Genomic DNA, 288,358 nt, shown 5'->3' with positions numbered 1-288,358 from the left:
GAGACCAAAACTCAGAGCTTAACACATAAAAGTGAAATACAGATTATAAAACTTCTTTAAAATTTGAAAGCATTTTTTAATTCACTTAATAAAGATTGATCTTCAAAGTGCCAGGCCTTACTTTGGTGGGGGAGGTACAAATTCCTGGAGCTTACATTCTCATGTGGAGATTGACCCTAAACCAAATAAATTAAAATGTGTTGCCTGATAGATACGATACACGATAAGGAGAAACACAAAGAAGGGAAGGCGTAAGAGTTTCCGGGCGGTGGGTTTTGCAATTTTAGATAGTAGGGAAAACTTTACTAAGCAGAAGAACTTTGAGTAAAAAACTTAAAAGATGGGGTGCCTGGGTGGCTCAGTTGATTAAGCGTCTGCCTTAGGCTGGGGTCATGATCCCAGGGTCCTGGGATCGAGTTCCGCATCGGGCTCCCTGCTCAGCGGGAAGCTGGCTTCTCCCTCTCCTTCCCACTTGTGCTCTCTCCAGCTGTCTCTGTATCTCTCTGTCTCAAATAAATAAATAAAATCTTTAAAAAAAAAAAACTAAACTAAAAAAACATGGGGAGGATTCCATGCTGATTTGGGGAAGATCGCTCTAAGGAGAGAGAACAAGTACAAGGTTTCTGAGGTGGAAGCAAGCCCAGCTGTTGGGGTGAATGTAGAGCATGGAATCAGCCAGAATACCTGGCTCGCTACAATGTAACACGGAGGCCGCTGGCGGCAGGGAAGGTTTCTGAGAAAGATGTAGGTCTTTGGAATGCCGAGGCCTACGTGACCACTCTGCCGTTGGAATGCCGGGGGGAGTTGCCTTCCTGAAGCTTTCTTAGCCCAAACAGCCGCCCAGTGCTCTGAGAGATGTAGGCCTTGCCCCTTAGGCTATGTTTAGCAGCACTCATAGCACACGCCCAAATTAGCATATCGTATCTTTCCCGTAAATAGTTCCTCCCAGTTTCAGTAAGACCCCTTGTCAACATCATGTGCTTGAGAAACAGGGATAAGGATTCGTGATTATCCTGTAGGACCAATAAAAGCCGGAGCAAAGAAACGCAAAGGGTCTTCGCCTTTGAGCGTGACCCCCTTAACTTTTCCTCTCTTTCATGGCAAAGTGTGGAGCAATCTTTCATCCGTTGGTACAGGGATTGCTGGCCGTTCCTGGCACCCAGCCATTTCAAGGATCTAACAGGCAATCCGCGCGTCTGGAGCAAGGGGAAGAAGGGATGAGCAGAAGAGATGTGAAAGGGAGGAGACAGGCCAGGGTGAGAAGCGGATTCTGTAGAATCTTCTAGGTAACAGAAGGATTCGGCTTTCTGCATGAAATGAGAGCCATGATCTGAATTATCTTTTAAGAGGATTTCTCTAGCTACTCTGTTAAGAAAATAATGAAGGAGTCAAGAAACCCACAGCTGAAAATGCTGGCATTTGGAAAGCAGTTCATAAAACAACTACTGATTGAAAAAACTATATATATTTTTTGTGTGTAGCAAGAGTATATTAGACTATTATATATTAGATTATATATATTAGATTACATATTATATATATATATATTATATTATGTATATTAGACTTCTCCAGAGGAGCAGAACCAGTAGGATGTATGTCTACATGATTATGGAGTCTGAAGCTCCAAGATCTATAGGGTGAATTGGCAGGCTGGAGACTAGCAAGAGCCTGATGTTTCAGTTCAAGTCTGAAGGCAGGAAAAAAGCCAAAATTCCAGTTCAAAGGCACTCAGGCGGGGAGAATCATCTCTTACTCTAGGGAGTGTCAGCCTTTTTGTTCTATTCAGGCCTTCAAATGATTGGACACAGCCCAATCGCATTAGGAAGGCCACTGTGCTTTACTCAGTCTGCCAATTTACATGTTAATCTTATCCAAAATGGTCTCACAGAAACACCCAGAATAATGTTTGACCAAATAGCTAGGCACTGCGGGAGCAGTCAAGTTGACAAATAAAATTAACCATCACAAGTGCTCCCCTTGTCAACATGGCCTCATACACATCTCCAAAATTATCTGGAGATTAAACTATACTTAATCTCCAAATACAGATAATAACAGGTCATTATCCCATCTAACATGATAAACTATCCTTCATACAACCAAGTACGCACTAACCCCCTCCCCAAAAGAAGTCAAGTCCTTGAGTGATGTCTACTCTTACTGTAACTTAACACTATGATATAAATTAACAATACTTAAATGCTATGATACTAAGTCAATACATCTTATGTCACATGATAAGGGGGTAAGAGAAAACAAAGACATTCATTATGTATATTGTTGTGAATATTTTGTTGTGAGTTCTCTTGTGCATATACATAAATGTATTAATATGTAATATGTATATATACAAATATATTCACAAAATAAGGAGAAAATATTCATGACAATTACAATCCCCATTTCTGTAACTGGTCATATGGTCATAACTGGTATTTAGAACTATCTTTTTCCATAATTTCTTCTGTATTTCTTTTGCCTTAATCAAGTCTTTCAGCCGGCCATGTTTCTTTATCTGATGGGGTAACTCACATTCATTCCTGAAGGGTCTGAGTCATTGGTTGTCCTGCCTGGACGGTGTCTTTAGTGTTTCATAGACCTTAGCCACAGGGCATGGTAACGTCAAGAAATGCCCTAAGGGATCTGTATTCCAGACATACTCTCCCTTACACCCATTGTAGCATAATACACCAATTTTTTCAAGGTGCTCAGGAACCAGTTATTCCAGTCAGCCCAATAACTCTCCGCTTTGCCTATTGATTCAGAGGCCTGAGAACCCGAAAATAGCCAGGCTTCAGCCTTAACTTTCAGTTCAATGAAATCGCTGTGTCTCCTGGTGGAAGCATTCCTCCCTCTGGAACTTGGACATCTAGGCCAGCAGAGCACAAGGGCGTGTGAACAGGAAGCAAAACTTTTGCTGTGAATCACTAGAAGTAATGATGAATGATGCCACTCCCATTTCCACCCGTTGATTCCTGGACCCATGACTCCTGGCTTTGGAGAAACAGCACCATGTATTGGACACTGATTCAGCGAGCATGCAGCCTTCTGGAAAACCTTGTCCCAGCCCTGTAAGGTACTGTCATCAAGCTGGCACTACAGCTGAGCCTTCAATGGCCATTCCAACCTTCTGTCAAGTCAGCTGCTTAGAGGATGGTGGGAATTACGGTAAGACCAGTGAATTTTATGAGCATAGGCCCACTTCATTTTCTGTGAAGTGAGTGCCTTGATCAGAGCCAATGCAGTGTGCAACACCATGGCATTAGATAAGGCATTCTGTAAGTCCGCGAATGGTAATTTTGGCAGAATCACTGCATTCAAGGAAGGCAAATTGTATCCAGATGTCTATTCCAGTTTTTAAACAAATGCTGCTCTTTTCATGAAGGCACGGAGTAATACAATCGACCTGCCACAGGTAGCTGGATAATCAGCTTGAGGAATGATGCCACACTGCGGACTTGGGGTTGGTCTCAGCTGTGTCAGATTGGGCACTCCAGCAGTGGCTATTGCCAGGTCAGCCTGGGGGAGTGGAAGTCTGCGTGGCTGGGCCCATGCGTCATCTCCTTCCCTGCCACTGGGGTAATGACAGGGATGACTGGGGAAAGAGGCTGACTGGTATCCACAGCATGGGTCATCCTGTCCATTTGGTTATTAAAATCCTCCTCTCTTGAGGTCACCCTTTGGTCTCATTCACATGGGACACAAATATCCTCATATTTTTTGCCTATTCTGAGAAGTCTATCCACATACCTCTTTACCAAGTTTCCCTGTGACTAATTTTCTAATCATGTTCCTTCCAAGTCTCTGACCATCCAACTGAACCATTGGCAACAGCCGTGAATTGGTATATAATCGTATGTCTAAGCATTGCTCTTTTCAAGGAAAGTGAACAGCCAGGTGCAGTACTTGGAGTTCTGCCCACTGGGAGGATTTCTCTTCATTGCTGTCCTTTAGGGTTGTCCCAGAAAGGAACAGAAATGCTGCAACTGTCCACATTCAGGCGGTGCCCGCATATCGTGCTGAACCATCTGTAAACTGGGCCTAAGTCCTCACTTCCTCTTCAGCCGATCACAGGGAAATCCTCATGAGGCCATAGGTGCAGGCTTAGGAGAGAGAAAGTAGTGCAGTGGGGGTGGGGACCATGGGCATTTGAGCCAGCTCTTCGTATAACTTAGTTGTGTCTTCAGGGCCTTCAGGGTCAATCCTAATCATGTATGTATCACTTCTGTTAGACTCGATGAAGAGCTGCCGTGCACACAGCTTTATGGCCTGGTGGATCGTAACCCATAGTTCATGATGGACAGGTCACATGGTAACTTGGGGACCCATAGTAAAGCATTCAATCTCTACTGTCCTAAGAGCAGTTCAAAAGCCGTTTCTCAAAAGAAGAGTAATTATCTGTGAAGGATGACAGAGCTTTGCTCCAAAACCCTAAAAGCCTATGCCGCAACTTACCTATAGGGGCTCCAAACAGCATCCCTATCTGCCACTGACACTTCAAACACCAGTGGATCTACTGGAACCTATGGCTAAGGTGGCAAAGCAGCTTGTACACTAGCCTGGATCTGTTGCAGAGTCTTCTCTTGTTCCGCACTTCACTCAAAACTATCACCTTTTTGGATCACTAGCTAAATGAGCGACAGTAACAGACCCAAATGAGCGCTATGTTGCTTCCAAACTCCAAAGAGGCCACTAGGCATTGTATCTTTTCTTGTTGTAGAAGGCGCCAGAAGCAACAACTTACTCTTGAACTTAGAAGGGATATCTCAACAGGCCTCACACCACTGGATCCCTAGAAATTTCACTGAGGTAATGGATCCCTGCATTTTTGTGGGATTTATTTCCCACACTTTGACACACAAATATCTTACCAATAAGTCTAGAGTAGTTGCTACTTCTTGCTCACTAGGTCCAAGCAGCATGATGTCATTAGTGTAATAAAACAATATAATATCTTGTGGAAGAGAAAGGCAATCAAGATCTTTGTGAACTAAATTATAATTTAGGGCTAGAGTTGATAGACCCCTAATATAGGAAATATTTTATGAAATATAGGAAAGTGAGGGTGTAGTGTTGCCCTTGACAGCTGAAAGCAAACTGCTTCTGGTGGGCCTCGTGGACAGGCATGGAGAAAGAACACTTACCAGACCAAGAGTTGTATTTCCAGTACCAGGAGATGTGTTAATTTGTTCAAGCAATGAAGCCACATCTGGTACAGCAGCTGCAGTTGGAGTCACCACCTGGTTAAACTTACGAAAATCCACCGTCATTCTCCAAGATTCATTTGTCTTCTGCACAGGCCAAATAGGCAAGTTGAATGAGGATGTGTTAGAAACCACCACTCCTGCATCTTTCAAGTCTCTGATTATAGCACTAATCTCTGCAATCCCTCCAAGGATGCAGTGTTGCTTTCGATTTACTATATTCCTTGACAGAGACAGTTCTAATGGATTCCACTTGCTCTTTCCCACCAGAATGCCTTTACTGGGATTGTGTCACCTAAGTCTGCCTATTCCAATGATGCATTGTGGAACAAGAGAAATAGCCACAGGATGAGTTTGAGGACCCACTGGACCCACTGTGAGATGGACAGGAGCTAAAATTCCATTCATCACCTGACCTCCACAACCCACTACTAGTAGACCACAATGATGTTTTGGGTCTCTTGAAAACAAATAAGAATTAGTATCTAGTAGTTCCTGAAATGTCTGATTATTTCCTTTTCCTCAGTATACGGTTACCCTGAAAAAAAGCTGTAGGTCCCTTTGAAGAAGGCAGGAGAAAGATTAACAGCATACATTTTTGACAGTGTTCCAGGATCCTTCCTCAAGGGGACTTAGTCTTCTCTTCATTCAAGGGATTTGAGGTCTGGCTCAAGTCTGGGAATTTATTGAGGGGCCTTACCCTGTTTTTATGAGTCAGTTTAGACCTTTGTTCACTTAAACTAGAACTTTTCTGCATATATAGATATATATCAGGTAATAATTTAATAGGCTTCCTATGTATTTCACTTCTAGGAACACCATGATCAACTAGCCAACACCACAGATCGGTGTGAATCAGACTATTCTGATTGCTTTCATTCTGCTATCCTTCACACTAACCGCAACCTCCTTGCCTTTGTGGTTAAGTGCTGCAACTTGACCCCTACAACACAGGGATCCAATTACTGCCTTGCATTTAGGTTTCCCAATCCAGTGACCTCAGTTCCCACCATGAGGTCTGTCCTACAGAGAAGAGTGGTCACAGAGCTCTTCAAGGATGCTGGGGCTCCCCTCACAAATTTATGCCTCAGAGTAGTGGTGAATGGTATGACTTCTGGACCCTCCCAGAGCGGGTGAGTGAGTCTTAAATGACAAATCCGTTCTAATATTCTGATCTCCCTAAGTCTTTGAACCCTCTACATTAAACAAAGGCAGGCAGGGCCTGTCTAACTCACTCACTGTAGTCTACCATTTGGTCCATGTTTCAGCAACAAACTGTTTGATCCCTTTAAACTCCCTGAACTACAGTATTAAATACATAATGTCTGCTTAGTAAGCCCCTGTCAAAAAATTCAACCTGATCAGTTCTACCATTATCCCAAACCCTTAATATCCATTCCTACAAATGTTCCCCAGATTTCTATATATAGAAATAGAAAGCTTAAGCAGTTCTTTTGAAGTGTAGCACACCTCCGTGTGAATCACACTTTGTACATCACCTTTAAGGGCCTTGCTGGAACTTGAGTCTAGTTATGGGTCTAGAAGCAAAGATGGCTGTTAGAGGTGGGTCCTGAGGAGAACCAGCATTGTCTTGCAGAGCAACTACCTTAGCGAAAGCCACTACAGTTTCTTCAGGTGACACAGAGTTAATCTCCTCAGTCAGGGTGGAGAGGACTCTTCAACTGGCAAAGAAGATTCATCAGATTTTAGGGGTTCAATATCCCCAGTTTCATCACAGTCTTCTGGCATGTTCCTATTCCAACTTTCAGGTCCCATTCTTTTTCCATCAGTGCTCTTACTTTACAAGTAGTCACCCAGATACTTGCTTCTTATAAGTGATTGATTGTTGTGTCAAATGATAATATTTTGCATGTCTCTATTGCCAGATTATGCCACAGAGTATTAGTGGTCTCTTTACTACTAGAAATAGAGTCCTCGGTGCCTTTAAATCTAATCATATTACAGAGCCAATCCCAGAAACCCCAGAACCAATTCAGAAAACTCATCCTTAGATTTCTGTTCTTCTAGAATCATTCTTGGTACCAAAAACTGTGTCAGTCAGGATTCTTCACAGAAACAGAACTAATTATATATATCATATATATTAGATATACCTATCTTAGAAAAGGAGAGAAAGAGACTTATTATAAGGAATTGGCTCACATAATTATGGAATCTGGCACAAGTCCCAAGACCTGTAGGGTGCGTCGCCAGGCAGGAGACTGAGGAAAGCCAGTGATATAGTTCCAGTCTGAAGGCTGGCAGGCTTCATATGCAGGAAGAGTTGATGTTTCACTCTGAGTCTAACGGCTGGAAAAAGCTGGTATCCTAGGTCAGAGGCAGTCAGGCAGAAGGAATTCTCTCCTTAGGGAAGGGTCAGACTTTTTGTTTTATTCGGGTCTTCCACTGATAAGATGTGGTCCACCCACATCAGGGAAGGCAATTCACTTTACTTTGTCAACTTAAATGTTAATATTAAAAAACACTCTCATGGAAGTGCCTGGGTGACTCAGTCATTAAGCGTCTGCCCTCAGCCCAGGGCATGGTCCCCGGGTCCTGGGATCGAGCCCTGCATCAGGCTCCCTGCTCCGCTGGGAGCCTGCTTCCTCCTCTCCCATTCCCCCTGCTTGTGTTCCCTCTCTCGCTGGCTGTGTCTCTCTCTGTCAAATAAATAAATAAAAGCTTTAAAAAAAAAAAAACTCTCATAGACATACCCACAATAATATATGACCATACAACTGGGCACCTCATGGTCTAATCAAGTTGACACATAAAATTAACCATCACAAGAAGGTTTTACTGATAAAAAAAATTATCAGACATTTCTCCCTCATATACATGCTACATATGTACAGGTGTACCTCATTTTATTGCCCTTCACTGATACTGCATTTTCTTTTTAACAAATTGAAGGTTTGTAGCAACCCTGCATCAAGCCGGACTATCAGTGCCATTTTTCCAACAATATATGCTCATTTCATGTATCTGTGTCACATTTTGGTAATTTTCACAACATTTCAAACTTTTTCATTATTATTATATTTGTTAAAGTGACCAGCGATCTTTGGTGTTATTATTGTCATTGTTCTGAAGTTCCACAAACTCTGACCATATAAAATGGCAAACTGAATAAATGTGAGTATGTTCGGAATGATCCACTGACCAACCTTTCTCCCCATCTCTCTCATTCTCCTTGAGCCTCCCTATTCCTTGAGACACATCGATGTTGATATTAGGTCAGTTAATAACCCTACAATGGCGTCTACATGTTCAAGTAAAAGGAAGAGTCATATGTCTCTCACTTTAAATCAAAAGCCAAAAATGATTCAGCTTAAGGAGGAAGGCATGTCAAAAACCTAGAGAGGCTGAAAGTTAGGTGACTTACACCAGTTAGCCAAGTTGTGAATGTGAAGGAAATTAAAACTTGAAGGAAATTAAAACTCCAACTCCAATGAACACACAAATGATAAGAAAGTGAAACAGCTTTATTGCTGATATGGAGAAAGTTTCAGTGGTCTGGATAGAAGATAAAAGCAAAGCAACAACAATATTCCCTTAAGCAACAGCCTGATCCAGAGCAAGGCCCTAACTCTCTTCAATTCTGTGAAGGCTGAGAGAGGGGAGGAAGCTGCAGAAGAAAAGTTGAAAGCGGAGGTTGGCTCATGAGATTTAAGGACAGAAGTTAACATCAGAGTTCAGGGTGAAGCAGCAAGTGCTGATATAGAAGCTGCAGCAAGTTCTCCAGAAGATCCAGCTCAGAGAAATCATGAATCTGGCTGCACTGAACATTTTCAATGCACACAAATAGCCTTCCATTGGAAGAAGATGCCATCTTGCACTAGAAAGGAGAAGTCAATGTATAGCTCCAAAGCTTCAAAGGACAGGCTGAGGGGCCCCTGAGTGGTTCAGTCAGTTAAGCATCTGCCGTCAGCTCGGGTCATGATCCCAGGGTCCTGGGGTCCAGCCCTGCGTTGGTCTCCCTGCTCAACGGGGAGTCTGCTTCTCCCTCTCCCTCTGCCTGCCTCTCCCCCTGCCTGCCTCTCCCCCTGCTGTGCTCTCTTGTGCCCTCCCTTTCTCTCTCACTGTCAAATAAATAAATAAAATCTTAAAAAAAAAAAAAAAGACAGGTCTACTCTCTTCTTAGAAGATAATGTAGCTGGTGACTTTAAATTGAAGACAATGCTCATTAGCCAGTCTGAGAATCCTAGGGCCTTTGAGAATTATGATGAATCTGTTCCACCTGTGCTCTATAAATGGAACAGCAAAGCCTGGATGATAGCATATCTGTTTATAACATATTCCCTGAATATTTTAAGGCCACTGTTGAGAACTACTGTTCAGAAAAAAAAAGATTCTTTTCAAAATATAACTGCTCATTGACAAGGCACCTGGTCACTCAAGCACTCTGATGGAGATGGACAATGAGATAAATATTGTTTTCATACCTGCTAACACAACATCCACTCTGCAGTCCATGGATCAAGGAGTCATTTCGACTTTCAGGTCTTATTATTTAAGAAATATGTTTTGTAAGGCTATAGCTGCCATAGATACTAATTCGTCTGATGGATCTGTGCAAAGTCCACTGACAACCTTCTGGAAAGAATTCACCATTCCAAATATTGTTTAGAATATTTGTGATTCATGAAAGAGGTCAAAACATCAACATTAACAGGAGGTTGGAAGAAGTTGATTCCAATCCTCATGGATGACTTTGAGGGTTTAAGAACTCAATAGAGGAAGTACCTGCAGATGTGGTGGAAATAGTAAAAGAACTAGAATCAGAAGTGGAGCCTGAACAGGTGACTGAATTGCTACAATGTCATGATTGAACTTGAACTGATGGGGAGTTGCCTCATGGATGAGCAACAAAAAGTAGTTTCTTGAGATGGACTTTACTCCTGGTGAAGATGCTGTGAAGATTGGTGAAATGACTTCAAATGACATGGTGAAATGGCTTAGCTGATAAAGCAGTAGCAAGGTTTGAGAAGACTGACTCCAATTTGGAAAGAAGTTCTACTGTGGGCAAAATGCTATCAAACAACAGCATAGGCTACAGAGAAAGGAAGAGCCAATCAGTGTAAAAAAACTTCATTATTGTCTTATTTGAAGAAGTTGCCACAGCACCCCAACCTTCAGCAACCACCACCCTGCTGAGTCAGCAGCCATCAACATTGAGGCAACACCCTCTACCAGCAAAGAGATTACAACTCACCGACTGCTCAGATGATGTTAGCACTTTTTCTTAGCAGTAAAGTATTTGTTAGTTAGGATATGTACATTTTTGTTAGACATACTGCTATTGCACACTTAATAGACTGTAGTATAGTATAAAGACAACTTTTATATACATTGGAAAGCAAAAAATTTATTTGACTTGCTTTATTGTGGTATTTACTTTATGTGGTGATCTGGAAACAAACCCACAATATCTCCAAAGTATGCCCGTACTCAAAACTGATTCATAATCTGCATATTAATTATGGTATCCAATTTAAAGCAAATGCCTCCCCTTATAGATATATAGTATTAATATCTCTTTCAGAGTATGCCCTGATATTATGTGATAAAATAACATTCTGAAATGTTTATTATTATTTCTCTCCAAGTATGATACTATTACTAAGTCTGAGAATGATTTCACAAACTTTTCAGGTAAAAAAATACCTTATACATGTTTTAAATATATGAACTAAAAATTTAAATCTCTTTTTAGCCTATTCTTCATTTTTTGTATTTTTTTCTTTTTTATAGAAATAATTTACTTGTCAGAGATTTTATTGCATAATTTTGAAAATTATATAAAACTCTGTGGGTTCCTTCTACTACTTGAAAAAGTTCTATAACAGACAATACTAGAGGCCAGGGTCAGAAGGCCCATTGATCTAATGAAGTCTGATTTTATTTTATTTATTTTTTTAAAAGATTTTATTTATTTATTTGACAGAGAGAGACAGCCAGCGAGAGAGGGAACACAAGCAGGGGAGTGGGAAAGGAAGAAGCAGGCTCCCAGCGGAGCAGGCAGCCCAATGTGGGGCTGGATCCCAGGACCCTGGGATCGTGCCCTGGGCCGAAGGCAGATGCTTAACGACTGAGCCACCCAGGCGCCCCTGAAGTCTGATTTTAAAATATTCATAAACATGTCTCCTAGTTAGTTTTGCTCTTTGGCTATCCTTATAAATCATCATAATTTTAATTTCACTCATCCCAGTAGCAAAGATTCACATTCCATAATGAAACTGTAGTTTTCTTCATACTTAATGATTATAAAATATTTTAATTGCAGCAATTATACTATTATTTTGTCATTAATTTAATACTTCAGCAAAGTATATTTTAATTTTGATCCATTTTGTGAATTCAGGATATACTCAGCATTATGATCTCAACAACAAAAACAATAGGATTACTAATAAGCAAAGAATAATACACAAGTGATGTGAATATAAGTTACTTAAATAAACTGACCAATTCAGGGCTTGCGGCACATATACAATCCTTGAAAACATAATGATTATGTACAGCATAAAGACATTTCTGTTTTGAAAATCATTTCTATTGTTTTATTTCAAATTTATGAAATGTATGTGAACAAATATTTCATGTTCTTGTCCTAATTTGCCTAAACTCCTGTGAATCACCCATAGGCCATCAGGGACCACCAGTGTTCCATGGATTTTGCTTGGGAAACACTTCCCTAGAGGTTCACTGCAGATACCTAGGAAATGCACCAAAAAGCAAGAGGAAGGAGAGAGGCCGGCAGAACAGGATGATATCTCATTTCAATAAGTGGATTCAGCTTTCATCTAATTTCCATATTGGGTTGATGAGAAATTGTTTTCTTCAAGAAACATCTCTACTGATTAAAAAAAAAGTTTTAAATGTATAATCACTAAGTTTGTCAAGAAGAAGAAATATGAAACCATTGAAGATACATTACTTGAACAATATATTATAAGCTAGTTATACAGCTAGAATAAGGATTTAGGGTCTTCTGACTCAAGACAGTGGTCTCTTCACTATGTCATGTTCTCTTCTTCAGACAGGAAAAAGGAAATAGGGGTAGGATCCATTGAGAGCAAAAAGCTCTTAAAACTGTAGAAAGAAGATCTAGGGATATGACTAAAGTAAATAACATATGGCATATCAAAGAATACATCTGACATGAGCAAAATAAAGGGAAGAGAAATACATGGAACACTTTTTATGTTATTTCTTGCTCTGAGAGAAGAAAAACAATTAAGGCAGTTACTCCTGTCATACTGTTTCAGAAGTTAAAGTCTATTTAAGAGATTAGCTGACAGATTAGCAGGTTTTGATGAACCAAACAGATCGTCCAGTAGACCTAATGGACCCATCATCTCTTCCATCCATCCATTTGTTTGCTCTGATTGAAGCTATTTCTCCGGAAGACTTAGACTTCACTTGTCAGAGTTCCATTCTCTGAACATACCGTTTCCCAGCCAGAATGACACTAAAAACAAGCATCAACTGCTGACCTTTTAAATCCATCACCCTTTGTAAGTCCAATCACAGAAAAATACTTAGGAAAATGCGCTCTTTCATCTCTGTGTGGTAGTGGCTCCATGGCTCTTCCGACAGAAGCTGCCAACCCCCAGTTCCTTTTCTCACTTGTGAGAAATGCTTTGAAAAAGCCATTTCCAGCCAAAGTTCTCAGCCTTCTATTTCCTTCTTTACTTAAAATGAGGAAATGATTTGTAGAAAGGGAAAAAAAACAATAAAAGGATTCATTTATTGTCTACTTAGCTGGTCTGAATTATCTCCTGATCCACATCTTTGCTGACGGCGGGGACTCCTCGAGCCCATTCTCAGCACTTGACAGAGCCAGCTATTTTGTAAATTTTCATTCTCATAACCAACCTGGGAGTGTGTAAAACAAAATGCTAAACTTGCTTCAACATACACCAGATGCTTAGGCTAAAATTACTATATAGAAAGGAGCCAAGAAAGAGATAAAAACCAAAATTGTGTACATACGTGTTTAAAAACATGCAATCAAGGTTGCAATGCTTCCTTTATTCCTACATCAAATCACCTTTGTAACCATAGTTCTCTGAGCTAACATTGAGGTGTCTTTGCATTCCCCAAGTAACCACAGATTAAGAAGATCTAAAGTTTATTGAGCACTTTTCATGCGCCAGTTGTTGTGCTGGACATTTTATGTGCACTGTCTTAGCTATTCCTCACCTCAGCCTACGAGGTGGACACACTTGACAAATGCTAAATATGGAACTTAAATAAGTTAAACAAGTTTCCTAAGGCCACACAGCTATCCTTAAAGTACAGAGCCTAGATTCAACTCTAGGTCTAACTAGAGAGCCCATAACTATATTCTGTCCCGTAATAGATAAGTGTGCTGCAAGAATATTACTCATTAAATTGCCATTTCTTCTTTATAAAGACTCATGGGAGATACCACTGCTGGTCTTAACATCCATACTAACTGAGCTTCTTGTAAGCCAATGATGATGCTTATCCTTGTATTACCTACTGAAAAATGCACAGCCAGACGCACGGCCCTCTTGAGGTGGTGGAAAAAAACCTCAAAGAATTTACTCAGTCACATCTTCTTGACATCTTCGTTTTGTTCCTATTCTCATTTTCTTTGAGTCCCTTTTCTTCATTTGTATAATGTGTTTTTCATGTTCTCTTGTTTTATTTTCCGTGTCCATAATAGCTATGTGAAAGTTTTTCTGAAACAGAAAGGAGATAAATGTATAACCATGTAAACAAAACTGGGATGATAAGAGTCTAGAAATGTAAAGACATTATTATAGAAAAGGTATCAGCCTCTGGTGATAAAATTATTTCAGATAACTGACAATTGGATAATCGACAAGTGTCAACCTAAGAATTTCTTTTGAGAGACTAACATGTTGTTGGTAAGATTTCTTTCTCAGATGGTAAAACTTCAATTTCTCACAAAAAAGTTTTGCCATTTCAACAGAAAATTGGACATTTTAACCTAGCTTTTCTTCCAAAGCTGTCTGGAAAGCATAGAAACGGAGATCAGTAGTGAGAATGAGGGAAAAGTGATAAGAGAACATGTTGCTGCTGATATTTTCTGAGTTTTTCCTTCAATGAACACAACAGGTGAACCAGGGTTGTTTTTTATTTTCCCCTCTCTAAAACCTCAAACTGGAGTATATCTTAGTATATAAGTGAACACTTGCATTACTCTTCTCTTTAAAAAAATAAAATAAAATTGCAAAAAACCCCAAAACAAAGAAGCTCTACTCTTACTCCTTCCTTTGGCAGTCTCAGAAAACCAAAATAAGGCATCATTTACCTAGTATAAAAGATAGACTTATTTACTGACCATTTCAACAATGATAGCATTTAGTAATTATTTGATATTTTGAGATCAGCAATAATATGACATTACACTATGTCAATATTGTTCTCATTGCAATAAAAGAAGACCACACTAATCACCAATGACTAAAGACTTTTCTCTTTTAAGGTACTCTATAGAGAATGCTATGATTAAAATCATTATGGGATAGTGTATCTGTGTGAACCAGTACAGAAAAAAGCTCCAGAGTTATCAGATTTTTCTCCCTCTTAGCCTCATATATACCCTTCATGATATATAGATACAATTTTTAAAATTAAATATTCTACTTTTTTTGACAATCACAGTATCCTCTCTAACTTTAATTTATAAAAAGTTGGCATTTTAACATATTGTTGAACAATTTATTGTGTTGATCAAAATATATCCCCTGAAAAGAACTCATTCTGTCTATGCTAGATTAAAGAGTACAAAAGTGGGGCACCTCGGTGGCTCAGTCGCTAATCGTATGCCTTCGGCTGGGGGCGTGATCCCGGAGTCCGGGGATTGAGCCCCACATGGGGCTCCTCCGCTGGGAGCCTGCTTCTTCCTCTCCCACTCCCCCTGCTTGTGTTCCCTCTCTTGCTGGTTGTCTTTCTCTCTGTCAAATAAATAAATAAAATCTTTAAAAAATAAAAATAAAAAAATAAAGAGTACAAAAGTGACTTTTTTTTTTTTTTAATTAGAAATTTTCTGGGGGCTCCTGAGTACCTCAGCCGGTTAAGCGTCTGCCTTCTGCTCAGGTCATGATCCCAGGGTCCTGGGATTGAACCCCCTATCTGGCTCCCTGCTTGGCAGGGAATCTGCTTCTCCTTCCCCTTCCTCTTATGCATGCTCGCTCTCTCGCTCTCTCCCTCTCCCTCTCAAATAAATAAATAAAATCTTTTTTAAAAAAAGAAATTTTCTAAGGTAGAATTATACCCATAGAAAAAATTCATAATTGAATCCATTTAAAAGAATAATAAAAGTTCTGAGATGAGGTATTGGCCTTTAGTTCATTACTTTCCTTGGATGGCTTACATCTGGATTCTAAACCTTATTTTCATCTAATTAAAGTGTTTAACTGAGAACATTTTCAGTAAATGTAAAATAAAGAAAATGTGTCTGAGGATTCCCTGACCATTTAATCATCCACATTTTCCCAAATCCTTGGAACGAAGTCAGTGAATCTCCTGAGACCTTGCCATCATTCACATTTTCTACCAAAACTAATCGATCCCAAGATTCTTGTAAAAAGGAGCAAGCCTAGAGGCCCCAGACTAAATCAATCCCCGGGAATACGTACTGAAGAGCCATCTAGAAATTCAGCCTACTAAAACAAACACACTAAACCCAACGTGTCCTCTTTCATTCCTAAGCTCATCTTTCTTTCTTAAAGATAGACTTATTTTCTTTACGGAGGCTCTTCGATTCGAAACTTCCCCGGAGAGCATTCGAGCCTGGGCTGAATATGGCTGGCATGGGCCTGTCGAGGGATCCCTGCACTGACCCTTGGAACAAACGCCACCTGCAGACTACCACAGCAGCTGTTTAATTAAGCACAGTAGCGTGTGCAGAGCAATTTCTACCGGGAAATGAAGATTCTACTTGAAATGGCTAGGGGCGGTGGACAAGCAGAATGTAATTATCTGAGCTGAAATCCAGCTGACATCTCAAGCAGCAAATGCCAGGGGATCTTGAAGGATCAGACACTTCGTTTGAAGTCAGTGCGTCAGCCTTCAGCCTCCTCTACTCCCTGTCCCCCAAGGTGGAGAGAACAGTTGCACTGAGCCACCGGCACCCCCGAGTTTGGCTGCCAATTACTGCTCGAAAAGAGGAGGCCAGCTTTATTCTAACAGAGTAACTGAGACAAGTTTCCAAATATTTAAGACCAAATGAATTTTGATTCTTTCCAAATTAAAAGGATTATATAATATTTATAGAAGCTAGACTTCTGCCTTGCTGCCCTTCCTATCCCAGATAAAACCAGTTTCCCTTGCTTTTTAAGGTATACAGCTAGAGATAGCATATCTCAAATTGGTCTTTCTCTGGCGCCCGATGAAGACATTCATTTAATTTATGTCTTTTGTAAGTTAATATTTTAAGAAAGAACTCTTGGGCCTTTAAGCCACAGACTCTGCTTTTTTTAGGCAGAAACAAAGTGAACAGATGAAAACTAGGATATGATCGGAGCTGTGCCAATGTTTGGTCTCAGGATTTTCAGTACCTCTAGTGTGATTAGTGACCACAATCACTAAGATGGGTTCTTTGCCCTAAAAAACAAAAAACAAAACAAAAAAACAAAAACAAAAAATCCATAAAATAAATAAATAAAAAATAAAAGCTTGGAACTTATCAAGATTAGAATTAGAGGTAGAAAAGATTTCTCAGTTCAATGATCTTTTCATGGTGAAGGAGTATTTCTTATAGTGTGTATAACATACATATTCCCCATTTTCATTTTCAATATTTCAGCGTGTGTTGGCTAAAATACCTTTCCCTAGGAGTATCTTTTATAATCAGTCTTTGCTGTTAGAAATTTTTCCTGGTACTTTACTTAGCTCAATTTTTCCTTTGTTTACCTTCGTGCTATTAGTCTCAATGACACCCCACTGGACTTCCCTAAATAATTCTTTTCTTTACCCTTTGATTCGTCACAGGAAAAACACTGGTCACACGCCAGACGAATTTATCATCTCCTTCACATCACTTTTTTTAATGTGAATCCTCTCCCCAGTGCCCCTTTGAAGACAGTGACCAGTGGTCCTGTTTTGTGCCCGTAATCCCAGCATAGTTGTTAACACGGGGGAATTGATTTGAATGATAAATAATACAGTTACCTTAATTTTATAGCAGACAATGTACTTGAGATCAATGTCACACTGTGCAGAGAAGATGATGAAACTGAATATAATGGCCACGCTTTTATGCTTTACTTTATAGCACCGGTCACAATGCTAATACGTTTAGTATTAATTATGTAACTACTTGTTTAATGTCTGCTTTCTGCTTTAGACTGAAGCTTCAAGACAGCAGGGTCATATTTCTCTGATTCTTCCCACCATCCTCAGGACCAACAGAGTGACTATCACATAACAGGTGATTAACAAATATTTGCTGAGCAAAGAAATGAATGAATTTGGATCTCAGAAACTCATAGATCCTTGCATAGCTTGCGGTCTCCTTTATCTTCCCTATATCGCTCCAGTCTCTCACCAACCTCATTTTTGGTTTGGTTTGGTTTTACAAAATTATTTGTCCTCTGTTTGTGGGAATGTGGCTAATTATCAACAAACTTCATTCCTACTCCTGAGTTCCTGAAATTAAACTCAAAGGAATTTGTGGGATTGGATTACTGTTTAACTATTCAGTAGCATGGACACATCTAGAAATCCCAGATCCTATAAGAGAAATTAATCTTTTTTAAAATCCTACAATCCACCCATTCACAGCACACAATCCTAGATTTTATTCTTCCCCAATTTCCAAAAGATGTTTCCCCGTGTTTATTCATCTCTAATAGCTCCTTTCTCTACGCTCTTCTTTCGATCATGTATTGACTCCATTGCAACCTGAACGGTGTATTTGCTTAATCCTACTGCCTTCCCTAAGTAATGTTCTCTTTCTCTCTTCCTTTCATTGCCAGATTATTTAAATTAACTGTGTAAACTTTAGTTGAAACTTTCTGCTGGGATAGGCTGCTACCAGCTCACCCCAAGCATATTGGACACTGATGCTCATTGTCTTCTGGTTGCCCACTAGCTTTCTTCTCTGTCAGTAGTACCATCACAGAGTTCTTCCAATCAACAAGACTCAAGACTCTAAGATGGTCTTTGGGTCAGCCCTCTCCTTCATCCTCTAAGTCAAATTTACCAGCCTTCCATTCTCTGTCTGAAGAGTTTCAGATCCATTACTTCCTCTTCATCCCCACTGATGACACCCCAGTGCTGACTTTGATCCTAACACACAAGAGTTTCCTAAAGAAGCTTCATAGATTTTAGTCCACCCTGCTTACTAAATGTTATCTTCATCATGTACGAAGCATCATCCCTGACTTCACCTTCTGTTTCTATTTGCATTCTTCCTTTTCTTTCTTGGCTGCCCTAAGCTGCCCCTTTGGACTCATTTCCTCCACATCCCAGCATCTTGATCACTCCAGCCCCACTGGCATAATCATACCTCAGGATTTGTGCACTTACTCTTCCCTTTGCTTAAAATGAACTGTGCCTTAATCTCAGAGCTTGCTCCTACCATGTTCAGGTTTCTGCTTGCCTTATCAAAAAAACATTGCACTTATTGCCTGTCTATGATGTATTTATGTATTTACTGTTTCAGGACCCTACTCTCTAGGATGCAAACTTTATGAAAAAGGAATTTTCTTTCATTTTTTAAATCTTCGTTTTCTGAATTACCTCTAGAAACTACAACAGAATAGGAGCTCAATAAATATTTGTTGGATGAATAAATTGTTATTTTGTACCTTATATAAAACAATAAATCTTAATATTCTCATGTTCTCCATTATTCCGGGATCACCATTCCCTTTCCCTCACTGTAGTGTAAATGTAACTGCTAAATGTTTTTACAAAATCCAGAAAGTTAATGCATCAAAGGAGGGAGGAGTTACTCAGCTTCTTCTCAATGATTTTCCCCTCTTGCATCAAATTGCTGTACCAGGTTTCCCTTCAATACCTCTGGCATCATACAAGCCATAATCCTCACTCATTCTCATTCTTTCAAATCTACTTTCTTAGAAAAGGTGGACCAGACTCTCAGACTCCCTTTGCATGAATGAAGGGGAAAAAAATTTTAAGATTTATTTATCTATTTGAGAGGGAGAGAGAGGGGGAGGAGCAGAGGGAGAGGGAGAGGGAGAGAGAAACTTAAGCAAGACTCTGCTCTGAGTGCAGAGCCCAAAGCAGGGCTCAATCTCACGACCCTGAAGATCAGGACCTGAGCCAAAAGCAAGAGTCAGAAGCTTAACCTATTGCCCCACCCAGGTACCCCAACAAAGGAAAATATAATAGGGTCTCCCAAATAAACAAATGAACCTTGCTACCATCCCTGTATATTGTTAATGTCTGACAATTTTCTTCCTGCTATAATAGGTGATTAAAAACTAGTAACTCATAATAGTGATTAACATGAATTATTTATTAATTGCCCAACGCACTTTCAGACTTTGCAACAATTCAATCTAGTGGATGCTGTCTTTAAAGCTCCCAGTAACAGATGAAGAAAATTAGTCTTAGAAATTTAACTAACTAGGGGTGCCTGGGTGGTGCAGTCGTTATGCATCTGTCTTCGGCTCACAGCATGATCCCGGAGTTCTGGGATCGAGCCCCCCATCAGGCTTCTCCACTAGGAGCCTGCTTCTTCCTCTCCCACTCCCCCTGCTTGTGTTCCCTCTCTCGCTGGCTGTCTCTCTCTGTCAAATAAATAAAAATAAAAATCTTAAAAAAAAAAAAAGAAATTTAACTAACTAGCCTAATATGACACAAGTTTGTGAAATAGGAATCTAACTGAGATCTGTCCGAACGCGAAGCCTACCGTACTACTTCCATCACAAAGTGTACTAAATCTCTCCTGTATCAAGTGGGCAGCGAAATAATGAATAAATGAATAATTAATTGCATCTATTTTCCATCTTATTAATGATGTTTAATAACCTATTTTCAAGTCAAATTAATGGAAAGGCTGGTTTTCAACCAGGGAGAGTGGCCAGTGCCCATTAAGAAGACAGAGCATGAGTGACCTTTGCCAAAGATTTAGCAGAGGGTGTTTCTGAACTGTGTGGAAGGCAGAACTCCATAATCTCTAACGTCTCTTCAAGATCAAGTGATGCATTCTGTGATTCCAAGAGGTTCTTATAAAGTGGAAAATTTAGAATCATAAATGACCGGCTATAGTCTACATAAAAAAGAAGTAAAATTAATCTAACTTGGTCTTTCTTTTATGCTCTTCTAAAAATGAAAGAATCATTTTAGGATGAACCCAGGAGATAACAATTCGAATATCAACATTTCGAACTCTATCAGCTTTAATTCATTTTTTCCTTTAAGTTTGCACTTTTGTAGCACTCACTTTTCTCAAGAGTCAGAGAAAATAACAATGGTAAATAACGAGCACTTCGTGTTCCTGGAACAAACTACCCAATGCTAGAAACACAGGCTTCAGCATGTGCTGAGAAAGCATCCAGATGTTAGCCAGCTGAAACAATATATCCCAGTGCATCTAAATAAAAAAATTATTTTCATTTAAAAATTGGAAATCTTAAATGGAGTACAGGATTTCCAATAGGAGTCAAGAAACTGTAAATACTAATGAATCTATGAACTGCTTTTGCTAGAATACATATCCAAATTGTTCCTAGAACACTGAAAATGAAAAGGTAATTCTGGATATGATAACTTACCCTCTGATTTCGGAATATTGAGTTAAAAATAGTAAAGATGCCTAGTATTTCTTTGGTTAATTATTTGTGATTTTCACGTGCCAAATCCTGACCATGGATTGCTTTGAAGAGTGAGATCATAATGCCCCAACACGGGGAGATGCAGGAGAGATGAGGAGAGATGATGGTGGGATTGTGCAGACCATTGGAAGAACTGGAAATGGGGAGGGGAATCCCCACACTCCTCACGAAACTCTCTTAGAGGGAAAAATTAATACAACTGTCAGACAAACAGACAAAATGCTGAGGAACATTGAAAACTTTAAAAATAGGCATTGGTTCCCAGGGTCACAGGAAAAAAAATAAGTTTAATCTCCTAGAAATTAGGTGAAGGAAAAATGGGATTTGAATTATAAATTGAAACATAAAGCATGGATACTTTGATTTTTCACGAGAGCTCACTGCCATCTGATGCGCTAAGATAGACTAGAGCATGTTTTTCAAAGTGTGGCCCATGGATCCCTAACATTAAAATTATAGGGCAGTTGATAAAAAGAATAAAAATAAAGGCCAATTTCTAAAACTGACATCAGACCCAATGAATAAATATTTCTAGAGGTAGAGCTCAGTCTGTATCTTATAAATAATACACCAGTGATTTTTATGTATACTACAGTCTGAAAATTTAGAGGGCTTGAATAACATCTTTAGGTAACAAATATTTTTTAGAGAAATCTGAAGTGCAAGGTTGTGATTAGAACCAGCTTAGCTTTTAGAAAAAAGCTAATTCAACGCGCCCCCCCCCCCCCCGTTAGAATATAAAGAAAGGAGCTAGAACCAAGTTCTATTTTAAAATTTTAAAAAAATTTCCCTTCCTTTGTTCTTAGAACAAAAAAGGAAAGATATTACATTAAAAGAAGCTGACCAGTTTGGTTATGGAACATTACTATGTCTTTTACAGGCCTTTGTTTTTTTAGTTTGTGATGCTTCTTCTATGCCCACAGTCACTTTCCTTATCTGGCCTTTCTGTCTTTGCATGTTGGGATATGTGTAAAAATGACAATAGTCCAGAGCTAATCTTAGGCAAAATTGTGAAATAATCACAGTTTTTCTAAATAGTAATTGAGAGGTTGCATTAGTTTCCTGGCACTGACATAAAAAAAATCTCCACAAAACTGGGTGGTTTAGAACAGAGATTTATTGTCTCACTATTCTAGAGGCCAGGAGTTCAAAATCAAGGTGTTGACAGAGCATTGCCCTCTCCAAAGGCCCTGGAGAATTCATTCCATGCCTTCCTCCCAGCTTCGGGTAGTTGCCAATGATCCTTGGTGTTCCTTGGCTCATAGATAGATGTCTCCAATCTCTGCCTCCATCTCCACATGGTGTTCTCCCCTCTGTGTGTCTCTGTCTTCATATGGCATTCTCCTCTCTGTGCCTGCATCCAAATTTCTCCTTTCTTGTAAGGACACTATTGCATTAGGGCCTACCCCAATCCAGTATGACCTCTTCTTAACTTAATTACATCTGCAAAGATCCTATTTCCAAATAAGGTCACAATCACAGGTTCTGGGGATTCGGACATGGGCATATCCTTTTGAGGGCCACCATTTAACCCACTACAGAAGTGATAGAATTTTATAACAGATTTTCACCTGTCTGTAATGATTTTGCCTGAAGTGGAATAAACTAAATTACTCTTCAAGGCCATTCCCAATTATTTTAATTCTATAATTTTGTAATCATGTCAGAGTTTGTGTTTCCAAGACCTTGGCTAAAGAGGAGAAAGAAAAATTCTGGGCAAATCTATCATGAACAAGTCAAACACTAGGGATTCTATTTTCGATATATTTAAATTCACAAAAAATGTTTTATTCTGCAGGATAACAACATATTTTCATGCTCAACTTTGGAATGATGAAATTATTATCTGTAAGGAATTTATTAAATGATATAAATCTCAAAGATGGGCCAATTTATATCCGGAATTGTTATTTATTTAAGATCAATATTCTCAAGTCATTCATAAGGGTGAGACTTAAAAAAATTTAAAAATATAGTATGTGCTAAAACAAAGTCTTGGAGTGGATACTTTGTCCTTTCTGTGTCCAGGCCAATTCCTTCCCTTACCCCACTACTCGAAGTTTGAACAGTTCCCACATGTTTTGAAGAACTTCATTCTAGTGGAGATTTAAGGAAAAGTAGCAGAGCATTGTGATGAAATATATCAACTCTCACCCTAATTGTTTTTGAACCTTGAAGTGACTTAGGCGTTCCAGAGTCTGTACTTTAAGTGCATGTAAGCTAGAAGGTAAACTCTAGCCTCTAAACATCTTAACTAATAAAAAAACCTGAAAGACCCAATGGTAAGAAGATTCAAATGAGAAACATAACAGGAAGAGAAGAGGGATGTCAAAATATAAGAAATTGAAAATAACTTCTACTTGACAGCATTCCCAAGGTCCATCTTTGGAATTTGCTCTCCAATATTTGGAGTATTCAGAAATATTTCTGATGGTCAGATATGCAAAAGATCGTCCCACAAAATTCTCGAATTTTAGGGTTAAAATCAGGGAAAAGCAAGATTTTTAAAAAGCAAAAAAGTCAGCACATATATGTGCACACAGGGTCATATCCCGTATTTAAAAATCTTTGAAAGTCAGTTCCATGAAGTAGCCATACTGACCTGAAACCAAGTCAGCCCGTGGAAATCTATAATCTGACAAGTCAAAGAAAATTTACTATATGACCAATTTAATATAATTTCAAGTGAAATAAAGTACATAACATCTATTTCTTTTCTTACTTCCTAGTCGTTCACATCAATGGTATCTATAGCAGGGTATGCAAGAAACGGGGGTAAAAAAGAATACCTACTTACACTTCTTTTTAATCTTAAAGCATAAGAAAGAAATCAAGCTTTACTTACATTTAAAATATAGATAGTGTCTCTATAATTTATAAGTTAAAAATGTGTTTATTGAGATATATGCTCATGATGTTTTTATTTATATAGATGCATGATCAGAAGAACTTGAAGGCCTTGATTTACTCAAAGTTGTAATAACTTAATCACTTTTTTCTTGTAAAAGCACAGATCTTTAAGTCTATAGTTTCCAGATATCTGAATTTTACATGAATATAAATTATATGGCATATGTATCATATCCATTTAAATATGGGTATAAATTATATAAAAGGTCTTGGGTTACTTCTTTTGGGTCATTGTAGACTAATTCTGGTTCACATGCTCAAGAAGCAAACAGTTCAATAGTGTGATACTTGCATAAAAAGCTCCCAACAAGTCACATCTCTAACAAAATATCTTCCAACAAAATCACACTTCAACCATGTAGTAGTTTAGAATGTATAGACAAAGGAAAAAGTCAAGTTCAGTGATCTCTTCAGCCCTCATAAAATGTCAATATTTACTAATGCTACATACAAGACTTCCTGCAGTCTAAAACACAGGAGTCATTGGATTCTGTGTATGATTAGTTCTCTTCCTTCCTTGACATTTCTAAGTCACCAGAGAAGCATGAGAATAATCTAAAGACTTGTCCCAAGAATTGACCCATTACTTTTATGGGCAAGAACCACCTTTCACTTATTTTAAATCTCACTAAAATATCTATCCTCAGCGGTAGTGTCAAGACAAATTGATGTGTCATGGTCACATTGTTGGGAGAAACAATTTGTGCTTTCTGCCCGCCACCATCCCTTCTCACTCTTCTAGTGCAAAATCCTTCTTTTTTGTTTTATAAACTACCTCCTGCTTTGCTTGGGTCCTCTGTTCTTCCCTCCCAGGAGGGGGCGTGTGACTCGAGCTTCTCGGAGTACTCCAAATGCCTGGACACACTAATCAGTGTAGGGATGGACAACTGCTTAAACAAGTTCAACAAGAACCATTTTCAGGATTGAAATAAATGCTGGGGTTTGAAGGAGGATTTCTTTTCCTTCCAGGATCATTGCTGCTAAGGACTATACAAACTTGGTGATATCAGAGCCATTTTTAGCTACCAAAGGGGAAAAAAATCTGCTGAAGTATAAGTCAACACAGGGGAAAACAGAGCTGAGAGACGGAGAGAGAGGGCGCCCAGTTTCACCCCGGTATTTTTCCATTACATGGAGGTAATAAAGTTCCACTTGGGGTTGGATTTCCATCAATTGCAACTAAAAAAGTACTATTAATACAAGGATGATACAATAGAATATATTCAAGTTATTACTATAATAATGTCATTCCTACTTTCTAGATATATTTTCATGAATGGGAAAAATGTAAAACTCCAAATAACTTTAAATCAATCACATGACTGGGACTGCATTTTTCGAGTGTGTCAAACATGCGACCATCATCCACCACATATCTCTATTTGTACGCACACGCACGCACACAGGTCAGAGTATTGCCCTAATGTAGCTTAACAAGAGCACTACATAGAGTTGTTCATCCTACAAGTGCAACTGGTTGACAAACAATAATATAATGCTTGAATTTTTCCTCCCTTCTAATTTTTTATTGTCCTGTATAGCTTCTTCTAGACTTTACGATTTTTACAAAGCAATGAATCCAAATTTTTACAGTATTTTGTGATTTGACAGCTTTTACATGCTGAAGCTTACAGAATGGAAATAATCATTGATCCAAAAAAAAAATTTGTTCAAGCCCTTAGTCAATTTGAAATATTTTGCTACGTCAACTAAATAAGCACTTTCTTTTGAAGAAAGCCAACAAATGATTTCACCTTCCTTAGATTATCTATTACTGGCATTTCTTAAAGAATAGGGCCTAAGGGGAGCGTTCCTTTAAAAGAGAAATAGAGTAAAATCTCTTTTAGATCTTTTTCAGTAGTAAAAGCTGGTTCTTCTATGAACCTCTTTCCCTCTGCTATGATGTATTATTAAAAATGGAAAGACATTGTTGATGGCATGTATTGTATCAATAGCATTGTGGGATACCATTTATTTTCCTTTAAGGAGAGTTTATTTCATCTTGAGCCAACTTGGAAAGCCTTTCAGAGGCCATCAGCACACTGGCTTTCTTCATATTAGATAAAAGCAAGGACACTGTGTATACACATTGATCTGGAGTCATTGAAAGACTGAGTTGGGGAAGAGAGAATTTCCTTCCTTGGTACAGAGTAACTTTCATATCATATCAATACCTTCGAAAATCTGCAAAGCTCTTTTTAAATCAAGAATGTCAGTGGGGAAATTTCACCTTTTCTGAGGTAAACTGGAAACATGGAGACAAAGTTTAATGAGAACAAAAAGTAATAGAATAAAAATAAAGTGAATTTCAAAGAAAATAAGAATAAACATAAATTTTAAATGTCAATATATTCTAAAATATAAAGAGTGAAAAACTGAATTTAGGCCATATCAATAACTTGAGTACTTTTGATTAGTTATTTGTAATTAGTTATCTGTTTACTTACAGAGTGCTAAGCATATGACTCCCAAAGGATTCTTTTCTGGCAAACTTTTTATATAGATCGCCAGATAATAAATATTTTATGCTCTGTGGGGCATCCAAACTCTTCTAAACTCTATGCTGTAACATGAAAACATCCATAAACAATTCACAAATGTGTATGTTCCAATAAAACTTTATTTATAAAATCAGGTAATGGGCCAGAGTTGGCCCACAGGTTGTACTTTGTCAACTTCCTCTCTATGCCAAATTCTAAATTGTTATGTAAGCTACAAAGAATAATAAGTGTAGTTTATATGTTTAATAAGTAGAAGTATTTTCCTTAGAATTGGATGAATTCTCTTTCTAAATTTACCAATAATATGTTTTAATCTATTTTTTTCCCAAAAGGTACTCCCCGAAGCCTTAGTTTTCTTAAGTAGAGAAGGAGAGAAAATATTTTTGGTGAAGAAAATGAGCATGATTGATCATGATCTGATCCGAAGCAGACCAATTCTGCTTTTGTCTACTTCGTATATTTGAGTTGTGCAAAAATCTCATTAAAAAATACTCTACTCGTGTGCCTGGGTGGCCGCATCTGTTAAGCTACTGACTCTTGATTTCGTCTCAGGTCATGATCTCAGGGTTGTGAGATTGAGCCCCACCTCGGGCTCTGCACTGGACATTGAGCCTGCTTAAGACTGTCTCTCTCCCTCTCCCTCTGCCCTCCCACGGCCCTTCACTCTCTCCCTTTTGAAAAGAGAAAGAAAGAAAGAAGAAAGAAAGAAAGAAAGAAAGAAAGAAAGAAAGAAAGAAAGGAAGGAAGGAAGGAAGGAAGGAAGGAAGGAAGGAAGAAAGAAAGAAAGAAAGAAAGAAAGAAAGAAAGAAAGAAAGAAAGAAAGGGAGAAAGACTGACTCTACTCAGAAAGATTGGGAAACCACTGCTCTAAATTATTTGTGTAAGGTAGCTCCAGCCCTATTTGCCACTTAAGACTGTATACTTTTGAACCTTGAACAACAAAGGCTGGCATTGCACGGGTCCACTTATACACGGATTTTTTACAGTACAGTACTGTAAATGTATTTTGTTTTCCTTATGATTTTCTTAATAATATCTTCCTTTATCTTACTTTATTCTAAGAGTACGGTATAGAATACAAAAAAAAACATACAAAATATGTGGCAATCAATGGTTTATGTTAACAGTAAGGCTTCCAGTCAGTGGTAGGTTACTAGTAATTAAGTTTTGGGAGAATCAAAAGTTATATGTGGGTTTTCAACTGCATAGGGGGTCATTGTCCCTAACTCCGACATTGTTCAAGGGTCAACTGTGTATGTCTTAAGAGCAAAGGGACAGGCGCCTCAAGTGTGAAGTGAATCTTGTGTATAGGAAACTTTAAGAAATCACTATTTATGGTGAAATGAAGACCTATGTACTTGTCCAGCGTCCTAATAAGAAACCTAGAGCACTGAATAATAACAACAGAAGACAGATGCTAGCAGTGTCAATATAAGGACACAGTCACCCGAGTGCTTGCAATGCTGGCTTGTGAGGAGTTTTCCACCTTAAGCCTTTCAGACATAGATTTTTATAGGCATCATGGAGCAAAGGCTGCAGCCTTTCAGCAATGCTCAGATCACATGTGACAGCCATAATTGAGTAAGCAAAGGGGGTGCTGAGAAGAGGGTAATGGGCCATGCAGACAGAGGGAGAGCTGAGCAAGTACTTAGAGATGATTCTCATTGACAATGATGTGAAACTGGTAGGTGTATATTGAGTTTCAAATACCCTTCTGATCTAGAAACTGAGGTTACTATTATCATTGTGACAGATCTCCAATGGTGACTATTGTCCAAAGGCCACAATGCAACAAGAATTGGAATTTAGGATACAAATTCTCCCTTTTAAAAGAAGAATTGATATATTTAGTAGAATTTGAGGCAAATAAAATACTTTTAGTTAGATTACAATATATAAAATTGTTCACTCACTGACCAGCTCTGTAACTCGGGAGGTTTGGAAGAGAATTACAGCACTGATACCCTGACTCTGTAAAACAGTATGGAGATTCCTCAAAAAAATAAAAATAAAAATACCATACGATCCAGTAATTCCATTACTGGGTATTTACCCAAAGAAAATGAAAACACTTATTCAGAAACATATATATACACCCTATGTTTTTTGTAGAATTATTTACAATAGCTAAGATAATGGAAGCAACCCAAGTGTGCATTAATAGATGAATGGATAAAGAAGATGTGGTATAATATGTATGCATTATATAGATAATGTATATTATATATAATGGACATATATAAAATGGATATATGTATATAATGAATAAAGAATATGTCGTGTATATATATACTATATATATTCCATTATATATACACATACACACAAATGTATATATACATTTGTGACAACGTGGATGGACCTTGAGGGTATTATACTAAATGAAATAAGTCAGACAGAGAAAGACAAATACCTTATGATTTCATTTATACATGGAATCTAAAAAAACAAAATGAACAAACAAAACAGAAACAGACTCATAAGTACAGAGAACAAATTGGTGGTTGCCAGAGGAGAGACGGGTGAAGGGATGGGTAAAATAGGTAAAAAGGATTAGGAGGTACAAACTTCCAGTTATAAAATAAATAGTCATGAAGATAAGAATTACAGTATAAGGAATATAGTCAATAATACTATAAAAACATTGTGTGGTGACAGATGGTCACTAACACTGTGGTGAGCATTAAGTAATGTACAGAATTGTTGAATCCCTATGTTGCACACCTGAAACTAATGTAACATTGTGTGTCAACTATACTTCAATAATAAATTCTTTTAAAGAATTTTTTTAAAAACCTTACCAGGTGAGTAAACACATTTTTATGATCTCCCTAACTTTCATTTTCATGCTCTCTATTCATCTTTGGTTCGTACTTCACTCACTAACTTAACATTTATTGACCTTATAGCAAGAATGAAAACAAAAGATCTAGAGGTAGAGAAGCCCCTAAATGTGACTCCCTGAAAACAGAACTCTACTCAATTGGACAAGTTTAAACTTCATTGAATCTCAAGAATTGAATGAGAAAATCAAAGGAATACAGGTATAGCCTTACTTCTGATCCATGACAGCAGGTACTGCTCTATAACTTTCATCCAAAGCACAGGACATGTACTTTGGTTAAGGTGCCACTAAGTGAACAGTAATGCTTAGTCTAAGTTCTTAAAATCTAAATAGAATGGCTTTCTGTAAACAGGATTTATGGATTCAAGGAGAATATAGTCTAATCCCCCAAATTAACAGTAATGTCTTACAAAACTATGTATTAGAATAAATGTATAAATATTAATTGCCACTAATGTAATATATTTGTATATCATATACAATATATTATATAATATTATATATACATTATATGTTATTATGTATGCGTGTGTGTATATATATATGTAATGTATATACATATATAGAGAGTTGAGAGCAAAGTTTCCCAAACTTACTCTATTCATGGAATCCTTAGTGTTTTAGTAACTTTCTCATGGCACCACTACGCCAAAAGAAATGGCTAATAATTCCATGTTTTATCTAGTCAAGAATTACTAAAAGCCCAGCTTCGCGAAGATAAGACAGCAGCAAATGGAGGTAAAATGATCCAATGTTGACACTGTGAACTACCTCAAGATTCATGTGGTGATCAACTATCTTTCCCCTGAAATTTTAAAATATCCCAATGGCATTGCTCTGAGTTTGATGCAACGCTGGGATGCCTGAGTACATGGTTCAGAAACCATGGCTTTAGAGCAAATCTGGGAATGATTTTGTACCTAATCTCTCATCCCAATTTAGTCACACAATACTAGAAGCTAGCAATTTAACTGTCTCATTCTCTGCTCAATCATAAATTGATCATTTCTTCAGGTTTAAAAAAGTATATAAACTTGAAACTGACTCGACTTTGAGGTTTCAAAGAAAGCCCACAGGTCTCTTAGACACTACCCATCTAGCCCTCTTTCTTCTTCAATGGGAGAGTCTCAACTGACTACACACAATCGATCTAGGAAAAAGCTGCGTTTGTCCCATGAAGGTCACAATTGTTCCCATTTTTCCCCAGAAGCAAAGCTGATAAAACAGATGCAGATTTATTTTCTCCATTCTGAATACATTCCTTCATTGAAAAATCTCAATGATTATCCTAACTGGTCAAGATATTTATAAGTTAATAATCCCTCACCACACAAATAGCTTGTCATTCACATGTGGTTTCTTCATATGTTTTAACATATGTTGGAAGATTTCAACAACCTTGACTAATATAAAGAGATCATGGTTTCTTCTAGCTTATGTTCCTCATCAAGTTAGACTCTTGAAAATAAAATATTTTTAAAGGATAATGATTCTTCACAAAATATAAGGAAAGGTGTCAAATAATACAACTTAACTAGAGAAGAATCCTGGATGCCTATGAATACGCCTAAGAGTGTGTTTGTGTGTGTGTGTGTGTGTGTGTGTGCACGCTTGTGCATACCTGCATGCATGCATGCACAGGAGAGAATTAAGAGAGAACAAAGATATTTATATTCCTTACAGGTATGTGAACGTGAACTTATGACAACGTGAAGGTGATAGATGAGTGTAGGCACGCAGGGAGGAAGTAGGAGTCCACATGCAAAGTGTGAGCCAAATAATCATAGTAGGCCAAAAGTTTTTCTCCAAACACAGGCAGTTTTCAGATGGATCTAAAGTGATTCAATCAAAATATGTTAAATAACATTGATAACCAGGGGCAAATTGCAACATTCCAAAGCAATCTGAATTAAACTACATTCTCCTTCCTCCACGCATTCCTGGGAGGCTTATCACAACAGCAACCATGTGCATTATAAACAGTATCACCCTTCAAATGGACAACTGGCTTCTTCCCATGCAGTAGTGTGATTGGAGACTACCTCTGCTCCAACAATTGGTAAGATGTTTTGCATTAATTTTGTGTGGATATCCTCTGAAGGCAAAGGCAGGATCCTATTGCATTCACAATTAGCAAAAGTGCCAAAGGCAACAGCTTTGACAAGGGCCATAGCACAGCATCATTTGGTATTGCTAGTTTCTCTTCAAAACAATTATGAGTGCACCGCCAGCATCTATGAAACATGTCAGTGCACAAAGACCAGCAAGTCATGCAACAAATCACGAGAGTTTATGGGGAATTAATTACTGGGTTATGTTTATTTAAACACAAACTTTCAGAGGGGAGGGAGGTGGGCGATTGGGATAGGCCAGTGATGGGTATTAAGGAGGGCACATATTGCATGGTGCACTGGGTGTTATACGCAAATAATGAATCATGGAACATTGCATCAAAAACTAGGGATGTACTGTATGGTGACTAATATAAGAAAATAAAAATAATTTAAAAAATTAAAAAATTGAAAAAAGTGGGAAAAAATCTGAAAGAAACTGATAGAACTGTCAAATATGGTATTCATTGCATGTAGAAAGATGTTTGAAATTGATGTAAAAACATGACTACATTGCAATTTAAACTTAAATCTCAGTAAATACCTATATTTAAAAGCCCATAATAATTACTGGATGTGTAGCCTTAAATGAGACTAATACTGTAGTCATGCATTGAGTAAATGCTAATATTATACTATGCATTTCATAAACACTAATTAGTTGTCAAAAGCAATTTTTCTTAACCTTTTCACAGTGTAGTAAGATATGTATAATGCATATTACATAAAGTGACTGAGGGTGGGGTCTGGACGATGCAACGAGCAAAAATAAAGCCAGATGTCAGTGAAATTATCCCAGTGTGAGCTGTCTATCTCTTCCCTTGTTATTTCTCTATTACCATATTATGAAACTCCACATGGCAGAAAGCCATTATACTTTAGTAGTAGGATCCACCCAAAAGAAACAGATTTCTAAACTTTTTTTAATCTACTTGGAACTTCCTAGAAATAGTAGCAGTAATATTATAAATCCCAGAAGTTTTCACATGTAAGTATTCATCGTAATCCCTTTTTTCCTCTGGTAAATCTAAAAAAAAGTGTCATGAAGACTGATAATGCTTTAAAAAAATTTTTTTTCAAAGAATTTATAACCAGATAATTGCAGACTTTAGAACAGCCACAATTGGTGAATATTCCTTTATTGACCTCTTTGTTTCAATGTCTTTCTCTGTAAAATGGAGGTAGTAATAATGTCAACTTCATAAGGTCATTGTGAAAATTAAACGAATTGGTATATGACTACAAATTCTCATAGACAGATGTATCTCAGAATTTAGAATTTTAACTTTTCTTTTAGAGAGATAACATAGTACATATACCATGTGTTATGTGACACTGTAATCAATCACAGTATTTCTGCACAGCCTGTAGTATTTACCTTGACGGGGTGAAGATTATAAATTAAAAATTGCCCATTCAGGACAGTTCTTGCCATTAAAAGTTCTTGCTGCTAATTGAACTTAAAACAAAATTTTTGGTTTTTAGAATCATAGACAAAAAGCCCTTATATATAGAACACTTAGACCCTTATCACAGAACCTCACATACAGCAAGTGTTAAGCATATGTTTTTCAATTGTTATATTTTATATTATTATCATTATTATCCAATTTGGAACTCGAGAAGTTTCTTCCCTTCTCTCCTTCCTTCTTTCCTTTCTTCCTTTTCTCCCTTTCAGCAAACAAATATCCAGGTCCTTTTACTTATAAAGCACAATTCTGTATGATGAGATAATTCGCCAAGGGTAGCACTTACATGAAATGCAATTCCTTTCCCAGGACCAAGGACTAGTAAGATTCCTAAAAATATTACTTTTTATTGCTGCGTAAGTTGTTTATCACCAAAAACAAAACTGACACTTTATATAGCCATACCCAACAGCTATCACCCATACATTTGTAAAGTCAATAATTGAGTTAAATTAGGAACTAAATTGCAGGCTTTCTAATGATGTTACTGTAATGTTGACGTAATTTTGATTACCAAGGTTTTCTCTTATCAACCACTTCTAACAGGAAAAAAGAAAGACCCTGGAAGATTCTTGGAAGATTCTTCATAATTAAATGATTCGTAAAATGAATAACTAAATAATACACATTTAAGCCTTACTTCAACATTTTCCCCAAAAAATTCCCCTCTTCCAAATATGAGATTTCCAACCAAATTTCTAATCCAGTAACAAGGCTGGTTTTAAAAAAGAAGAAGAAACTAGGGTAATACTCCGTACTTATCCAGAGACTATTGATCGAAACCAAATCCTTATTGAATAAAATTTTAAGAGTTAAAAAATACAAACTCTCAGCTATAAAATAAATAAGTCATGAGGACATAATATACAGCATAGAAACTATAGTTAATAATACCACATAGTATATTTGAAAATTGATAAGAAAGTAGATCTTAAAAGTTTTCATCGCAAGAAAAAGAACTGTAACTATGTGTAGACTTATTGTGGTGCTCACTTCACAACATATACAAATATTGAATCATTATGTTGTATACCTGAAACTAATATAATGTTATATGTCAATTATATCTAAATTAAAAAGAACAAATCCTTATTAAATGACATTTTACACTCAAGAGATGAAAATCTTCAAAGCATTCCCCATTAATTCCATAAGAGAGTTACTTACGCTTGGTCCAAATCTGTAGAGAAAAAACTCTTGGGGCAAAATGTTAAGTATGTCTTTTAACATAATAACAGCCAATCATACCTCAGATTCTCTCTAAATTCTAACTTCTAAACAGGACAGACCCTCCTGCTGAAAATGTTTTCACCATTTTTCCCAGTTATTCAACTGCTATACTAACATGGTTAAGCTCTAATTTAAAAGCCAACCTGGGGCTTTTTGCATTTATAACTAATTTTGCCTATATTGAATACAATACTTTGTGAAATAAGGACAATAAATCTTACCTCCTAGAGTTACCATGTGGGTCCAATTCAATCTCTACATTTAATTTCAACTAAATACTATTTGCCCAATAAAGATATGTAAAGGGTTGTGTAACCTGTTAAACAGCATAAAATGGTAACAGTTTTACTCTTAATCTAATAGTGGAAAAAAATGATATAAAGAATCACATTTATACATTTCCATTAGGTAGGGACCTGTGGCAGATTCATCTTAAAATTCTTTAATTTGTGAAACATTTGTGATTTTCTAAACAGCTAGATATAAGCTATTTTGCATGTATTATCTGATTTTACTCCCCTTAGCAGCCCTTAGGGAGAAAGTTCTTAAAGAAGTCTAAGTGTCATCCTTGAACTCCAGAGTTACTGACAGAACAAATCATCCCTCATTAATGAGGTCCTAGGTCCAGATATCAGGATATTATGTGACTTTCCTAGGTTGTTCCTAGTTGAAGCAATGTGCCTCACTAGAAAAGAGACCCAAATTCCCCTAAGGTCCCAAGGTATCTCTAGAACAAGCAATTGGGCTGAGTGTATCACTGGCGTTGAATCAGATTTTATCCTCAGAGAAGATTAGAATCACCCACTCCACTTAGTTTTGTGATTGCACTATTACTCTATTACACATCTATATGATGGCATAGTATGAATGGAAATGCAATAGAAATAAACAGAACAGAGCAACAAGATATGGCACACGTGATAAATTCAACAAAAAAATGTTGAACGAAATGGCAAGTTACAGAATATATACATTATGTTTTGTATATGTCATTTAAAATGTATACAATGATATTTTATATTATCTATATATACATATATAGTAGAAGTATGAAAATATAGTTAAGAATGATCAGAAGCAAATTCAGCATAGCTTATTTCTAGAAAGGGAAAAGGATGAATGACATAATGGAAGGGACACAGAGAGGGCTTTAACCAAATCTAAGAAACATAACTTCTTTAAAAAAAAAAAAAGATCTGATATAATTATAACAAAATGTGAAGATTTGTTCAAACTAAATTTGGATGACCAAATGTATATATTTGTTTCATAAATTGTTATACTATTATACTAAAATATTTTATAATTTTAATTTAAAAAATGAATGAATAGGTGTATGATGGGGGAAAAATAAAACAAAGGAAGAAAGCATGTTACTCCTAATGCATTTTCTCTTGGAAACTGACAACTTATACACATCGTTCTGATTTCCTAGTAATCTATTTATCAGCAAAACAATGTCAGATTTTTCTGAAAACTGAAAAACTACACTGTAATATTGAACACTTAGTATGAATCCAATTCGATACTGCATGCTCTCATTTAATCATTCCAAAAATTTTGTGATAGCCATTATCATCCCCATTTTGCAGGGAAGGAAATTCAGAAGAAAAGTAATTTGTTCAAGGTCATACAGCTGTGGAAGAACTGAGTGTCAGACCCACACGGTTGTGGACCTGGAGCCCATTATCTTTCGTCAGTACTACATTAGGAAACCATAAAAATCAGACAGAGGAGGAAGGAAGCCACCCAAGCAAGTAGAGTAGAATGGGAAGAACTGGAGATAGTACTGGAGTTGAGTCAGAAGCCAGCTTAAGTGGAGAAGTGCTTTTAAAAGATGAGATCTGAGCTATGCTTTAAAAAAGATGTCTTTACTGACTTAGAAGAATAAAATGCAACACAGGCAGTGAAGCAAAAAGGGAGGGTGAACTCATGGGAGAGAAGGTTCATTTTTTCAGAACAAAAATGGGGAGTGCAATAGACACAAAGAAGAAAACAGACAAAAGAGAGAATAGGCCTAATGGAAATTTAAAGAGAAGAGATCCAAATCAGAAAAGAAATTAAATGATAGGAAACATATGAAGACTATTAAGACAGAAAAATAAGGAAGATTGAAGAATCAAGCATTAGCTTCTGAAATTTGAATCAAACCAAACTTTTAAGGCAGAAAGGAGAGCTGAATCATCTGATTTCAAAGGTAGGAAAATTGGAACAAATGATTAAATTGAGAATAAAAAAATGGGGAGCAGAATTGTGGTTTGTTTATTTTTAGAGGTTAAATGGAATACTCTTTTGAAGCATGTATTAAAAGCATCTGATTCCACATAAGGAACTTTGAAAGTGGAACAGGGGAAAAAATTTTGCTTCTGTTTCTTGAGCCTTCTGAAAGTACTTAGGTGGGTGTGTTTGGGTGGAAACATGAGCTCTTTTTTGAACACCCTCTGATCCTCCCCCACCTCAACCTGAAATCCTAAAGCTGTGTTCATGACAACACAATCATTTCTACAGTAACTAAAGAGCTGTCAGCAAAAGAGGATTATTACTTAAGTTGAGAAATAAGCAACTAAAAAAAAACCCCGTAAACCACAAAGAACAGGTTCCCATGCCAATATTGAAAGTGACAAAGCCAAAGCAATGCAAATACGGAAAATGTTATGTGCTGGGCAGCCCCAGCTGACCTTCTAGCAATTGGTTTCCAAACTTTAGGGAAAGAGTTCTACAATTTAACCCAATAAAGTCAGACTTTGATATATTTTGCTGACTCTTCGGAGAGAAATTTATTAATGGGTATCCAAAGTCAATAGAAGGCATTTGGTTTGTATGCTACTTCCCACCCACCTGTGATATCTTGAATTCAATTTGAGTCATTTGGGTGCTCTGTGATAAGACTTATGAATTCTTTGTGAAGGTTTGAGATGGTCCAAACTCCACCAACATAAATAAATAAATTATACTGTTTGTTTAATGAACGTTGCCTAGGAGTTCTAGGGAAAATAATGATGTATTGCTATTCCAGGAAAGCTATCAGACCATCTCCCAACATGGTAGTAGAAAAGCTGCCACATGGTTTCTGCAGTGAGCTCACTTTCCTTCTCTTTGCTAATTCAGTTTAGAGTGCCTCACCCTTCTCTTTTTTCCAATTTTTGCTACCAGTAGAGAAGAGTTTTAATATTGTCTACAACAAATTACTTGTTCAATACGTTACAGATTAAGAAAAAAAAAAAAGCCCTCTTAGCAGGTATGTTATCTCATGTCAAAGAAAAAATAAATGGGAAAAAATGATTATCTACTCTACCTAAGTATTTGTTCTAAATAAAAGAAGCTACAAGTTGCCCACTTTACACTTTTTTAGTCTTGAAAACATGTCTTAGTCCCTGTGTTTCAATCTGCCAGACGGCAAGTGATAAATTGATACAGGACATATTGATATCATGGAAGCAATTTACTTTTAGTAACAGTAACTATGCTACTGGAGAATTAGAGTCTTCAAGGAATATTTTCAAGATTTTTATACCATCATTTATATAATTATAAAATAAACGTAAAATTGAGGATTTTTCTAATGCTGAATAGATGCCTTCCACAAAATGTTGGAATTTTCCATTCCTCAAATTTTGGCAATTTAGGGAGCTGGATTTACTCTGTTAAGCCAGTAGGGTCCATCTTACAACAGAGAAGCTGGCTGGTCCTCTTAAAAAGTTAAGAGGCTTCATTGGATGGTTCCTTGGAAAGCAGTGGCAGAAAAAGGTAATATGGTCATTTCAAAAATGTGGAATTGAAGTCAGAAAATCTAGAATCTATTCTAACCCTAGCTATTTTTACCAGCCAGGAGACCTTGGTTAAATCAGTCAGTACACAGTTTCTTCATCAGCAAATCAGAGACAATACCAACCACATTTCTCTCACAAAATTGTGAGAATCAAGTAAAAAATGCTATGTTTAGATGTATCTATCTATCTGCATATGCATGTACATAGGATTGAAAGGATTTCTGGGTATATATGTGGGCTTGAAAGGATTTCTGTGTATATGTGTGGGCAATAAAAAAATGTAGAAATTCAGACAAAATGTGAGTACCAAAGTCAGAAAAAGCCAGCAGATTGACATGTGAAAATGCATGCCAAAAAATATGCAAAATGGTAGCAAGAGAAGGGTGCGCATTTGGTGGAAAGATGGTTAGATTCCAACACATCAAAGCCAAGGCAGAAAAATGAGAGAAATTGCAGGATTTATAATGACCATCCATGAAACAAAATAGTGATGGAGATGAGACCAAATTCTTTATGATACTCAAATAGAGAAATTTCTCTAGTGGGACCTTAAAAAAAGGGTGCACTATAAAAATAAAAATCACCAATGTCCTCCCAACTATTTCCTTGGATCAGTAAGATGATAAATATCCCAGGGCTATTTATTGTCATGAATAGTTATGTCATGAATAGTTAGCATGGGCCAACACAGAATTATAATGTCAAATCATAGTTTAACAGAAGCAACTTTTGTGTATAAAAAAAAGATGTGGTGCAGGTACACGGCTTTTTACTGGATGGTGTGAACACATATAAATGTATTTACCTAGAGCACAAGATCTCAAACATTTGGGTCTTGGGGTCCCTTTACATTTTTGAAAATTATTGTAGCCCCAAGGGGTTTTTGTATACCAGGGTTATATATATCAATATTAAACACATTGAAAATTAAAACTGAGAAATTTTTAAAACACAAGAATACATCAGACTGATGCTATTTTCACATGCTATGTAGGCTCTGGAAAACTTCATGGTACACTCATGAGAGAATGAGAGGAAAATGACCAATAATGCCATAGCGTTAGAGAAACAGTCTGACATTGCAGGCCTCCAGAAAGTGTCTTGGGGAATTCCAAGAGTTTCACATCATACACAGAAAACAACTGATCTAGAAAAACTGAAGATTTGTGCATCCTTTGAGCAAGGCTTCATGAATATTATTTCTTGAAATCAAACCTTTAGTAAGAACTAGGCAGCAGAAAATTTGAGATTGTACCTCTGAAAAAAATTTAGATGGCAGGCATTTTATAAAGTTTCTGGTTGTGAGAAATTCCATTTACTTACTTGATCAACTGAGGAACGTCTTCTTGCTCAAATTAAGAAACCAAACCAAAGTAAAACAGACCTTACCTCCATCTGAAGACAGATCAAGACAATTTCTCACAAAATTTAGTTGGGATATTATGGCCAAATGTTCTCCAATGCACAAAACTATATGCATACAACTTTAGTAGTTATTACTAGTCTCTCATCATAGCCAGAAACAACATATTTAACTAAAGCACTCAGAGAATACTTAACTGTAAGCAATGTATCTGCCTCATAAGTCCTAGACACTCCAAATTGCTAAATGTAGCCCCGTAGAGTTGAATGAATGAAACTGATTCAATATATACCAAGTAAATGTTGGAAGACATCTCTTGAAAATCATAATTTTGATTTTGGAATAGTTGAACTTAATTCTTCTTCTTCTTCTTCTTCTTTTTACAAATACTAAATTGTCTTCTAGCCATTCTTGAGTGTACAGTGATAACGATGATATCGTGAACTGAAGGAAACCTCTTAGTTCTGTAGACTGGAGTGCAGGTAGAGTTGGAGGTATGCCTCGTTTACTCAGAAATGATATTGTGTCTTTATAATATAAACCTAATAGTTCTGATTCAGAATATCTTCAAATAACACTTTAGATTGTTTTTAAATCAGCTAACTGGATAAAGGACTATTTCCAGGATTCAGGGGGGAGAGGGGAAGGGCAACAAGGGATTCCACAGCTGGGCAATAAAATGCTTGCATATCCCAACTGGACTTTGGGTTCCCTTGATCTCACACTCCAAATTCATGCTACAGAACATCCTCATGATCAGTTTTAATGTTTAGTTCAGATCTTCCTACTCTAATTTATTAGAGGTTTTTCCAGGGTAATGAGAACTTTATAGCAAGATTGAATTTGATTGAAGCCTGAGTAGCATCTTCCACATTCCAATTAGCTATGGCTCTCAAAACCAGCAGTCCTCATGGTATCCGTCATTAGGAGAATGAGCCCGACATTTGATAAATCCAAATCAAGTAACATTGGTTTAAATTTAAGAGCAGACCATTGGTAAAAATAAAAAGGAGACTACTTGTTCCAAACACCAGAGGCAGAGCTCTGAGCAACCTTCGCATAGCAACAGATCGACGTTGAGATCCAGCTTATTTTTCCTAACACTCCCCCATTTTTTTCCAACTTTATTTAAATATAACTGACATATAACATTGCATAAGTTTAAGGTTTACAACATGATGGTTTGCTACACGTATATATTGCAAAATGATTACCACTATAGTGATCTGTTGTAAATGGGTGTGTGTTGGGAAAGAATTTTAAGATGCATGTTAACTGTGATAATCTTTCTATACAGTGTATCCCCAGAAACTATTCATCTTATAACTGGAAGTTTGTTCCACCTTTTGACCACCTTCAACCATTTCTCCTAACCTCCACTCCTGGTAACCACCCCCACCCACCCATCTATCCTGTTTCTATGAGTTTGTTTTTTTAGATTCCACATGTAAGTTATTTCATTTAGTTTTTGTCTTTCTCTGTTTAACTTATTTCAATTAGCATAATGCCCTCAAGGTCTGTCAATTTTGCTGCTAATAGCAAGATTTCCTTCTTTTATGACTAAATAATATTCCATTGTGCATATATCTCACATTTTTTTGTTCATTCATCCATTGATAATCACGTAAGTTGTTTTCATATCTTGGCTATTGTAAATAATGCTGCAATGAACATGGAGTGCAGATGTTTCTTCAAGATCCTGTTTTCATTTCCCTTGGTTATGTACCAAGGACTAGAGTTGCTGAATCATATGGTAATTCTATTTTTTTAGTTTTTTTAGTGGCTGCCCAATTCATATTCCCACCAATAACGTATAAGTGTTCCCTTTCTCCACATCCTTGTCAGCATTTGTTACCTCTTGTCTTTTTGATGATAGCCATTCTAACAGAGGTCAGTCAGGTGATATCTCATTGCGGTTTTGATTTGCATACCCCTGGTGATTAGTGATGTTGTATACATTTTCATGTAACTGTTGGCCATTTGTATGTCTTCTTTCGAAAATTGTCCATTCAGGTCCTCTACCCATTTTTAACCAGATTATTTTTATATGATTGAGTTGCATGAGTTCCTTATATATTTTGGATATTAACCTTTTATGAGATACATGTTTGCAAATAAGTTTTCCCAATCCATGGATTGCCTTTTCATTTTGTTAATTATTTCTTTTGCTATGTAGAGACTTTTGAGTTAGATATAGTCCCACTTGCTTGTTTTTGCTCTTGTTGCCTATACTTTAGGTGTCATAGCCAAAAAATCATTGTCAAGACCAATGTCAAGGAGCTTTCTTCTAGGAGTTTTATGGTTTCAGGTTTATGTTCAAGTCTTTAATCCACTTTGAGTATATTTTGTGAGTGGCGTAAGATAGAGGTAGAGTTTCATTCATTTGCATGTGCATATTCAGTTTCCCCAACACCATTTACTTAAGAAACTATCCTATCCCCATTGAGTACTGAGAATACTTGTCAAATATTAGTTGACCATATATATGTGGGGTTATTTCTGGGCTCTCCATTCTGTTCCATTGGTCTATGTATCTGTTTTTGTCAGTACCATGCTGCTTTGATAATATAGCTTTGTAATATAGTTCGGAATCAGGAGGTGTAGTAGTATGAACATTTTAACAATTTTAATGCTTCTGATTCATGAACACAGGATACCTTTCCACATATTTGTGTCTTCTTCAATTTCTTTCCGAAGTCCCCTCTGGCCGAGGGAGTCTACCAGGCTCTTTTACCTGGCAGGCCTGAGCCACTGGCTGAACTTTACAATTCAGCAGGACTGCAGCTGGTCTCTGCAGTTACTCCTGGTTGGGTTGGACTTCTGCCTGTGTTCCCCAACCAGACAGTGTCTGTGGCTACACTCCATGTTCAGACAGGGTGCAGGCAGGGCTTTGTGGTTGGATGGGGCTCAGATTATGCTCTGGGATTAGGCAGGCCACAGGCTATAGCCCAAAGCTGGGTAGGGCTGCAGACTGGGCTTTGAATTCATTTAGGCTATAGGATGTCCTCCATGATGATGGGCATCTGTGGCCATGCTTCCCACAGGGGAAGACCAGACATTATGCAGGGAAGTTGAGTGTGACTTTGAATTTGCTTCTCTGACTGTGTAGGGCCATAAAATGGACTTCTTGATCAATGTGACCCATTTGGTGGGTACCAAATCAGGCAGTACTGCTAGCTGAGCTCTCTGGCTAGATGGGGCCACCAGCTCAGCTCTGCAGATGGCCTAAAACACTGTTTGGGATCTCTGCCCAGACACCATTGTAAGTAGGAATTGAGTCAGCCAAGATCTGATTGCTGATTGCTGAAAGCCCTGATCCCCTTCTCCATCTCTATCTGATCCTAAGTGGTCAAGCCCTGCAGATTCCCCTGTGATCCCTGTGAGGCGAGACTTGAACAGGCACCCCAGGAAGCATGTGCCAGTGTTGAGGAAGCTAGTTGTCCACCTTGGGCTCTCTTTTCCACTGGAGAAACTATAGACCCAGGGCACACCCCTCAGTGCAATGCCAGTATGCTATGCCAGCCTGGGGGAGGGACAATACGGTCAAAGTGAAATAGTTACTCTTACACTTCTAATGAGGTCTTCGTCCATCTCTGTGCTCCAGGAGGATACTTCAGCCTTACCCCTAGATTCTGGGATTTTTCACAGTTGTGTCTTGTCTATGAATAGTTGCCAATTGGTCCTCTGGTGAGGGGGACTGAAACTGGAAATGACCTATGTCACCATCTTAATGGTATCACCTAGTTTTTTTATTTCCACAGTGGGCCTTTATACTCTCCACTCTTCTACTGCTCCACATGTGAGGGGTATGAATAGCATCACATATTTTACTGCCTAGCTCAAATGCATCCCACTCAGGTACCCACTCTCCTGACTTGGTGGAAGATCTCAAGACTCCCTTGCTCTTTTCAACCATTAAATTAGACAAGTACAACAGTTAGATAAGTAATACTGTATAAAATAAATATTTGTTGATAATAAAAAATATAACAAAACCTGTACTAAGGGTTAATCTTTAACATTTTGATATATACCCTTCTAGACTATATATACTTATAGAAAGAAATTAATATACCTATAGAAACTAGGATAAGATAGTAGTAGATATATTCATATGTATAATGAGCTTGATGTGAATAATATATTATGCTACCATTATGCCAATTATATATTAGCTGTACTCATTTTTAATTGAAATTCCATAAAAGGCATCTTTTCTATCAATAAGCATCTTTAGAAACAACTTTTAACTGAATAATCAAAATTTTATTTTTTTTTCCATTATTATTAACCATTTGGGTTATTTGAGAATGTTTTGAAACTATAGACCACTTACAAGTATATAAATAAAAATTAACATGATTGCCACCATAATAGCCCCAGGAAAATTATAGTATAACCTGAGTATTATCTTTCACTCTGAAAAGATGGCCATGTCAGACATTAATATATGAATTACTAGAGAAAATAACTTACTAGAGAAAATAACTTATTTGAAAATAAATGCTCTGATGTCTAAACAATCAGCTAAGTTTTCTATAGACTAACAGAATGACCATAGAATAACTACCCATTTTTTTCTTAGTGTTGTTTCCTAATGAATTTTTCTGAGTGGTTTGTCCTGTCTAATTTTATCAGTCTAATAAGAATCCATGCTTCTACTTTCTCACTGCTTTAGGCAGAAATTCCTGTGAACACGTCAAATGCATGAGTGAATGGACAAATTGGCATAGTGGGAGAGCACACACACAAAAGTGAGATGATGGCTGACCGATTTCCCTAATTACTGGAGTTTTAATGAGACGATAAAGCCCTTACTAAGGATTTCCTAAGTTTTATTAGAAGTCAATACTCTTTTTCTATCTGCAAAACAAGGGCAGCTCAACCCGACTCACAAAAGGGCAGTGTCATACTCAGTTTACAGTTGATGGTCATAGTTAGTGCCCAACGAAGTGCCCATGCACGGCGCTGCTGAACATGCAAACAAAGCAAAACACAGCAAAACAAAAGTGAAAACGGGGAAGTGATCTCACATGGTAAGTGTGACCAAACAGCGAGGCCCACATGACTGAATCTCACCTCTCCTCTAAAACGGTAGCCCTGAGTCTCCACTCATCTGAGTGTCTGATCCTACAATTACAACTGAATCATGTTAATTCTATTCTAATTCTGCCACAGTACATCTCTCCAGCCAGTGAAGATCTGAAGAATGTGCTCCTTTCTTACCTAAAGGACTTGTGTTTCACTTAAACTAATCTAGTTGTCAGTCTTTGTTCATTATGCCCATCTTACTGTTATTACTTACTACTATTACTTACTGCTATTAGTTTCTTAAATATCTACGTATTATCTCTAAACCCTGATTCTTACGATTTCTCCTTACAGGTTGCTCTTACATGCTCTTCACAGCCATGAACAGTTTTCTTGTTTTTTTTTTTCAAATCGATGAAATAAGAAGAGAAAAATCACAAAGTCAGCAGTATATCTCCTTTATTTCTCCATGTTTCAGAATAACTTTTTCCTTGAAACACAGGGGGCTTAATGGCTCTTACTATTAGTTCAAAAGTCATACAGCAGAGGATTGTGGTTCAGCTCCCTGCCCTGTAGACAAAATGTAGACAAATATGCCCATTCAAGAAAATTGCCTATCCTCAGACTAGTGTGATTTAGTTTCATGATCCCTAATTTTCTGGTGGATCTAATGGGCAGGATCATTTGACATGCAAATGTATTAAGTGATATGCATAGTCATTTTCCCCAGGAGAAGGTGGCACTCCCTAACTTCTTAATAACCCAAAGACTGGTTATTGATTTTATCAATTGCACAAATTATTTTTAAACATTTAAAGGACTTTTTATACTTTATAAAAGGTTTATTTCAAAATTCGCTAATACTATGGCATTTACTGAATGTCATTTTTAAAAGGTGTGAAATGCATATTTAACTTCTCATAGCTAAATTACCAAAATCTATTCGATACGTACAAAATACTGGCTTTGGGTGTAGGCTCCTTTACTGAGTGTTCCTCCTCTTAGAAAAATCCTCTGGGGGGCGCCTGGGTGGCGCAGTCATTAAGAGTCTGCCTTTGGCTCAGGGCGTGATCCCAGAGTCCTGGGATCGAGCCCCACATTGGGCTCGCTGCTCTTCTGGGAGTCTGCTCTTCCTCTCCCACTCCCCCTGCTTGTGTTCCCTCTCTCGCTGGCTGTCTCTCTCTGTCAAATAAATAAATAAATAAATAAATAAATAAATAAATAAATCTTTAAAAAAAAAAAAGGAAAAAGAAAAATCCTCTGGGGGTGGCCTTGATGATCATGTTTGTTCAGGCAACACTAATTGGCTCCCACAGCCCTAGGAGATTATGCCAGGGATAGACATCTGACTTAGATTCTCTTTCATAGGAATTTGGAACTGAGACCAAGAGAAAATAGTTTTCTCAGTTTGTAGATGGAACTGAATATTTGAACTTGGGTGGTATGGGACAGCCATATTTGTGGAGAAAACCATACTACACAGAGAGTGAGTTTTAAAGACATATACAAAAGGAAAAAGAGACCCAAGGCCATTAGATCACAGAGTGGCTGAGGGATAGTTGCCTTAGTTTTTGATGGTTTTCTAATTCTTGATTCCAAGGCCTTCATGGTATGATTAACTCCTGGATATTTATATTTCCTCTTTATTTTTAAGCTCACGTAAAAGAGATTGTGTTATTTTTTATTTAGAACTGAAAGGACACTGAAGTTTATAGCTGTAGAAATGATGGTATTTTTCATTTTATACATCATATTTTTCAGTTCAAAAATTTCGTTTCCTTCTTGCCTATAATTTCCATTTTTCTGTTGAGATTTCTTTTTTGTTCCCTAATTATATCCATTCTTGCCTTTAATTTCCTAAATATGTTTGTAAGAGCTATTTTATTTTATTTTTAAAGATTTTATTTGTTTATTTGTCAGAGAGAAAGAGAGCACAAGCAGGGGGAAGCAGCAGGCAGAGGGAGAAGCAGGGTCCCCGCTGAGCAAGGAGCCCGATGTGGGACTCGATTCCAGGAACCTGGGCTCATGACCTGAGCCTAAGGCAGACTTTTAACTGACTGAGCCACCCAGGCATCTCTATAAGGGCTGTTTTAAAGTCCTTGTCTACTAAGTACGTTATTTCTGTAACGCTGCATCTATTTTGGTTTTCTTGCTAATTTTTTTTCTAGATATGGGGCACATTTTTTTGCTTCCTCACCTATATAGTAATTTTTTATTGTATGCTGGACACTATGGGAGTACATTGTTGCATGTCTGAATTTTGTTGTCTTCCTAGAGTTTTAAGATTTGTTCTGCCAGGCAGTTAATTTTTGTAACTCTGACAAATCCTTTAAAAGGCTTGTTTACAAACTTTGTTAGGGTGGACTAGAGTCATCTTTACACTAGAGATAGATTGGCTCTGTTCCAAAAGGGTGGCCTGACTGAGAACTCTACTGAAATCCTGAGTGTTCACTGAGATCTCTCCACTCTTTCTGATTAGTCAGAAATCAGAAATCTCCCAGACCTTTGCAAGCTACAGAAACAGCTGCCTTCCCAACTCCCCAGCAGTTTCCATTCTCAATAATTGTTTGTTTGTTTGTTTGTTTGCCTATTATTGTGGAGTTTTGTCCTGAGCATGTGCAACTTAAGTGTTATGAACTCCTTTTCTTTGTAATGTCCTCCATTCTGGTAACTTTCCTCAGACAAACTAGCTCCTTCACTATCCCAAACTCTGATCTCTGCTGCACCAGCTCAGCAAGACCACTGGGCTTTATTTGGGTTCCCCCTACTTGAACCAGTAGATTAGAAAGTATCTCCAAAGAAAGTCGGGACCGCAATACACCTCACATTGTCTGTTACCCACAACTGAGGAATCGCACTCTTGCACCTTTTATCCAGAGTCTGAAAAGAATAATTTCATATAATTTGTCCCGTTTTATAATCATTCATGGTGGGGCCTCGTCTGGGGCCAATTAACCTATTATGGAGAGCATTTAAACAGACCTATTGTAAAAATGTTCCTTAAAATTAATTTTATCTAGAATGAGTCTATGTATCGACTGTATTTTTGCATGCTTGCACAAACAAAAACATTACTGTATTTTTGTTATCTTGCTTAATATTAGGTTTCTTCATACATTTTAAAAATTAGGTTACTAGGTTTATTGTGAATCAGAGAATTTTTGTTACTTTGATCTTACTTTTGTTTCCTCTATGTTTCTTCTATCTAGCCCTAAAGCTGTCTTTTCAGTACCAGATCTTGTAAAGGTATTTTGGATCACCTGTCCTGTAGTGATATATCAAATCTGGACGCAGAGCATTTGGGTACATTCATTCATTCCCGACCACAGCGATCTGTGTGGGTACCTTAACATTCTCCTATTTGCCAAATCCCGACAGTGTGGAAAGCCTTCATCACTGTCCTCAGTAATCCTTTAGTGCCCTTTACATGCAGGAACAGAACTCAAAGCTACTATCACATAATTGCGGATCTAAAGCCTAATAGGTCAGCCCCTTCCATCACGGTCAATAGTAAGATTTACCTAGTTTTTGGTTAACTCTTATAATTTTTCTATTATTGCTCTGTACTTGGTGAAAAACATGAAATCACTGAGCCATCTTGACCAGAATATACTTCTAACTACCAAGTAGACTCCTCTCTCTGAAGATCCTATAACACAATAAGCAGTTCTGATTTTATAGAGTAAAAAAAACCTTATATAAAAGAATCAGAAAAAATAATAAATCATCAGAGAGTATGTCCTCATCAGAAAGTAATACCCTCTATATAAAAGGAATAGAATCATCACATGAATTGTAACTAAAGTTTTAAACTTCAAAACACTATCACTTTTGTTTTTTTTAAGTTGTCTCCTTCCTTTCTGTACTCACAATGAACTAACATCAGTGAAAAAAATGAAGTATTGGTTAGAATTACTCTCATATGATTTATGTTTCAACATGGGTAGGCATAAATTTTAAAATCTGTCCACTGCTACATATTCTCCAGGTATAAAATGCTGGAGCCAAAATAAGTAATTTCTACTCTCTCTTCCACCTCTCCTGTTCTCCACATAAACTTACTGTCTCAACAGGAAATTACTATGATGTTATGGTAGCCTTTGAGTTTATTACTACAGGCAAACTGTTCCAGAAAGAGTCACTAACCAAATTAAAATGCTCAAATCACAACTTATTGAATCGATTTAAAACATACAGTGAGAACCAAGGAGAAGGAGATGGGGTAGGTTAAAATACTTAGAACCAGATGTTAACTAGACTTATTGTGGTGATCATTTCATAATATATACAAATACTGAACTGTTATGTTGTACACCTGAGACTAATATAATGCTATATGTCAATTATACTTCAATAAAACATACACACATGCATACACACACACACACACACACACACACACACAAGACAGGGTGCAAGTGGAGTAGAAAGACCACACTACCTAAGTTCTTTATTAGACAATGTATATGTACACTCTTCTCTCTCTCTCCTTCTTCCCCTCTTCATCCATTCACCCCTCAGCAGTCAGCAGTGTTATAAATACCAGAATTGAAGTTGAATAACAGAGCTTAGCAGATGAAAGATGTCTGGAATAAACACACTCTTTTTCTCAGAAACAAGAACTTGCCACCATTCTAACTCACGAATAACCAGCTCAGCAGCCATAGCTTTGATTTGTTTGTTTCAGGAAAGGATACATAGGTTCTGAATGGGTGCTACCAATGGATGTCCAAGGTGATATAACCTGTAAGTCGTAAATATTCAGTAACCTTATTGGGTCCTTCCCCTTTTTTTGTATCTATGTCCCATACATCTATGCTCTCTTTACTAACTCCTTTGGTTTATTCTATGTCTAGCATGCCTCAGAAATGACTTCCTTACTTATTACCAATACTGAGTTTCATTTATCTTCCTGGAGTATTTCTTATTTTCTATAACAGATTTGAATATTCTTAATACAACAAACATTCATTAAAAATGTTTTCCAAAGTTATAATAATATCTAGTAATTATTTCACATTGATTATGCCAGGCACTTTCGTAGAGTATCACATAATAGAACATCATATAGTAAAGTGTCATATACTTTGACAGACACTCGTTGCTGCCTGACAGCCACTTTCTTCCATAGAAACAGGACCCATTTGAATATCGGCTCACCATCACCATGTGCATATGGTGCTGGGTTCTGCTGCAAGCACAGGAGCAATATCATGACTGGTTCACAGCTCACTGAAGCAATCTCATCCACCCAGCCAGGAAATGGCATTTGACATAGTCCTAGCCAATAAGATAAAAGGGGATCTGCTGTGGGGATTCTGGAAAAGATGCTCCTCACTGATAATAAGAACTTAGTAAGAACCATTCCCTCATCTGGTCATTATTTTACCTTTATTCAACTCTTAGATCTGCAATAGCCTCTTGGGATTGTGGTGACAGTCAGTTTATGATAATAAGCCAAAAGGATGAGAATGGCAGAGTAAAAAGACGGAGAGAACCAGAGAATTTGATGATCTGTTACGCCACTGAATTAATCAACCCTGGAATGACCCAGTTTCCAATATTCTTGTTATATAAAATTTTCCCTAATGTTTAAGGTACTTATGATGGAATTTTCTGTGTACAGATTTTTTTAATCCTGACCCCTACAAAAAACAGGACTCCATTTAATTCCCCAATACCCCTAACACCCTAACATAACAAAATTTATGAGTTGTAGATCTGTGATTAAAATACAACTTTGTCTGATTTCAAAACTCATGTTCTTAAATGTCATATTAAATTGATTTGCTAATAATACATTTGATACAAACAGTTCAAATGTTTTCATCTTCCTCGGTTCCTATAAGTGGATCTTGTCACTCTTTTTTTCCCTTACCTACCTTCCATTCCTTCAATTTTTTATATTCATAGGGTCCAATAGGGTATATGTGTAACCAGTTGTCAGTTTTCCTTTATTGATATATTCATTAATATTTCTTCTTTTCATTTTGTGTTAGACAAACCACATCACTGATCTTTAATGACCTCACTAACTTGTAGTTACTAGAACAACTGGCATCTTCTTATTCAACTGGACCTTTTTTCATGCAAAACATGGGGGGGTGGATGCCTGCAGACGAAGGTGCTGCCTTAGGAGAAACGGTCTGTGACACTCCATGCTGGCACTGGAGTCTTTTCTAAGTGACCTTGAGCTTCTTCACTCTTTTTTTTCCCATGTAAAATCAGTCGGTGATTCACTATCAGTTCCTTTTGGGCCTTACACAAAATGTCTTCAACTTTAAGTGTGGGACTTGTGATTTTCATCCAGAAGATGCCAAGCGGTCCTGGAAACCAGTTAGCTGAGTCACTTTGATACATCATGTGAACTTGCAGAAGTCCCAGCATGTTTCATGGGGCACGGGACCCTGCTCCCTGGGGAATGCTCATCTCCAAGATTTGAGTAGGACTGTCAGGATGAATTAGCATGAAATGCGACATTCATTATCCCTTCAACACTCAAGAGATGAGAAGAAGATACAGCTTCTCTGTCAAAGGAGATTTGTTTTTTTGTGTAGTGAGATCAACCAAGGAGTCACAGACAGGCCTGAGAGGACACATTTGAAAAATATTATATAACATTATATTTACAGTGGAAATCCCAAACATCTAAGGAGCAGCAAATAATAGGTAAATAAGAAAATAAGGTGCCTGACCAGCAGCACTAAATATCACAATGTTCATGTGCTGTTAAGTTGCATACATCACCTTTAGAATAGGACTTCATATTCTTACTCCGAAGCATTTTACTCCAATTTAGGCATTATTATGGTAAGTTGGGTTAACTCGGTCTTGGTTCCTAACAAATGAAACTCACGACATCAAAAGGAATGCATTGTTTAGGGAAGAGGATGGTTTTAATAACATGCATATTGAAAGCAAGGGGAAGAAAACAGACAAATGACAGACAGAAGCACCACTTCACAAGAGCATGCCAGCCTATGGCCATTTAGTAAGTGCTAGCAAGTCAACAAGCCTTGAAATTTTCACTACTTCATGGCTCAGAATTATAATTAATATTCATCATTATGACTTCACACTAACAAGAAAAATTAATATTTGACACACGTGATTTGCAGCTTTAGCAATGATGGTTGAATGAGTAGCGGTGACCAAAGTTTTCTTCCACTAAATCCGTACAAAATAATTTAAATAAGAAAATATTCATCATTCAAAAAGATTAACAAATTATATTCAAATATATATTATTGAACAAAACTAACCATGGATCTTTGTAAATATTCTTCAGCAGTAAAAAACCTAAGAATAAAAGCAATAAAAATAATAAGAACTTCTGGGTGAAAAAAGACTTGAATTATAAAGTAGGTGATGGAGGGGGGAGATAGCTGAACATCTCCAAAACGACAACTTAGGAGACCCCTAAGCAGACAGCCTGCCTCCCCCCACAAAAAGCAGCAATTAGAGAGCCTTCCATGAACAAAAACAGTACCGGGGCGGGGCGGCGGGGGAGGGGGGGGCCTCTGGAGTCCACTTAAGAAACCCCAGCAACACATTAAAACAAAAAGTCTAAGAATAACGGAACAAGAGAAGAAGGAAAACAGCTTCGTTTTGCCTGCATCATCCCATCCCCCACGCCAACATCGCTCAGAGCCAAAAGGCAGCTTCCCAGCTAGGAAGAGTTGCCCTCACTTGGAAAAGAAGAGCGGGGTATGCAACTAGCTTCCCCAGCCATTCAGGGCACTGCACGAAGGTCCCACTTAAGCTTCAGTCCGCTCAGACTGGCAAAGCTGAGGCCTATAGAGGCAACGAGAAATGAGGAAGAAAAGCGGGGGTTTCCAGTAGCAGCCACCCAGCAGGAGTGATCATGATTCACAGTGACCTGCTCCGCAGACAAACCCAGCAGCCTTTGCCAGTGAAAAAACCAACGGGCAACGCGACCACTGCAGACACCCTGCAGATTTCCCCAGCTTCTGCCCCACAGGTATTAGCAATTGCTGATGTTAGCCATCTGAGTACCTCCCACTCCTGCCCCCCAGCCCTGCTGGGGCCCAGGAACTGCCCTGGCAGCCAGCCCCGGCCTCCCCAGCTTCATGAGTGCAGGACACCATGCTGGATTACTGCAGCTGACCCCCCACCACCATGCATGTACTCAGGACTAGCCCTTCCAGCTGTGCACTTTCATGACACTGACCTGACACCTGTCGCCACCGTCCATGGCAGTGCACACACCTTCAGGGAGACTGTGCAACTACAGGAAAGCACACGGATGACACCCAGGACCTTCACAGCTGCATATGGGTCCAGACCAAGCCCTGTCTTCTGTCACTCTCCACTGCCACACATGTGGCAAGACCCAGCGAACAGAGGAATGCACACTGCCTACCAGGGCTCCTGCAGCTGCCGGGCTACCCACAGTTGGCCCCCACCCGTTGGCTTTCTGACCTGGGCCCCAGCACTACATGTGAGTCTGCAACCAGCCCCCACCAACTCACAGGAACCTGCAGCTGGCCCCCACAGCAGAGTGTGCGCACGCTACTGGCTCTGGCCACCACTGCTGCCTGACCCCAGCCTATCCACTGGACGTTAAGGCACTGCTGAGGACTCCAGCAGCTTGGACCCAACTCTACCATATGCACATTGCCAATAAGTAATAGACGTTCCCAAATAATCCAAATGAATGAGGTAAAACTAAACCCAGAAGAACAGTAAGATTATTGAGTAATAAGAGCACTGAAATCAAGCATATATAGGAAATACTGATTTGGGGATGCCTGGGTGGCTCAGTCGGTTAAGCGTCTGCCTTCGGCTCAGGTCATAATCCCAGGGTCCTGGAATCGAGTCCCACATTGGGCTCCCTGCTCAGCAGGAAGCCTGCTTCTCCCTCTGCCTGCTGCTCCCCCTGCTTGTGCTCTCTCTCTCTGACAAGTAAATAATAAATAAAGTCTTTTAAAAAAAAAAAAGAAAGAACTATGGATTTAAATAAAAAATCTATATAAGTTTAGAGCACAAAAGTCATAGCACATTTGTTAGTTAAAAATTATATCACATTTGTTCATATGGGATAACATATCACCCATATTGACTGAATATAGACAAATTATCATTCATCTGTTTGCACAACAGAAAGACATTTCCAGGTTTAACAAAGCCTTGGAAATTTTACTGATTAACGTTTCTATAAAACTCATGAATGTGCATTCCAGAGAGCTAGTGACTGAATTTAAGAAAGAACACACATGTGAAGACACTACTATAATACAGATATATAATGATTCTTGAACTGAAACTCCGCAGGATGAGAAGATTGATATGAGGAGAAATATTGCTAACAAATAGAATTATGAAACTTCGTGTGTTAAAATGAAGTCATAGAAGAACACGGCTGCAGAGTGTTAGATTCATATATATGAGAAGCGTCAGACACAAATAAAAAAAGAAAGCCAAACCTAAGTACATGATTTTTTACTTTACTTATTTCCATTTACAGAACCCCTGTTAGTGGCAAAATTGTCCTCAATCTAAAAATTAAATTGGCCTTTTGCCTCGTTGCATCCGAGAGAGCAAGATGATGGGTCCACCAGCTTCGCTCCTGGAGCCATCTGAGGAAATCTGGCCATGTGCTCGTTCTTGACACGTCTGCTCAAACCGCACAGTCTGATCCAGAAATACAGCCTCCGTAAGGGCCGCCAGCGTTTCCGTCAGTGCGCAAAGGATTAAGTTGGCTTAAGTGAACTTCCTTGAACGGGTCACCCAAGAGACCTACCTTAACTGTAGATGTCCAGCATAGCTACCTTAATGCTAACTCACTGTATGTAAAAAGAAAATACTTCAATTACGAGGGGTTTAATGTGAAAAAAATAAAAAATTAAAGTTAAAATTAAATTGGGATATTCATAAAATTCAATATGTTTGGCAATTTTTTTTAAGTATCACAAGTTAATATTAAGTGTTACATTGCAGATCATTATCTTTGTTTTTTAAAATAAGAATATTTTGAATACCAAGAGGTTGATCCAAGTTTTCTTTTGTGGAAAAAAAGGAAACCTTAACTTAGCAAATTTTAAAAATCAACACCAAAAACCTCAAAAAAAAAAAAACCGTAAAATTCTATTAATTACTTAACACACCTCCAGAACACTTTCTTATATCCGATATTCTTTTTTAATATCTGATATTCTTGATCATCTCTTCACAGATGATTTTTGTTTTGCTTTATTCATTTTTAATTTACATACAGTATAATGTATGTAAATTAAACGTACAGTTCTATGAGTTTGACACTACAACAATCAGGGTACAGAATAGGTCCATTGCCCCCAAGTAAAGCTCCTCAAAACCACTCACAATTTTTCTCTTCCCATAATTTTACCTTTTCCAGAAATTGGAATCACAGAGTATGTTGTCTTCTCAGTCTTGCTACTTTCATTCAATATAATGTATTTGAAGTTCATCCATGCTGTTTCATTGAGCAGTAATTTTTTTTCCTTCTTATTTTTTCCTTCTTATTGCTCAATAGCATTCCAATGTGTGGAAGTTCCATAAATGTTTATAAATTCCCCCTTTGAAGAGTATTTGGGTTATTTCCAGTTGGGAAAATCATGAATAAAATACCTGTAAAGTTTTTTGTGGGAACACAAGTTATTTCTTTTGAGTGTAATACTGCGGGATAGTTTCTAGGTCATGTAGTAGGTGTATACTGACCTTTACACGGAACTTCTAAACTATTTTCTGAAATGTCTGTCTCTCATTTTGCATTTCCACTAGCATTATATGGGAGCTCCCCTTGTATATTCTCACCAGCACGTGTCTGGGTTTTTTGTTCATCTGTTTGTTTTTCTCATCCTTATATGTATGTGATGATAACTGATCATTTTAATCTGCATTTTTCTAATGACTAATCTTTGTATGCATTTATTTGTCAGCTGTGTGTGTTCTTTGGTGAGGTGTCTAATCTGATCTTTTACCCATTTTTAATTGAGTGTTTGCTTTCTTACTATTACTTTTGAGAGTTTTCGTATATACTTAATACATCTTTATGAAATGTGTGATTTGAATTATTTTCACCCTGTCTTTGGTTTGTCTTATCATTTTCTTGAAAGGGACTTTTGCAAAGAAATTTTTAATTTTGATGAAGTTTAACTCATCCATTTTTTAATTGTGCTTTTGTCATCACAAAGACACCAAATAATTGATTCTAAGAACTCTTTAAATAATCCAAGATCACAGAGACTTTCTCTGATGTTTTCTCCTAGAAACAATTTTAGGTTTCACATTTAAGTCTATGATCTGTTTGGCGTTAATTTTTGTATTGAGTGCAGGGCACGGGTCTGTTGAGGGTTTGTTTTCGAGTGTGTTGTGTTTTTCTGTTTTCGTTTTCGTTTTTTGCCTGTGGTTGTTTAGTTATTTTAGCACTATTTGTTGAAAAGACTCTCTTCTCCATTGAATTGCTTTGCACCTTGGTTAAAAGCCATTTGACCATATCAGTCTGAGTCTATTTCTGGATTCTCTATTCTGATCTATCTACCCTAATACCACGCACTCTTGATTTCTCTAACTTCTTAGTGAGTCTTAACATTGGGTGAGTTTTCCTAGTATTTTCCTTCACATTCAAAGCTGTTTTGGCTATTCTAGTTCTTTTCCTTTTCCATATAAATTTTAGAATCACTTTGTTACTATGTGCAAAAAAATACCATTGTTTCGGATTTTGATTGGGAGTGCATTAGTTCTATAAGTTCTCTTGAAGAAAATTGACATGTTAACAATATTGAATCTTCAATCCACGAACATAGATTTCTTTCTATTTATTTTCATCTTTTTCGATTTTTTTCCATCAGTCTTTTGTGGTTTTCAGCATACAGATTCTGTATATATTTTGATAGATTTTATACCTAAGTATTTTAATTTTTGGCATTGTATTTTTTGAGATTTTGGAGTACCATTTTAATTCAATTTTCAATTGTTATTGCTAATATATAGAAATATAATTTATTTTTGTATATTTACCATGTGTCCTGTGACTTTCTAATACTCATTAGTTATAAGAGCTTTTTTATAGATTCTTTAAGGATATGTACATAATTCTGGCATGTATAAATAGAGATAGTATCATTTCTCCCTTTCTAAACTGTATACTACTTATTTATTTTTCTTATATTATTGAACTGCCTAGGACTTTTGCTGTGATTTTGAACAGTAGTGGTAAAAGGGGACATCCTTGCTTTGCTCCCAATCTTAGTAACTCAATCTTTCACCGTTAAGTTTGATGTTAGCTGTTGTTGTGTTGTGTTGTGCTGTGTTGTGTTGTGTGTGTTTGTTGGTGAATACCTGTGTTAGTTTGCTCAGACTGCCATAACAAAGTACCACGGGCTAGATGACATAAGCCAGAGGAGTGTATTTCTCACAGCTCTGAAAGGTAGAAGTCCAAGATCAGAATGGCAGAAAGTTTGATTTCTTCTGAGGCCTCTTTCCTCGCCTTGCACATAGCTGCCTTGTCACTGTGTCCTCTCATGCCTTTTTCTCTGTGTGTCCGAAATTCCTGTTCCTCTAACGAGGTCCTTCATCAGATTGAGGAAATTCCTTGCTATTCCTAGTTTGCCGAGAGTTTTTTCATTGAAAGGATGTCAAATTGTGTCAAATCTTCTTCTGCATGTTTTTGACATGACTATATGATTTCTCTTCTTTAGTTTGTTGATATACATTGTATTGATTGATTTCTTTCATGTTTAACTAGTCCTGCATTCTCAAGATAAACCCATCGGTCATGCTGTATTATCATATTTTATACTATTGAATTTGACTTGCTAGCATTTTGCTAAAGATGTTTGCATCTGTGATCACAACAGGTAATGGTCTTTAGCTTTTTATTTTCTCTTACAATATCTTTGGTTTTAGAATCAGGGTAATGCTGAACTCATTTAATGAGTTGATGCTCGTTTTTCTAGAAGGGCTTGTGTATGCACGATATTATTTCTTCTTTAAGTGTTTGGTAAAATTTGCCATTGAAGCCATCTAGGCCCAAAGCTTTCTTTGTTGGAGGTGTTCATGAATTCAACTTCTCTGACAGATATAGAACTCTTCTAGTACAGCAATGTTTTTTACTATCATTTCCATAGAAGAGAAAGATAATTCAGTCTTTCTTCCAGTGTGGTTGGTGGATATTTGTTATTTTATTCATGATGGTTAGGCTGCAGAAACAATGAGCCTTCACACATTGACATGTTCACTATTGGTAGGACAGCTATACAGGTTTATGCCCCACAACCCAGGAAGTCTGATACGTTTTACACAGTTTTTAAACAATTCTCATCAAAGAAGAAAATGTGTGGTGTTTCATGAGTACTACGTTATACTTTATTAAATGTATACTCTATATGCTTATAAAAGAATACTTTATCACAGTTTTATTCATACTATAATATATATACAATACACATCTTATTTTCAAGGGTACATCAATATTCATGATATAACCATTTACTAAGCCACAAAAAAGTCTAACTAAAAATAATATATGGGTGTATTAATTCTTACTTTTAATGCATTGACTACAATATATCAATTTATAAGTTAAAATAAAATACTTATAAATGTTTAGAAGTATTTCCTGATAAAGTAATTGAAGAAAAATCAGAATATTTAGAAAAAATGAAAATAATGAATATAAATACAACAAATGTTGTTAAAACATATTTATTAAAAATAATTTTTTAATTTTCATTCTCTTATTATTTAATAGACAATTCAACTAAAGTTATAAAAAAAACTGAGATTTAAAATTTAAAGCATATGAACAAAAATGTAATAAATTTGAAAATCAAAATGAGAATAAGAAGTTTCTGGTAAATTTTAATATGAAATCTCCAGAATTAAGCTAGAAACCTTACAAGGAACTATTTCAGTAACAAAGTGAACAAGTCAACCAAGAACTACTCTTAACCACAGTTGCGGAAGGAGGTCAGTTAAACCCGACAAGCCCTATGGAGAAATCTTTCAAGCTTTCAAATTGATCATTTCCTTGTAATTCACATTTAAAAGCCTAGGAAAAAATTCTGAAATTACTTAATTTATATTCCAAAACGAATGTGGTCTTTCCCACTCAAATCTGTTTAATGCCAAAGCACTCTATCTCACTTATGAACATAGGTGTGAAAAATCTATTTTTAAAATGATGGACTAACATACAGAATTTAGTTATGCTATATAAAATAACCCACTATAACTAAGTGTGGTTATCTCAGAAATTCAAGAATTTCCCAATATGAAGAAGTAATTTTAAATAACACTTTAGCTCAACAAGAAAAAAATATAATAAATTTCGTAGATGCTGAAAAGATTTAGGAACAGACTGAGACTTGCCCAGGCCCCATCAAGAAGCCCCAGAGAGCAGAAGACTGATGGGAGTGTTCCAAGGACCCTGAAGAAGAGGTTGCAGACATGTGTTTGTTTCTGAGCACAGGAACTAAGAAGAAACAATTGCAGAGTCTGTGAATAAAGGCGGCTGATTAGAGCTGGGATAATGGCCAATAGCAGATTGTGCTAAAGGAAGTTGGTACCAAGAGGAACCAGAACATGAAAATTACTATTTATGAGATGGGTGGTGGAAACAAAGGGTGAGGAGACAGAGAAGCCAGATCTGCAGACACAGGCCTAGGTCACTCAGGTTTTTCCTCTCATGTGGTCTTGCAGGCTTTACTCGGCTAGAAGTGGCTTCCTGAAATTACTGAACTATGCCAGAGAAGTTATCTAATAAGTTCCAAAACATCATTCCCAGTGTTCGGTAACATGATAAAGAATACCTATGTTAAATACTGAAATGGCATTTTAAAGGCATTTCTTTTAAATAAAAATGTCAGCTTAAATTTATGAATATTGTGTTTAAAATTCTGGTTTTGCAATAAATGAAGAAATGAAAGTTCTGGTTATAAAATAAAGAAAATGAATTTAAAAATCCTGTAAATATGGGGAGAAAATCAATCATTTTTATTACAATTTTATCTATAAAACCCCCAAAATCAACCAAAACAAATTACTAGAGGGGCACCTGGGTGGCTCAGTCAGTTAAGCGTCTGCATTTGGCTCAGGTCATGATCTCAGGGTCCTAGGATGGAGCCCACATCAGGCTCCCTGCTCAGCGGGGAGTCTGCTTTTCTTCTCTCTCTGTCCCTCCCTCCTGCTCATGCTCTCTTTCTCTCTCTCAAATAAATAAGATCTTTAAAAATAAAATAAATTATTAGAATTATTTTAAGAATTTAATAAAGTGTTAAGATTTTTTAAAAACATAACACACATCAAATATGATTCATATGACCTGAAATATTAAGGGATTTTTCTTTTTTATTTGGAGACGTAAAGAATGCATACTTTATTTCTGGATATGAATGTTATATACAATGAAATATCAGCTAAGTTATTGTATAGGTTTAATGCAAGACCAATCAATCAAAAAATAGATATATAGACAGTGATACAGACATAGACCTAACTACAGACATGGATGTATTCAAATAAAGATGTAGTACAGATATAATTTATTTGATAAGAGAGAAGCCAGAAATATCAGGTTATTATATAAAAGAAAAACTGAAAGATATTTTAATAATATTTCAAAGCCTAAAAATAAATCTGACTAAATATAATAATTTATTATATGATAAAATATCTGCAGAAATCAATGAAAGAAGTCTTTTTTTTATTTCATTAATTGAGTTAACTAGCTAGAAGTTTGGGAGATTTTTTTTTTTCTGTAATATATGTCATAAAACACAATGCAATTCTCTCTGACCACAAAATCCTAACTTCCCACACTTCCTGCTGTTGCTACAGAACATGCCCTTTAACCTCACAATGATCCCTCGTCTCCTCATCCCACACACTGGCATGGTTTCATTGGCTTCTCTGTGCATTTGGGAGAAACAATTTCAAGGCAGCCCACCCTAACAGTACAGGAAAACTCCCGCCTTGCCCCTTGCCTGTCTTGATCAAGTCCAACTACCAGTTTACTCTGTATGAGAGGACATGTGTCAATGCATTTTATAAACTGTAGATTACCCCGTAAACGCTCCCTAGTGATATTATTTCTTGAGCATGGTCCCAGGCTCCTGAGTGCTTCCAGAGACACTGACTAGCCTGAACTGGAAAACCGTGCTCTCCAAGATCACATGGGCACATTGCTACCCAGAAATCGTTTCATCTATCTTGGTGTGATGAACTATATCGTCTTCCCACAATGATTTTCACACATCCTTTTTGCTATCCTTAAGTAACCAATCCCACCCATTATCCTTTATTCTAGACAGATGACCTCATTTCCCGTTTGACCAAGAAAATTGAGACCCTATGAAACAAGGTCCCTCAATTTTCCTATCTCTCACTGTATCTATAAAACTCCACTGGGTATTTGCAATTCTCTTCTTGTTCTCTTTGCTCTCTGAGGGGGAAAAGATAATACCTCTTCTCTTTGCCAAAGTTCACTCACTCTATTCACTTTTGATCTCACTCTGTGAAATATCCCTTGGGAATTTTCCAGCCCTTTTTGCCTTTCTCCCTCATACAACTTCCTTACTGCTGATTTATTTCCCTGTACCTCACACCCTTATCCCTTCACCATAGAAATAACCCTTCCAGTCGTCAAACCTCTCGAATAATAGTCTCCTCTTAACCTTGATTCACATCGACACCATCTAACAGCTTCCAACCCGGCTTCTGTTGCCACCAGTGTTGTGAAATTGTGCATGAATCCTAAGCACCAAATCCAATTACCTTTTCTCATTCTTCGTCCTCCTTGACCTCTCAACAGCATATTATGTTTTCCTTATTTTCTCGAATACAATATCTTTCTTGATCCCATGAAAGTTACTTTTGGGTTTCCTTCTCTGACTCATTTTCCTTTTCATTTCCCCTGAATACTGATGTTTTCACCAAGACGGCATGTCTTTCTCACTCAGAGATCGCACGCACTCACTACATTTCAACAATAACTTCAGTTGCTCCTCTTTATCAAAAGCTACTTTCCCCGGTATTTCCACTTTCCTTATAAATGCTCTATACGTCATCCTGAAACCTCAAACCCAATATAGACAAAATGAAAGTCATTCTCTATAACCTGTATCGGATTAACCTCAGAGAAAATTACTCTTCTCCTTGAAAATATTTAACTGAACTGTTTGTGCATAAACTTGATCTAGGCACTCAAAGCCCCTTAACCTCTACTTACACGCTGATCGAGTAACACGAGACTCCTCTGATTAACCAGATACACCGGGGATTCCCAACTTTTCTGTGTTTTCCTTGTTCTCTCCTGTCAGTCTCTCCATACTACCTCCTTTAAAAAAGGCTTTTCTATTACTTTGACCTATTCATATTTTTTCTTTTATCAAAACTAATATAAATATATTGCATAAAATTTGGAAAATACAAAAGCATTTTTAAAATAATTAAATTTGGGGTGCCTCGGTGGCTCAGTCAGTTACGTGTCTGACTCTTGATTTTCACTCAGGTCATGATCTCAGGATTGTGAAATGGAGCCCCGCATCAGGTTCCACACTGGGCGTGGAGTCTGCTTGGGATTCTTTCTCTCCCTCTTCTCCTCCCTCTTTTCCTCTTCAAGAAAAAAACAAATTTAACTTGCCTGAAATCTTAGCATCCAGAACTTTGTTCACACACACATACACATATGCATATACATACATACCTATACACATAAAGGTATATATATATTTATACATATATAGATACATATAGATACAAAATTCCAATCTGTTTTCTCTATAAGTACAGTTCAACAACAAATTCTGCCAATTACCAACTATGTAATCTCAATGGGCTCAGTTTCTTTAATTATAAAGAGAAAACTGTACCTATATTGTAGATTTATTGTGTTGATTTTTCAAAAATATTAAAACCAACATAAGCTATCATATAGTAAGCATGGAACACATGTTAGGTTTGCCCCCCCATTGGACATTTTTATGTCACTAAATATTCTTAAAATATTACTATTAATTGCTTTATAGTTTTCCATAGCATGAATGACAAAAGGTATTTACCCTGTTCCCTGCTAGTTGATATTTAGTTTGATTCTAATTTCCCACAACTATAAGTAATACTGAAATTAATATCTTTGTGTATATCTAACAATCATAATCGCCATCATTTATTTACTGCTTACTCTAGGCCTGTCACTGTAAATACCTGCATTACCTCATTTAACCCTCATTACCATGAGTCCCATTCCATATGTGAGGAGAGAACAGCCAAGAGAAGGTGAGTCACTTGCCTCTTGCCAACTGGTAAGTGCAGAAGGCAGGGCTCAGACTCAGTTGCTCTGACCTACAAAGTCTCTGCTTATAACCATTTCACCACACTGCCTTCTCAGATTCCTGACAAACATACATTCCTGAAAAAGGAATTTCAAAAATGAAAAGTATTGATGTTTGATAAATGTTATAAAATGATACTTTTAAAACTCTAGGCCAAGTTATACTCCCACCAGCCAAGTGTGATGCTGTCTACTGGCTCATACGTGGGCATTGTTAAAATAACCGTAGCCAGTTGGATAGTGAAAAACATACCTGTTGTGAGGGTTGCATGTTGGAGGTTTTAATGATTCAGATAGTGTCTTAGCAGCTTTGAGAAATGCCTGAGTCCTCTTCTGCTGGCAGCACCCTCCTCCATGGAAGGTTTCTGAGGAGAAGGTTCCTCAGGAATAATACTGAGTGAGAAGCAGAGTATCATTTTCTTACTTCTCAAGCCACTGCCCAAGAACCCTCTGTGCCCTTGTTCTGATAATTAGGGCTTAGAAAATGCCAGAGATCTAAGCAAGAATCCTTTTCCCACTAATTGGATTTCTAATCTTGAGGTCTTATGATCTTTTGGCTCTCCACATGGAGGAAAAAAATTGAAGACTTGCTTTCAGTCATTCAATTTTTTCATTCATTCCAGAAATTTATTAAGCATGTACCTTCTGCCAGGTTTGCTCTAGGAGCTACAGATACAGCAGTGAATGGAATATATTGAAGTCCTTCCCCTTATTGAGCTCACATTTCACAGACGAGATAAACATTATTATTTCTTTGTTTATAGCTTATTTTACCCGTGAAATAAACAAAATTATTTGTTTATTATTATATTAATAAAAATTAAATATTTAATAATTTAATATTATAAATATGATATATAGTATACATGAAGTGTAGTAGATATATATAGTATGTATATACAATTCCTTATAGTGTTAGGACTGTGAAGAAAGTAATTTAGGGTAAGGAAAAAGAGAGTAATGTGGACTCATATTTTATATGGGTGGCCAAGGTAGGCCTTACTGGGACAGAAACCTGACATAGGGAGAGATAAATTGAAGCGTTTAAAAAAAATTCTTCCCGCTACATTTATTTTAATTCATATTCCTTCAATTATTAGTGAGGTTAAATGTGTTTCCATATGTTTCTTGGCAATAACTATTAATATGTGTGTGAATGTGGCGGGGTGGGGGAGGGGGGCTGCTGTCTATGACGAAGTCCTGTTTGATCCCCAACCAAAATTGATTTAATCTGACTTGGATGTTAAATAAAACTGTATTTGTGTCTCTTGTGTGCTTACCATACTCTACCTAGGATTTGAAATATTTTTTGCTTGTCTTATCTTTAAAGTGTAAATCTGCTGAGGTCTGCAATTCTTTATTTAATCCGCATCACCCATTCTATGAAGCTTAGCCTGTGGTATGTGGTGGGGGTTCAGTAAGTCTTTCTTGAGGTAGGCTGAATCATGAGTGGACAGGGATTCATTCGTCTCAGATAACCTTAGATTAGATTGTCTTTTTCAAGTCTTTAGGTGTTTTTGCTTTACTCTGTTATACGAGTTTAGTAATGGTTTATGTCCTGTGACCGTGTACAGATCCCAGGGAAAATGGTCACATTATTTTTAATTTTCTTGATGTTATATACAAGTTTATTTCAATATAATAGAGTCCTCTGATTTCTAATTATTTCTGTACAAATATTTCTTCCTTCCTATGATTGTTTCTCTCTCTCTCTCTCTCTCTCTCTCTCTGGATTTTCATTTGCCCTTGTCCACACACAGATGTTACCTATCTTGACAGTGACCGCTGTATTCATCGACGGGGTCCGGGGGACACTACTAGACCTGGTCTTCAACAATTCCACCTTACCCTGAATTTGTACAAAGCCCCACGGAGCCATTGACAAACACAACTATATTAAAATACAAATATTATATTATTTTAGTAACATAATAATATTAACATCCGATAGCCAAAATGAAATCAAGTTGCTTACCCTGCCATTATCCTAACTGCAGTTTCCCCCCACTCTCCGGAAGTAGAGCGTTTCTGTGAATGTTTTCATGAACCAAACTGACCTGAAGCAAAGACACACTGACCTGATCATTCATTCACATGGAAAATGTTTCCAGCATTGCCAGATTCAAGAAGTAACCTGTCTTAAGCTTTTCCGATACCTTAGGAGACATCTTGCTAACGGATGCACGAACTAAATTGAGATAAAGCACAGATGCTCACAGACACGATTCAAAGCTCCGGCGGCTTGACGCAGAGTGTAACTCCCAGGGAGGGAGCTTGCGGGCCACGCTCTCGACACTCTCCGGTGCACGTTGCCTCCCTAATGACTCACTGGGAAACAAACGTCAACGCTATTTTCACTCTTTGCCTATTTCATAAAAGCAAAAATCCTCCTCGGATTTTTTTCAGTTAATGAAAACAGGTACCAAGAGAGGTCTTTCACAAAAGCAAAGGGGCCTAATGCGATCTTTCGAAAAGTAAGGAATACCTGGATATAAGAATAAATGTTGCAATGAAGGGAACTTGTTCCTAAATACTGCATTAGAAATGGTGAGGTCAGAACCTGTTTGTCTCCTCGTGGCATAGCATCATGATGTCTAGAGAATTTAGCTTTGGTGGGTGGTCATTCCTCTGATACACTGATAATAAAACAGGAAAGAATAGTGCGCTTGAACGGACACAAACTAGCCCCATACATCCACGGCAGTGAAACCACTGAACCTCAGCAGGAGCAAGAGAACCACATTAACTGAGTCCCGAGAGTCCAACAAGTCTGTGCAGAGCTGGTTGCCACAGTGGCAGCTGCAACAACACCGGCAGGGAAAGGATCCAGAAACGGGAGGTCAAAGGATGCCAAGTGGTGCAAAAGAAGTGGCTGATACAGATCTGCTTCCAGCGCTGAACGTCACCGATGATGCAGACGCTACATTCCGGTGTCAGGTTAGGCAAGCAAATCTGTAGCATAGAGAATGCAGCTTGAATGGGGCTTGCTCCTCTTTCTGTTACACTAGAAGGTCTATCATGAAGAAATAGCTCACTATCCCTTGCCAGGTGCTCCATCCACCCCTTGTGAGGCAACAGAGGACTTTTCATACTGTAAATGCAGCATCTCAGAAATGCAGAATCCATCTCACTTAATGCCCCCAGATCTGACTTTCAGACCTGAAACCTGAAGCTCAGAACATTCACATACGGTTTGCAAAAAATCACAGCTCCTAAGTAGAAGCATCAGGGCGGTCGGTGCCACAGGTGTTCTGACTCCCTGCCCAGGGCTTTTAATAACACACCTCACCAAATAAATTCCGTGTCTTCCCTCAGCCTCTCTGGTACCGGCTGTGAGATAGTTGCCTGGATTCTGGCCCCCTCCGTGCCACACCCACACTGACTCCCCGAACCTCCGGACATGCCTTGGCAATCAAGGCCCCAACCCCCAAAAAGGCAAAGATCGTGCCATTTGTAGGGAACACAGCCAGGATCTAAGACTCATCAGAGCTCACTGCACGGAGCGTAAGCGGTTTTGGCTGCACCACGGCCGACACGGCTAGCCCCACGGCGGGAATACCACGGGCGTGTGTGCACCGCGCTCAAGTTAGCGCAAGAGGGCTGCCCTCCAAGACCCCGTAGCAGACGTGGGCTTCCGGTCTCCGAAGTGGGCTTTCCTCCCACAGAACACATCAAGAAGTTCATTCATGACCAGAAATCACCCACGGTCGACTGTTGGTGCTTTTTCTGGGAGTCCGAAACGTTGTCCTCTAGCTGGATGCAGGTCCTGGCAATCCTAGTCCTAAATCAGAGCTTGAGCCCGCGCTGGCTTTGCCTCATTGCTTCCATTCAGCAGACTGAAGGAGAGGATTCCTTTCTGAGAGATTTCAAACTCATCACTATCCATTGACGTCTGTGTGCTTGCCCTGTCTAAAATGATGTTTCTGATTTTCATTCATCAAGTATTGAAAGACTGTGCATTTGTCGTAAAACTCTTATGTTCAGCACTGTGTAGGCTACCAGAATATACAAGGCGCACAGAGCTCACCATTTCCTTCTGTTCATGGGTAGAGGTAGCAAAGTAGTTTGAAAGTTTTATAGAAATACAAAGATTTATTTTAGGTACAAACCTGCCCCTAAATTGAATATCTAGGAATGATAATGTATTTAGTTCTGATGTCTGAGAAATATTCTGACAATCTGAGAAATACAGCAAAGATGATGACCCATCCTTACACACACTCTCACACAGACAGCATATTAGAATTCATCAGAACAGAACTTGTAAACAATTTTCTGTTTTGTTAACTACACAATTATCAATTACCTAAATAAAGACCATCCATGTGGGTTGGTAGTAATTCAATGGAACCAAGTGAGGGCAACAGTAAGTGAAGAGAGAAAAATGAGTGAGAAAATAGACTCACAGATCAGACATTCCTGACCTCATAAAGATCTCTATGACATACACAGACTGCACTAACAAACTACAGGACAGAAATTACCGACATTCCTCTTTGGAAAATATACTTATGGCTCTGGACACTGTGTAGTACACTTATAATAATTACAAAATATTTTTTAAACATCAACATTAGAAAATACTAGTGTGCTATTCAAACTGTATTAAGGAATAGAATATAGTATTTAAGAACTGTATAAATAGTCTTATCTACTTTGATAATTGTGTTGAAAAACATTCGGATGGTCAGACATAGGTTTAAGCTAAAATCTGCACAGGGTCATTTTTCTACTCTATCTTCTTAAGTACAGAAAAAGGCTTCAAACATCTGCTCCAAAGTCTCCCTAAAATCAAAATTAAAAATTCACATAAAGATCCAGAAAAAAGTCAATAGGAAAAAAAATATGTATAGATGATCTCTTTATGAATAAGTTCTGGTGTAATTTTAGAGATTTGGGGCATCTATTACCTTAGGGAATGTTTGTTTCTAAAGTTTTTAATATTTGCACTTCAAAATTGAGATCGGTAGGAGAAGAAAGGGATAAAGAAAGGGGGGTAATCAGAAGGGGGAATGAAGCATGAGAGACTATGGACTCTGAGAAACAAGCTGAGGGCTTCAGAGGGGAGGGGGTGGGGGAATGGGATAGACAGGTGATGGGTAGTAAGGAGGGCACGTATTGCATGGTGCACTGGGTGTTATATGCAACTAATGAATCATCGAACTTTACATCAAAAACCAGGGATGTACTGTATGGTGACTAACATAATATAATAAAAAAATATTATTTTAAAAAAAAGAAAAAAAACAAAACTGATTTTCCTCCTGATCCTGAGAACCCCTCAAGTATAATGGGGTGAACATTTATTAAACAGTGACCTGCAGTCCTGAAACTCTAGAGCCCTCCAAAAGATTCTAATTTCCCTTTTGACAGATTTAATTTGTGATTATTATGATGGGTTGGATAGTATTGTCCTCAAAATTCTTTTTTTATAATAATTTTTTATTATGTTATGTTAGTCACCATACAGTATATCCTTAGTTTGTCCTCAAAATTCTTGTCCACCCAGAACCTCACACTGTGACCTTATTTGGAAATGGGATCTCTGCAGACGTAATCTAAGGATCAAGACAAAATCACACTGGACTAGGGTTAACCCTAAACCCAATAAAAATGTCCTTGCAAGAGTCAGAAAAGGATACAGACAGAGGGAAAAGATCATGCGAAGACGGAGATTAGTTACATTGCCTCAAACTAAGGAAGGCCAGGAGCCACCAACAGCTAGAGAGGCGAGGAAGGATTCTTCCCTACAGCCTTCAGAGGAGAGTGCGGCTCTGCCAACAACTTGATTTCAGACTTCTGGCCTCCAGAACCGTGAGAGAAGAAATTCCTGTTCTGTTTGTGACAATTTGTTACGGCAGTCACAAGAAACACAAGGGACACGATCCACTCCAGTGCCTAAGTCCATTGATGAAGGTTTAACCTGTAGGCAGACAAATGAATTCCCTTACTACTGGATCTCAATTTAACACAGTGCTGAATTGATTGTAAATAGTGTGTAACAATGGTGCTAAAAAATTAATAATTCTCCTAAGAGTCTTAATTTGGGGAAAAAGTTCAATCTTAAGAATAGAAGATGTCTTTATCCACCTCTATTTTATCATTGTTCTCCCATTTAAATATTTTTGAGGTTAAAGTTCATTTAAAAGTCATCTTAAAGTTCAAAGTTAAATAGACTTTATAAAATAACTTTTTTCAAAATACTATGTGTGTTAGTCTCAGTTTAGCCTTCACGTTTTACAAAATGTGATAATCTAATTGCTTTTTTAAAATTTATATGTACAGTATTTTACATTCTCTTAAAAATCATCAAAGAGTGGGCGCGCCTGGGTGGCGCAGCGGTTAAGCGTCTGCCTTTGGCTCAGGGCGTGATCCCAGCGTTCTGGGATCGAGCCCCACATCAGGCTCTTCCACTATGAGCCTGCTTCTCCCTCTCCCACTCCCCCTGCTTGTGTTCCCTCTCTCACTGGCTGTCTCTATCTCTGTCAAATAAATAAATAAAATCTTTAAAAAAAAAAATCATCAAAGAACGAAGTGCAAATTCAATCCTACACTTGCCATAAATGAGGTGATCTCACCCGCGACTTTACAAGTTGGACTCAAGACTGACTATTTATTCCTCCCTAATATTTCTTGTCGTATATGAAATGGCTCCTTCAGACTTTGCCATTCCTGCTTTCTTTTCCTGCCTACAGACCAGTAAAGGTTGGCTCCATCCGGGCTTCCTCAGGGTATCCTGCTCTGTCAGAATGTCAAGGCCAGCAGGGTTCCAGCATTACTTACCCTTTATGGGCTATTGTTCCCTACCAACTGTATTGTTGTACGTTGTCATCTAAAGGGCGCGTAAGATTTATGGCTAATTCAATGGTCCTGAGCCACAGTAGTAAGAACCTTTAAAGAGACAATCATATCCTTTTAAGGAAATTATAGAGCTGGCCATAATTTGCTGCCTATAAAACCTACCAGGCCAGATTACAAATCCTATGAGAATTAAAACCAAAGCGACACTGCTTAGCGTTTGAGACTGAGATAAACAAAAGGGATACACGTGGCTTAGAATCCCAGAAGTCAGAGAAATGTCTTTGTTCTTTAAAACAGAAACATGACAAAGTTTTCAGAAGGTCATCAGATGGTTACTTTCATGGGGAGCCTGAAGCAGAGCCTGACGGAGCCTGAAGGACAACTTTTCAGCTGCAGTTTTTTACATCGTATGCGAACAGGGAGAGTTGTCATCATTCAGCGAAGTGGGTGTTTTAGCAGTGAACCTCTGAGCGCAGATACTTGAGTCCGTATGATTGTGTTGACAGGGGCAAGGCCAAGGGAACCCTTAAGGTAAACAGTGCCCCCTGCCTTGGAGTCCCCTGCTCCAAGAACATGCAGTGAAGAGCGAAATGACAGGACAGGGTGTTCCGCAGAGCAAGTACACACCTCGGCACCACAGTCTCCATCTCTCAAGCACCTAAGGGTCCATTTTATGAGAACGAACAACAGCTGGCCCTTGTCCCATAAAATGTCAATGTAAATGCCTGAAAAGGTAAAGTGCCAGTAGAACTAAATGGGGCCCCTCAGGTTTCTGATATCTGCTATAAAACATATTTTTTAATCGATTGATTTTTTTTTTATTTCTGCTTTGGCTAAATTACAACATGCTTTAAGATGTTGACGAGCTCTACTTTACACTGAGTAGATGTTTGGGCTACAATCAGAAACTCCTTAAGTGAGTTTTTAAGATCCTTCATAACTGGACCCCTTCGAACAGCTTCCATGTTTTCCCTACTCCTCCCCTTGACCCTGAGCTCTAGCAAATCTGAAGACTTCCAGGTTTGGAGGCACGATGCTGGGTGTTAGGTCACAGTCATTCCTGTCTTCAAGGAGATCAACGAGAGCTACGGTAAGTACAAGAGCTACATGTATACAAACACGAGATACTTGACCCGGTTTGGGGGTCAGAGATGGCTTTCTAGGAAAAACATCCAGAGCAACATCTGAAAGGTAAATAAGGGTTAGGCAACTGAGGTTGTATGCACAAGCTTTCCTTACAGAGGGAACAGCCTGTGCAAATGCTAGGAGGTCAGAAATTCCTTGAAAACATGACAAACATTCTTTAGCTTATCCCCAGCTTCAACTTGTCAATGGTATCTAAGTGCCAGTTATCTTGGGTGAATTTGAGATGAGTTCTCAAGATGAGTTTTTCCCCCAGGTTCTCCTAAATTTCACAAGTTTCCTGTGCCCAAGCCAATTACAGGAAACAAGAAACAAGCCTACACAAACTAAAGTGGGATGATATACATATCATTTTGTGAATTGCTATCCCTAAGCACAGTATTCTTCCCTAACCTATAATGCCTGGCCCCATGTGGCTCTGTTAATTGTTTATTTCACTTGCTGTTCAAATTGTTCTCACTCTTCATTAGACTGAAGGCCCGTGGTCTCCATGAAAGACATGTCCTGAAAGGAAACTTGGCTTTGAGCAGCTGTTTCTCTTCTGTAATCTTTTATATTTCATACAATTCAGGTTCATTGATCTCCCTGAATTGTATCTTCGTTTGAAAACGCAAATGCAAAGCAGGAACAATGCTATCAACCATGCGTGCTAAAAGCATGACATCTCCCCACCTCCACTTTGGCCTGACCCCTCTCATTTATCACCCCTTGGCCTCATTCCCAAGTTCTTCCAGTCATCCCCTAAGCTACTAGAAAAATATGTTGGATGAGAACTTGGCAAAATATGGTCCTTCTTTAGCTAAATATACATGTGTAATACACATATGTGTTCAGAAAAGAAGTAGGCAGAACTAATTTCACATACACCACAGTGGCACCACATCTGTTCTCCATAAATGTCAGTTAAGGGGGAGAATTAGCTTGGAGTTGGCCCAGAGATGAGAAACTCTTGTGTGTTCAATTCCTGGCACTTTCTTTTGACTGCCAATGTGATGCTTCACAAATATTTTCCCCTTTTGGCACTCAATTTTCCTTCTCTGTAATTTCTACTGGTCTCTATTCTCCCTCCCACCATGTGTACTTCCCAATTTCTGTGTATAGTTTTCACTGATTTTGATAGGTGTTTAGAGGGAGAAAGGAGACACACATGCATGAAAAAAAAAATAGAGTTCTTTCTGGTTTGCAAAACTACTGATTTAAGTTAAGGCATGAAGTACAAATATTGGCCATGTAAGTCTATTTTTAATGCCAAGTTCTGATGCTAAAATACACTCCCATTTTTACCTATCACTAATGGCATGTACTTTCTACTCCAAAAGATAAAATGTTATAATTCTAAAAGTTTTCTAGGCAATATCAACATCCTTCAATTTAATTTTTCAAGTATATTTCCTTTTGTAAGGCTCAAACACAAAAACATAAATAAGTCCATTTTTTAAGCTCCAACAGTAAATGAATTGTGATTCTAATCATCTTTATGTGCCGCCTGACTTGTAAAAAATTAAAGTAAAAATTTTAATGAAAAAAAAAAGAAAATCTGTGGCAAAGCTTGTCTTCAGAAGAGCTCAAATTTATAAATACTTCCTCAACCATTTCTGGCTTTCTAATTTAAAATGATGCATCATGCAAGAGTTATAAACAATCGTTTCTTATAAAATTACTTCCCATACAAAGCCTGGTATCAGCTCTTATAAGTCATTTCCTATGATTTCTGAGTCCGTTGGTGAGTGGTTATGCATCTGTGCATAACTGAATGACCTAAATGACTTTAACTTCTGATTCATCACGCCCCCATCCTATTTTATATTTAGCTGTATTTGATCCCCAAATGGGAATGTCAACAAGGAGCAAGGTCATACATAAATAGTCTCCAACCTATAGATTTATTGTTCACTCCCTCCAAAGACATTTTTGCATCTTTTGTTCTCCTAAGTTTTTCTTATTTTAAGTTCTAAGCCATATGGTTTTGTCAGGTAAATATACAGAATCTTGAAGCTGGAAAAAAAATCTCAAGGTTAGTTTCAACCACCTAATAATGCAGGAATATCTTCTTAAATTCTCTGGAAGGTAATCCAGACACTAAACAGTTCTAGGATAGCAAACCAAAAAAATCACAAAGAAGACAATTTCTTATATTCCCAAATTAAGACTACTTGCCCTTCCCAATGCCTGATGAGAACAACATCCCTGCAGGCCTTTGCATGACTTGCTCCCTAACTACATTCAAGTGTCTGCTTGAATGTCACCTTCTCAGAGAGGCTCACCAGTCACTCTCTATTCTCTTACCCATCTTTATTTTTCTTCACAATACTTACTGTCACCGGACATTAAACTATAGATCTACTTGGGTTTTCATTGATTATCTGATGCAGTGCAGAAAATAAGCCCCAAGAAAACAGGGACTGTATTTTATTACCACTGTATTCCCAGCTTCTGGAATAACACTTGGTATATAGTAGGTGCCAGAAATAGTTGCCGACTGATTGAATATCGAGCTTAAATGGGTATCCCTGTATCTTTTACCCACTGATCCAAGTTCTGCTTTTTGGAATCAAATGAGAGCCTAACAGCCAATAATCAGATATTTAAAAACACTTCTTTTTTTTTTTTTAAGATTTATTTATTTATTTTAGAGAGAGAATGGGGGAGCAGCAGAGAGAGGGGGAAAGAGAGAATCTCCAGCAGACTCCCTACTGAGCACAGAGCCAGGTGCCAGGTGCCGATTCAATCTCACAACCCTGAGATCATGACCTGAGCAAAATCAAGAGTTGGACAATTGACCAACTGAGCCACCCAGGCACCCCAAAAACGCTTTTCAAGCTCTTTTTTTTTTTTCAGAACTATAGTACATGGCAGTAGAAAGCATTTTTCGAACCATGATTTTAGAATGCTATTTTATCATCTCAAAACAAACAACCAGCAAAGTAAATTTGGGGAGCAGAACTTGGGATTCAAGATATTGGAAGTAATATTGTGATTTTTGATTAGGAGGTGGAATTGGGGAACAGGGAAAAAATCTGGACTATTGCTATTTTCTCTATTTAAGAGGTAGTACAGAAAATGAATTACCAGGTCAATACAACAGCTTTTTGATATAGTACTATCAATTCCAACAAGCTGTAGGAATGACCACAATATTAATTCTTTCTCAACAAAAGTGTTCTATGTTACCCAGGGAATTAACTCACAATTTCTTTATCTGTAGATTGAGAGGTAGATAAGATTATCTTCAACCTTTCTGGTAGCTTTGAAATTATCCTTACAACCAACTTCCATCTAGTTAAGGAACATCTGCTGAGATTGGGATGTGGAGGTGGGGCTGAGGACCTAAGCAACATAGAGAGTTTTGGAACAGACTTTCTCAGAACTGAGCTAGGAACTTTAAAGATAATAATAAAAAATAAAATAAATAAATTTTTTTAAAAAAGAGGATGTTGTGCATCCATGAAGAAGCCATTTAGGGATATGGCATTAAAGTCAGCTAGCATCTCACAGATTGGGGTCTTTCCCTACTAAGGTTCTACGGAGTAGGAGGAAGAAAAGGGAAAGCACATTGTGTGAGTGGCCCAGGTCTGAGGCTGGTCAACGTGGAAACATGAAATTTTAAGATAATCATAAAGTTGACATCCTGGTCATGGGAGTACCTCTTGGGTGAGAAGTACAGCCAGAAAAAGACTAATGAGTTGATCAAACAGGAAGAAATGAGACAGAATAAATGAATAAATTTGTTCAACAGCACAATACATTATGGGAAGTTGAAATATGGCCTGTAACTATTTACATTCGTGGATATATGTAATGTATAGTCTTCATTCCTTTCCTCACTTCTTTTTTTTTTTTTTTTATTGGTCCTGGCTTTCAAAGTCCCTTAGATACTTGCGCTAGACTAAAATTGTTTCTAAAATCACACTCTTTTTTGGAATGTTTAACTTTTTATTCCACTTTTTGATGATTCTGTATTTGGGAAATTCTCTTTACCTCCTATTCAAGTGTCAAGAAAATGTCATCAGAATGACTAAAACTGGGTATTGCATATTATCCTTTATATCTGATATGCACACCCCAGTCTGGTTTGAGTTTTTCTATGTGTCTTTCTTACAAAAGGGTGTCAGCTAATTTCCAATGATGATGATGATGGGGGATGATACTAGCATGGACAATTCTACCCACAAACCTCGTTTTCGACAATCATTTTAACTTCCTCTTCAACAAGTCTTTTATATGAGTTTCTATGACTAGCAAAATAATTTGGCTATAAGTCTTATCTCCTCACCAAAAAGACAAGCAGCCAGGAGTAGAGGAAGGCCAAATGTGCAGATTTGGCCCCATAGGCTGTCTTCAGCACAAATGTATTTGTGCAGAGAATGATACCCACCACCGCATTCCTTCACTATTTGCTTTAGGAGCTCTGGGAGCAACATAGTAAGCACCTTCTGACCTCCTATAAAAGCTGTACCTATGTTCTTTGTCCTTCAGAAAGTCAGCTAGCAAATATTAATTAAGCAACCTTCCACACTGACCAAATTCTTTTCATTTACCTTGCTAATTTTCTTCTTAGATTACCTCCATTTTCTCTTTGGAAAATAGGCCCAGCACTAGGGTCTCAAACCTGTATTATCACAGCATATTTTTTTCCACGTTTCTAATCCTCCTTGCAGATCTCCATTTATCATTACCACTTTCCTTTTTCCAAAACAATGAGTACTTCTCTAATGACTAGGCTGTGGCCCAGGCTTCTTCACCTTTCCTTCCTTATAAATATCCACAGAAGGACCCTGTCACCAAAATATTTACTGATTGCAGCAATTCCTTCCTCATGTCCCCAGTGAGCCTTCTTCCCTTCTGCCAACACTATCTTCCACCAGATAAAGACATTGTTACCTGGAGGAAACCAGTTTCCTGTCTGTAATTTGCTGAGTCACATCTTGCCATTACTCTGCTATAATCATCCAACACTTGTTTTCTATTTGCACCACATCCTACAAAAAGTGTGTCTCCTCATTCAACTCTTTATGGTTTTTTCAGCCAAAATACGAAGTTCAACTACTGCATCATGGATGCTTCCTTCAACCTCTCACTGGCCATCAATCAGATCAACTCTTTTCCCACCTACCCCCCACCCATTCCTTCACTATTTGCTTTAGGAGCTCTGGGAGCAACATAGTAAGTATGACCATCCCACACTTGACAGGTAGGAAAATTGAGGTCTTGACAAGATAGTTAATTACCTAAGATGGTAGACTAGACAAGTCTGGTGGTGACTCACTGTATTCATGAAAGTAACATTGATGTGTTCAAAACAGAAACTCCTAGATAACATCTTGTGAATGTATTTTACCAAGAATTTAGGTGAACACATGCCTGATTTTCTGCTGGTCTCCTCCCCATCTAAGCGCAGACATTTATATAGGTTTAACTCCATCCCAAAAAGCCCAGGCCAGAGAATGATACAAAACCTGAGGCCACATACTCCAAGCCTCCCTCTCCAGAACTCAAGCATCCAGCCTATCCCCAGGTCCTTGTGAATGGGAATATCATCTTCTCCAGAGTTGCTTGAAAGGCACATCTTTCCTATTATTTTGTCTTCAACATGAGGAGATCGTCCTCTTCTTAATCTCCACTTCTCCCTTTTCCATTAAAAATAACTTGTAAAAAAGTCAGAAAAAAAGTATTTCACTTAGAGATCTTTCAAATAGTTGGAGACAATCAGTGTCCTGCTTTACACAGTGCTGAGCCATGCTTATATTGTTCTGCTTTAGGTAGTCAACTTCATATTTCCTTAGGCAAAATGATGACTAGTATCCGATAACATCTTGCTTAAGCAAGATTTCATTGCAGATAGTCTATCTGACAGTGTCCTTCACTGTGCATGTGTAACCTGAAAACTTTCAGAATATATGAAAGAATTTGGATTTCTAGATAAGAATACTTTGTATTAGTTTTCCATTGCTGTGGAACAAATGATCACAAACCTAGCTGCTCAAAAGAGGACGACTTTATCACCTCAGAGTTTCCTAGGGCCAGGAATCCAGCACATTTCTGTTGGGTCCTCTGTTTATGGTCTCACAAAGTGGCAAACTGTCAGCCAGAGTGGGACTTTACCTGAGGCCTAGGGTTTTCTAGGCTTCTTGGTTGTTGGCAGAATTCAGCTCCTTGTGGTGATAGAACTGAGATACTCTCTTTATTTCTGGCTTCTACCTGAGGCCCATTCTCAGCTCCTGGAGGCTATGCATGGTTTGCTGCCATGTGGCCTTCCCTACATTATGGCAGGTTACATTTTCAAGGGCAGTAGGACATAGCGTTTCTTGCTTTGAATCTCTCCTCTAGAATTCTAAGACAAAGTCTTATGTAATATAATCATGGAAGTTACTAGCCCATCATATTCACAGGTCCTGCCCACAATCAAGCCGAGGAGATTGTATAGGATAGGTTCACCTGCTGGGGCAGAGCAGGGAGGATGTGTCTCAAAGCCCACTTTAGAATTCTGCCCACCAAAACTCAGACAGGAGTTGCTTCCTCAAGAGACATGAGTCACCCATTTTTTCTGAGGTTATCACAGAGGACGATTAGTTGAGTTAGGCAAGTCACCGACACAGCGATTGCTATTGTCAGTGGGCATTTTCTCAACACTGTGACCCTAGTAGGATGTTCAACTGGCTGTGAGAGGCTAAGGGACTGTTGTTTGCAAATCCACCACCCCTCTGGAAGTGTACAAGATAAAAAAATTCAATAACTTATGAATGGGCACTAAGTATTTTCATTTTAAAGCTTTTGAGCATGGGGGATTCTGTGTGCTGATAATTCTAGATAAGCTATGGGGAGAAAATTCAGAAGATAAACCTTCAAATAGTCTAGTGCTTTTAAGGCTGTTTCGGGCATGAATTATCAATAGCCTGCCATAAGCCCTTTCCCATAAAAATTTTAAGCGTAGCCTAAGAAATTATGATGTTTGAAAGAAAGCAAAATAATAATAGTCTTCCTCATTAGTATTCCAAAACTGCAGGCTAGCAAAGCTGACAATTACTCAGTCTAGGATAACATGCATGAAAAAAATTAATAAAAATGTGCCAGGACAACATATCTTATTTGTAATGTTTAACTTCACATTCAGTAAAATGTAGCATTGCTCCTGTTTAATTTTTTTTTTTTTTTACTTATTAGATAAAACTTCCCACAAACCTTACTAGAGTAAAAGACTTTATTTTTCCCACAGTACTTCTATTTTGAGCTTTAAACTGGTATGGTTTGCTAGCGCCAGCTAAGTCAATTCAAACACCGAGCTAATGTTGTCTCCCTAGGTTGTGAGGTTGTTTACGTCAATTGTAATCAGCTTTCTCCGGGATGCAGACCCGGGGAGTTCTCTTTCTGCCAACTGCCAATCCATGCCTACCACAACATGCACAGGAACATGGTAAGAAGAGGCTGATTCAGCACAAATCCACACTGCGCTACCAAGAAATAACTCAATGCATCTATTCAATAGATCCCAGAGCAGTTTCTTCATCTTTGAAAATGAAGGCACCACATTCACCTTTGAACCTTAAATCGGATGCTACAGGTTTCTTTTCATTAGTGTTTTCAGTTTGCACAACTTGTGCCAATTCAGTTAGAACTAAGAATTCTGGCAGTTTTTCTCCTCCTCTTCTTGGGTTTTGGAGGCTCTTTCTGCACCGTGGGATCTTTCACTGTAAAGCATCTTATTCCAGGCAAGTTCTATGGGGACACATGAGCCGGGGATGATGCTGGCTCTAAGAAGAGCCTGCCTTGCTGGCATTGTTCTTGGCTCTTCAGGAACTTCTCAGCAGTGTCCAGCATTCTCAAGCAGCATCCAGTTATATCCAGGCCTCCTGAGGACCTGTGCAGCCAGTCTCACTGCTCTCACTGTATTCTCAGCAGTCTGGGATGTCTGTGGCTCTGGATCATGGCAGATCCAAAACATGCCTTTAGATTGCTCTTAGCAAGTGTTTGGTTATATGCAAATCCTCAGTTCATGGCTTTTATTTCACACCTATACAGATCACAGGCCTGGATCTTTGTCTTTGAGAATGTGTTATCCGTATCTAGTTTTTTGCTATTTTTCTAGTGTGCATGTGGGACGTGGGGGACTAAGCGGAGGCAGTTGGCAGTTCGTGTTTAGAATTGAAGAGGGAGAAATCAGAGGACATAGAAAATAATATAAACATGTTTTCTAGATATAAGAATATTCTAGAAGAATATATAAGAAACTGTCAACAATTGTCACCTTTGAAGAAGACCAGAGAATTGGAGAGATTATCGATGATATACCCTGATTATTGATTTGATTATATATTATATTTGAATGTGTTCTACTTATTCATTTTATTAATGTTTGTGCATTTAATTTTTTCAATTAAAAATGAAAATGAGGAGCACTTCGGTGGCTCAGTCAGTTAAGCACCTGTCTTCAGCTCAGGTCATGATCCCAGGGTCCTGGGATTGAGCCCCACGTTCGGCCTCCTATAGAATAGAGTCTGCTTCTCCCTCTCCTTCTGCCCCTCACCCTGCTTGTGTGCTCTCTCTCAAATAAATGAATAAAATCTTATTTAAAAAAATGAAAATGAAAGTAAAAAATAATGAATACTCAAATGAATACTGTTGGTTTGATTTAAGAAGAGAATAGACAAGTTCACTGATGTGACTCGACCTCAGTTAGAGCTAACGTGACAAACCACGTCCCCTTCTGCAGAAAGGAGCATTTCTTCTCCATTCAAACAAAACCTTGCCAAGCACTCTTCTGGGTGCCATAAAAATTCACACGAAAGACGTCATACCGTTTTCGTCCCCCGGGAAGCAGAGACGTGACAGACATATCAACCAAAGAGTAGAAGTTAAAGCAGCCAATGGTTAAATGCCACAGAGTCATTTCTGGCACAAAAAGCACAGTAGTTGGAATCATGCTGTTATGAGTTGAACCGCATCCCCCTAGAAAAGATAAATTGGCATCCTAACCCCCAGCGCCTCAGAATGTGACCTTATTTGGAGGTAGGGTCTTTACAGAGTGATCAAGTTAAAATGAGGTCATTAGGGTGGGCCTTGGCTGACATGCTGGCATCCTTATAAAAAAGGGAAATTTGTACACAGAGACTGGCACATATTAAAAGAAGACAATGTGAAGACACTGGGAGAACACCATCTCTGAGGAAAGGGGTGCCCGAGGCTGCCAGAATCTAGGAGAGAAGCCTACTAGAGATCCTCCCTCCCAGCACTCAGAAGAAACCAACCCCGCCGACACCTTGATCTCAGTCTTCCAGCTTCCAGAGCACGTTTCTGGTGTGGAAACCACCCGATTTGCCAAACTTTGTTACAGCAGCCCTGCAAAGCTAGTATATACACACTAATTTACTAATGGTTAAAATGAACCCATCCCTCCTACCTAACCACAAATTAGCCTTGAAAAGAGAAAGAATAGAAAACTATGTAGATAAACCTCAATTGTGCAAATTGTAGCTTCCGTTCTCATCAGTGGTTCTCAACCAGGAGACATGCCATCTGGGGGACATTTGCCAACACCTGGTGACCTTTGTCACAACAGAGGGGATTGCTGCCGGCATTGGTGGGTCTAAAGGCCAAGGATGCTGCCAAACACCCCACGATACACAGCTCAAGCCCCAACAACAAAGATTCATTTGGCCCAAAATGTCAAAAGCACTGGTTGATAAACTCTGTTTCTGATGACACTAAACCAAGTTTTTCTTTCTATATAACATACTGTATTTGTACGGTATTATATACTATATACATAATATACTGTATTTTCATTCAACAAATAGTTGAATGCCTACTATATTCCATGTGCCCATAAAAGGGCATTTGTTAAAATATATATTCACCAACAGCAAGTACAATGTGGCACATCGTATATGACAAAATGACTCTTCTCCAAGTCCCTTGCCCTGTCTGCTTACCCTCCTTATTTATTTAAACAATGTGAGGCTCATTGTTGGGTTTCAGTTTTGCAATCTGGTTAAAGTAATATGTCATCTCCTCCATGTTATAACTTCAAAATCATCTCCAAAAAATTAGCACATGTCTCAAGGAAGCAACTGCTCCGAAGCTGGTTTTAGATTCCCTGCTCTTGCAAAGCTTGTGGGAGGTGACTCAGGCAGAGAGAAAAGAAATTAACAGACGAGCTGCTGCTATGTTCTGATCTGATGGGACTGAGGCCACATATTTTGTGGTTTCTCTCCCGGTTTTCTGTGCAGTCTTCCCAGTATAGTACGTCTGTCTTCCTATTCCACAAAGGGACTAAAGCCTTTTTTCCCGCATTTGAAATATGTCTAAACCCTTTCATTCAACTGTCAAAAAAGTAAAATACTGATTTTCTTCTTTAAAGAATGTGTAATGTGTTAATAGGGTTTTTTTTTTTTAATTTCCTTTGGTGAGTTTGGATTTAAATCCCAAATTGAGATGGCTAGTGAAAAGATGTCTTGTAGTTTCATATAAATGCCTGATGGTCTTTTATCCACATTAACCATTGTATATTTGAACTTGATGGACAGTTTGTCTCAAAAAGAAAAAAAGAGCAGGTCCTAAATTACCCCAAAGATCAGAATGAAATGCACGGGCAGCTTTACTCCATGCATATTAGCATTTACTCATTTATTCATTTATTCACTATACCTTAGGACAGTTTCCTGCGGTTTTTGACTAGGAGGAATCTGTCTGAACAGTCCATGCTCATAATGAAAGGGGACTATTTTTTCCACATAAATGTTTTAAAGACATTGACATAACTCTAAATGGATGGGTTTAAATATAAAACTTCACAGGTGAATGGTTTGTCGAAGACAAAAGAAGTTCTGTACATTTAAAAACATAATTGAGGAACAAGCATTGCCTACATTACACACCACATAGCTGCATATAAACGTAAGATATTACAACCTCGTGTCACGTTTTTACTTGAATATTATGCCATTGGAAGAACTCTTGTATAAGCCCTGTGAAGAGCCTCGAGGGAACTTTGCAAGCCCCAGAAGAAGGAGGTCCACATCTTTTCTGTGATATATGTTGATAATGGTTTTGTTGCAACCTTGGAATGCTGTAAATAAAGGAAAAGAAGAAACTTAAAACACCTCCTAGAAGAACGTTTGCATGTGTCTCTTTATTTACTTGCTTGCTTGGTTGCGCGTCTCCTGGGAGCACGAGCTCCATGAGGTCTGTCAAAGACCAGTCTTGCTTCCAAAAAAACAGGGTTTCCTCGGGGGGCGGAAAAGAAGTAAATCTTCTCACCCGCAGAGCCGCGAGCAAACGGAAGGATGACAAGAGATGCGTGGAGTACGTAGCTTCAAGATGAATGCTGTCAGCATAAATTACGTGTGGCTCCTAGAAGACAAACAGCAGTAGCACCAGAAAGACAGAGTTATTTGCAGGCTTCGAACTGAAAAGCGGATGAGAAAATAAAAAGACAAAACAGTGTGTAGTGCAAAGCTTGGAGAGGGCAGCCTGTGGGGAAAAGAAATGCGCAGGGATTTTATTGTGGTGCCGGACACGGAGCATGAAGGGACTATAAGAAAGGGAGCGCTCCAAAGAGAAAACGTCAACCAGAAATAAAAAGTACAGGACAAAGGGATCATGAATGTATGAGGAGTCACAGCAAAGACAGCAAAGCTGTGTTAAAGAACTGAGGTTGAATAGAGATTGAAGGAACCTCAAAAGGCGCCTGAAAGCACCCTCTATCACAGAGAAGGCAGTAACAATAGATAAGATACACAAGTCACAAAAGCAACTTTGAGATGTTGGCATAGCCCACGGAGTTTATTCCATTAATAAATAATAGCAGCTAGAGAACTGCTATAAATTCCCTGATGAGACGGGATCGGTGATTTAAAACTACACCAACACCCCTAAAGTATGCTTCTAATTTACTCATATATTTAAGTGGAACTCTTAGTCAACTTGATGACTGCCAAATCATCCCCTTCAATTAAAGCATTGTTTAAAACCTCTATTCAATTTACAATCTCAAGTAAAATTCCTTGGGTGGACCTGTCGGTGGAAGCGATGTCAGTACATAACCAACCTCGGTTGATTCATTCTGTTTACACTCTTACCTACTTATTAGAGATCAAAGGACAGATGGTTAAATAACCAGCACCCCAAAATGGATGCTTACCCGGCAGTATTTTTTTTTTCTTTCACTTGATAACCTCCCTTCTGTGGAAGGTAATGAATTCTCAAGCACTCAGAGGCGGGGCAGGCTGCTTATTCCTGCTTCACTCTGTTCCAGATTTCCCTTATCTTGTCTGTTAGAGTCAATCAAGGATTGCTCACTGGTAGCTGACAGGCTGTGTATTATTTCTGGCATGACACTGAGAACAACATGGAAAAGTTCCATACTGGGTTCTGTACAGCCAATGGAAGCATTCCTGGGCAAATATTTTATACCCCTGCAGGGCTGGTTTTACAGCAGTAATTTATTCATTCACTCGTCTCATATTTATTGAGTTAAAACCTATGATCTGGCGGATACTGAGCAGTTTTCCCTGCCCACCTGGGCTCGGGGGTAAATTCTAAGTGCAGCTCCTCTGAGTTCCTGAAACTAAAGTGAGGGTCATCTAACCCCCACTGACATTTAGAGAGACGAGTAACCACCTCTAAAATGGAAAGTGCAGGTATCGTGGAAGAACTAGAGATGGAATTGGTTGAAAGTACCTCAAAAGGTAGAGATGTGAAAGAAACTAATGCTAGCATATTACGTGGAGAATGACCGTAATAATCAGAAGTGCCATGTCTGGAAAGCAAATGTTTAGGTAGGAGCCAGTTAAGGTTGCCTACGAGGCTGGACTCTGTGAAGAAAGCCAAAGAGATTACACTGTCAAAGTGGGTGGGGACTAACAAAGGAGACCATGCTCTTCCCACTGGAGGGGAAACAGCGGGAAAGGAAGAGCCGGTGAAGGCTCTTGAGCACAGGAGCAACTTCAGTACAATAAAGTTTTAACAGTGCTTTGAATGGATTGGCACACAGAGCTACAAAATTCAGCTAGCAGAACGTTCTAGCCATCTAGATATAAATGTTATTGGAAATGAGAAGTGAACAACTAGTTTAAAAGCTGCCGATGGCAAGATCAGTACTCTTTCTATCCATGGCACCCAGCACATAATATAAAGACACAAAATGTTTTTCTAGTAAGCAAAGATTTAGGAACTGAATCAGGAACACCCACAGAACAACCCTGCCATGGCAGGGTAAAGAAGGACCACGGCTGGAAAATGGCCAACGGACTTTACAGCAAGAAGGTAAAGAGAAAAATAAGTGTTTAAACACTGGATGACAGAAAGTCTTTACTCCTGTTTCAAGAAACTTGAAAGAAAAAGGAAAAAGAAAGACTCTTTGGTAAGAGGTAAATAATGAAATTTTTTTTTTTCTTAAAAGGCTTTGTATCTCAAAAAGGACACCTGAGAAGGATTTACTTGATGGGGGAAAACCTAGTGTTCAGGGACAATGAAGGCTCCAGCAAGAGAGCAATTAACTAGATAAAATTAAATAGATCTAATCCAGTAATGAATATTTGTTAAACACTATTATGAACTGAAAACTATGCTAAGCAATGGAGATATGAAGAAGAAAATAAACAGTTTCTGCCCCCACAGAATTTATAATCACAGGGAGAATCAGATAGGACTAACACACAATTACAATGCAATAATGACTTTAATCAAGGCATGTATCAATTATAATAGAGGAGAAGGAAACAAAGAATGCCTGGGCGAGTTATAGAAGGTGTCATGGGTCCACTGTCTCTTTCTCGTGTTAATTGAACTCTTATAATGCTTTTGCAGAATCACCGCACCCCACCAAGTCCACGTGATTTGATCAGATTGACCAAGCTCTCCAGCTCCAAGATAGGTATAGGACCCTGGGCCAGCCAATCAGAAGAATACATCTGCCAGTGATTAATCTGGGAATGGGCATGTCACCCAGTCCAGACCAATCAAAATCCTCCTCAGAATATTGTTTAACTCTGAGTAGCAAGAAGAGCCACTTTCTCTTTTATAAATGTCATATGGCAGCACCAAGCAAGCCTTGGCTGCAGGGGTTCTCTCTGCCAGCACAAGAGAAGAGACTGCCTAATAATGAAGACAACCAAAGAGTAATTAATAAATTAATTAAAGAGCCAACAGAAAAAAAACAAAAGAAAGGTAATAAAAGGAAAAGATTTCTGATAACATTTTAAGACCCTTAAGACTTTGTGCAGGTAGCATATTTAAGAACAATTATAAAATCTTATTATACTAATTATTTTGACAGAAGTGTTCTTAAGTTGTTATGGACTGAATGTTTGTGTCCCACCTCCACCCCCCCCCAAATCCATGTATTGAAGCCCTAACCCTTAATGTAATGGTGTTTGGAGATGGGGTCTCTGAGAAGTAATTAGGGTTAGTTGAGGTCTTGAGGGCAGGACTCTGCTCTGATGGGATTAGTGCTCTTATAAGAAGAAACATGAGCAAGTTTTTTCTCTCTCTCTCTTTACCTACAACCACCAAGGAAAGGCCATGTGAGGACACCACAAGAAGGCAGCCATCTGCAACCCAAGGAGAGAGCTCTCACCAGACACCAAACCCGCCAGCAGTTTGATCTTGGACTTCCAGTCTTCAGAGTTGTGAGAAATAAATTTCTGTTGCTTAAGCCACCAGTCTAGGATATTTTGCTGTGGCAGCTCTACCTAAGTTTCAAATACGTAGTCATCCAGAACCTTACCTATTATAAGTATTTGATGAGCAGTCTCAATGGTGATTTTTGTATATCTCTACTGCCAGATCATGCCGTGGACTATCCGTGCTCTCTTTACTGCTGGAAATAGGATCATTAGTGCCTTTAAATCTAATAAAAGTAGAGAATCAACTCAAGAAACCTAAGAACCAATTCAGAAAATTCATCTATAATATTCTGCTTCTCTAGAACCACTCTCAGTACTAAAATAGAAAGAGAAAGATGTATTTTAAGACATTTTCTCATTCAATTGTAGGAGCCAGCAAGTTGGAATTCTGTATGGCAGGCTGGCAGGCTGGAAATTTAGGCAAGAATTGATGCTGTAGTCTTGAGTCTGAATTCCATAAGGCAAAGGGCTAGAAACTCAAGCAAGGCTTCTAGGTTACAGTTTTGAGACAAATACCTTCTTCGGGGACTTATCTTTGCTCTTAAAGCCTTCAACTGATAGGATGAGGCCCACCCACATTACAGAATGTAATCTGCTTTGCTTAAAGTTTACTGATTTAAATGTTAATCACATCTAAAAAGTACCTTCACACTTAGATCTAGAACTGCTGTTTGATCAGAGCTCTGGGCACCACAGCCTAACCAAGTTGACACATAAAATTAACCATCACCTCCACACAAAAACATGTCCACAAATGTTCATATCAGCTTTATTCATAATAATTTCAAGCTGGAAATGACCCAAAATATCCATCAGTAGGTAAATGAATAGATTGTGGTATATTCATACTATGAAATATTGCTTAGTAATAACAAGGACAAACTATTGATATAAGCAATATGGATGAATTGCAAAATCATTATGTTGAATAAAAAGCCAAGGAAAAAAAGAATATACACTGTATAATTCCATTTAATGATATTCAAGAAAATTCAAACTGATCTATAGTGTCAGTAAAAAGTGGAACAGTACTTTCCAGAGGTTGGAGGTAGAAGGAGGAATGAATTATAAAGGGACATAAGAAAAATATGGGGGGATGATGGAAACGGCAATTTATCTCGATTGTGGTGATGGTTTCATGGTGTATACATATGTCATAAGTCATCGTGGTAGGCAGCCTCTGAGATGGCCATCTTCTGGTATTCTTACCTTATGGAATCCCCTTTATTTAAGTCTGGGCTGCATTTAGTGACTCACTTTTTTTAAAATTGGCAGATAACTTGGACTCTCGTCTTCATGGTTCTATGTGGTTGGTCAAAGTATCAAACTCATCAATACAAAAAAAAAAAAAAAAAGTCAATTGGTTCATCAAATACCAGAATATGTTGGGAGTATTTGGTAACTGTTCTATTATGAAAATTATTGGGGTAAAGAGGAATAGCTTCCTTAGTGGTTCTGATAATGGTCTGACCTGGGTAAAGCAGGTGTTACTGGCGTTATAGAGGATTGGAAAACTTATAGAGGCAGGAATGTTGTTTTTCCCAACTTCTCAACTTCCCAGCTGCCCAACATTCCAGAACGTGGTTTTGTTTTCTCTTCCTGAGGGAATTAAAGAAGAGATTGTCTTTTTTATAAGTCAAATTCATTGTGTATTAACCTTGCTTTTTATTTGTTTAAACATATTTATTCTTTTTTTAAGTTTTTATTGTGTTAGTCACCATACAGTACTTCATTAATTTTTGATGTAATGTTCCATGATTCATTGTGTATAACACCCAGTGCTCATTGCAATATGTGCCCTTCTTAATACCCATCATTGAGCTAACTTCCCCCCTTCACCTATGAAACCCTCAGTTTGTTTCCCAGAGTCCATAGTCTCTCATGTTTCATCTCCCCCTTTGACTTCCCTCCCTTCATTTTTTCCTTCCATCTCCTAATGTCCTCCATGCTATTCCTTATGTTCCACATATAAGTGAAACCATATGATAATTGTCTCTCTCTGCTTGACTTATTTCACTTAGCATAATCCCCTCCAGTTCCATCCACATCAATGCAAATGGTGGGCATTCATCCTTTCTGAAGGCTGAGTAATATTCATTGTATATATGGACCACATCTTCTTTATCCATTCGTCTGTTGAAGGGCATCTCCACTCCTTCCACAGTTTGGATTTATTCCTGGGATGCAAGTGTGGTTCAACATTTGCAAATCAATGTGATAGAACACGTTAATAAGAAAAGAGACAAGAACCGTATGATCCTCTCAATTGATGCAGAAAAAGCATTTGAAAAAATACAGCATCCTTTCCTGATTAAAACTCTTCAGAGTGTAGGGATAGAGGGAACATTCTTCAAATTCATGAAAACCATCTATGAAAAGCCCACAGGGAGTATCATTCTCAATGGGGAAAAGCTGAGAGCTTTCCCCTTAAGATCAGGAACACAATAAGGATGCCCACTCTTCCCATTATTGTTCAACATAGTACTAGAAGACCTAGCATCAACAATCAGACAACAAAAAAGAAATAAAAGGCATTCAAATTGGTGAAAAAGAAGTCAAACTCTCTTTTTTCACAGATGACATGATACTTCATGTGAAAAACTCAAAAGACTCTACTCCCAAATTACTAGAACTCATAGAGCAATTCAGTAACGTGGCAGGATACAAAATCAATGCACAGAAATCAGTTGCTACCTAACAATGTAACTGTAGAAAGAGAAATTAGGGAATCGATTCCATTTTCAATAGCACCAAAAACCATAAGATACCTTGGAATAAACCAACTTTTTTTTTATTTATAAAATAAAAAAGAGGTAAATGACCTATACTCTAGGAACTACAGAACACTTATGAAAGACATTGAAGAAGACACAAAAAGATGGAAAAACATCCCATGCTTATGGATTGGAAGAATAAACATTGTTAAAATGTCTGCACTGCCCAGAGCAATCTATACTTTCAACTCCATCCCGATCAAAATACCAATGGCATTTTTCAAAACCTGGAACAAACAATCCTAAAATTCATATGAGACCAGAAAAGACACCCAATCTCCAAAGAAATACTGAAAAAGGAAAACAAAGCTAGGGGCATCATGTTGCCTGATTTCAGGCTATATTACAAAGTAGTGATCATCAAGACAGCATGATAAATATATTTATTCTTTATACTCATCCATGTGCTCACTCATAAACACACAGTACTGTTTTCCTCTTCCTAGTCTCATGCCCAGAGTGAGCTCATGCACACCCACTAATTTAAGTACCATCCTCTTGTTTACCCTCAGACTGCAGCCTTTACCTCTCTCTTGAGCTTTAGAATTCTATGCACGCTATTTGATATTTCTTGGATATCTAATAAGCATCTCAAGCTGAATATCTTCAAGAGAGAGCTCTTGTTTTCCTCCTAAAGGAAATGCTTCTTTTCACCCCCAATATTACAGTACCAACTGTCACCATGTGGCTTGACCAAAAGGTTTAGGAATAATATCTGATTCTTTCTTTTTCCACACCTCTATATCCAATTTATTAGGAAGTTCTGTTAACTTCATTCTATCATACATCATTCTGGTTCTCATCACTTCTTGCTCTTGCTTATGTTCCCCAGCTGCAACGATAACCCATTCCCTATAGAGCAGCTAGAGTGAGTTAAAAAGAAAAGAAAGAAGAAAAAAGTAAAGGAGAAGAAGAAATCAGATCATTTCATTCCTCTTCTTTCTATTTAATAATGAAATCTAAAATCCTTATCCTGATATCCATCACAAGCATTTAAATCATCACTAACCACCACTATTTCTAGCTAACTCCCTCTAGTTCCCAGTTCTGCTAATATTTGACCCACCAAGGTCTACAATCTATAGATCTTAGCATCTTTCACTGTCTTTCCCCTCCATCATCTCCCCATCCACCATCCAAATCTATGGTCAATAATTTCAATCATTCTTTTGGATATACTTCCAAATCCCTTCTTCTTCTCTTACTACCTCATATTTACTTGGCAAACTTCTCCTCTTGGTTAAGTCTGACTCAATTGTTATACCATATCTGCATCCACACAAACGAATGGGACCAGAGAAAAGCACAGTGCTCAAACTAATGATTCTTCTAGCATCAAGAAGACTGTTAGTGCTGCCTGGCAACCCTGCAGTGTTTCTTTGGCCCATTCCCTTTCTCACTCCTCCAATCTCTCAAATAAGACCCAGGCATCCTATTTCTCTGAGAAAATAGAAGCATTCAGAAAATCTTCATAACCTTCCATCATTATATCCACCAAGCTACCTGCATCTATGCCTATATGTTCTGCCTTTTCTAATAACTTTGGATAAACTGTCCATGATTTCAGCAAAGCAAACAAACACTACATTTATGCATTAGATCCCATTTCCTCTGATCTACTAAGAAACATTGCTTCATGACTCTCCCACTTATTTCCAATACCATCAAATTTTCTTTCTGTACTGGATCTTTTCCAGTAGCACATAAATGTGTAATTATTTCCCCCATCTTAAACAAAAAAAATTTTGTTTGATCTCACATGCTCCTCTAGTTATTGCTCTATTTCTCTTCTTTTTATAACAAAATACCTCAAAAGAGTTCAGTCTTCAATATTCCTCTTTTCAATCTTTGAGCTCACTCTGATCAGCTTTTATAACTACTGAGTAGGGAAAACACACTCCTTTAGTGTGTTTCTCTCACTCTCACATGACCCCCACATTCACAACACTTCTGATATCAGATGAGTAGGGTTTTATTCCCAAGCAATACCCTAACACCAACTGAGTGTCCTACAATCTAAATTAATTCTGAACATACCTACCTGGAGATAACATTAGATCCCATAGGTTAAGGGGTCAGTCCCACAAGACTGCCTTCCTCCTCTTCAGACACCAATTACAAGTCTCCAGGTGGTCACCTGTGTTTCTGACAACCACCGATAAATTGGCATTCCCATAACCCTTCTCCTCGGGTTCTGCTACTTGCTGGAACAGCCCACAGAACTCAAGGAAACACTTCCTTACATTGACCAGTTTATTAAGGGATATGATAAAGGATACAGATGAACAGCCAAATGAAGAGATACATAGGACATTTCTGGAAAGGTCCCAAGTACAGAAGCTTTTGTTCTCATGGAATTGGGATGTGCCATACGCTCAGCATTTAAATGTTTTCACCAACCCACAAACTCTCTGAACCCCATGCTTTGGGGACTTTTATGGAGGCTTCCTCACATAGGCATCATTGGTCACTAACTCCACTTCTAGCCCTTTTCCCCTTCTTGAAGGAAAAGGGGCAGGTGTGGGATGGCTGAAAGTTCCAAGCTTCTAATCATGACCTGGTCTTTCTGGTGACCAGCCGCCATTCAGGAGGCCACCCAGAGTCACCTCATTAGAACAAGAGACACTCCTATCACCCAGAAAAATCCCATGGGATTTAGGGGCTCAGTGTCAGGAACCAGGGTTGAAGACCAAATATTAAAACAAAGGATGATCCTCATGCTCTTATAATTTAGGAAGTTACCAAGGGTTTAGGAGTCTGTGCCAGAAGAGAGAGGCAGAGACCCATATATATTTGTTCTATTATTTCACAACTACAGTCCCCACAAAACTGCTCTTACCTCATTCACAAGTTACCTCCAAGTTGTAAAAATCCACTGCTCAGTTCTCAGCTGTCTTTCACCTGACTTCGGCAGTATTTACAACACTTCTTTACTCCATCGCCTTGTTAACATTTGATTTATTTAATGTCTGGCAAACCACACTCAACTCCTTCTCTTCTTATCTCTCTGGCCCTCAATCTCAGTCTCCCTTACCTGTTCTTCCTCTTCTCTCCAATCTATTAATATTGATGTACTCTAGGGTTGAGTCCTGAGACCATTTCTCTTCTTTGACCCTCGCTGTGATGATCTCATCTGGCTTCATGGCTTTACATAGCATCTCTCTACTGATAATTCTCAGATTTATACCCTTAGGCAGGACATCTCTGATCTCCAGAGTCACACACCCGAACACACCTACTCAATCGCTTCTCTTAGATGTCTGATAAGCATTTAAAACTTAACATGTTCAAACCTGCGCTCTTGATCTTCCCTCTCAAACCTTCTCCTCTTAAAGACTTCTGCATTTCAGTACATATCAACTTCCCCCTTCCAGGAGCCCAGGCTGAAGTCTTTCTTTCTCTTATACCACACATTCAATCTCAGCATGTCATGCTGCTACCAACTGTGTACAGACTGCCAGGCTTCCTCTTTCTCTACAAGCTACTATCATTTCCTGTACAGATTATTGCAATAGCATCCTTTGGGGTCTTTTTGTCCTTATCTTTGCCCCTTTACAGTCTTTTCTCAATGCAGCAGCCGAAATGACCCTGTTAAAACAAAACATAAGTGGTCCCATCAAACTCTCTAATAGCATTCCATTTCAGTAATAGGGAAAGCCAAAATCTGTAGAATGGTCTGCAAGGTCTTAGGTGATGTGGCCTTTTTAGTGCTCTGATCTCATATCCTGCTACGTCCAAAGTCTTGCCTTGTTCACTCCATTCCAACGTATGGGTCCCTCGTTGTTTCTGGAACATGCCAAGCATGTATGTACCTTTGTACATATAATTCCTTCTCCTACTGTACTCTTTCCCCAACTATGCACATGGCTCAATCCTTTATCTTTTTCAGGACTTTTTTCAAATGCTGTTTAAAATTATAACCTCTTTTCCCACACACCATTCCCTGCACCTCTTTTTTGCATTATTTTTCTCCATAGCATTTACGAACTTTAATCATTTCTGAATTCACTTCTCTGGAGTTTCTTCAACTCCTTTATATCTGTGCATGTGTGTGTATGTGTGTGCATGGGTGCGTGTGCATGTGCACATGTGTGTGAGAAGGGAACAGACCACACTGGATCCAGTTCTCTAATCTGAATGCAAGCAGAATAGAATGATAGACTTATTTCTGAGTCTTTCATGATTCCCTAGTCAAACACAAAAAATCCGGAAGTCTAAGAAATAGTTTGTAATAATAATTGTTACCACTGTTTTTGCAGGTGAGACTGTCTCACAGAAACTTTAAGTGACTTGCCTAAGGTCATTCAGCCGGTAAAGAAGGCTGAGCCACAGTTTCAACCCAGGACTTTCTGACCCCAAAGCTCACAGACAAAATCACTTTTCCAGGCCACACTGTCCTAAAACTGTGTTAATTATGTAACATATAACATCCATGGAAAGGCAATATAACTAAAAGTTATTTTGCCTATACCTGCTTTCACACATAGTCTATAATGCAACCTCTTTGGCCTTTTCCCATAATATGCAATCCTTTGTAATTATAACCTAGAAATTCCATCCATTCTAGACAGAACTGTTTACACTTTCAACACAACAAATTTTTATTTACCTTAACAACCTGCTTTACTCTTTCTACTGTGCTTATGATGCTCAGAATTAATTGAAGCTGAGGTTCATCTTTCACCACCAACCAAGGCCGAACAACAGACAGCTGCACTTTGTGACAGTGAACTGTGATTCACACCATCATAAATTTCTCCAGACTTTATTTGGGAAATAGCTAAAGATATATAAAAATGTGTCCCAAAAATATTCCAACCCCCTCACCTCCCTTCACCCACCCCCAGACTGAGGACATTGATTTTTGCTTCTCAGCAGGGAGACAACAATAGACAATGTTGCTGACACCTCCTATGAGATGCACTGCAAACCCCTGTGGTGAAGGCCAGGGCCAGTTCTGTCTCTTCTGCTCAGGTCCTTTCCTTCCCTGCTTTGCACTTGGCACCTGTTCCCAGACAGCTGGCTAACAGCGAGCTGCTCCTGATAACTGCCTAAACAAACACCTTCCATTTTATGGAAAAAGAAAACTTTTCAAATAATAGGGATTCCTGTGGTCTGGAATAGATAACAGTCATTTTGTAGGTACTTCATTCCCCATCCCAGCATATACATATGCATTGAGCTTTGAGAGAAAAATCACTGCTTAAATTCTTTGTTCAATTGACCCAAGAAGCCTGAAAGTTTACTATTGCCTCCCTTTCTTTGATTTTAGCATTGAACTTTTCCTGGACTTACCTTAAATGTAAGTATTTCTGAAAGAAATAAAATTTTGATAGTATCACTTTACTACTGACTAGTTTATCAGATTTTTCATATGACAGAAGGCATAAAGATGGCATTAGGACACCTTAAGAGAGAAAGGTTTATACCTAAAAAAAGGTGCAAGTGCTAACGCAGAAAAAGGAAATCAGGAATGCAAAAAATAAATTTAGTCTTCCTCCAAAGCTCCTACCACTTGTTAATTGGAGAAAGGAAGGAAGGAAGGAAGGAAGGAAGGAAGGAAGGAAGGAAAGAAGGGAGGGAAGAAAGGGAGGAAAAGAAAGAAGGAAAGAAAGAAAGATCCAATATAGATTAAATTTAACCCAACCTAGTAATTTAATAGACCCCTTGGTGGTGCTCATTATCTCTTAGGAAAACACATGTGCGCACACACACACATGCACACACACACACACACACACACACACACAGGCTCCCAAGTAGCCAGCATCCAAGTGTGTAAACAGGAGGTGTATAGCTCCTGTAACTTCCTGGTGGGATGGAGAGGATTGGGCATTAGTATCCTCTTGCTTCTGTAGTCTCTACAGCAAGGCTGCCAGATACCATGCTGGCCTCTAGGCATGGAGATCACATGATCCACTCTTTCTGTCCGTGAAATGCTCCTGAAGAGCTCCTGCACTAAGACACGTCTTGGCTCGCACTGATTCATTAGGCCTCTCTAAAGGCTAAGCCTTGCATTCAGACCAGGGCGAGGCAGTCTGCTCTGCAGCCCTAACTTACAGGTACTTCCCCCAGAAAGAGCAACACCCCTGGTAATGTCCCCATCCACACCCTCAGCTATTTCTAAGATCCACTATGTCACCCAAAAACCAAGTTGTAGTTGGCTATCCCACAAGAAGCAGCCTCTTTTCCAGAGTCCTAAGGTAAGATGACCACAGCAGCTCCATTCCCTTGGAATCTCTCATAACATGCTATGCATGGGGAGAAAAATCAGGACATACATACCTAGAAACTGTACATTCTTCCCTCTTCTCCTCCCCCATTTTCACCGTGCCCGGGCCTAGAAGGGATGGGCTTTCCCCTACATTACATTCCCCTCTTATTGAATCCAACCTCTTGGCATATAGGAGTGTTTTCTCTACACGGTTGGAAAACTCCATGAGATTATTCTTCAAGGATTAGATGTTGATATTCTAAAGGGAAAAATAAAGAAGTTCAAAAAAATTCAAGAAAATGATCTAATTGGAAAGGATATTATCTCACAGCATAATGTTATTTTGCATGTCAAAAGCTTAATGATTTCACATTCATTCTATTTACATTTCTCCCATCATAAATCCCCTTAGGTGAATAGATATCTGGAGACAATTAGGGCAAAAATCAGTACTCAGAATAGAGAAAAGTCAAGCAAGTTAATGATTTTCAAAGTTATTTCAAATGTGAACAAAATTTCAGAGAGAAGGCAAAAAAAATTACCTAGTAAATATACCTTAATAAATATATCCTGTTGACTCATTAAGTTAAAGTTTTGAGAAACGATAGAAAATTATCTAATATTTTCATGGAAATGCAATGAACCCGAAGATTTTTTTCTTGAGTCTTCTAAAGCTTAAGTTTCAGCAAGACTCAAAATTACTTTTATATCCCATATTCAAGGTGTGAGTTGTCAGTTTCCATTCCCACCTCAACCCTTCCCAGGACTAAGCTACTCTACAGAACTTACTGGACCCTTGCCTAAAGACCTGGGAAGCAATCTGCGTGCTTTGTACTTCTCCTCTGTACAAAGGGCATAGTAATGCCTTGAATTCTAGAAATTTATTCAGATTCCCTGACATCAAGGGAATTACCTCAAGCAGCTTTTTGGAGGTTACACAAGCCTGATCGCTCCCTATGGAACATTAGAAAGGACTTCAACCATCTTAACCTCTATTTGTCTGGTCCCTTTCAGCAGTTTACTTTTCTCTCACTGAAATTGTCTAAGGATTCACAAGCAGTTGGCTGTAAAGAGAAAAATCCTATATAAATACCCACGTTGTTTTTTCTATTTCTTTCTTGCAAGTACATTGGAAAGGACAGGATTTCGCATAGGAAACACTGAATGATAATATTTTGGGAAAACCTGCTGACTTTGTAAGACACAGTTGGCCAAAATTCAGGTCAGAAATACCCAGGGAATTAAAAGGCTCCTAGAATTACGGGGATGAGGTTTCTGCCGGCAGTGAAGCCCTCTGTAAAGGACAGGGGATATTTATGCTTACAAAGGAAAAAAATGGAAACATTAGCAAGGCTGCAAGCAGCCCACGAGTGTGGTGCACAGGTGTGCCAGAAAGTAACTACAGTGTGGCTTTGCAATGAGTAAAGGGAATAAGGGCCCTCAGACTTAACAATAATAGAAGAGAAGAAGAAGGGACAAGAGAAGGGGAAGGGAAAGGCAAAGAAGGAGAAGATGAAGGGAAGAAAAGATAATAACTATCTAGGGAGAAATTCAGCAAAATAAGAGCCACACTCTATGGTTGAAAGGATAATTTTCAGGGATGCCAGTTAAGAGAATTCTAAAAGAAAATCCTTTACTAAAGGACTTTGAAGTCTTCTTTAATCATGTAGTCATTAACCTTATTGATAATTATAAACTGCTGAGCCCATGGAGTAAAATCATTGCTTCTTTTGTTTCCTAAGGGCATAAGTACTACAGGAGATGCTCATTTATTTCCTTCTCAAGGAATATGACAAGAAATGTGTCTTTGTCCTATTAAACTCACTGGAGAACAAGTCCCAGTTGGCCAATATTGGAGTATATTGAAGGACATGTTAGATGTTTAGACAATTAGCCTTTTAAAACCAACAACTATCTTAAATGTTCTGATGGGTTATGAAACAAAGACAAAATGCCAACCTAAGGTCATATCTAGTCAGGAAGACATGAAATTTTAGTATCCAATTTTTGTGTGTGGTGATAGGGACTATTTCCAAGAGTATTATGGAGGGTAAGTGGAAAAAAAATCCCACTATCCTCTCAGCCTCATCTGCACATGGTGCCAGACTCTGGGCTAAGGATTAGGGATATTAAGGTGACTCCACATGAAGTTCATGACCCAAAGGAGAAGACAAGCATGAGATAAGCACGTACAATTAACCACAAGCTTTGAAGACAGATATATGATGATATGACAGCACCCAGCTGGGGCACCTATTCTAAGGGTACTGGAGGGTGATTATAGAGAAATGAGTGCCTCAAAAGCAAATAGATATGCTAGGAAAAGAAACGTCATCTATAAAGATCAAATCCTTGCCTACAACCAAACAGAAATAGCTTTTGCCTCCTCAGCTCCTCAGAGAGGTTGAGCAGAAAAAGGGGGAGTGGCCTTTGGGTTTGGAATGTCCCTGCCTGGACCCAATGGATCTGTGACCCAGCATTTAAAGCTGGAACAGAGCCCAGGCTTACAGCTGACAGGTGTGTGTCCAGAAGGGCAAAAGGAAAGCCTGTTCTGCGTGATATTTTACACGCTTCACTCCTAAATCTCTTTCCTTAATGCAGATTTCAGATGTAAAATCACCACTTTCACTAACTCCTTGCCAGGAGAATTAATTATGCTAGTAAGTGCTGGTCACATAGCCAGGATGTTATCTCAGAAGCTTCAGAAAATCAAAGACGTTCTCTGAAGCCCTCCCTGAATTAGAGAGCTTCATCTTCAGTAATTTTATTACTGAACTTTTGGGTCTTGCTAAGTGACATAGCCTTCGGCCTACTCTGTTTAGTCCCAGTGGGCACTGGAGATGGGCCTAAATAAAGAAAGAATTTTCCTTTATCCTTCTGAAGGTGTGTCAAGAGTCTTGGGTACATGATATAGTTGAGCCAGAGGAACCAGAACAGAAATTACCACAAGGCTTGGAGGTCCTGAACTTACTTTAGTTTCATATGTAGGACAAGGAAGTCTTTTCTCCCTGGGGCTGCTTAGTTCTGAGACAAATGTATATCATATCATCAAGGCTACTCATAGGGGCTAGAGTGGGAGTTAGATCAGGAAAGAAGTAATGATGCAGTGATGTGATCTAGAAGTTAACAGAGTTAACACCTTCTGTATAGGGAATGGGAGGGAGGGAATGTTGTTGTTTACGTAGTCCTATCACACATACATTGTGAAATAGCATCTGAGTATGTCATCGTGGTAACTCTTGCTAATAGACAGTTGTCTTCTCAATAGGACTAAGGGAGGTATCCATCATTTAGGGAAAGGCAGAACCCAGAACCAAAAGGAGAAATGTTCATCTTTTGGATTTATAAAACAAGCTCTAAAAGCCTAATTTAGAGACAACGCTTTCACTTGGGAAAGCTAAGCTTTGCTCCAGAAAGAATTTGTGTAACCCAAGGAACCAAGATGAAAGACTAGAACATGCAGATTTAAAAAGTTAAGCACATGAAAAGATGCTGGATAATACAAAATAGCAATTTACCAACCACTGGGAGGAGAAAAAGCTCTTCTCGGATTAGGGAAAGGTGCTGAAAAGGAGCTAGAGAGAGTTGAGATAATAGTACAGGGCCTGTTCCCTTCCTCCAGATTGGGTTTGAAGTTTCCAAAAGATGCTAGAAACACCAAGATAGGTTTATGATTCTCATGCCAGAAAATACGAGAGGAGACTGTTCCTCCTCCAACTGCACCAAGGCAGAGCTCAGAAAGGAGAGGATAAAGGAACTGGGGGGAAAATCTTGATTGTTCCTCACTTTGGACAAGCTACCTCCAGAGCACATCATCATCATATTAATGTTCTTTTTCTTTTTCAGCCTTGCTCTTAAACGTTGGTCATTGAAGGGCACACTTACTCTGTCTTCAAGATTCCAAGTGAAGGAACTCCACGTAGAGCCACACTGTCTCTTCAGCACCTCCTCACTCTTCCCCAGGAGAAGCAGCATGGACTATTTTACTGCTGAGCTTGGGAAAAAGACAAAGCTCTGTGACCTCTGGATTTTTTTTTTAAGATTTTATTTATTTGAGAGAGAGAGAGAGAAAGGGAGCACAAGCAGGTGGAGGGAGAGAGAGAGAGAGAGAGAGAGAGAGGGAGTAGCAGACTCCCCACTTAGCAGGGAGCCCAGGACTCCATCCCAGGACCCTGGGATCATGACCTGAGCTGAAGGCAGACGTTCAACCAACTGAGCCACCCAGGCGCCCTGCCTCTGGTTTGTTATCCAGAAAGTCTGCCTCTGGGCCAACTTAGATGACCATGGTGGTGAACTGCATGGGAATGTGAGGTGGGGGATATATACGTACATATAAGTACCCTCTGGAATTTGGGAGCCAAAAGCAGGCTCATCATTATCACAATGATAGTTAGCATTTTTCTTACATTGGGTCATTTAAAACTTGATATTGTTCTTTCTTAAGGGGTCTTCATATTCAGAAACAACCCCTTTTCTGTAACTATGCATGTGGTTGAGCACTATTGCTATGCAGGAGGCCTGTTGCATTTGGATTGTGTTGGCTAGTGAAGGAATGCTTAATGGTATTGTATATTTAATGACAAACCAAGCCATCCAATAAAAGCCAAGTGCTCTGTTGTGTTTACCTGGGAGCACAGAGTGGTAGAGAACACATAAAATGGATGAGTAAGCAGTTTTTCCCTCTGATTTCATTACCAGAGCCATCGGCATGTTTTCAAGCATATTCTTGAAAACCGGACAGTATACCGTTGCTAATTTTCTGTACAGTCAGAAGCATCTACTGCCTGTGGATTAAAATCTGGCAGGTAAGAGAAAGGACAGAAATTTCAAAATCTACAGATGTTGGTATCAAAGATCTTCAGAGGTGTGGTATGCTACAAATTACAAATGCCTGCAAGACCATTTTTGCCTGTTCTGGGAGATCGGAGCCTGCTGCTGTATTCTTAACTTGTCTGTCAAGAAACAATTAAGGAGATATACACCATCTTGAACTCTCCAAATGAGACTAGCAGAAGAAACTGCAGACAGATGGCCCAGGTGCAGCGTCCTAAGAGCAGCCCACGCTGCATCACAACGAAGGAAACTATTACCTCACTGAGTATAATTTAGAATCGTGTTTTCAATAAGTCAGGAGATTTCAACATGTTTGCCTTAGCACACAGTTCAATGTGGAGATGTCTAGATCTCACCCTGGAGCCCTATAATTTAAGCAGCAGGGTTCTTCAAAACAGGTATTTCACAAAAGTAATAGGGATGTCTGACTGATTTCCCAATTTTTCACAGCAGAAAGATCCAAGAAATCTCGTTCACGAGATGGTGCTTTTACTGGCATCCCCAACTGACAATGACAGCAAAGATGAAACTCAGGGAGCTTCCAAACCTAGTTCAAAGGTTCATGATCCATTCTTGCATCCTTCTAATAGCACCACAGGATACCATGGGGGATGTATGCATTATTCGCACCATGATAGAAGAACTAGGGTTACAAATGCTATTTAATTCTTTAAGGCAAAGGCAGGAGACAAATCCCAATCTCTTGATATCTAAGTATCAACTCACATTCTCACATTGGTTGTACAAAGCTCAGTGGAAAAGAGGGCTATATGATTCATTTGATCTTGGTAGACAACCAAATTAGATTTTTTTTTTTACTTGAATGTCCATTTAATACCATCCAGGTCAAATTGAGTGTTAAAGGCTATGTCTACAGAGAAGAAAGCACTACACTTAGACTTAAATAATAATAATAAAGAAACTTAAAATACAGGAAATTGATTCATTCAAGATCTTAACGTGTTTACCTTAATGCTCCCATTAATTTGCTCTCCTTGTTGAAGTCTCAGGACAAACAACTGTTTTGTTTTGTTTCCTTATATTTTGAAGCTCATCGTGATAACAGTACATAAGTCACAGCATGGAGCTGAAACTGTGCCGTTATAGCCCTGACTGCCCCTGACGCTGACCACCTGACCCCCCTCCTGTCTTGGCTCATGCCACCTCACTCTTCTATTCGTTATTCTCCTCCTCCACCTTCTCTGAATATTACTTGTCAAGAGACCCATTTCTGAACCATTCTGCCTGGATTCAAGTCCTGGATCTGTCACTTACTTGTGTTTCCATTTCCTGACCTATCTCTCACGCTTGTTGTAAGGATTTAAGAAGTCAATGCTTATAGAGAACTTGGAACCATGCCTGGCACATGGTAACTACTCAATGTATGTCAGCAATTTTCATATAGTCGTCATCATCATCATGCCATGCTTTCCTCTCAGATGTAGGCCATTTACCCTGACCTCAAAATTTTCATGTGAAGGGACATCACCTAGAGCAACACTTCCAGTTCTTTTCAGCCCTTTTTAACCCTTCCCCATAAAAAAGAGAGAGAGAGAGCAGCTTATTTGACAGTGAGCAGAACCCTCCTTTTACCTACTCCACCTGCATGCAGATAGCCTACGCTCTGATTTACTCCCCTTTCCAAAGCCAGAGGAAAGTAAGTATGGCTAACTGCTGGGTGAAATTCTCACAAAGGCTCTTGGCCTCAGAAGTAGATCCATGTTCTCTAATCAACTTTATCAGCAATCAGGGTAATAGTTCCATCTCTAAGTGTCTGACCCCCGTGTCCAGCTCCATGTTGGTTTCAAACTCTGTGGGGAAGAGCAATGTTCTACGCCACTCAACTACAGCCTCAGCGCTAGCATTAACCCAAATTCTGTCCCTTCTCCTGCATGCTCAATCTGCTACATCAAATGCCGTCTCTCTTCTAATGACACAACTGCGTCTGCACTTCTAGGACAGATCTGCCCTAGCACTTCAAACCCTGTCCAGAACCGATTCACATCTTTGCCCTGTCTCTGACCTCCTATTCCCGACTGTAATGTCTCTGTCATTCACCTTGTCTCCCAAGCCAAAGTCCCTGGTGTTTTCACTCTCTTTGTGCTCACCCCATGCATGCAATTCTTCCCGCATTAGGTATCCCATATTCCTCCTCTCCTCTCCATTTACTCTCCCACGTCCTGAATTTGGACTCCCCTCATTTCGCATACATGATAATCTTCTACTCTTTTGCACTACCACCAATCTCTCTCCTTCCTCTCCATTTACCAACTCCTCTGAGAATGATCTTGCTAAAACGACAACAGCAAAAACAAGAACAAAAAACAAAAAAGCAAAAACCACCAATGTAACATTTTTCCTCAGTTAAGTCTGAACTCCTTGTGGTAACAGCTTCCATTATTTGAACGTTGTATAACTCTCCAGCCCAATTCCTCATGACTAATCTCCCCTAGGAGATAAATCCAACATGCCCTATGTTAGCCATACTGTGCCTTTTCAAGAATACTGATTTATTCACACACCTTATTTGGAGGTTTAAGTAGAAAAATAATATATGTGATCAAGATCAAATTAACTTAATCATAACTAAAAATTTCATCCCACTTAATATGAATAAAGATCTTTGAGTACCTCGAATATACAGTCAAGTCATGGTATCTTAAGGGTTGAACGACACTTTCCTTTATGTCACATCAATTTTAACGTCTCTGTTGTAAGCAAAAAGAAATCCAACAAATTACTCTCAAGTCCCATGTCACATTGTCCTCAACATGGAGCTCACCAGGCTCAAAACAGTCTCCCAGGCCTCTAGGCATTCCGTGACTACCCCCTTTCTCTGACATCTTCTTCACTTCTGACCTCAAGTTATAGGTATCAGTCTCTTCAAGGAGTCTTTCCTAATCTCTGCCATCCCCCAAACATAATCCTCACAGCACCCATTATTGGCTCTATTCAGACCCTGAATTCATGCTCTCGAAATAGACTCTTTATTTTGCCTGTCTGCCCCCAAACTCATTCAAGTCAATATCTCGTTGACCAGTGAGTCATCAGCACTTACCATTACACTTGCATGTAGTAGGTGTTCAGTAACAGCTTATTTAAAAAAATTAACGAATAAAGTGGTTACATTATTCCACACACTGTGGTAAATACAGGAGATAGATGAATGAGATAGAAGAACACAAAACAAAGTAAAAGATCCTATATTGACTTTAAGAAGCTTACAATACACTTTGGAGAACAAAATCAAATGTTGCAGATCAATGGTTTTTCTTTATTCTTCAAAAAATAAATATCAATAATCTTCAATGCATTTGGATGCAACAAAAAAAAATCTGAAGAATTACATTTACTGGTAACAGGGAATCCAAAGGAAAGTCACTCACTGTGTTTTTGACAGTTTGTTTCAGAATTGTTTATTGCCTCTAATGACTCTTAATTGGGAAAAACTGACCATTCCCTTCAGCAGCCATAGCTACCATTGTCTTTATTTTATGTGAGCCGTACATGTGTGCCAACTAGTTTTATGTGCGAAGGGTTTACGTTTCATTAACTTGGACAATGGCTGTTGATCTTTTTCCCTGTGCTCTTAAAATTTCACTATTGCGCATACCTATAAATAATGTTACCCTGTCTTGGAACATGGACTCTGAAACACGTCATCTTGAAGCTAATCGTAGATCACGCTGCTGTCACTGATTGCAGGCTTCAACTCTTAACGGCGTGATAAACTTATGGCTGTGAGTCTACCACTGGTTTAGTACATTACTAGGGCAATGTCACTGGTTTTATCCACACTAAAAAGTCATCTTTGAGTCATTTCACTTTTTGAACAGAACATCGTGAGCATTTTCCACCAAAACTTAATTAATCATATTTTAATCAGGGCCCTGTTACAACACGCATGCCAGACTGTTCTAGGAAAAACAGTAGGTTAGTCAGCCAGCTAATAAAGCTCAACTGGTAAATTGCTGAGTTTACTTCTTGCTGCATGGATCATACAGTCAGACATTTCTGGGTCCTCAGACATGACTCAGAGGCTGCAAATGTCCTGCAGGCACATTCATAGACAACTCACCAAGGACCATTGAGACACTGAGACTCCTTTTTCTTTTCTTTCTTTTTTTTTTTTTTTTTTTAACCTATGTCTCTAAACAAGCTGTAAGGATTGGGGGAAATCGGTGGCAAGGCCGTTTTACATGATGACAGCATGATTGCATTGTGCTGGTCGTGAGCCAGGAAAGAGGAGAGCGGCCATGGTCAACCAGACATGGGGTCCCTAGAGGTTTGTGCCTGGACTCGCAACAAACCCATTAAGTTAATTCATTATGTCCAACACAACTGTTTAGTCTTTGAGAGTACTAAACATAACGAACTCAAAGAATAGAAGTCTAAACAACATCTAAAGGTTGCTGACAGTATTTTCTTACTAAGCATGTCTCCAACTTGAGAGGATTGCCAGTTGATTTTCAATCCTCTCAGAACTTTGAGTCAAGGTAATAATATATCTTCTACACAGACATGACTAACATGCCCCAATTTCAAGCTCTTCACTGTGCTGTGTAAGGAGAGAGCAAAGAAAGAAGAAAATGGGAAGATTCTGAATATTTATCAGACTAACACATTCTGTAAATTTAAAATGTATATATAAAGCTTAAAAATTGTTACAGAGCCCATGTGGGGAACCACTGTATGAAAGACCAGTCCTTTGTTACTTAGATAAAGTTTCCTAAACGTATCAGAATGTCTCAACAAGACGTGCTATGCCTGAGTAGATGTGTCTGGAGGGAACGCACAGGAGAGGTCAAAAGGCGATTTAAGAAGAGCAATTAAAAGTTCTAATAGAGCCAAGTCACAGTTGCTATGAGGATTATGGTTGGGGAATGGAAAAGTTAGTAAAGGCTCTTTAAAAGAAGTGATGTCGGGGTGCCTGGGTGGTTCAGTCAGTTAAGCATCTGCCTTCTGCTCAGGTCATGATCCTAGGGTCCTGGGATTGGCCCCACGTCTCTTCTCCCTCTCTCCAGCCTGCTTCTCCTTCTCCCTATTTCTCCCTTTCCTCACCCCCCTCTCATGTTCTCTCTCACTATGTCTCTCTCAATAAACAAATAAATAAAAAAAGAAGTGATGTCTATCTCAAGACCAGAAGGTCAAGAGGACTGTGAAGGTGAACATTTCAGGGAAAAGAAACAGCCCATGCAATTCCTAGAAGCCAGAAAGATGGTGTTTTGAGCCTGGGGAGCTCCAAGTTTCTCAAACAGGGTCCCAAAAAAGTCCGCTAACCATATTGACCAAATATATTGGGGATCTGTTGGAGAAATGCATCTTTTTAAGTCATTGGACAACACAGAAGATCTTGATTAAACCGATATCCAGTCTCTGAAGCAATGCATTAGCACTAGGCTTCAGTGTTTCACCTTCCCTTGCCCAAACTTTCCCCTCCCTACTCACACATAAGATTTTCAGATTTTTAGAAAATTGTTAGCCTCGAACCAAAATCCAACCATTTTACATTTTAAGCAAAATACCAAGCTTTTTTGTAACCCTCCATCTTAAGATATGATCTTCTACACTGAATGCTTTTTCCTCTGACATAATTATAAATCCACATTACAAAACGAAATGACTATCTCATTACCAGCCACCTTCTCAACTGGAAATTAAGCATATTCTTTCTAGTGGCATTTCTATAATTGCTTTTAATTTGATACATTTGCTTTTCTTCTCTTTGACCATGAATTTAGTAAGAGTTAAGCACTTCTCTTAAACTTCTTTGGATTCCTCATGGGCATCATAAAATTTCTTAAAATCAACAAGTAACGAAAGAATGTTGTTGATTGAAAAGACATACAATAAAACTATAATGGGTTTTCTTCAGAGCCCAAAGCTGGAAATCAGCTTTCCAACCAGAAAGGACAGGAAAGCTTTGAGAATAACAGATATCTTCACACCTTCATTTTGTATCTCAGAAAAAAAAAATAGTTTTAAACCAAAATGTTAACTAGAACTATTTCAAATATTTCAACACTAGATCTCAAAGCCAAACTAAGAGGATTTGTAATGAAGCATAAAGAATCTTGCCTGTGTTACAAACACTATTAAAATCAGATGGTAAAGTGTGGACATCCATATTACCTAAGCAAAGACTTGGTAATGCCAAGAAAACTACATTGTACTCCTAATAGATATATCCCAGGGCTTTGTGTGTGTGTGCGATTAGTATTCTTACTTTAAATGCATACCCACGTTTCATGAAGACAGAAATCACTACTAAGCTTGAATTAAAAAGTAGCCTGTAATAACAATCAAAATTAGCATTTATAGAGAGGACACTACATGCCAGGTACTATTCTAAACTTTACATACATTAGCTCAGTGTATTACAACAAGCCTGTGAGCTAGGTGCCACTCAGATCTTCACTGTACAGATGAAGAAACAGAAGCCCAGGAGAGATCAGGTCTCTTTCCCAAGTCACACAGCAGATATGTGACGTGGTGAGAATCTAACCTAGCCAGTCTCCATCTCCCACTTAACCACTACATGAAAATATTCTAAAAAAGAAAAACACGATTTTTGAGATAGGAAACCAACCTCTTTATCTAAATTATTAGGTAGTAATCTCACAGCATTCAAATAGATGTCCGGATGGATGACGTGGTGCCTGATAAAGGAAAGGATTACTGAAGAAAATATTTTAAATGGGTCTAAAAGTTTAAATTTAATGAAATAAAATGGTCATTAAAAAGGAGTCAATTTCAGGAAGAAATCTTTCATATTGTTCTTTTTTATAGTTTAATATTAGCACAGTAACACATATCTACAATTTGACCAATAACAACACAGTTCTCAGAGCTGCCTTCTCTTCTCCTACCTGAGTCTACTCTCTCAGGCAACCGCTGGCAAACCTACTTTTACATTGCTTACTTCCTTGTTTCTAATGCTATATTATTATTGTTTTCTATTTTTTACCTCATCAACTGACTTTCTACTGTGTAGTATATGTCTTCATGGTGGGTGAGCTTCCAGTATGCTGTTGAGAAAGACTCCTGGTCCTTCATATTTGACTTTCCTCTCTGAGTCTCTGTCTTTTTCTCTCCCTATGAAAGCTTTTAGAACATTCTCTTTTTTTCCCCAGGTTAAAAATTTTATAACATTGTCACTTTTTTGTGGGCTTTCTTTGCAATGGCACTCCACGCACCCTTTCAAAATGAAAAACAAACAAACATGTTTTTAGGTCCTAGGAAATTTTCTTATATTATTTCTTTGATGATTTTCTCCTTTCCATTTTCTCCTTTCACTTTGGCTCCATTTTAAATGTTCAACCTCATGTACTGATTCTCGAATATTCTTACATTTCCCCCCACCCTGTATTTCAGTTCTTTGCCTATGTCTTGGAAGATTTCCTCAGGTTCTGCTTCTAAACTTGCTATCTGTTCTGTTCTCATTTATGAATGCTACATTCTTTTATCTCTCTGAGAATAGCTTCTTTGTTTTGTGTGGTTTTTCTCACTTTTAGTTCCGTTCAGTTACTTGCATTATCTCCCTTTTCTGTAAGCCCTGTTTTGTTTTGTTTCATTTTTTTCTGTTGTTTTGGTTCCTATCTTTCTGTAAGAACCTTTACTCAGATCCCTGGTACCACTGACAGTCTATTGAGAACTTACATTAACAGTGAGATGCTAAAACTCAATGGAGGCTCTTTGGCTTGTCAACAGGTAGATGTCACTGAAGGGTTTTCAGGCTAAAATCCCTCTGTTAGTAGGGGCTCCTGAATATCAGCACCACCAAAACTTTTCCCTTAGGCTGATCGAATTCTCCCAGGAAATTATCTAATCTCTGGCCTGAGAGGGCAGGGGGAGGTCAAGGGTTGGCTGGCGTCTCTGTACTGTTTCTCTAATTCTTTGCCAAAGAAAGAAAGGGAAATAAATAAGTACATACAGCCCGCCATGTTTAACTGAAGATTCACATGTGAGACTTTATTCTTCATTTCAGGAAAGTAAAATAATTTAAAGGGAAAAGAAAATAGCTTTTTATTTACCCTGTTTTTCTTAGGCAAAGATTATTTACGATCTTGAGTCATCATGTGCACTATTCAAACAATGCTTTTTAAGATACAAACTTCACAAACCCTATTAGGAGTGATGGTTAGGTTCAGGACTCATAGAACATAGGAATTGCAAAGATTTATCAGCAGCCCCTTTTAATCGCTGCTGTCCCAAAATATGGAAGCAAAAAGTTTGTTGTTTTTAAAAAAATGAATAAATACATAACAGTTTGCTTTCCTCGGGGTTGTGCTGCTTCGCCTTCTTTAATTTAGAGTGAAATGTCACGACAGCATTTTGCATATTCCTTCCAAATGTTTTAATAACTGTTTTATATATTCTCTTTAATAATTAACCAATCTTTCTTTCTTTTACATCTATATTATGTCTCTCTTCTACCCCATAGTTGTCTTTTCTATGAAACAGAGAAATACTAATTCCTAGTGTTAAAGCCACGATGTTCAAATAGTGTCCCAGAGGTAGTTCTGTCTTTAGAAGAATCCTGATCCAGCAATTCAAATCATGTCAGTGAGGACACAAGTTTCTTGATCTCTCCACTCCTTTTCTATCATATTACCATTATCCTAGGACTTATGCAAGGCTTCTCTCTTACATCCACACCGGGACCAGCTCTTTGGATGCGCAATGACTTCCCATCCCAGAGCTCACATTCTGAAATCAGACCATCCAGGAGAATATGGATCTTGTCAGGAAACAACTGCTTGTATCTGATTGAGTTACGGGTTCATCCCTGCACCAATCAAATGCTGTGGTCAGGGACTATGGGAAATGCTGACTGAGGAGCTGGTAAGAACCCACTTGAGCTGAAAATGGTGGATTAGTGTCACACAAACCACACAGCTGAGAATGAGGAAGGTGGTTTCCCCAAAGGAAATTCAAAATATTATTAGGAAGAGGAATACTGAACAGCAAAAAAGCAACAAATGTCTATTGAAGTCTGAGTTTAAATGTGTTCTTTTCACTTGGATACTTGATATTTCAAAATGATAGGCCTTCGCCGGGTGTGTTTTTAATATTATCTTTCACAAATCTGAATATCAGCGAAACCCTTAAAAGCAGGGGCAATGGGACATCTGTGCTCACAGAGCTAACTTAGAATGTGATTTGGTTACTTGTTCTTTGAGTATCAAGGGGCCAATTTTATGGAACCATGTAAAAATAAGTAACTATTAAGTATAACATTTTCTAAATTCAAAGGGAAAAGATACATTAGAATACACGATCCTTTATGTATAACAGTCTTCTCCAATCTCTCCTGCCCATCTTTCCAAACAGCATTCATCAACTTCTTTTACACATTCCCAAGATGTAGGTCAGTGGTAAAGTCTTTATTAAATAGTTGCCTCTATTCTGGGTGTCTTTCTATATCACCTATTTGAAAGAATCAGGAAAAAGAGGTTATTTTTCAGCACTCTGAATAACTATAGAATCCAGGGAAAATGATTTTTTGCTAAAGGTAAAATCGGAGAAATGGTAATTTTTTTAATTTTCAGAGACGCAATGTCTCACTTAAAGCCACAGCTATTAACTTAATTTTCCTTTGGATTAGTTCACCAGTCTGAGAACAGGACCATGTCTTACTTCTTTTCTTAAGGTCAGAAAGGACTGTGATCACTTTGGTCTCAGGGCAGCTGCATTTTAGCTTAGTGGTGAAAATTTACTGCATCAGCAGGCTTTTCTGCTTCAGCTTGTTAGAAACCCCAGCAATATCAAGAGCAATTCTATTTATTTGACTGAACTAAAAATAGGCATTTGCTCTTGGCTCTAATTTTTAATTAGGTTTTTACCAGATGGATTAAGACTCTTGCTCTGTCACCCCCCCACTGTGTGGTTTGAATCATCAAGATGTAGCCTAAGATGCCCTTCTTTCCAGAAAATTCCACTAGTCAAAGTCAGATGTGTGTTTCTTTTATTTTCTACGTGACCTTTTGTCCCAAGTCGTGGACATCGGTTCCTTTAGAAACTGTCACCAGCTATCTTAGTCCTCCCATGGGAAACTGGGTGTTAAGTTATTTTCACAAAGATACAAATGATATTTGTGTTAGCTATGGAAGTCTTCTGCTTTCACATCCCTTCACGGTAGCCTACTGGGATGGAGGTAATTGGGCAGACAACCTCCAACTGCCACATCTTCCAACCAGCTGGAATTGTCACCTGAAGCCACCTTCTCCTCAAGCTGCTATCAGTCAATTATTGAGCACAGCTGGGCCAGTAGAGTTGGGTTTTTACTCTTCAACTCAGGACTTCCCTGACAGACAGTCTTTCCATCAGCCCACTCTGAGAGCTACACTGCAGTCTGAAACTCCACCTACCCAAACTTCCTTCCTTCCTCTTGTGACAGGTGTCACATCAACATCGTGGTCCGAAGACTTCCTCTCCTATTCCTTCTGCTTCCTCTCACCTTTATCCTATAATACCAATGAGCTCAGAAGCATTTGGTAAATTGGGCAATGACGTTAGTATAAGTTGGACATTGTGGTGATTTATATGCAATTTTTCCTGAGATTGGATAACCTTCAACTAGAAAAGAAAGAGTTGTCCACTCTGCTAGTGCTTAAAGTCCTCTCCAACTCTACTGTAAGAAACTTTAAAATGACTAATTATCCTCACAGTTGCCTTCCCAGGGAGCCTCACCCCATCTCTACACCTCACACCTGTGGCAGATTTACCCTTCCTCCCAGGTGCGCCTTCCCAGCAGTTCTGCTCTGTGGAACTCAACTCCCATCTCCAGTATCTTGGCACCACGAGCAAGTGTTAACATTTTGCCAGTTTTTACCTTCTGAATACCCCTAAAGCAGCCTCCAGTCACACTCAATCAGCCATCTCTGTTCAGGATATCATCTGAAATACCAATATTTTGTGGTGGTCCTTAATTCTCTGGTAGAAATTGAAGAGGTGTGCAGGTTATTACGCTATTGTCTTTCAGCTCCAGACCCACCTGCATCTGTTTTCTAAAGCAGTGTAACAAATAACCACAAGCTCAGTGCCTTAAAACATCACTCATTTATTATTTCACATTTTCCACATGCTAAGTGTCTGGGCAGAACTAGACCCTCTGCTCAGGATCTCGCAAGGCTGTTGTCAAGGAGTCAGCACCGCTATGCTTCTCACTGGGAGCTCAGAGTCTTCTTCCAATCTCATTCAGGGTGTTGGCAGGTTGCCTTTCAGAGACTGAGACCCCTATTTTTTTCTAGCTGTTAGCCAGGGAACACGCTCAGCTCCTGTAGGCTGCCTCCAGTTCCTTACTATGTGGCCCCTTTAGGCAGCTCACAACATGGATACTTGCTTTCTTCCAGGCCCACAGGGGAGCACCTCTCTGACTTTTAGTCCCTCTCCAGTTGGCTATGACAGAGTTTTATATGGTTGTACCGCACTCAGAGAAGTGACTACCCCATCACTCTTTGCCATATAACATAACCTAATCAAGGGCCACTGTCCCATTATATTCACAGGTTCTGCCCACACTCTAAGGTAGTTGTTGTATACAGGTCGTGTACATCGGGAAGTGGGAATCTTGGAGCCCATCTTAGAAATCTGCTGATCACACTGTCCTTCTGTACTCTGCTTTGTGATGTTGGAGCTGAAACCCTACAAACCACATTTCTGCCTTGCCATCTGGCTCTGTTAGTTTCTGCCAGTGAGGGGCATGAAGGGAGACAGCAAGGCTGGGGAAGAGGAAGGTCTTATTCTTTGTTTGCTCGCTGTTCCTGTCAGCATTGCCTCAGCAACAGCCTTCTCTGAGACAGCAGTTGGGTTCAGCCTTCAGTTTTTCAGCAAAAACAACCTCTGGTTTTTTCAGAGATCTGAAACTCTGTTCCATGGGACACCTCTTCTGAGCACCTGAGAGCCCATCACGAGTGAGCTGGCACCCGAACTCCAAGGTTTTAGTACCAGCCTCAATTTGTCCCATCTAGTTTCTGATGAACCCATTTTCTTTTCTTTTACCCCAACCTAGGTTCAGAGCAGTGTCTTTCTGTTACTTTTTTGTATCACCTCAATTTCCCTTTTTTACTTTTTCATTTCTCCTATACTTGCTTAAGCAATTGCTCATAATAAATTCCTCCTGTAAAATAGCTGGTGTGCTTTCTGTATTCCTGATTTGACCCCAGCTGACACAATAGGCTTCGAATAGTTGGCCCTGCTGCTACTTTTTCTAAACCCTCTTATTTTGTGAGAGATACTGTAAAATACATGTTATTCAGAAATGTATATATTGGATAATAACAAAATTGTAATCTCCTATATTTTTAATGACCAAGTTTCTTCTATCATATGTATATACAATAATTTATTCATCCAGTTCCCTATCTTAGTTAGATTATTTCAAACATTTTTATATTACGTATAATCCCATCGTAAACACCCATTGATACAAACATTTGCCCACATATCAGCTTATACCTTAGAATGAATTCCGAGAAGTGAAACTATGAGACTAAATGGTAAAAGCATTTTTAGAGCTTTTGATACCAAATTTTCCTTCGGAAAGGTTATAATAATTTAAACTCTATCAGCCATGAATGAGAATGTCCATCACTCTATGCTCTTACCGACCCATTACTTTCTTCACCTGGTGAAATAGTTGGCATTTTGATAGATGGAAAATGGCATCTCATTTTAACTCACCCTCAATAATCAAAATTTTTCCATATGTGTGTTTGGACTGTTCACTTCTTTTGTGAGTTGACAGTCATTGTGCCTTTTCTAACCCCTTCAATTCATATTATGCTCCTCTCAGCCTCAATAATACTTTATTTGCATTTGCTATTTACCGTAGTCGGCTACTAGTCCACCACTGCTTATGGGAACATTTCTCTGTTTCTTTTGGTCATTATCACAGTCTATTATTTTTCACCTACAGCTTAATCTTCAAATTCTTTACTCTTTCCTCCATTTTCTATGGATATAAATCTACACAGCAGAATTTATGCTATACAAGTAACCCCTTCTTATATCCAGACAAATTTAGAAGTTGGCCAATGGTTGTTAGACTAGAAGATCCCTTAGACTTCCTCCAACACTTATATTTTATGTTTCTCTGGTCATACTTCAGGCTGCGCTCTAGTAAGCTGCTTTCTTCAAACAATTGGATAGTTTCTAAATACATATTATGCATAATTTTTAGAGATCAGATCATTCTGATAAATTTGAATGAAGTTAAGGGACAGTCTTATAAATGAGTCATATAATACTGAATTACTTCCATGAGATGACAATAAAAGTCAAATATTTAGTAATAACACTGATGTAAGATAGAATCAAATACTTGTTGTTGCTTACTAGCTTCATGATTATAGATAAGTAATTTAACATCTTTAATCCTCAATTTTCCCATCTGATAGATGGATAAAATGATACTTGATCAATAGTAATTGAACAAACAAAGCACTATTGAGAAAATTAAATGATGAAATTTATGTCAAACCTTTAGCACAATTCTGACATCAGTGAACAAACTCTTACGAGTCCCTATTATGCTTCAGGTACTCTACTAGACTATGGGTATATGAAGCTTAATAAAGCGTAGGAAGTATTTGTCCTTATGGAGCTCAAATTCGAAGGAGAAGAGATAAACAATTAACAAATAAATAATAAAATATGTAATGTACTCAATGGGATAAATAATATGAAGAAAAACAAAGCAGTTATCACGTTCTATCATAAAACTATAGTAATTGAGATAGGCAAACTGACCACATTAAAGTGTTACAGAATGCAGAAACAGTCCCACAAGTAGAAGTAAATTTAATTTATGAAAGAGCATACTGTGCAGATTAGTGAGGAAAGGATCAACTTTTCAATAAAGATTCTAGATTAATTGGTTATCACATGGAAAAGAATAAAATTTGATCTACACTTCCCAACATTCACAAAAATGTATTTAAGCCAGATTAAAATCTGTTTGAAAGGGAAAAAAAACTTTTAGAAACCAATGTAGAAAACTATCTGCAAGACTTTGATAGAACAAATAATTTCTTAAAACAAAACAAAGGTTACTTGCATTAGTCAGTGTTCTTCAGAGAAACAGAACCAATAGGATGTACATATACAAAGAGAGAGAGAGATTTATTATAAGGAATTGTCTCACCCAATCAAGGAGGCCAACAAGTTCCAAGTTCTGCAATCAGCAAACTGGATACCCAGGAGAACTGATCCTGTAAGTTCCAGTCTGAATGTCAGTAGGCATGAGACCCAGAAAGAGCTAATGTTTCAGTTCAAGTTGATAGGGAGGAAAGAACCAATGTGCCATCTCAAGGCAATCAGGCATGAGTTCCTTCTTACTTATGGGAGTGTCAACCTTTTGTTCTATTCAAACCCTCAGCTAATTAGATAAAGTCCATTACCATTAGGGAGGGCAATCTACTTTACTCAGTCCACTTATTCAGTGTTCATGCCATCCAAAAACATCCCATAGACACACTCAGAATAATCCTTGGTCAAATGTTTGGGCATCCTGTTGCCAGTCAAACTGATACATAAACTTAACTATTACGTGTCCACCCCTTGTCAACCTAGCACCTTCATAGATCTCCTTAAATCATACTTAATCTCTAAATAAAGACAATAACAACGTTATAATTCAACTTAACATAATACAACTGGCCTGCCTACAACCAAAAATACACTAGCCCCTTTCCCAAAAGAGGAGTTAAAATCCTTGAGTGATGTTTACTCTTCTTGATATTCTAGGACTTAAATACTATGATATAAAATTAACATTGCTTAAATACTATGATATAGAGTCTATACATCTTATGTTACATGATGAGGGAATAAGACAGGGAACTAAACAAAAATATTACATGGATATTATATATGTATTAATGTATCATATGTAGTATGCACACATAAACGTATTCACAATAAAATAAGGAGGGAATATTCTTACAGTCTTTGTTTCTGTAAATAGACCCATGGTTGTAGCTGGTGTTAATAGCAACTTTCTTCCACTATTCATGACATATTCCCTTTGACCTCAGAGCAAGAACCTCAGCTGGTTATGGTGCTTTACCTGGTGGAATGAGTCAAACCTTCATTCCTGAAGGGTCTGAGCCATGAGCAGCCCTACCTGGATTGGGTTGTGGTACTTTTCCATTGACCTTAATCACAGGGCAAGATAAAACGAAGAGATATTCTAGGGAATCTCTGTATTCCAGACATACTCTTTCTATAGCCCAACAGAGCTTAAGGTCATGGGAACAGGTCACTAGGGATAATAATAAGAGGTGCCACTCTGATTTTCACCATTTCTGGGCCTATGAATCCTGGCTCTAAGAGAAAAATGTCATGCATTGGGTGCTGATTTAGAGCATAGACAGCCTTCTGGGGAACCTTGCCCCCACCTTAACAGTAAACCCTCTATAAAGCTGGGATTTCATCCTGTGTTATAATTCTGCCTGCTGCAAGATGAGATTGTAGGTTTGATTTTCAGCAGCCCCAGCCCTGTGGCTATAGAAAATAAGGGTCTCTTACAAGGCACACATAGAAGCATTCAAGTCATTTATGTGGTTCTTGAGCTGAGAATTCAAATCTCTGAGCTCATCTTTTTTTTTCCACTACTTTATCCAGTGACATTAGGATCAATGAGCCAATCTCATTATATTCATTAGGTTGATGAAAATGTTTGAAAGTTTTATATACACAGTCACTCAGCTCCTTGCTTTTTATGTGCCTGGTTAGGAGCATCCAATGGTGATATTTTGAATATCTGTATTGCCAGATTACATCATGGACTTTCCGTACTCTCTTCACTGCTGGAAATAGAGCCATTAGCGTCTTTAAGTCTAATCAGCTTTTAGAGAGTCAATTCCAGAAACCAATTCAAGAAAACTTGAATTTTTATCAGAACCAATTCAGGAAACTCATCCTTAAAATTTCATTCCTCTAGAACCTCTCTTGGTACCAACATCTCTATTAGTCAGGACATCCCACGGCCCAGTCAAGTTGACATAGAAAATTAACCATCACATAACCACAAAACAAAAGCTTGATAAATTCAACCACATTAAAATTAAGCACTTCTTCTCATCAAAAGATACCGTAAACAATCTGAGAAACAAGCCACAAATTAAGAAAGGACAATTGCAACATAAGTGACACGTAAGGATTACTACCCAGAATGTGTAAACAACTCCTATGAATCAATCTCACTTATAATCAAAGAAATGAAATGAAAAACCAAAAAGAGATAGCATTTCACACCAGGGATTGGTAAAACAATTCCAAGTATTGGAAAAGATATGAAGCAACTCTTCCACACTTTGTTGGGAGGGTAAATTTCTATGTTCATTTCTGAAAATTATTTCACATTATCTAGTAAAACTGAATGTGCACATATCCTATGACCTAGCAAGTCTCTTAGGAATATATCCTAAAATCCTAGAGCAACTCTTGCTCTTGTGCAATAAGACCTGTACAGAAATATTCCTACCAGTAATACACATAACAGCTAAAATCTGAAAACAGCCCAAATGTCCATCAGCATTAAAATGGACACATCAATTATGGTGTATATATATATGGTGGAATACTGTATGCCAGGGACAGTAAATAAACTATAGCTACATGCATTACCATTACATGGGGCCTTGAGTCACTGAAGAATATAGTAACAATAGTAATAATAATGATAATGGCTAATATCTAAGTTTTTTATTATTACCAAGTTTTTCTCTAAGTGCCATTATATTCCTCTCAGACATACCTCAGAGATATTATGGGTTTGGTTCCAGACCACTGCAATGAAGCAAATATTGTGATAAAGTGAGTCCAATGAATTTTTTAGTTTTCAGAACAAATAAAAGATATGTTTACACTCTACTGCAATCTATCAAGTGTGCAATAGCCTTATGTCTAAAAAACAATGTATATACCTTCATTAAAAAAATAATTTACTGCTAAAAAAATGTTAACAATCATCTGACGTTTCAGTGGGTTGCAATCTGTATGCTGGTGGAGGGTCTTGTCTCCCTATCGACGGCTGCCAACTCCTCAGGGTAGCGGTTGCTGAAGGTTAAGGTGGCTGCGGCAACTTCTTAAAATAAGACAACAATGAAGTTTACCAACTGACTTTTCCCTTCACAAATGATTTCTCTGTAGCATGCAGTGCTGTTAGATAGCATTTTATCCACAGTAGAACTTCTTTCCAAATTGGAGTTAATCCTCTCAATTCCTGCTGTGCTTTGTCAATTAAGTTTATGTCATATTCTAAATCCTTTGTTGTCATTTCAACAATCTTCACAGCATCTTCACCAGGAGTAGATTCCATCTCGAGAAACCACTTTCTGCTCAGCCGTTATAAGCGACTTCTCATCAGTTCAAGTTTGATCGTGAGATCACAGCAATTCAGCTACTTCAAGCTCCACTTCTAACTCTAGTTATCTTGCTATTCCCACCACATCTGCAGTTACTTCCTCCACTAAAGTTTTGAACCCCTGAAGGTATCCATGAGGATTGGAATCAACTTCTTCCTAACTCCTGTTCATGTTGATATTTTGACCTCTTCTCATGAGTCATGAATGTTCTTAATGGCAACTAGAATGGTGAATTCCTTCCAGAAGGTTTTCAATTTACTTTACCCAGGTCCATCAGAGGAATCTACTATCTATGGCAACTACAGCCATATGAAATGTATGTCTTAAATAACGTTTAAAAATAGCAGTGAGTCCTTGACCCGTGGGCTGCAGAATGGATGTTTTCTTAGCAGGTATGAAAACACTTGTCTTATTGTCCACCTTCATCAGAGCTCTTGGTGACCAGGTACATTGTCAACAACCAGTAATATTGTGAAAGGAATCTTTTTTTCTAAGCAGAAGATCTCAACAGTGGGCCAAAAATATTCAGTAAACATGTTATAAACAGATGTGTTGTCATCCAGTCTTTGCTATCCTGCTGGTAGAGTATAGGCAGAGGACATAGCATACGTGTTAAGAGCCCTAGGATTTGGGGAATGGCAAATGAGTGTTGGCTTCAACTTACAGTCACCAGCAGCATTAGTCCCTAACAAGAGAGTCGATTTGTCTTTTAAAGCTTTGAAACCAAGAATTGACTTTCTCTCTAGCTGTGAAAGTCTTCCAATAGAAGGCTTTTTCATCTACATTGAAAATCTGTCGTTCAGTGTAGCCACCTTCATGAATTCTCTGAGCTGGAGCTTCTGAATAATTTGCTGCAGCTTCCACGTCAGCACTTGCTGCTTCACCTTGCACCTTTCCGTTATGGAGATGACTTCTTTCCATCTTTAAACCTCATAACCCAACCTCTGCTAGCTTCCAGCTTTTCTTCTGTAACTTCCTCACCTCACCCAGCCTCCACAGAATTGAAGAGAGTTAGGGCCTTACTCTGGATCAGCCTTTGGCTTAAGGCAATGTTGTGGCTGGTTTGATCTTCTATCCAGACCACTCAAACTTTCTCCACATCAGCAGTAAGACTGTTTTGCTTTTCTATTGGTTGTGTGTTCCCTGGAGTAGCAGTTTAACAATGGAAAGAAATGTCCTACTATATGGGATTAAGTGTGGAACGCTTATTGGGTGGAATGATACTCTTTTAAATGATAATAAAGAATAGAAAGTAACATCAAAAATTAAAATATGCTAAGTGGAAAAATAAATAATTTTTAAAATTCATACATACTTATTGTCAGATAGTTGGCTTAGAATAAAGGTTTGAAGGAATGAAGCAAGAAGGAAATAATATTTGAAATAGGATTGACAGAGAAAATGGAAAGCCTCACCAGTTGCCTAAGCCCAGTCTTGGTTGAATGGCTCAAAATAAAGTCTAACTTCTTTTTCCAAAACAATTTCTTAATGAAAGATAAATTATGTTCCCATAAAGTACATACAATTGAGTAATAAATTATTTAAAATATTCAAATAACCTCGAGTCATTGATAATGGAAGGAGAAATTTAATGAGAATGTACTTCGCATGCTATCCCATCAAGACCTTCTGAGCATGGCTGATGTAAAAGACTAAAATGATCAATAATGCTGAATCCCACAGGGTGAGCAAAATCCTGGGATGGGCACAGCTCTGTAATCACAGATGATCATTCATGAAAATGGCACTAGCCAATCTCCATAAGTGATGCATTAGCCCTGGGTGATTGATCTAAAACTTAGTGTTGGGTAATTCTAAATATGTATGCATTTTATTCAAAGAAAAGAAAAGCTTTGCTCTCCTGCTTCCTAGTGGAAGTTTGCACATTCTTTTCCATAGAAAACAGGGTTGGGATGGAAAGCTAATGATATTCGCAATTGTCAACCCCTCTCACACATGTGTAAAGAGAAAATTATCATGGACTAAGAAGGCAAAGATTTTCACATCTGAAAGACAGAATGGTTGAAGAGGTTCTGTGTGTTAAAAAAAGACATTAAAGTCATGAAGAGCATGCATTTGTTGACCATAAACACAAACCACCAAATCCCAAAATACTAAAAATGAGCCAGAAAGGAGGTAGTTCTGGAACAATTTACTAAACATATGGAACTCATTTCCCCCAATAAATAGTGTGACACAAAAATGGAATAGCTTAGGAAGAGATTGGTTAGAGCTCTTTTGCCCATGGATTTAATATATTATAAAAAGAGGGTAGTAATGTCAGTCCATGAAGACCATCAGAGCAGGAAACAGCCAAGCTCCTCCCAACACATGTTCTTGTGCCGCTGACAGTCATAAAATGGACTCAATGTAATGCCATCTCTTGTGTTTTTACCTGAACTGGCATAGTGCCTGGTACATGGTGGATACTCAAATGGATACATTTGCTCAATGACTTGAAGCGCAATCTGTATATCCCAGCACCCTCTGAACCATCATTAATTTTCAATCTGCTGTGTCATTGCTCTTAGGGAGAAAAAAACAACCTGAAAGCCAAAGACCTTATCAGAAGTACAACCCCTCAAATACTTCTTAAACTCAGTAATAAAGTAAAAGTCAGACATTCTCCCTTTGAAGAAACACTTAAAAGGTCTAGATAGCGTCATTAAAGTACTCTTGGTGAAGAAAAGCTAGTAAAGTAATGCCAAATTCTGGTATTAAAAGGAAGCACAATAGCAGGCATTCAATTAAGGTCACTCGTTTTTCGTACCTGGCATTTTAATACAAAAACTCCATCTGGCAAAGAATCCCATCACACTACACCTCCTGCTTCATCCCCCAATTGATAATGAAATTCTGTAACTTACCAGTCAGTCAGTTTTTCACAAGATCTATGACAACTGTAAAGCTGTGACTTGAGTTCCATCTTAGCTTTGGAGAAATAAAATTCATGAGAAAATAACCCCCCCTTTCTTCTTCTGTCTACCATCTTTTCTTAGACAAAAGGCACCCAACAACATCACTTGCAAGTATCCCAAGCAAGTTCAAAATGCATGACTACCTTTGTAAGGCTGCCAAAATCTGTCAACGAAAGGAGACAGACAAAATGCAGTAAACGGCACTAACGTGATGGCTTTAGCAGACATGCATGTAGAAGGTCTCAAGGTATTTCTCTCCTACCCGTTCCAGAGATCTTTCAAGTCTTCCCCTGAACCATAAGGAATGTGCATGTATTTTATCGCATTTCTTCACTGGCCTTTTGGAACCCACTCTTGCAGCTGCAGGGATAACAGCATAGCAAAAGGCCTTCTCAAGGTCCTTTGCTGTCATTTTGAATATTAATCAAAGAAGAGTCCCTAAAGAAAGTGTATCCTAAAAATCTAAACTCGCTGTCTCTGCAGCACCCTCAGCACTGCTGGGAAGTAGGGTGAGGCTAAGTCCTCAGAGCTAAATTCCACGCTAGGGACAAAACTAACAAATCAAAGCAGAATTTTTACTTCCTGGGAGGATAACTAAGTGTAGGAGGACAAGAGGCATGAAAAGTGGATGGAAAAAATATTTTCTTCCAATGACTCCCATATATAATGTCGTTTTTACTGCGGAAAAAATCTAAGGCCACACAAAAATTAAAGAACAGCACAATGAACATTGGTCTACCCCTTACCTGTAGACACCAACCATTAGCCATCTTGCTGCACCTGCTTCGTCTTTCCATAGATATGTTCAGACACTTCCTTCTGCCAAGCCATCCAAAAGGTGGTCGTGAACAGTAGGACACTTCACCCCTAAATACTCTAGTGCTTACCTCCCACAAGCAAGGACATTCTCCCCCACAATCTGACACCCTTACCAGGCCTTCAAAAAACTGAATTGAATAAGATCTTCCAACAACTAAGCCATACTCAAATTGTCCCTAAAAAAAATGTTTTTATAGGTTTTTTTTAATTCGGAACCTAACCAAACGCAAATTACATGTAGCCGTCCTGTCTCTGTAGCCCCCGTCAGCCCCCCCCGATGTTCATGTGAGTCCGGGCCAGTCATTCTACAGAGTAGCCCACCTTTTGAACGTGTTTGACAGTTTCCTCATGATTTGATTTAGACAAAGCGTGTCTGGCAAAAACCCCACTTAAGTGATGCTGGATACCTCCCGCGCTATCACACTTGAAGGCAACTGATGCCAGGCTGGCCCTTGCTGTAATGCTGAGCTCCACCATCTGATACAGTGGTCACTGTCAGACCTCCCCATTGTAAAGACGTCTTTTCTTCCATTGTAATCAGTAAGCAATGTGTGGTGTGATGCTTTGCAACCACAGGAATACACTGTCCCTCAACAACCGGGCACCCAATGGTTTTGGTATTCGGAGACGTTCTCTGAAATCAGTTATGACCCTGGAAGTTTACAAAAGAGAAATTTTCTGTCATTCTTTCTGCATGTATTAGCTGGCATTCTGCTTTAAAGAACAGATTTTACTTTATCTCTCCCTCTCCCTCTCTTTCTAATATTATGGAACCAAAGACTTTCGATATTTGCTATGCTTCATTGTCATTATTGTCGTTTTTGAAGTTCATACTGTTCCAAATTTGGTTAGTGGATTCCTTTCCAGGCAGCTCATGGATTTGTTGACATATCTCCATCATTTTGTGAGCATTTTCATGTTTTCTGGTCTATAAGATATTCCCGGTTAAGCCCAGACTTCTCCTACCCCAGACCTGGAGTCAGCCATTTCACCAAAGAACCCTGATTCATTTCCCTGGATAATGGGTGCTAGAGGTGTTCACACTGAGACGTCCAGTATGAACCGAGAGCATGAAAGATAGAACTCCACTAGGATGTGGAGCAATTTCAAAACTTAAAAGAAGGTAATGATTCTGGCCCAAATTTCTGAAGAAATAACATTAACAATGAATTCCTTCTATGTTCACTCCTAACATGCATAACACACCCAAACAAAATTTAGGATTGTGTGTGCCCAATAATTGAAAATTATTCTTGCTAATAGAAAGAAATATCAATATGAACCATTGAAGTTATATTAGATATGATACAGGTTACATAGATTATATTTTGATAATGACTTTATCATCCAAGTTATATTTTGCTTAAGCCCATTATAAAACGAACTCACCTTCTTGGAGTTCACACTGACCAACAGGAGGCAAAATGTATCAGAATCTTATCAAGATTTAAGGACAACCACCTCAAGCTGAATATTTTCTGATGGCAATTTTCCAACAGGTGGACCTCTCTTAATTCACCCTTCTTTGTGTTGCTACTACCCTAACTTAGGAGCTCACCACCTCTCACTTGGACTTTAACATAACCTCCTGGAATGTTCTTATTCTGAGGATTCACATGTTGAAATATTTGGAAGGGAAGAGTCATGATGCCTGAAACTCTCCTTCAAATGGTTTAGGGGGAAAAAATACATAAAACAAATACAGCAAAATGTTAACAATTGAATCTAGGGCTAAGTATACAAGTTTTCACTGTACTGCTCTCTCACGTTTCTGTTTGAAAATTTTCACAGTAAAAGAAGGAAAAATAACTCCCTAATGGATTTAACCTATTCATCCTCTAAGTCTTTGCAAGGCCATCAGCATTGTCTTTTTTATTTTTGTTTTATTTCAGCATAATTGATACACAGTGTGACATTAGTTTCAGATGTACAACGAGGTGATGCAACTTCTCTCTGTGCTGTGCTTCCCCAAGTGCAGCCACCATCTGTCACCATACAACCCTATTACAGTACCGTTGACTATATACCTTTCCGTGTCTTCCTCAAACCTAATGGTGAGCACGTCGATCTCCTGCTCAAAACTTGCAACAGCTCGCATTCACCTCACTGCGCTGGTGGTGCTGCTTACACTAATTAAAAACAGACCTGCAGTCAGACCACTTGGGCTCAAGTCCCGGAGTTACAACTTGTTAGCTTGTGACATATTTCTTAATCTCCTTGTGCCTCAATTTCCACATATACGAAATGAGGACAATTGTACCTACTTCACAGAGTGTTATAAAGATTAAGTGAGCAAATGCATGTAACACACATGTAGCAGTGCCTAGAAGATTTATGCTGTATCGATGTTAACTCTGTAAATCCAGCATATTTCTTTCCATATTATTATTATTTTAAAGGATTCTCTAGGTCAAAAGCCTTTAGAAAATGCCAGGTTAAATGAAGTTAAGCAGGAATCCCCGTTATGTTATTAAATATTCCTTTTTTAAAAAAACTTAACTCTTTTTTTTTTGAAAGATTTTGTGTATTTATTTGAGAGACTGAGAGAGCACGAGAGGGGGAGGGTCAGAGGGAGAAGCCGACTCCATCCTGGGACTCCGGGATCATGACCTGAGCTGAAGGCAGTCGCTTAACCAACTGAGCCACCTAGGTGCCCTAGACTATTAAATATTCTAATGTCCATAATGAATCTTCCCACTCAGCGCATCTCATGAGACCAGTAATTTCCAGATCTGACTGGGGGAACTGCTGACCTAGAGAATAAAATCTCAGTTCCTCTGCTTGATTTTATAGGACTTCAGTAACGCAGCTCTGCCCACCTGCCAATGTCGCATTCTGCTTTCACCCACTCAGCTCTTGGCCCAACTTCAAACCCTGCTGCCTCCCAATCACCCTCAATTTCCCCACATGCACTTCGCTTTCTGCCTGCAGGGATTTCTCCCCCATCCCAACCCATTAAGCTCGTTCAGATGGTGCTGCCTCTATAAAGACCACCCAGATGCCCCCAGGTAGAACTCATGCTTCTATTGCTGCTCCCCCTGAGTATTCTGTTTAGAAGTCTATGAAAATGCATGCATTCTGCCTTATGCCATGGGGATATTTGTTTGTTTCCGGAAATAGTTTATTGGGATTATTTGGAATTACATAAGAAAAAAAGCACATTCGAGTTACAGAGACAATGCTTTCCTGAAAGCATTGTTTCAGTCCTTGTGACACAGACCGGTAGTTTATATTCTGTTCTAAATGTATCTGCTTTTGTACAAAATCACGAATCCCTAGAGAGTAGGATTCCGTCTCGTCCATTTATATATCTCTCGCAATAGCTAACAAAGTTCAGTAAACATAGTACATGTTCAATAAATGTGTGGGAAGTCATTCCTAGTACAAGAATCTGTCTCACAACATAAATTCAGAATTTAATTCAGAATAAGGGGGGGAAGAGAAGGATGGGGTAACTTCAGAAATAATAGATTCATGAAAGACTTAACCGTGCTCTCTATTTGAAGATTCCTTCATTTCGAACAATGTAAATTTAGATAACCTTCTCTGCTTCTTCCTCTGAATACTGCAAATTAAATGAAGGCAAGAATTCGGTAAAGAATCTGAATGTTGTTATTTCCTTTTAGTAAGTGGCAATGGGCAAGTTGCAGGAACCAGAACTTACTAGGGAGAAAGTCGTTGTCATCTGGGCAGAAGCTCAGCCCCTAGTTGGCCTGAATTCCAGTGGGAAATGGTAATTAGATATATTCGGATTCTGACCATCTGGAACTATAGGAAGCTTCTAAATTTGATTTGTGTTGGAGGAATTGTGGTCGAGAAACGAACATGTGCACGGTGATTTGGATATACTCCAAAATGTGACTTTTTGGACCCCAAAACATGTATTTCCAGAAGAAAAATGTGAGCAATGTTCCCCTTTGCCCTAAAACTGTTGGTTAGAAACCTGCCTGGAGAACACACAGAGTTAACCAATAAGTGTCTACCCAGAGTTTCTAATCTCACAAGCAATAAACACTTTGACATTTTGTCTTTACATCAGAACCAATACCCCACCAAATACAGTGTCTCGGTAAGTTCTGTAAGCTTTAGGCAGTGGGAGTGCAGCTGAAACAAAGAGAAACAGTAACATCAGCAGAGCCTACTTTAAACCAGTTTCCAACAATGCCTGGGAGGGCTCAAAGATGCAGACTTTTGGCTAGTTTCAGAATGGAGGAAGCTAAAAGCATTTGTAGAAAATAATAATATAGAAGTCCAATGGAGCTATGTAGATTGCATCCCAAGCCAACCTTTCTGAAACATAATATTAAAAGAGGTCCTCTTGGGGCGCCTGGGTGGCACAGCGGTTAGGCGTTTGCCTTTGGCTCAGGGCGTGATCCCGGCATTGTGAGATCGAGCCCCACGTCAGGCACCTCTGCTATGAGCCTGCTTCTTCCTCTCCCACTCCCCCTGCTTGTGTTCCCTCTCTCGCTGGCTGTCTCTATCTCTGTCGAATAAATAAATAAAATCTTTCAAAAAATAAAAAATAAAAAAAAAATAAAAGAGTTCCTCTTGCCTTTGTTCAATACCACCCTCGTATGCAAATAACCGGACTGGCCGTATGAGTGAAGCAGAGAAGGAAGGATCTGGTTCAGCTTCTCCAGCCATTGCTGAGCTCATCTCAACACTCTAGCCAAATAGTGTGCTGTCACCGAGTTCTCATATCTTAGTGATCTTAAAGATTTGTCTGTGTTTAGAAATCCAAGTGGATATGACAGGATTGTTTAGATTTCAAAATCTTTATGGAAACAAATATGAAAACATAATTATCTTGTTTTCTGCAAGAAGAAGAAGCAGAAGCAGAAGCAGAAGAAGAAGAAGAAGAAAGGGAAGGAGAAGGGGAAGAGGAAGAAGAGGAGGGAGAAGAAGAAGAAGGAGGAAGAGGAGGAGGAGGAGAAGGAAAACCAAAAAAAAGGAGTGTATCCATTGAGATTAGCATTTAAAAGAACAGAACAAAGATGTTCTTCCTGTGGTTCTGTTCTTCCTATTCCTCGAAAGTGAATTGCTGTGGTAAAGCCTTGAATTGTGAGCAATAGGCTTCAGGTGTGATCTGCCACCAGCAATAGCCCCCGGAGTGGGCGACAGCAAGGAGAGTGATTTGATGAACTTGAAAGATGACAGCTTCTTCCGCCTCCTGGATCTGCCACTCACTAGCTTTGTGCCCTTAGTTAAGACTCCAGGCCTCAAGGTCCTGATCTGTAAAACAGGGTATATTCTGCTGACCACCCAGGATGGTAAAGATAAAGGGAGATGATACATGGACAGCACTGTGACGAAAAGTAAATGTAATAAACGTCTGCCACTATTTTTCAGTCTTTAAGGGTCTAGGTTAAATGATAAATGAAAAAGAGCAAATAGGCATTTTATTATCTAATATGGTCTACCTTTCCCAATCAGAAATGTTTCTGACTGCTTCTGTATTCCCCATCTTTAAAACTGATTCTGTGGTGATTCACAGCCATAAGAAGTATAATCACATACTATTATTGAAGCCTGTGTTCCAACCACTTTGAATAACTTACCATATTCTCGTTGGATCCTCATGGCAAAACTGGCTTTGTATTTGTTGTGCTAAGGCAGAAACGAAAGCACAAAAACTTTAAACCACCTGCTTAAAGTTGCACAGCTAATTAAATGGCAGCCCCGGATCTCAGCCCCAGGCAGTCTGGCGCAAGGGCCCATGCTCTCCGGGGCTATTGCCTTCCTGCCTACCTGCTTTGACAACCACACACTAAGTTCCCAGAATGCTTTTGTTCCGAATGAGGGAGAGAGCGTATGCTGTCACCACCTGGTGACACGCGCCCTAAGAACTCTACTGCTTCAACACAGGTATCACAAAGTCATGTTCGATGATAAAGATCACACCTTATTTTTACATGGGATTTTTGGGAAGCTATCAGGAAATATGCCAGGCTTCCACCTACTTTCATATTGCATTTGAAAGTGCACAAAACTATTAAAAGGAAGCTACCTTCTTAGCCCAAGGATCTTGTCCAGCACCTAATAGAGTCTCCATAATTAGACTGTGCCTCCATTTTTCACCGCATCAGTGGATCAGTGGTACCATTGAGGCAAGAGAGTTCTTCCTCCCACTGTCCACGCAGCGAACTTACTCATCCTTCAGATCCCTCCTGGATTGGCACTTCTTCAGAGAAGACCTCACACACTCCTGACTACGTCATTCATTCATCGATCAGGCCTTGTAGCTTTCAGTACTATCTAAAGGTCAATCCCAAATGTATACCTCCGACCCAGACCAAATGAAACAAAACATTCATCTTCAGATGACTAACAGATACGCCAAGCTTGATGTATCCTAAACTGAACTAGTCTTTGCCCCAAACCTGCTCCACTCTCAGCCTCCCCCATCTCAATCGGTAGCTCCTCTACCCTTCAGTTGGTCAGGCCAAATGCCTGGCAGTCATCCACAAGTCCTGTCTTTATCTCTTTAAAGCACTTCCAGTCTATCAGGAAATCCTGTTGGATCTATCTTCCAACTCCAGTTTGACTGACTGCTACCACTTCTTAATATCCTTACTATGACCAACCAGGTCCAACCTCCTATTATCTTCTCCTGGATTGCTGGTCTCCTGCCTTCCCTGTTTGCTCCCTTAAAAGGTCTTTTTAACAGAAGAGCCAGAATGATCTTCTCATAAATGAGATGATGTTTTATCTCTGCTAAAAACCCTCCACTGCTCCCTGCCTCAGTCCAAGTCAACATTACAATGGCCTACAAGACCCAACATGATCTCCTGTTCATTACCTCTGACCAAGTCCTCTAAACCAGTGTACACTCCCTTCCAGCATGTTAGCCTCTGTGCAGTTCCTTGAACTCACCGGACATGTGTCTGCTCCAAGGCCCTTGCACTTGCTACCCTCCACCTACAGCTCTTGCCCTCATTTCTTTCAAGCTTTCAGCATAGGTCGCCCTCTTAGTAAGGCTCTCTGACTGCACTATTCGGATTTGTAGATTCCTCCTCAGTGCTGCTTCTTTCTCTTCCCTGCTGTATGTTTCTCCACAGCCCTTAGCTTCCAGTGTACTATAAAGTTACCTTATGTTGTTTGTTATCTGCGTCCCTCAACACAAAAAAGTTTTGACATATAGACAGAAATCTTTTTCTGTTTAGTTCACTAATGAATGAATCCTGAGCATGAAGAATAGTGCCAGGCACTGAGTAAGCAGTCAACACGAATTTACTGAGTGAATCAAATCAGACCACCCATTGTACGATCACTTAGCATTGCATCTTTTTGTAACCTTTCTCATAGTTACAATTGTTTTTGTTACTTGTGAGCGTGTTTACTTAATGTCTCTCTCCTCTGCTAGATTATAAGTAACGCGAGGTCTGAGATTGTGTCTTTATGCCCAGCAATTAACAGACAGCCCGCTACTTAGTAGATGGTGATAATATTTGTTGAGGTAAGGAACTGGACGAGGCAGCGGTTAGCATTAGGTTCTGTGCAGGCTCCCTGTTCCGGACACTATTACAAACAGATCACCGGCTCCAAGACGTGCCCTGATGAGACAATAGAGGGTTTCTCTGTTGTTGTTGTTGTTTTTTTTTTAAGATTTTACTTATTTATTTGACAGAGTGAGTGAGCACAAGCAGGGAGAGCAGCAGGCAGAGGGAGATGCAGGCTCTCAGTTGCTCAGGGAGCCTGATGTGGGACTCGATCCCAGGACCCTGCGATTATGACCCAAGCCAAAGGCAGATGCTTAACCAACTGAGCCACCCAGGTGCCCCGGTTGCTATGTATGTTAGGAAGAGACGAACACCTAGATGAGAACCAAGTAGGTGACAAGAGACGTAAGGCAAGTATGCAGACGGTTATACCTAAGTACAGCCGAGCACGTTGTGTATGTGTAGGGGGTTGTCTGGGTTGGGGTGTGGGGGTTTTTTTCTTTGTTTCTTTGTGATACCTAAAACAGTATCATCTTTCTTCAAAGGTTTGTATCTGGGAGGTATCAAAACTTATGGGAATAAGAAAGAAGAGTGTTACAAGCGTATGTCAGGTTATTCCAAATAGAAAAACCAACTTAGAAACCTGAATTGTCTGAGGGCTAAAAGAAGAGAAATAAAACAATTTTTCACTTTTAAGAGTAGCCTGGTTTTGCACTTTTATTTTTAAAAAAAGAATTCGTATGTTTTTTCTACTTTTTGTACACAATTACCTCTCTCTTGAGAGTTTTCTTTAAACTATCATAGCATAAAAATACATTAAACTTGCTTTGAATTTAGAAAAATGGATTTTGCTGGTTTTTTCATTGGTGTTATACTGCCATCTAGTGACCAAAAAGTGCATGACTCACTGGTACAACTGACCGGCTCCAACAGCTGCCCAAGACAAATCACCAAGTAGCTGATTGAGCTGGTCAAGGTCCCTTTCCATTAGGCGTCCCTTCCCAGACAGCCCACTGTATCAGAGTGCCCCTCTAGACTAATGCTTGCTCCTGACCTGTCCCAGCATGAAAATGATTTTTTTTATATTTATTATCTTCTGTGTACCAAATAGGCAACTTTTATATACTTTATAAATCACTTTAATTGGACTCATAAAGGAAATGCCCTATTGGGTGATATAATCCATTAATGTCCCTTCCACTTCTGACTTCATAGCAATCAGGAGATGTTTCAGATCAGGTGAACCTCAAACACTTTCCTAACCACTTCCATATGGAGAAGCTATGAGATTATTGTGGTAAAAGACAGGCATAAGGCAGCCTCTTTCTAGCTAGACGTATGTGAACACAAATATTTCTGCATATATTTCTGGCAGCCATTATGATAAAATGCCTGAGCTCTATAAAAGTATTTATCTTCTAAAAAATATATGTTACTGTACTCACTGACAAAGTCTCTGGAAATGACTATTTGGCTTCTGTGGATTTAAAAAAAAAAAAAAACAGTCTTCAGGATTATAAGATACTGTAGCACACCCCAAAGACCACAACGTCTTTAGAGAACTATTCTCTGTTTGCCGAATGAGCCCAAGCTGCTGGTTTATTTACCATTCATCACCACACTCACTTTGTATAATAAAGGTGACTTGTCATTTGATTGGCTTTATCTTTTTCTCAACAGTTTCCACATCCATTTCTAAAGATAACTTAGAAAAAAACATATGACACAGAAGGTTTTAGAATACATCTACTCCATTTTCATACAAACCAAAAGGAACTGGTAAGTTCTGGATGGACTGGTAAGACCATCTTGTCTGACTAACATCGGCATAAATATATCTAGAAAATAATAAGGACGCCTCCAACAGTGAACCTTCAAGGGAAACCTTGCCAGAAAAATGGAAGCACAATTACAAGATGGGACAGAGAATGGTGGTGCAGGCCTTAGAACCTAGCAATCCATTGCCATCAAAGAAGCAGGGACTTCTCATTCAAGGGGATGGAATGCATGTTTCTCATGAAAAGGTCATTGGAATTATAGATACTGCTTACTGCCTCAGTCCATTCAAGCTGCTATAACAAAATCCCATACATGAGGTAACTTATAAACAACAGACATTATTTCTCACAATTCTGGAGGCTTGAAGGCCCAGATCAAGATACCAGGACGTTGAGTGTCTGGTGGGAGCCCACTTCCTGGTTCAGAGATGGCCATCTTCTCACTGTGTCCTCACATGACAGAAGGGACAGGGGACTTCTCTGGGGCCTCTTTCATAAGGGCACTAATCCTATCCATGAAGGCTCCACCCTCATGACCTAATCACCTCCCAAAGGCCCCACCTCCTAATAGCATCACATTGGGCATTAGGATTTCACATATAAATGTTGGGGACAAACAGCCCATCTCTAGCACATGTGTACAAGATATTTTCATTAGAAGAGACAGTGAGCAAGGAGTTAATAGAAACTCCGAAAGCAGAGATTAAACCTCTTGTACTTAAAGAACTAATTCATTAAAAAAGGAAGTATTCATTAGTAAATAAGAAGTAATTAACTGATTTTATTTTGTCTTGTCTTCATAGCAAAATTTTAAAATAAAATTGATCTTAATTGTTTTCTAAGGATATCATCATAATATTATTAGCATCCATATCCTTTTCGTGTGTGAGGAGAACATAGGTTTTTTTATAATTTGTTTTCTCCATGATTTATTCCCTGCCATGACTAAAACAGTAGGGAGATCTCTCCTACATTCCTGCAATCTATGTTCTCACTTCAGAACGTCTTCTCTCCATCCATGGTGTGTCCTCTAACCATGGATCGCATCTAAAAGGCCATCCTGATCAAATGGCGTTCACCATAGGAGCCTTTTTTCTCAATTCTGTCCCCAGCATGCACACTCCAGGACACACAGACAGACACACATAGAAGGAAGAGCACTAATCCCCAAAGAAAAAGTCAATTCATTATTCCAGACTAGCATTTCCCAAATAGTTCTATGGATGTTAATAAGTGTTATGTGAAAAATAGGTACAATATCAAATAAATTTTGGAAATACAGTATTGAAATGTTAAGTAGCTATATATAGTATGTATCTTCAGAGCATTTCTCTACAACTATCTCCACAGGAACAAGAGAGGGTTGTAAGAATTAAAAATATGGTCAAAGTTCAGGCGTTTAATTTTGATTCTTCGGGTCCAAACACATGCAAGGATTAAGCCCATATTGTACTTAGTATATGATATATGATTCTTTTTTAACCACATTTTTGCGGCAATGTTAAAATCTCTACAGGTATTAAAAGTTAAGAAAAATGGGAAGAGAAGCACACAGTGGCCAGCTTCCCCACCATACAAATGTGATGACCTTTTGGGATATCCAGCTTTGCCTCAGACAGTGAGACAGTGGAGAAAGTATTAACTATTTCCACTCTCAATAGAGCAATCACTATCTTTCCAGGGAATGATCACCCCTGTGTGTTCCCAGAGTACATTGCACAAATATCAACTACAGAAAACGCCAGCCTCTATCTTTCTTGGCTTGACGCCTGTATGCCCCATGACCTCCTAGAGGCCACCAACGGTGTCTAGCACATGGACATATCCAAAACGAGGTCACTACCTAATAAATGTTTCTGGGATGAAAAAAGGAGAGATTCAAATCAACTGGAATGACTTAGTTTTCACATCAAAGGGATCTTTCCAAGAAAGAAGATTGTTAAAACAGAAATAGATGCTGTCCAGTAGGATGGTGAAATCATGAAATAGGAAGCCTGACTCTTAAACCAAGAAAACAGACTGATGAAAGCCTGGATAGAATGAGCCTTTTCCACCAAAACAGAATAAACACCAGAAAATGTGCAAGTAATGTTTAATTTTATCAGCAGTTTCTCCTCTGAGCGTATCCGAAAAAAAAACAATAACAACAAAAAGCCTGAAATGCTGTCATCGAGCTACCTTGAAAATAAGGTCCACAGAACTATTATTTAACTTATGGGTAAAAAATAGGTGGCTAGAAACCTAGCTTTACACCTTAAAGAACTAGAAAAAAAAGAACAAACTAAGCCCAAAGTTAATAGAAGTAAGGAAATAACAAAAATCCGAGTAGAAACAAAATGAAAATAGAGTAAAAAGATGACAGAAAAGATGGACAAACTAAGAACTGTGCTTTTTTGAAAAGATAAACAAAATAGACAAATCTTTAACTAAACTCACCAAGAAAAGAAGAGAGAGGATTCAAATAAATAAAATTGGAAATGAAAGAGGACACCTTGCACCTGCTACCATACTAACATAAGGGGTCATAAGAGTTGTCTCAGGACAATTATACATTAAATTATCAACAAATTGGACAACCTAGAGGAAATGGATCAATTCTCAAAAACATACAACCTCCCAAGACTGAATCATGAAGAAATGGGAATATGAACAGACCAATGACTAGTAAGGAGAGTGAATCAATAATCAGCCCCCCCAACAAGCAAAAGTCCATGAACACATGGCTTCACAGATAAATTCCACCAAACACTTAAAGAAGAATACAAAAAAAAAAAAAAAAAAGGAATTCATACCAATCCTTCTCAAACTCTTTCAAAAACCAAGGGAGGACGGAATACTTAAAAACTCATTTTATCAAGGCCAACATTACCTTAATACCAGGCAAGGACACTCCAAAAAAGAAAATTATAGGCCAATATTCCTGATAAATGTAGATGTAAAAATCCTCAACAAAATATTAGCAAAACAAATTCAACATTTAAAGGATCACACACCATGATCAAGCGGGATTTATTCCGAGCATGCAGGAATGGCTCAACATCCACAAATCAATCAGTGTGATGCACCACGTTAACAAAATGAAGGATAAAAATCATAATCGTCTCAATAGATGCAAAAAAAAATCACTTGATAAACTTCAACATCCATTCATGATTTAAAAAAAAAAACCCTCTCCACAAATTGGACACAGGGGGAACACACCTCTACATAATAAAAGCTATATATGACAAACCCATAACTAACATCATTCTCAATGGTGAAAAGCTGAAAGATGTTCCTCTAACATCAAGGATGCCCATCTTGCCACTTTTATTCAACATAGTATTGGAAGTTCTAGTCAGAGCAATTAGACAAGAAAAAGAAAAAGCATCCAAATTGGAAATAAAGAAGTCAAATTGTCTCTTTTTGCAGATGACATAATTATATATATATATATATATATATAACCTTAAACACTCAACCAAAAAAAACTGTTGGAACAAATTCATTAAAATTTCAGGATACAAATCAATATACAAATATCAGTTGTGTTTCACATTATTTATAATAACCAAGTTAGGGAAACAACCTAAGTGTCCATCAATAAATGAATGGATAAAGGAGAGCTGGTATACATTTATACAATGGAATATTATTCAGCCATAAAAAAGAACGAGATCTTGCCATTTGCAACAACATAGATGGACTTAGAGAATATTATTTGAAACAAAATTAGTCAGAGAAAGACAAATACCATGATTGCACTTACATATGGAATCTAAACAACAAAACAAATGAAGAAATAAAAAGGAAGCAAACAAACAAAATGACTCTTACATACAAAGAACAAACTGGTGGTTGCCACAGAGGAGGTGGATGGGGAGATGGCTGAAATAGATAAAGGGGATTAAGAGACACGAACTTCCAGTTATAAAATAAATAAGTCATAGAGATGAAAAGCACAGCATAAAGAATATAGTCAATAATATTGTGATAATGTTGTTTGGCAACAGATGGTGCATATACTTACCATGCTGAGCACTGAGTAATATATCAAATTGGTGAATCACAATGTACACCTGAAACTAATATAATACTGTTTGTTAATTATACTTCAATAAAAGAATCAGTTGTGTTTCTTTTTTTTTTTTTTTTAAGATTTTATTTATTTATTTGACAGAGATAGAGACAGCCAGCGAGAGAGGGAACACAAGCAGGGGGAGTGGGAGAGGAAGAAGCAGGCTCACAGCGGAGGAGCCTGATGTGGGGCTCGACCCCATAATGCCGGGATCACGCCCTGAGCCGAAGGCAGATGCTTAACCGCTGTGCCACCCAGGCGCCCCCAGTTGTGTTTCTATTCACTAACAATGAACTATCAGAAAGAGAAATAAGAAAATAATCCCATTTATAATTATATCAAAAGGAATACAATACCTAGGAATAAATTTAACCAAGCAGGTGAAGATTTGTACACTGAAAACTATAAGACACTGATGAAAGAAATCGAAAAAGACAAATAAATAAGAAGACATTCCATGTTCATGGATTGGAAGAATTTACATTGTTAAGTGGTCATACTACCCAAAGCAATCTATAGATTCAATGCAATCCCTATCAAAATTCTAATAGATTTTCTCACAAATAGAACAATCTTAAAATTTGTATGGAACCACAGAAGACTCCAAACAGTCATAGCAGTCTTGAGAAAGACCAAAGCTGGAGGCATCATGCTTTCTAATTTTAAGGATAAAGATTTGACACACACACACACACACACACACACACACACGCACACACACACACTGTAGTGTTCTCCAGCCATGAGAAAGAAGGAAATCCTTCCATTTGCAATAACATGGGTGGGTCTTGAGGACATTATGCTAACTGAAATAAGCCAGACAAAGAAAGATAAATACTGCATGGTATCATTTATATGTGTAATCTTAAAAAAAAGGTCAAATTGATAGAAACTGAGGATCTAATGTATAGCATGATGATGTTGGTTGATAATACTGTATTGTATAACTGAAATTTGCTGAGAGTAGAACTTAAATGTTCTCACAAAAAAAAAAAGAAAGAAAGAAAAGAAAAAAAAATAACTGAGGCAATAGATGTGTTAATTAACTAGATGGGGGATTATTTCACAATGCATATGTATGTCAAATCATCATGCTGTACACGTTAAATATCTTACAATTGTATTTGTCAATTATATTTTAAAATAGGTGAAAATAAAAAAGTGTAGGTGACTTTAGGATCCTTCACTGACTGCTAAATGGTAAGATGTGGGAAGGATTCAAGATAGAAGGACACTTTGAAATATATCATAAAGAATAAAATGTTAAATACAATCAGAGCAATATTTTCTTTTTTTATTATTATTAATACACAATGTATTATTTGTTTCAGGGGTACAGGTCTGTGGTTCATTAGTCTTACACAATACACAGTGCTCACCACAACACACACCCTCCCCAATGTCCATCACCCAGCCACTCCATCCCTCCTACCCTCCTCCCCTCCAGCAACCCTCAGTTTATTTCCTATAGTTAAGAGTCTCTTAGGGTTTGTCTCCCTCTCTGGTTTCTTCTTGTTTCATTTTTTCCTCTCTTCCTCTATGATCCTCTGCCTTGTTTCTCAAATTCCACATATCAGTGAGATCACAGAGTCTTTCTCTGATTGACTTATTTCGCTTAACATAATACCCTCTAGTTCCATCCAGGTCATTGCAAATGGCAAGATTTCACTTTTTTTTTTTTTTAAAGATTTTATTTATTTGACAGAGCTAGAGACAGCCAGTGAGAGAGGGAACACAAGCAGGGGGAGTGGGAGAGGAAGAAGCAGGCTCATAGTGGAAGAGCCTGATGTGGGGCTCGATCCCATAACACCAGGATCACGCCCTGAGCCGAAGGCAGACGCTTAACCGCTGTGCCACCCAGGCGCCCCAAGATTTCACTTTTTGATGGCTGTGTAATACTCCATTGTATCATAGAGAACTCGGAGTGATCTTTTCAACCTACCCCTCAGATCACACACTTTCTCATTCCAAACTCTCCCCTTGTTACCTTCTATATCCATACTTTGTCTTATTTTCTTCCTATCACCTACCACTGCCTGAAATGATCTATCATTTTCATTCTTTTATATTTTCATTCCTTTTACAATTTTCATTCTTCCCTCTCTATTATGTGGTCTCTGGAGCTTAGAAGAGTGTCTGATGTATCACAAGCATTTAATAAATAATAGTTGAATCACAAAATGATGTTTTATTACAGATTTGAGCAGTTAGAAACAAAGTTACATCCAGAAGCTATTTTTGTAGATAATAAAACAGACTTACATGCACATACAGTGTAAAGAACCATTGTCATTTCAGCCCACACCTGTTACCAGTGCTGCTACCACATCAACTCCTACTACCTCTATTTTACTACTACTATTACTGATTAGTGATAATAACAATAGTAAACCTCTTTTTTTTTCCAATAGTAAACCTCTTAAGCACTTAATACATCCTAGGTGTTACACTAAGTCCTTGACAAGTGTTAAATCATTTAATCCTCACAAGAATTTCTTGAGGAAGAAAGCTAATATAAAAGATGACATTATTGAATCAGATTCATATGACTCAGAGAACTCACCCAATGTGAACTTTACTAATAACTTTCAAGGATACAAGCAATCAAAGGACACAAGCAAAGCAGGGAGTGGTCTGGGACATCCCAAATAAGAATATAAATGAAAATTTAATGAACTATGATACATTCAGAGAGCTACAGGGCTGGGAGAATACAGACATTTTGAGTAACTCAGAAAGAGGAGGGGAGGACAAATGGCTTCATAGCATGCCATGGCTCTGGCGTACTCATGTATGTGCACACACAGGACACTACACGTCCTCACAAACACACATGTTCAACAGTGAAACAACAACAAAATGCAAGTGTGCTGTAGTACTCTGTCTTTCAGAGAGAACTCTCGAGATCTCTTAATACCAACTCAAAGGCCCAGTCAGACAGCAGTTCTTCTGGAAGGTCAGGGGATCCCAGAGTGAAGCCCAAAGCAGTGCAAATCAAGTAACCATAACTGCATTTATATGGATCTTGAAAATTTTCAGAACACACTCATTTTATTTTTAAAAGTATGCTATCTCTCTCTTTTTATCATTTATCATTTATGATCTTATTAAGTGAAGTAAGAAAAAAGTAAATGAATATGACTTAAAATATAAAGATACTTACTTTGAAATTTGTGCTTGTGAATTTACACTACGTATAGGATAACGGACTTCCCTGAATAAAGTAAGCATGGGACGTATAGAAACCAGGATGATGAGTTATGCAGATATCTCTGCTTTACAAACAGGCACAAAGGACTGAGTATATATTATTTCTTCAGAATGGTATATTCTTATTTCTCACACATGGTGTTTATTTCAAAAGTTTTACACACTGGGATGTAAATGTAATTGATGAATCACTAAATTCTACCCCTGAAACTAATAATACATCATATGGTAATTAAATTGAATTTAAATAAAAAATTTAAAAAATAAAAAAATGAAAGATAATTGGATATCTTTTTTAAAAAAGTAATTGAAAAGATATATAAAACTTTTTCATCCTTTAAGTCTGAGATCGTGCATCAGCCTTTCATAAGTCTGTGACCTAGACTAGTGTGATCCAGGCCATAGAAGCAAGTACTTCAAAGGAAAAAGTGAGAACACACCTGAAGATCATATACAGATGATCATGTATATATCCACCCACAGGAGATAAAGCACAGACCAGAAGTCAATATTCCAAGAAATCAGTTAGAATCTTAAGTGATCTTAAAATCTTAACCTTGGAAGCCCCAGAACTCTGCAGGTGGAAATTTATCTGCATCAGAGGCAACTGAGCTTGTGGTAAAGCAGTTTCCATATGTCAGCCCTAGTGACAAAAAGGACTGCCATTGCACTTCTAAAAGCACACAAAAATTTTTTTATCCTCATGCACCTGACTTTCTCAGAATTACCGAGTATTATATTTAAATAGTTTAAAAGTTGATTAACACTCCTTTACTCAACTACAGTGCAGAATGGGGCCAGAAAATAAGCCAGATCTGTGAGAACTAAAGATGAAATAAACTGTAATTAATCTACAAGGAGATTCTAAGTGTCAAGGACTGGGGGGAAGATTTAGATGAACTGTTTCCATAAGTTTAAAGTCAGCACCCAAATCTTAGTGTTTTCTTTGGGGAACTCTTGGAGTGGAAGACACATATCTCTGGAAAAACCAACAACTTGAAACTACAAAATACCATTATTATGGTACCATTACAGAAACTGTCTGTCAGTGAAGGAAGAGCAGGAAAGCCACTCTTTCCAGATCCTTCAATGACAGCAGACAGAAGCCATTTACTGCTGTTTGGGGGAGAGATACAGGAAAGAAAACCACCTATCCAAAACCCTGCACTGATTCCAGGCCCCTGAGAAGAGACAACTGTATTCCAGACCCTGTATCATGTAGGGAGGCAGGGTATGTTTGCTACTGGAGAGGATCAGAAATTTTGAAAATGTCCTATCCCTAAGATCAGCCACATAGGGCCTCCCTAAGACTAAGACCGGAGCAGGAAAACCAAGAAACCTTCCTCTCATGACTACAAATCTTATGCTAAATACTAAAGAATAATCACCCACTCTTAGCAGAAGGCATGAAGAGAGATCTTCTCCATGGCACAGTCATGCCAGAGCTGCTGAAACCTGAGGGTGAAACAAAGATACTGAGAGAAACTCTGGTGCTCCAGGTCTCATCCTAAGCACAGGCAGCAGCAGTACCCCCACAAAATGAAGTTAAAGACTTGGCTGCACTAAAGCACCAATTAAACCCAAACCCAGCTCAACTATAGTCTATACCGACCTGCTTTCTACCCCACACATAAACACTAATGGCTTTATAAAAGAAGAGGCATGTCATTACAGGGCATACAAATTATTTACCTTCATCTCTATTGCTCTTTTCACATAATTTCCAGCATTCAATAACCAAATTATACAACATTCAAAAGAGAAAAAAAATGACCCATTGTCAAATATAAAATAGTTACATTGTCAAGAGATAAAAGAGCCAAGAGAATCAGACCCAACCCAAAAATGGCCTAGGTTGTTGGCATTATCAGACTGAGACTTTAAAATAACTATTATTAAATTTTTAAATGATCTAGTGGAAAAGGTGGACAAATTGTATAAAAAGATGAGAAATTTCAGCAGAGAGATGGAAACTCAAAATAAATAAATAGATAGATAGATAGATAGATAGATAGATAGATAGATAGATAGACAGATAAATATCCAATGGAAATGCAATGAGTGAAAAAACACCATTCCAAAGATGAAGAATTCCTTCAATAGGCTGGACATAACATAAGAAAAGAAAATGCACCTGAAGATAGGTCAGTAAAAATGATTAAACTGAAACAGAATAAAGAAAAAAAGAAAGTTAAAAGGAAAAGAGCATGTAAGGTTTGTGAAACAACATTAAATGGTCTAAAAGAAACGGGTGATTGGAGTCTCAGAAAAGGAAGAGAGGAAATAAAGGCAGAACTATTTGAAAACATAATGGGCAGCAATTTTCCAAAATTAATAAAAGACAAACACACCACAGAAGAAGCTCAGAGGACTCCAAGTAAGATAATACAAAGAAAATCTTGATTAAAAGAGATAGTAAACACTGCTCTCTTTCTCTCATGGGTTCGTTTTTAAACATAATGTGTGTGTGTGTGTGTGTGTGTGGGGGGGGGGGGGGGTTTATAGCAAAACTTTTCAATGGTTAATGGGTATTGTTGGGATTACAATCAAAGCTAACTCTTCATGTGTGGTTAAAGACTGTTTCAGAATCACTGAACATTAAAGAAACTAATAACTCAGGAGCCCCTACTGTTTGTCAAACATTCCACTTTATTCTTCAGAATATTCTTCATATATATTCTGTCAGCCACCACAAATCATTCATTCATTCTATAAATATTTATCAGCTGCTCACATTTGGCTCCAGGCCTGGCATCTCTCAGAAAGTAACATAAAACTGAAATCTAAAGGATGAGGAAAAACCCCACGCAAAGACAGAAGTGACTAGTGAGGAAAGGGGGAGCCTGTCTCTAGCCAGAGGAATCAGCAATCCCAAATGTCCCCAGGCCGGAAGCAGCCTGGTGTATTCTAGGAACTGACAGGATGGAATGGCGGCAATGCAGCCAGCCAGGGCAAGAATGACTAAAGATGAGGCCTTCTCATGCTGAGGGTCACCAATGCCTTGTGGAATGAAACAGGTGTTGAAAAGAACCAGAATTTACGTTCAGAGCTTCTTGACTCTCTAGCCTTTTTCCACTTCCTGGGATAGTTCCCAACTTTTGTAGAGCTTTATATTTTCCAGAACACTTTCACAGCCTTACGTGTTCAAGAGCTCCTAAACTGGATGGCTGATTTGCAGACTTCTGGCCTCTTTGCTCCACTGTCTAAAACCACTGCTTTGTGGGTGCCTGGGTGGCTCTGTCAGTTAAGCGGTTGACTCTCAGGCATGATCTCAGGGTCCTGGGATTGAGCCCCTAGTCAGGCTCCGTGGTCAGTGGGGAGTCTGCTTGAGATCCTCTCTCTCCCTCGTCCTCTGCCCCTCCCCCCTCTCTTTCTCTGTAAAATAAAGAAAATCTTTTTTTTAATTAATTAAATAAATAATAAAACCATTACTTTGCTGCTAAAATCTAAGTAGTGGCTAGAGGAATATGCTAAGAAATCTTTTAACTTTGAGTGAATCAAATGCTTGACTTATTAAGGTCACAAATGATGGGAATTTACAGACCCATTGGCTACTTTTGCATGGTTCCTATTTCCTACCCCCAACACACTTCATGACTGGAATTTATGTAACTAACGCATTCCACATCAAATATTTACCACAAATGATACAGTTAAAGGTCAGTTTTACCTTCCCTTTTCCTGTATTTGTCAATAAGGTAGTAATGAAGCTTAGAGAGCACAGACATACAGGCAGCTAATGGTTGAGGACTGGCACACATGTTTGGAGAGGATTTATTACCATAAGCTCATACTCTAGACGGAGAAACGCAAGCTGTCATTTAAAACATTCACTGAAGGGTTTCCCTTGACCTATGACTTTCTTAGGTACAGAAGGAGAAGCAAATACAATCAAGTGTTATAAGCATTCGTGAACGCTCCCCAAACCCGACACCATATTAATGAAATGCCTTTACCAGCCTGTTATGATCTCGGAGCCTGGACTTGGGGACTTTTCTCTCACCTGCCTCCTCAGATCTTATCTTCAGCCTTCCAAACGAACTTAACTCCGCTGAATTTCTAATCATGCTTTCAAGTGTGCTGCCTGTGCTACGGCCTACATAATGAAATATCATAAACTAATTTCTGATGCCAGCCTAGACATTTGACTCTTGAGTTCTGACTTTACTGATGATGTGTTTTGCAAGCTGTTCAGAAAACACCTATGTGCAAACACAGAGGTCGGCTTGTGTTTGGGCCCAGGGTGGATGGTGACTCTCATTCACCCTGTCTCAGCCGCTTGGCAGGCGGGAGCCAGGCCCCTTTGCTAAAGTCCTCTGTCCAGAGAGTCTTGCTTCACTTCCCTTGCTCTTGCTTCAGTAGCTTCATTTTGAATCCCACTGTGGCCATCCCCAGACAGAGGGTGACCACACTGTACGTAACTTGCGACCAACCCCTGACAAGTCTGCCTGATGGGATCCCCACCCATTCCTGTGCCGGTTTTCTCAGCATTTCTCTCACCTCACTCCGTGAGGGTCCCCAAGTCCTACATTCTGATATTTAAGGCACAAATGAAGACAGCCTGATCTATGAACAGTGCTATGGGACCTAGCGAGATAACTAGGAAGATGGGAATTCACCACCCAACGCCCCCTCGAATTTTAAGAAAAGGAAAGAACTGTAAGATTGAAGCCCATGGAGTTGCACTTAGAAAGCAGTGAATGAGAGAACTCTATCAGTTACGGTCCGGGCAGAAGACAGAACTATACCAGATGTTTGAATGGAGATAATTTAATCTACAGAATAGTTTACTAGGATGAAATCTGTTAACTAGGTAATTAAAAGGGTAAAAAGAGACATCATAGAGGTAGGAACTGCAGGAAGCCATTACCCTCTGTAAGACTGAAGGGGAAGGTTGAAATTATTAAAAGACTTAGGGGAGGGGCCCTACGGTTGATGTTTCCACTTTCCTTCTTTTATTTCTAATTGTATGATTTTCTTTTTGGCACTCAGCCGCGACCTCAATTAGTTGGGGTTCTTAGCTGATAGGGTGACCAAACCTTCATGTGCAAAGGATCTGAATTCTCAGTACCCTGCTTTTGTTTTTGTAGTTTTCCATCAACTTTTATAAATGAACGTGGAAACACTAAGAGACACCCCAGAGAGTCCTGTGAGTTCAGACAATGTCCTCCCTGTCCCCTCTGTATAACACCTACCAATTTCCTCTCCCTTCCCAGGTAAAATCCAGAATATCTCTCTTTTCATGTGTGTCAGTTAAGTGTTCTGCTGACGATGAACATTGTGATTAAGATAATGATGCTAGGGGCACCTGGGTGACTTAGTCTTTAAGTGTCTGCCTTCGGCTCAGGTCATGATCCCAGCGTTCTGGGATCAAGCCCTCCATCAGGCTCCCTGCTCAGCGGGAAGCCTGCTTCTCCCTCTCCCACTCCCCCTGCTTGTGTTCCCTCTCTCGCTACCTCTCTCTCTGTCAAATAGATAAATAAAATCTTTAAAAAAAAAAGATGATGCTAAAATATTACCTATATTAGAGCTAATAGGAAATATGAGAATAATTATTATTAGAGTAAGTCTTATAAAATGAGCAGAAAAAGTAGAAATGGAGTTTATCTCAGTAAGTTAACACACATTACATCATGTATGGAAATTGATTACTGCTTTGCTTAATTATTATACAGTTGAGTTGTATATCATTAATATAACATTTTTATCACAAGTTTCATTTGACCAGAATATTAAACTACACAAGTGTGTTCACATCTCGTAGTCTGGGTTTATCCACTAAAACCATTAGTCTACAATGGCAGCACGAAGTAGGAGAGCACGTTGTGAATCCACATGTCAATCCGTGGAAAAGCAACACTGTCGGTCGCAAATTCCAGGCTAGAGTGGAAATTCTGGTTTGTTTCACCCATGGCCATTTGAGAGCCGTGCCAAATTTCCTTTACCTGAACATCTGTGTGGGTAATCTTCACCGGGAAAAACATGGGATATATTGCCCCAATTCCTTTTTCGATTTGTAATTTTTTTTAGGCAAGTCAAGACAGAGTGTTTCTTCAATTAAAACATTCAGAAACAGATGGTGTGATAAAGATGATAAAGATCTGCTAACAATTTCCAAACTCAATAAAAGGAGAGTGAAAGGTTCTGAGACCACTTCAGTAAGAGAAAACATACCTATGCTCACTTAATCTCTTTTGTTGATTATTTGTAAATTTGCCAACAGCAATTTTAAAGAGATTGTTTTATTTCTTAATAAGATTAGAAGAGCACAGATACATACAAAAACAAATTGCAGTAATTTATTAAGTTGTCCCTAAGGCTTTAGCTTTCTCTCTTTGAAATGCACAGCTATGCAAAGATTTGCATTTGGCATCAGCGGATCTGCATGCCAGCTACCTCTGGATGCCCAATTCCTACGTCTAATTCAGTAAAAAGTTAAAGTAATGGGGGCGCCTGGGTGGCGCAGTCGTTAAGCGTCTGCCTTCGGCTCAGGGCGTGATCCCAGCGTTCTGGGATCGAGTCCCACATCAGGCTCCTCCACTATGAGCCTGCTTCTTCCTCTCCCACTCCCCCTGCTTGTGTTCCCTCTCTCGCTGGCTGTCTCTCTCTCTGTCAAATAAAATAATAAAATCTTAAAAAAATAAATAAATAAAGTAATGGAGATTTGTGTGTGTGTGTGTGTGTGTGTGTGTGTGTGTGTGTGTAATGCCCAATGCTAACATAACCAGAGAGGAGTTGTTTCCAAAGAGAATTCTATTCTAAGCAGCAACATCAGGCCTAACTGATTTGCTCTTTGACTTGTGAACGGCTAACATCTAGCACAAAAGGTCTGCATGTGAACCACTGAGATATATTTTAAATGTGTATAAACCCCTATCAGGCCATTTCCATTTTAGAATAACAATGACATTGAAATCTTTCTTTTTGTAGTCTCCGTTTTTGCCATTGCAAGTTTCAAAACAAGACAGTACTAAGTTTCAGGGTTTTATGTCAATGGTAATGGTTGTGCTAAAACTATGCATAGTTGTATAGAAAGGCAGCCAGAGTTTAGAGAACTGAACACTGGTCTTAGAATCAAATTAGGCTGGGTTTGAGTTTCCACTCACTCCCTTGCTGGCTAGGGGAGCAACTATCTTTATCCCCAGTGCTATCCACAGGAAACATACAAAGTACCTAAATAAAGGGAAAATGAAACACATTCCTGGGAATAGCCTTTAATTTTAGAATTACAGTGTAACAGTCTAATTTTAAATATCCCTGTAAAACATTTTTTCTATAACTCATTATTGATAAGTTAAAAGAATCCATCTCACCAGAAGGGAAAGGGGGAAAGGTAGATATATCTCTTCCATGTCATGCATCAGAGGGATATTTAAATTAATCGTTGTTTTTTTTTTTTTTTTAAGATTTTATTTATTTATTTAACAGAGATAGAGACAGCCAGCGAGAGAGGGAACACAGCAGGGGGAGTGGGAGAGGAAGAAGCAGGCTCATAGCGGAGGAGCCTGATGTGGGGCTCGATCCCGTAACGCTGGGATCACGCCCTGAGCCGAAGGCAGACGCTTAACCGCTGTGCCACCCAGGCGCCCCTAACCATTGTTTTTTTCAAGCAAAAACTCCTTCACATCCTACCTTGGCATCTTATAATAAGATAATCAAATTGCCTCACCCCCAGCCAAGATACTCAATAGCAAAATTTTGATGGGGTCTCACTAGAGCAGAAGCTCCTTGAGGGCAGGATTTGGGTCCACTGGGTTCAGTCTTGTGCCCTTATATGGAAACAGTTTCTGAGATGTACGATAAATAGCTGAAGTCTCCAACATTTGAGAGAAGCGGTTTTCAACCAAAACATAGTATGAGATTCATTAGGTACCTATTAGGTGAGAGAAGGGGTTAGGGGAGGTTCAGGAATGGAGGCTGGAAGATGAAACCTACTAACTTCAAGATCTAGGTGGTTGAATTATTCAGTGCCAAATCTCACATGCCACTCCGGATTGCAAATTAATATATATTGTAAATATCACAAAGCAGAAACCACTTCAAAGTGAAACAGTGAGCATATAATACTATGGATATATTCAGAAGATAGTGCCACACCTCTGGGTGTAAACTATATAATATACAAAGGAAATGTACGTGAATGTATTGGTATCTTTCACTGAAGTTTATAAACTGGAATCGATATTTCCGACGAAAAGGAGAAAGAATGGTTGGATAAATTATATTTAGTGAGTAGATGTTGAACTCTCTTGAATTCTACGCATTTGGACAAGATTAGGGGGAAAGATACACACACACACACACACACACACACACTATAAATAAGAAATAAATTTAGAGCATACCTTAGAATTTCTTACTTAGACTCTTAAGTTAATATTTCCCTGGGATAATGAAACCCATTCACCTGAGGGTGTAATGTATTTCTGAAATATATTTCTAATAGGCAGACAGTGTAGAATAATGGGAAGGTCGAGACTTGGTAGCAGAAAGGTCTGGGTTTCGGTACTGTCGCTGCCACTTTTTCATAACCTTTGGCAAGTTGCTTAAACTCCCTGAGCCTCAATTTGTCATCTGTAAAACAGGGAGATGACTACATTCATAGCAGGCTGGTGTGAGGATAAAGTAGGAAAAGTGGCTGGTAAAAGGTGGGCACCCAGTGATCCATTTTTCCTCCATCGTTTCCCTAATTCCCACGACTACATTCCCAGCCCCCTTGATAGCTTTAAGATGCTCTTCACCTGAGAATATAGTCGAATAACCCATTCTAATGTTTGATTTTAATAAGCCAGATTGTTGGACTAAATTGTCTCTTCACGTTGGTCAAAATGATTAAACTGATAGCTTTATCAAAAAGCCTTAAAGTACTAATATAACAAAATAAAAATTATATTTAAAAAAGCTTTAAAGTTAAACAGAACATTATAGCAGATTTTACGGAGGATTACGATGGTTTCTATGGTTCTCTTTGAAAAGCAAAGATGGCAGGACTGAACACAACGCTCCCCCCCCCCCCCCAGGCTCCTGGGCACTGTGCAACCGGAAGTTTGTTGAAGGTGACTGCTTCACTGTACTTGACTCTGTAAATCCTACACTAGCTTCAAGGTAGGAGCCCTGTTATTCTTGCAGCTGTCCTCCTTTTCTGGAATATTGAAGTTTCAGGAAGAAAGCAGCAATAATTTACGTTCTACAGAGAAAAGGCCCATGTGATATTTTAATCTCATAACTTATCCCTCTGGTTTAACCGAAGCCTCTATGAATGCGTATTAAAATCCAAAGCTGAAGTCTCTGACTTCCCTATCTTGTCCTAAGAGCTCTTGCGTGAAAGACTAAAGAGGGCTTAGCTGCCTCCACTGTTGATGGATGAAAGCACCACCTCAGTACGCCTGTGGGGCTGCCCGTAAGGGCATAAAGGTTAGGACTTGTGAGCCATCTCCCTGCCTCCTGCCACATGCCAGCTGATCCAGTTCCAAGATCTCCCAATTACTTCCTCTCGGTGCTGCTTGCCTCATCCACCTGGTGGACTCACTCCTCCCTATTTCCTCCCACTTTCTAGATGCCCTGGTTGCCACTGTTGGTACTACAAAATGATTTGCAACGTTTGCGCTCATCGAGATACTCCTGGGAGGACACAGTACGGTAAGTGATTAGCGGCATTAACACTTCCGATATGATTATATGTATTTGTGCTATAAACATTTGAGTTCCATTTCTGGTTCTGCCTCTTGTGACTTTGGACAGGTTACTTCCCTGGAGTTAGCCAAACCGCAAAGATCAAGGGTATAATCCTGCGGGCTTCCAAGTCTGCTTAAGACTTCTGGCACCAACTGCAAGAAGTTAGAGTGCAACTACAGACTTAGAGGGGCAAGTCCATACAGGATCAACCTCACTTCTCACACCAACTACAAGTTTGAGGGGGTTCCCAAAACTACCTCAAGTATGACAATTCTTGAGGACTCAGAACTCACCAAAACCTGTTATATTCAAGGTTATGGTTTATTATAGGACAAGAACACAAATTAAACTCGGCAAAGCAATTGATGCATGGGGCAGAGTCCAGAAGGATTCCAAGTGGGAGGTTTTCATTGTCCTCGGGACATGTTACCCTCTCAGCATCAGTATGTGAAAATATACATGGAGTTATGCCACCAGGGAAGCACGCTCAAGCTTCCATGTTCAGAGTCTTAATTGAGGCTCCATTACATAGACAGGATTAATTGATCGGCCTCATGGTTGAACTCAGCCTCCAGACTGACTGATACTTTGTAACTTCATGACTTCCACACTAAACCACATGGCTGGTCTCTTCGGGACAGCCGGCCGCCACTCTAAGACTGTCAGACTTGGTCAGTCTCCCCCCTAAACAAAGACACTCTATCAGGTATCCTATAGATCACCTCCCAGAAATCAAGGGCAAAGGACAGACTTCTCTTTGGGCAAGGCTAAATTCTTTACTACACATTACTTAACATCTCTGAAAGCCATTTTTTCTCATCTGTAAAATGAGAATAATGATGTCTGCCCCATGATTTGTAAGCTTTAATTCACACACATACAAAAAAAAATGCAACTATTCCCTAGATTCAAAAACCCTACCTTATAAAAGAATTCTTTGAGTTTTCTGCTCAGCTGGGGTAATTTTTTTATCTCTGACTCAAATATCATCAAATAGTTTGTGCCATTAAAACTTCCTTCCAACAAGATCTTTGGTAATTCTGAGTGCACGATGTCCTTGGGAGCATACACTCTCTTCATTGTCAGAGGAAATAGCACACCGTGGTGGGAAGTGCATTGGATCAAGCATTGGTGGAGAGGAGCCTGGTCCTAGCACTCATCAGCTGTATGATTTAACATCTCTAAATCTCAATATCCTCATCTAAAAATGGAGATGTCAGCGCACCTAGGTGACTCAGTTGGTTAAGCATCCAACTGTCTATTTTGGCTCAGGTCATGATCTCAGCATTGTGAGATCGAGCCCCACCTCGGACTCCGTGCTGGGCATGGAGCCTGCTTAAGATTCTCTCCCTCTCCCTCTCCTTCGGCACCCCCCTCTTTCTCTAAAAAAAATAAAATAAAATAAAAATGTTTTAAATGGTGATGTCATACCTGTCTGGTCTATCTTACAGGGTTGTTGTAAAATAGAATGAATTTATATAGATGAAAATGCTTGTTAAGCAAATTCTATTGGGTGTAATGGTGAAGTCGAGCCCTCAGGCGCTAGAACTTCTATCCTCCAGGAGATTGGACCTAAAGCGCTGAACAAAGTGGTTGATGTGACAGTGTGAAGTGTCCTTTAGGTCACATCCAAAGACATGGAACGGTTCGAAATGGATTGCTGAATTTTGTCGTCCATCTCCCCACAGTACTTGTATGTGTTCTCCACTTCTTGATTAAGTAGCCTTTAAGATATTTTGCTCCTATACTCTCTCCGTAGCACTTATTCAATCATCAATACCCAATTGGACAGTAAGAGCTTCAAAGATTTTTTTTTACAATATATAATACTTCGACAGATAAGGGTGAGATTCCACTCCCCTCATAATTTTTTGTCCTTTCAAGAACTCTGAGACCCCTTTGTCTATGAAACCCAATGCTGGGCTCGGTCACCCTTCCTCACTCCCTGGAGTCCTGGGAGAAACAGCCCAGCCCCAGCCAGGACACAACACCCTCACGCCCTGCTTCCTTTCTTGCCCTGGTGAGCCGGCTGAGCAAACAGGAGAGAAGGATTCCCCTGCAGTCTTAGCAGCCAGCCCCTGCTTCTTTTCCACCGGGCCCTGTCCTGCACCTCATACACCCACAGAGCCAAATAGATATGAGAAGGGGAGGGAGAGCACACTCAAAGGTCCCCCAGATACCATCAAACCAAAAATCTATAAGCAAACATTCCACAGCCAACGAAGCTTCAGCAAAGCTCCCAATCCCACCACTCCCTTCTCCATCTCCAAGACCTACAGTGTTTTCTCTCCTTCCAAAGTTCCCCCTTCCAGCTCTGCCCCAGCTCCCTTCTCCCACTTGCCTTTAAAATTAGGGAAAGGGAGGAGAGGAGGAAGAAAAGAGAAGGTGAATTTATTATGTGTTGCCTTTACCATCAACAGGGTGACATTCTTTCCTGCTTGCCAGTACTTCTGAAAGGCTCCGGTGAGTGGGGTCAGATGTAGTCCAGACCTGGTCCATTCACAGAGGAAAGGATGTCCATCCGTAATGTCCATTCACAGAGGAAGGGAGAGAGGGAGCCCCAGAGCCCCAGCTCTCATATTACATTATCCTCCACGAAGAGCTGCTTCATGGCACCTAACTTGGCTCAGGCTGTGATGGGCCAACCCAGAAATCCAGTTTCTTTCCATTATAATGAATGATTTATAAGCTTTGAGTGGTTTGGTTCCAAATTACAAGGAGACAATTTTCCTCACCTGTGCTCTCCTGCAGCCAAGAGCAAATGAGGTTTCATGAGCGGAAAAAGAGGGGACAGATGCAAACAATGAATTGTTCCTGAAAGGGAAGACTGTTCCCCTGCAAAGGCCAGTGCCGCTTTACTACGATTGTTCCAGAAGACTAAACAGAGGAGACTGTATGTCTTCATCTGATGTGGCCCAGAGCCAAGCTGTCGGAAACTTCATCTGCTCATGTAAGAGGTAGGAAAAATATGACTTTGGAACATAGTTTTGGTCTGTAACTTAAAGAGGCAGGCACAGACATTATTTCTAAACAAATGATTGCTGTGTTTAGTATTGCAATCAGTCGGCCCTGGCAGAGACCAGAGGGCGCACTCCCTCTGGTTCTGGGGGAGGGGGCAGTTAACTAGGGTAGAAGATGGACTTGAGGGTAACCAACAAGCATGACTCAGCACTAGAGCCAGAGGCAGCAGAGCCACTTATTAACAACCCACACCCAGGGTGAGGGGATGGACCAGCGAGAGAGCAGCCCTATGACAAGGGTCATCTGACAAGATCTGTGGAATGTGGTAGAACACAGCCAACCCACAGTGCCAGGGCAGGGAGATAGCCCAGGGAATAAGCACCTTCCTCCTGACCTCCAACCTTGACATCTTCCACTGGTGTCACCCAATCTCAAGTCCAAAGGCAAAGGAGTGCATGTTTCTTTCTTGGTTAGTCATAAAAATTGTAGCTTTTTCACTTCTCAGTTATATGTCTAAGAAATATTTCTGTTATTTTATGTAAATTAAGCTGGTTTCATAGTTCTGTAAATATACTTAAGTTTGTTTTTACTTATCATAGTTATTTTTAAAAGGTACAACATTGGGATGCCTGGGTGGCTCGAGTCATTAAGCGTCTACCTTTGGCTCAGGTCATGGATCCCAGGATCCTGGGATCGAGCCCCACATCAGGCTCCTTGCTCAGCAGCAGGGAGCCTGCTCCTCCCTCTGCCTGCCACTCCCCCTGCTTGTACGCTCTTTCTTTCTCTGACAAATAAATAAATAAAATCTTGGGGAAAAAGGCAGAACTTTGCTTCCCCTAGATCCTGAATTTTTCAAGGAAAAAGGCATTAATCAGTCTCTATTAGCAGAGGTTTTGTGTACTTTATCTCAAGTAATTCTCATAAAAACCACCCAAAGGTGGTGTTTTTATTTTTGTTTTTGGATTATGAAACTCAGACTCTGAGCAGTTAAGTAACTGGCCAAACATCACACCGTTTCTAGGGAACTGAGCCTGGATTTGAACCTAGAGATACCCTGCTCCAAAGCCCGCGCCCTTCCCAGGACTCACCATGCTCCCAATCAGCAGTATGCACGCTGGGCTCTCCCTCGTGATGGAGAGAAGAACAACCAGAGATCATTGCTGGGCATTCGGAAAGATAATTGTAGTGAATGGCCCCCGTTCACTGTCTTCCCCTAGGGGAGGCTTCTACCTAACACTTCTATAGTTAGATCATTTCTATTGATCTTACCAGAGTCTCTCTAACAACGTTAAAAACAATTCTGAAACATCCCAGTCCTTACCAGGCTACCAAATCTACAACTCTTTTGCCCCTTTATTTCACATGCAATGTGTTCCTTGCACCCACCCTTCAGTCCAGATACCATTTGGAGCTCAGGGGACATACATGCTTGTTGGAGCAAATGGACTCTTGTTCTCCAAAAGCAGATTCCAAAGAAAACCATGCCAAACCAAACCCAGTCGGGATGGGCAACGAGTACAGGAACGTCCATTTTCTTTCCCTCGTGCTCTCAGACAACCTCAACCTGAGTTCATCCTGCCCCATTATAATTTCTTCTAGGCCTTGGATATACAGCCAAGGCACGTTTTCCTGACAGATTCTGTGATACATACTTTCACACGTACTGTAACTCACTGGTAAAGGAAGCCAAAATAAAGCAGAGGCAGACTTAATAAGTAGCATTTTTTGAGCACTTACGATGACCCAGGAGCTGTGCTAAGTGGCTCTTCGATGATACGTACATGTGGAGGGAAAAGAAAAGAGTAAAAGAAATTCCTCTGAAGTGTGACTTCCAGTAAATGTGAAGCACCTACTAGCAGTGGAGAACTGATCTCAGTTTAGGTTAATATTGGCATCCTGAAATATTTAGTCACTAGCTAACCAGCATGCCCTGGTCTCATTCTTGTATCCTAAATGATGGTCTCTAAAGAGGGGAGGAAGAAGAGGAAGAAGAAGGAGAAGGAGAAGGAGAAGGAGAAGGAGAAGGAGAAGGAGAAGGAGAAGGAGAGGAAGAGGAAGAAGAATAAGGGGGAGGGGGAGGGGGAGGAAGGAGGAGGAGGGGGAGGAAGAGAAGGGGAAGGAGGGGAAGGTAGAAAAGATATGCCAGACCAGGACAAAGTTTGACATTCAATAATTATCAGAAGTTCACATAAACTGCAGTATTTTAAAACTAAAAGTTTGTGTGAGCTGAACTCTACGAAGTGGGCTTATACCTGAGAAATATTTGTGGCTACATGACCACAAAGCAGCTTGACGCAGAATGTCTTTTTCTCACGTGGACACTGTTACACACTGCTTTTGTCTTTTAGCAAAACAACCTCCTGCAAGAAAAAAAGTCACACCCCTTTCAAAACTCAGAAATACTTTTTTCCCCCAAGAAATTCTGCACAACTTTCCCCCAGGGGCATCTTGATGGCTTTGCTCTTACTGGGCACACACACATCTAGAAACAGACATCATCATAATTGCATACACGTCCACAGCACAAGAGTTTTGCCAAACAAGCTCACTGTTCTTTAGCACTGTTCTGATAAGGAGGCAAGAAAACTATTTCAAAATGCCCTCTGAGCTGTGGAGAGAAGTTGAAAGACCACTTATCTCGGCTCACTTTAAGAAGTGGACATTTTAGCCTGAGGTTCTTAAAATTGAAAAAGAAGCAGGTCTTTTGAATACAGAGAGTAGACAAAAGCAGAAGCGGCACCATCTGCCTACCCGTGTCTTCTCCCATATCTCTGGTTCCAGGAGAGGATCCCCTCAGAGTTCTGGTACCCCTCAACCACCCGGTGTATGTGGCTGATACTGAATGCGGGGCTGATGGCCCCTGGGCACAGTGGCGGTAGAGATAGGGATGGAGAGGAAGAGGATGGGGGAGGGGGGAGGGGATGAGCTAGGTCCTGCATCAGAAGGCTATGGCTGGAGTCAGAGCATCCTCCCACAGCTCAGACTGGACACCAGCTGCAGCATCCCTGCCCCACTGCCTTGCTCCTTCTTGCCCCTGCCCCTGGGCTCCCTATCCGCGCCAGTGCTCGCGGACTCCTCTGACCAGAGCCTTCTGTGCATTCCTAAGATTCGCTCTGTGGGGGTGTGGCCATGCAGGAAGTACGTCTAAAGACGTGAGTGATTTTCTTGCTCAGGGAGTCAACATCATCAACACCTAGGGGTCATCCATCATATTTTATGGCCAGATCTTGCTGGCCAGTTAGTTCAAAGCTATTTCTGAGCCATGGCACATTCTAATCACAACCTAAAGATTTTCATGTGTCTTCCATTTTATTCTATAGGACCTTCCCTTATATTCTATAGGAAATTTCCTAGTCACAGACTTATGAGATTAGTAGGAAAAGAACTTTAATAAATATGTAAATAGCAGTGAGACAGTCTTCTAGTTCAACCTGGGGAGACCGAGGTTCTCAGAGGTGCCCACTCCCTGAGCCTGTCGCTAGACAAGCTGAGGCTGCTGCTCGGGTGGTCGGGCCAGGTCCAGGGCTCTGTCTTCGCCACACGGCCGGCCCTTCTGAGTTCATCCGACCCAGGGGTCCATGAGTCTGCTTGCAGTGTCTCTTATCTGTCAATAGTGAAGGAAGCAACCTAACTCTTCGTGGGATTTCGGTGTCACCCAGGAGACCTGGTTTCAGATAAGCCAGGACAGGCTCCAGAATTAGGATGTGGGCTCTTGGGGTCAGGGCCGGGGTCAGGAGAGTTAGTTATATGGTTGTGGAGAAGGTCGAGGGGGGTTCTCTAGAAGGCAAGCCACCCCGGGAAGGACCCTTTCTGAGGAAGGTCCCTTCCAGAGGGAAGGCTTATGGAAAGGAGGAGGAAGAAGACAGTCTATGCAGCTTGCCCTCAGCGGCTTTGGGGGCCAAATGCAGTTGTGACCCACAGAGGTCCAGAAAGGCAGAGGGAGAGGGAGCAAAAGAGGAAGGATAGAGAAGGCAGAAGAGAAGGAAACACGACAGGCAAAGGGAAATTATGAAAACCCTGTGACAGAGGAAATGTATCTGGGAGCCAGAGATCAGGAAAACAGAAAAGGAGAAATGCAAGAGAAATGGGCACCATATTTCAGGTTCCAAAAACTCAAAAATGATACTGGGTTTGAAGGTGATCCGAAGTGGGGAAAAAATTACTTTCTGCCTTTCTGTTTTTTGTTTGTTGTTTGTTTGTTGAGCTACGACCCCGAGGGATCTGTCGGTGACGAGCACCCATGCAAGCACCTCCGTGGGCCACACCGGCCTCCCCGCCTGGGTGGTTCACAGCCGCCCGGGTTAGGAAGGCGGAGTCCCCGCCGAGACAGCCGGGGGCCCTTCTCGCGGCCGCGTGGGTGAGTAAGAGCAAGAGGAGATAACACGACCAAGTTTGTGCGGGCAGGAGCCTGCAGGCCTGTTCAACTTGGCGAGGGACTCAGCCCGAAATCCAGCATCTAATCCCTCTTCTCACGTCTGCCTGTCAGCTCCGCGGCCCTGCCGGCGCCTCCCACCGACTGACAAAGAGCACGTGTGGCCGTCGGGGCTGGAGGTGTGCGCGCAAGCTGGCGTTTTCTCACTTTAATTACACACATACTTGGCTTTGAAATACCTCTGTGTATTTAATGCGCAAGAAAATATATTTCAGGTTTAAAGCGAAGAATGCTGCGCCACCCACCGCTTTAATCTTCCCTCACCAGACCCCAAATCCCACCACAGTGGTTCATGCAGCCAGATAAGCCGTGGCAACAAATTTACGAAGCTCTGGTTAGACTCACTGCTATTTTCTCACCATCTCGCTCTTCAAATGCAAGGTTTAAAATAAACACAGAGGAAACGCTGCCGCGAAGTTTCTGGAGCAAAGGGTAGCTGTAGGCAAGTGACTGTGGCCAGCTGCTTTGAAATTGTTTCATTGCAAGGGCAGGGAATGGAAGTGCGCCTGGTAGTGTCAGGGCTGATTTTTTTTAGGAATTTCTAGAATAAATATTAGTGTAAATGTGGGTAAGAAGAAATAGTTTTAGCCAGCGGGTTCACTGAAAAAACTGTAAGTCATGTAATCAGGACAATCAGAAGAATGCATTTTTATGATATTCAAATTCCTGAAACTTGGCTAATCAACGGCTGATTCAGCTATTCAAAAAAAGTCATTGTATCATTTTCTGGTTTACAGATTTTATACACGTGTTCTGTTTTGTCTTATAATGATCAACCGTGCCGTCTTCGTAATTCATCAACTGTCCTCTTCATGCGTCGGTTTTCTTAAGCCTATGAATAGGACTCCAGCCAGGTCGACTTGAAGACACAGCCCGCAAGTTTAATTTTGAAAACTGGTATAGAAAAAAAGTATGAGAAAACGACTGTATTTCTTCCTGTTTTGCAGCCACCGTGGTAGGTAAAGGTGTAAGTGTTCATGAAGGTTACAGAGTAAAGGGCAGGGTTATTTGTGTCTTCGTGACGTGTTTTCTTCCTGCTGCATTTCTAACCGGGTCGTGTTGCTTGCTATTGACAAGGCTCTGGTGTTATTTCTAGGTTGATGTTGGAACATCTTAGTTCAAGTGTATGCTGCCCGCCTGCCCCTGTGCTCCCTCCTCTCTGAGCGCGCATTCATTCCTCCAACAAGTCCCTGCAGATAGACGTGCACATCCCATCACCCAGAACCTCCGGGCAGTCTCTCCGTCTTCCGTCACTGTCATCACCAGAGGGACACTTGGGTGATAACATTTCAGAAACATTAAGTTTTCACAGTGTAAGTTGGACACGAACCTCACAAATCCTGAAGTATAAATTCATTATGGTTTTATCTTTCTCATTGTATCATCTGACCTTCATATTACTGATGAAACGCAGCAGTTAACAGAAACAATACAAATAATTCTTTAAATCATTTTTCAGTTAGTTAAACACATGACTAGAGCTGGTGCTAACATTATTGCTAAAGAATACCCTTTTGCAGGAGGTCCAACCAGTTTTATGCCTCTTCATTTCTTTTTTTTAATATTTTTTTAAGATTTTATTTATTTATTTATTTATTTATTTATTTATTTATCAGAGAGAAAGAGAGAGCACAAGTAGGGAGAGATGCAGGCAGAAAGAGAGGCAGGCTGCCCACTGAGCAAGGAGCCTGATGCAGGGCTCAATCCCAAGACCCTGGGACCATGACCTAAGCTGAAGGCAGAGGCTTAACTGACTGAGCCACACAGGCGTCCTGTCTCTCTATTTCTGCTGTCAACTGAAAACCACCTGCAGACTCGGGTGAATGGTGGGTGCCGAGACCAATCCTGATCTAACATGGGTATATTTATATCTTATCGACACCCCAATATTACACCATCACTCTTATAACAACTAGGTTTTACCTCATTTCCAAGCACTGGTCCCACCTGTGGGTCTTCAACCTGGGAGTCTTCCATGGTCACAGTTTCTAAGTAGGAAATCTCATAACTTAATCTTTCAACAGTAGTTATAGTAATAAAAATAACCGCACTTTTTTTAAGATTTATTTATTTGAGAGAGAGAGAAAGAGAGAGACAGAGTGGGGGGAGGGACAGAGGGAAAGAATCTATCAAGCAGACTGTCTGCTGAGAGTGGAGCCCAACATGGGGCTGGAGCCCCTGACTCCTGAGATCCCGACCTGAGCCAAAAGCAAGAGTTGGATGCTCAGCTGACTGAGCCAGCCAGGCACCCCTAACCACACGTTTTTTAATAATAATAATGTGTCGAGTAATCGTAATTACATTTTTGAGCACTTGCTATATGCCAGGCAGTTTTCTAAGTGCTTTACACATATGAATTAATGGAATATGTGTGCCACAGGCCCCTTCTTGCCAGGATTGTAGACTGGATTACAGACTGACCAGGAACCCATGACCAGGAGCAGAAGCCTCACTATCCACAGGTAGCCTCCTTCAAGCGAAGGGCCTGTGTCCCTTGATTTATTCCCTCATTAAAGCATGTCTTCATCAATTTTCAGGAGCCCTAATATTTCATATTTCAGGAGCCCTAATATTTCATATTATCCCCTCCCACTCCACCTCGCTGTAGTCCACCCTGACTACAACTTCAGGACAGACAGAACTTCTGCAACCAGAAGCTGCTCTGGTCAGCTTCTCAGGAACTCTCCGTGGAGGAAGTGAGGGACAAGGAGGAGGTTATAATGCCACATCCGCCTCTCCTCACCTGCCCTGTTCCGCTGTAGGTTGCTGGCCATGCCCTGGTAAATCCTGCAATGTGTCTCTTTGCAGCATTAATTTCTGGTCAAGCATAATATCTGTGCCAAGCATCACCAGGTCCCCTGGGAATCAGATCACACTAACAGGATACATAGTAATTCCACCCAGCAAAAAGCTATAAAACAGGAGCTTGCTATATTTATTTGCAAATGTTTTTAAATTATCTTTAAAGGGTAGGTAATAAATCCTGCCTACAAACCCCAAGTTTAGTGATCAGCATATGTGCAGTAGTCAAAGGAATATAAAACAAAGATATGTTTAATCAAGAATACAGCCCTTTCTGGGGTGCCTGGGTGGCTCAGTAGTTAAGCGTCTGCCTTCGGCTCAGGGCGTGATCCTGGCGTTATGGGATCGAGCCCCACATCAGGCTCCTCCACTGGGAGCCTGCTTCTTCCTCTCCCACTCCCCCTGCTTGTGTTCCCTCTCTCACTGGCTGTCTCTCTCTCTGTCAAATAAATAAACAAAATCTTTAAAAAAAAAAATGAATACAGCCCTTTCTGGGTCATGCTGAAGAATCGAGGTAAGGTAAAAACAGGTAGACTTGAGGTCAGGCAGAGGTGAGTTTTAACCTTGGTCTGCCACTTACTCTTAGCTCTGTGAGGTAAGGAATTTAATTTAAATTCTGAATCTGTTTCTTCATCTGTTAGACAGGAATGCTGCAACACTTCCTATCTCACAGTTTCGTGGTGGGGTTTCAAAACACTGCCCGGCACAAGTGTGGCACAAGATATCTGCTTGATAATGGGGATGATTTGCATGGTCATGGCCATGGCCATAGACCATGGAGGTGTGCTATTTCAATCTCTGGTCGAGATCACAGATTGAGCATTTAGTAATTGCTGAATGCATCTTCAAAGGAAAAGAACGGAGAAAGGAAAAGGAGGGGAAAGTTAAAAAAAAAAAAAGAGTGCTAAGATAGGTTAAAAATTAGGAGTAGAAGAAAGTACAGCAACCTGCAAAACTAGCCTTGTGGTCCCTGGCATCACAAAAATTTCCAATAGGGTGATTTTTCTTTTCTGAGCCATTACAGACCGTATTCACTGATGACTCTTAACCCAGGTAAGCTACATCTTTGCCCTGTTTTTAAAACTGATTCTCGGGGAATTGCAATGATTTAAATTAATCACGTAAGACTAAAGTTATGTTCTACACTAGAAACCCAGGTTATAATTGAAGTGATTCGTTGGCTGACTGTTTAGTAGAAAGAAACAAAGCATATAGAATCAGAACTATCGTAAGTACCTAGAATGAGGTTTGCGTCAGAACAGCAAAACCAGGATGGGGTGTATTTATAAGTGAGTACATTCTATCTTGACATTTCTGGAACAGAACCTCCAAATGCCGTCCAGTTCTATCCACAAATTCCTCATGAGAATTGTGAAAAGAGAAGTTGAGTCATATGTTGGAACAAATGATGATTTTTTTAGCCTCCCACAACACCAAATCATGGAAAGATTTCAGAGTTGTGCAAATAAAATATGAATATCAAAGTTCATGGTTCCCTTTCTACAAGTCATGTTTATCTTTGTTTATGCAAAGAATTGAAAATCAAAATGTGAGTGGAGATTAGCTTCCATAATAATGTGTCTGATTTTCACTGTCGACGAGGGGAAAAAAGGCAAAGTTTAAAATGTGTTCATTATTTCATGAAAGTCAACTCCCCAGTCCCCTCCCATTCTGACTCTTGTTACCTACAACAATTTAGCCCTGTTGTTCATAACCCAGCTCTGTTTAATCCTCAGCCCTCAGAGCCTCCACATTCTTGCCTGCTCTAACACTGACTTTCAAACCGAATCAAAAACTTTAATGCACAGTTTTCATGCATGCTGTTTATATGAGGTAACAATGGGACATAAAACCTCCAAAAAAATGTCAGTCCTTCTTAGATTGTATTAAGTAAGATATTCAAAATGAGAGAGGGACTGGTCCCACTTGACTTTTGGGGAAAAAAAAACAAAACACAACAACACCTAAAGTGTTAAAGTATTATACCTTTTGAAGATTTTAGGGATTCAACATGTAATATCCATTTCTTACATTCCTTAGTTCAGGACCAGTTGAAAAGTAAAACATGGGAAACCAACAGACAGAGGTTAAAACAGTCAGCTTTATTATTGATAAACTAATTGGAGAAAGTGACTGTCTTTCTCCAATTAGAAACAGACTGTAACAGACAGTCTGTTAATATTCTAGGCCGACGAGTCCTTCCTCTGTCCCCACACGCACCCCCAAAGTCTACCTCGGTACCCCAGGGATAGTCTGGAGTTGCCTCTGCCTAGGGTAGAGAAGAAAGGAAAAGAGGAAGCGTATAATCCTTTGAGAGATTTGTTCCACCCAATTAGATTAGCCCACCTGTCATCACCTAACAATTAAGTGACTGACTTCTCTGTAGAATGGAGTGAGAAGTAGGACTAGAGGCCAGGAGTATTGTTCCAGGGGAGGTCTTTGAGCACAGAAACACTGACCAGGAGGAATTTCCCTCCCAACGGTACTTAATTCTAGACCCTACATTTGATAAAATCAGAGCACGTTGAGAGCAGGACCAGGAAAGTGGGGACCTTTGAAACCCTGCCTCCTGACAAATGGATGCAAGGGCAAGAGTACATGGAATTAACCCCTGCCTTCCAGGAGCTGACTGCCTCGCCGACTTAGTCTGTACGGCTTTGTGCCAGAGGCAGATATTCTGCTTGCTCCTCCACATTTCCTGCATCCTGCTCAGTTAGGCAAACCCATGTGACTAGTCCTGGCCAAGAGATTGCGAGAAGAGCGGACATGTGTCATTCGCAGCTGTCAGTAAAAGGTCCGTTCCTGATTCTTCAGTCTCTGCTTCGGTCTGCTGCAGTGACCGGGGAGGTCCCACATTCCAAATGGCGCACCTCCATCCATCTACATCCTGAATGAATGGCAGAGAAGGGGTTCAAGTGCACCACGTCACGGCCTTGCAGGACGAGAGCAGGGAGCACTTTTCAGAGTCCAGAAGTGATTCCGAACCAGGACCATTCTCCATCCCCAGAAGAGGCCTATAGAATACGCACTTGGCAAGATTTCAGAACTGCTGCAGACCAGTGAACACCGTGCTCCGCTCGTTCCTCACCATTGCCAGTACGAGAGCTTACTGACATCGTACTGACCCTATGGGGGTGAGAAAGACTCATATAAACTGTCTTTTTTTTGGTTTGTAGATTTGGGGAGCAAGGGGGGCCACATGCTGATCTGATCTAGAGGCCATTGTGGGATCCCTCAAAAAATCCCAGACTTGAAGCTCAAAGCCTTAATTTAAGTTGCATCACTTGTGGAGGGTCAAGCAAATTCCCTATTTGGAAAAAGGTGAGCAAACCTATGTTGGCAACCAGAAGGGAGACCTCCAGTAGTGACAGCGTTGCTCACCAAAGATGGTGATTCAACAGAGCTGTGGGACAAGCTCTGGGCAATGAGCCCTGGGCAGAAGCAACTTCAGGCATCTCTTACAGATATCTGAGTCAAAAATAAACTTCTATCATGTTTAAGCCATTATATACTTGGGGGTTCGGTATTACAACAGTTAACATTATGTGAACAAAAACCTATACCTGGATATTGATCAACCATACCACCACCACACACACACACACACACACACACCCCTACACTCAGCCACTGCATCGCCCACACCTGCTCCTATTTTAGGCCTGGGCTTACGTGCATCGAGAGGCTATTTCTGAGTCCCCTCAGCCAGTCTAATTTAAGGTCCTTTGTCATTCTCTTTTCCTGAACACCCTATTCTCTCCTGCCATCTTACTCATCAGGAGAGGTAAGTACATTTTCATTCTGTGTACATTTATTTAAAGGCTACGTCTACAACTGATCCTTAAGATGTATGGAGTCAGAACCTTCTGTCCACCGCAATAACACGCACAGAGTCTGCGCTGTGCTTGGCAAACAGCAGCCACTGGATACATTTTAAAATGGCAACGATCAAGGTGCCTGGGGGGGGCTCAGTCAGTTAAGTGGCTGACTTTGGCTCACATTGTGATCTCGTGGTCTGGAAATCGAGCCCCATGTCGGGCTCCCTGCTCAGTGGGGAGTCTGCTTCTCCTTCTCCCTCTGCTGCTCCCCCGGCTCATGCATGCATTCTCTCACTCACTCTTTCTCTCAAATTAATGAATACAATCTTAATTAATTAATTAATTAATTTTAAAATCGCAAGGATTAACAAGTGAGAGCCCATTTCAAGGAAATGCACTTTGCATCACAAGACCACAACTCTAGACAAAAATCATAGAGAATTAAAGACCATGGGGATTTTTTTTTTACCTTTATTCATTCAGAATGCAATTCTAGATCAATCTACAACCAAGGGAAAACCCTTAAACTTTTAAGTGGCGTTAACAGGCTGAATAATATAAGAGTATAGCCCCCATATGTACAAGCAAGAAGTTGATTTCCATTCTTATCATAAAACCTCTTTCTAAACATTTACATTTCCTTCCCATCCAAAAAATGCATTACCATGATCATGCTTACATAGCTAGTCAGCACAAGACAAATGACAATTTACACTGAACTATTGAAGTCTCGCAGTATAGTGCCCACAACTCCTCGCTGTAGCTGTTGACCTTTTCAGTGGCATTCACTATGTGGCATTGTCACCAATTACATTAAAAGTACTTCATTAATTTTTAAAAGCTAGAGTTACTCAAAAAGTTTCTGTAGTGTAAATAACACGTGGAATATTGCATTTAAGTCTAAAATGGCAAGATCACTTAAACCTTTTCTACAGGCCTCCATGTAATTAATATATGTAGGAAAATGAATATTATATGAGAAGAAACAGACCAAGTTCTTATATTTTTACCTAAAAGTCTAGTTATTTATTTTAAGTAGTATCTATTAATATTTAAATGATTACAAAATAAATCAATGTTAAATATTGCACAAAATCTAAAAGAAAATGGCCACGTTACGTCATACTATATTGTGTAGATAATGATTAAAAGCAGCTAATTAGAAGCCTTTTTAAAAATTTAAGGTTTCTGACATCATTTTCCACCATTCCATCAATTCTTCCTTTTCCTCTTCTTTCCTTTCAGAAAATGACTCCAGTTCAAAATCAACCTAAAGGACAAAATCAAGAATATATTGTTACCAAACTGCATCTGTATTTTTAAATGCTGAAATTTTAAAAATGAGCGCAGTTCTCGAGCTTATAGAATAAGCTCAGTATAGCCACCTGAATTAAAGTATATCTTAAAAATCTCTTGTGTTAAACAAAAGATACTTTCAGGGGAAAAAAAAAAACAGTCAAAAGCCATTATGTTTGAAATGTACTTTGATCTTACAGTCTTGTAGGATTATTTAAAAGCAGATTACTTAAAGGCAGCTTATGGAAATGTCCCCCCCCCCCCCAGTAAAAAGATGTAATTTATAATTAGTTTTTTTCCTTTGAGTATTCGCTGAGCGTCTATAAACCTTGAATTTTCTCCTAATACCGGGGGAAATATGGCAGAATGTAGTTCGGCGTGCTGGTGTCCCAAACCACAGGTCCTGCTTTCCAGAATCTTGAATCTGCTAAGGAAACCAATGGAGGCATATACATCTCCAAACCACCACAGAGGCCAGTGGCCCAGGAACTCAACTCTGTGTGAACTGGCAGTTCTCAGCAGGTCTATGGAAATCCACGCACTTCTGCACAAAAGGCTATTCGAAATCTGTCCTTCCCAACCTCAATCCTCCTCGGGCCCTCTAGATACCCTTGCTCTCATTGCAAATAGAAGTAAGAGTTCCTTGATCTGACCACTTAAGCCCCTAGTTATTTAGGAATATAACACTCACTACCTTCTTGAAGTAACACTGGCCAGAAAGGCTAAGATCCAAATAACTGAACATTTAACAACCTGTTCTGGAGCTACTTTTTGCTAGGTTTCACTTGCCCAAACATACCTCCTGATTTTAATACATATTTACAGCCTAATGTACACATACATGCAAGGAAAACCAAAGCACCAGCTAAAAGCTCAAGATAATTCTGTTTGCAAAACCAAGCACTTGTAAGTACCACACTTTGGGTGCATGCACAAAAATGCAATAAATTCTTTTTAAGTAAGCCTTTCGATGGGAAATCCTGCAGGCAGTTCCCTGGTTGCAAAAATGTAATGCGAAGATTGTAGAATGCAGTAGAATCCTGCTCCAAGAGAAGTTTTGGTCTCATCACCATCACCTTCCTAGCGAAATAAGTGGCACCTACTTAAATAAGATGCCCTTTTTGATAGCCCTTAGTAGAGGGTCTTTCTCATAATACGTGCTTAATAAATATTTGGTTAATGCCTAAGATCACCTGACAGGCACAATTAATTTTTCCCAATACTCACTGAGTATTGTACAAGATGCTAGAAATAAAAAGATAAATGGAACAGAAATCTCATTTTAGATTGAAATCAATGCGGCAAATAAAAGTTTAATGTTGTTAAGCCGTATTTGATTTTCTTGTAGATGTCTTCAAAAATTGAGAAACAATAAGGGAGCTTCACATCGAGTGGTATAAAATCAACCAAGGAGCCCTTGCTCAAGTCACCTGACTTTGCTGGGCCACAGTTTCCTCATCTGTTAAATGGAGGTAATAGTGGTACCTACTTCATAGGGTTATTATGAAGACTAAATATAAATCACTTGCATATGTGTGACACAGACGAAGTGCTCGATAAATCTCAGCATTTGTGATTTCTTACCCCAACAGCAGGGCTATAAGGAACTGCTACTTTCTTTGTTATTGCCAGATAGCCTGGAGCCGAGGCTGTGAGTTTATAGTTTCCAGGTACAAGCAATCTCCAGTAATCACCATCCTTTGCTGCAGGGAAACAAAACATCAAATCACATAATTATGCCATTTTAGGAATACCCAGTATACCTCAGTTCAACTTCTTTGATTCCCTATTTTTAAAGTAAGTGTTTACGGAATTTCATAAAACTCCATTGAAATGAATGTTACACTGTCTTAGAGGAAGTGATTTAAAAAAAAAAAAAGATTCTTTACTTATTCATTTGAGAGAGAGAGAATGAGGGAGAGCACGAGCAGGGGGGAGGGGCAGAGGGAGAAGAAGACTCCCCACTGAGCAGGGCGCCCAACGTGGGGCTTGATCCCAGGACCCCGGGATCATGACCCAAGCCAAAGGCAGATGCTTAACTAATTGAGTTATCCAGGTGCCCCTAGAGGAAGTCATTTCTAATAGCAATTTTACAGATATTAATGTCAAATTGTCAATAAATCTTCTAAGATAACGGATCCTCATAATCATGTCAGGGGTGACACAGGTGAAAAGATACATAAAGCCCCCAGTCGTGGTGTCAGAGCCTCTGGTGCTGTTGTGAGTCTGGCCAAGGATCTTGCCATGAAGACCTGATGGGCTGAGTCTAATCAGTGTGTCAAGCCTCATCAGAAACCCTGAGGCACTTGCCAGAAATTTCTATTTCTGAAGATTCAGAATAGGTTGGTCTGGAGTGCTGGTCTGGAGGGACTGCATTTTCAACAAGTTCTCTGGAGAATTTTTAAGCAGAGGTAGGGTTCATACTCTTGCTCACCCGACCTGTCCCCAGCTCCCTCCTCTTCTCGGTGAGGATCCCTGGCCGCACCTATGTAATCAGTCTCATGCATGTGCCTTCAACTCATTTGCTTTTCCCTCTTGGTTCTACATGCCTGGCAAGCCACCCACCCTGGCTCATTTCCAGCTCCCCACCTGCCCCCATGGAGCTGGGGGAAACACCCCGCCATGCTCATCAGCAGTCTCTGATGCATATACGCCGACCTCACCTCGGGTATGGAACTGCCCTGTCTTCCTTCTAGTCCCTTCCTCCCTGGTCCTTCCACGCTCCCATCTTCCTAGACCAGTGAACATCAATCACCTGGGAAACTTGGTCCAGGGCAAATTCTAATTCCCTAGCCCTGGGGTGCGGCCTGAGATTCTGTATTCCTAACCAGCTCCAGGGCACCGGTGAGTTCAGCTGCTGGTCGGGGCCACCCTTTGAGTAGCAAGGCCCTAGTGGCTGGCCATTTCACACTTCCTCCTTTTTCCTAACACCCGTGACACATCCTTTTCATCCTCACTCTCAGTTGATGCTTTCCATCTTATTTCACTGTGAAAAATAAAACCAGAAAAAAGAAAAGACCCTGCGACTATCTCTTCCGATCTTCCTCTGACTCCCACATCTCCTTTCAGTGGGTGCAGAATGTCTGAAGAGATTTGTCAATACTCTATTTCTAGCGTCTCTCCTATTCTCTCTTAGACCCTCCAGTGAGGCTCCCACCGGCCAGAGGAACCGGATTCTGTCGGGATCCTCCACACTGGTTCATTCACAAGGCTCATCTTACTTGGCACTCCTGCTCACGCCCTCCTTCTCGAAACACCTCTGGGTTTCCCAGACAATGCATTTAGTTCTCTCTACCTCGGGCTCCATTCCTCCTTCCTACCCTGCCCTCGAAAAGATGGAGCATCTCCTCAGATTTCATTCCTTCCTACCTTTATGTATTTCTCACATTAGATTTCCCTAAAATGCCTGCGTCATGAAATGCAGAGAAAATCGTATCTCTCTGACACTCAGGTTAACAGACAGAAGAGGCTCCTCGTGGCCAGAGGGGACCGAGGCGGGGGTGCCCTCTCCGAGCTCCCCGAGGGCTAAGGGAGCAATGTCTTGGCACAGATTCTGGTATATTGGTTAGCAAGATGTGCTGGCACTTGGTGGGGTGTTGATAAATATTTGATGAATAGATAAATAAATGGGGCTTTAAGGGGCAAATGTTAAGGAGTTTTTAAAATATCCAAGTTATAAATGAGGAGGTTAAAAAAGAGGTGATGGTATAGAGTGGTTTGGGGAATAAGGTAAATGCTCATTAATTATAAGGTCTAGAAATAGATGAATAGTTCATACCTAAAAACATGTTGTTGTTGTTGAAAAGACCCCAACAAATGACAGTCAAACTAAACCGAGCTGGATGAATGTTGATTAACAGGAGTAGGTCGGTCAGCCAGGAAAATACATCCTCGTCCCCATACGGGGAACATGGAAATGGGGTTTTGAACTTAGAAATAACTAACATCCACCTCCATGCTGCTCACATCTAGTTTAACCCTGAGGAAGTCTGGATTTTTCGCACAGATTAAATGAAGAAACATGTGAGAAATCCTAGACACACAATACACTGGCATTTTTCTTTCCTATTCTTTCCACTCTCTCCTGAGGTCCTCCAATGAACAGTTTGTCAGCGCTTCAGAGCGATCAGAAAGACGCCAATACTCCCACTCCAGCTAGTTCATTCGCCTTGGCCTCCAGAACGACACAGAATCTCCAAGAAGGACACAGACTTCTCCAGGGGATGGCACCACCCGGCAGCTCCAGGCTGAGATGTGAGGAAAGGGCGCCATCTGCTGCACCCCAAGTTCTAAGCCAGCAACCATCCCGAGTAACAGCCTGACCTGCTCCCACAGAGGAAATTTAACTAGATCAAAACTGGCAGAGAGGGAGGTAAAGAGACAGAAGGCATTCGATTGTTTTGCTTAGAATGGCATAAGAGGGGCGCCTGGGTAGCATAGTCGTTAAGCGTCTGCCTTCAGCTCAGGGCGTGATCCCGGCGTTCTGGGATCGAGCCCCACATCAGACTCCTCCGCTGGGAGCCTGCTTCTTCCTCTCCGACTCCCCCTGCTTGTGTTCCCTCTCTCGCTGGCTGTCTCTATCTCTGTCAAATCAATAAATAAAATCTTTAAAAAAAAAAAAGAATGGCGTAAGAATTGTAACTAGAATAACAAGTAATCATGCTCGTATTAGCCTCCAGATCATAACAAAGAACACCCACCAGATGTAACATCGTGGTCTATTCCTTCCACGGAGATGGTCGCATTGGCAATTGGGTTCCCCTGAAGGTCTCGGACAAAGCCTTTAACTCCTCGGTGTATCTGTGGAGGCCAAGAACAACCAACAATATCAAATTAGAAATGCTCTAAGAACACGTCTCATATCAAGAATCTCCTTATCTTCTAGCAAAATCCTATAGATCCTCACTGTTTAAGGATCAAAATATGCTCAAAAGGCCGCTCAGTTTTTTTGAACGTTCTCTACACTGTTCTTTCTCAAGTGAACAAATGGTAAGTAATCGCCTGAAAACTGACATTTCGTTCTGTGCCAAAGAAAGACACTGAAATACCTTCCAAGCCACCAAAATGGAAAACAAAACAAAACAAAACAAAAAACCTAAGTCCTATCTGTAAAGTAGTTCTGGGCTTAGCATATTTCATTACTTTCTCCCTCTTACATTTGGTCACCTGTGCATAGGTTGGATGGCCACTGCCAGTAGCAAGAATCACATTCCAGCCCTTTAATACTTGTTCCTGTTGACTGGAAAAATCTACTGTGACTCCTCTTGCAGTAAACCCATTAACAATATTCTTTTGGTTGAAAATAAGTGACATGAAAGATCTGTGAACTTCAAAACTGAAGACTGGATTTATTATTTCTTTTTAAGGATTTTATTTATTTATTTGACAGAGAGCGCGTGAGAGCACAAGCAGGGGGAACAGGAGAGGGAGAGGGAGAAGCAGGCTGCCCGCCAAGCAGGGAGCCCAATGAGAGGCTCCATCCCAGGACCCCGGGCCACTTAAGCATCTGAGCCCCCCAGGCGCCCCTGAAGACTGGATTTAGAAAGGAAACGGAAGAGGCGCTGTCGAGAATAATGTCCCTGAATTAAGTGGCAGTCAATGACTAATGAAATGCAAACTACGAAAGCAGCTTTCTCCTTCATTTTTAAACAGAATTCAACCAAATCAGTACGTGTTTCAAGTGACAGAGAGTCACTTCAGGTTCCCGAGAACGTGCTGCTTCTGGAAATACCAAATGGTGATTCGTTAAGCTTAATTACTTAACAGAAAATGCCCGAACCTCCCAGAGGCTTAGCTTGCTCCTCACTCCATCTAGCCCTAGAAAGTGAATTTTCTTCTGCTACTGAGGGTACTGGGGTATTTCCTACAGAAGGTAGAATAAGTCTCCGGTCTGCCTTTGTCCTTGGGGAATAAATCTGGCAGTAGTACCATGTTCTATCAAAGAGATGTCCTGGATTACCAATCAGCAAATCTTTCTGCATTTCCTATTTTTTAAAAAAAAGTAGAACCCCTAAAACTCTATAAAAATAACATGTACTTCCTTTCTCTAAAAGCAATTTGGGGATCAGAAAAATTTTAGAGAAAAGGAAGAGAGATAGCAGAAAATCAGAAAAAAAATACAAACCTTAAATTTTTTTATAATAATTTTTTATTATGTTATGTTAGTCACCATACAGGATATCCTTAGTTTTTGATGTAATGTTCCATGATTCATTATTTGCATATAACACCCAGTGCACCATGCAATATGTGCCCTCCTTACTACCCATCACCGGCCTATCCCAATCACCCACAAACCTTAAATTTCTTAATATGAGGGCTCTTCGAAGAAATTTAGAAAGCTTGTGAACAAGCCATTATTTACCCACACGTACTTTACGCTCACTGAGGCACTCTAATCCTGATATTATCAATATTATAAACCTTAGAGAAATGAAAGTTTTAAATTTCCCTGCCATTCGAAAATAAGTCAAACAATCATTTCAAAAACATATAGTTCGCCTGCATTAGGCACAAATACATCCAGTTAATATTCATGACTTCCCTTTTTTCTGCCTCTGCAACCCAAGACATATAGTATGCCATTTAAGAAATAGTGAAATAAGTAGATATCTATCTCTGATATGGCAATTTTGGAGCAAACTTCTCTGAAAAATTCCACTGTCGTAATAAATCTCAGTGGAAGTGTTACGGGCTCTTACAACCCCACATGAATGCAGACCGGAAAATGCTATCATTTTATGGCTTTTGCAAAGGAAATCACAGAAGTTCAAATTTCACTCATGCCTGAAGAAGCTATTTACTACACTTGTCCCTCCTATAATGCTCTCTCCTCAGATTCCAGGACACCAATCAACCATGGCTGGGGGGAAAAAAAAAACACCTGGAAGATTCTCCACTGTTACTAGAAACGTTCACATCAGTAACCCTTAAACCCTCCCGTACTTAGTATCACCCAAAGAGCTTGCCGAAATGGAGACTCTGGGGTCCTATCATGCAGGGAGTGGGATTCAGTGGTGGAACAGGAAACTCATTTTTAACAAGAACCTAGGTGATTCTGATGTCGGTGCCACGAACCATTCTTTGTGAATTTCTTTGGGAATTTTGAGAACTAGACTGTTCAAAGCTATTGAGTGAGAGGCTCTCCACCATAGCAAACTATCGTAATTAACTTTACAATCCAGTTCCTGCAAACATCCCTTCAAAGCCCTGCAAGAGATTTCCTCTCAACCAATTACAGAATTAGACCTCCTAATCACCTATTTTCCACGAGTCGTAAACTAGTCCACGCTTAGACTTTAGATCGAGGTGTTCAATTACTAAGCCCCACCGTACTCTGTCCCATTGTCAACAAAATAATTTCAACACAGAACTTCTGGCAGTCTTCACTGACCTGTCATCAGCCTCTGATTCCCTAAACTCAGCGTTCTATGAAGGAGGTTGGATGAGCCCATTGTAAGTATCACCCTCACTGCTTCTTCACAGCTGGTACCATAACACGGAGGTCCTACCAGGGTGGATCCTGTGGGTGTGTGGACAGATCAAATTCTGATTCCAAGTGGCATGAAACAGGAGTGTACTACCTGTTGCCTCTTCTTTCCAGCTTATTTCTATATAAATTGATGAGCTGACACATGCCTACTTGCCACCATAAATATAACACATATTCTCCTCTTTCCTGATGGTACACATTTTGTTTTGTTTTGTCTTGAGTTTTTCCTAAGAACTAAGACTTGAGCAGCAGCTGAACCTGTTTTTTTAATTAATGAGCAGGACTGGGTTAGGGACCCAGTGTGCTGCCATGACTCTTTGTAACTGCCCTTTATTTTGGCATTTATCGTCCTCTCTTGTGATTAGGTATTGACGTCTCTGAACTCACTAATACGAAGACTTCTACCCCCGGTGCTTCACAGTGTGCCTAAGACACCAGAGTAGCTGAATACATTTTTGTTGAAAGAACCGTGTAAACAAAATGAAAAGCACTGCATTAAGGAGGCATTATTTGATATCGAAGCAGAGGACACACCAAATAGCCCCGTCTTACTTCCTCTACCCAAAAAATATATTTATAGCTCTTCTCAAGGGAGATACCATTCAGGGGTTCTTATTAAGGTTGTTCTAGGGTCAACATGGATGATTATCCTTAGCTTTTGTTGTTGAAAATGCCTTTTTAGGGCGCCTGGGTGGCTCAGTCGTTAAGCATCTGCCTTTGGCTCAGGTCATGATCCCAGGACTGGGATCGAGCCCACATCAGCTCCCTGCTCAGCGGGAAGCCTGCTTCTCCCTCTCCCCCTGCCCCTGCTTGTGTTCCCTCTCTCGCTGTCTCTCTCTCTATCTCTCTCTCTGTGTCAAATAAATAAAATCTTTTTAAAAAATAGTGAATTTAGGGGAAAAAAAGAAAATGTCTTTTTATATTAACATGCAGCAGGATTCCACTGACTGAAAACAATCCTGCCTAATGAGTAATTTTCCATCTCTGTACTTAGTGGATCTGTTCCATGAGAAGCACTTTCAGTGAGGCATTACATGGCCAGCTGACATGTATAAAGGAATACTTAAACTGATCTTACGTTTTTTTAAATGCATCGGTTTCCTATGTATATGTCGTCCACGTATACACAAATAGCTTCATGTTTATTTAACAGCATTTGTTCATATCAAATTAGTTTTTAAATTAGTCTAGACTATCTGCTGTTATGTGAAATTGACATCACTCTACCTAGCTTTGGGTGTAAATAGCCTCATACAGAATGGAATTTGAAGACCGTGAAGGCACTGCAGGCAAGGATCAGAGCCTTTAGGTCACCACTGTGGCCCCTGGTGCCAACGTTAACCTAGTAAGAGATGTGGGGTTGGCAGGGGACTGGCCGCCTGGGTTCAAACTCAGTAGGTAAGGTATCTTACTCCCGCAGATGATGAGATTCCCCAAATTCTGTATAGACCCCACTGGAATGGCTACCTAAGTGCCCCTCTAGAACAGATCTAGGCTTGCGTCATCAGAGCACTATGACATGGTGATTCTGGAAGGACACAGCCTGGATTCAATTTCTGAGTGACTTCAGGCAAGCTGTTTGACTTGTCTGTGTCTCTGATCCCTCATTTTTAATTCAGGGATGATGACGATGATGATGATGGTACAACTTCCCTCATAAGGTTGTTGTGAAGAATAAATGCATTAATGATTACATGTAGGGCATTCAGAATAATGCCTGGGAAACAGTAAATGCCCAACAAAGGTAAGCTATAGTTATTATGATTACCTCAGACCCCACTGAGACCAGTGGGGCACAGAATTTAAGAAGGCATTCACACAGGTGCCGATCCTCTACCCAAAAGCCCCTGCGAATAAGTGCCTCCTTAAGTTTTGGACCGTAGGTGCCTTACTTACCTCACCCTTTTCCTGGGTGCCCTACAGGCCAAAGACAATCAGGGTGGAAGCAGGTCCTAGGTCTGCCTGGCTTAGAGCAATATGAGTGAACACAGGGTATCACCTCACTTACCACACATCTCGGTTTAGTCAGTTTTCAGGGTTTATTCATGAGGCACAAAACCTATGACAAATGAAAGCCTGTTTGGACCACTACTGACATGTTTTCCAAATGTAGCATCCTCATTCTGAGTCAAATGGACTCCCCTAGACTGGACTCCTCATAGGAAATGATTGTATGCCAGGTTTAAATGCTCTCAGATCCCCCATTTTATGCTGGAGGCAGTGTTTACCTGCTCGAGGTAGCTAATAAGGGAGTTTTTGTTATCCTCCCAGTAGCTCTTCAGAGTCTCTTCAGGTGGAAACTTTTCACAGCTAAGCTCCACGGTGATCTCGAAACAGTTGCTGCTGAGGTAATTGAAGTCTTGCATTCCTGCCAAGGCACCAAATGGAAAGTCAAAATACACATGTGGAGACTAAAACTCTACACAAGCCGTTCTGCTGAATTGAGAGCCAAGCAAAAGATACACCAACCAGTGTATTTTGAGTAGCCTGTGGGAAACCACAAGGAAAATCACCTACCATAAGGGACAGAACAACATAACTGGGAGGCTGTCACTGCCTTAAAGCAGAAACTCTCTCGGGTTCTTAAGCAATCACTTAGCTTAATACATTGCTGCTGTTGGGTGCTAAAGCAGGCATCGACCATGTTCCGCAGTGCTGGAATTGGCTTCAAAGAAGATAACTGGGAACAATGACATCAAAATGACCAAATAGGAGTTTTCTACCATCTTCCTCAAAAAAGAATGCTGATTTTGACAATCACCCATGGAATGGAGTGTCTTTGTGGAAGGCCAGGAGTCCAGTGCAGAAGTTCCAGCACACCACTGGAGGAAAGAAATCAGAGACTGGAGGCACTGAAGAAAGTAAGAGTAATGGTTTTGCTTTACTTGCATCACCCCTTCCCTGAGGTGGCACAGCTCAGTGCCAAGAGAAAACTTTTGGTCCATGATTTCTCCTGGGAAGGAAAGAGGGAACATGTGAGTGAGTCGTGCTGGACACAGCTTCCTTCTCCCTCTATCCAGAAAACGGAAGTATACTACATGACCAGGGGCAGGGTATGGCTGAGAGGACAGCAGCCAAGACTTTCAGAGTGTATCAAAGGGACATGGATCTTACTAACCATATCACAGACTCCATCAGGAAGCCTACCCATTAGCCACTGGGTACCCCTTGCCTGAAGATCCCCTCAACTGGACCATAGGCACCCCTAACATTCCACACACCCCATCTACACATCTCACCCTGTGGCCAGCTCCCTCTGCATCCCACTGACAGGAGCAACAGCGAGCCTTTACAGATGCCTAATGAGCATACACAGAAAGCTGGCCTAAATCTGCAGGGCTGAGAGAAATTTGAGCATTTAGCACTGCCCTAGGGAAAGCAAACAGGAGGCTATCTGCAATTGCCCTGACCTTGCAGGATCAAAAGAAGGCATACAATTTTAAGAATTCTCCCCTTAAGAAGGAGGAGGTATCTCATGTAAAAGTTCTGGGAAAGCCTCAAAATTTCTAACAGGGCTAAGAGAAATTATTACTCTACCAAAGCCAGCTGGTAAAGACAGAAGGAGGTGACTGCTTCTTCAAATGGGAAGGCAGCAATACAAGACTTCAAGGAACATGAAAAATCAAGGAAACATGACACCACCAAACAAACACAACAATTTTCTAGTAACCAACCCCGAAGAAATTGAGATCTGTGATTTTCCCAATAAAAAATTCAAAACAGTTGTTTTAAAGAAGCTCAGTGACCTACAAGAAAAAGCAGAAACACAATTCACGAAATCAGGAGAATTATACATGAGCAAAATGAGAAGTTTAACAGAAAGATAGAACTCATAACAAGAACCAAACAGAAGTTTAGGAGCTAAACAACAACAACAACAAAATACAAAGAAGTAAAAGGGGGAAAATGCAACAGGGAGCATTAACAGCAGACTGGATCAAGCAGAAGAAAGAATCAGGAGGCAGAAACAGGTCATAATTTTAATTATTCAGTCATAGGAAAACAAAGAAAAAAGAATGAAAAAGAGTGAAGAAAGCTTGCATAACTACAGGATACCATTAAGAAAACAATCTACACATCACTAGAGTCCCAGAAGGAGAAGAGAGAAGAGGCAGAAAGCTAATATCAAGAAATAATGGCTGCGAATGTCCTAAATCCAGGAAGAAATTTGGACATCCAGGTTCATAGGTCCCCCACAAATTTCAATTCAAAAAGATCTTTTCCAGGACATATTAGAATAAAGCAGTCAAAAAAAATCAAAGACAGGGGCGCCTGGGTGACTCAGTCGTTAAGTGTCTGCCTTGGGCTCAGGTCATGATCCCAGCATTCAGGGATCGAGCCCTGCATCAGGCTCCCTGCTCAGCAGGAAGCCTGCTTCTCCCTCTCCCACTCCCCCTGCTTGTGTTCCCTCTCTTGCTGCCTCTCTCTGTGTCAAATAAATAAAATCTTTAAAAAATATATATATAAAAAAAAAGAGATAATCTTAAAAGGAGCTAAAAGGGAAAAAAGAAAGAAAGAAAGAAAAAGCTTATGACTTACAAAAGAACTCCCCCACCCCATAAGGCTATCAGCAGATTTCTCAGCAGAAATCTTACAGGCCAGGAGACAGTGGGATGCTGTGTTCAAAGTGAAAGAAAAAAACTTCTAACCACGAAAACTTTACTCAGCAAAGTTGTCCTTCAGAAATTAAGGAGATAAAGACTTTCCCAAACAAACAAAAGCTGAAGGAGTTCATCACCATTGGAACTATCTTACAAGAAATACTGCAAGGCGTTCTTGAAGCTGAAATGAAAAGATACTAATTTTTAACATGGAAACATACAAAAATATGCAACACACTGGTAAAGGTAGGTATAGAGTCAAATCCAAAATACTCTAATACTGTATTATGGTAATGTGTTAATCACTTAACTCTAGTATGAAAATTAAAGGACAAAAGTATTAAAAATACTATAGCCACAATAATTCATTAATGAATACGTAACATGAAAAAAATGTAAACTGTGACATCAAAAACAAAATATTGGTGGGGAATAGCATAAAAAATGTTTTTGTAAACCATCAAAATTAAGTTGTTATCAGCTTAAAATGGACTGTTAAGTCTATAAGATGTAAGCCTCATGCTAACCACAAAGCAATAGATTCACAAAAGATAAAGGTACAGGAACCAAAGCACATCACTAGGGAAAATCATCAATTCGCAAAGGAGGTCAGAAAGAGAGGAAGAAAAGAACAAGCCAGAAAACAATAAGACGGTATTAATATGTCTTTTAAATGTTAATGGTTTAAGTTCCCCATAAAGACAGTGAGTATTTCAACAGATTTTTTAAAATTAAAAAAAAAAAAAAAAAAAAAACCCAAGACCCAAATATATGGTGCCTACCAGAGCCTCAGAGCCTCATATCATCTTTAAGGACAATGAAAGCTTAGAGTGAAGGAATGGAAAAAGATATTCCATGAAAGTGGAAACCTAAAAAGAGTAGGGGTAGCTATACTTTTATCAGACAAAATATACTTTAAGCCAAAAAGCTGTAACAAGAGACAAAAACGGTCATTATAAAATGAGAGAAGAGTAAATTTCTCAAAGGACATAACTCTTGAAAATTATATATGCACTCAACACTGGAGCATCTAAATATATTAAGCCAATACTAACAGACCTGAGGGGAAAAATAAACATAAATACAATAATAATAGGAGACTTCAATATCCCAGTTTCAACAATGGATAGATTATCCAGTCAGAAATCAGTAAGGAAAAACTGCCCTTGAGCTATATGTTAGACTAAATGTACCTAACAGACATATATGGAACATTCCATCCAACAGCAGAATTACACGTTCTTCTCAAGCCCCAATGGAATATTATGCAGGATAGATTCACAATTATGTAGAAAATTAAAACAACACACACCTCTGACCAATAAATGGGTCAAAAAGGAAATCAAAAGGGAAACCAAAATATTATGAAACAAACAAAAATAGAAACACAGCATACCAAAACTTATGGGATACAGTAAAAGCAGTTATAAGAGGAAAGTTTATTATAGTAAATGCTTGCATTAAGAAAAAAGAAAGATCTTGAATAAACAATCTAACTTGATACATCAAGGAACTCGAAAAAGAAGAACAAACTAAGTCCAAAGTTAGCAGAAAGAAAGAAATAACAAAGATCAGAGCAGATACAAATGAAATACAGACAAGAAAAACAAAAGGAAAGATCAACAAATCTGACAGCTGGGTTTTTTTTTTTTTAAGATAAACAAAACTGACAAATATTTAACTAGACTAAGAATTAAGAGACAGAAAACTCAAAAAATAATCAGAAATGGAAGAGGAGACATTACAACTGATATGACAGAAATCTTAAGAGACTACTATGAATGATTACAGACCAACAGTGGGATAACCTAGAAGAAATGGGTAAATTGCTGGAGACATACAGCCTACCAAGACTGAATTATGAATTATGAAGAAACAGAAAATCTGAAACAGACCAGTTACTAGTAAGAAGATTGAACCAGCAATCAAAAATTTCCCAACAAAGAAAAGCTCAAGACAAGATGGTTTCACTGCTGAATTCTTCCATCAACAAATGTGACACACCACATTGATAGAATGAAAGATAAAAATCACAATCATCTCAAAATTTGCATAAAAAGATTTTGACAAAATCCAACATCTTTTCATGATAAAAACTCAACAAATTGGATGTAAAAGGAATGTGCCACAACATAATAAAGGCTATATACGACAAGCCCACAGCTAACTTCATACTTAATGGTGAAAGGCTGAAAGCTTTTTTCTAAGATCAGGAACAAGAAAAGGGTGCCCACTCTCACTACTTCTTTTAAACATAGTAGTAGAAGTCCTAGTCAAAGCAATCAGGCAAGAAAAAGAAATAAGACATTCAAATAGAAAAAAAAAAAAAAAAACGAAGTAAAACTGCCTTTGTTTGCAGATGATATGATCTTATACATAGAAAGTCCTAAAGATTGCACCAAAAAACTCTTGGAACTAATAAATAAATTCATTAAAGTTACAGGTTGCAAAATCAACATACAAAAATCAGTTGCAATTCTATAACTAACAATGAACTATCCAAAAAACAAAGAAAGAAAGCAATCCCATTTACAACAGTATCAAAAACAATAAAATACTCAGGAATATATTTAACCAAGGAGGTGAAAGATCTATAAATTGAACACTATAAGACATTGATGAAAGAAACTGAAGAAGATACAAATAAATGAAAAGATAGCCTGTGTTCATAGATCAGAATTAATATTATTAAAATGCCCATACTACTCAAAACGATCTACAGATTCAAAGCAATCACTATCGAAATTCCAATGGCATTCTTTATTGCCAGAAAAAAAATCCTAAAATTTATATGGAACTACAAAAGATACCAAACAGCCAAAGCAATCTTGAGAAATAAGAATAAAGCTGATAACCTTACACTCTCTGACTTCAGTCTACACTACAAAGCTATAGTAATCAAAATGGTATGACACTGGCATAAAAACAGAAACATGGATCAAAAGTCCAGAATCAAGAGCCCAGAAATAAATTCTGGCACACACAGTTAACTAATATTTGACAAGGAAACCGAGACTACTCAATGGGAAAAGACTACTCTCTTTAATGAAAGGTACTGGGAAAACTGGGTGTTCACATCCAAATGAAAGACATTGGAATGTTACCTTACACAAAAATTAACTCAAAATGGGTTGAAAAAGTAAATGTAAGACCTGAAATCATAAAGCTCCTAGAAGAAAACATAAGGGGAAAACCTCCCTGTCATTGGTCTTGGCAACAGCTTTTGGATATGGCAACAAAACACAAGGAAAAAAAGCAAAAATAAACAAGCAGGAATACATTAAACTGAAAACTTCAGTACAGAAAAAGAAATAGTCAAAAAATGAAAAGGCAATCAATCTATAGAACAGGAGAAAATATTTGCAAACTATCTGATGAGCGGTTAATATAAAAAATATACAAGGAACTCATACAACTCAATAGCAAAAAAATCCCAAATAATCCAATTAAAAATGGATAAAGAACCTGACTAGACATTTTTCCAAAGAAGACATGAGATGGCCAACAGGCATACAAGAAGATGCTCAACATCACCAATCATTGGGGAAATGCAAATCAAAGCCACGGTGAGATATCACCTTATACCTGTTAGAATGGCTATTATCAAAAACATAAGAGATGATAAGTGTTGGCAAAAATGCAAAGAAAAGAGAACTTTTGTGCACTGTTGGTGAGAATGTAAATTGGTACATTCACTATGGAAAATGGTAGGTTCAGAGGTTCCCGAAAGAATTAAAAATAGAACCACTATATGATCTAGCAATTCTAATTCTGGGTCTATATCCAAAGCAAATGAAATCATTATCTAGAAGAGATATCTGCACTCCCATGTTCACTGCAGCATTATTCACAGTAGCCAAGACATGGAAACAATCTAAGTGTCCGTGGACAGATGGATGGATAAAGAAAATATGGCATATATAAATAATGGAATATTATTCAGCCATAAAAATTAAGGAAATCCTGCCATTTGCAACAATAAGGATGGACGCTGAAGGCCTTATGCTAAGTGAAATAAGTCAGACAAAGAAAGACAAATGCTGAATGATCTCACTTATATAAGAAATTTTAAAAAGCCAAACTTGTAGAAACAGAGAGTAGAGTAGTGGTTGCCGAGAAGGGGACAGGGAAATAAGGAGATGTTGGTCAAAGAGTACATACTGCCAGTTATAAGGTAAGTAAGTTCTGGGAAACTAATGTACAGCATGGTGACTATAGTTTACAATACTGCATAATATACTTGAAAGCTGCTGAGAGAGTAGATCCTAAATGTTCTCACCACAAAAAAAAAGAGAAATGGTAACTATGTCAAGTGATGGATGTGTTAACTAAACTTATTAGGTAATCATTCATGCAATACATACACAAAATAAATCACATCATACATCTTAGACTTACATGATGTTATACGTAATTATATGTCCGTAAAGCTGGGGGGAAAATAAAATTTTTAAATTATAATAATTTTTTTAAAAAAGACAATAGGGTCAAACCCCCAACTCTTACTGGCCAGCTAAAGAAATGTGCATCCCTCTAAACCTACCTCTCTATCAGGGAAGAGCTTGGACGGTCATATAAGATGGTCTGACATACTATTTTGTTCTGTAAGTCCAACCAATAGCACAGTAGATTCCTGAGGGCTTGGGAGTCTTAATAATATACTACATACTAATTTAACAACCACTGAATATCTACTACATATGAAGCATATTAAGAACACTTCAAACTGCACCAAGAGAGAAGATTCTGTATCCAGAACAATTTTACTTTGAACCTGATTCAAGCTAGTAGTGAATGCTGTCGGTACCCACAAGATTGCTTTTACTGAGCCAGGGGGCCCATCACCAAATTGCTGCTTGAGCCTTGGCTATGAAGAGCTCAGAGCTGCCCCTATTTTCCGGGAGAGCTGCTGATAGAAACCACCTGGCTTGGGAGGTTACACCCTTCTATCTCCCATTCCAAAACCGTCCCGGGCAATCCCCAACCAAAAACTGACTGATACGAAGTCACCAAAAGCTGGTCCCCTTGCCTCAGGGCAGGATAACCCTGTCTGTGATTTACACTTAAGGCCTTCCTCCCAATGGTTTAGGCCAAAGCTACACTATCCCTATGACCACATCCTTGCTCAGCTCTATCGCCCTTCCTACCCTGCTTCCCTAACTTCCATACAGGGTTTTTCCTAAAGAGCACTTCCTCAATAAAATACGAGCATCCAAATCCCTGTCTCAGGCTCTGCTTCTAGAAAACATGGACCTAAGACACTGACTTCATTCACTATCTAGAAAGCGAAAGAAAGTCTAAGCTGTCTTTGATTATTGTGGTTCATAATCACTAAGATTAATATTATTATTATTATTAATATTATTGTCATTATTTTACAGATATACATTTCTTGGTATTCTGTAGACAATACACTATTTGTCCATAGACCTAATTTAATGATTCCAAAGGAATCATTAAAGTTTTTATAAAAATTGAATTATAAAATTACTTCCTGTTTGACGTATTCAACATAGTCTAAATCCTAAATCTGACTTGATTTTTCAGGCTATAGGGGGAAAAAAGTGCTGAATCTGATCTGACCTGACGCAAAATATAAATTAAAACCGAACAAACATATATCAGAAAGAAAAAAATCAGGAAGAATACTGTTCTCAGGGCATAATTCAATAAAAGAAGCATATTAAGCAAACCCAAATCCTATAATTAGCTAGTGCTGCAACTGCCCTAATTCTCTTGCATTTCCAGGTGGGTCACAGAGAATCGTACTTGGGCAAAGAGGCAGGAAAAAAAAAACATATCAGTATCTTTACATTTCATTCTTCGTCCTGGGTAGAGAGTGTTACACAACTGTTGGTGGTCTGGCTAGCCATGAAAATAAGAGTTCTATAAAGTCTACATCGGGCAAAGGCAGCCAGGATTGCTGCCCTGGTCGCCTAGAAGATGCTTCCTCCGGCGGCTGTGCTGCCTTCTCCCTTTTCAGACCCCATAAAAGGTGAAGAGCTTTATGATCTAACAGCGCTTGTTACAGTAGTAAATATAAACTAATGTTCCACATCGAATAGTCTCCATTATCCCATCGTTTAAAAGAAAAATAAAAGGTATGTGGACCAAGATACACTGCCCTCCAAAGCACACATCTGCCTACAGTAAAAGCTTAACTAACATAATAAGGAAGCTATCTTATTGCCTAAAGCCAGAATTTGAAAAGTAGGGTATTTCCCAATATTCGATTTATATTTTCCCCATGGACGTCTTTATTTCTTATGTCTTCAGTTAGCATCTTAATTTTTAAAAATAACAAAAACAAAACTATACCTAGCAACCATTCACGCAGAAAACTAATTTTAATAGATGAACTCTAGGTTCCGTCAATTTCTTAATGTTCGAGGAGGACCGAAAGCTCTCTACATCTAAACGGCAATTATAAATAATTCACGATCACTTAAGCACAAAGCGAAACGGAAACTCACCGCCGGGTACACTGTACCAAGCAGCACCATTGGTTGTTCCATCTATGAAGCTGCTGTCGTCATCATTCTTGCGACACGGAGGCCGATTGGGGTCAGACATGGGTGGGTTAAAAGAGGAGTACGCCCGAGCTAAGCTTTGGAAAATGGCATCATCTGGGCAGGAGCTATATTCATGAGCACTACCTACAAAATAAACCCACGAGATTAAAGAAATTAATATAGACCAAAGAGCGCTGCGTGTTTTCCGAAGAGGGATTCAATGTTGTCTCTTGCTGATGTGTTTTTTTTAGCAACATCACAATGGGAAAGGAGTGAAGGTCTAAGGGCTCAACAATTACACTTAGTGTTGAAGTTATATACCACTCCGTTCCACAGCACAATGTAGAAATTGGGTAGAACGAACTTTCTACTTAAGGACTGAAAGCTCATGAGAAAAGGTGATAAGCTTGTAGTAAACTAGATTTGAGAAAACAGTAAGAAAACGTCCATTGTTAAAATTTTTAGTTTAAAAAATGTAACCTCATAGCCACCATGAACCATTCTCACACATATTTTTTAGTATTTGACTTTAAAGTTTAAAAAAATTCCTATGTGTAATATGGAAATAAATAATATATATTTTGATAAGCGGTAGTCTTCTTCATATATGATACAAAATGCCAGGCTTTAAAATTTCACAGCTCTCGACAAACTACAAAATCTCTAAATTTTAATGATATTTCACCAAAGACTTTCTTCCAGGCTCAAAGTTTCCAATATCTAAAATTATCATCGTGTGCTTGCAAAGAATGAATTCTTCAAAGGCCCCTGAGAACCCATCCAAAGCAGGAAATTTCTTGGAGCAATAAAAAGTAAGTTGAAAATAGCTATCTGGCTAAAGCTTGCTGTGCCTAAAATTTAACTAAAACTGGCTCGAGAAAGTCAAAGCACCACTTCCCCTCCCTGACACCACTAGAAACAGTTCCAAACGCAAAAGCGTGAGTGTATGGTAAAACACAGAGAGATCCATACCCGCCCTGAACGAGCTCCAAAGAGACTGCTTCCATTTTCATCTGTACACAAACATGTGTCATTTCCAGTATCTCTCGATTCCACCACAGTTCGAGAGTGACCCAAGTTCATCAGGTCTGTTTTCTCCCTCTCTCTTGCATTCTGTCAAGATCACGTTTCACATCTAAACTTATTAAAAAGTTGCAGTCCTTTTCTGCCAAATATTTATACCAATGCCACATGAAATAAACATACGTCCTTCTACAGGCAAAATCACCTAACGGCCAGTTCCTTAAAAGAATATTATAGAAATCATCCTATAAACCCTCACAAAGCGACTGTGAACAGTGAACCATTAGAGAAGCAGGAGGAACACCTACCACTCCGCGTCTCGTCATATGGGTAATTGGCCACAAGGTCTCCTCCGTGGAGATTGGCAGAGAGCACGAAAGGAATATCCATGATCCAATGGATGACTGCCTTGGTCTCGGGAGCAAGCTATATTAAAGATTAGAGATTAGAAGGATTATAAATTTGGTTATCATTGGTGAAATCGCTTGACAGGAAAGACATAGAAAAGGAAAAACAACAACAATAATCGAAAGCTGGTCGTAGGTCATCTTTCATGCGCTTTGTGGCTGTTGTCATAAAAATAAAAAAGATTCCAGTAAGCGCAGCATTTCCAACTCTATTTTTCTCACTTATAATAAAACATATTTCAATAGTGTTTGAATTTCCTTAAAAGTTTTACTTTTGTGAGCTGCCAGCTTTTTTTCTTTGTGTTTTCTCATTTTTGTTTTTTTAGCTTTTTTCTCTCTGAAACTCGAAAACCATCATGCAAATCACTTACAAATTCTGGGACACTTCCATCTGATCTTTGTTAATAATAGCTAAGAGTAAGACAAAGAGAAAAGAAAATAGTTGGACTGAAGAACAAGGTTCTTTCTCTACAGTGGTTAAACTCTAGAAATGTATTATAGATTTTATTTGTTTTATTACTGATTATTATTATTTATTATTTTCCTTTATTGCTTACTATTTTTCCAATTCCCTCCAGCTACCTCTAACATTGTCCCTATAAAAAAAAATATTAAACTGGGTCTCTTTCAAAACTCACTGTAAAATAGCAGTTTACTTTGGGAAAACCATCTTAAACAAAGACAGAATTTTCAGAAATTCAAGTTGCCTTAATTTAATGACTCACAGCCCCTCCTATCCTGGTAGCAAAACAAAAGAGGAAAGAAATTTATACCAAAGAATTAACCTGGAGCCAGATGAGTGATTACTATGATGAGTTTTTAATAGTAACTAAGAAGACTCTCAAACTCCCAAGCACCTCATTGATTAAAAAAAGAAAGAAAAAAGAAAAAATTCCTGGAGATGTGATCTCCAGGACAGAAAATCTAACAGCACCAGTAGGGCTTGATGGCTGCAAGATCTTGTATCTCTGTATCCCTGTTTAATTCATGAACGAGCTTCACAACATCCCCATTGGATAGGCAAAGATACTCATACCCCTTTCACGGGAAGAATCTAAGGGTTAAGTGTATTAATAACGTGTCCAAGTTCACACAGCTCAGAACTCAAATCCAGTCTGTAAAACTATAAAGCCCATGTTTTTGTCAGTATTGATATACAGTTTGATACTTTAATGTATCAAAACTATCCTATTTTTCATGTAGGCAAATTATAATCATGAAAAAGTGTGATTTAGCATAGGGTATTGTTTTTATTATTTATTTGATTGGTTTATCTCATTCTCCCTATAAAAAATGTTTATTGTAGAAAATGTAAAGGAGACAAACCCAAAGAAAGAAGATTAACATGACCCATAATTTTGCCATCTAAAGATACAAACTGCTATCATTTACATGTCTCTTTCTCAGTTTTTTCCAATGCACTTATGTAATTTTTTAAATGTGATAATTTATGTATAATTTTGTATGTGACCTTTTTTGTTTGACAACAGGTAACAAATACTTTTGCATGTGGTTGAATAGCCTTCTAAGTTAATGGCTGAATAGTATCCAATATATGGATATATCATTCTTAAACATGAACAAAATGATAGCTAATACTTATTGAACACTTTCTGCAGAACACATTGAAGTCTCACATCCACCCTGTGAGATAGGGACTACATGTACTCCCATTCTACAGATGAGTAAACTGAGACACAGAGAAGTTAGGCAATAGCATGAGTCCAGTCAGTTGTGAGTAGCCGAGCCCGGACTCAAGCTCCAGAGCACGAACACCAGCACTAACTAATCTCCAGTTGGTGGGAAGGAGTTGGGGAGAAGGGCTTGGTCTGAGGGTACAAACTTTTGGTTATAAGTGAATAAATTCTGGGAGCTAATGCACAGCATGGTGACTTAATAATACTGTATCATATACTTGAAAATTGCTAAAAGAGTGGATCATAAACATTCTCACCACCACAAAAGAAAACTAAGGTGGGGGATATGTTAAATTGCTTGATTGTCATAGTCATTTCATAATGTATACGGTTATCAAATCATCGTGTCGTACACCTTACATCCATACAATTTTTATTTGTCAGTTATACTTCAATAGAGCTGGGGGATAGGATCTCTAAGTGTTGGGTATTGAACTGTTTACTATAGAAAAAAATTCTATGAACACCATTGTAGCTACTCTTTTTGCAGATCTGTACTTCCCTTAGGGAAATTTTCCTAGAAATGGAATGACCTAACCAAAAGCTAAGTTCAGTTTTTAATTTTATAAAATGTATTCCAAACTGCCTCTCTATAAAATACAGCAATATTATATTAAGCCTGCTATTTCTCATCACTCTTACCAACATGGGATATGTGGTGTTTTTTTAAATCTGTCACTTTGATACATGACAAATTAGAATTTGTGTAAATGTGCACTCTTTCGTGAACTAATAAAACTAGAACCATTTTTATATGTTTAGTAACCATTTATGTTTATTCTTCAGTGACATATTTATACATGGTTTAACTGATTTTTCTATTGAAATGTTGATCTCTTACTAATTTGCAAGAGTTATTTAGTAAAAACACTAACCCTTTATATTATAGGTATTTTCTGAGTTTGTCATTTGTCTTTCAAATGACAGTTTTTTTCAAATTTAATAATAATAATAAAATACAAAATATTAAGATATTTATGTTGTCAAATCTACTGATCTTTTCTTTATGGTCTCTTCCTTTGCTTTTGTATTTTATTCATTCATTCAATAACTATTTAGTGGCCACCATGTGCCAATTTTTCTATATAAGGGATTTAGAAAGTTCTATCCCCCTCCAAAAATTATATATTTACCGAAGATTTTTTTTGTAGGTTCATACTTTTTATATATAGATTTTATGTTGATCTGTGCTGATATTTGTGGAGATATTTGTGGAAATTGTTCATCTCAATTTCATTTATTGAATTATCCTTTCTTTCCACAATGATCTGAAAAACTCCCTTACTATATACTAAATTCTTATGCATACTTAAATTTCTTTCTAGAATTCAAATTAATTTAAATTAAATCATTTAAGTTTTGATTTAAATCAACCTTAAAATAACTAATACAGAACATTTAATCAAAAACAATCTTTAATCCAAAAAAATGCATATGCTTTTCTTTGCAATGAATTTAAGGTTTATTAGGCTCAACTACTCAAAAAATGGCAATAATATGATGTAAGTTTAACACATTCTTTTATATTCTGTTTAAAGTTTTCCTTGTAGTGCTGAATTTCTTTCCAATCCCTTTCCTTATACATGCCCTTCATTACTCCTATTTACTCAAACCCAGTGATTGGTACTGACAAGTATTTTGATGAGTTCAGAAAAGCTAGAAATCTCTGTGGTTTGGAGAATCATGGAAGACTTTAGGAAGGAGGTAGAACTCCAAAGGTAGGCTTTGGATAGGAGGAAAAGAAAGAAAGAAAGAAAGAAAGAAAGAGAGAGAGAGAGAGAGAGAGAGAGAGAGAGAGAGAGAGAGAGAGAGAGAGAGAAAGAAAGAAAGAAAGAAAGAAAGAAAGAAAGAAAGAAAGAAAGAAAAGAAAGAGAAAGAAGAAGAAGAGAAAGAAAAGAAAGAAAGAAAGAAAGAAAGAAAGAAAGAAAGAAAGAGAAGAAGAAAGGAAGAAAGAGAAAGAAAAGAAAGGAAGGAAGGAAGGAAGGAAGGAAGGAAGGAAGGAAGGAAGAAAAAGAAAAAAGAGTACGCGTGGGGGAAGCAAGCAAGCACTGTTTGGGGCAAAGGATTGGTTTGAGTGGGAGCTCAGGAGGCAAGGCTATACAGTGGCAGACTGTACTTTTGGATTTCTTACTCACCTGAAAGGATTCAAAACAGTGTGCATGGTATGCTTCCATATATTTATAGATTGATATGTGTATAAAAAATAATTCTAAAGGTTACATACCAAGATGTGAATGGTGGTCATTTAAGACCATAGAGTAATGGGGTATTTTTCTCCTCATTTATATTTACTTTATCTTTCTGTTCATAATAATATATTAATTTTGTAATAGAACATTTTTTAAGAAACTTTTTTGGAACAAATAAAACATACAGTCCTGAATACACGAAGTCATATTCGGTCATTAGGTTTAGCTTATTGCTAATTCTTATACATACACTGTTGCTAATATACACGTTACCAATATGTTCAAAAGCAAGCGAGTAAATTCCACAATTTGACAAACTAAATTCAGTTTGTCTATGGCTACTAATAGAATTTTTTAGGCTGATTAAATGCTGAGATCCCCTGGGTATTGTAATTACGTATTTAAGTAATCCATAGAGAATCCTCTGGAACATCTCTAAGATTGAACCCCAAGAGAACCTAAAACCAATTATGACCCATCTTTAAAATTTCCATTTAAAGACTGCAAATATAGCTTAAATGTTATGTTCTATAATTACGTGGCTTTAGCTCTTAAAATATATTAAAGCTATATTTATTTCCTTTTCTTCATAACTCTAGCCATTAGAGATAAGTATAAATTTAATAAAATTGTTTGATTTATTTTAATGCACTCTGCTTTCAAGCAATTGAGGCCCGGGCTCATGTACTGAGCGCAGATAACAGTGGAGGTAACCAGCCCAAATTCCTCAAGAACAGATGAGAAAAGACAGCAGGAAGAACTCCAGGAAAGCACAAGAGAGCTTTTATTCAGAGGTTCAGAAAAACAAGGAAAGCATCTGAACACGTGGTAAAAATGCAGATTCCTTTCCATCGCCCATTTCCACAGCATACATACCCCGGACTTCCTGAATCAGCATTCATAAAAGTCTGCATTTTTAATCCCTAATTCCTACAAAGCTTGAAATTTAAAAACCACTATAAGGACAGATTGGTGGTGGCCAGAGGCAGTGTCGAGGGGGATAAGGAGGGAAATGGGTAAAGGTGATCAAAAGGTATAAACGTCCAGTTATAAAAGAAGTCATGGGGATGTGATGTACAACATGGTTAATAATACTATATTCTATATTTGAAGTTACTAAGAGAGTAGACCTTAAATCTTCAATCACAAGAACAAAATTACAACTATGTATGGTGACTGATGGTAACTAGGCTTACGGTGGTGATCATTTCACAATGTATATAAATACCAAATCATTATGCTGTACATCTGAAATAATAGTATGTTATATGTCAATTATACCTCAATAAAAATAAAACAAACATAGAAGCTACTTTGAGAGATATAGAAACTGAGAAGGGGGAGTAAGAAAAGGCAAGATGTGTCATAACATTCACGAAATGCCTACTACATGTTTCCTACCAGCAGCGTCTAAACACGGTCTCAGTCTTAATCACAAAGATGGAAAAAAGAGAAGATGGACCAGCCATGAATAATATCATCCCAGGATTATTAGGTAGGTTTGCTGAAGATTTAGTCTAATGTAAAAAAACCTTGTTTCTGTTCTAGAAAAGAGACTAAATTTTAGTTTTTATGTATTTCTCTTTAATTTACCTTTACCCAGAAAAAGTACTGGCATTGAGATTTTTTTAATAAAGGCTCTAATTTTTCGGGGCCCCTGGGTGGCTCAGTCGCTTAAAGCAGCTGATTTTTTATTTTGGCTCAGGTCATGATCTCTGGGTCCTGGGATCCCCTAGGCAGGCTACGTGCTCAGCGGGGAGTCTGCTTGAGATTCTCTCTCTCCCTCTGCCTCTGCCCCTCCTCCCATTTGCTCACTCTTGCACTCTCTCTCCGTAAAATAAATAAATAAATCTTTTAAAAAGCTCTATTTTTTTAAGTGCCATGAGCATATGTCTTTTAAATAAGTATTGCTTACACTAGAAATAAGAAAACACTTAACACAGCAATTATGCAAATATTACCCAGGTTCTGTTGGGGAAGATGAAGGTCATGCCGACGGAAAGTATATGGCGTTTCTCAAAGGCTGCCTATCAGATATCCCACGGACATGAGTTTATTACGTAGATTCTACCATGCAAGGTGACAGGCACTACTTGGCCCATTTCTCAGATTTAATGAAGACAGCGCAGGCAGCTTAATGTAAGCAACGGGGAGAATCGGCCAGCTGATATCAGCACTGAGGTTCAGCAGTGGTTTTTCATTTCTGCCTTAGCCCTCACAGCTTATCACACAGGACTGCCCTCTTTTTACCTCTGGTGGAAAGGAAAGAAAGAAGGAAAGAAGGAAAGAAAAGAAAAGAAAAGAGAAAAGAAAAGAAAAGAAAAGAAAAGAAAAGAAAAGAAAAGAAAAGAAAAGAAAGAAATAGAGAAAGACCTCTGTCTTCCCAGCTCTCCCTTCATCCAAGAAAGACAGACCGGGGGCTGAGAAACTGCAAGTGTATCGGTGACTCAGAAGCAGGAATGTTTAAGTCACTCACTTATCAGGTTCTACTAGAATCCTCAGCCCATGGCAGCCCTTTTTGGAAACAAGTTTCCGCTTGTAGGCTTAGCCTAAATTTCTGGAATGAATCCTAAATATAGGCAGGAAAGTTTTAGGAACTTTACACCAATAATCCAGGACCCTCCCTAGCTCCTGGATCCTCTATCTCGTGCCCAACCGCATGATGAACGCTTGTCCAGAACTCCAGCTGTGGATTTTCAGATACTGTGATTTGCTTGCCAGGCTGGATTGCATTCGCTCCTGACAGGTTTTCAGCCTACTATGTGTCAGACTCAAATATAAGCCATAATTCTTGCAACCAAAAGATTGAAATCTAGAATTAAAAAGAAAAACAGCTATATAAATAATTTTAATATAACAAATACAAGGTTCTATATAGCTATAAGCATCATGCTGGAAGTATTTTTAAGGAATGGAAGGGAAGCTTAACCGGATCTGTCTGGAAGAGCAGAAGGCTTCACAGAGGAGGTGACATGGAAGGAAAGGGAAGAGGATTCTAGACAGTTGGAGCAATACATATAAAGATATAAAATTAGGGGCGCCTGGGTGGCTCAGTCATTAAGTGTCTGCCTTCGGCTTAGGGCATGATCCCGACATTCTGGGATCGAGCCCCACATCAGGCTCCTCTGCTGGGAGCCTGCTTCTTCCTCTCCCACTCCCCCTGCTTGTGTTCCCTCTCTCGCTGGCTGTCTCTCTCTCTGTTCTCTGTCAGATAAATAAATAAAATCTTTTTAAAAAAAAGACATAAAATTATTAGGAAATGGTTTGCTTAGGGAGCACAAAGGAGTTGGTGGACTGGTGTCTATGGAATATCAGAGCCAGATTAAGGAGTGGGTCAGCCAGCAGCTGCCAGGGGCCAAGGGAAACTTGAACATTCTTGGCACTATAATAAAATGGAGAAATTGTACTTTCCACGTTCTCACTTAGGAAAGATACAAAAAGGAGTTGATGAACCAGAGCAGAATTGCCTGGAAAAATAGAAGAGGAATGGAGAGCTGCCAACAGCAGTTCTTCACCACCTTTCCTCCACCATGGGCTCTACCTCTTTCCAAGTAATTGAAAACAATGTTTAAACAATATTGGTTTGAAGGAGCATCATGTTTAGTGGATATGTCAATGCACCCAACTAACTCTGAGGTACATAACAGAGTCCTGAGAAATTTTGCTGAAACGGTAATAATAGTTGTAGGTCCTGACTTCAAGCACTTTATATATATTAACTCACTCAATCCTTATAACCACCTTAGGGGGTGGATACTATTATCATCTCCATATTGCAGTTGAAGAAGCAAAAGCACATAGTGGTTAAATAACTTTCCAAAACACATGCAGCAAATAAGGAGCCAGGATATGAACCAAGATGGCTGCCTCCAGAGTCTCCAGACTAAACCATCACACAATTCTGACATACTGAGTTTTTACTTTATCCTCTGGACGGTGAAGAGCTGGCAAGGTTTTTTAAGCAATGGAGCAATAATTTGTGCATGAAGATCACTCTGGAGGAATTCAAGAAGACTGAACAGAGTTGGGAGAGGCTGAACCCAAAACAAGACGACAGGACTGCTATACTCCTCAGAGCAGGAGACAATGGGGGCCTGAACCAAGCAGTGGAATGAGTTTGCCGAAGAGGAGAGACTGAAGAAGTGTTAGGGCCCTCAACTCCTTGAGATCCGCCGACTGATTGCTATTGGTGGTGACAGTGATGGAAAAATCAAGGCTTTGATGATAGGGTAAAGGAGAAAACACTGTTTTCTTACGGAAAATGTTTGGTTTTGAGGCCCTGCATGTCGCCAGAGGAAGGGACTCAGTGAGCAAGTCAAATAGAGAAAGAATTCCACGGGAGATCAGGAGCCGAAGAGATGGATCTGTAGGGAAAGAGATAAGGGTAGCAGATGGCATCTTGAAGGCCAGCACTTAGCCAAGGTAGGGGAAGCAGGGAAAGAAGCTGAGCAGTAACTGGAAAGGTAGTAGAAGGAGCAGGAGAAAGTGGAGTTGTGCAAAGCAAAGAAAGAGAAGGTTCTGGAAAAGAAGAAAAAGATCAACAGTGTGAAATGCTGTGATGTGCTGATACAGGGCCTCTGAAAGAGCCATGAAGACTTTCAAAGACACTCACAACGGGGTTCCTTCCTCCGATCCCCTCTCCTCTTCCTGTTTCCCTGAATCCCCTGCCCAATTTCAGGGGCTCCAGCGGTGACTTTCTCAGCGCCAGCTAACTATCCCGCACAAGCTTTAACATTACTGCTATGTCCTCCATTATGAACATATTAGAACATACTTCCTTAGGCTAGAGGACAGAACCCAAGAAAACTATACCTGTTCCCTACCTTTGTGTTTTGATCCACAATCTTCTTCAGATTTTTCAACAGATGATTATTTGGACCACCTTCTTTCTCATTAACATAAACTATCCTATCCAGGTCTGGAAAGTTCCGGTTCAGATCTATTCCCTGGGCATTGCTTCTACCCACAAACCAGTCCTTGAGCTCACCGGGCTAAAAAAACCAAGGAGAAAAATAATAAGTTATTTATTATTATTGTTACTATCTAGTTAAGGTCGTCATTAATAATTTTAAAAATAATTTATTAGGATTAATTATTTATTTCAACAGTATCCTCTCAAAACTGTATTCTCACTCCTATGACAAACACATGAAGGTATCAGGGTTTAAAGTATTTGTTATGGTTATTTCAAAAATATTTTCAATGAATAATATCTTAAATTGTAATAATAATTACATTTAAAAGATAATTATCATCAAGCTACAAAAAAAATCTATATATATTAGTAATAGATGATGCCTTTCAAAGCATGCCAGTCTATATTTGGGTTTAAGTGAAATATTCATTGGCTCTGTAAATCTCAGGAATCTATTTTTTAAATATTCAAAAGATTAAATTACTAAAGAAGATTGGAGGTTTAAAATGAGTTTAACATGAATTATGTACATATTAGTAAGATACCTCCCTCTTACAGTCTTCATGAAAAAATATGAGCTCTAGAACAAAGTTCAAGAGCTTTGTAAGTTGAGAAATTTCTGTTCAATTTTAAACCCTTCATTTCAGTAACGGTATAATCTGAAAATATAATGAATTTCCAAGACATTCAGCTATATTCCATAATGCATATTTTCTTGTCTTACTATTAAATTATACATAATCTATGATATAGAGCTAATTCCCATATTCTTGAAGTTATATAAGCTCAGATACCTTATTTAGACTCCTAAAAAAATTAAAATCTATAACAGAAATAACAATGACAATTTTTCATCCATTCTGTCTTAAAGTTCCCAATATCACCTTAAAATAGTAAACAATTTAATTCTCTATGTTATTAGAATTTTTCTACTTTAGAAATTTTATCAATGTTATTTACAGAAATTCTCTGGGTTTCTTACAATGTCAAACTGTCAGGTCACCGGATTTTTTATTTTCAAGGTACAAATCGACTTCCTAACTATAAGTAAACATACTAATACTCCCATAAAATAAGAAAACCGCTTCAAACTGTAGAAAACCAATGTTCTCCATGCCTATGCAAACAAAAAGGGAACACATACCATTTATCTTCTCTTAAAATGTCATTACTTTCCAGCTTCTCTAACAGTTAAAATATATTAATTTCATTTTAGAGGTAGGAGGGTAGGAGTTTTTGGTTTTTTGTTTGGTTGGTTTTTTTACTTTACTCATCGTACAGAGACAAGAATTAAACACCAGTGAAACACTCATCTGGCCAAAATTTTTCTTCTTTGTTGTCAGTAGAGGGCGCTATGACATCACCTCATTCAGAGACAGGCATGGCATTTACTCTTCAACACTTGGCAGTAGTCATACTTTCAGCTTTTTAGAAGAAAGGAAATTTACCTCATCACAAACGTGGGTGAATCAATATGATTTATTTAACAACAGAACAAAACATTAATTAAGTATTGACTTAACCAAATTTCTCATTAGCAATCTCTGCTGAAGAAACTCTCACCCACCATCCCTCACCTTCCGAAAGTTTTTCTTACCAGCAAGTTGAAGAGCGTATCACTTGCGTCCTCCCCTGCCCTGTCTGTAAGATCCATGTGAGTGCAGCATTACTTCCAGATACGCACATATGTACAAACAAAATGAAGACAGCGTGCCCTGCTCTGGGCTGGCTGTCACTCACCTGAGATGCAGCCTTCTCAAAGCCGTCCGGGTTGAGGGAAGGCATGATGTGGATCCGAGTGTTGTGGATTAGGTTAACGATCGTCTCGTTCCCCTTTTGGTATTCGTTGCACAAGTATTGGGCCAGGAAAATGAGCAGTTCCCGTCCAACAGCCTCATTACCGTGCATATTCCCAATGTATTTAAATTCAGGCTCACCTAAAAGACCAAAAATCAATAGTATGGAGACATTTTCTGTAGCTCTGAAAAGAAGACAAATGGCATACGGTTATGAGTATGTTGTATATCTACTCATTTACTACACATACCTGACAGCTGCTTCTCCCTCCAGAACGGATACCCAAGAAATCTACTTTTTTTTTTTTTTTAAGATTTTATTTATTTATTTGACAGAGAGAGAGACAGCCAGCGAGAGAGGGAACACAAGCAGGGGGAGTGGGAGAGGAAGAAGCAGGCTCCCAGTGGAGCACGGAGCCCCTTGCGGGGCTCGATCCCAGATCACGCCCTGGGCCAAAGGCGGATGCTTAACGACTGAGCCACCCAGGTGCCCCAAGAAATCTACTTTAAATGTCAAAATATTCCAGGGCTGAGCAGGGAGCCTATTTCTCCCTCTCCCTCTGCCCCTCCTCCCAGCCTGTGCTCTTTCTCTAGCTCACTCTCTCAAAAAAATAAATAATTTTTTAAAATAAAATAATAAAATAAATATGTAAACGTATGTCAAAATATTCCAAACATTTCTATCCTCCCAATTCTCCCTGTCCAGCTACCCACTTGTTAAGAACTGAACTGTGTCTCCCCCAAATTCATATGTTGAAGCCCTAACCTCCAGTGTGACTGCGTTTGGAGATAGGACCTTACGAGGAGATAATTAAGGTTAAATAAGATCATAAGGGTGGGACCCTAATCCTTATAAGAAGAGGAAGAGACACCAGCGATCTCTCTCCTCTCTCCCCAGGTGTGTGGAGAAAAGGCAATGTGAGGACAGGGCAGGAAGGAGACCACCTATAAGCCAAGAGGGGTCTCAGAAAACCTCCATACTGGTACCTTCATCTTGGACTTCCAGCTTTCAGAACTGTAAGAAAGTAAATTTCTTTTGTTTAAGTCACCCACTCAGTGGTTTTTGTTAGGGCAGCCTGAGCAGACAAATATACTATCTCACCCTCAATAAATAATAATAATAATAATAATAATAATAATAATGCATTGCATGTCTTCTATTGATTAAACACTGAACTTCGCATTTCTTCTTATTTAGTCCTCACCAAACATCTAAAAGTAGGTATTATTTTATGATGAGCAAACTGAGGTTCAGACTGCTTAAGAGATCTGACCACAGTAACACAGCCCATGAAGCCAGGATTCAAATGCTGCTCTTCTCTTTCCATTAAAAGTCTATGCTTTTTTTTTCCCCTTTTTTTTAATCCTAGTGATTAAAAGCATGAACTTCTGGAGCCAGACTGCACGGGTTCAAATCCTCGCACCAAGTCTTATTGGCTAGCCTTGAGCAAGTGACTTCGGCTCACTGTGGCTCTCTTTTCCCATCTATAAAATGAGAATAGATTCTTCCCATAAGGTTAGCATAAGACCCAAGTGAAAGAGTAAGTATAAATGCTTAGAACAGTGCCTGGCAAATAGCAAGTGCTACCTGTTCGCTATAATTATTATTATTATTGTTATCGTTATTATTATTCTGTCACATTACCTTATCAGTGTGACGTGCTTTACCACATATAATCTAATTTTCTCTTTACAACAGCCCACTAAAATGGGGAAGACAGATATTTTTATTGTCATTATTGTACAAATGCAGCCCCAAGAGGATACGTTTTGCTGAAGGGCTCAGAATTCAGACATAAATCACTGTTGCCTGTTTCTGCTGCTCTCCATTGCATTTAGGGGTAAGAAAACTGCAGAGCATAGCAGCAAATGCTCTTAATTAATCCTGTTGTTCTGCTCCCTTCTGCTTCATCCGTCCCCCAGGCCCGATTTCTGCAGTGGAAAGGATTTTCCCACTTAAAAAATTGCTAGGGCTGCTCACCTCTGGTAAAAAAAAAAAAAAAAAAAAAAAAAAAACAGAATTTTTTTTTTTCCTGGAAATATGTTATCTAAATATCCTTTGCATGAGATTCCTGAGTGTGTGATTTAAATGACTGCTAATCACAGAAAACCACGTCCTTGTGTGTCCTCTCAGCCCGCATCTAAGCTAATCTTAATCTAAGGATCAGGCAGGAGCAGGATCAGAGCTATTTATAGGCCCCTCGTTTTTCACGTTGAGGGAAAGTCACTAAGAAAACTGTGCCTAGGGACTTACCCACAAGGTATGTGAGAAGAGATGTTTTCTTTGCTTCCGATTTCAAAAGTCATAAAAACCTTCCTTTCTGTCAAACTCATGCCCTTTGTGCCTTCCCCTTACTGGATATTAATTTGATGGAGGCACAGAAGAGAGAGTAGCAGTCCGTTACAAAAGAAAATAGAGATCGAGTAGCCAGAGGAGTATTACAAGCCTATTTTGCAGTTATTTGAGAAGACTGCACTGTGGGAGGCAGGCTGGTCCCGCCCATTACCCCAACACAACTTTGTGTGAGGCTTCGGTCACTCAAGAGAGTTTGGTCCATTACCCGTAAGAGTAGATGAGCTCACTGAAATTTTGTATTACTTCCCCAGATTTAAAAAATACATATTTAATCATTAAAGGAGAAATAGCAAACTCATACTCACTTAGCCCCCCAGTGTTTGTTTGGTGGTCACAGTATATTTTGTATTTGAATCTGAATGTTCTCCCGGTTCTGCCACAAACCACACCACTCCCTAGTGCGACAACACCTGATTTTCAAAGTCAGCAATTCCCAAATTTCCAATATGGTTTCGTTTCTTCAACTCTGTAAGAAATTGCTCTCAGGGGGCGCCTGGGTGGCACAGCGGTTAAGCGTCTGCCTTCGGCTCAGGGCGTGATCCTGACGTTATGGGATCGAGCCCCACATCAGGCTCCTCTGCTATGAGCCTGCTTCTTCCTCTCCCACTCCCCCTGCTTGTGTTCCCTCTCTCGCTGGCTGTCTCTATCTCTGTCAAATAAATAAAATCTTTTTAAAAAAGAAGAAAAAAAAAGAAATTGCTCTCAGAAGCTAATCTCCCCCAAAATGTCTATTATATCTGTGAGGAGATAGTAATAACAGTAACAATAGCAACGCTTTAGTTTGACATAAAGATAGAACTATAAAGGTCATTTTATAGAAGACATTAATATATGGAAATAAAATTCAAGCCACGTATGACTTAGCAAAAGAAAAGGCAAGTGATTTTTTTTTTATCTTCCTCTGCCTTCTAGAATAAATTAGATTGCTAGATGACGCTCTCACCAGAATACAGAAGAGCTGCTCTAAGCCTACTGACATGTCTTGTAAGATGAAGAAGAGCCACAGTGTTGTTGGATGTAGACATGCAAGCCTTGGTGTTCGACACTACAGGAGACCCAGAAGCCAACAGAGCAGGCTTCTCAAACTCAAGGAATGTGCAGTCTGGAGGAGGACGCAGACATGAGCACGAGCAGGGTTCAGCAGTGAGGCAATGATGAAGGAATGCTGGATACAGAACCAACCAGCTTCAGGGTTCTAAAGTGGAATAGTCATACCACCCCTATGGCCCTTCTCCAGCCCTTTGCCCTCCTAAAGCCAAATTTATCTTTTTACAACACAACCCCCATTGGCTCGCCTTTATCTAAAACCCATCAGCTAACTAACTTCCCATTTGCTTTCACCATGAAGACCAAAATTCTCTACAAGAGCTTTAATCCCCCTGTGGTTCAGTCTGGGCCACCTCCCCAGTCTCCTGAGGCACCTCCTCCACTCCCTGTCTTGCCACCACAGGGCTCTGGCCTATGACGGATGCTCTTTACTTGTCACACACACAGTTTTGCCCTCAATATTCTCCTAACCACGGAACACTATGGTTTCCTCAGAGCACGTTTAGTCTGAGTCCTGTGCTTTTATTATTTTTACGACGTCGGTGTGAATATACACATTCCTCAGCGTGATTGTGAGGTCTTCCATCCCAGACTGCGTGGTCTATCAGCGTTGGGATGGTATGTACTAGAGCTCACTAGTGCATCACTCCTGCCCAAGGGAGAGCCTGAAACACAGCGCAAGCACAATAAATATCGATTAAATAAATTCACAAGTAAATGAATAGATGAGGGGTCGTGCTTTCCACTCCCCACCTCCCAGCGGCATGACGGACAGTGCAAAGTGGCCTTGCTGGCGCAGTGAGGGGGACAAAGGAATAAACTGAGGGGGACTTGAGGCAGGCTCAGGCTGTCCGTACACTGGGGGCAATATTTAGAGACCTCAATGCTCAGGCAGGAGTGGAAATTCTTCTTTGGGAATGAAGGCAGCAGTGTTGTGTGAACAGCTGATTTCCTGGGAAGAAGATTAATCTCCATGGTCACAAGAGAACCACAAAACCTCTAGGCAAGAACTCCCTAGGGCTATTTTTGTTGTAAAGTCTAAACAAAGAGTTCTGAAGAGATTTTGCCTGCCGAATCCTTAATTTAGAAATAGAGATAAACTGGAAGCCTTCGGACTTTGAATGAGCCTCTCTGTGTCCGTTTACCTGCCATTTATTTAACAGGACTGACTGCTTTTCAACAACACTTAACTTCCTTGTCTGTGCAACGGATGACGTGTGCGTGCCCGTTTACGGTGTCGATACAGAACAAATCGCAGGTTTAGCAGGTGTGTCATCTCTCGTGGACACAGCTGGTAGAGCGCACGCGCCCAGGCGCGAGCTCATCGCTCTCCTAGCAACGGCAAGAAAAGGCAGGGGCAGCAAGAACCACTCTCGGTCCACTTGGGGATGGTTGGTTTTACATTCATCTTACGCTCTGCACTCACCATCTAATTCCTCTTCCTCTTTACACAGTGATTACCCTGAGTTCCTGATCCTGCGACCAAGGCATCGTATTTGCGCAGGTGGCCAAAGTGCCAACGGCATTGGCTCAGGAAGTACAGCTCCCCTTTGCACCCATTTTTCTGCAATTTCATGTAACCATCTGTCTTCCAGTTAACTTCGCATAGCACACAATCATCAATCAAGCCACTGAGATAAACACCTGACAAACCAAACCCAGCCTGGCCGGGCCGAGTTTCCATATTTTTCATCTGCGTCACAGAACAATCAATGTACCTGATTGGATTTGTATTCTCATCAGAGCTACATAAGAATAACTGATGGGTATTTTAAAATCAGATCCAAAGCTTTACTGAAGTCAGAAATAAATAAATTCCAAACTGGAACAGACAAATGATTTTAAGTTCCGTACGTGTAACTCTTCATTTGCTCCCATTGTTTATTAATGTGATTTGAAATACCTAAATCACAAGGAAAGAAAGAAAGAAAGAAAGAAAGAAAGAAAGAAAGAAAGAAAGAAAAGAAAAGAGGGGTGCCTGGGTGGTGCAGTCGTTAAGCATCTGCCTTCGGCTCAGGGCGCGATCCCGGCATTCTGGAATCGAGCCCCACATCAGGCTCTTCCGCTGGGAGCCTGCTTCTTCCTCTCCCACTGCCCCTGCTTGTGTTCCCTCTCTCGCTGGCTGTCTCTCTCTCTGTCGAAAGAAAGAAAGAAAGAAAGAAAGAAAGAAAGAAAGAAAGAAAGAAAGAAAGAAAGGGGGAGGGGAGGGGGAGGGGGAGGGGGAAGGGGGAAGGGGGAAGGGGGAAGGGGGAAGGGAAGGGAAGGGAAGGGAAGGGAAGGGAAGGGAAGGGAAGGGAAGGGAAGGGAAGGGAGGGGAGGGGAGGGGAAGGGAAGGGAAGGGAGGGGAGGGGAAGGGAAGGGAAGGGAAGGGAGGGGAAGGGAAGGGATAAAAGGGCGCCTGGGTGGTTCAGTGAGCTATGCATCTCTCCATCCCAGGGCCTGGGATGGAGCCCCAAATTGGGCTCTCTGCTCAGCAGGGAGTTTGCTTCTCCCTCTCCCTCTGATCCTCCCTTGCCACTTGTGCATGCTCTCTCTCTCAAATAAAAAAATAAAATCTTAAATTAAAAAAAAAGAAAGAAAAAATTTAAAGAAACATCTACTGTTTCAAAAATAAAACATAAATATTTTACATCCCCAGAACCCATACCTCTTGGGCTTAGCACATGGGTGAAGTCTAAAGCTGACAGCAGACTGGCAAAGCCCCCAAATGGTGGGAATTAATGGCCTTTATTAAAGTGACCAGAGAGCCCCCAAAGCAGAAGTTCACAGGCCCAGTAAGCTGAGCCTAAAAAAAGAAAAAAAAATCAAATAAAGAGGTAAAAAGTAAAAAATAATACTGTCTGCCTTCCTCACAAAAAGGAAATTTTACTTTCACTACCTTATTTGACCCAAGGGTCAACCGATCTGTCTCTAATATTTTTTCCTCTTGGAAATAGCTGACAGGTTGACCATTGGGTAGAGGGCTTGATCAGATGACTTGGAAAGCCCTTTCAAACCTTAGAGTCAATTATTCAATGACCTTTATATGGGAAGAAAAGAGCAGAGGGCAAATATCGAATGGAAAATGAGATAAATGTGAAAATAGGTTGTAAACTGTGAAACTCTAGGTAAGAAGTGTAGCATCATTATTTAGAAAAAAAGTAAGTAGGTTAAGGGTATTTTAAGAAAGAACTTGATTTATAGTAACAGAACCTTTCCATCTTTCATTCTGTAAATAGAGATGAAACTCCTACTGAGATGAATCTAGTCTTCCTCCAACATGAAATTATTGCCAAAATATAAGTCCACTAACTCATTCTAAAGGTATGAGTTACTGATCTCACAGCTCTTAGAGCTGGTGGCAATTTCAAAATACATGTCCCTGGTCCATGTAATATACTAAACACATTGCTGAATAACTAGACCATCCAAAAATAAAACCCTATTTCTCAAAAATATCATGGCAAAATGTGCACCTCACCAAAGATTTTGAGAAATAGACATATAAATAGCTATCCAAGCAGCACAATCACTGAACGGATTTGATTTACAAATGGCTGTGCAAGCAAGTTGGAAACATCTCTGGAACAGATGGGCCTTTCCATCAGTGATCTCCCTCTCTCAGTGGTAAACCTGGGGTTAAGACATTAGTGCTACTAATTGTTTCCACTTGTTTGACATTCTAACATATTAGAGCCTGTAAATCACTCTTGCAGAATGAACCCTGCAAGTTTCCGAAATCTTGTCAATAAATACGTCATTCATTGGCTCGTGTTTTAGCACATTTTAGCAGCCTAAAATGCTGAGTGTATTCCTAAAAGAAATCCAAACCTCCAAGCGCCAAATAAATAATAGAAGAGGGTGGGTATGGATATGAAAATAGATTCTTCTTCTACAAAAGAGACGAGGAGAGAATAAAGAAAAAAAAAACAAGGAAAGGCAAAAGAATAAAAAACAGTTGCAGAAGACAATACAGCATGTAGAAGATTGTATTACCTTCCTTTCCTTTCTCCGTCATAGTCATATTTTAAAATAACTAAATTTACACGGCATCTTGAAAGTAAAAGCTCGCTTCATCTGATTTTTAATCATCTGATTTTTAATGGGCAGCCAACACAGAATACATTACAGAATTATTCTGCAGAGACGCATTCCAAAATTCTTTTTCAAAATATTAACTATGCATTAGCCATAACGTACCATTTTAAAGTTCTCTTACAAATGACATCTAGCATGTATCTAGTAAGATCCTAACTGAAGAAAGAGGGATAAACAAAACAGCAGAAGATATTTCTAACCTTGCAAGTCTGTAAAAACAATGTCAGAGTTCCAATATCAACGAATACCTTTAATTCTTTTTAAACTTAGATATTTGTTTTTACACGAGTATCCTAGAAACTTTTTACAAATACCGTATATGATGAGTGCATAAACGTTTAACAACCAGCTCTGAGCTGTTGGCCAATTTCCATGGTGTAAATGTGCCCACTATGGCCAATCTGAAGATATCAATGTGAGGTCAGTCAGCTCACAAATTTCCTGATAATTAAAAACAGGTTTTATAAATCAGTACAAGCCTACTCCAACACACCACCGCATGTGGAGAGCATTTGAAATGCGTAGCTTCCAGTTTCTTCACAGGTTCTCCAGAAGGCAAATGTGAGGTCTAAGAAACCTGAAGGATTTTCAAATACGTTATGAAAAGTATAATCAGGCTAGCCTCTAACGTACTGCCTTTCTTCATGTTTCTTTTATGCAATAAGAATTAAAAGAGGTTTGTTTGGGGGTTTTTTTCCCTCATATTGAGATAGAGCTGTTTTCCAAAGCACTGCACCATTATCCATCCATTCTAGTGGGAAGGAAAGGAAGAGAGGAGCAGGGAATTTTTCTTTTGGCTGAGTGAATTATTCTAGCAGTTACCAATTGACTGGATTCTATCACCTCTTCTCTAAAGCTAATTATAATAAGTCAATGAAAAAGTTTTACTTTAACCTATTAAGTAGTTTTTATAAAATATTCATCATTCCAGGTATTCAAACTTCCTTCTGTTCTTCCTGCAGTCTTGATCTACAAGGCTATCCTTGAGATGAAAAAGGCAATACGATTTCTGCGCCCACTCCCAGAAATTCATAGTTTAATAATCACAGAAATTGGTTACTTAAAATTAGTAACATGAAACACTTTACAGCTACTCTCCAAGGAGAGGCTGCCTACAAAAGCCTTAGAGTCAGAAGAATCTTTGACGTGTTTTAAGAGCATCATGACATGAACATGGAATAAGTTTTAATATAGAAATCAGATAAGGCAGAGATTGTTTTAATGATGTAGTTTATGATTTGAAATCTTTCTGTAGATATGAATCACCAGGAAAGACAGAACTATTTTTAAAGTACTCTAATAGTTAAGGGTCACATCAAATCGTTATCAGAATGCCTTTGTGCAAGTATTTGTGCCTTTGAGGATGGGTTCTGGACCTTAAAGCATCTTTTAAAGGTATTAATTTTATTTTAGATAACTTTCTTAGAAGACTCTGTTGTCTTTCAACAGTATTGGGATCATATAAAATGAAACATGAAGATAAATCTATCTAAGAGGCCAAGAACAGGGGCGCCTGGGTGGCGCAGTCATTAAGCGTCTGCCTTCAGCTCAGGGCGTGATCCCAGTGTTCTGGGATCGAGCCCCACATCAGGCTCCTCTGCTAGGAGCCTGCTCCTTCCTCTCCCACTCCCCCTGCTTGTGCTTCCTCTCTCACTGGCTGCTTCTCTGTCAAATGAATAAATTTTTTAAAAATCTTTAAAAAAAAAAAAAAAGAGGCCAAGAACGGCACAAGAGTTTAATGACTGGGCACCAGAAGAGGGGTAAACAAAACAGGAATGGACCTGGTGTCTGACACGTGATTATGAGTCGGTCTTCGCGGGCTCTCTCGTTACCATATCTGGCTGTGATTGGTATGTCTGTCTGGGAGAGTAATGCCCAGGAGGAGTCATGTCGCAGCCAGGACAAGAAGTTTAGGTGCATCAGCTTCCCAGAGGTTGTTGTGTGAGGCACAATTTGGCTGATTCTTCAAAGCTCCAGAGGACAAAACTAGAATCCTAACTAGAAGGTCCAGAGAGAGAGCATTTAGCATAGCTGAAAAACAAACTTTCTTTCAGCACGAGCTGGTGAAAGCCAGAACGGCTGTTGTGAACACGTCATCAACTCCCCTAGAAGGCACAGAGGTAGATACTGGGCTGGACGACCTCAGACATCCTAGCATTCCATAGAAACAGAGCCTGATAGCTTTTCTTTGACAAACTATTGGCATTCAAGCTTCTAAACTTGCCCTATATTAATCATAGCTCTCAATAAATGTTAGCTGACAGTTCTGACAGTTCTCTGGAACAAAGAGAAAATGGTAGATCATCATAGTTGAACTTAAGGCATGATTCCAGAAAGTAATGGAAAAACACAAGTCCCTATCCACCAATCACCACTCCGTATGCCCATGAAAAAAACAGCCCATCTTACTCCAAAGGTGAATAGATGAGAGGATGAGTGAAAGTGATGGCATTAAAACCTATGTGGGTGGAAAATGTCAAGCATTTCTAGCAGACACAGATGAATGGAGAAAAACTTCAGTTTGCTAAGAAGCAGGTGAAGTGGTAGCAACACTAACAACCTAAAACAACATCAGCAATGGCAAAACTTAGCTGAACAATCTCTTCCCAGAAACTCCCTGGAACTTTCTTTTTCATTCTCTCAGGAAGAAGACAACTCAAAAGTCAAGCCAATTTGTCAAAACATCTTCAGGATGCTATTCTCTCAACATCATAACTAAAGGCTGGCAGCGCTAAACATACGCCAGTCTCAGAAGCAGTGGCAATACGATAGGATCTTTTCCAGGAGAGTAGAGGGCAAAATGGAGTCCCCGGCCATTCACATGCCTCAGCACCTTAGAAATTCTAGCCCTTATGACCTGGATGACTCCCTTGTAGGAGGACTGGGTGCATTCTAGGTCTCCAGCCAGGAGATTATTCCATACCGGGCATGCAGGAAGTATCCTCTCTTGTTCAAAGTCGTTAAAGAAAATTGTGCTGACTTACTGCTCTCTAGGTCAGGATCAGGAGTGGGCTTCTTACGAATACAGATTGCTGAGCTCCGTTCACAAAGATCATACTTTAAAATGTCTGAGAAAGGGCATGAGCACATTTTTTTTAAAGATCTAGGGGTGATTCTGATGCCTTTCTGGAATTGAGAAAGAATGATTTGGGAGTAGGTACAGGGAAAATCTAGTGATGGGGAGGAGTTCAATGATGCCAGTAGACAGGTGGGAATTCCAGTGGCCAAGGGGCAGTGGGATACAGATAAGAAGGGTGATAGTTCTTAATTTACGGGACATTAGCTTTTTTGAGAATTTGATTTAAAGGAAAGTATGAATTCTCTTCCCTCACATTTGCAAAAGAAAATCCACAAAATTATGCAAAGATCTTACAGACTTAAGGAACCTTATACTAGACATTTAGAAGTCAGAATATGGAAAGAGAGGAATCATAGCCTCCATAAATATCAACATACATTTCTTACGTACACTTATTTCCTGATCCAGATGAATGGACTATGCCATGCCCTTCCTTACTGCAAATGGAACACAGCAGCATGGCAGTAATTGAGAAAGAAGGTTAGGGGAGTGGGGAGCATGGGCTTAGATAAAATAGACTTGGGTTTGAATTTCAGCTCTAACATCGTATATCTAACCTTTTACAAATAACCTCTTCCCCAAGCCTCAGGATTCTTTTCCATATAAATTGGCTCACTAAAACCTCTTTTGTTGTGTTGTTGAGAAGATTAAATGAGAAAATATAAAGATGAGACATTCTGTGCCATGTCCAACAACCAGTAGGTACTCAATAAATGGTTGCCCATGACTCATGCTGTTAACATAATATGAACCATCTTCCATATTGGAAACAGATAGAGAAGCTAGAAGCTTACAACAGTAATATGAGGTGATCCGGAATCTGTCAAAGAGCTGTGAAACCTAAGTGAGTGTGAAAAACTGACCAATCCTTCTAGGAGTATAGATAAAAATATCAGCCTGGTGTTGACCTATCCCAGATGGCAGGCTCCTCAGACTTGGATGTGTGCGTGAATCACCTGAAGATCCTGTTAAAATGCAAATTCTAATTCAGCAGGTCTGGAGTGGGGCCTGAGAGCCTGAAACTCTAATGAGCCCCCAGGGGATACCTGGTGCTGGTCTGTGGACCACGGTGAGCATAGAAAGATTATTTGGGACCTCCAAAATCAAGAGTGGGTGACAGAGAGAAAGAGAAAGAACAAAAGACTGACTTTGAAATAATAAAAAAAGACTCTTTAGAAACTTAAGTGCTTTTTCTTAATATTGGCTTACTCCAAACAACTTGAGTGCCCACCCTGCCAAAGGCACACAGCATGATTCTGGAAGCCACTACAAGGTCTCAGGCCTAAGATGCACTATAAATGCTTAACTGCATGGACAAAAAACTATCTGCTAATGTATACTGAACTTAACGTTAGATGCAAGAAGATGGTAGAATATTATGGGGCTTCTTGATACATCCCTGTAATGCTCTAGAACTATTCAGATCACAGGAAAGTATATTGCTCTTCTCAATTTTAAATTCAATATTTAAATTTTAAAAATACATTAGATAATTATGCACAGTTCTATACTTTTAATGTAGTTATGAATAAATTATGAATAATCATGGATTCTTACAGGCTATGTACTATCATATTTTGTTTATAATTCTCTCACTAAAGTACTTTCCAGGTTTTTACTTATTCCAACTATTCTAATTTTATCTCCCATTCCATCTCACCCATCTTCTGCTAGTCTTTTATTTATTTCTTTGGGGGCTAAAATAAGAACTTCAGGGATTTTTTTCTTTCTGCAATGAAGAGGAGAGGGTAGTACAATGAGGAACAAAACCTCATACAAGGACAAGTAGGCAACTAAAGAGATACTCACAGCCCCTAACAAAGACTAGAGATTTCTGATCTTATAACACATTTTATTAATTTCTATTAGTATTTCACCTGACCCTTCCCTTAGGGATTTTTTTAGAGAGGGTGGGCAGAGGGAGAGGTAGAGAGAGTCTTAAGCAGGCTCCAGGTCCAGCATGGAGCCCAGTGTGGGGCTCGATCTAGGACCCTGAGATCATGACCTGAGTCAAAATCAAGAGTTGGACGCTTAACAGACTGAGCCACCACAGCACCCCTTCCATAAGAATTCTCTAATGTTAACTTAAATATTCTACCAGTATTCAAAAGTAAAAATAATATTGAAATGTTTTACTAAATAAAGGCACCTGGCTTCAATGAAACCCAAAGACAATTACTAAATGTTAACTAATTATCTTTAATTTCATGGGTCCCAAGTAAACAATATCTACAATACCAAAACATCAACATAAAATATTATATTGAACTTTGTCATTTTTCTTGCTAATAAGCTCATGATTCTCTTAAAGTAATTTAAGATTCTGTATTTGGATGGTTTGAGATACCTTGTCCAAAACATTCTTATTAAAACATTTCTTTGTGAACAAAATAAATGGCTACCTGTTTTTAAGGTTAATGGTAAAAATCACCATGTATATCAAAAGTTGCCATTTAAAAATGATTTCTAACTGCTTAACAGCTCAGAAAAAGATAAATAACTTGCATCTCAAGCCCAGCAAAGAATTTCTTTTCTGGTAAGATAATTAAATATCAAAAAAACAAGCCAAAAAATCTCTCATGAAATTGCATGACACCAAAACAAACAAACAAACAAAAACCTCTACAGCTCTACTTGCACAGTTTCATCACGTATCTCAACTTCAAGGTAGGAAATGCAGTTACTCTCTTCATATTTCTGCTACTCTCTTTTCATCACTCACCAATCACTTTCCTGTCTTCACACTCACTTCTCTGATCTATGGATGGTCAACATGTAAAATATGAAACAACATACTCAGTAGAGCAACAAGGGCAGTCATGAAAATTAACAAACAGAAGTCACAAAAAGAATTAGATCCCTCCTTAAATAAGCTGGGTTTTTTTTTTCTTTAAAGATTTATTTATTTATTTATTTATTTATTTATTTATTTATTTGAGACAGAGAGAGCACAAGCAGGAGGGGCAGAGGGGGAAGGTGAGAGAATCTCAAGCAGACTCTGAGCTGAGCGTGGAGCCCAATGTGGGGCTCAGTCCCATGACTCTGAGATCATGATCTGAGCTAAAATCAAGAGTCCGATGCTTAGGGGACGCCTGGGTGGCTCAGTCAGTTATGCGTGTGCCTTCGGCTCAGGTCATGATTGGGATCAAGGCCCGCATTGGCCTCCCTGCTCAGTGGGGAGCCTGCTTCTCCCTCTGCCCCTCCCCCTGCTCGTACTTTCTCTCCCTCTATCAAATAAAATCTTTAAAAAAAAAAAAAAAAGAGTCTGATGCTTAACTGACTGCACCACCCAGGTGCCCTTAAACTGGTATTCTTGAAAGCAAAATGGCAACTCAACATTTCTGGTGTCACACATGAACACATTAACATACATGGCAGTGTTCAAATGTTTACAACTTCTATCTCATCTTGTCCTTCTTTAACCTCATGGTATACATGTAGGCATTATTATTATGACACTGGTAAGCACAGACTACTCATGTCACAACTATACCATCTTATTAGACCTAGAATCTGAGGGTTGGTGATATTAACAATGGTCTGCATGTACTAAGGGCTTACCCTGTAGCAGGGGCTGTTTCAAGGGCTTTCTGTTTATTAATTCATCACACACACACACACACACACACACTGTGAGGTAGGAACTATTTTCATCTACATTTTACAGATGAAGAAACCAAGGGCGTTGGGAATCTAAATAACGTACTCAATACCATACAACTTACTAATAGCAGTATACTGGGATTCAACACCCTTGACCTACCACCACAGCCAAATTATTTAACTACCCTGCTACCAGCCTCACTTAATCAAGTTTTGATATTCCATTCTGCTTTGCCCTGAATATCCAAATTCTAGTTTACCAATATGCAATAATCCATTGAACAGTAGATGAAAGATCAAAAAGTCTTAGTGTGGCAGCCCATTGTTATAGGTGTGGTAGAGCAAAGGGGTCAGTTAAGAATGGTGATAGTGCACCCAGTAATAAATGAGGTCAGGTCTTTTGCTTTATTCTTTGTTAGTTCCTACCAGGGCCAGAGCCAGCAGTGTCTCCTTCTTATGGCTCCCTTTCCCAGACAGAAGTAAGGTATTTCCTGTCCCACACATCAGAAGATGCAGCTATGGTATGGCCTATAAGAAAGAGACATTTGCACTCCCATGTTTGTTGGAGCACTGTTCACAATAACCAAGATATGGAAACAAGGTAAGTAAACACAGACAGATGAATGGATAAAGAAAATGTGGTATACACATACAAAGGAACATTATTCGGCCTTCAAAAGGAAGGAAATCCTGCAATATGTGATAGCATGGATGAACCTTGAGGACATTATGCTAAGTGAAAGAACCCAGTCTCAGAAGGACAAATATTGCATGATTTCACCGGTATATACACGGTATCCAAAATGATCTAACCGCATAGAAGCCAAGAAGAGAACTGTGGTTGCCAGGGCTGGGGTAGGGGAAATGGGGGGAGCTGAACATCAATGTGTACAAAAATTCAATTATTCAAAATGAGTGCATTCTAGAGCTCTATTGTCCAACACCGTATCTGTAGTGAACAATACTGTACACTTAAAAATATGCTAAAAGGATAGATCTTATGTTGTGTTCTTACACAATAATGAAAAAAAAAAAAAAACAAAGTAACTAAAGAATGCCATCCAATTTCCATAACAAAGATCTTGTTCTTCAGTCGCTATCGCCATCCTGCAATTCATGTGGATGGTGCAACTGAACACTGGGGCAGCCCAGGCTGAATCCCTCTACTCTCCAAATAAAACTGGGGGAAATGCAATGAGGGTAGGAAGAGAGGCTATGGCTGGGGTAGCAGAAACTCTGTGGGAAGTAGAGTTGACACGTATAACAAACAATAACAGTGACAACAATATCTGTGCCCCATCTTCCCCACTTGGCTGTCATCACCCCCCATACTGCACCTCACTCAGCAGTTATGTCTTTATCTAATTAGGTTCAAATCCCAATGGGTGGCCAACTTAAGAAGATGCAGTCGCCCAGGGCGCCTGGTTGGCTCAGTCGTTGAGCGTCTGCCTTCGGCTCAGGGCGTGATCCCAGCGTTCTGGGCTAGAGCCCCGCTTCGGGCTCCTCCGCTGGGAGCCTGCTTCTTCCTCTCCCACTCCCCCTGCTTGTGTTCCCTCTCTCGCTGGCTGTCTCTATCTCTGTCGAATAAATAAATAAAATCTTTAAAAAAAAAAAAAAAAGAAGAGGAGGAAGATGTAGTCGCTCTCCCTAGTGGTTCACCGTGCAAGCTCTGGAGTCAGGCTGGGTGTCTGTCTGCGTTCCATCATTTACCAGCTGTCAGACTTGGGCAAGTTGTTAACCCTCTGTACCTCAACTTCCTCAACTCAGGTGTGGGCACAACAAGAATACCTACTCCATAGGATTCTTGGGAGGATTACATTTTTAAAATCTATTAAAAGCATTTAAATTAGTGAAATGCATGTCATAAATGTCCAAAAAGGTTAGCTACTTGATCATGATAACAGTGTCGGTGAGGGAAGAGGAAAGAGAAGGCAGAGAAGGAAAAGGAAGAACCACTCAGAAAATGCTCTTTGCTCTATTCTTTGTCCTGACTTCTACACAGAATACTTTTCCAATGACTGACTTACTCCTCTTCATAATTGCTGGAGAGCCCTTGACATTCGGTGTGGTGAGTGTGGCTGAGAACTAGATTTCTAACTATACTTAACTGTAATTAAATTTAATAGCTGTATGTTGAACAGCACTGTACTAACTCCTTATATTTTTTCTCTGTTACAATCCAGAAACCTAATTTGATTCTTTTGTATGAATTCCCTGTATGTTAAGTATATTTACATGGCAAAAAGACAAGTTTGAAGAATGTCAGAAGAAAATTCGGAAGCAGTACTGTGTACCACCAGCACAATTCCATTTTGGAATGACACTATTTTGGAATAAAATAATTCTGTTTTGGAATAAAAACTCATTGTTTTGCTATAGAAAAAAAAAACTTTCCTTAGGGGGAAAATTTTAGAAGGTCCTGCCAAATAGAAATGTGATTTAAATAATGAGAATTTACCAAAAGAATGCTATATTTTATACAAAATATGGAATGCATTCCTCACTCCCCTTTTTTAGCAGGAGAGATGAGAGACATGATTAGAACCATGTACAAAAGTCACTTCGAATGCATCTGCATACACAACCTGAGGCAGCAGCAAGAGAACTGAAGCAACGGTGGTCATTTTGGGTTTTGTCAAAATGCCTATGGGTCCCCAACCATAACCCATGGCCTGCAGCCAAGGGCAAACCCAAAATTTTGAGTGGCCTTAGAGCCAAAGGAAAATTAAAAAGATCTGTAAAGGAGGCGTAAATAGGATGGGTTAAGTGACTGGGAGTAACTGAAACCAGCCTCTCATGGAAAATGCCCACCCTGAAAGTTTTAATTATTGGTTCTAGATTGCTACCTGGAAAACAGGCTAGCGCGTCTAGACAGCTGGCTTGACAGTGCCCTGAAAACTCAAGGATCACACTGGTCTGCTCCAGAGGCAGGCTTTGAAGACACTTTCAAATGATGGCACCATTCTTTAGCAAAATGGGGCTGAGTCATTGTGATGTCCTGTGTCACAGGAAAGGTCCACCAAGTGCTGCCAAATCAGGCCTCTTTTGGGACTCAGGGAGTATATGAGCCCTTCTTCTCCAAGTTGCTTCAATTCTCCAGATATACAATACTCGTAAGTTTCTTTACGCTATTTGAGCCATTAAAAACAATTTCACTATTCATCAGATCTCCAACCAAATCAGGACTCTTGAGAGTGCGAGGGATCTCAGCAATTAATTGCTCCAGGAAAATAGTCATAAACTGGGCCACCGAGAACACTCCAGGTCATGCGGTCACCCTGGCAATCCTGGTAACTGGCTCGAAGGCCCCAGTTTTGCAGCCAGAAGATGTTTCAGCACGTGCACTCCCCTAGTTTGTTTCCCTTGGGATGTGTCTTTGTACTGACGAATTTTCCATCCAGGGATATCCTGCAGTCCCTTTAATGTAACAGTATTTTATGTTCTTTTTTTATGGTTGAGATTAAACTGTCAGGGCTGCATTTTTAAGATTTATGTCATACTGACATTTGCTGATGCTGTCCATGAGATAAGGAGGACCTGAGCCTCTCTGGGAACCAAGAGGTCCCAATCTCAGAAGGAATTTTCAAGGGCTAATTAGCCAGTGCTTATTAAGGTCTCACATGACACTGAGGAAAATCCCTCCAGGCAAATACTTCCCCATTTGAGAAATAGGGGCAGAGATAGTAGTCTCTTGGGCACTGCTTGGAATTCTCCCAGCACTGATGCTTATGTTTACTAAGGGCTGTGGGTTGTCATGACACCATAAGGGAATGCAACTGGGAGGGTAGGAGGAGGCTATCTTATAAGTGGATAAGGCTTAAAGTATATAAATTATTATGGACAGTTACTCTTGTTTATTCCCTCATGCTCATATGAATCATGAAATCAGTGACATTTCCCAAAACCCTGACAATCATACCAGTGCTCCAGAAACTATATCTTGGGAGGTGGATGGCAGTAGCTGGGGGAATTCTGAAACAAATGCTTGGTTCATTTCTGCTACAAATGAATATCTTGGTACCCTTCCATTTGCCAACATCTGTATTATGAGAGGGACGTGGCTCAAACCAATCTGACTTCTGGAGAAGAAACAAGGTTATTTTCTATAATGACAAAGATTAACCTTAAAACCGTCATTCTTCCTGCCTCCCAGTGATTCAGCACTGACAAAAACACTGAGGCTTTCTGGTTAAAGACGTCACAGCATGAGAGGCATGTTGAAAATTTGGAGAGGATACATGGAGAGTGAAAATAGAAAAACACACACACACAGTGTTTTTAGGAGGAAAAACTAAGGAAAGTAAGAAAGGCTGGTGTGGAAATGTTACGTGAAGCTATATAACAGCATAATTGTATTATGTAAAAGATAAGCTTGGAGCTAAGGTAGTAAAATCTAAAAAATTCTAGAAAGCAGAGAAACGAACTGCATTTTGTGCATGTATTAAGCTATGAGCTGATCTAGGGAATGGTTTCACTCTCATTATTCTACCAGTTCCCATCACGTCAATGCTTTTTTTTTAAAGATTTTATTTATTTACTCTAGAGAGAGATACAGAGACAGCACAAGCAGGAGGGGCAGAGGGAAATGGAGAGAGAAAATCTCAAGGAGACTCCACGCTGAGCACGGAGCCCAACTGCGGCTCAATCCCAGGACCCCTAGATCATGACCTGAGCCGAAACCAAGAGTTGGAGGTTTAACCGACTACACCCCCCAGGTGCCCCTCAACACTCTTTTATCTAGAACACTGACATGTACAACTTAAGAAAGCTGCTCCCCTTTTCTAATCAGATGGCTGTCCCAATCTCTTGGTATATAGAAAGTTCTAGCAGAAACTATAAAAATACATTCTTATTAGTAACAGTATCCTTTGTTGGTAGTCTCTGAATTTTTTATAAGAGTGAGAAATATAGCATGAACTTTCTGTCACACGGAGATATAAGATAAAAGTTTGAAACTGAAGTAAATCTTCAAAGTGTTATGAGTCACATTAAAAAAATTGCTTCAACAGACTTCTGCCACAACATATTGTTCCTTCTGTGTGAATAAGTTGGCAACAGAGAACACAGATGGCTCCTGTATGAATAATTTATTTCTAACAATTTAACTAGGAAATGAATTCCTCTTGACTTATAAATCAGAATGATGAACAACAAAGACATGGTCTACTATCCTTCCCCCAGTTAATTCTAGGGTTTTCTCCTCATCTTCTACCTTATCCATTTCCCTTTTCACATGTTCTGTTGCCTTACAAATTTTAAAGTTGCCTCAACCCAACGCTACCTTCTGGCAATTACCAGACAACTGGTACTTATGGTGTGATTTGGGGTTTGGGCTTTTGTTTTGGGTTCTGGCGGGACTGTTTTTGTTGCTGTTGTTCATATTGGGTTGGTTGGATGATTGGTTAGTTTTTTCAAATATAAAGCTGGACTATTTATCCAAAAACACCTTTTATGAACCAGGCAAATGAAATGTTCCTCATTATTCCCTTTTTTCTAAGTCAGAATTGTAAGAGCCAGATTCTCCAAAGATGTAAGCCTCTTCCTGACTACCAGACATCTTTGAAAATTACACACACTCTTTTAAGATACTAGGACACATTAATCAGAAGGGCCTTGCACAAAATCTGCCCTGTGTTAAAGGGACCAGTCTTCACACAGTCGGTCAGTCTAAGGATCCCACCTCTGCTTTTGGCTGGTGGTGCTCATCCTTTGAGCAAGCACTCCTTGAAACTCTGTTAGGAGCTCTGCCTTCCATGAGTTTCAAGAAATCCAAAACCAATTCCATAAATTGCCCCCATTGCAGCCACTGGCATGAACCCTTACAGTTCTTAATACACGTTAGCCTTAAGGCCAAAATGGATCCCTTCACTGCATTATATCTATTTTATTTTTTTAAAACCATATTTATTTTAGTGACTTTGTAACACTAATGTTTGAAATTGCCTGTTCAAATTATCCATTTGTCTTCCACAGCAGCCTATAGGGTGCACGGGAGCAGGGATCATGACTGTTGTGCTCGCTATTAGGATCCCAGAACAGTGACCTTCATAAAAGAAAATGCTCAGTAGATACATGCTGATAAAATGATCAATAGAGGAGGGAACGTGATGCAGCATAACTGTGCCTCAAATAAAGAAGAATAGATGCCCAATTATTTCCCCTTCTCCTTCCTCAGAGGCTTTTTTGTACTTCCAAATATACCTGTTGCTTTTTCTAGACCAAGATGGCCTCCCTAGCCTGAGGACTAGTATCTGGAGGAGACATGTACCACAAAACAATCCCCCCCACATAGATCCAATTACTCAACTTTGCCAATATTTCTTATATCCATTCCCTTCTGAATACTCTTCCATTCACTATCCTCATCATCTCTCACTAAGTTTATTAAAATAGTCTCCTAAGGTGACTTCCTACCAGAACTGACCCTCCCCTCATTCGTCCTCCACACAAGTGATCTGAAATGCACATCACACTATCCTTTCCCTAACTAAGCGCTTTTAAAATGTCCTTAACCCTCACAGGATAGCGTTCAAATTATTTTGTATTTGAACTTACTCTAAACTCTAGGTAGCTTATGTTGATGTCCAACACCTGGCCCTCATCCACCCCTTCCAGCCTCTGACTCCTCCTTCACCCTCAGGCAACACTGAATCATTCATCACTCATCACGTACACTTCGCTCTATCATATCTACCATATCTCCATATGTGCACTTTATGTTCCATCTGCTCAGATACCTCATTCCCCACTTTCTCATCCAAAAGCTCTTACTCAGACTTCAAGACTCAGCTCAGATGTTAGCTCCTCCAGAAAACCTTGCCTAAATTCCTTCCATACCCCACTCCCTGCTTCCAGACTGGCTGTATGCCTTTCTTCCCATGATACCCAGTGCATGATGACGTCATAATAAGTCTTACATTGTCTTGAATTCATATGTTTACATGTCTTCTATTAGACACAATGACTTCAAGAGCCACAACAGTGCCTTCTCTATTTATATCTTCAGTATCTAACAGACTGCCTGAATTATTATTTAACAAGTATTGACCAACAGGGTTTCACTTTAATCCTCCACCCCCCATCTCCTGTCCCTTAGAAAACAATAAATTCAAGCGCAGGGAGGTTGGCAGAATAGACCCGATTCACTCAGAATCCAGCCCCCCAATAAATACCCCTGAAAATGTTACTGAAATGGTGTCTAAAATGGACATCTGATGCTTTTGCAGGTCCAGAATTAATATCCCTTTTGTTAAGTAATAGCACCATGATTTCCTCCACTTTCAATTCATATGAATCAGACCCAGCCAATCAGCATACTCCATGTCTCTGACTACAACTGTTTCAGGTATGAATATGTGACACAAGCCAGACCAATAAGACCCAATCAAGAATTTTTGTAGAAACTTATCCTTCTAAGAGAAGTCCCTGTCTGAGAAAGGAGACAACACAGAGAAGAGCATTCCCCCCAACCAAGTGCTTGAGATCTCACTTTCTCTCTGATCCAACCATGCCTAAAGCCAGATCTATCCTACAGTTTGTCATTTCTATAAACCAATATATTCTCTTTTTCCCTGGAGTTGAGCTGTCTGTCACTCACTATAAGAATCTCTATACAGTGTCCAACTGAAATAGCCACTTGAGATATCAAAGTTCCAAAACCAGACCAATTTTGAATACAAAAAGTAATAAAAATAGTCACTAGTGAAGGTTAAAATTCTTCTATATGTCAAAATTAAGGGTTTTTTTTTAAATCCCTGAATTTCTCTATAAAACACTTCAGTTGAGGTGCAAAAAAAAGACCATTAGATAAATTATTAAAAGCCGTTTTACATTGGACTCTCTCTAAAATAGACTAAATAAGAAATTGGCTGGTCTTTGGAAAACTCCAGCCCAATAATAACGTAATGTTATTATTTAAGTGTGTTTTGATAGGAAACAGACTAAACGTCTAGGGTCATTTTAAGGGTCATTTTGCAGAGCAAAAGCATCATACGCTAACCTGAGGAAAAACTGTTTGATGGCAGAGCTTTAAAGGTAATGCTACATGACGCTACAAAACTCCAAATACAAGGTGAAATCCTTCATGACGACAAAAATTAGAGGCGTCTTTGGTGGCAGGGTTTGTAGAGGCCACTGGTATAAGGTCTATCTCTGACCTCCATCCACAGATGGGCAGGGGTCTGGGCCGGAAGTTAAGGGGGCCTCTCACCCTCAGCTTAAGAAAAGGAACTGTTCCAAGGTTCTCATCTGCAGCAAGGGCAGCCATCCCTGGGGACCTAGGTGGCTCAGTCGTTAAGTGTCTGCCTTCAGCTAAGGGCATGATCCCAGAGTCCTGGGATCAAGTCCCGCATCGGGCTCCCTGCTCCACTGGGAGCCTGCTTCTTCTTCTCCCACTCCCCCTGCGTGGGTTCCCTCTCTTGCTGGCTGTCTCTCTCTTCAAATAAATAAATAAAAATTTTTAAAAAGGGCAGCCATCCCCAACTGGAGAGTAACTCAGCTATTGAGGGAGCAGGCATGAGAGAGGTCCCTGGTGGAGGTGAGCCCTTGGGACATGAGAAAGTTCAGACCCAGAATCGGCTCTATGTGGTGACCATGCCATCCAACTTGGCACATAGGACTGGCACACTCCTCCCAAATGCAGTTCACACTGAGCAAAGCAGTTGAGTTGGTTTTGCTTAGAATGAAAGTTCTAGAATATTGGTCAACTGCAGAAAAATAAGAGATAATTTTTGTACACCAAGCCTATAGCACACATAGATTAAAGGAAGCAAGTAGGAAAAAAAAACTTATTATATTCATATAGTGCTCTTCAATTTATGGAGTGTTTTTTATATATTATTGTTATGTTTGATCATCACTTTACCTTACCACAAGCCTCTGAGATTGTGCAGTCCCGGTATTAATAATCTCACTTAACAGATGAGAAAACAGAATCCGGATAAAGTGATTTTCTCGAGATCATATTGCCAGCAAGTTGCACTACTACAATCCAGATTTGTACCCTCCTACCCCAAAAGTAGATACCCTCACCACGCCACACTGCTGCTCTGAAAAATACCCAGTGTCCACACAACTAAAAAGCATTTATTCTGACTCTATACAAATGCATCCCTTTCATCCAAGATATGCAGACATTATTACCATTTCAATTGCCACATAACCAAGGTTCCAAAATCAAAGAACACTGCAGGAATTTAAAATCAGAAAAAGTCACAAAGCATATTTTAGTTTGGAAAAAAGAATGCAGTAATAGAAGAACACAATTGTTTTCCTTCAGGACAAAAGCCAGGAGTCTGACTTAATAATACCCATTACGACGAGAGGAAATATTAAGCAAAAGTTAATAACTAGATCTTTTCCAAAAGGGGGTAAAAAGAAATGGGCTTCTGCTGTATCGGCAGGACATGTGTGACAAACTCAGATCATCATAGGGCTGGTGAAATGAGGGTAGATATTCTGAAAAGAATTATGAAAGCCCTTGCCTTGGTTCAAAAATTTATTCAAAAACATATTTTCTATGTCTAAGCTGATTCAAGAATTATTCTGCCAAAAAGTCTTTGGAACAGTCTAGATCAGGGCTTAGCAAACTACAGTCCATGGTCTGGCCACCTGTTCTTGGTAAATAAAGTTTTATGGGAAAAAGCCACACCTATTCACTTATGTATTGTCGACAGCGGCTTCTGCATTACCACAAGACTAACAATCATTATTATCTGGTCCTTTAGAAGAAAAGGCAAACGAGACCATTAGAGGAATGAAAGTGACCCAAACTGAATATTAGCTACCTCTCTTGAGGACTGACTAGTCAATTTCTGTTTCTCGGAGATTCCGTTTTGGACAACTTGAGTTTAAACTACCATAAGAAATTAAAGTTAAGATATATTATGCTGGAGTTCAGCGAGAAGTCCCAGCTGGGGTTAGACATGCAGTCTTCACTTTGCATGGATCCAATATGCATGAAAATCGGCCACCACCATTTAGCTAAATAACACCAGTCCCCCAGCAACAAGGTTCACATTTCAGTTACCAGGTGTATTAGGTGTGAGTGTTTGTAGAAAGTACAAATGTCACTGCTAACCCTTCTGTCCACAGATCATTCCTTAAAATAACAGATGTGCATCATGATGACTGACCAATCACGTCACTTCTTTTACAGTTTGTTGGTGATTGGTCACTGCACATCTGTCATTCTGTTTATGCCCAGTAAAGCGTGTAGTTGTGTTGCCTTCTTATCTCTCAGTGATAGAACATATCACATTTCACAAATTGGACAATTAAAAAAGGGAATTGGCTAACAAAGATGAAATTGCACCAAAGACATGGAAAGTTAACAATGTAGGAAGTAAAATTCAGATTGAACTCCAGTGGAGTTCTTTTTTATATACATATATTTATTGATTGATTGATTGATTGACTGATTTGAGAGAGAGAGAGAGAGAGAGCATATGCACAAGCAGGGGGAGGGGCAGGGGGAGAGAGAGAAGCAGACTGAGCTGAGCGTGGAGCCCAACACAGGGCTCGATCTCATGACCCTGAGATCATGACCTGAGCTGAAATCAGGAGTCAGACACTCAACCAACTGACCCATACAGGCGCCCCTGAACTCCAGTGGAGTTCTGGAAGAAATAGCTAGTAGTGGGAATATTGACACCGCTACCATCTGAGAGACTCTAGATACGCGGCCAGAGGAACTTAGTGAAGCGGAACTTATCGACATAAGTGAGGAAAGTGGTTGTGAGGAAAAGGATAAAGATGTCTCAGAAGAAGTGATGCTGGCAAAAAACAACGTAAAGGAACTTTCGGAGACATTTTACAACATTGAAAGTGCAAAGAATAAAACGTTGCAAGCTGATCCAAACTCAGAAAGCAGTCCTACGATTTATGGAGGCATGAAAAAGATGTTCATTCTGTAAGGTAAGTTATACAAGGAGAAGAAGCAAGCAAGCACTGTTCAAACTGCTCTTGATCCATTTTTTACGAAGAAATAAAACACTAATTCTCAATATTTCTATAATTTTCAGTTACAGTGTATTAGATAATATTAAGCTTAATATTTTGCATTTCCTTATATATTTATAATCAGAAGTAAGAGTTTTTCATGTTTTAACAAAAAGTTTCAAAGACTGTGACTTGTCCCCTTGATGATGAAGATGGCTTTGCATGCTTTCAGCTGGCACAGTCATTTTTATGATCTAACACTCCCATGCACAGTGAAAACTGCTCAGGTATTCCATCATCTACATAAAAGTGGCATCTAAAACCATGAGACTATATGAGACCTACTTAGAAAAATGTCTTTTCACTGTAAGTTGTGACTCATTGAGTGGGTAGTGAAATCAAGTTAGTGGGTGTGAAGAGGATTTTTTATTAAAAAGAAAAGATTATACAGAAGAATATATCAAAATGTATTGTTTTGTGAGGACTTTGATTCAGTTGTGTGTGTGTGTGTGTGTGTGTGCACCCAGCAATGTTCTAAAATGTGGTTTTTTACTGCATAGGGATCAAAGTAAGTCTGAAAGTCACTGACCTAGGAAATGTATGCAGACAAAGAAGAGATCAAGGACAAAGTCTTAGAGTAGTCTAAGTATTTGAGTTTGGGAAGTGGAGAGGAAACTATAGAAAGGGTAGAGAAGAATCAGCCATTAGGGGGAGAGGACAACTACAAAACCACCAAGTTCTGGAAACCGAGTAAAAAAGTGTCTGTTTTTTAAGAAGAAAGGAATGACCAACGAAATCAACTGCTAATCCAGTTACTCTTACACCTAGCAACGTGGGCACTGATGATCTTGACAGTGATGGAGATAATAACCTTCAACGGAGTTGTAGGAACAAAAGCTTAATTGGAATTTATTCAAAACAGCAAGGACAGCAAAGGCTGACAGACAAAAGTTTTGGAATAAAACCGCACAGGACTGTTATTTAAAATTTGTGAGGAGCTTGACATCATAGTGAATAAATGTCAGCACACATATCACATATGTATAAACTATGTTCAACTTCATTATTATTTTTTGCCTTCCTTCTATACCTTTTATGAATCATAAACCTAAAAGGAAACATAAAAGGTTATAGTCTTTGTATTCCCAAAACTTTCAGGGATTGTTAATATTTTATATCATATTTATAATCATTTGCTATTATTAAACAACCCATAACATGTTCTGCTAATTATCTGCTCATTGTAAGCACAGACTCAAGCCTTCATCCTTTCTTCTTTTGCTTCTCTGAATTGTTGTCCAGGGATGATTTCTTCTATAGCCTGAAAAGCATTAGCATCTCAATTCTCCCAGAAAGTCATACATGCAAAATCATGCTTCCTTTTCATTTCATTGAGTCTGTATAAATTATTGGAGGCTATAGTTGTCTCACCTTTTCCTACAGTTTCGACCACTTGCTCCAAAGATCTTTTGTTATCATGAACTCAATTATGAGGTGTCACTGCCAGTTTTCTTGCTGACACCAAATGGACAGAGCCCCCCATTCTTATTTCTAGCATCTCATCTTCCCCAAGAGCTTATGAAATACAATGTTCCATGCAACAGAAGCCAGGTGGGCACTGTGACCCCAGACTGGCGTTCGTGGGTTCCACTGAGTTTTTCAGGTGCTACAAGTAAGTAGCTCTAAGAAAGAGGGTACACAAAATATTTCATATCAGGTTGAGGCACATGCAATTGCCTTTTCTGTAGGTCAGGAATCGCAAAATGTAGGCAGTTTCATGTGGTTAGGCCTAAAAGCTTTTCCTGCAAAACCTGTGTGTCCTCCATGGCTACTATTCAAACACTACTACATCTCTGTCTCCCTTTGATTCTCCAGCTGGCCACAGCTTCTCTAATATCAGTGTTCACACTGCAGATAGAAATGATAGATCGAGATGTAATCGTTTAGCCAACATTTGCTAGTTGCCCCCCTACAGGGCACAGGATCTGACGCTGAGAATTCAGTCAAAACTGACCCTCCAACTTGATCGTCTAGCAAGGAGCTGAATGTCAGACAAACAACCACACAAGTATTCATTTAATTAAAATTGAGATAGAAGTTATGAAATAATATGGATATAAGAGAAAGCATTTAAGTTAGTCTGGGAGGATAGGGAAGGTTTCCCTGAAACCACTGAAGCTGAGAACAGAAGGTTGAGTGGGAGTCAGGAAAGTGAAGTTTTCTAGGGAGAGGAAAACAGCTTGTGTAAAGGCCCCAAGTCAGGAAGGAACTGGAAGCTTTCATGGGTCTGAATGAAATAGGGCCAATAGGACTGGCTCAAAATGATCAAGAAGGAAGGGGCTCAACATAAGCAGAACGAAAAAGCAACGCATTGCCAATTTATTCCCGAGCAGTGAAGCAATTACAGAGCTTCAAGCAAGGGTCTGACGCCATTCAGTTTGCATTTAAGAAGGATTACTAGGCGCCCTGGAGAGCAGGGACCCTCAGCCAAGTGTGGCTAGCACAGCAACCCCGCAGCTCTCTGTCTGGGAAATAAAGTTTTACTGGAATACCACAACTGTTTGTTTGCGTGCTGTCTCTGGCCACTTCCCCTTCAGTGGCAGACTGAATGGTTGAGACAGACACTGCATGGCCAACAAAGCTAGAAATATTTAAGATCGGGCCCTTTACAAACAAAAAAGTTTGCCGACCTCTGGTGTGGGGATAATGAACTGGAAGGACAGAGAAGGTAGTAAGAAGTCAGGAGACACTGTGGTGGCCTGAGCTGGAGATGCATTGGCTTGGACTAGGATAGTGGTGGGGGTCCTGGGAAGCATGGACCGATTGCAGAAAGATTAAGAAGTAGAGCTGGCCGGGCTTAGCAATGGCCCAGGAGAGTCAAAGGAGGCATCCAGAGTAACCCCCAAGTTTCCGGTAGGAGCAGCTAGTGGCATGGCGGTGCCACTTAGGCAATTAGGAAACAAAGAACAAACAGGGTTTAAGGGGGGCAGATCAGGAAAGGGCCTTGAACTATAGCCATAAATAAGAATACCGCATCTGGAACGTGGAAATGTGTGGTGAATCAGCCATCTGTGTCCAGCACCATGACTAGAATATGGCTCCGCACGGACGACAGGCACAAACAAATCTGCCTACTCCAATCAGCTTCCCATTTTTGAAGTACCTGCAGTGTCTGGGAGGTGTGTGTGTCTTCCCGGACCTTCTTCTCTGGCATCATCCTGATTGTCAGGGTTACACTGTCTGCCTTACATTGATTGTTTCTATCTTCTTTGGTGGGGGTGGTATGTCAACCGGACAGAAAGGTGGTGCTTTTTGTTTTGTTTTTCTATTGTATTCGTCTCTCTTACCTTTGTTACGTGTGTTCTCAAGTAGCCACTGCAATGGAGAGGAATGTCTACTTGACTCTATCAAGCCTTCAAAGCACTCCCTTCCCCTCAGATCTCTTCTCATATATGTAAACATTCTTATTATTCTCTGGGACCCTTATCACCCTTTCCCATAGTTTAGTGTTTTTGTGTTCAAACAGAAATCTAATCAGCTTTCACATATCTCTGCTCCAATTCCAAGTTCTTTAATACTTAACTCCAGTTACTGCTCTTGGATGGTATACAGAAAAAGCAGATTCTTGCCATTTCAGCTGTTTCAAACTTGTGAGGAAGCAGCATCTTGTGCTGAAAAAAGCTTGGTCTTTGTCAGAAAAACTCCCCCTATTAATAACTATGTGTTCTTACTTAATGGGGATATTAACATTTCTTCATAGAGAGCTATGGGAATTAAATATAGTGTTATGCATGGAAAGTACCTGGTCTAGCACCCTCAACATATTTTCTTCCCTCTCTCCCTGTCTCTTTCCCTCTCTGATACAGAAAGATAGTCAGTTCTGCTAGCCCTTTCCCCTTTTTTATAAGGGTGATTTCGTAGCACTGACACACCTTAACAATAGCCAGGCTGGTTTGGAACAGATATGAAAAAAATGCAGAAGCTAACCCAGGTGGCATAATGTAAGCACGAACAGTGGAAAACAGAGGTACCACATTAGGGCAAGGATGTCCCACCAGAAAAGGAAATGAGAAATATGGAGACAACTCAACACCACAACTCCTAAAGCTTAGTAGAAATATGACTCATAGCTCAACATAAGGACATCTAAGGTAAGGAAGCCAGGAGGCAGGGAAAAGGCAGGGCACACATTGGAAACACCAGGAATAGGGCTCAGGCTCCCTTCCAGGCTGAGCAGTCTCAGCAAGGAGCTGGAGTAGATTCTGAAGAGCCCTCTTTGGAACGACCACAAAGTCTCCACTCAGGTGAAGCAGGTTCATTCGGAAAAGTCCAGAAGATAGAGCTAATCATGGACAACCATGAAGGCCAGAGTTTTTTCTAGTCAGGCAAGGGGCTGCATTTGTAAAAACAAGATGGTGGCTCACTCAGCCTTAGCCGTGGTTCCAATCAGTCCTTGGTGTCCTCTGCACTGTGCCAGCATGCTTCAACCTTGGTGTCCAAATATGTAACTCAAATCATTTTATGATTGTTCTTTCTGCTTTTTCTCAGATATAACTTCCTCACTCTAAATTCCATTCTCTCTTAGTAGGCCTGGAAAGTATATATCCTTTTTTGTTTTAGTAACTTTTTTTTATATTTCTTCTGTGAGCCATATATTAGATATAAATAAAAATCACTTTCATATAGATCTATATTTTTTTTCAAACTTCAACATGGAGTGAAAATTATGTGTTTTACTACCATCCAATTTCAACCATCAATCATACTGTGCAGAAAGTCCTTATCTTCCTTTGGGGATTTGTGCTAGAAATGATGAAGCTTGAATATTAATTGACAACACTTTTAGTCTGTTACCTTCAAAATGTCACTAAAATGGGATCCTGCAGAATACATCTATAAACATCACTCTGAAATCCCACACAAGTACTTCAGTTTGTAATCAGGCCAAAAAAAATATTTTTAATGTTATTTTTGTCACATGTTGTTTTGCACTACTTTCAAAAATTTTTATGCAAACTCCCCAAAGTGACATTTTCCTCAGAGAACAAGGAGGTCTTGTAGTAAGTATGGCTAAGAGTATTTCTTCCAAAAATTGAGTCAACACATGCAATCAATTTGGCCACATATGGTTACTTGCAAGCAGTAATTTTTTTTTTAAATGAAAACTACCTCTAGGCTATGTGATTTCTGTAGCTATTAAAAACTGGTAGGAAAATAAAGAGACTAAATTCAATCCATTTTAAAAAGCACAGTAGCAAAAATAATAACATTATTTCTATTTTTCCTTGATATTGCCACTCAGCTTATAAACAATCAGATTCTCCAGGTATATAAAAATTACCTGCAGAATGACTCCCAGCACAGTCATGGCTAGCCTCATACCAGCTGAGGTTATGACTTTCTTAGGGATTAGATGTTAGGCATAAAATTTTTCTTACCTATCGATGAGTCATATACACAGCATGAAGAAACCACCCGAAAACACAAGCAGAGCATAAACAAGGACTTGTAATAACTCCTTCTGGTTTGTCTTGGTTGTTTATTTTTGCTCTTACATTATATATATGTATATTTGATTATTCTTATAAATTTGAAGTGTTATTAACATGACAGAAGCTGAATCATCTTTAAAATGTGTGTAAAAGACTCTTTAACTACAGGGAACAAACTGATGGTCACCAGAGGGGAGGTGGGCGGGGGAATGGGGGAAATAGGTGATGGGGGTGCAGGAGGGCACTTGCTGCGATGAGCACTGGGTCTCGTATGGAAGGGTTCAATCACGACATTGTACACCCGAAACTAATATTACACTGTGTGTTAACTAGAATTTAAATAAAAACTTTAAAAAAATAAAATAATAATAAAATGTGTGTAAAAGAACAAAAAATCTTCCCACCATACTTATTCTGGGAATTCTTCTGTACAGACTTGGATTTTTTTATTTTCAAATTTAGATTTTTAAAAGCATTAAAAATAGAAGTTGCAGGGAATTAGAAATTGTTAAATTAATGGTCCTCCAAGTCACAACCCCCTGAGCCCACACCCATGTGTAGTCCCCTCTGGCCTGCTGGTTATCCGGAACGTGCACAGACGGGTATAACTGAAGCCGTTTGAACCAGCCGGCTTCTAAGTAAACTACAGCAAACTAGCACAAGAACTGCCCAGCCGAGCGCAGCCCAAATTGCTGAGCCACAGATTTATGAAAAAAAACAAATGATTGTTTTTAAGCCACTGAAGGGCTTGAGGAGGGGTTGTTATGTAACAATAGATAATTGGTTAGGAGAAAGAATAAAGATTAGTGTTGTTAAAAGGCAAACTGAGGCACATTAAAAATTTTAAGGGTTCATTTGAGCAAAAATCAATCTGAATTGGGCAGTATCCAATCTATTGGATAGAGACCAGTTCCAAGGAGCTCTACAAAATGACAGACTTTTATAGGCAGAACGGAGCAGGAGCAAAGAAGTTATACTAAACAAAAAAAAGAAAAGAAAAAAAAGCAGACTGGTAACTGCAAGGTGACTTTGCTTTAGAGGATGGCAGGGGTCTATCAAGCAGCTTACCTAACTAGTGCTGATCTGGTGATTCCTGATTGATTTAAGATTACAGTTCTGGGAGAGGTGAAACTGTAAATAAATCTTAGGTTTGGTGATGTGAGGCTTAGCATAAGTGACTCCATTTGGGGCCTGTTGTCTTGTTCTTAGCAGTGTAGTAGGCTGAAAAAGACTCCTTATTAGATATCCATGTCCTAATCCTGGAGCTTGTGAATGTTGCCTTAGATAGCAAAAATGAAATGTAATGATGTGATTACATTATGAATCTTGAGATGGGGAGATATGCTGGATTATCTGGGTAGGTCCTAAATGCAATCACACATGTCCTTATAAAAGGGAGTTCTCCCACACAGAAGAGGAGAACACAATTCTACTACAAGCCAAGGAATGGGAAGCTGGAAGAGGCCTGGAGGGAGCAGTGTTCCTGCCAACATCTTGATTTCAACCCAGCAATACTAATTTTGAAATTCTGGCCTCCAAAACCATATAGAATAAATTTCTGTTGTTCTAAACCACCAGGTTTGTGGTGATGTGTTACAGAACTCACAAGAAACTAATATAATGGATCATGCATGCAGAGAAGAAACCAGGCAGTCTTTATGTTGTGATGTCAAGGGAAAAACTACTGCCCATTATAGACAAGTCTTTTTTCTTCAAGCAGCAGGTCATGTTTGGGTATTTTCACATTGGAATATTTAAGTCTTGCCAAGGAATTTAAGAAAATACAGCATAGGAACGCCTAAGTGGCTCAGTAGGTTAAGTGTCTGACCTCAGGGTCATGAGTTCAAGGCTCTTGTTGGGCTCCATGCAGGGAGTGGAGCCTACTTAAAAAAAAATATATATATATATATATACGTATATATATATATATGTATATATATATACGTATATATATATATAGCATAAAATGTATAATCTTAAGGAAAATTTAAGGAAAGTGCTAATTTCACTAGTAAGTAATAAAGAACATTATTTTTGTATTTGTAGAATGCAATACAAATTCACATGAATTTTTTTCAAAAAGAAAATTACATATAAAATAAACATCAAATGTGTAAGATATGGGTGCTTTGAACTACACCCTGACATTGCTGGAGGGTCTAAATCACTATTCTATTGCTAAAGGAAATTCCATGGAAAATATTGGGAAATATTATATCTACTTTTATTTCATCTGACTAGTAGTACAATGGGATATTTCTGATACAGTCTTATAGGAATAAAGCATCGTAGACAAGGAGTTCTAAACATACTGTAGAAGATAGGGTCTTCTTTAGACTCTAATATTCAGAAAGAAATAATCAAAAATTTTTGTAGATTCTTACCCAGTGCCCATATTATTTTTTCTTTTTTAATTTAGAAAGTATCCTCCACAAAATAACTAAGTAAATTATGCCATATCAATAAAATAAAGTATCATGCAACCACTAATATGTCCTCCAAATAAGTGTAGAAAATGGTTGAGAAAATGTTTATGATACAATATTTTAAAAAGGCAGAACAAAATTATATATGCATACACATACACGTAGAAAGCGACAAAAAGGGAGGTATGCCAAAGGATTGCTACAGCTAAACTATTTATACTTTTTTTGAAGCTTCCCAAATGTGTCTGTGTGTTCTTTTATGAACCATCTCAGATAGAAACAAAAAACTTTTACTACTTCCTACTTTTAAATGAATTTGAGGCAGCTTACACAATTTAACATTACATAAACTAGACCACTGAAATGGAAAATAAAACCAAGGCCAACAAAAGAAGTGTGCCTCAAACTTTCCTATGCATATTAATCACCTGGGGACCTTGTTTACACCCAGATCCTGTTTGATGACCTTGGTCTGAGACCCAAGGGGCCTGCATTTTGAGCAAGACCTATGTGTTTGTGATGCCATTGGTAGAAGGGGCATGGGCAGGCACCACACTTTAAGCAAAAAGGGAAGAAACAGGGAGCAGATGGCATGGAGCACCTGACATGACTTAATCACTAGAATTGGACTGGATTTAGCATCTTTCCCAGCTGTTTAAACAGAATAAATCACTATACATAACAAAGGCTAACCTTAAACTGTAATCCAGTAAAAACAAATGCTCCAAGAACCTGGCCTTCAATTTTACTTTTTAAAAAATACAGAACAGAAAGGACGCCTGGGTGGCTCAGTCAGTTAAGCATCTGCCTTCAGCTCAGGTCATGATCCCAGAGTTCCCATATTGAGCTCCTTGTTCAGTGGGGAGTCTGCTTCTCCCTCTGCCTTCTGTTCCCCCTGCTTGTGCTCTCTCTCTCTCTCTGACAAATAAATAAATAAAATCATTTTTTAAAAATCTATTCCTTATAAATTAAAAAAGAAATACAGAACAGAAGCTAGCTTCGTCCCTCTTCAAGAAACATTTATAGATTTACATAAGGTTTGGATGAACCACTAAAGATAGAGCCTTAAAAAATTGTAATGTTGAGGGGTGCCTGGGTGGCTCAGTCTGTTAAGTGTCTGCCTTTGGCTCAGGTCATGAACCCAGGGTCCTGGGATAGAGCCCTGTGCCAGGTTCCCTGCTCAGCGGGAAGTCATCTTCTCCCTCTCCCTCTGCCCTCCCCCTGTTCATGCTCTCTATCGCGCGCTGTCTCTCTCTCTGTGTCAAATAAATAAATAAAATCTTCAGAAAAAAATCCTAATGTTGAAAGACATTCCCCAAGAGAATTCTTTTGAGTGTGGAAAATTATTACCTATTTTGATTTGGCTGAAGACCCTAGATCAATGTTAGTGAGAGCCCTGAAATCCAAAATACAGAGAATAATACGGAAAAGTTTATTACTGAAGTCTTCAAGCAATTCTTTCAGGCACTGACAGATATTTAGATGTCTGCTTTTGTCTTAGAAAAGACATACATTCTGTCTTACAATGCATATCAATATTATACAAATCTATATTCACTGTTGTACGGAATCACTTAATCGTAGGTGTCACCTAAGCCAAAGCAGGTGTAACTGTGGCATTATTGACCTTTGGGACCAAATCACTCTTTGTTATGAGAGAGTGTCCCATGCATTACAGGATGTTTCGCAGCATTTATAGCCTCTATCCAAGAGATACCAGAAACACCTCTCCATGAGTTGTGACAACCAAAAAATGTCTCCATACGTTGCCAAATGTTCCCTGAGGAGCAAAAGCTCCCCCGTTGAGAACCACTAATCTAAAACGTCTACTTGGACTTTACTGGTAGTAAGTCACTTCTGGGAGAAATATTTTGTTTTTAAACAGATCTGACCTTCAACAATCTTTGTATGATTTGACGGTGCTGTCAATATATTAGTAACTCTGTCAGATTATTTTTTACTTCTTGCTCATCTTTATCCAATGAATAAATAGGCAGGTGGAGTTTTCTGTTTTCCCAAATAGGAAGTAGGCAAACCTTCCATCCTATCTTCTGTCTGTAGGTACATAAAGGGAATATTGATCCAAAATATTGCTTGAGCAGAGTCCCATAAATTCCTTAGACTCAAGAAATTAATTTAAGAATTAGAAGAAGTAGTAAAGAAGGACCTATAGTGTTTTTTAAAATAAGATAAAAATCTAGAGGCTTAAAAATCAGAGTAAAAACTCCTCACTTAAATACAAAGAACCAACAAATGTTGAAAGATAAATAATATAGAATTATAATCTCTATTATTATGAAAATTCATATCTATGTTATCTTTATGGTGAGCAACAGTGGAATTAAAAAGAGGTTTCTACTTTTTAAATTGTTACAGAAACCAAAAGTAAAGAAGATGGCATTCATTGGAGGATGCAAAATAGAAAGCAAATAGTAATAAACAACAAAAGCATAAAAATGATAGGATCAAACATAATAATTATGGCGATCAATATAAGTCTTTTATATTTACTGTGAAAAAGAAAAGAAGTGTAAGACATGATAAGAAAATAACTGATTCTACAGTTTCTGATAAATATACCTAAAATAAAATGACAGGGAAAGACTAAAAAAAACAGAAACAGAAAACCAGAATATGTACAACATATCAAGAAAGCCTAAAAATAAAAGAGAAGTAAACTAGTTATGTCAAGTTGACTTTAGCTTTTTTTTTAAAAGAAAGTAGTATTTTGAAAAGTTACAATACCTACTGAGTATGTAACTCTGAATAATGCATCAAGAAAAGCATATGCAACAAAAACCCTTGGAAACACAAGCAGAAAATAGTCAAAGCACAATTACATAAGAAATCAACACGCCTTCACCAGTTTACAGTAGTTCAAGTAGATAAAAAGAAGGATAGTGGAGATTTTTAAAAGACAGATAAAATCAACCAAAAAATATCCAACTCAATAATCTAGAAATGGGGAATTCACTTTCTAACGTACGCATTAAACATAATGGCTAATTACATAACTGGTCATAGAGAAATATTTGGTACATTTTGAAAACCAAAATTTTACAAATAAGACTATAGATCACATTCTTCAATAACCATGCAATGAAACTGGAAATTAATAAAAGTTTGAAAAGTGGCATACAATTTGAAATTATTAAACTCTTCCTTAAAAAATGAGATGAAAGAAAAAAATTAAAAATAAAAAAGTATTTATAAAATAACAATAATGAGGTTGCTAAATATCAAAACCTGTAGGATAGGTCTAACATATACTCAGAGACATTGTCATAGCTTTAATTTTTACTCACGTTTAAGTATTAAAATAAATGAACAAGACTATTTTTAAGTTGTATAAAGATGGGAAGACTTCTTTAAGAAGTAAAAAGTAATTTAAAAATAAATCAAGAATAATAAGAAAGAAAAACAATGAATTGAATACACAAATTCCAAAGCTCCTTATTTGTAGAGATAATAAAGATGGAATAGGCTAGCACTTCTCAAACTGGTGTTAAGGAAAAAAATCACTAACTGTGCCAAGAAAAAGTCCTCCTCTACACAAATAAGTTCTTTATTTTTAAGTTCTTTAAAACATGAAATAGACTTCACAAGTTTTCTTTTTTACTTTAAAACTTCTCAGATCTTTTCTTATGTTAATGTGTACTTTGAATCCTCAAGAAGGGTATTTAGTACAATTTCCCAAGCTCACTTGCCATTTTTTTAGTATTCCGAGAAGAGCTTTGCAAAATGCTGAACTAGACAAAACTCTAGCAAGTCTATTAAGGAAAAAAGTAGAAATAGATTAGAAACAAAAAAAAAATGGAAATAATGTGTTAAATGGAATGCTATGAGCAATTACACATTAAAACAGGAGAACATGATTTAAGAAGCAGTCACTGTCAAGATACGCCTTCTCGTTTATATAACTTGTGCTTTAAATCAGGATGTAGTTTTAACTAAAATCATGAAATGGATGCAAATCTGGGCACAAAATATTAGCTTAAATCAAACTTTAAGTAAGCATTTTATAACTACAACACAAATTATCCTTTCCTGAGTACAGAGTTAGACTATGTGAAGGGAGACAAAGAAACTTCAAGGGTCCCTGTTGGAAAAGCAGGAAGGAAAGGGGGTGTGCTAGGCAAATGTGAGTTCTTTGGGCAAACCTGGAGAAGAACAAGAAATCCAGCACTCTGGGAACAAACGCTATCTCTGACAGTAAGACACAGAGGACCACCACTATAAGGTGCCAAGTCCAGAAGGTGGCATAGAGCAGAGGTAATTCACTGACCAACCGTACAAGGGACATCGAAATTAAGATTCAGTACATCCCCTGCCCACTGGAGGACACGTTGCTATAACCAGGCATGGAGGCCCTAAAAGTACACCTTTCAATACATCTGTTGTTTTCTGCCCTAAAGAAACCATTAGCTGACAGAGCACAGCAATAAAAAGTCTTCAAATCCGAGGAGGATTGTAAAATATGTTCTACTTTACTACTGCACACTCAATAAGTTTATGCCTTAAGAGAATGCTCAATTTGACCAGTCCAAGGCAGTTAAAGGGAAATAACTGTTAATCCGGCAGAGTGTTAAAGACTATAATTTTCCTGTATGATGCAGACCTAAATAGAGCCAGCCATTCCTTATTACATTAATAAATAGGGAGACCTCAATGAAATAATTTTCTCAAAAGAAATTATACCTCTAACTCCAAATCTGAGAAAAATTATATAACGTAAAAAAGTTCAGGCCAATCTCCTTCGTGAATGTAGATATTAACATCTAATACAAAATCAGAAAGTGGAAATACATTAAAAGAATAATCTGCCTCAATCTGTTTATTCCTAGTATCCCTTAAATAAGTATTCATTTCAAATCAAAATGACATTTGATAAAACTAATTAATTATTGCAAAGGCCTAATGTATCTTATCTGCAACTGCAGAAGCACCGTCATTTACATGCTCAAGTGTGCACACTGGCCTCCTAACACAGTGAGCAGAAGAGCCATTCATTGCCAAGAAAGGCAGAAGGGAAAGATGGCTATGGGTGTTATGGAACAATGTACTAGAAATTCTGCACTTTTAATACATGTGTGTAAATAAATTGGGACATACAAACTTTGACAAATAATGCAAATTTTGCATACAAATTATACAGTATACTCAGAAAAACTGAAAGGAATCAACTGAACAACCATTACAAATGAAAGCTCAACAATGACCAAAAGAAGACATAAATATATAGATATATGAAAAAATACATAGTCAATAGTTCTTTCACTTCGGAAATCACAAGTTACAAATAAAACAAAAGAGAATTCATCCACTGTAGCAAGAAAAATATTGTTTGTATAGTAATGACTCTAATGGGAAGTATATTACCAACATTAGTAAATCTGCTAGAATGTTCTGAAAAAAAGGTACAAAATATTTTCATTTTTCCCAGATTCATACTTTGATGGATTTTCAGTCAAAATAAAAGAGGATATTTTTGTTACATGAAAAAATTTCAGACCTCTTAGAAAACAAAAAATGATGAGAATAATGAAACAAAGAAAATCATTAAAGAGATGTGATCTGAGAATGAGGAGGAGGGTAGCACTAATCCTTTCAGATATTAAGAGATACCCATACATATAAAGCCATAAAAGTGAAAAATCTATGTATAAGCAGAAGAAGAGAAAAATAATTATGTGTGTATATGTATATATAGCTCCCTATATATAATAACCTATTATAAATAACCTATTATATCTCTTAATCACTGATAAAAATATTCTAAATCTGGAGTTAAAAAATATTATTCAGTGAAGGAGATTGGATCAACAGGATAGCAACCTGAAGAAAATAATGCTTAGGTATTCACCCACCACCATGCAATAGAGCGGGTGGGGGAGTTGGTTAGCTGGTTGGTTGGTTGGTTGGCTGGTTTTTGAAATGTTGCATACAGCAGTTGCTAACTAAAGGTTGGAATCGGAACCTCCTCTGAAATTTTTTCAATATACGGATGCCTAGGCACCACCCTTGGACAGGTGCAAGAGACATGCAGTCTAATGGACAATGGAATTAAGTAATGTGATGTGCAACACCCTTCCCTTATTAAGAAGCACTGACATAATGGGAAGAGTTGGAAGACGTACAGAACTGAGCTCAAATCCACTCCATTACTTATTAGGTATGTGACTTTAGGACACTTGATCCTCTGCTTCCCCAATTATAAAATGAGGATGATAATACCTATGTTCAAATGTTATTTTGAAGATTAAATTAAAATAGCTTATATAAAGTGTCTAGATTTCATAATTCGAGTTCATTTAAAAGCATACTGATATATAAGATTGTTTCTCTGAAAACCGTGTTTTTAAAAGTAAAACAAAATTTCATAGTACACTCAACTCTTTGCTCTTGGTTCTCAAAGAAAAGGGCAGATGCATCATCATGTAATCCACTTCCCAGTCTTTGACTTGATTCATTCCAACTTAAAATCCAATACTTACCCTTAAGTAGGTATGGTTAAAAACAAGGGCAAAACAATGAAAAGAATACAATGTATTACATTATTAACTGTTTCTAAAGAAGGAAAGTGAAGCTTCTAATATCTCTGATCCATGAAATCAAAGACATATTCCAACACCCAGGAGAAATGCTTCAGAGATCCAGAAGAGGGTTGTAAAAACCCACACTTATTTGACACCTTAAGTTGGAGACTGCTATAAGAAAATGGAATAGGTAGTTCTCAAATAAATTTAAGCACAGAAACTTGGGTCCTTTATGTAAAAACTATTTCCAAATCTAAATATTCAACAGTGTCAATCCTAAAACAATGGCAATGAATTTTTTTTTCAAATTCTCCCAATACCATTTCGTACCATCAGTTTTCTCTGCTACAGTCCCAACTTTCAAATTAATATTCTTTACTTTAAGCCTCAACATTGTTATTTCTCATTTTCTATATCCCATTCTTCTAAGGAGAAAAAAGAAAGAAAAGAAAAGAAAAGAAAGGGAAGGGAAGGGAAGGGAAGGGAAGGGAAGAAAGAAAGAAAGAAAGAAAGAAAGAAAGAAAGAAAGAAAGAAAGAAAGAAAGAAAGAAAGAAAGAAAGAAAGAAAGAAAGAAAGAAAAAGAAAGAAAGGGAGAGAGAGACAGAGTGTTTTGTATACTCTTTCAATTAGAAAATTATTTTGCTACCCTAGTAACCTATTAATATTCTTGGGAGAATTCTTTCTTACATCAAAAATGTGAAAGGAACAGATTTAATACAAATCCAACTCTTTTATGCAAAACAAAATACTTGTTATAATTTTGGTCACAATCTCTAAATAAACAAAACTCCTGTCCTAATAGAATAACGCATTTCACATTTCTATTATCCTGACACAAATACACTCTTACTTAATATTCTGTTTCTGTACCAATCATCCTTTCTTGTAATACTAGCAAAGAGTTTTAGTTTTTCCCCAAAACCTCAAACTACAGATGGATAATTTTACAGTCTTTGTGATTTTTAGCACAATCACCGCTCACTGAATACTTCCTGTCACCATCTGCCTCTTTTAAGGCCAAATAGGACATTTCTTGGCTTGTTTATTTTTCTCCACAGTCTGTTGTCTGGCATTTTTCTCACCACCTTCTGGCCTTCTGTATTTTTGGATAGCTGCTCCAATCTGATTGACTCTGTTCTCTTTCCACTGTTGTGTTTCCTGATTTTTCCAATGGGCCTGGAATGTCAATCAGTGGGCTAAGTTCTCATTCACACAAAATCTGTTTGCCTCCCTGCTGGCTGATGATATCTGTGTTTTAAACCAACTCATTTATTAAATCCTTGAACCTGCTATTCTTCATGACAACCTACATTGGTGTCATCTGTCTTAAAGTAGATGCTTTAGAGGATGAGAAATTCTCATAGCCCCTCAGAATTCATTTCCAATGTGAGTGTAAGTAGTAACAGTGGCACGTGAATTTGATCCTTGAAGTCCTTCATAACGTACGCCTGCTGAAATGTTCCTTGCACATGACCAAACCAAAATATGCCAGACTTTGTTAATACTAACAAAAAATGATTTACTTCTCTCATCCACTATTGATTATTTACTAAAGACCCAACATGTTCCAGGCACAGTTTTACAGTTATACTGACATGATCTACTTAAATTCATGTTTCTATAGCTCTCTCTGGATTAAAATCATGGTTCTAAGGGAAATGCAATTGTTACCATCGAAAAAGACAAAACCAATGACGAGAAACATTTACTGCCAATAAATATTTGTTTATGAATGATCGAATAAATGAAAGCTGCAGGTCTACTGTTTCACAACTCTAAAGTTACTGAATCCCCTTGAACTTGTTTCCTTATCTATAAAGTGCAAGTACAATTTCCACTTCATCAGATTGTTGTATTACAGGAGATAATCCATATGAAGTTCTGGCCTATAGATATTGCTCAATAATGGCTCTGTCTCTAAATCAGATATTACCCAATGATATCAAAGGAATCATATTTCACTTAGTCCAAATATTTTTATAGGGCTGCTACATCTGATTTTTAGGAAATTCATTCATTAAAAAAAAATGTCCAAACTAAGGAGAATTGGACAGTTTCCCAATTTCCATAACCATCAACACCACACCTGCTACTGATTCTTCACCTCCTACTCCATTCCACATTAGTTTCTAGTTTGAGACAATGGCCCTATTATGCTAAGTGAGATAAGTCAGACAGAAAGACAAATACCATATGATCTCACTCATACGTAGAATCTAAAACAAACAAACCAATCAAACTCATAGATACAGAGCACAGATTGGTAGTTGCCAGAGGCAGGGGCAAAATAGGTCAAGGGGGTCAAAGGCACAAACTTCCAGTTATCAAGTAAATAACTCACGGGGATGTGATGTACGGCATGGTGACTATAGTTAATAATACTGTCGTGTATATTTGAAAGTTGCTAAGAGAGTAAATCTTAAAAGTCCTCATCAGAAGAAAAAGAATTTTGTGACTATGTGTGATGAGGATGTTAATTAGACTTACTACCGTGATCATTCTGCAATAAACACAGATATCAAATCATCATATTGTACACCTGAAATCAATAGAATGTTCTATGGCAATTAGATCTCAATTTAAAAAAAAAAAGATAAAGGAAAAGAAAATGGTCTTTTCTCTCTACCTCTTAAATTCAATGGTCCATTTTGCATTTTTTGTAAGGAAGCCCACCAGTTTTCTAAATAAAACCCAACCCCCATCCTGCAAGGCTACAGTAAGTTCCGGAAGCATCCCATATAGTGAAGGGAAGGGAAATGTCAGGGAACTGACTCTTTATCTCTGAGATCTCGAAAATTCATTCGCTGACTCATTCAAAAATATCTGTTGAGTGCCACTGTTGCCAAGCACTGTGCTGAGGATACCATGCTGAAAGAGACCGTCTGAGACAAAGTTCCCACCTCACTGAGTTTTGGCCCTAACAGGACATACAGGCAAAACAGGGCAAGTAGGAGTCATGTGTCAGGTTGCCAGAGCATCCGGAGAAAACCAACCCAGGCCAGACCGGGAGAATGTGGGGGATGTCATCACACAGACACTGAAACCTAGTGAAAGAGATAGACAACCAGACAGTGAGGGAGAAGGGCAGCCTCAGCAGCGGAAAGGCATATGCAAAGCCTAGCGTGGAGCAGAGTTTTGGGGCTCTGGAGATCAAGCAAGTTACATGGAGGGACCCAGATTGTCTACTGTATCTTCTCCCCTTGCTGGTTTCCATTCTGTTACCTAAAAGCCTCCAGCTCCCTTATGATAAGTACTTCATCCTGCATTCACTATGTTATTGGAAATTTGAAACAGTATTTTGTGTCCCTACTTGGGGCAAATCATGAGCAAGAGCCACACCACAGAGCGGGCCACGCAGTGGCAGTGGAGCGGAGGACAGCGCCCAGAGCAGCAGGTGGATGGAGATGAGCAGAGTCAGGGCCAGCAGCTGGGCTGCATCCTCCCCAAGCACCTTCCCCCCTCCGGAGCTGGGCATGGAAGGTGCGGCTCAGCCTGATTAAGGAGGCCAAATACTTTCCTTACACCTTCCTTACCTAAAGGCACTAATATGGTCTCCTTGTAAGTGAGGAGTGAGCTGTCTCAGGAGCGTGGATGGTGGCTGAACTGCCGGGAGAGTACAGATGCGAACATCCCTTACCTTTTCCAGTACCTACATTTCCCAAAGAACATTAATGCCGTACCTAGAACTGGAAAAGCAAAGCCAAGTTCAAAATCTTTAGTTTGCATTTAGTGTTCACCTTTGGTGGGTCTAAATCCTAAACAGAACTAAACAAGCAACCGAAAAGATCGCCCTCCTTTGAAGAGTGTCTGTAACAGTGTAACAATGCTTGGTTCATCGTCCAGTTCTTACTCTCTCCAGTGCTTACCTACAAAGCAGAGGCAGGTCTCTATGTGACAAAGATAACATGTAGTAGGTCACTAACTAAATGTTTTTGTGTTCACTTTGATCTATACATTCTACATAATTGAAAATACACCCTTTCAATTTGTAAAATAATGAGGTGATGGCAGGGTACGAGAGAGCACCACAGAAAATAGACGTTCACCAATAAGCCCGTACTCAGGGCGAAAATTTAAATATTAGTTCATTGTTAATTATCCCAAAACATACTTCCTTAGAAAGTAATACTGAGAAAATATTAAGGATTGCGGTGACTGTTACCCTGAATAATGCTTCTTTCATTTGGCTGTATTTAATCCACGTGATAAAAGAATTTATTAACATTACCCTCCAGGTAGCAGTGGCTGTAAAAGATAATTCAACTCCGTGCCTACACAACAGCTCCCCAGAGAACAAAAGAATCCTACAAAGTAACATAGGAGGGAACACAGTCAGGTCTGCTGCCTCCCACACTGGGAGAAGTAGATTAGCTCCTTGCTATGGAATCCTGTAAGAACCCTTCTTTGAAGTCTTCTCCTCAAATCAGAAGGTCAGTGACCCACAGATAGTTCCACGATTGGCACCGTTGACATCTTCACTCATTGCCTGTTTATGATTTGTGAGTCGAAGGGCTAAGAATGAAATAAAGACTCCATGCCAACATCTCATTCAACATCTTCATTTGGAATTCATTTACAATAATTAGGTGGTTATAGGAAAACTCAGTCTTCTAGTGTTGATTATATTTTGTTTAAAAAAAAAAATTGGCTTCTGCTTTCCCAATCTGGCACTTTGCACTCACTAGAGTTCATTTCAAAATGCAAATATTATCCTAAGCAAATAACCAGCTATCCCCTCCCTCATGTGAGGTGGTACTTTTCAAGCTCAATTTTATTTCTGGATGCAGTCTTCTGAATGACTTTATGTGTCTGTGTATTTTTGTCCAACATTTCTTTGGACAAACTGTGTAAACCAGTTGATTTTCACCAAATACTGTAATGACGGAGCCAGGTAGCCTACAAGGGAACACTGTTCATTCAGGACATTAACATACACACACACAATTTATGTAAGAAAATGTTCTGAGCTTCCTGACTGCATCACTGTTTTCATTTTTCTTACACAAAAACTATTCTTAGAAGCATAACAAATTTTGTTTTTCAAGGAAGAACATCTGGCTTTAAGTTGCATTGAATACACGGAGATGGATTATTTAAACTCACCCTTCTCTAAAGCATATCAGCCTGTTCATCGTAAGATTCTTAAAAATTATAGCTTTGCTTGCATTTGTCACTAAAAAAAGCTTTCTTTGGAATAAAACAGATTTTATCCAAACATGCAGAACTATTTTCAAGATACATTCATCTGGTCAATTTGATAGATTAAAACTCTCTCCAAGTAGTAATCCCTCAAGTTATTTTAGGAAAACTACTAAAACAATAAAAGCTTAAAATTTGAATTACACAAGCTTTAAATATTCTAAATCCTTCATAGATTTTATTCTGCTATTATATTGCAGGAAAAATATATAAATATCTCGAAAAAAATAACAAAGCTAAGACATTTTTTTCTCAGCATGCCATAAGCAAGCTCGGGAAATGTCTCAAACTGAACATTCCACTTGTCCATATTAAAAATAGAATATTTCTCCAAATGCTATTAATAATTTAACTTAGAATAGAATCATAAATATGCATGAATGGAAGATCACTTGCTCTCTCCCCCTGCTCAAAAAGACCTTGGACTATATTTTTCCATAAAGATGAACAGCTTGACAATTTTCAGGTATCTCGAGGCACATCTATGCTGGAAGCTCTGAGGAAGACAAAGGAAAGGCTTCAGTGGTATCTTCCCTGATCCCTTGAGCTGTGGGGCTGCCCCTACTCTGTGATCCCACAGCACTCTGCCCATGCCTAACCCACACCATGTGCCATAATAACCAGTGGACAGGTCAGTCTCCCACACAAAAGTTCCCAAGCTATTTTAGTGATCTTGCTTTCTATTTGAGAGGTTCAGTAACTGGTTTAAAGTCTCAAAAGTAGCAAGCGAGAAACCTAGAATTCAATTAAGAGCTACGCAATCCCAAAGACCCTCACTCTCCATCGTACTACACTTTTGCTCAACACCTAGCATCGTACCTGCCAAGCTGGTGTTCAGAAGATGTCTGCTAATTGGTTAAGCGCATTAACGCATCACATTCCATGTTAGAACTGTCTGAACAAGATCCCCATCCCACGTCACCCCACCCTCCACGTGGGCCCCACCATCATGGAGTTTCCAGGCCAGGGAAGGAAGTGATGAGCATACAGGCACATCATGGAGAGGTGGCATCTTGGTGGACATTGATAAAGAAATAGGATGTAGCCACTTTAAAAAGCAAGGCCGAGTAAGAGGAAGGAAGGGAAGATAAAATGTTTGAGGCACAGGAAACAGCATTCGGTAAGGTGGAAGGGGGAGGAAAGAGAATGTCTTGTCAAAATAAGCGAAGTTCAGCCACCCCGTATGGAGGTTCCTCAGAAAGTTAAAAATGGAGCTACCCAATGACCCTGCAATTGCACTACTGGGTGTTTACCCCAAAGATACAAATGCAGTTATCCAAAGGGGCACCTGCACCCCAGTGTTTATAGCAGCAATGTTCACAATAGCCAAATCATGGAAAGAGCCCAGATGTCCGTCAGATGAATGGATAAAGAAGATGTGGTGTATATATATACTATGGAATATTATGCAGCCATCAAAAAAATGAAATCTTGCCACTTGCAATGATGTGGATGGAACTAGAGGGTATTATGCTAAGTGAAATAAGTCAATCAGAGAAAGACAATTATCATATGATCTCATTGATATGTGGAATCTGAGAAACAAGGCAGAGGATCATAGGGGAAGAGAGGAAAAAATGAAACAAGAAGAAACCAGAGAGGGAGACAAACCATAAGAGACTCTTAATCTCAGGAAACAAACAGGGTTGCTGGAGTGGAGAGGGGTGGGGGGGTGGGGTGGCTGTGTGATGGACACTGGGGAGGGTATGTGTTGTGTTGAGTGCTGTGTATTGTGTAAGTTTGATGAATCACAGACCTGTACCCCTGAAACAAGTAATACATTATATGTTAATGATTTAAAAAATGAAAAAAAAAATAAGCGAAGTTCAGCAGGGCTAGAGCTGGAGCAGGAGAAGAGAGTGGCAAGTGAGGAAGCTGCAGAGGTAAGCAGGGACCCGTCAAGAAGTCTCCCCAGGAATGCATCATAAACGTCAGAGCTGCTAAGAAACTAGATCTTCATTTTAAAAAAGAGAAAGAAATGACAATTACATGACGTGGTAGCTAACGATACCAGGGTAACCCTACTGCAGTAGATAAATGTACCAAATCAACCCGTTTTACACCCCAAACCTATGCAATGTCATGTATCAGTTACAGCCCAACTGTAAAAATGAGAGAGAGAGAGAGAGCATGCCGAAAGGTTTGGGTTTGATCCTAAGAGTATAAGTGTATCACTGGACGGTTTTAAGCAAAGGAGCAACATCGAGTTTGTGTTTGAGAAAAATCATTCTGCTACAATCGGGAGGAAGGGGAAAGGAGGGATGAGACTGAGGAGAGGCTGGGGAGCCAAAGAGAAGGCAGGCATTAATCAAGGCAAGAGATGAAGAAGATCCTACCACTTCTTCCTGGCGTACAACTTTCAATAAGTCATTTTAAAGTTTTTTTGAGTTTTGCATTTTTTAAGCATGAAGAAAAACACTGCCTGCCTCACAGGGTTGTGTTTAAGATTAAGTGCTGTGACAGAGCTGATGGCATGGGATGGGACAGTGTGGTGGTGGAGAACACAGGCTCTGGAAGAAGAGGCTGTGGGTTTCATCCTGAGTCCTCTACTTCCTAACTGAAACTTGGGGCAAGTCATGTAAGCTGTCTGTGACTCAGTTTCCTAACACATAAAAGAGATAATATTGGAACCTGACTCATAGAGTTTGTGGAGAGGATTTCATGGAGCAATGCCTATTTTATTTAATGTCTTATCTCCAGCATCTAGAATTATGCCTCGTAAGTAGAAAATGCTTACGAATATTAGTAATTATTTGAAAAGTATAAAGGACTATGTCATTGTCAGGTGTCCCCATAACTGTAAATTATAATTGCCTAAAATTTTCCCACCACCAAACAAACTATATTTTTAAAACTTCGCAGTCTCTCTGTGAACCACACATTTGTTCTTTTTTTTATTTATTTTTTATTTTTTTTAAAGATTTTATTTTATTTATTTGACAGAGACAGCCAGTGAGAGAGGGAACAGAGCAGGGGGAGTGGGAGAGGAAGAAGCAGGCTCTCAGCAGAGGAGCCTGATGTGGGGCTCGATCCCAGAACGCTGGGATCACGCCCTGAGCCAAAGGCAGACGCTTAACAACTACACCACCCAGGCGCTCCAACACACATTTGTTCTTTTAGACATAAAAGTTAGTTTACATTCTTCTCTTTTGTTTATTTCTTACATTTTCCATAATGTGTTTTACTCTTTCAAACAAAACTTCTTCTGTTGAATGAGTTTGGAAACCCTAACTTTCAGGCTGGCAAGCGCCCAAGTGCGCTCTAAGATCCTGAACCCCACTCTGCACATAGACAGATGCTATTCCACTGGAAAAGCTGTCCCTTGGGTGGAGGTTCAACACCTTTAAAAGCCATATTACTAGCTCAGCCACGGGATCTGCAAAGCAGCCACTTGCTGTCCCAAAAGTAACAAATTATTACAAAAAAGATGGTTCCCTTGTGTTCAGAAACAGCTTCCATATTTCAAGAGATGATTTCATCCTCATGGACTTAAGAGACACTCGGGCCCCACTCTCTCCCTGCCACACTGCTCTTCTCCCCACTTCTGGTAAAGAAAGATCTGCTCCTCAAATCATCAGCAACAGGTGTAGAGTTTCAACCGGCAGCACGAGAATCCACGGAATGATTTACCACATACTGTAATGAGTGCACACTCTTCACTTTGAATAATCATTGCATTAATCCTTTGATCAGATAAACAGAATATGTTTGCCGTGTAGCCTACACTCTTCAAGTATCTAGACACCCATGAGAAAATCACTGTAGGCACATCACAAAGTTTCCACTGTGTATTATAAAGAACTAGAATTCAAGTGGCCAAAAGAGAAGAAAGCTGGTTTCCATCTTCATTCAACAGAGAATGAGGAGGGGAAGTGATTCACTGATCAAGGCTGTGCTTGGCCAATGATTTAGCAAGTATATGGCACTGATTTACCAACTCTGCAGAATGTCAAGTATCCCCCACCCGATGGACTGTGAGTTCCACAGAATGAGATAAACCAAGGAAAAGAAGGAACCAAGGGAAGTCAGAAGGGAAGGAGTGGAAAGAAGAACAGGACAGAGAGGGGAAGGAAAGGAGCGAGGGGGAAAGGCAGCAAAGAAAGGGAAGGATGAAAGAAAAAAGTTGTCCAAAAAAATCCATTTTTAAAATAACAAGAACTGATAGCACGTCTCTTATGCTACGAAAAGAAAAGGAAAGGAAAGGAAAGGAAAGGAAAGGAAAGGAAAGGAAAGGAAAGAAAAGAAAAGAAAAGAAAAGAAAAGAAAAGAAAAGAAAAGAAAAGAAAAACCTCCTTTTCCAATAGCGTCTTTTTGTTTTAATAACTTCTTTCCATAGAGGAGATAAAGGGGGGGAATATTCCCTCTAGAGAGGAGAAAGAGACCAACTCTCAGAAACAATGAGCTAGATTTTGATCTTAAATAATACTGGGATCAAGATCCCATATGATAATATTAAAAGAATCACTTCCCTATTCCTTGAAGATGGGAAAGACGATATAACGTCCTACATTCACCATTCTCTCTGGTCCTGGATTCCTCTACTAGTGCCGCCAGGAAAGGACCTTTGACATCCCCCAAAACCAGGCTTTCTGCGGAACTGTTGGCCTTTAGCCCCAGATCCTACAGCATCCGCAGAAACCCCAACCATACGCCTACACAGGCACACACACACTCACACACACACAAGACATGGCAGCACCATCAATGAAAAGAAAATTAATTCTGAGCAAGATTTTCCCATTCTCTAAACTAATGCCACGTTTTCTGCTGGGCCTTTAAAACACCTTCTAAGAAATTATTTCACTTTCCCTTATGAGAAAGGAACAAATGTAAAGACAAATATGGTCCCCTCCTTTTTTTTCCTTTTTTTTTTTTTTTTTTTTTTTTAGTAACTGCATGTATAAAGCCTCTGCCTCTTAAATCGAGTAGTACTGAGATTCTATTTCAGCACCCTCTGGGATGACAAGATTCCAAATGTGCAATAAAAATAAATGTCCATTAATAGCTGGGTCTTTAGCAGCCGAGAGAGTCACTGGTCCCTTTCATTTACTCACCAGCTCGGGTGTGATTTCTACTTGGGGCACAGCTGTGAACAGTTCCATCAATAGTCAGCCCGCATCAGAAAGGGGTCAGTTCATAGCACTAGGTTTCAATGATTACTCTCTTTGAGCCTTTATAAACTGAAGTTGTTCTTCTGGGTGAATTGTTCATACTGTTCAAATTGACACATTAAGGTCTCTGATTTTTTTTAATTAATTTAAAAGCCTTGTATAGTCGACAGACAAAACTACTTCAGGAAGAGGGGCAACTGGTACACAATCCTGAGATTACGTATATCCCATTAATACTGCACTATTATATTATTACATTAATTCAGCAATACGAAGGTTACTGAGTGAGCATACACCCTAAATAGACTATAGCATAAAACAATTCAATAAAGACCGGCCTATCCCTGTTCACTGCAGGAGAAGATCACCACAGTATTTCATAGCTTCTTAGAAAAGCATTGTTACACTGCTATTTTTGAGATTTTTTCTTTATGATTTTTATTTATTTTTTTGACAGAGAGAGAGAGAGAACACAATCGGGGAGCAGCAGGCAGACGGAGAGGGACAAGCAAACTCCCACTGAGCAGGGAGTCCGACGTGGGGCTTGATCTCCAGGACCCTGGGATCATGACCTGAGCTGAAGGCAGACGCTGAACCAACTGAGTCACCCATGTACCCCCATTTTTTAAGATTTTATTTGAGAGAGAAAAAGTGAGAGAGAGAGAGAGAGAGAGAAAGCACAAGCTGGGGGGGAGGGGCAGAGGGAGAAGCAGGCTCCTTGCTGAGCAGAGAGCCTAATGCGGGGCTTGATCCCAGGACCCTGGGATTCCGACCTGAGCCGAAGGCAGACGATTCACCGACTGAGCCACACAGGCGCCCTGAGATTTTCTTTATCAAGATTTCATTTGATGGGCATAAAGGAAGGCATGTGACGTGATGAGCACTGGGTGTTATTTGCAACTGATGAATTACTGAACACTACATCTGAAACTAATGATGTACTATATGTTAGCTAATTGAATTAAAAAAAAAAAGATTTCATTTGTACGTTGAAAGACTCAGAACCAAAGAGAATCGTCAAATTAAGTTTACTTTTACTCTGTCATACAGATGGCATCAAGTCACCAAAACTGACCATGGGATACAAGAGCGCCTAGGAGGTTTCCAATCATCCTCGGCCACCATACTTTCCAGTATTCAGTTTCATAATCTGGCTGCTTCCTGTACTTCTCCAGAACCACCACCCCTTCCATGAGCTCACTTACATGTACTGAGCCACTCTAGGCATGTTTGTGACAAAACGAACATCAGAAGAAGGGTCAGTTGCTGCTCTGTGATTTCACCAGTTGGAGGTAAAAGCTTGAGATAAACATAAATGAATCCATTCCCATAATGTCTCCTGCAGAAACTTGTTCTAACCCTCTGATCAGAATTGATGGGGGATTTTGTCACTGTGTACTCTTAGCCCTTTGTAACTATTATTGACTTTATATTATTCTCTCGAGTCTCCTTCCACCCTAATAGCCCTTTGAGGATCAGAAATCACACATACCTGGGGGAATGATGAGAGTGTATTACAATGGCTCCCAACAGCATCAGCATCCCTGGAAAGTTGTTAGAAATGCAAATTTTTAGGCCTCACATCATACCTATTGAGTCAGAAACTCTAGGGATGAGCCCCAGCAACCTATGTTTTAACAAGTCCTCCAGGTGATTCTGATGCAGGCTCAAGTTTGAGAGCCTCTGGTATATTTGAATCACTATGGGTTTTGGAAGCACATAATCTAAGTTTGTTTGTTTGTTTGTTTAATTCCTGCGGTACCATTGATGACATGAAGTAAGTGATTTGACATCTCTGAGTGGCCCCACCTCATCTATGAAATGGAAAGAATATTAAATAATGCCTGACAAATAACATCTGTCTTTATATCTACACTTCCGTCTTTGTATTTTGTAACATCGACCTCGGGTATCTAGTCAACACTGAAAATACTTTGTCCTTCACATTTATTTACTTAATTGAAGCAAATGAACTGAATGAAATGAGAAGAAAAGGCACAGCCATTGGGAACCAAACCATAACGTGCCTGCAAGCAACACCATTGATAGATACAGGTAATGGGTGAGGAGGAAAGTCATTTAAAACGCTACCGGGGAGGGGCGCCTGGGTGGCTCAGTTGGTTAAGCATGTGACTCTTGATTTCAGTTCAGGTCATGATCTCAGGGTCATCAGTTAGAGCCCATGCCCAGCTCCATGCCAGGCATGGAGCCTGCTTAAGATTCTCTCCCTCTCCCTCTGCCCCTCCCCCACCAAGCTCGGGTGTGCATGCATGTGCTCTCTTGTTCTCTCTCTCTTTCTCAAAAAAAAAGATTGCCTATGGCTGGTGGGGAAATGTGGGGAGGAAATTGGGAAATGGAGAGTGACTTGATGATGGAGTTTCTTTTTCGGGGAATGAAATTGTTCTATAATTGAAAGTGATGGTGGCTGTGCCGCCCCATGAATATACTAAAACCCACGGAATTTTATCCTTTAACTGTGTGAATTGTTTGGTGTGTGAAGTCTATCTCAATAGATCTCTAATAAAAACAATAAACAGCAAGGACTTTCAGCCATTAAAAGAGGCAAGTTTTAGGACAGAGCTCGACAGCAGTGTAACTCTAAAATCTCAAGAATAAACTGTGAAGTCAGTTCAATTATATTCTCCTTGTTATAATGTATCAAAAGAAATACAAAGAAAAGACGAAAATAATATTAAAAATATGAATTGTAAGATTTCTTCTTTTTATATTACTAGTAAGCCAGAAAACACATATCGGTGGCATATGTGGTAACTTACATTTTAACAGTGAAATCACTGTCACATTTAATAGTGGTGGCAGGATTTTAGAGCTGAGGCTTCAGTGATTGTCCATTTCAGATCCCAAACTTTACAAAAGTAGACTTCTCTCACGTTTTTCATTCCATTTCACACTTCTTCCCCACCACTGTGCAAACATTATTTAATTCAATTCTAATAAACTCTCTTCTGGAACATAGGTTTCATGATCCCAAGAATGTAGTTGTTTGATTGTTTGTTTATTTTGGGGAGAGAGAGAGAGTGGGAATGAGGGGAGGAACAGAGGGAGAATCTCCAGCAGACCCCTCTCTGAGCATGGAGCCCAATGCGGAGCTGGATCCCACAACCCTGAGGTCATGACCCAAGCCAAAACCAACCTTTGGACACCCAACCGAGACACCCGGGTGCCCCTAAATTTTTTTTATCTTAAATTTCTTACACTGTCCTTTTCTCATACTTAGTTGACTTGAACATTTGTTGCATGGTTTCCTTTGTAATATAAATGCAACATAAACCGTCCACAATTCAAATTTTTCCTTTTAATACCTTGTCTGGACAGTTAGGCAGAGCTATGAAGGAATCAAGTAGCCACCTAAATACTCTTCATAATCACCATTAACGTAGTTTTTTCCAAGAGCTGACTTTTTAAATCTGAGCTCAATTTGGGCTATCAGTTCAGAACCAAATATTTCCCAGTGTTTGGTTCTTTCAAATCCCGAAAGGGGGAGAAAAAGTCTGCCATTTTTACATTCCAGATTTCAAAGCAATAATTATTGAGAAAGAAGAAAGAAAGAAAGAAAGAAAGAAAGAAAGAAAGAAAGAAAGAAAGAAAGAAAGAAGGAAGGAAGGAAGGAAGGAAGGAAAAGAAAAGAAAGAAAGAAAGAAAGAAAGAAAGAAAGAAAGAAAGAAAGAAAGAAAGAAAGAAAGAAAGAAAAAGAGAGAAAAGGGGGAAATTTACAAATGTTTTTAAAGACTTGGGTATTTTTTCCTTTCCACTTTCAACTTGCCAAATTTCTCGGGTCCTCATACTGACTCTTTCCTCTTCAGAGAGAGTAATTTTCCTGTGACACATTTGAAAGTTTATATTTTAATTCACACGGTGTCATGCAACAGGCAAGAATCACCTGAAGTACAAACATCCTCCCAGAGTGAGCTATGCATCACGCACAGACTGTATCTATAAGAATAATAACCCTATCACAAATGGGACCAGGCCTTTACAAAATTCATTCAACGCTCTGAAGAGGTAAGTTAACATCTAAGTAAATACTGAGTCAATCAGGCTGAAAATGTTTGCCATCATGATTATTGGCACATTTTCCTTCTCCATCACAAAGAGATTGGCTTAAAACAATAGTGATATCTTGATCTATAAAAAAAATTACTCAGTTTTTATTAAACATATCTTGTGAATGAAAATAAAGTTGCAGTCTTCTGAAGAAGAACTAACAGGAAAAAACAATCTGTAGATGTATCACCTTTCCTTACCTGTCTTTTCTTCCTCAAATTATCCTACTCTTACTTCAACAGCCTCCTGGCCAGACTCCCTACCCCATCCCCACTTTTAAGACATCTGGCTTAATATTAAAATAACTAATTTTACGAACACACCACTTGTCATAGATTCACCCTTAGCTTAAAAGTTTCCAGAAGCCCTTGTTACCGTCATCACATCTAAACTCCTCTGTCCAGCTTTCAGGGTCTCCCATATTGAGGTACCACCCAATTGTTTAAAGAATATTTTGTGTGCCCTCCTTAATATCCAAACATGGGCCTTCCTCTGCTCAAACAGGTGTTCCACATCAAAACAGGAAATATGGAGAAGAATAAGGTTTGGGGAATAAAAATATTTACGAAACACACATCGTGTGCCATGAACCATATAGAGTACTTCACATGTGCTATCTCATTTTACACCCACATAAATCCTGTGTGATAGGTTTTCTGATTTTACAGAATGAAAATTGAGCCACAGAGAAATTAAAGATCTTCTTCAAGTTCTCTAAACTGCTAAATGGCAGAGCCAGCAACCCTCCAGGGTCTTACATCAAGTTCTTGCCCATATGTTAAGTTTTCATTACAGTGAAGGTGTTCACGAGGCAGATGGACATGCAAACCTAAAATCCAAGGGAAGAGACTAGAGCTATGCTTTGTGGGCATTGGCTTATAGTTAGCTGCACCTATTTCTGTGAATGAGCTTGTCCAAGGAGAAGGTGTGTAATGCAAAGAGAAGAAACCAATAACAGAAGTCTGGGCAATGCCACCACTTAAAGGGTAGACAGAGTCTCAAAAAAGACTGAGAAGATACAAGGAGAACCAGGAGACTTAGCCAGCACAAGTCAAAGAAGATTTGCAAGTCACAATAAACGAGGTGATCAACTGTATGATGCAAAAATAAATAAATAAGGTCGAGTACGATAAAGATTGAAAGCTGCTCAGTGGAATTGGTGGTTAAGAGCCAGGGTGACTCAAAAAAAAAAAAAAAAGAGCCAGGGTGACTCAGAACTTCCATTGAAACCAGGACAGTTTTGAGAGTGAAGGGGGGCTCTAGTAACAAATACCCAAGGAGCACAGAATATGGCCCCATTTTGCACCAGGACACAAGGTCACCCTATGAGGAGATCACTAGTGTCCTTCACGAGAACAGTTTCAACAGCATGACGCCAAGGAAGCCACATTGCTGTGAATCTGGAATAAGTGTGATAAAGAGGTAGAAAGAGATTAATCTTTCCAGATGCTTGGTTTGATGGATGAATAAGAAAAGGATAGTGTTTGAGGGGAATCAATCCTCCACTTACTCCTTCTTCTAAGTTCTACTGAACCTGACCCCACCTGTCACAGTGATTTCCAGCCAGTTCAGGAAGCAAGTGACTTTTCCTGAGACCTCTGTTTCATCAACTACCACAGCCCATGGCATTGCCCTCTACCTCCGGCCCCTGAAACTCTCTTCCCATGATTTCCATGGCACTGAATTTCATCAATGGTCTCTATTTCTCTGACTACTCCTCTGCTCTATCTACCTCCTCTAATCTTAAAAATGTTGATATATCTACTAAGGCTCCGCCCTGGGACACCTTCTTTTCTCTGTCTATTCTCTCTCCCTCAGTGGTCCCATCCACAATCACCACTTTCACCTTCACCAGTCTTGTAGATGATTCTGAAAACTCTTCCTCTCCTCAAGCTCTCCCCTGAAATATAGGTCCTCATTTCAAACTAACGACCATACATCTCTCTCCTGGTGGTTGATCCACCACACCTCACTAAACCTGTCAAAAGCACACGTTACCTTTTTCTTAAATTAGCAGCTCATATATTTCTACTCAAGGACACATAATACAACGAAAGCCTGTCTGTTAAGATTTTGCTTCTTTCCCACGTGCAGTAAGCGCTGAACACAAAGTCTGATGTTGTTATTCTCGGAACATCAATTACCTTGGAACCCATTCTTAGAGAGCTTGGAGTGATAATTTCAATGAGTGGTACTGCTCTTCTTCTAGAATCCTCTCATCATTGCCACTTGCTAGGATCCAGGCCTATCAGGACCACTTCTCTCACAGAGACATCTTGGTATTGTTACTGAATATATCTTCCTCCTTCCTTTAATTTCAAATTTCACTTTGCATTTCTCTTAAGGTATCTGCCATATTCTGTCTTGATTATCATATATATGCATCTTAGCCCCTCCTATTATATTAGGAAGCTTCTTAAAAAGAGGGTATGTCTCTTTCTTTTTTTTATTTTTCCAGTTTTTTAATTTGAATTCAATTAGCCAACATATAGTACATCATTAGTTTCAGATATAGAGTTCAGTAATTAATCAGTTGCACATAACACTCAGTGCATATCACATCATGTACCCTCCTTAATGTCCATCATCCAGTTACACTATCCCCCCACCCACTGCCCCTCTAGCAATGCTCAGTTTGTTTCCTATAGTTAAGAGTCTCTCATGGTTTGTCTTCCTCTCTGATTTCTTCCCATTCAGTTTTCCCTCGCTTCCCCTATGATCTTCTGTGCTATTTCTTATATTCCACCTATGAGTGAGACCATATGATGATTATCTTTCTCCTATTGACTTATTTCATTCAGCATAATACCCTCCAGTTCCATCCACGTTGATATAAATGCTAAGATTTCATCCTTTTTGACAGCTGAGTAATATTTCATTATATATATGTGCCACATCTTCTTTATTCATTCATCTGTTGATGGACACCTGGGCTTCCTCCACAGTTTGGCTATTGTAGACATTGCTGGTATAAACATTGGGGAGCAGTGCCCCTTCAGATCACTACATTTGTATCTTTGGGGTAAATACCTGGTAGTGTAATTCCTGGCTTGTAGGGTAGCTCTATTTTTAACTTCTTGAGTTAACTTCTTGAGGAACCTAATAATCCTAAAATTTGTATGGAACCAGAAGAGACCCCAATAGCCAGAGGAATGTTGAAAAAGAAAGCCAAAGTTGGTGGCATCACAATGCCAGACTTCAAGCTCTATTACAAAGCTGTAATCATCAAGACAGCATGGTACTGGCACAAACACAGACACATACATCAGTGGAACAGAAAAGAGAACCCAGAAATGGACCCTCAACTCCACAGTCAACTAATCTTTGACAAAGCAGGAAAGAATATCCAATGAGGGGGAAAAAAAGACAGTCTCTTCAGAAGCAAATGGTGTTGGGAAAATTGGACAGCCACATGTAGAAGACTGAAAAACAATGAAACTAGACCACTTTCTTACACCATACACAAAGAAAAACTCAAAATGGATGAAAGTCTTAAATGTGAGACAGGAATCCATCAAAATCCTAGAGAAGAACACAGGCAGCAACCTCTGTGACCTCGGCTGCAGCAACTTCTTGCAAGACACGTCTCCAAAGGCAAGGGAAACAAAGGCAAAAATGAACTACTGGGACCTCATCAGGATAAAAAGCTTTTGCACAGAAAAGGAAACGGTCAACAAAACTAAGAGGTATGTCTCTTAATATATACACAACAGATATTTACTATTTAGAATGGATAGTTACCATTTAGATAACACATGCATTTGCCATCTTTTCACTGTGTACTTGAAAATCCATTATTTTTATCACTTTCAAATATAAAAGGAAAACTGACAACTATTTATGTTCTAATGTTAAACATCTCCAGTAATCATTATTTTTACAAAATAGCTTTAACATGTGGCTTATGGAGATACAATGTGAGAGAACAGTTTATCAAGTGGGTTCATTTTTAGGCACATCGAGATTAATATGATCATGTTAAAGGTGTATATTTAGGTAATTAAATTTGTGTAATATAAGCAAGCTCAAAAGTAAAGTCTTTAATTCTTAGTGTCAAAGCCTAGAATTATGAATTAATAAAATTGGCTAAAATAGGCAGTGATTTGAAGTGGAACTTCTTAGTCACCGATTAGTTGAAAGAGCCAATTCCTGCAAAACCTATTTTTAAACACGTCAGTGTACGTCACCCAGTATTCTTTGTCTCTCAAAGCTGTACCTTTAAATACGGCTTAATGCCAGATGGTCTCCTCAATAAAAAACAGCAGGAGGCAACATATTAATGTTACTCAACAAACAAGTCTGCAGACACTCAACCAATGAAATTAGTCTTCAGTGGCTAAGCCATTCTGTCACCATGGCAACACCTACTTCAGAAAAAAATACTGAATTTTCCAATGAAATGAGCTACGCATCTTAAAACTCCAGTATGATTCGAGCTACAATGATCAGCTTAGCTAGAGTAACTGGCTAGGTCTTTCGAGTCACCTCACACCAGGTCTACCTATGAAAAGTCATTTGCCCTTCTATTTTAAAATATTTATCTATACTCAGTTTCTAACTCTCTTGATTTCCTAAACATACTCCATTTAAAGGGGTGTGTATATGTGTGTGTGCATACACTTGTATGCTGACAGTCCTAAATAAAATGAGAAGTGTTAATGTCTTAGAAAACTTACACTGGTACATACTCTTATGAGTCTGTTATTTTTTGTCTGACTAAAGAGATTAATCCAGATTAATCAAGAAAAAAACAGAATGATATTCTTAAATGAATGATTAAAATTACAGTTAAATCTTATTTTTAATATAGCTCCATTTTTAAGTTGAAATGATAATTTGCCCCAAGGAAGATGATCTTGTTTTACCTGATGAAAATGCAGAGAAACTAATGTTTGGAAATATATTGTAAAATCAAGATATGATGGTGGGGTAGCAAGGAGACTTTGGAAGCAAAGAGAGAGCATGTTTAAGAACATGGCACAGGGGTGCCTGGGTAGCTCAGTAGGTTAAGTGTCTGCCTTTGGCTCAGGTTATGATCCTGGGGTCCTGGGATCGAGCCCCACATCGGGCTCCCTGCTCAGCGAAGAGTCTGCTGCTCTCTCTCCCTCTGCCGCTCCCCCTGTTTGTGCTCTTTCTCTCTCTCTCTCTCAAATAAATAAAATCTTAAATAATAATAGTAATATGGCAGCAGCTTCCACTCAAATCATATAATAAGAAGGAGAATTTCTGAGTCCATAGCCTCTCATGCTTCATTCCCCTTTCTGATTACCCCCCCTTTCTTTATCCCCTTCTTCCCCTACATATCTTCCTAGTTCTTATGTTCCATAGATAAGAGAAACCATATGATAATTGTCTTTCTCTGCTTGACTTATTTCACTTAGCATTATCTCCTCCAGTGCCGTCCATGTTGCAGCAAATGTTGAGAATTCGTTCTTTCTGATAGCTGAGTAATATTCCATTGTATATATGGACCACAGCTTCTTAATCCAGTCATCTGTTGAAGGGCATCTCGGCTCCTTCCACGATGTAGCTATTGTGGACAATGCTGCTACGAACACTGGGGTGCATAAGGCCCTTCTCTTCACTCCGTCTGTCTCTGAGAAACAAACTGAGGGCTTCAGAGGGGAGGGGGGTGGGGGAATGGGATAGACTGGTGATGAGTGGTGGGGAGGGCACGTATTGCATGGTGCATTGGGTGTTATACGCAACTAATGAATCATTGAACTTTACATCAAAAACCAGGGATGTACTGTATGGTGACTAACATAAGATAATAAAAAATATTAAAAAAAAGAAGAAGGAGAATTTCTTAAAAAGGAAAGAGAGAGAGGCAAGAAGAGAGGAAATGGTCTCAGAAGAAGGGAAGGGGATAAAGCAAACAGGTCTTAATGTACTGATTTTGTATATTTATTTAACAATGTAGCTATATATCCATGTATATTCTAATCTTGATTTTGCCACTCACAAGCCTGTGATGTTAAATGTTACCTCTCTGCATCTGTTTCCAAATTTGTAGAATGGGGATAATAATAGTACCAATCCCATAGGGGTTCAGGATTAAATGAGTTAAGCCTCTAAACAGTGTTTGGCACTTACTAAGCATTATATAAGTATGAGCAAAAATATAAAATAAATTCCTATTATTTTCACAACATTTCAATATTTTTGCTTATGTTTTCTATTTCACTCTACCTTATTTACACTGTTCAGGGCTTTTTGTTTTCAACTTTGCTCCCCTTTCTTCTTTTACTTTAAATGTTATGTTTCAGTCTGACATCATCTTTTTAATCCTCTTTACTATCTTCTTGTCTGACATATCAAACACTTGATGCCTCACTTTCTCAGAGCAACCTCAAAGCCAGGCTGTAGCTCAGCCAACCTCAAAGCTTCTAAGCTACCGCAGCGAGACCCCAGCCCGTAAACCATGATGAGTCTGACTCCAGCCGTTCACCTGAGCGATTCCTCGGCCCAGTTACAGATGACTCCAGAAACTAATGCAGAAATGGGATATAAATATATCTCCCAGGAACCAAAACCTCAGTACAAAGAACACATTTGATTAACTAAAACGTATTTTTTCATGAAAACTATGCTCAATTTAAAATTTCAACATACAGAAACACATAAACACACACACACACTTTTTTTTTTTTCCTTTGAAGAGAGGAGAAAAGAGAGGGGAATAGAACATTGGTAGGGGGGTAATTCCTTTTCATGAGGAAAAAAATGCTCTTCTTCTTTTGAGGAGGAAAAAAGTTGCAACGTTAGAATAACTGACTGGATAAAAAGTCAATCTAGTGTTTATTTACTTAAGCCAAGGAGGGACTCTTCTTTATATTAGAATTAGCCCGGTCCCTGGGCCATACGTGCAAGACTGGGTTGTCACAAGCCTTTCACTATAAATTTTTTTAGTCATTCGACCACTGAAGTACTTCTGTCATCAGCAGGCCTTGTGCTCGGTTAGCATTCTCTGACAAAAACATTTCCCAAGAGTCTGTACAACTCTCCATGTGAAATAACATGTAAACCCTTTGAGCTACATAGAATACACAGCATTTATGATTTCAAGTTTCATCCCGGTTGTCTATCCAGCTTCTAAGCAAAGTATATCCTTAACAGAAAGTAAGAAACAAGATGAAATTTAGTGCACACTCTTCATTCTAATCCATTTTTACAGGAGAACCTGGAAAATGACCCTAAAAAGTCACTTTTTTATTCGTTTGGCAAAGAAATAGCTGCTAACAAAACTGTCCGAGCAAATCAGGACCAGTATTATTGACTGACCCTTGACACACAGAGAACTGTCTCCCGACCCTTCTTCTTGGCCTTGCACCCACCGGGCTCTGGACTCCCACTCTTATCGACACCCAATGACCATGCACAGATCAAATGGGGAATTACAGCAGATCTGAATAATTCAGACCAAATACTTTCACCTGAAACAATATGATAATCAGAAGGAAAGTATTTCACCCTGAATTAACTACAAAATTATCTTAAGTCTTTTCATTGTATTATTAGCCCTATTCCTGTTCATGAGAACACATGATGTCACTCAAACATGGTCCTAAAGATTCTGGTATTGTTGCTGTTTGTCCAAATGCTGCCTGTAAATTACCAACAGAATCTATCATCTAATCATCTTGGTAGGATCTCACAAACGGCAAAAGACAAAACAAAAAAAGTTTCACCCATATGTATTACATAAATATGCTTAACTTCTTACAATAATGCATACCATTATTTTCTGTACAATAATTTAAGGGGGTACTTTTTTCCAGGTATAGTTCCCATAGTTCCTATGAATATTTATTCTTTTAATATAGCTTATTTATTAGATATGCAATAAAATATCAATAATTCTTCCACCACTGTAATGTTTTATAAAACACTCACAAATATTGAAATAAAGTTCTTTAAGAAACTCTGTGCTGGGGGCACCTGGGTGGCACAGCGGTTAAGCGTCTGCCTTCGGCTCAGGGTGTGATCCCGGCGATCTGGGATCGAGCCCCACATCGGGCTCCTCTGCTGGGAGCCTGCTTCTTCCTCTCCCACTCCCCCTGCTTGTGTTCCCTCTCTCGCTGACTGTCTCTCTCTCTGTCAAATAAATAAATAAAATCTTTTTTAAAAAAAAAGAAAGAAACTCTGTGCTGACTGTTTATTTGAAAAAATTCTCAAAAAATATGTACTCCTTTTTAGCACAAGTAACTTTTTTCACATTAAAATTTAATGTAGACACATGAACAGGCTGACACAGTACTATTTTTGAAAGGAAACCCCACCCAATATCAGTTATTTATATTCCGTACCCCTAACGTCCAACAACACATGATTCATTCTGCACACGGAGCACAAAGCTTGAAGTGGCTTAGGAACCACAATACCCTCACAAAGGCCCTCCCCCAATGTTTACAGTCTCCCAGGACTAGGATTCCAATTTGGAATATACAACTCAGGGATCTTAAGACTTTACTGTAAATGGGCAGTGAGACGGGAGGTGTCTGTATTATATTCCCAAAACAATTGCCTTTATGTATCTTTTTTTAAAGATTTTGTTTATTTATTTATTTGACAGAGAGACAGCCAGCGAGAGAGGGAACACAAGCAGGGGAAGTGGGAGAGGAAGAAGCAGGCTTGCAGCAGAGCAGGCAGCCTGATGCGGGGCTCAATCCCAGGACCTTGGGATCACGCCCTGAGCCGAAGGCAGACACTTAACAACTAAGCCACCCAGGTGCCCCGCCCTTATGTATTTTAGTGCATATCTGACCTTTGTTAACAATTTCTCGTAAGTGTATTTTACTGTATATGCAACTGTCCATCCTTGGACAACTTCTGGTTTGGCCAGTGCTCATCTTGTATCTCGTCTCATCTCCCAAAGTAATCTCCTCCACCAAGCATCACAGAGCATAGTAGATTCGGCTGACTTCCCCATCCAACACTTCTGTCATTCCCAAAGTTTCTCTTAAGCCACCAGCCATTAAGTCTTTCTCTCCCTTTCCCACTGTCCACACAGTCTCTGAAAACGTGCCTCTCCTTTTTATTCAATTAGCCCACTCCTCAGCACTGAAGGCCCAGCCCTTCAAAGAGTTCATTAGAGCAGTCTTCCAACAAAAGCCTATTTCTTCCTAGAGAGTGGATTCTACTGCCCCCCAAAAAACATTGTCTACATATACTTAGAGTATGTTAAAGTGATTTATTTCAATCCTTTCCCGATTTTGCCACTTAACACACCCTCTGGCCACCCCAAGCCCTGGCCATCCACCTGCAGCACACCCATACCCATTTATAGCACACAGGGCAGGAAACTCTGTTCTAAGGAACTGAAAGCACTGATAAGCTACATTCCTGCAAACTCCCTCCCAGACTTAGTCCATGCAGGTAGCTCGTGTCCCTCAATGGCCACATAAGAAATAGTTACATTGATTCCCCTTTCCGTATACATTGTTATGGGAAATACTCTAAAAAGAAAGCCCAACTGTCTATCAGGAAATGGGTTCTAGGCCTCCTAGGCTACAAAAGCTTGGGGAGGTGGTTTAATCTCTCTCTGGAGCAAAGTGTAATCATCTACAAAATGAGAGTGTTCCTTCCAGAATGGAAAAAAAAAAATTATATGATTCCGCTTCACAGTTCTATGTAACACTAATAAAGATTGGGTCTAACATTAGGAGCAATTTAAAATAATTTTACTCTAATCAAAAACCTATAATTTGAGAAATTAGTTAAATAGTAAATATTTCTGCATAGTGAATTTCTCTCCCAAAAGCATCCAACAAATTACATGATCATTATTCAAATGTTACACAAATGCATCTGGATGAAAGTTCTGGAACGTCTGCCAGTGCATGGAGAAAAGCTATGGGTTGAATCTCTTTCAATATCAAACTACATCATTTTTTTGGTGTTGCTTTTATTTTGTTGTTAAGGATAGTTTTTGAAATGTATAGTCAAATATAATTGAGCTAGATCTAACTGCAGGAAATCAGCCTGACAAAGTCAAAATTACACGGGGCGCCTGGGTGGCTCAGTCGTTAAGCGTCTGCCTTCGACTCGGGTCGTGATCCTAGGGTCCTGGAATCGAGCCCCACATTGGGCTCCCTGCTCAGTGGGAAGCCGGCTTCTCCCTCTCCCACTCCCCCAGCTTGTGTTCCCTGTCTCACTGTCTCTCCATCTGTCAAATGAATAAATAAAATCTTTCTTTAAAAAATCAAAATTAGTTAACATCTTTTTACTCCATTAACTTTTAGACAGTGTCCAGTAATAGCTACCTAGAGTGAAAAAATATAGGTAATCAATTGTTGCTTATTACAATATAATATATATTATATGCTTACTATAATTATATAATATCTAATATAACCATATCATTTTACATGCCTAATTTATGTATAAATATTATATATAATGTATATATAAATGTATACATACTATGTTACATATTATGTGTTATATTATATACATATACATATGTGTATATATTATACACATATACATCCCACATACATATACATACATATACATATACATATATACATATACATTATGTTATAATACAGAAGGTTAGCATCAGCTCCATCCCAAATAGTTTTAACCTCCTGAAGAAGGAAATTCCACAGGACAACACCCTGAACATTATATTCTCTCTAACAAGGTGAAAATTTCACATGTTAATGGCATGTAATTATCTGTCACAACAGTTATTGAAGGTTTATATATATATAACAGGCACTGAAGAAAAAGACCCAGGAATAATCTTATACTGGCATATATCTTCTACTTTCCAGATGTGATTCACTTTAAGACCTGCTCAAATCCCCCTCCGTCTGAAAGCCCTTCATGATTGCTCTCTCAACTCTTTGTAGCATTTGAGTCCATACCTTCACATTAAGTACTTGGTAAAATACTGTTGTTTCTTGCTCCCTCTTGTAAGAATCTCTTCAATTTGTAGAATGTCAGTCATAGAGCAAGTACCTGTTACTATTGTTAACTAGGTCCATTAGAGATACAAATACAATAAAATATAGTAATAAAAGATGCACATCATTTACTGTCCTCTACTACCCAGAGTTTGACTTCCAAATGAGAAGTGGTTTAAAAGCACTTCTATCGGGTATTTCTAATTTGCCTAGTGAATCAATGCCTTTAGTTGTCCAATTAGGGTGATTTATACCTGCAAGTTGTTAGTAGGGCCTTTTTGATAATAAAGTTCTTATTACCTTGGTCTGGGAACTGAGATCATGGAAAATGTGGTATGGTCTACAACGGAGAGCCGCCTTGGGCTCTTGGAAATGTTGGCAGAGGTATAAATGCTTTGCTTATGCTACTGTCTTTACAGAATCCATAAATACATTAGCTCTAGTCTATGAATTCTGGGGGAAATAACCAGCCAGTCTCACCTTTCTGTACATTCATTTAGGAAACACACTCTCATTCATTCTCCCTCCCTGTACACACAGGTCATTGAATGATAGCAATCAGTGGCTTAGCTTTATGTTAAAATAACAACAGCACCAATGATAAGAGTTTTAAAACTACTCAGGAAAAAATACTTAATGTTTCTGAAAGTTACATGTAACTTTTTAAGATACTGTTTGTGCAAACTGAAGTAGGAGTCAGAGAAGGAGAAATGTTTATTAGAACGGTATCAAGTACCCCCAACTCCCTTCTATCCAGCAATCTGAATCGACAATAAAAAAGCATACCCAGAAGTCTAAAAGTAATGGGGGAAAAGGTCTCAGAAATAATAAAAATAACTGACACATAGTTCACGTTGTTTACTGTTCGTGCCAAGCTTAGAGCTGTCCTCAACATACAGACCACCAATTTAGGCACAGGAGTAAAATTATTATACTCTTTTAATGAAGGTTCTCCAGTTCAGTCCACAGTGACCCGTGGAGAGAAAATCAGTTGTTCAAATGGATTTGATAGGTACAGTAAAATTGTGTATCACTCACACATATGAAAACACGAAACTTTTTTAATCCCAGACACGACAGCGGACAGTGGAACGCTGGAATCAACCCAATACCAGGTAAGTGTATTGGGGAGACTCTTCCAAGCAACACTCAGCCCACAGGTGGTTCTAATTTGGAGAAAGTTAATTTAGGGAGCGCTTCTAGAATCCGTAACACAGAGAAGGAAGCATCTTATCAGACACTGTGCACATGCTCAACACCTCCAGGCCTCCTGCAGCTCCTGAATTTGGAAGCAAAAATTCTTTCAGGGGACTGAGCTCTGAGCCACGACATGCAGAAACTGAGGCTAATGCAAGCTTCCTGATGCCCTAGAGAGTGACTTATGTGAATAGAAAAGATTTAGAATTTAGTTTTTAAAATTCAACATTCAACTTAGTAGAAGTACAAATTATAAATTCAAAATTCTACTTATTCCATAAGCATTTAAGTTCAGTTTACAAATCATATTGATTGTATTTACAAATCCAGCAGATTCTATAATCTTACCTTAAAGGGAAATTTGGTCACCTCATTAAATTGTCCTAAAAAATGCAAACTGTAAAAATAAACGTACTATATTCAATTTCCTTTTTAAGTCCCTGTTCTACTGACTGACAAACATTCCTAACTTCTTAAATAATGTGGTAAATCTAATACATTAAATGTACATGGTCATTCTTTCTTTTAATTTTATTTAAACTAAACAAAACACAACAAAACAGTTCATCCATTTCTCCCACCCCTTGCCCCATACATGGTGATTCTTAAGTTCCCTCAGTGTTCTAATACAGCTTACAAACTTGTTAAATTTCAGCTTCAAAATCATAATTGACACATTTTCCTATTGGAATTACAAGGTTAATCTAGACATCAGAATCTACCAGATTTTATTAAATATTTTAAGTTTTCAAAGCACTTAAAACCCCAATAATATATAAATTATTTATACATTTTCTTAGGGTGTGAGATTCTTATTCCAAAGGGTAACAGCTATGTCAAGCCACACAGTTTTGAGGTTACCTTCCCAAAGAAATGTAAGTAATGTTGGGGGATACCAGCTCAGATGACTGAAGTTCTGGTCAAATGTGACATTCAAAGCTGCAGATATTTGGGGCAATTTTTCTCACCACCTGACTGCCACGTTGAACCACTGTAATAATTTCTATTTTGTGAACTGCAGAACTTAAAGAAGAGAGCAACGATGACTTACCCACATCCCTAGCTTTATAACCCATCTTCATCTAATTTTCAAGACAAATTGGAGTTGGTAATTCCCTCCCAGATGATTATACCACTAATTTGACTTTGTATCTCCTTGACTCTTAAAATAATTAAGTAATTTCCATCCTGTTTCAGAGATAGTTTCCTTCTTTTTATTATCACCCTGTTTGACAGGACCAAAGAGCTCTTACAAATACTGAAATAATATTCGATCGCATGCTAAATACCACTTGTGGCTTTGTTTGATCTTTTGGTCAAAACTTCCATGGTCATCCTCCCAATGACTATGAGCCCTTTGCAGGCAGCACTTTGGTTCTGATACAAGAAAGCAGCCAGAATGATGTGGCTCAACACAACATGGACCAGCATATTACTAAGAAGCAAATCAGGAGGAAACACAAAGTCAAGGCTCTATATAGAAAGGACCAGAACAAGAAACAAGACCAGACTAGAGTGCAGCATTAACTTCAGATCCAGCCTGTGATCAGATGCAAATCCCAGGCACTGTGGATACAGCAGTAAACCTGGCAGAGATGTCCTCAAGGTCATAGAGAAGGCAGAATTGTACGTTGCTATAACATTTGCCCTGTGGTGGAAAGCAGGATGTACTTCCATGGCCACAGTCAATGGTGTGGCAAAGAGTATAAAACTGTATCTAATATGTGTGTTATTCATTCTGAAGTATTCATTCATCCATCATTTTCAACACTGCATTGAGAACCTACTACGGACCCAACACACACCAAACAGTCCCCACTGAAAGGTGCAGTCACTATCCTGGGTCCAGAAGAAGACAGACAAGTTAGGAAACCTCTCTTTTAAAAAGGGGAGGACACATCACTTTATAATTTGGCCACTTTGAAAATTAAGCACTGACATGATACGATGAGTCCTAAATTTAATGAAACTATGATTTTCATTAGATGTTGGATTTGTTCATTGATATTTTAGTGACATTTTCATAGTGTTTACATGCCAGATAACTTTATAAAATTTAATTTATAAATGGTTAGATGTCATCACAACGTTCTAACAGTTTTAGTATATTTGTCAAATAAATTAAGAAATTAGCAAGAAGGCTTGTCCTCAAGAGAAGGAAAACTTAGCACAAGCAATGATTCACATTATTAACTTGTGACTGAATATACAACTATATTTTTGAGGCTTCATTTTACAACTCTGATTTTTGTCATTAATGAAATAAAGAATGCTAAGGACATCACAGCCAGGAAAATTTGGCTTTTCTGTATAGGTGATCATAGTCTGTCCCTGTTTGATAAACAAAGGCAGGATAGACTTAACCCAAATGTGCTTACTAAAGACTCAGACTGTTCCTTCTGCAGCCCCATTACACTGCTTAAAAATAACCCCTTGAGGGGTGTCTGGCTGGCTCAATCCATAGAGCATGTGACTCTTGATCTCAAAAAATAAACTCCTCCTGTCCTTTTTATAGTGTAACTATTCTTAATATATTTGCTAAGTCTTTCCTCATGCATAAATAACAGCAATTAACGTGCATTTTTACAGGGCATTAATTAAGATCACTTGTGGCAAGTTCTTAAAAAAAACAAATTTACTTTTTTAATTTTTCTTTTAAATGCTCTTTTTTTCCAACAATAGGCAGACTTTTCTGCATCTTGAAGTTCCCAAAAAGATAAATATTCTCCAATTCCTCACCTGTAGCAGGTATGGGAAATTGGCTCATTTGGACCAAACTGGAGGTTGTTTACAAAGCGATGGGGAGCTAGGGAATAAATGTGTGGCCGTAAATGAGCCTGTACACATCCCTGCGTGTTTATAACCCAAAGTTAACAGACAAAAGCCTCTCAAGTGTTATTCAGATGACTACTCTATTTTAATATGCACCGAAGAATGGAAGGGGAGAAAATGTGGGACCACATTAACCGGTGAGGTTCTCCAAACCTATCTCAGAGGTGATCTAGTTAGAATCCTCATAAAAGTAAAGGCAAATTTGACCAACTATTTAAAACCCTGGTGGAATATCTGATCAGATTTAGAGAAAGCAACAATAACTCAAGAAAACTTCCTGAAAGAAGAAAGCTTTTGAGAGAAGTCTTTTCAAGATTTTATTTTTAAGTAATCTCTACCCCCAAACCTGGGGCTCAAACTCAACCATTGCAAGCTCTACCAACTGAGCCAGTGAGGCACCCAAGACTTTTTTTTAATAAGCCATTTAGATAAAAGAGAAGACTCTTTATTTCCTGATAGTAGCTATGGGTAGGAGCAAAAACAAGGAAAATGAAGGCTATTTTACAGATGTAACTGAAATCTATAAATAGAAATAAGTCAATTTGAAAGTTAAAATAATTTAAAGTGATTGCTGCATTCATGATTATCTTGCCATCATCTAGACAAAACCTATATGTCTATATAGTATTTTAGTCTATTTATCTATATAGTATCATTCACTACACATCCATATAATATTCACATGAGAATTATTTATCTATATTTTGTATTGCTTTAGAATTCTCCAAAGACTAAATTCGACTCTTGAGAAAATACAATAAGCAGGCTTCTCTTTGGGTGAGCACCGAAAGGTCCTACTGACTGTAGAGCTAGTGCAGTTTCCCAAAAGTCCATTAACTTAATTCCTATAAAGCTGATTATGGGAAGAATCTGGCTTAACATTTACTGAGTTCCCACAATGAATGAGACTGGTTTCTTCTAGTAAACTTAAAAAAAAAAAAAAAAGGATCTATGCTGAACAATGTCACAGTCTGAGACAAACGAAACTATTTCAATAAGACTGTTCGTACTTTAAAACATCCCACACTAAATACACCAAAAAAAGGACAGAAGACATTTTATTTTGCAAATGTCTAACATTTCCAGTCGTGTCCCCTACGGAGACTGTTTTGACGCGTGCTACATCAAGAACAGAATAGGGAACTCTTGGACCCTTGCATCTCTATGCATCACACATTTTACACAGAATAAAGTAACATGCCCACTGGTTACACAGCATGTAAATTAAGTTCAACATGTGTGAAAGAGTGAAACCGGGCGCTCCTGGATGGCTCATTTGGTTAAGTGTCCGACTCTTGGTTTCGGCTCAGGTCATGAGTTCAGGGTCGTGGGATCAAGCCCCCCCCCACCCCACCCCCCCAGTCAGTCAGGCTCTGTGCTCAGCAGGGAGTCTGCTTCTCTCTCCCTTTCTCCCTCTGCCCCTTGCCCCACTTGTGCTCGCGCTCTCTCTCTCTCAAATAAATCTTTTCTTTTAAGTAAATCCAAGTCAAGAAACTAAATAACTCATTTCAAGATATGCGAAGACACTGCCTAAAAAGAGTGACGGGCAGAGAAAATAAAATAGCATATACATAGTGGATACTCTGTAAATATTCTCTAAATTAAATTAAATATATTAGCTACACTGACAAAAGCCTACATTCTCTTTTCATCTTGGAAAGTTGCCTTCATCTTGGAATGTAACACAGCAATTCTTTATAATGGTTATGAGAAAAGGCCACTTTTAAAACGACCCCTTGGCTAGAGAAAGAAAAAACGGTTTCAGAATTTTGATCAGGGAGGTGACAGTCCAACATTTATACTGAGCTTTTCCTACCCTGAACTCATGGTCAAGCTGATGACATGTGCAAGCTGTTGAGCTGAGCTCTAGAAACAAAATATCTCTTGAGGGGAAAAAATGGACAGCGGCAGTGAATAGCAGCTGTGTAGTAAAGTGAAGACTTTCTGGTTTTGAATAATTTAATGTAGTGAGAGAAACTGGGTAGTCCAATCAGACAGCACCACTCTGGGCGGTGAACAGCTGAGTGCTTGCCTGCAAATGCACATACATGAGATCATTGTTGTTTTCCCCAATTCCCTGAACGCACATAAACACAGCAAGGGATTCTTTTAGGAACCCGGATTTAAGTTAAAGGTTGTATTTAGTCTCATTTTTTAAAATGAGTGCTCTGCTTCCATTTTTTAAATAATCAGTCTTCGTTTGAATGCAAATGTCTTAAAAATGAGAGGTATTATTATTGTTATTATTATAATAGAACTGATGCTCAGCAGTGACTTTATAGTGAACAGATTTCTATTAAAAAACACAAAATACTTACTGGCAGTGGAGAATTTTTGCAGAGTTTATCATTATAACTCATTCATTTCTCATTTAAGAGTCAGCTCTGTAACAGTCTACGTGAGCCACCTATCCTTCAGGGATGACTATTTGAAGACATTTAAAGATGTAGGTAACCATTTGAAAATAATAAAAGGCACGGGTGACACAACAGGATCTTCTCTGAAGCCACATTTTATTAGAAAGAGCTGGCTGCTGGATTGCCTACAAAGCACCATATCCTGAATTTTGAAAGAAAGAGGAACATTCAGAGGAATGGACTGACAGCAATTTCAGTAATTAACAAGAGGGGAAGGAAAGAGTAAATTTAAACGTATTTCAAATTTGAGCTCTTTTGACCCATCAGCTGGCTTTCAGATAAACTACCTTCCCTATGGCATTTTCAGGGGCATGATTTGAATGCCATTTCATGAGGGAAGGGAAAATTAAAACGTGGGCTGTATGCCTTCTAGGTTCAAAAGAGCACACAGTTCTTAGGACACAACTCTAAAGGACTCATACAGATGTTTTAAAGGTCAAAAATTTTACTAAGTACATTTTTTACTGGTTATCTTTAGAACTTTTATTAAATGCTTAAGAAGCCACCTAATTTTCTAAAATGTCTCAAGAGGAAGAGTCCAGTTATAGCAGACAACAAACACAGCAGGCCATCACGGACATGTGGGAGGATTTCTTTCCGTTATGCAAAACAACTGCATGCATCACAATAAAACAGAAGTATATACATAAGAAAAGCACCAGTTCTATCCTTTCTTATTATCATACTTCCGGTATGCTCACAGGCATAAAATTAACATTGGCCTTCAATGCAGCTTTGTTTTGTGATGCACATTTTTGGCCTGTTTGAGAAATTTCATTTATTCCACAAACATTCCCTGAGTGGCCATAATGTCCTACACAGAGTACTAAACACTTGGGATAAATACCATCCGTGACCACAAAAAGCTCACAGTCTACTGGGGAGCACTTAGACCAGGACATTGGGAAAGACCACGAGAGAGGTAACAATAATTGTCGACACATGTTGAACTACTACTTCATTTAATCATCACATTATTGTCATTTCATAGGTGACGAATTGAGGACTTACAGAGCAGTTAAATTCACCCAAGAGCAATTAATTAAAAATAGGAAAGGACAGGGTTTGAACCAAAGCCCCCTGACATCGATGCACATAGCAGAAACCTTTATGTGCTAGTTCTTCAAAGAACTATGGAAAACCAAGAAAAGGGAGTTAAGAAAATTAGGGAGGGGTGAGGAAGGAGCTTTTAAAGAGCTTTCACTCACACCGTCGCTGTAGAAGAATGAAGGAGTCAGGACCTGAGCGGTTTCCTTATACATTTTTTGGAAAAATAAGTTAGTATGCCAAAGTAAATCTTGGAATTGCCCTGGATTTATTTAGCTCCGTGAAGAAACAACCGTAAAGACGTTCTCAAACACCGATGAACACGTTCACTGTTCCCACTGAAGGAAGCAAATTAAGATGTAAAACTGAAGAGAAGCAGAAACACCTCACATTCTAAAAATCGAGAAAAGGCAAACATTTGTGAACAAGAAACAGTGGTAAAAGAGAAAAAGTCCTTCGGGGCTGTCCATCAGCACAGGTAAGCATCCACAGCTCTCATGGGACCACACAGCCAAGGAGACCCGCTCCAAGTAGGCAAAGCCAATGGAGAACATTTTCCAGGTCGACTGAGGGTGCAGAAAATTTTTTAACAAATTAGCCCATCTTCTTAATAACTAGATGCGAGCAACTTCATGAAATTATTTTCTGTACACTATACTGCTTTGGCCTCATCGCAACCCTGTGAGGTATGAGTTTTTAAGTATTTCTATTTTATAGCTAAGAAAAGCAGGTAAACAAGTTAAAAGCATAAAGCAACTTACCAATGAAGGAACTGGAATGCACTTGTTACTTTCATCTTTCCTACCAAAATGATCTGTCCTGTGCCTGATTGCCTCAGGACCATGTTCTCAATTCAATAAGCATATCTTAAGATTTTACACAAATCACTATGCTAGCTGTTTATGGAGGGGATGGAAACCACATGCTCTCCACCCCTGAGGAACTCCTTGTATGAATCTCTGCTATAGAATTGCCCAATTAATCCTGCATAATATGTTAATGAATGACAATATGCTAATGCTCTGTTTCTCAAACTAAGGAAATACTAGTTCCAAAATAAGTTCCTTGAAAAAAAGGGGGGGGCGGTTCCATGGGGAAAAAAGATTGGAAAATACTGTATAGTATATATCTAACTTGTAGATTTAAAATATAGGTTTGCTTATTTAAGGCTCTGATAAGGTGTGCAATAAACAAACCTATTTATTTTTGCTTACCTAATATTTCTCAAGCCAAGCTGAACTAATGTTCCTTGAATATACTTTGGGAAAGTCTGCGTTATATGTCACCCCTTATAGGGGTTATTTTTGTATTTGTCAAAAATATCTTTCCCAAAAGAAGTGACTGCAAAGGTAGGGATTTCACCCCCATGCTATGCCAATAAAGGAGATGCTGACAGATGATTCCTTTGCCATCCCTTAAATCGGTTTCCATAGAAAGCTGGTACTTTGCCTGAGCACAGGATATAATGTTAGAGGCCAGTCCAATTTTCTGTCTTCCATACGCCAATCACAAGTCAATCAAATACACAATTTCTGGCAAGAGCTGCAATGAGTCACTCAGGTCTAAAAATAACTCTTGACCATATGTGGTACACATCTAGATCCTTCTCCAGAATCTAACATCTATGTTCACCAACTGTAAGGTGCTACTCAGTTATAAGCATTTCCCACTAATATATAACATACTAATCTGGTATGAAAAAGGTCATACAAAACAATCAAAATCCCCACTTTTTTTATTTGTATAGAAATTTTGCCAACATTAAATGTTCCATCACAATATTTGGCAAATACATACTGGCATTCATACACTTTAAACTTTAACAGATTTTGAAAGGAATAGGTCCAAAATAATCATTCCAGCCTTTGAAAGAGAAAAATCTATGCTCTAAAGAATGTTTCTAAGATAGCATTTTAGCTATAAATCAGATTTGTTTCCCAAGAACAATCTTAAACTACATGTTTTAAATAAACTAATCTTAACTCCCATTTAATTCTGGGAGGAGTGGTCTGGGAAAACAGATTCCATTGTTTAGACATAAATTAATATAGGTTTCTTTTATGAGTATCGCAACGATGGATATGCATTCCTAGGAGAGCGTGTGTTTGCGTTTGAGAACTTGAGGCCCTAGGCGCAGAAATATTTTAAAAGTATAAGATATAAGCAAACCAGGAAGAAAAATAAGGAACAGGATGAGGCCTGGCAGGTGTCATGAGTAAGAGAACACATCTGAGCATCTAGAATCAGCCGAAAGCCCAGTTTGACACAGACTCAATATTAGCCCAGCCCTCATCCTACTCCTGCATCTGGGGTTCAGACTCACGGAGTGTGAGGAGATGAGACCAGTTCCAAGACCACTTGCTGTTCTTCTGAGGTTGGCCGCTACCCACAACCCTCCTCCAATCCAGCTTTGCAGGTCACCAAGTCATACAAAATAATAACAGACCCAGCTTTCAGCGAGTCAAGAATCAAATTGATTCCTACGGTGCCAGGACAGAAGAGGCACGGATATTCCTTGCCGATCAATTCAAAATGGAATCTTCTTTCCCTTTGGGTAAATTCAAATGTAGACTATCTGACGGAATGAATCATTTTCAGTAGAAAAGTTTCAGCTCAGGCCACAGCCTAGTACCACGAAAGTATGATGATCACTTCTTCCTGCTCAGGAAGAGAGCTGGCGGTGTGAATGAACACCTTCCATCCCTAACCTGCTAATTTAACCAAGTAAACCTCTCACTTGCCGGTTCTACCACAGGGAAAGCTTTGTGTAGAGATGTTTTGTTTTGGGAGAGCTCTTCTATTATAATAACTAAATCCTTAGGCATTAGCTCTTTCTTTTTAAAGTTCAGAAAAAAGAGTTTTTTATGAAGATTTTGTTTATTTGTTTATTTGAGAGGCAGTGCAAGAGTGAGAGAGCACATCATAGAGGGTGGGGAGAGCAGAGGGAGAGGGAGAAGCAGGCTCCTCCCTGAGCAGGGGGCCCCATGCGGGGCTCGATCCCAGGACCCTGGAACCGCGACCTAAGCCGAAGGCAGATGCTTAATCCACTGAGTCAACCAGGCGCCCCCCAAAAAAGAACTTTTGATTAGGAAAACTAACAAACTTGACACCTCTCTCTTACTGGAAGGTAAAATGAATATGGGTTAGTTGATCCAAGTTTTAATCAAGTAAATGCTTTTGTTAAGCCAAATATTATTTCCTAGTAGCTTAATCAGAAATTTTATTTCAAACAAACAAAAAACAGATACTTACAAGTGAAAAATAGTTAAGACACTGCCCTTAGAGCAGGGGCCTCTGTTAAAACACACATCTGTACAAGCTCTACTGGCACCGGTAAATTCCACTGCACGTTTCCTGCCTTCTTGTCATCCAATCTTCAGTGACCTAATGTCCCCAGTGTCCTTTCTCCAGTCCTCCCACACTGTTCTTACAGCCTTCATACTGTCCTTCCAACTCCTACTTCTCAATTCCCCAGAGGGCAAGGACTAGCTTGTGTATCACTGCACAGCCCATCGAACTTGGCCCACCTAGAGTGTGGGGTGCTCAAAAAAACATTAACTCATCTATTGCTACCTCAGAATAAGGGTGGATATTCCTTTTTCATTTCTTAAAATATTTTACTGTAGAAGGAATTTGAAAATCATTTAAGAATGGTGAATACTCTCCAACGTCCTAAAAAGTTAATTCATACAGTACTATCAAACTTACATACTAATCAGAACTCTCTGTTCGCTAGTGTTAGAAATAAGACAGCAGGCCCACGGTGGAGTCACTGGTGCTAAGCCCCACATCACCAAACTGAGACTTAACTTACCTGCAGTTTTATCTGTCCCAGAAATGGAATCTTAAACCAGTCAATTAGGAATCACCTGATCAGCACTCGTTAGGGATTCTGCCTGATAGACCCCTGCATCGCCTAAAGGAAAGTAACCTCACGATAACCAACCTGCTTTTTTGCCTAGTATTAACTTCCTTGTTCCCACTCCCTTCTGCCTATTAAAGTCTTTCATTTTTTTACAGCTCCTCGGAGCTCCTTTCTACCTGCTAGATTGGATGCTGAACCATTCATGAATCAGTGAATAGAGCCAAGAAGATCTTTAAAATTTAGTCAGTTGAATTTTGTTTGTTAACACTAGTTCACTGAAATTTCTAACTTACTTAATCTCCTCTTATAAAGTGGTGGAGAGAAAAATCACCCTTGTGACTTTTTAGTGTTGGTTCATAACAGTTTATTTCTACCTTTAAAAATACAATGGACAGGGGTGCCTGGCTGGCTCGGTAGGTTAAGTGTCTGCCTTAGGCTCAGGTCATGAGCCCAGGGACCTGGAATCAAGCCCCATATAGGGCTCCCTGCTCAGCAGGGAGTCTGCTTCTCCCTCTCCCTCTGCCCCTCTGCTCATGCTTTCTCTGGTTCTCTTTCAAGCAAATAAGTAAAATCTTTAAAAATAAATAAATAATAAATTAATTAATTAATTAATTAATTTTTAAAAATCCAATGGATAGGGGCACCTGGCTGGCTCAGTCAGTGGAGCATGCAACCCCTGAACTTGGGGGTCATGAGTTCAAGCCCCATAGTGGGTATGGAGCCTACTTAAAAATAATGATAAAAAAATTAAAAAAACAATGGATAGACATTTGTATTTTGTTATTAAGTAACCATGAACTTAAAGTTCCCTTCATTTAACAAGAAACTATAAAGCACATAATGCAAAACATTCGAGTTCACTTCTGTAAGATGAATTAAATCTGGGGGGGGGTGTCTTTATGAGGAATAAAACATTTTATTTTAAAACACTGTTTTATTCAGCTAATGACTGATTTCGTTTTCTCCGTAATGTGTATTGAGTGCCTGCGGTGTGCCTGATTCAGGCTGGGTGCTGGAGGCACAGTTTCCCCTCACAGAGTTTGCAATCTAAAAGAGAAATCTGCAAATCTTGAAAGACTGTACATTCCAGGTATCGAAGTAAAAGAACTATTGTTTTCATCTTCAAAAGCACACTGCAGCCTAACAGTAACACCTCTTTAGAGTTGTATTTAACTTGAAACAAAACAACATAAAAGTTAACATTCGCTTCCCTATAATCTTGAAGAGACAGTGTAACACGTTCTGAGGCGCCATCTCTAATAGTAGAATAACAGAAGGTTCTAGGTAAGCAGACAGTAGGAGAATCACGAACATTTAGGTGAGCTTTATCTGTGCCTATGATGCCATGGCTTTGGTTATTTGAAATAACTGAAATGGACTTGTCACATTTCTAATTCGTCTTTATGTTCAGAGAACGGTATGAAACTAATCTTCAAACTTTCTAAGTCTACATGCTGAGACCTGCTAGACCTCACTACATAAAATGTTTTCTAGGATCTCATTTTAGGGTTTTGACAGCAAGCTTATACAAACCTTTCCCCTCATATTAGTTGAAGGTAAGAAAAGTTTCCTGTTTGAAGATTTATTATTGATCAACCATATGCTCTGCCTTTGAAGATCAAAGTGTCTCTATTACTCACTTATTTTAATATTCTTCAGTTTGATTCCTAAATATCATTACAAAACTATTCTGGCCCTGCATTGAGAATTTTTAGCCTTCTCTGTCATTAAAATATATATATATATATCTCAAGCATCCTATGCTAATGTTATTAGCCCAGATTATTTTAACAGTACGTTTACTAAAACCAGGCCTTATATCATTTGAAGAGTTACATCATTTCCAAAGAGCAGAAGCATAGTGAAAAAAGCCCCAAGCACATTTTTAAATCCATTTATTAATACCAAATGAATCACATTTAACGTAAATAAAACGTGCCTTGACATACTCAGAAGGAAGATGCGTACGACGGCTATATGGCGACATCAGTTGAAATAAAAACCTGGTCACGAACTACTCATCTCAACTGGCTAAAGCAGAGAAATTGGGATATTCCTTTTTTCCTTAGGCCGTATGCAGTTTCAGAATGGAAATACCAGTCAGAGGCTACTTTTCCACCCTGGAAGGAAGACCTATGCGTCTGCACCCACCACCACCCAGTGTTGCCCGTATCTTTCACCCTCCTGGAGCGCCCACAGAGGCGCGCATACCTAATACGCACGTACAAGTAGGGATGGGTATGCAGAGCCTGCAGGACCCAATAAGCTCGTCCTCTGGAAATGAGGAAACAAATGAGAAAGGACTCTTTCTCGTTTCCTCTAAGTCCCTGACTTCTGCACCTTATCTTTCTACTCTTGGCTGCAAGGAAGGTCGACCTCCTCTCTGAGGACTCTCAATCATTCCCTCCGGTCTTTGATAAAGCGAAGTGAGACTGACCGCCGGATTTTGCTTGCGTGCGGATTTGCGTACTTCGCGCTCCTACCTCCACCCCTCCCGCCCCCCCCCCGGGCCCAAGCTCACTATGGGGTGAACTAAGGGCTGCGGGTGGGCTCAAGGCTTGGGGGGGGGTGGCAGGAAGGACCGCAGAGATGGGGAACCCGGCAACCCGCAACGCTCTAGGTCAGGTTCATGTCCATCTCCATTCCTCCCTCCACTTGTCACCTTCCACCCCAGGCGCCCTTTCCCAAAAATCACCCCTGGGCCCACCTCTTTCCCTCCTGCCCCCACCGCCAGCGGTCCAAGCCTCCGCGGCCCTCCGAGACGCCCCCAGAGATGGCAGGGTGCAGCGCCCTTACCAGGCTCGTGGACACCGGGGTTGTCGGACAGCTCGATGACCAGGAGCTCCCGGCCCTCGAAGCTGCGCCCCACCGTGTAGATCCTGCTGATGGCGGTGCACTGCAGCCACACGGACACCAGCGCCTCGCGCAGCTCGGGGTAACGGTGGTACTCGAAGGAGATGCCGTCCTCCTGCTGCAGCCGCCGGCGCCGCCTCATGCCCGCCGCGGGCGCCCCGGGCTCCTGGGCTCCGGCGCCCAGCAGCCACCCGCAGGCGGCCAGCGCCCCGCACAGCGCCAGCAGCGCCCGGCCTCCTCGCGCGGCCATCGCCCCGCGCCGCCGCCGCCCGTGCCTCCCTGCGCCCGCGGCCTCTTTTGTCTGGACTCCGGGACTCTGCCGGCCGGCGCTGCGGCGGGCGCCAAGTTCCGCAGCAGCCTCCGCACGCCTCACCTTCCCGGGCCGACTGAGCGCCGGCGCGCGCGGGGGCCACCCAGAGGAGAGGGGCGAAGCGGCGGCTGGGCGGGCCGCACTACTGGCCGCCGAGCCCAGGGGAGCTGCAGGAGAAACCACTGCGAGGAGGGGGCCGGCGCGCGCCGGCGGGAGTCGGCGGGGATGGGGAGGGCGGCTTGCGTGCTTGGCTCGGAACCGCGTCCACAGCCAAATGGCGCCGGGGACGACGCAGGTGAAGTGACAGCTACGGGCAGCGTTTGGGAACGTTATTGTCATTGACAGACCCAAGACATTGCGTGTGGAAAAATACTCTTGGATTGCTGGGGGAGCCTTTTAAAGTAACATCTGTTCTAAGCCGACCAGGGTTTCCATCTTGGATGCACCAATAATTAGAGAATATTCCAGAAAAAAAGGGGGGGGGGGAGGAAGGATTGGCAGCCACTTACCCTTTCCCTATGACGTATCTTTAATGACGGTATTGATAGTCCAAACACAAACCCAAAAGTTGGGTTTGCATTTATTGCAAGGTCCGGATGGAAAACAGAATATTGTGCACTTTGATTTAGAGGTTTAAGAGAATAAAAATGCATTCTATCATTTTGCAGATAGTGTCTTTAATTGTATTAAACACACATTCCTGGATTCTTTCAGGGGGAAAAAAACGATAAGGCTGTCATTTGGCAGTGCCTGTGCCAACCCCCTTCTGTAGCAACCCTTGGAAAAACAAAGTACAACACTGGGTGTGCACTGGACAATGGATTTAGTTTGAATTATGATTAAATCTTTCAGGAGCAGTTTATCTGGGTAGTTCTGGCTTAGAGTTTCTTAATAGATGGTAACCAGAATGTTGGCCAGGACTGCAGTCATCTGAATGCTTGATTGGGGCTGATTTTTTTCAAGAACAAATTCAAAAATAAAAAGATTAAATCCTGTGATAGAAAGAAAACTCCAATCATGAGGGATAATGCCTTCATAACCCTCCTAAAGTTATTGTAAAAATATATAATCACTTAGAGCTTTAAATGCCCAGCCTTTAGACAAAATTTCTATTCCTGGAGCAATTCTGAAACATGTTATTCTGAAGAGGTTGCCATTTGGATTTAAGAACAGTGCAAATCTAAATAAATAAATAATCCATCGAGTACTCCAATCAAGCAAAAAGATTGGACACCATGAGGGTAATTTTCCGTGTTAGACTTTTTTTCTTTTTTTTTCTTTTAAGATTTTATTTATTTATTTAACAGAGGGAGAGACAGCCAACTAGAGAGGGAACACAAGCGGGGGAGTGGGAGTGGGAGAGAAAGAAGCAGGCTCCCAGCGGAGGAGCCTGATGCGGGGCTTGATCCCAGAACTCCGAGATCATGCCCTGAGCTGAAGGCAGACGCCCCGAGACTTTTTTTTTCCTTAACTTGCTCTTTCTCCACCTGTCTAACAAGGCATCACACTGAATAAACATTTTCTCCCAGAAAATGACATTTAAATGAGTTTATTGGATCAAAAGAAAAATGTTTCTGGAAAAACAGGTTCCACACCCCTCTGCCTACATTTCCTACAGCATCTTTTCTGGATTTTTGGGGGGGGCAGGAAGCTGCCACTAGGAAGACACGCCACTCAGTTAGATTTGAAGCCAGCCACGTTCCTTGTCAATGTAGCAGAGCTAAGAATGTTATATGTTCCACTATGACCCGTCTGTGTTTGATTACATAGTCCAGAAGAATAAAACCAGAGTTATAATTACATTTCTAAAATCATGCCCAAAAGAGCAACCTTAGAAACCCAGAAAAAGAAGACAGAGTAGCTAAAACCAGTAACTTCAGAAGTGGGAAGTTAAGATTTTCATGTTAGCAATTTAAGGTAACCACACGAATTTGCGGCTAGGTGGGGCATATGGACTAGTGACTACACACATGAGCAACATAATAGCGATTGAAGTCTTGTGCTGCCCTTTAGCTGGCTATCTCTTTAAACAACGGGGGTGCTTTCTATTTTTTCCCAAATTTCAATTTTATGGGTCGCTTTTGCTTTTTTTTTAAGTGGATGGAATTTTAATAGCTATGTAGAGTCACTTAAGGGGGAATCTCTTTGCATCTTAGAAGTTTGTTTCCTTTAAGTATAAAACAAAAGGTTTTGACTGGATTACTCATTTGGGTGCAGTAGAATCATGCCGCGAGTTTGTAAAATGTGCAGCTTCCCAAGCCCCCATCACCGCGGGAGTTCTGAGCTGTGTTCCCTGTATTAGTGAGGCTCCAGGTTTTAACAGGAGCACCAGGTATTTCTGATTTTGCTGTTTGACTGACAACCGCACTTTGAGAAAGACTGTCCTACATGTTTTCCAAGGCCTTTTTCAGATCTGAAATGCTGTGATTCTTGGGGCACCCGGCTGGCTTAGTACGTTGAGCGTCTGCCTTCGGCTCAGGTCATGATACTGAGGATCAAGTCCCATATGGGGAATCCCTGCTCAGCAGGGAGTCTGCTTCTCCCTCTGCCCCCCGCCCCCCATGCTCTCACTCTCTCCCTCTTTCAAATGGGTGAAATCTTTAAAATAAAACAGAATAAAATAAAATTAAAAATACTATGATTCTGGAAGGGTTGTTTTGTTTTGTTTTGTTTTTGTTTTTTTAGAAAAAAAAATCCCTGCTCATCTGATAGATGTTAAAGCTCCTTGCCTATTTGGGAGCATACCGCAAACACCAAGGAATCAGTTCAAAGGCATTAAAACTTGGTCTTTGAACTTCTGGGCTATTTTAGGTGTAGGTCACTCCCGCTGGAGTGTGTATTACTTGTTTGTGGCTTCATAGACAGTTATATAGAAGGTTACATACTCATCCTCACTGCTAGACAGAAAATCTTGCATGCTAAGTCTCTAATGTGTTTGACGTGTAGCCAGAGTTCAGTCTAGTATGCAACTTACATTTAAAATTGTGTATGTGCGAGAGAGAGAGAGAGAGAGAGATCCTTTTTCATGTCACTTGTGAACATCTGTATGGGCATACTTAAACTACCCAAGCCTCCATTTCCTGCATCACTTCTACATCACTTCATGCCACTTCCATGTGTGGTTGTGTCAAATGGATAAACGCAAGAGTAATAAAAAGTTGAAAGCTTTGGATGCACTTGAATTTTTAAAGTGGAATTAGACATGGATGAGGAAACAGGGAAGGGCTGAGGAAAACTTATAAAAATCTCTAAAACTTCTACTCTTAGATTTGTCCCCACACCTGTTACTTTACCATAAAGAACCTGACACTGTTACCGCCATAACAGTAGGAAAAGCATTATCCTGTAAAGGCCTTGTTCCTAAAACAACCAAGAACCAGCCAATGGGTGAGCATATGCTTATATGCTAAATTTAAATAGACTATTTAAATTGTGCTTGTACGCTTCATTTTTTTATGATTTTCCTCTTTCACTGATTATTTTTCCCCATTAACCAAGGCACTAAATGTTCCAGTTGCATTAGGTAAGAAGGTAGATGTGTACCAGAGCAGACGGGTCACAACCAAATGCATTCTTCAATCAGTACTGACAGTACTCCCTCTACAACTATCACCACCTAAATATCGAATTACCGACTCAAATTGAACGTAGTCCAAAGGGTTTATCAGTGTTTTTCTACAGCTCTATCTTGTACTATATCCTAGAGGCCACCCCAGAATTACCGACCTCGCAGCAGCATTGTCCAAAAACGTAATGTGAACCATGTGTGTAATTTTAAATGTTCTAATAGCCATGTTTTTAAAAAGCAAAAAGGAACAGGTGAAATTAATTTTAATAATAAATTTTGCTTAACCCAATATACCCTAAATATTATCATCTCAGCTTGCAATCAATTTAGAATCTATTAATGAAATATTTTTCCATACCAAGTCTTCGAAATCAGTGTGGTTTACATCATAGCACTTCAGTGCAATTCAAACTAGCCGTATTTAAAATGCTCAATAGCCACTCGTGGTTAGTGACAACTGTATTGGACAGCTGACAGATCTTACATTCCAATCTTCTAAAATTATTCCTTGTGATTTATCTTCATGGTTAATCCTGTGGTCCCAACACTCACTGGTTATTTCTTTGCCTGGACTACGGCAACATCCTTCCCAGGATAGGACTCTTCTCCACCGCTGGTTAATCCAAGTTTTTAAATCTCGCTGCCAAAACCACCTGCTTCATCATTCACCTTAATTACACTATCTACCATCCTGTCAATGTCCATCACTCAGTGGATCAAAACCAAAGCTGACATCCCCTTTGTGAAAATTAGTAAAAGGGAACCTTGCTTAGGATGGAGTCAGGAGGCCAGCAGAGGGAGCTCGCAGCCCTACCGCTCCTGGCCCATTGCAGACGCAATAGGAAGAGAGAGACCCTGCCGGAAGATACTACCTTGTATCCCAGCAGAGGGAAGGAAGGTTTCTTCCTCCCCTGGCAACAGCCCAGCCAATGAGAGACAGTTACAGCTCAGGCAATGAAAAGCCACTACACTACCAGCTCCTGGTTTACTCCAATGAACTTTCAGTTTATAACAGCCTCTCCCAACACCTCCCCTGCCTCTCCATAAAAGAGCATTCCTCTCTTTACTTCTCCAGACTTACCTATGGCTTTGCCCTAGCTTGCTTGTCCTGGATTAAAATTCGGTGCTATTCCTGAATACGCCCCTCTTTTGCTGGTGAAACAATTAGCAGCTTTATTTTTAAGGTTAACACCTTCCTCAGAGAGTTTTATTGGAGAGCCCTGGGAAATCTTAACTTCTTGTATCTCCTGCTGCTTCTTTCACTAGGTCATTTTATCTCCCAACCTATTACTTTGAATTCCTGCACCACCATCCCCCAAACTACAACTATACACACACACACACACACACACACACACACACACACACACCATCCTTACCTCCTACTCTGTCTTCCCTCCCCCCATGGCCAACCCTATCCCCTAAACCTATTTCCGTCCTCCTCTCCTCCACCAGGCAGTCCCCCTCTCCTATTCTTTCAGGTCCTCTTTCTCTCCTTGCATTTCCCCTCTGCGCCATTCTCACCTATCCTCTTTTTTAAAAAACTGAAATTCCGACTTGAGTTCACTTTCCCCAGCTAACACCCAAACACCTGAACTTTGTCACATCTCATTCACTCTTTCACTCAATTCTACTCTGGAGGTTCTATGCATCTAATAAGACTCAACATTCATTGACCTTTCCTGGGCTTCCACAGGGCCCCACACTCGGCTTAGTGTTCTCCTGCTTCACGGGCTCTGGGTAGTCTCACCCATGCTCACGGTTTTAGTTATCACCTCCCTGCTCCCAAGATCCAGAGTCCCATATCCATTCCCCCCACTCAGAGATAGAGTCCGCCTTCCTTGCGTGTTTGTCTCCACAGCCTACCACAGCAGAGCCACAATCATAGGTCAATATGATTGCATGTGAATGAAGGCATTAGTACCTTCCTAACTATGGCACTCAGACCTCTCCCCTTGTTTGCAATGTTCTGCTTACTCAATAAGCTCCTGGATTCCCGCCTTCTCCTTCAGGAGCCTTTCCTCAGTGTGACCCAACCACCACAGCCTTCTCTTCACTCAGCAACCATAGTTTCCAAGTCGCTTGCATAAAACATAAGTCATTTGCCAATTTTCTCATTTGATCTGTGTACTTATTCAATGTAGTTTCTATTTCTCTCTCCATTATTATTGTCTGTATTATAATTTCAATTCTACCACACTACAAATACAATATTCAGGAAAGAAAAGTGGGTTTTCTCTTAGGTTCTTACCTTTGGAAACCAAACTGCTGGAATGAAAATCAGATTGCCAATTCCCATTGCCAAAGAATGACTGGTTTTCCCCTCAGCTGCTGGAAGTTGACCAGTACAAACAATGCAGAATAACTTGATGATACGGGATGCTAACACTTTATGGTGCTCAGGAATGCGAACTATTACAGAGACGGACGAACAAGTACGGGAATCTTTCACCATAAACAACAACCAGGCCTTATCTATTGGGTTACTTTTCAATCCATCATATTTCTTGCACCTTTTTAAATCTCAAGTGTCCAAAAAAGAAAGCGGTTCACCTCTTTGTTTCATACAGCTTACAAGACATTGGGGCGAAACAGTCTCTTATTTAGTGAAAGCTGCTCACTTCTTCACAGGACTACAGAATATCTCCTGCCCAACATTTTGGAAGCCTCTCTGCTACTAGATGGACTGACCAAGATGCTAATTCAGTCAAAATTAATGAGGTTAATCACGTACACAGAGAGCAAAACAAACTAGCCTCTCATTCATGACCAGACTACGCCCTTAATTTCAGAGAAGTTTTGTGACAACAAACCCAGCTCCACTGAAGCCTGGGTCAGATGGCTGTAGGTGGGTGAGTGGTCAGTCATAGTGTTATTAGCAAAAAAGAAAAAAAATATACAGCACATTCATCAAGTGGGCACTCAACCAATATTCACCAACAGCGATGGCTTCCATAGAGTACCATGATGTAATTATTGCTGTTACGCACCTCAGTTCTGACCGATTATGGTCTTTGAAGTTAAGTCAGGATTCTCCTACACCCTGAACACAACACTTGTATTGACCCTTTTGTTGAAAAGTAACCCGTATGTGGAGTCAGTCCGAGTTACTGAAGAAGGGGGCTTGGTTTGCTCCCCACGTGGTGGCCCGATTTACTCCGGGGGTCTGCATCCTCAGATAGGTAGCTCAGGAGAGGATGGATCATTCCACTGGGTAGATGAAGGGCCTGGAGGCATGGAGTGGTCACTTCCCAGCAGAGTCCCATCGGTGGCTGAGCCTAGGTCTTGGGGCCAGGTTTGCCTTCTCGCAAGTGACTTCACAGCTTGTCTCTTTTGGTGGGAATCCTGTGGTCAAAAGAATAGAGTTCAGATGAGAACTTAGCTCAGATTTGTGTAGGCAAAGCGTGGGGAGTATATCATGGAGAGAGAGAGAAATAGTGAAAGAGAGAACAAAAGCAGAGGAAGAAGAGGAGTGGGGGAAAGGGAATAAGAAAGAATAAGAAGACAGAGGAAGAGGGTCAGCTGGGTGGCTCAGTCAGTTAAGCCTCGGACTCTTGATTTCAGCTCAGGTCTTGATCTCAGGGTCATGAGTTCGAGCTTCACATTGGGCTCCGTGCTGGATGTGGAGTCTACTTTAAAAAGAGAGAGAGAAGGGAAGAAAAAGCAAAAGCAAGGTGGTTGAAAATCCAGTACTATCTCTATTCAAGGGCCTCAGAAACTTTATAAACTTCATCTACTTTAGTAGGAAAAGTGTAGGAAATTTACCTTCCTTATGGATGATTAATCCTAATTCAAATTGAGGAATCTTTGTAACTAATGCAAGACACGCAGTAGCCTAACAAAAACAAAAGCATAACATTTATAAGGCATTTCAATGATTACAAAATGTTTCTCCTGCGTTTTCCAGCTAGATTCTCACGATGACCTCATTTTATTATCCACATTTCACAGATAAGCCACCTGAAGTCATGGAGAATAAATTCAAAAGCAGGGATACGCAAGATCAAAGAGAAATGTTATTAACTCAAAGTTATATTTTAGAATCGCCCCTTCATTTAATTTTTTGGACCTGAGCTGATTCTCTTTCAGGAAAATGTATCATAAATCCAAAGTCTCAGCATGTTCCTGGGAGCCAAGACCGAATTGAATTTCTGTGTTTTCCTCCCGTCTATGAAAAAATTATTATTTCTGTGCCTTTAACAATAATAAAATGTGGTGTTCTTGAGACTTAAATTAAAATGACATACTCTGCTCTTTAAAATAAAAGATACCATGAGGCACCTGGGTGGTTCAGACAGTTAAGCGTCTGCCTTTGGCTCAGGTCATGATCTCTGGGTCCTGAGATGGAGCCCCACACTGGGCTCCCTGCTCAGCCGGGAGCCTGCTTCTCCCTCTCCCTGTCCTCCCTGCTCGAGCTCTCTCTCTCTCTCCGTCAAATAAATTTTAAAAAATCTTTTTTAAAAATACCAAAAATGAAATAAAAAAGATAATATAATAACTTGCTTATAAAATGTTATAGTAAGCCCTAGTAGCTAAGGGAAGGTATTGCTTTTTAGCCTCTAATTTTTCCACTAATATCATACATAGAAAAAAATCAAAAGTGCATTTTCTCTTATATACCCATGTTTGGGAATGAAATTACCAAAATGAAAATCAAGTGCCATGCTCTCATGAGACAAATGTCACAAAAGGTGATTGGTTTTCTCTTTAACTGTAAGATGTTGGCCATCTTATACATTTTTTAATGTTTTTTTATTATATTATGTTAGTCACCATACAGTACATCCCCGGTTTCCGATGTAAAGTTCGATGATTCATTAGTTGCGTATAACACCCAGTGCACCATGCAATACATGCCCTCCTTACTACCCATCACCGGTCTATCCCATTCCCCCACCCCTCTCCCCTCTGAAGCCCTCAGTTTGTTTCTCATAGTCCATAGTCTCTCATGTTTCATTCCCCCTTATGATTACCCCCCCTTTCTTTATCCCTTTCTTCCCCTACCGATCTTCCTAGTTCTTATGCATTTTTAAAATTTATAAGTTAATAAATCTTGTAAATAAATAAGGTATTTAATTCTGGATCAAGTTAAGGTGCTCAGGAATCTCCAGTGGTAACTCTAAGCATTGCCCAGATGCCCACAGCAGTGCACGACTCTTTCATTATAATTGATAATCATTTCTACTTGGATCTTTAATACTCTGGTCAAAGTGTGGTCCCCACACCCCTTCCCGACACACAACCACCCACCCGCCCACCCACCCCACCCCACACACACACAAAACCCCTGTGTTTCTCCCAGTGTATTTCACCTCAGAAATGGCCTCATTTTCAGGGCGCCTGGGTATTGCAGTCAGTTAGGCATCCAACTCTTGGTTTCGGCTCAGGTTGTGATCTCAGGGTGGTGAGATCCAGCCCCACATCAGGCTCCACATTGAGCATGGAGTCTGCTTGGGATTCTCCCTCTCCCTCCACCCCACTCACACCCTTGATATCTCTCTCAAATCAATAAATAAAGACATTTTTTCTATTTGTTCAATAAAATTCCAGTTGACAGCCTCGATCTTCCCTTTTTCCCCATGCTCCACATCAACAATTTCCATCAATTCTATCCGATATATAGATATATATAGATATATAGATATATATGTATAGATACATCAGATGATAGATAGATGATAGATAGATAGATAGATAGATAGATAGATAGATAGATAGATAGATAGACAGATAGATGGCATCCCCCCCTTCTTGCCATGACCACTGCCACCACCCTAATCTCAGTCGCTAACTTATCTCACATCAACAATTGCGATTGCCTCCTGATTCCCCTGTTTCTGTACCTGCCCACCCCAAATTTATTGTTCATACTGTAGTCCATTTTCAAAATGTAAATCAGATTATATCACCCTCCTGCTAAAACTTCCCAGGAGCTTTCCAATGTACTTGGGATAAATTCCCAACTCCTTACCGCGACTTTCCTAGTCCGCAGAATCTATCTCCCGCCTACCTCACCCATCTCCTCCAGAGCCACTCCCTTGGGACCTCTATGCGCAGTGGGCACTCCCGGGGACCATCCGTCATAGCTTCTTGTCCACTGCCTTCAACACATTCATCACCAAATGCTGTTTCTTTACTTATGTTCTTTTTTCTCTCCTAGAGAAGATGAGCACTGTGAGGGTAAGTTCCTACCACCAGAGTCTAACCTATAAAGAGGTTTAATAAATATTTTTTGAAAACAATGAGATATATGTCCACAAGAACTTTACGCCTTTTAAACTTCAGTGATTTTAAGGAAATAACCAATCTACCTCTAAAAGAAGAATATCATCCCTAATAGACTTAATATCTACAATCTTTTTTTAAAGAATTTATTTATTGATTTGAGGTGGGGAGGGGAGAGAGAGCATGAGCAGGGGGAGGGGCAGAGGGAGAGTGAGAGGCAGACTCCCCGCTGAGCTGGGAGCCCCACGCAGAGGTCCATCCGAGGACCCTGGGATCATAACCTGAGCCAAAGGGAGACGCTTAACTGCCCGAGCCACCCAGGCGCCCCAATATCTACAATCTCTAAACTAAGCACTATGCGAATTATTGGCTGGAACCTTCCCCCTTGTACCACATTTTACAAATAAGAAGACTAAATTTAGAGATGTTAAATAATTAGTACAAGTTTATATAAACAAGAAGTGATGAAGTCAGGCTGATGGAGAAAGAGAGCATCATTTCCAAGGCATGGGCTTTCAATTCATTCATTCATTCATTCATTCATTCAACAAACTTTTATTTAGAACCCACTCTATGTCAGGTACTTGGTAGTTACTTGGTGGGTTGTGGTCAGTGAGGAATGTAAACAGATTAACATGTAGTCCCTGCCAGAGAAGAGCTCAGAGCTCACTCTCCAGTGTGGAGAGAAAAGCCTGCTTTGTCCAGCGATATACGTGTTCTCTCGCTAGAAACAATCAGAGTTTATTTCAATTAGGAGGTAGCAGAATTGAAATCTAGATAAAACATGTCCTGTTAAGAACTGACTTGTTGAGTATTTTTAACACCTTGAAAATAATATACAATAAAAATTCCAATAACTAATTAATTCACAGATTCAGAACACACCACACCCCAGCTGCTTAGGAACCCACGTGTGGCAGGAAGTGTTACCAAACACATTGAGTCATTAAGCCTTCCTAGTTGGGTGAAACAATTAATTTCAGCTGCCACATTGCTCAAAATTGCTTCATGAAGGATTCTCTCAAGTTTCAATGTGTTATTTTTTCTGTCTGGTTCCTTGCCTCAGCAAATGAATATGTTGACTCCTTGACTTTGTTTAAATTTTACTTAACACTTGCAGAAACCCCAGCAGTCCAACCACTGTCCCCTCTTTTAATCTACTCTTGCTGGGGAGCAGTTTCTTGTCTCCTTATCGTGTTCAGGCTGTCTCCCGACACCTCTGGTGTTCCATCCACTACTTCAGTGACCAGTCCCAGGATGTCTATGACTAACCCACCCTTGGCTGGACAGCCAGCCGGGGCCGGAACAACAGCACCATGTAGAGAAGGGGCTCAAGTGGTCCCTTGAACTGATGGGATTATGTAGGAGAGGAAATAGAGGGCAAGTGAGAATGAGTCACACGCAGGTGCTCTGATGGAAAATAAGCCATAGGCCCCCTTGGCCATTCTTTCTTGTCTCTTGGGCACGCCTCAGAGCAAGGCAAGCTCCCTTGTCTAAAGTGCTTCAAAAACAAACTCCAAAGCACATCGTGAGCTAGCGTTGTTCTCCATCTTCACTCACCATCGCCCCCATCGCTTCTATCCTTCTCTCGGTTATGTGGAATATTCCACACTCTCTGACCACCAGATCACAGGGCATGTTGTTTGCTTTACTTGGATTGTTCTCTGCTTTCTGCCCCCACTCCATTTCTGGGTAACTTCTGTTGTCATTCAGGTCTCAGATTAAACATCCTGTGGGGGAACCTTCCCTAAGAGCCTCCGTCAGGCAGGGAAGGCCCCATGTCTATGTGATCCCAAAGTTCCCTGTGCCTCTCTCCCTTCTCAGAACTTAATAACTAATTCTTTAATTGGCCATAATTTTGTGAAGGCAGGAATCATGTCTCTGTTGACTTCTAGTGCCTTCTAGTGTCTTCTAGGGCCTAGCAGAGTTTGCTACAAAACTGAAACTAAACAAATATTTATTGACTGGATCAATACATAAATTCTCAAAGAGATCAAGCTCTGCTTCTCCGTTGACATCTGATACTCCACCATCTAAGTTGAGCCTCAACATCCAAAAATAACTTGCTCAAAATCTATATCCTTTAATCTGCGACTGTTTCCATAATTACAGGAAACAGCTCGCGGTTATGAATGTATAAAGATCTGAGGGAAGTATTGTCCTGAGCTTGAGGAAGAATCCATCACCACTGCCTACTTCTGCCAGTTCACGTGGAACCTGGACTATAACTCTACTGACTTTGAAGTCCTGAGTAGCTGAATTAGTCAGGACTCGCTTTGTTGAAACCAAAATAAACTGAATTCAAAATGGCATAAGTAAATAGGAAGGATGGTAGGAAGGGAGGGCAGAGGAAGGTGGGGAGGGAGGAAGGAGGAAAACTAATTCACAAAATAGAGCTCGCCTCTTTCCCAACTTCTTCCAAGGACTCCTCCAGCACCAGGAAGCCCCATCGAGCTATCCATCCACCTGTGGGTCCCTTTCTTGCCACACCCCTCTGTGCTAGCTTCGCTCTCTCCAGCGAGAAGGACTTCCGCAGGGATTTCTGCAGACACGGTCAGCACTCTCTGTCAGTGCCCATACATAAACACCCGAAGAAAGATGATGGATCAGCCTGCGACTTGGGTCACGTGCCTATTCTCAGGCTAACCACTGGAGATAAGCAAATGGGGCGTTATGGTAAGTTACACCTACAATTTTTTTATCTAAAAAGCCTGTAACAAGTAATGCCCCTAACAGGGTATCTATAAAGACTAGAAACACAGGTAGAGATACATTATGTCATGCAAAACATATTCGATCTGTAATAAAAATAAATTATTATTGTCTGTGTTTTGGGGCTTTATAGACTATAGAGCTGTGCCTTTAAATAATGTTCATGATCTAAGTTAAGGTCAAGATCTTCTTGTGACTTTTTTCTAGCTCGACCCTTGTTTCTGGAAGACTTTCCCCAACCATCCCTTGGCCAGAATCGGATGGGAATCATTGCCAAGTTCTCAGTCTGGGACTCTTCAGACTGTAAACAATTAAAGCAGCAGAGCCGGCGTGGTGCCATGTGAAAAGGGAGTATTTTTTAGTAGAAGTCTCAGAATAGTGACGTCTCGGAGTATTTTGCCATCTCATGACTTGTGCTCACTACACTGAATTAGTACTTTAGAAAGCCATTCTTTTCTCAGTTCTCACGGTCTCGTGCGAGAAATTCTTGCTAAGGGACACCTGGGTGGCTCAGTCAGTTAAGCGTCTGCCTTCAGCTCAGGTCGTGATGTCAGGGTCCTGGGATCAAGTCCTGCATTGGGCTCCTTGCTCAAAAGGAGCCTGCTTCTCCCTCTGCCCCTCCCCCCGCCTGTGCACATGCTCTCTCGCTCTCAAATAAACAAAATCTTTTTTAAAAAAGAAATTATTGCTAACATATAAGCTAAGGGATGGCTGTAGACGATTCTCGGACTACACGATAAAAATAAACCGCAAGACCTAAGAAGATCATTTGCTTTGGTAAAACAAAATTGTCTGGGGCAATAGCCACCTGGATATCTAGTTCCAGAATGATTTTACATTTTCAATCCAGCATAGCATTCCTCACAGCAGTGAAATCACTTCATTTTAGAGGTCTTGTAAGAGATGCTGCAAAATAGAACATGATTCATTTGGACAAAAATAAGAAAAACTGATAAAATGGCTGATAAATATAATTTTCATGTAAAACTTCCAATCGAGTTGAAAACAAAATTTTTAAGTTTTTGTTCTTAATAAATCTGCTAAGTTAGAGTGAACTAATAACTATTTGAATTTTAAATATGCATTTGGTATTTCTATCGATTCAGTTTAATTTATTGAATATATCTACCCTCCACATTTAATAGAAAGATATTTGTTAAAGCTGTGTATATCCATTGGTATAAATAGGGGAAAATAATAGCTTCCAATGAAAAGGATAAGTATTAGTTCCAAATTGTCCATTTCCTTCATAGCTCATTTGAAAACTATTAGTCAATTAATTCAGAAAATCAAGGCTCAGTTGTCTTCTTTAATTTTCAGCTTTTTGTTGCTGTTGTTTCTATTTTGTGTTGGGCAATTTGCTTTTTTTTTTTCCCCCAACCTGAGCTAAATGTGTTTAATCCTTAAAACCTTGTAAAGCAAGCATTAATACTGCCATTTTACAGACAAGGAAACAGACACTCCAGCAACCTGTCCAAGATCCCAGGGAAACAGCCAGAGTCTGACTTCAAGCTAAGGTCGGCACAGCTCCTCCATCCGTTGCTCAGGCTTCATGCCTTCCAGCAAAATAGTGTCGCCCGCTGGCAAGGGAGCTACTGCTGGACGGTGAGTTGGCTCCGTCGTGGTCTCAGCTCGAAGCTTTTTCTCGTGGCTATCTAGTACAGAAAAGAGATTCGAGTCTAGGTAGATGATCAAATTAAACAATTTTTAAGGTGACTGAATCACACAGAAGCATTCTTTTTTAATAAAATACTTAACAAAGCCCTGGGTGTGTCCCTGAATCCCTGGAGGGCACTTCCAGGAAGTCGGGTCAGATGAACCCCATAGGTTTTAGCAGCTGAGTATGATCCTTGGACAGACGTCCAGGTGCTGAGTTTAGCGCCCTATTTTATGGGGAGAAAAGGAGTTGGTATTTGGGGGTGCTGGCATATCTTTGCCTTCCTAATTCTTCTCATCTGATAGAAAAGTTGTCTCAGCAAATGAGAAGAAAAGTGGATTCAGGGGGCACCTTGGTGGCTCAGTCGGTTAAGCGTCTGCCTTCAGCTTAGGTCATGATCTTGGAGTCTTGGGATTGAGCCCCACATCAGGGTCCCTGCTCAGCCGGGAGCCCACTTCCTCCTTTCTGTCTGCCTGCTGCTCCCCCTGCTTGTGCTCTCTCTCTGTCAAATCAATCAATCTTTTAACAAAAAGAAGAAGAAAAGGAAAAGTGGATTCAGTAGGAGATGGAAGAGAAGTAACACCAAGTTCAGTGTGTGGTGATTTCCCACGGATCCAAGCATCACCCTGCTTAGCACACATTCTGGGGCTCCATAAAACCCTGAAATGAATGACACCCATGGAATTCTCTAGATCATTCATTCTTTTGCTCATTCATTTATCTTTTATTCTGGATGACTTCACGTAGTATGCTGGGATTTTTTATTGAAGAATAATTGACATGCAATATTGTATTAGTATCAGGTATACAACATAGTGATTACATATTTATATACATTGTGAAATGGTCACCACAGTAAGCCTGTGGTGCCGCAGAAAGTTTTTACAATATTATTGATTATGATCTATGCTGTACCCTTGTACATCCCTTGTCTTATTTACTTCATAACTGGGAGATTGTACCTCTTAATCCTTCACCTATTTCATCTTTCCCCCACTTTCCCTGTCTCTGGCAACCACCAGTTTATTCTCTATATTTATGAGTCTATTTCCACCCTGGTTTGTTTGTTTTTCAGATTCCACAAATAAGTGAGATCATACAGTATTTGTCTGACTTATTTCACTTAGCATTATACCTTCAAGGTCCAGCCATGTTGTTGCAAATGGCAAGATTTCATTCTTTTTTGTGGCTGAGTAATATTCCATTGCGCGCGCACATGCGCGCACGCACACACACACACGCACCCCACATCCTCTTTATCTATTGGTGGATACTTAGGTTGTTTCTATATCTTAGCTCTTGTAAATAATGCTGCTATAAGCATAAGTGTGCATATGTCAGTTTGAATTAGTGTTTCCATTGTCTTCAGATAAATACCTAGAAGCAAAATTGCTGGATTGTATGGTAGTTCTGTTTTTAATGTGTTGAGGAATTTTTATAGTGCTTTCCATGGTGGCTACACCAGCGTATGAGGGTTCTCTTTTCTCCACGTCCTCCAACACTTGTTATTTCTTTTCTTTTCTTATTTAAAGATTTATTTATTTATTTTAGAGAGAGAGTGCATGAGCAGGGGGAGTGGCAGAGGGAGAAGGAGAGAAATCCTCAGACTCCTCACTAAGCATGGAGCCTGACACAGGGCTCAATCCCAGGACCCTGAGATCAGGACCTGAGCGGAAATCAAGAGTCAGATGCTTAACCAGCTGAGCCACCCAAGTGCCCCTCTTTTTTGTAATAATGGCCATTCTGACATACGTGAGGTGGTATCTCATTGTGGCTTTGATTTGCATTTCCCTGATGGTTAGTGATGTTTAGCATCTTTCCATGTGCCTGTTGGCCATCTGTATGTCTTCTTTGGAAAGTTGTCTATTCAGGTCCTCTGCCCATGTTTTAATTGGACTATTTGGTTTTTTGATGTTGAGTTGTAGGAGTTTTCCATACGATTTGAATGTTAACCCCTCATTGCATATATCATTTGAGAATATCTTCTCCCATTCATTAGATTGCCTTTTCATTTTCTTGATGATTTCCTTTGTTGTGCAAAAGCTTTTTACTTTGCTATAGTCCCATTTGCTTATTTTTGTTTTTGTTTCCCTTGCAGGGGATGGCGTGCATGTTCAGAAAAAAGTTACTTCACAGTTGAATTCTACCAAATATTTAAAGAATAGCTAATACCTATCTTTCTCAAACTTTTCCAAAAAAATTAAAGAGAAGGAAAAGCTTACAAACCCATTTTACATGGCCAGCATTACCCTGATACCAAAACCAAATAAGGATGCAACAAAAAAAGAAAATTACAGGCCAATATACCCGATGAATATACATGAGAAAATCCTCAATAGAATATTAGCAAACTGAATCCAACCATACATTAAAAGGACTATATACCACAAGCAGGTGGGATTTATTCCAGGGATGCAAGGATGGTTCAACATCTGCAAATCAATCAACTTAATACATCACATTAACAAAATAAAAGATAAAACAATCCCTGGTCTCAATAGATGCAGATAAAGCATTGGACAAAGTCAACATCCATTCATGATGAAAACTCACAACAAAGTAGGTATAGAGGGAATATACCTCAACAAAATAAAGGTCATATATTAAAATCCTACAGCTAACATCGTACTCAACTATGAAAGACCTGTACCCTGAAAATTATAAGACACCAATGA

General features: G+C 39.3%; 1 protein-coding gene across 2 annotated transcripts; it reads right to left on the bottom strand.

Annotated features, from left to right (window-relative positions):
- Nucleotides 1–158,494: 158,494 nt before the first annotated feature.
- CPE (carboxypeptidase E) lies at nt 158,495–271,622 on the bottom strand. 2 transcript variants are annotated; one of them, XM_026499601.4, is made up of 9 exons: nt 271,155–271,622; nt 192,102–192,298; nt 190,270–190,437; nt 181,462–181,579; nt 180,092–180,274; nt 171,246–171,385; nt 166,226–166,325; nt 163,110–163,228; nt 158,495–161,499 (listed from the first exon to the last, which is right to left on the bottom strand). In XM_026499601.4, the coding sequence occupies exons 1-9, from the start codon at nt 271,459–271,461 to the stop codon at nt 161,401–161,403; spliced, it is 1,431 nt and encodes a 476-aa protein (XP_026355386.1). In that variant the 5' UTR covers nt 271,462–271,622; the 3' UTR covers nt 158,495–161,400. The 2 variants fall into 2 exon arrangements, with proteins under 2 accessions (XP_026355386.1, XP_044240350.1); XM_044384415.3 differs by lacking the exon at nt 271,155–271,622 and adding an exon at nt 243,515–243,579 and having other exon boundaries at nt 192,102–192,342.
- Between the last annotated feature and the right edge of the window lie 16,736 nt (nt 271,623–288,358).

This window comes from Ursus arctos, unplaced genomic scaffold (genome assembly GCF_023065955.2).
Source record: "Ursus arctos isolate Adak ecotype North America unplaced genomic scaffold, UrsArc2.0 scaffold_11, whole genome shotgun sequence".
NCBI classification, from domain to species: Eukaryota; Metazoa; Chordata; class Mammalia; order Carnivora; family Ursidae; genus Ursus; species Ursus arctos.
The sequence above is the reverse complement of the archived record's forward strand: the minus strand, read 5'-3'. Positions and strand labels throughout refer to the sequence as shown.

Excerpts from the sequence above, each read along its gene's own strand:
- CPE (XM_026499601.4), bottom strand. The coding sequence starts at position 271,461 with ATGGCCGCGCGAGGAGGCCGGGCGCTGCTGGCGCTGTGCGGGGCGCTG. Across the intron at positions 171,386-180,091 it reads TTGGTACAGTGTACCCGGCG|GAATGCAAGACTTCAATTAC; the intron begins GTGAGTTTCCGT and ends GTGCCTTGGCAG. Across the intron at positions 163,229-166,225 it reads AGACCACGATGTTACATCTG|CAAAGGATGGTGATTACTGG; the intron begins GTGGGTGTTCTT and ends GTTTCCCTGCAG.